Here is a 288,358-nt window from a genome sequence, read left to right as displayed (position 1 = left end):
TAAGAGGGTTTTTCAGGTTTTGCGGTCTAATTCTCTGTGTGTCAAGGGTTCTAAGTGCGTATTTGGGGTTCAGAGAATTTCCTTTTTGGGATATATTTTTTCTCCCTCTTCCATTGAGATGGATCCTGTCAAGGTTCAAGCTATTTGTGATTGGACGCAGCCCTCTTCTCTTAAAAGTCTTCAGAAATTTTTGGGCTTTGCCAACTTTTATCGTCGATTTATTTCTGGTTTTTCGGATGTCGTTAAGCCATTGACCGATTTGACTAGACAGGGTGCTGATGTTGCTAATTGGTCCCCTGATGCTGTGGAGGCCTTTCAGGAGCTTAAGCGCCGTTTTTCTTCTGCCCCTGTGTTGCGTCAGCCTGATGTGGCTCTTCCTTTTCAGGTTGAGGTCGACGCTTCTGAGATCGGAGCTGGGGCAGTGTTGTCGCAGAAAAGTTCTGACTGCTCCGTGATGAGGCCTTGTGCCTTCTTTTCCCGTAAATTTTCGCCCGCTGAGCGGAATTATGATGTTGGGAATCGGGAGCTTTTGGCCATGAAGTGGGCGTTTGAGGAGTGGCGCCATTGGCTTGAGGGGGCCAGACATCAGGTGGTGGTATTGACTGACCACAAAAATTTGATTTATCTTGAGACCGCCAGGCGCCTGAATCCTAGACAGGCGCGCTGGTCATTATTTTTTTCTCGGTTTAATTTTGTGGTGTCATACCTACCGGGTTCTAAGAATGTTAAGGCGGATGCCCTTTCTAGGAGTTTTGAGCCTGATTCACCCGGCAACTCTGAGCCCACAGGTATCCTTAAGGATGGAGTTATTTTGTCAGCCGTTTCTCCAGACCTGCGGCGGGCCTTGCAGGAGTTTCAGGCGGATAGACCGGATCGTTGTCCGCCTGATAGGCTGTTTGTTCCTGATGATTGGACCAGTAGAGTCATCTCTGAGGTGCATTCTTCTGCATTGGCAGGTCATCCTGGAATTTTTGGTACCAGGGATTTGGTGGCAAGATCCTTCTGGTGGCCTTCCCTGTCACGAGATGTGCGAGGCTTTGTGCAGTCTTGTGACGTTTGTGCTCGGGCCAAGCCTTGTTGTTCTCGGGCTAGTGGATTATTGTTGCCCTTGCCTATTCCTAAGAGGCCTTGGACGCACATCTCGATGGATTTTATTTCAGATCTGCCTGTTTCCCAGAAGATGTCTGTCATCTGGGTGGTGTGTGACCGTTTTTCTAAGATGGTCCATTTGGTTCCCCTGCCCAAATTGCCTTCTTCTTCCGAGTTGGTTCCCCTGTTTTTTCAAAATGTTGTTCGTTTGCATGGTATTCCTGAGAATATCGTTTCTGACAGAGGAACCCAATTTGTGTCTAGATTTTGGCGGGCATTCTGTGCTAGGATGGGCATAGATTTGTCTTTTTCGTCTGCTTTTCACCCTCAGACTAATGGCCAGACCGAGCGGACTAATCAGACCCTGGAGACATATCTGAGGTGTTTTGTGTCTGCTGACCAGGATGATTGGGTTGCTTTTTTGCCATTGGCGGAGTTCGCCCTCAATAATCGGGCCAGCTCTGCCACCTTGGTGTCCCCGTTTTTCTGTAATTCGGGGTTCCATCCTCGATTTTCCTCCGGTCAGGTGGAATCCTCGGATTGTCCTGGAGTGGATGCGGTGGTGGAGAGATTGCATCATATCTGGGGGCAGGTGATGGACAATTTGAAGTTGTCCCAGGAGAAGACTCAGCTTTTTGCCAACCGTCACCGTCGTGTTGGTCCTCGGCTTTGTGTTGGAGATTTGGTGTGGTTGTCTTCTCGTTTTGTCCCTATGAGGGTCTCATCTCCTAAGTTTAAGCCTCGGTTCATCGGTCCGTATAAAATATTGGAGATTCTTAACCCTGTTTCCTTCCGTTTAGACCTCCCTGCATCCTTTTCTATTCATAACGTTTTTCATCGGTCGTTATTGCGCAGGTATGAGGCACCGGTTGTGCCTTCCGTTGAGCCTCCTGCTCCGGTGTTGGTTGAGGGTGAGTTGGAGTACGTTGTGGAGAAAATCCTAGACTCCCGTGTTTCCAGACGGAGACTCCAGTATCTGGTCAAGTGGAAGGGATACGGCCAGGAGGATAATTCTTGGGTCACTGCATCTGATGTTCATGCCTCCGATCTGGTTCGTGCCTTTCATAGGGCCCATCCTGATCGCCCTGGTGGTTCTGGTGAGGGTTCGGTGCCCCCTCCTTGAGGGGGGGGTACTGTTGTGAATTTGGATTCTGGGCTCCCCCGGTGGCTACTGGTGGAATTGAACTTGTGTCATCATCTTCCCTGTTCACCTGTTCTCATCAGATCTGGGTGTCACTATATAACCTGGCTTCTCTGTTAGTTGCTTGCCGGTCAACAATGTTATCAGAAGCCTCTCTGTGCTTGTTCCTGCTCCCAGACATCTACTAGATATGTTGGACTTTCGTCCTTGTTTGTTTTTGTTTTTTGGTTCCAGTTCACAGCTGCAGTTTCGTTACTGTGTCTGGAAAGCTCTTGTTGATCAGGAATTGCCACTCTGGTATTATGAGTTAATGCCAGAGTCCTAAAGTAATTTCTGGATGGTGTTTTGTTAGGGTTTTCTACTGACCATGAAAGTGTGCTTTCTGTCTTCTGCTATCTAGAAAGCGGACCTCAAATTTGCTAAAACTATTTTCCTGCTGCGTTTGTTATTTCATCTAAAATCACCGCCAATATATGTGGGGGGCCTCTGTCTCCTTTTTGGGCATTTCTCTAGAGGTGAGTCAGGTCTTATATTTCCCTCTGCTAGCATTATTTAGTTCTCCGGCCGGCGCTGGGCATATAGGGATAAAAAGTAGGACATGCTACCTGGCTACTTCTAGTTGTGCGGTAGGTTTAGTTCATGGTCAGTACAGTTACCATCTTCCAAGAGCTTGTTCCTATATAGGCTTATGCTAGTTCTCTGGCCATGGAGATCATGACAGATGACGTCACGGCTTCTGATTGGTCGCGTGGCGGTCACATGAGCGGCACGCGACCAATCAGAAGCCGTGACATCATGGAAGGTACTGAACGCGCTCATTTTAAGCAAAGAAGGCTGCCGGTTCACAGCGGTAAGGTCCAGGCTGCGTCGGAGAGGTGAGTATCGTATATCAATATTTTTTATTTTAATTCTTTATTTTACACATTCATATGGATCCCAGGGCCTGAAGGAGAGTTTCCTCTCCTTCAGACCCTGGGAACCATCAGGGATACCTTCCGATACTTGGTGTCCCATTGACTTGTATTGGTATCGGGTATCGGTATCGGCGAGATCCGATACTTTGCCGGTATCGGCCGATACTTTCCGATACCGATACTTTCAAGTATCGGACGGTATCGCTCAACACTAACTCCGACTGTTTACTCCCTCTCCCTCTCCTATTTATATCGGGTCCATGTCACCTCACTACACATGCCGTGAGACCTCACGCTACTCCCCAGCACTTGGATTTTCTACTATGCAGGTAACTTAATCATTTACATCTTTTCTTTACACTTTGTTCTTACAAGTTGATTGTTTACCCTTGGATCTATTATGCACCAATCTTCTTTATGCATTTCTACAGACCACTGACACAATCAATCACCTCAGACAGGTAAAACTCACCCTATCTGCCCTGCATCACTTTACAGTGGAGTTTAGACACTCAGGCTACGATGCTTTAAAATATGTTTTTCCTTTTCTTTTCTTCCGCAGTGGATCCCTATTTTTATACACTATATTTTAATCTATAACAATATATCTCTTCTTATACCTGATGCTCGCATTGACCATTGAAAAGATAATAAATCTCTTCCCCCAAAAATCATGTTTTATTTTAATTCTTTATATTTTGTCAATAGTTCATTAAGCAATATCAGTTATTCACTACTTTATTCTTCCCACAGTAAATGTTCACTTTTTATAGTGAGAAATCCTTTGACAAGATATAGCTTCCCTAATATTATTTTGCACTGTTAACTTGATATATACAGTCATGTTTATGGATCTTATGAGATGTGTTCAGATGTTACTATGTTGTTATATCCCATCCCTTACCCATCTCTTCAATCTATCACTAACTTCTGGTATCTTCCCTTCTGCTTTCAAACATGCCACAATTACACCTATCCTCAAAAAGCCTTCCCTTGACCTGAGCGCTATGTCCAGCTACCTCCCCATATCTTTGCTCCCATTTGCTTCCAAACTACTTGAGCAGCACATCCACGTTGAACTTTCCTCTCACCTTGCATCTAACTCTCTCTTCGACAGCCTACCATCTGTCTTCCGTCCCCACCATTCCACTGAGACTGCCCTGACCAAACTTACGAATGACTTACTTTCAGCGAAAGCTTACAGACAATTCTCTATACTCCTCTTCCAGACCTGTCCTCTACCTTCGACAGAGTTGACCACTGCCTCCTACTATAGATCCTCTCTTCCTTTGATGTCAAAGACCTCGCCCTATCCTGGATCTCCTCATACCTCACCAACTGCACATTTAGCGTTTCCCACTCCCAAACTACCTCTTCATCTCACCCCCTCTCTGTTGGTGTCCCTCAAGACTCTGTTCTAGGACCTCTTCTCTTCTCAATCTATACCCTTGGCCTGGGACAAGTCCTATGGCTTCCAGTACCATCTATATGCCTATGACACTCAGATCTACCTCTCTGGCCCAGATGTCACCTCTCTGCTCTCCAGAATCCCAGAGTGTCTATCAGCCATATCCTCCTTCTTCTCCTCTTGCTTCCTCAAACTCAATGTGGACAAAACCAAACAAATTATCTCTCCTCCATCTCGCACACCTTCCCTACCTGATCTATCTATCACAATAAAAGAATTCACACTTTCCCCCGTCCCGGTAATCAGCTGCCTCAGAGCAACCCTTGACTCTGCCCTGTCCTTTAAACCGCACATCCAAGCTCTCACCACCTCCTGTCGCCTCCAGCTCAAAAATATTTCCAGAATCCGTGCTTTCCTCAACCCTCACTCTACCAAAATGCTTGTGCATGCCCTAATCATCTCTCGCCTTGACTACTGCAACATCCTCCTTCGTGGCCTAACCTCTAACACTCTCGCCCTCCTCCAGTCCATCTTTAATTCTGCTGCCTGACTAATTAATTTCTCTCTTCGCTACACTTCTTCCCCTCTTTGCAAATCCCTTCACTTGCTCCCAATTTCCCAGCGTATCCAGTTTAAACTACTAACACTGACCTACAAAGCCATCCATAACCTTTCTCCTCCATATATTTCCATACTAATCTCTCAATATCTTCCCTCACATAATCTCTGGTCCTCCCAAGACCTCCTTCTCTCCTCCACACTTATTCGCTCCTCACCCGATCGCCTCCAAGACTTCTCCCGAATATCCCCCATCATCTGGAATTCTGTACCCCAACACGTCCGGTTATCCACCACATTTGGATCCTTCAAACGGAACCTGAAAACCCATCTCTTCAAAGAAGCTTACAACCTGTAATGAACACATGACCACCTCAACGCCATCGGAGCTACCGCAACCCCTGACCTACTGTCTCCTTCCCCACAATCCTGTAGAATGTAAGCCCGCAAGGGCAGGGTCATCTCCCCTCTGTATCAGTTTGTCATTGTTAGTTTTGTTTACTGTAAGTGATATTTGTATTTTGATGTAACCCTGTCTCATGTACAGCACCATGGAATTAATGGTGCTATATAAATTAATAATAATAATAATAATAATAATAATAATAATTAGTGATGAGCGAATATACTCGTTACTCGAGATTTTCCGAGCACACTCGGGTGTCCTCCGAGTATTTTTTAGTGCTCGGAGATTTAGTTTTCATCTCCTCAGCTGAATGATTTACAGCTATTAGCCAGGCTAAGTACATGTGGGGGTTGCCTGGTTGCTAGGGAATCCCCACATGTAATCAAGCAGGCTAGTAGCTGTAAATCACCCAGCTGCGGCGAAAAAAACTAAATCTCAGAGGACTAAAAAATACTCGGCGGACACTCGAGCGTGTTCGGGAAATCTCGAGTAACGAGTATATTCGCTCATCACTAATAATAATATAAAAATTTTCTGCCATTTATGTTTTATATAGATAACCTTGAAAAAGGCCAAGTGGGATGAAACGTTGGGTCTTGAATTCTATCTCAAGTTGATAATTCCAATAAATACTTATTGTTTTCAGCAAGATTGCATGTTGTGCGAAGGTTTTCTTCAATACTAGGGTCTAATTACAAGCATAATCTATAACTATTGGTCAGTTATATGCAATACATGACGTGTTATGTTAGGATTTTAAGTCGTCGGCAGTACTGCACAGAAGTATATATAAGTACAGTACATTCAGGAGGACTTACACACCTGAATTGCAAAAAATGTATTCAGATGTATACGAAAATGTACTCATAGACTAAAATGGGCAGGTCGTAGTAGAAAACAATGTTTTTGATTACACTTTGATATGTTTACATTTTACTGCAGAGGATATTTTACTTACAAAGAAATGGAATTGATAAAACTTTTTGGATTCCCAAAAGCATTAGAGAAATGTGTACTTTTTATTTTCTCCATTATTCTCAATGGGAGATTTATCGAAATATATACACCAGTAAGTTTGAATATGCCTGAAATATATGAGTTTTCCTGTTTGTACCATTAAAAGCTAGATGAGAAAATATAAAAGTATAGTTTTAAAAAAAATTGATATACATTCATGGACGATAGTGTTGGCACCCTTGAAATTGTTCCAGAAAATGAAGTATTTCTCCCAGAAAATTATTGCATTACTCGTTTTCTCATATACACCTTTATTGTCTTTATGTGTATTGGAACAACACAAAAAAAACTGGACATAATTTCACAAAAATATTCAAAATTCGCTGTAAACAACTTTGTTTCAAGCATGTGATGCTCATTCAAACTCACCTGTGGCAAGTAACAGGTGTGGGCAATATGAAAATCACATCTGAAACCAGATAAAATGGGGAGAGTTCTCTCAATCCTTGCATTTTTGTGTCTATGTGTGCCACACTAAGCATGGAGGACAGAAAGATAAGATTAGAACCGTCTGAGGACTTGAGAACCAAAAATTTTGATAAATATCAACAATCTCAAGGTTAAAAGTCCATCATCAGAGGTCTTGTACATTGTACATAACAAAGGATGCTACATAATATGGGACCATCCCATACGTAACTAGAGAGGATGATGCGTAGTAAGGAAGGGCCCTTCCAATAATAACATCTCCAAAACTGGGGCCATTCCTGTCATATCATCTCCCAACATGGCCTCCATCTTGGGATAATGTCCCTCATCCAGGTCCCCTTCTTGGTATAATGTACCCATCCTTTTCTGGTTTCTGATATAATGTCCTCTTCCTGGTGTAATGTCCCTTATCCTGGTCCCCTTCCTGGTGTAATGTCCACTTCCTTGTATAATGTGCCTCTTCCTGGTTTCCTTTAAAGGCTATGGACATTTATGACATTGAAAAAAATATTGTTACATGTGTTAATGGTTACTGTTAGTCAAAAAATTGCGCTATGTTTTGGTCAGAATCTTTATTCCTTCATTAATTTTTAGATGGCTCCTCCCCCATAAGTGATTTGTAATTTGCAGCCAGCTCTAAGTTTCATATTTTCCTATTGTAGGATTGTCCCATCTGGTAATTTAGCCTGGATGTGAGGTCTTTGTATATCCACGGTGCTGTCTCCACGGCTTAAATATCTTTACAGTTTTTGCATCCTACAGTTATTTTCTCTTTTCAATAGCTTATTTTTGTGCCCTCCCTTGGATACTTTCTCCCTTCTACACTGCTGTATACTACCCACACCCCATCCCAGCTGTTATATCTAACACTATGAGAAATGAGGGGGACAGCAGAGACAGCTGTCAAAAGTGAGTTGGAGCTCCAATGAATTTGTAAAATTTTTGCATCGGTGCTGAGCTAAATAAAGGACATTTAGGTTGCGTTCCCAAGATCAGTAACAATAGCGTTCTGGAAGCTGCATTTTTTTTGCTTCGTCCAAACTGCTGCGTTGTACAGTACAAGCACAATGAATAAGATTAATAGAAATCGCTTGCCCACTGTGCTTCTTTTTTACTCTGCATAAAATCACCTATGGTGCAGGTTTCCAAGCCGCAGCATGTCAATTTCTCTTGCAGGAACATTCAGTCTTCTGTGTGGAGTTTCCCTATAGACTTGCATTAGATACTGACAATCCGCATTTAAAAACACATGTGTTGTAAGTGCATGTACACAGGTGTTTTTACCCTGGTTTAACCTAATAAATAATTTAAAAAATTGACTTGGGTCCCCACTATTTTTGATAACCAGCCAAGGTAAAGCAGACAGTTGTGGGCTTATATTATCATCAAGCTGGGAAGATCCCTGTTTATTGCCCCATTCCCAGCCTAAAAATACAAGCCCACAGCCATCCAAGAATTGACACATTGCATGAGATGTGTCAATTCTGGCACTTTGCCCACTCTTCACGATTGCCCTGAGTGGTGGCAATTGGGGTAATGGTAGATGAGTTTAATGACAATGACCCCAAAGGACAATGACTCCAAACATACTTCAAGAAGAACCCAGAAATGAATGGAAATAAAGCACTGGAGAGTTCAGAAGTGGTAATTCCAGCTCCAGTAGCGTAAAGTCTCCGGGCACTACCTCTTACGTACAGCTGCTACAAAGAAACTGCGAATGGACACATTAAATCAATTAATTTTAACTGCTTTTATGAATTTCTGACTACAGGTCACAGTAAAAATCTGTCAATGAGTCTATGAAAAAAGTGATCAAGTTATGGAAGAGATGCATGTGACCAGAATAAACACTATATTTCCAGCAAATGATACCTAGCAACTATCCCTAGCAGCAAACAGTAGTTTTAATAAGGAATAAAATAGATGTTACATTGATTTTTTTATTAGGTTGCAGCAACAAAGACTATAAAGCAATAATCCCTGACTAGATACCTGTAATACACTATCCCTACTGCGACAGCTCAACCTACATGATATGATATGATATGATAAGAGCGGTCTCATTACAGAATATAGAATGGATTTGAATAGTCCCTGAAAAAGGCAGCAACCAACTCTGGAGGAATGCAAGCAACCCTGCCTGTTTCGATGAATTTCTGGTTACAGATTGCCATAAAAAAACATGAATCTGTCAATGAGTGTATGGAAAAAATAATCAAGTTATAAACTGTGGAAGAAATGCATGCGACCAGAATGAACACTCATTTCCAAAAGATAATACCTAGCACCAATCCCTACACTAAACGCAGCTAACAGCGGTTTTAATAGGGAATAAAATAGATGTTACATTGATTTTTTTTATTAGGTTGCAGCAGCAAAGACTATAAAGCAGTAATTCCTGACTAGATGCCTGTAATATTCTATCTCTACTGCAACAGCTCACCCTACATGAATTGGAGATTAGAGCGGTATTAATACAGAATAGAATCTATTTGAATTAGCCCTGAAAAAAAAGTGATTAGTTTAACGTAGCAGCATCAAGGACTGTTATTTTATGAACCCTGCTGGGGAATATAGTGGAACGCTTCGCATCTACTTAGCCTGATGTGGACGAGACTAATAAAACCCACTGTCTCTTTTGGTTTCCAAAAATGTTCCCTCAGCTAGAAGGTGGAGCCTCAGAAAAGTAAGGAGTGGGTCGCCTAGACTGGTATAGCATATATACTAAATGTAAGGGATGCCAATAAATAGAAGGAGGCACTCCAATACCCTTTTGAAGAGACGTAGTGGAAGGCCTCATAAAACATTTTTTTCCCATTATTAAGGAGTGGGTATCCTAGACTGGTAATGTGCTTGCACTAATTGCATGGGCTAAAAAACATTTACCTATGGGGTGTATACATATATATCACCGGATGTTCGAGGTTGGCCTCTCAAAGTTCTTAAAGCGGGCATCACAAACACCCTTAAAAAATTTATAGTGAGGGTAGTATGATCATCCAGTTGATATGATGGTGGAGGAGGATGACACAAAAAGATGAAAGTCTGAAGCATATACCCATGTTTGAGTGGAAGTAGTGCACGGAAATAGACCAGAAGGAAAACAAAAAAACACTGGATTCGAGTTTATGTTCCACTGATGTCATCCGGTGGTGTTGAGAAGTCTGGGCCCATGCAGCCCTTGTTCATTTTGATTGTCAGCATATTCAGTTGATAGGCAGATGCACCTGACAGTTATAATACCCCTGGCAGCACTAAAATCCTACTCTGACAAAACATTAGCGTCAGGGCAGGCAAGGACCTCCAAGGTGTAGAGAGGCAGTTCATGCCACGTGTCTAGCTTGGATATCCAATAGTTGTAAGACACAGAAGAATCACAGAGGATGCTGGTACCGTCGGCAAGTTGCTCCTTCAGCACCTTCCAAAACTTTTCCCTCCTTGTCAAAGTACCCCGCGCATCAGGGTCTGGGCGCTGGAAGTGTCTCAGAAAACTGTCCCAGACCTTTGATAGTGTTCCCCTGCCTCTGCTTAATTTTTTGTGTGTCTCCCTGGTTGTCCAAGGAACTGTGAAATCTGCTGCCAGTGTTGTTAGATGGGAATTTTTTTTATAATTATTCAGCTAGGGCCTTCCGGTACTGCAACATTTTATTAGACCTGTCCGCCACGGGAAGGATAGATGGAAATTTCTCCTTGTAGCATGGGTCTAGAAGGGTGACCAACCAGTAATTAGTGTTGGCCAAAATGCGTAAAATGCAAGGGTTATGGAAAAGGCAGCGGAAGCCATGTGTGTCAGATTGCCAACAACCAAGAATTCCCTGTCCCCACCAAGATGACGACTTTCCATCTTCTACTCCTCATCCTCCCTCTCCACCTCGTCTTCAGGCTATCTATGCTAAACAGATGGGATGAAGGTGGTGAGGGTAGTACCATTTGTAGCGCAGGCAACCAGCTCCTGTTCCTCCCTCTCCCGGCCGAGGCAGTGCTACAGTGCTTCCAGCTTGCAACTGATGTTGATGTTTCAGAGATGAAGGGTGAGGAGAAGGTGCTAGAATTACTGTAGAAGTTGATCTGATTGATCCAGGGACCACAATCCTCATTGTCAGTAGCATGTGTTCCTGTTATGAAACCTTGTGCCTTTTTCTCTAGGAAGTTTTCGCCTGCCGAGCGAAATTATGATGTGGGCAATCGGGAGTTGTTGGCCATGAAATGGGCATTTGAGGAGTGGCGTCATTGGCTCGAGGGTGCTAAGCATCGTGTGGTGGTCTTGACTGATCACAAAAATCTGATGTATCTCGAGTCTGCTAAACGCCTTAATCCGAGACAGGCCCGCTGGTCATTGTTTTTCTCCCGCTTTGATTTTGTTGTCTCGTATTTACCTGGTTCAAAGAATGTGAAGGCCGATGCTCTTTCTAGGAGCTTTGTGCCTGATGCTCCTGGAGTCGCTGATCCTGTTGGTATTCTTAAAGATGGAGTTATCTTGTCAGCTATTTCTCCGGATCTGCGACGTGTGTTGCAGAGATTTCAGGCTGATAGGCCTGAGTCTTGTCCACCTGACAGACTGTTTGTCCCGGATAAGTGGACCAGCAGAGTCATTTCCGAGGTTCATTCCTCGGTGTTGGCAGGTCACCCGGGAATTTTTGGCACCAGAGATCTGGTGGCCAGGTCCTTTTGGTGGCCTTCCTTGTCAAGGGATGTGCGGTCATTTGTGCAGTCCTGTGGGACTTGTGCTCGAGCTAAGCCTTGCTGTTCTCGTGCCAGCGGTTTGCTCTTGCCCTTGCCTGTCCCGAAGAGACCTTGGACACATATCTCCATGGATTTCATTTCTGATCTTCCGCTATCTCAGGGCATGTCCGTTATCTGGGTGATATGTGATCGCTTCTCCAAGATGGTCCATTTGGTTCCTTTGCCTAAGCTGCCTTCCTCTTCCGATCTGGTTCCTGTGTTTTTCCAGAACGTGGTTCGTTTGCACGGCATCCCTGAGAATATTGTGTCTGACAGAGGATCCCAGTTCGTTTCCAGGTTCTGGCGATCCTTTTGTAGTAGGATGGGCATTGATTTGTCGTTTTCGTCTGCTTTCCATCCTCAGACTAATGGACAGACGGAGCGAACCAATCAGACTTTGGAGGCTTATTTGAGGTGTTTTGTCTCTGCTGATCAGGACGATTGGGTGACATTCTTGCCGTTGGCTGAGTTTGCCCTTAATAATCGGGCTAGTTCCGCCACCTTGGTTTCACCTTTTTTCTGCAACTCTGGTTTCCATCCTCGCTTTTCTTCGGGTCATGTGGAGCCTTCTGACTGTCCTGGGGTGGATTCTGTGGTGGATAGGTTGCAGCAGATCTGGAATCATGTGGTGGACAACTTGAAGTTGTCACAGGAGAAGGCTCAGCGCTTTGCCAACCGCCGCCGCGGTGTGGGTCCCCGACTACGCGTTGGGGATTTGGTATGGCTTTCTTCCCGCTTTGTTCCTATGAAGGTCTCCTCTCCCAAATTTAAACCTCGTTTTATTGGGCCTTACAAGATATTGGAAATCCTTAATCCTGTATCTTTTCGTCTAGATCTTCCTGTGTCGTTTGCTATTCACAATGTATTTCATAGGTCCTTGTTGCGGCGGTACATTGTGCCTGTAGTTCCTTCTGCTGAGCCTCCTGCTCCGGTGTTGGTTGAGGGCGAGTTGGAGTACGTGGTGGAGAAGTGTCATGATCTCAATGGCAAGAGATCATAGCATCAGCATATATAGGAACTAGCTCTTGGAAGATGGAAACTGAGCTGACCATGAACTAAACCTAACGCACAACTAGCAGTGGCCGGGTAGCATGCCTACGTTGATTCTAGATGCCCAGCACCAGCCGGAGGACTAAATAAAACTAGCAGAGGAAAATATTAGTCCTAGCTCACCTCTAGAGAAATACCCCGAAAGGAGACAGAGGCCCCCCACATGTATTGGCGGTGAATCAAGATGAAATAACAAACGTAGTATGAAAATAGGTTTAGCAAATTTGAGGTCCACTTACTACATAGCAGAAGACAGAAAGGACACTTTCATGGTCAGCTAAAAACCCTATCAAAACACCATCCAGAAATTACTTTAAACTCTGGCATTAACTCATAACACCAGAGTGGCAATTCCTGTTCACAAGAGCTTTCCAGACACAGTAACGAAACTACAGCTGTGAACTGGAACAAAAATGCAAAAACAAACATGGACAAGAGTCCAACTTATCTAGTAGTTGTCTAGGAGCAGGAACAAGCACAGAGAGGCTTCTGATAACATTGTTGACCGGCAAGCAACCAACAGAGCAGCAAGGTTATATAGCGACTCCCACATCTTGATGGGAACAGGTGAACAGAGAAGATGAAGACACCAGTTCAATTCCACCAGTAGCCACCGGGGGAGCCCAGAATCCAAATTCACAACAGTACCCCCCCCTCAAGGAGGGGGCACCGAACCCTCACCAGAACCACCAGGGCGATCAGGATGGGCCCTATGAAAGGCACGAACCAGATCAGAGGCATGAACATCAGATGCATTCACCCAAGAATTATCCTCCTGGCCGTATCCCTTCCACTTGACCAGATACTGGAGTCTCCGTCTGGAAACACGAGAGTCTAAGATTTTCTCCACAACGTACTCCAACTCACCCTCAACCAACACCGGAGCAGGAGGCTCAACGGAAGGCACAACCGGTACCTCATACCTGCGCAATAATGACCGATGAAAAACGTTATGAATAGAAAAGGATGCAGGGAGGTCCAAACGGAAGGAAACAGGGTTAAGAATCTCCAATATCTTATACGGGCCGATGAACCGAGGCTTAAACTTAGGAGAAGAGACCCTCATAGGGACAAAACGAGAAGACAACCACACCAAGTCCCCAACACGAAGACGAGGACCAACACGACGACGGCGGTTAGCAAAAAGCTGAGTCTTCTCCTGGGACAACCTCAAATTGTCCACCACCTGCCCCCAGATCTGATGCAATCTCTCCACCACAGCATCCACTCCAGGACAATCCGAAGATTCCACCTGACCAGAGGAAAATCGAGGATGAAACCCCGAATTACAGAAAAACGGGGACACCAAAGTGGCAGAGCTGGCCCGATTATTGAGAGCGAACTCCGCCAATGGCAAAAAAGCAACCCAATCATCCTGGTCAGCAGACACAAAACACCTCAGATATGTCTCCAGGGTCTGATTAATCCGCTCAGTCTGGCCATTCGTCTGAGGATGGAAAGCGGACGAAAAAGATAAATCTATGCCCATCCTAGCACAGAATGCCCGCCAAAATCTAGACACGAATTGGGTCCCTCTGTCAGAAACGATATTCTCAGGAATACCATGCAAACGAACAACATTTTGAAAAAACAGAGGAACCAACTCGGAAGAAGAAGGCAACTTGGGCAGAGGAACCAAATGGACCATCTTAGAGAAACGGTCACACACCACCCAGATGACAGACATCTTCTGAGAAACAGGCAGATCTGAAATAAAATCCATCGAGATGTGCGTCCAAGGCCTCTTAGGAATAGGCAAGGGCAACAACAATCCACTAGCCCGAGAACAACAAGGCTTGGCCCGAGCACAAACGTCACAAGACTGCACAAAGCCTCGCACATCTCGTGACAGGGAAGGCCACCAGAAGGACCTTGCCACCAAATCCCTGGTACCAAAAATGCCAGGATGACCTGCCAACGCAGAAGAATGAACCTCAGAGATGACTCTACTGGTCCAATCATCAGGAACAAACAGTTTATCAGGTGGGCAACGATCAGGTCTATCCGCCTGAAACTCCTGCAAGGCCCGCCGCAGGTCTGGAGAAACGGCTGACAATACCACTCCATCCTTAAGGATACCTGTGGGCTCAGAGTTACCAGGCGAGTCAGGCTCAAAACTCCTAGAAAGGGCATCCGCCTTAACATTCTTAGAACCCGGTAGGTATGACACCACAAAATTAAACCGAGAGAAAAATAATGACCAGCGCGCCTGTCTAGGATTCAGGCGCCTGGCGGTCTCAAGATAAACCAAATTTTTGTGGTCAGTCAATACCACCACCTGATGTCTGGCCCCCTCAAGCCAATGGCGCCACTCCTCAAAAGCCCACTTCATGGCCAAAAGCTCCCGATTCCCAACATCATAATTCCGCTCAGCGGGCGAAAATTTACGGGAAAAGAAGGCACAAGGCCTCATCACGGAGCAGTCAGAACTTTTCTGCGACAACACTGCCCCAGCTCCGATCTCAGAAGCGTCGACCTCAACCTGAAAAGGTAGAGCAACATCAGGCTGACGCAACACAGGGGCAGAGAAAAAACGGCGCTTAAGCTCCCGAAAGGCCTCCACAGCATCAGGGGACCAATCAGCAACATCAGCACCCTTCTTAGTCAAATCGGTCAATGGCTTAGCAATATCCGAAAAACCAGCAATAAATCGACGATAAAAGTTAGCAAAGCCCAAAAATTTCTGAAGACTCTTAAGAGAAGAGGGCTGCGTCCAATCACAAATAGCTTGAACCTTGACAGGATCCATTTCAATGGAAGAGGGGGAAAAAATATATCCCAAAAAGGAAATCCTCTGTACCCCAAAAACACACTTAGAACCCTTCACACACAAAGAATTAGACCGCAAAACCTGAAAAACCCTCCTGACTTGCTGGACATGAGAGTCCCAGTCATCCGAAAAAATCAGAATATCATCCAGATACACAATCATAAATTTATCCAAATAATCGCGAAAAATATCATGCATAAAGGACTGGAAAACTGACGGAGCATTTGAAAGACCAAAAGGCATCACTAAATACTCAAAGTGGCCCTCGGGCGTATTAAATGCGGTTTTCCACTCATCCCCCTGCCTGATTCGCACCAAATTATACGCCCCACGAAGGTCAATCTTAGAGAACCACTTGGCCCCCTTTATGCGAGCAAACAAATCAGTCAGCAACGGCAATGGGTATTGATATTTAACAGTGATTTTATTCAAAAGCCGATAATCAATACATGGTCTCAAAGAGCCGTCTTTTTTTGACACAAAGAAAAAACCGGCTCCTAAGGGAGATGACGATGGACGAATATGTCCCTTTTCCAAGGACTCCTTTATATATTCACGCATAGCAGCATGTTCAGGCACAGACAGATTAAATAAACGACCCTTTGGGTATTTACTACCCGGGATTAAATCTATGGCACAATCGCACTCTCGGTGCGGAGGTAACGAACCAAGCTTGGATTCTTCAAAGACGTCACGATAGTCAGACAGGAACTCAGGAATTTCAGAGGGAATAGATGATGAAATGGAAACCACAGGTACATCCCCATGAGCCCCCTTACATCCCCAGCTCAACACAGACATAGCTTTCCAGTCGAGGACTGGGTTGTGAGATTGCAGCCAAGGCAATCCTAGCACCAAATCATCATGTAGATTATACAGCACCAGAAAGCGAATAATCTCCCGGTGATCCGGATTAATACGCATAGTTACTTGTGTCCAGTATTGTGGTTTATTATTAGCCAATGGGGTGGAGTCAATCCCCTTCAGAGGAATAGGAGTCTCCAAAGGCTCTAAATCATACCCACAGCGTTTGGCAAAGGACCAATCCATAAGACTCAAAGCGGCGCCAGAGTCGACATAGGCGTCCGTGGTAATAGATGACAAAGAGCAAATCAGGGTCACAGATAGAATAAACTTAGACGGTAAGGTGCAAATGGAAACAGATTTACCAAGCTTTTTAGTGCGCTTAGAGCATGCTGATATAACATGAGTAGAATCACCACAATAGAAACACAACCCATTTTTCCGTCTAAAATTCTGCCGCTCGCTTCGGGACAGAATTCTATCACACTGCATACTCTCTGGCGATTTCTCAGTGGACACCGCCAGATGGTGCACTGGTTTGCGCTCCCGCAAACGCCTATCGATCTGAATAGCCATTGTCATGGACTCATTCAGACCCGCAGGCACAGGGAACCCCACCATAACATCCTTAATGGCATCAGAGAGACCCTCTCTGAAAGTCGCCGCCAGGGCGCACTCATTCCACTGAGTAAGCACAGACCATTTACGGAATCTTTGGCAGTAAATTTCCGCTTCATCTTGCCCCTGAGATAGGGACATCAAAGTTTTTTCTGCCTGAAGCTCCAAATGAGGTTCGTCATAAAGCAACCCCAAGGCCAGAAAAAACGCATCCACATTGAGCAACGCAGGATCCCCTGGTGTCAATGAAAAAGCCCAGTCTTGAGGGTCGCCCCGGAGCAAGGAAATCACAATCCTGACCTGCTGTGCAGGATCTCCGGCAGAGCGAGATTTCAGGGACAAAAATAATTTGCAATTATTTCGAAAATTCTGAAACCCAGATCTATTCCCCGAGAAAAATTCCGGCAAAGGAATTCTCGGCTCAGATACAGGTGCATGACAAACAAAATCTTGCAAATTTTGTACCTTCGTGGCGAGATTATTCAAACCTGCAGTTACACTCTGAAGATCCATTGCAAACAGGTGAACACAGAGCCATTCAAAGGAGAGAAAAAAAAAAAAAAAAAAAATTTCAGCAGACTACTTATTTCTCTCCTTTCTCAGCCAAGGATTTTAACCCTTTAGTGGGCCGGTCAAACTGTCATGATCTCAATGGCAAGAGATCATAGCATCAGCATATATAGGAACTAGCTCTTGGAAGATGGAAACTGAGCTGACCATGAACTAAACCTAACGCACAACTAGCAGTGGCCGGGTAGCATGCCTACGTTGATTCTAGATGCCCAGCACCAGCCGGAGGACTAAATAAAACTAGCAGAGGAAAATATTAGTCCTAGCTCACCTCTAGAGAAATACCCCGAAAGGAGACAGAGGCCCCCCACATGTATTGGCGGTGAATCAAGATGAAATAACAAACGTAGTATGAAAATAGGTTTAGCAAATTTGAGGTCCACTTACTACATAGCAGAAGACAGAAAGGACACTTTCATGGTCAGCTAAAAACCCTATCAAAACACCATCCAGAAATTACTTTAAACTCTGGCATTAACTCATAACACCAGAGTGGCAATTCCTGTTCACAAGAGCTTTCCAGACACAGTAACGAAACTACAGCTGTGAACTGGAACAAAAATGCAAAAACAAACATGGACAAGAGTCCAACTTATCTAGTAGTTGTCTAGGAGCAGGAACAAGCACAGAGAGGCTTCTGATAACATTGTTGACCGGCAAGCAACCAACAGAGCAGCAAGGTTATATAGCGACTCCCACATCTTGATGGGAACAGGTGAACAGAGAAGATGAAGACACCAGTTCAATTCCACCAGTAGCCACCGGGGGAGCCCAGAATCCAAATTCACAACAGAGAAGATCTTGGATTCTCGCCTCTCCAGGCGGAGGCTTCAGTACCTGGTCAAGTGGAAGGGCTATGGTCAGGAGGATAATTCCTGGGTGGTCGACTCTGATGTTCATGCGGCCGATTTAGTTCGTGCCTTTCATGCCGCTCATCCTGATCGCCCTGGTGGTCGTGGTGAGGGTTCGGTGACCCCTCACTAAGGGGGGGGTACTGTTGTGAATTTGCTTTTTGCTCCCTCTAGTGGTTACTAGTTTTTTGACTCTGGTTTTTCTGTCATTCCTTTTATCCGCACCTGGGTCGTTAGTTAGGGGTGTTGCTATATAAGCTCCCTGGACCTTCAGTTCAATGCCTGGCAACGTAGTTATCAGAGCTAGTCTGCTGTGCTCTTGTCTACTGATCCTGGTTCCAGTTATATCAGCTAAGTCTGCCTTTTGCTTTTTGCTATTTGTTTTGGTTTTGTATTTTTGTCCAGCTTGTTCCAAAACTATATCCTGACCTTTGCTGGAAGCTTTAGGGGGGCTGGTGTTCTCCCCCCGGACCGTTAGACGGTTCGGGGGTTCTTGAATTTCCAGTGTGGATTTTGATAGGGTTTTTGTTGACCATATAAGTTACCTTTCTTTATTCTGCTATCAGTAAGCGGGCCTCTCTGTGCTAAACCTGGTTCATTTCTGTGTTTGTCATTTCCTCTTACCTCACCGTCATTATTTGTGGGGGGCTTCTATCCAGCTTTGGGGTCCCCTTCTCTGGAGGCAAGAAAGGTCTTTGTTTTCCTCTACTAGGGGTAGCTAGATTCTCCGGCTGGCGCGTGTCATCTAGAATCAACGTAGGAATGATCCCCGGCTACTTCTAGTGTTGGCGTTAGGAGTAGATATATGGTCAACCCAGTTACCACTGCCCTATGAGCTGGATTTTTGTATTCTGCAGACTTCCACGTTCCTCTGAGACCCTCGCCATTAGGGTCATAACATGTTCCATCCCAGGGTGTGACTGGGTCCCGGCTTCTACAGTATTCACCCAGTATGCCTTCTGGGAAATGTAGCATCCCTGGCCACAACCACTTGTCCATGTGTCCATGGTTAAGTAGACCTTCCCAGTAACAGCGTTGGTCAGGGCCTGGCTGATATTATGGGACATGTGATTGTGTAAGGCGGGGATGGCACACTGGAAGAAATAGTGGCTGCTGGGAACTGAATACCGAGGGGTGGCTGCTGCCATGAGGCTGCGGAATGTGGCTGTTTAATATTGTGGCATATGGATGGCTGCGTATTTAAGAATGCGTTAAAAGGACTAGGGATGGGACAGCTGAATGCTATGCTGGGACAAGGACGTGGACATGTTTGCTGATGGTGGTTGCAAATGTGCAGCAACAGTTTGCAGGGTAAGAGGCATCTTAACCTGCATCACAGACAGAGGATTAGGATGAGGCAGTGGTGTCACTCGCAGACAGTGTTTCTGGGTGCTATCCTCGCTCGGCATGTCACCCTTCTAGGTTGGATCAATGACTTCATCATCCACCACCTCTTCTTCCACTTTCACACCCTGATCATCCTCCTGACTTGCTGACTTAACAACATCACTTGTTGGCAATTGTGTCTCATCATAACACACCTCTTGCGACAGTAATTGCATTTTCCCACCATCACCTTCTTGTGACTGTGGCTGCTCAAATATTTGAGCATCGCTACTTGCAGTCTCCTCATGTCCCACTAGAAACAGCCAGGGCAAATGGCCAGAATCTATAAATGGAAATGTGAACAGCTCTTCGGAGTGTCCAAGTGTGGAATCACTTGTCTCTGGCACTTGACATGGTGGGAGGAAGGAGAATCAGGGTGAGGATTCTGTGATCCAGGATCACGGCTACTGAGACTGGCCATGCGGAAGACAGGGTGGTGCTGACACACTGACTAGAAGCATTATCTGCTATCCATCCAACAACCTTTTCACACTGATCTGGATTCAAGAGTGATGTTCGGCGCCCTCCTACAAAGTTGGACAGGATCTAAGTCATAATGTGTGTGTTTGTTGTGCTCCTGTAGCAGGCACAGATTCAACTTGCCAACTGCTTTCGTCTCTGCGCTCACCACCAGCATCACGTCCACTTTCCTTTCCCTGATCACATGCCTTGCCCATTTTATATTACATAATATATATCCCTATGGAGAAAACTTTGCAGGATTAGTATTGCAGGAAAATTTGCACACCTCAGATGGACTTGTTTCACTGCTTGCGCTATGTAGTTATGCTATTGCAACCAGACAAGTCTGGCTGTATGCTTTTGATGCACAACTGGTTCAGTCTAAATGACATATAATATTTCCATTCTGATAAAACTTTGCAGGATTACTATCACAGGAAAATGTGCCCACCTCAGATGGACTTGTTGCATTGCAGTAGTAATATAGTGATGCTATTGCCTACCAATTCTAACTGTATGCTTTTGACATGCAACTGGCGCAATATAAATGGCGTATAATATTTCCCTGCCCAAACAATTTTGCAGGATTAGATTTGCAGGAAAATTTTCACACCTCAGATGGACTTGTTTCACTCATTGTGCTATATAGCAATGCTATTGCAACCAACTAAGTCTGGCTGTATGCTTTTGCCAACTGCCGCAGTATAAATGGCATATAATATTTCCCTGCTCAGAACAATTTGCATGATTAAGATCAAAAAGAATATTATTAGCCCTGAAAACAGCTTTTAGTATGAGTTGTGACAGAAAGGACATGCAATTAACGCTATTCTACTCTACACTACCTACGTGCTGCTAACAGCAGTATTAATATTGATTATAATTAGCCCTAATAAGGGCTGTTGTTGCAGTTGAAAGAAATATTAATTGTGTCTAATGCCTGCTTATAAGCAGCTGCAACTCTGTCGCTAGGCCAGCAGCACATCTCACTGTTATGCCTGTTTCAGTTGGTACACTGTTCCGAGTATGGTGTCCCGAGTCCTATATAGACCCGAAGACACTATGTGGCCAGCTAATCACAGTAATGCCACAACATGTTTATTGGCTGTCTAACAAATGCCAAACATGTGGGGACTCAAGCTTGCGCGTAACCATTCAAATGGTCAATTTTCTCTTATTATTTCTTTTGAAAATTGAAAATTTAAGGCCAAAGTAACAATTTAGCAGAAAAAAATTGTAACTTTCCATTGACTCAGCACAATGTTATACAATTCTGTGAATCTCTTGAGAGTTAAAAATCCTCACTACACTGCTAGATGAATTCCTCAAGAGTTTCCAAAATGGGGTTACTAGTGGGGGTTTCTGCTTTTTTGATCTGTCAGGGGCTCTTCAAATGTGACATAGCATCCACAATCTGAAATTTGGGTCTGAACCAAGTCAGCTGATCCCTAATCGCCGTGGCATGCGATTAGGGATCAGCTGACGCCGCACAGTCTGAAGAAGGCGGAATGAGATGAGTGAGAGGCTTAGATATGCACTGCGCATGCCCAGGAATCCCAGCCCCGCAGTGAGAATAAATCAGAAGACACTGCGGGGCGGGATCTCGGGCAGGGCGGCCGCACAGGCGCAGTCAGCTAGACTGCAAATGAGGACAGAGGATGGGCAGCACTCACGGCGCATGCCCAAGGCATGAGAAAAGAGCGCAAGCGCCGGCTCATTTGAAAACAGCGCTGAGGAGGCGGCGCCCAGCGCCAAGAGGACATGAGTGACGGCGATGCTGCATTTGCAGCAGGGGGGGAAAGACCTGCCTCCAGGACTGATTCAAGGTATTTGGGACAAATTATAAAATGGATTATTTCTGAAGTTACAGCACCAATAACTAAAAGAGCTACCTTGTCAGAATGCAGCATTAGTGCTGCACAAAGTGGCTCTTTTAGTTACAAATGCCTGGGGGGGGGATGACAGGTTCCCTTTAACCTTTTCTTTGTAACGCTAAAAGTATGTTGCCTTACTGATCATATATGTCAAAAATCCTAACCCGACAAGCTGTAATAACTAAGCTGCTGCCAGATAGCACACAATGTACAGTCTGCAGAGTCAACAATTTGGGGCTCTCTCGAGAAAGGAGAACATCTCTCATTAGACAGCTTAAATAATAGTGTTTTACCTACAGATGAAAATAATTTGCCCAAAGGAATAAGTGAAGCAAATGTAAACCATGAGAGTTTGCAAAATTTCAGCTTAGTATTAAAATGCTTTCATTATTAAATTAGCATGAATCATTCCTATCTTTTTGAATGAATATTCTGAAGGTTCTGAACATATAACCCCTATGCAACTGGAAATGTGAATATCATATTATTAACAAATGTATTCACATTATTCCATGCTTAAATATGGAAAACATTACATTAAATCTGATAATAACTTCATACCACTGTCTTTACAAAGGAAAAATATCATGTTGCCATGAATAAAAGAATACTCATATATGGTTTTTTTGCATCTTGACCACAATGCGACATTCATTGCAGACCATTGGTGGATCTCCTGACCCTTAACAAAGCCCTCCCATGAAGTTTTTTTATTAAAGGGGTTGTCCACTCTTAAACTGCAAGTCTGCAGTCATTCTATGTGACTGCAGACTTGTGAATCCTTATATCACGCACTGAGTATTCTCCGGTGCCAGGAACAGCGATCATGTAGCCACAAGTATGTGATATGAAAACATCTGGTCCACATTCTGATTAGATTCTGATTAGATGGGTGCAGCCGCACTCAATGCAAGTGTATTTATTAAGAGAGGGTGAAACCAGTCTAGTCTGATTGTGGCCAGGAGTATGCATATAACATACAGTACAGACCAAAAGTTTGGACACACCTTCTCATTTAAAGATTTTTCTGAATTTTCATGACTATATAAATTGTACTTTCACACAGAAGGCATCAGACCGCCCCAGGAAAGGAAGACCAAGAGTCACCTCTGCTTCTGAGGATAAGTTTATCTGAGTCACCAGCCTCAGAAATCGCAGGTTAACAGCAGCTCAGATTAGAGACCAGGTCAATGCCACACAGAGTTCTAGCAGCAGATACATCTCTACAACAACTTTTAAGAGGATACTTTGTGCAGCAGGCCTTCATGGTAAAATAGCTGCTAGAAAACCACTGCTAAGGCAACAAGCAGAAGAGACATGTTTGGGCTAAAGAACACAAGGAATGGACATTAGACCAGTGGAAATCTGTGCTTTGGTCTTATGAGTCTAAATTTGAGATCTGTGCGACGCAGAAAAGGTGAACGGATGGACTCTACATGCCTGGTTCCCACCGTGAAGCATGGAGGAGGAGGTGTGATGGTGTGGGGGTGCTTGCTGGTGACACTGTTGGGGATTTATTCAAAATTGTAGGCATATTGAGCCAGCATGGCTACCACAGCATCTTGCAGCAGCATGCTATTCCATCTGGTTTGCGTTTAGTTGGACCATAATGTATTTTTCAACAGGACAATGACCCCAAACACACCTACAGGTTGTGTAAGGGCTATTTGACCAAGAAGGAGAGTGATGGGGTGCTGCTCCAGATGACCTGACCTCCACAATCACCAGACCTGAACCTAATCGAGATGGTTTGGGGTGGGCTGGACCGCAGAGTGAAGGCAAAAGGGCCAACAAGTGCTAAGCATCTCTGGGACCTCCTTCAAGATTGTGGGAAGACCATTCCTGGTAACTACCTCTAGAAGCTCATCAAGAGAATGCCAAGAGTGTGCAACGCAGTCATCAAAGCAAAAGGTGGCTACTTTGAAGAACCTAGAATATAAGACATAATTTCAGTTGTTTCACACTTTTTTGTTAAGTATATAATTCCACACGTGTTAATTCATAGTTTTGATGCTTTCAGTGTGAATGTACAATTTTCATAGTCATGAAAATACAGAAAAATCTTTAAATGAGAAGGTGTGTCCAAACTTCTGGTCTATACTGTACGTGTGGTTACATGACCTCCATTCTCAAAATGTGAAGAAGAGGAGCGGAACAACACTGGATATGGCAGCAGTGAGGTGGCAGCAGTGTTATTGAAGGTGCTCAGGTAGGACATATGGGGGATGCTCAAGGGAAATTTTGAAGACGGTTATATGAGGAACATACTATGATCTTGATAAAAAGAGGATAGGTGTATATCAGACACCAAAGACCCAAAATAACACAGTATAATCCAAAATGTTCAGAAAGTGAAAAAAATACTTTATTGATACAAAAAAATAAACACAAAAATAAATATAAAAATAATTAAATATCGACAAACTTAGGGAATACATTTTGCGACAGAGCACAATCACTGTGTCGTAATAAGTATGATGGAAAAGACTGACTCCCAAAAGCAGCAAAAATATGCAAAGGATAAATATACTGCTCAAAAAAATAAAGGGAACACTTAAACAGCAGAATTTAACACCAAGTAAATCAAACTTCTGTGAAATAAATCTGTCCACTTAAGGTACCTTCACACTAAACGATATCGCTAGCGATCCGTGACGTTGCAGCGTCCTGGCTAGCGATATCGTTGTGTTTGACACGCAGCAGCGATCAGGATCCTGCTGTGATATCGCTGGTCGTTGAACAAAGTTCAGAACTTTATTTGGTCGTCAGACCGGCGTGTATCGTCGTGTTTGACACCAAAAGCAACGATACCAGCGATGTTTTACACTGGTAACCAGGGTAAACATCGGGTTACTAAGCGCAGGGCCGCGCTTAGTAACCCGATGTTTACCCTGGTTACCAGTATAAAATGTAAAAAAAACAAACAGTACATACTCACCTTCGCGTCCCCCGGCGTCCGCTTCCCACACTGACTGAGCGTCGTAAAGTGAAAGTGAAAGTACAGCACAGCAGTGACGTCACCGCTCTGCTGTTAGGGCCGGCGCTCAGTCAGTGCAGGAAGCGGACGCCGGGGGACGCGAATGTAAGTATGTACTGTTTGGTTTTTTTACATTTTACGCTGGTAACCAGGGTAAACATCGGGTTACTAAGCGCGGCCCTGCGCTTAGTAACCCGATGTTTACCCTGGTTACCCGGGGACCTCAGCATCGTTGGTCGCTGGAGAGCAGTCTGTGTGACAGCTCTCCAGCGATCAAACAGCGACGCTGCAGCGATCGGCATCGTTGTCGCTATCGCTGCAGCGTCGCTTAATGTGAAGGTACCTTTAGGAAGCAGCACTGTTTGACAATCAGTTTCACATGCTGTTGTGCAAATGGGATAGACAACAGAAGGAAATTATTGGCAATTATCAAGACACACTCAATAAAAGAGTTGTTCTGCAGGTAGGGACCACAGACCACATCTCAGTACCAATGCTTTCTGGCTGATGTTTTGGTCACTTTTGAATGTTGGTTGTGCTTTCACACTCGTGGTAGCATGAGACGGACTCTACAACCCACACAAGTGGCTCAGGTAGTGCAGCTCATCCAGGATGGCACATCAATGCAAGCTGTGGCAAGAAGGTTTGCTGGGTCTGTCAGCGTAGTGTCCAGAGGCTGGAGGCCTTACCAGGAGACAGACCAGTACACCAGGAGATGTGGAGGGGGCAGTAGGGGGGCAACAACCCAGCAGCAAGACCGCTACCTCAGCCTTTGTGCAAGGAGGAACAGGAGGAGCACTGCCAGAGCCCTGCAAAATGACCTCCAGCAGGCCACAAATGGGCATGTGCCTGCACAAACGGTTAGAAACCGACTCCATGAGGATGGTCTAAGTGACCAGCGTCCACAGATGGGGGTTGTGCTCACAGCCCAACACCATGCAGGACGATTGGCATTTGCCACGGAACACCAGGATTGGCAAATTCGCCACTGGCACTCTGTGCTCTTCACAGATGAAAGCAGGTTCACCCTGAGCACATGTGACAGATGTGACAGTCTGGAGACGCCGTGGCGAGCGATCTGCTGCCTGCAACATCAGCATGACTGGTTTGGCAGTGGGTCAGTAATGGTGTGGGGTGGCATTTCTTTGGAGGGTCGCACAGCCCTCCATGTGCTCACCAGAGGAAGCTTGACTGTCATTAGGTACCGAGATGAGATCCTCAAACCTCTTGTGAGACCATATGCTGTGCGGTTGGCCCTGGGTTCCTCCTAATGCAGGACAATGCCAGACCACATGTGGCTGAAGTGTGTCAGCAGTTCCTGTAAGATGAAGGCATTGAAGCTGTGGACTGGCCCACCCGTTCCCCAGACCTGAATCTGATTGAACACATCTGGGACATCATGTCTTGTACCATCCACCAATGTCACGTTGCACCACAGACTGTCCAGGAGTTGGCAGATGCTTTAGTCCAGGCCTGGGAGGAGATCCCTCAGGAGTCCATCTGCCACCTCATCAGGAGCTTGCCCAGGAGTTGTAGGGAGGTCATACAGGAACGTGGAGGCCACACACACTATTGAGCATCATTTCCTTGTCTTGAGGCATTTCCACTGAAGTTGAATCATTCAAACTCCAGACCTCTGTAGGATATTAGTTGTGATTTACGTTGATCATTTTTAGGTTTTATTGTTCTCAACACAATCCACTATGTAATGAATAAAGATTTACAATTGGAATATTTCATTCAGTGATATCTAGGATGTGGGATTTTAGTGTTCCCTTTATTTTTTTGAGCAGTGTATAATAAGCATAGGTTACCTGAGGCACAGCGGCACAATTATGCAGCTTAGATCAAGTGTAAGATGCACCAAAGGGCCTATAGTGGAATATTGAGGACAAAAAGGTTATAATATAAATATGTTTTCAAAATGTTAGAGATCAGATTAATCATTCATATGCCCTACAGTGTACGTAACCTACAATGTAAAATAAATAGATGGAGAGAGTCACGGACCCCTCTCGTTACGCTACAGCAGTGTAGCTTCCTCAGGGGTATAGTGCCAGTGCATTGTGCAGAATTGGCATAGATAGAACATATCCTGGACGTATAGACTTAAGAGATAATATCTGTCAAGAAAATGTGGACACGAGGCACGCGGTCAAGGAGGCCGCAGAATATGATAGAATGTCGGAGGCTTGCATGTGAAGGTGGACTGCATCACCGGAAATGACGTAGGTACACACATGATGTTACTTGCCCAGTTTATCTAAGGGCAAGATGGCACGTGTGTCATCCTGAAACGCATAACAGGAAATTATGTTATATGATAGGCTGTCAGAGCAGACAAAGTAGAGCACAAAAGGCGTATCGTAGTAAAATAAAATAATCAGAACATATCACTCTACATGTAGACCAAATGTAATAACAAATAAATAGTAATTGCAAATGCGATTAGAGCTAAAAACATTTTACATTTTTCATTGGTTGAAAATAGTAAGTTAGAACAAAGAAAGAGACACGGAATCCAAGGTCTGAATGTGAAAACGACAAAGAGGAAACATAAGCGAAATGGTCGGATGCCGCACCACAGAGCAAAAGCCATGTGAGGGAATACACAAGCGTCACAAAATATGAGTGGAGACATTTGAAAGCCACCCAAGATAAAACAAATAATCCAAAGAAGCACAAATATAATATGTTATAAAGAGTAATCATAAAGATTTGAGTGTATAGAACATCTATTAACACACACCCAAGTTAATGGAGCAATTAAGTGATTCAGATGTCAAGAAGAAACATCGTAGCCAAATTAAATCAGCGCTGATAAGACAAAAAAAAGGAGAGATACTAAATTGCAAAAAATGTAAATCTTCTATCTTATGTAGAAACCTGTAAATAAACGTTCCTCAATACTCCTGGGAGATACACAGCACAATCTATAGATCCAATATGATTCCAAATGCAAAAGGGTTGGAATCATATCACCTCCTCTAATGTTAATTGGAATAGATTCAATGGTGGTGCCGCTTATTCTGCAGTCATGATGTTGCATATAGTGTGCCGCTACCATAGAAAGTGATTTGCCTGATTTTGGATGTATTTCTGCTAATGCAATACAGGTCCTTCTCAAAAAATTAGCATATAGTGTTAAATTTCATTATTTACCATAATGTAATGATTACAATTAAACTTTCATATACTATAGATTCATTATCCACCAACTGAAATTTGTCAGGTCTTTTATTGTTTTAATACTGATGATTTTGGCATACAACTCCTGATAACCCAAAAAACCTGTCTCAATAAATTAGCATATTTCACCCGACCAATCAAATAAAAGTGTTTTTTAATACCAAACAAAAAAACCATCAAATAATAATGTTCAGTTATGCACTCAATACTTGGTCGGGAATCCTTTGGCAGAAATGACTGCTTCAATGCGGCGTGGCATGGAGGCAATCAGCCTGTGACACTGCTGAGATGTTATGGAGGCCCAGGATGCTTCAATAGCGGCCTTAAGCTCATCCAGAGTGTTGGGTCTTGCGTCTCTCAACTTTCTCTTCACAATATCCCACAGATTCTCTATGGGGTTCAGGTCAGGAGAGTTGGCAGGCCAATTGAGCACAGTAATACCATGGTCAGTAAACCATTTACCAGTGGTTTTGGCACTGTGAGCAGGTGCCAGGTCGTGCTGAAAAATGAAATCTTCATCTCCATAAAGCATTTCAGCCGATGGAAGCATGAAGTGCTCCAAAATCTCCTGATAGCTAGCTGCATTGACCCTGCCCTTGATGAAACACAGTGGACCAACACCAGCAGCTGACATGGCACCCCACACCATCACTGACTGTGGGTACTTGACACTGGACTTCAGGCATTTTGGCATTTCCTTCTCCCCAGTCTTCCTCCAGACTCTGGCACCTTGATTTCCGAATGACATGCAAAATTTGCTTTCATCAGAAAAAAGTACTTGGGACCACTTAGCAACAGTCCAGTGCTGCTTCTCTGTAGCCCAGGTCAGGCGCTTCTGCCGCTGTTTATGGTTCAAAAGTGGCTTTACCTGGGGAATGCGGCACCTGTAGCCCATTTCCTGCACACGCCGGCTCTGGATGTTTCCACACAAGACTCAGTCCACTGCTTCCTCAGGTTCTGGTAACCTCTTCTCGTTGTACAGCGTTTTCTGCCACATTGTTTCCTTCCAACAGACTTACCATTGAGGTGCCTTGATACAGCACTCTGGGAACAGCCTATTTGTTGAGAAATTTCTTTCTGGGTCTTACCCTCTTGCTTGAGGGTGTCAATGATGGCCTTCTTGACATCTGTCAGGTCGCTAGTCTTACCCATGATGGGGGTTTTGAGTAATGAACCAGGCAGGGAGTTTTTAAAAGCCTCAGGTATCTTTTGCATGTGTTTAGAGTTAATTAGTTGATTCAGAAGATTAGGGTAATAGGTCATTTAGAGAACCTTTTCTTGATATGCTAATTTATTGAGACAGGTTTTTTGGGTTATCAGGAGCTGTATGCCAAAATCATCAGTATTAAAACAATAAAAGACCTGACAAATTTCAGTTGGTGGATAATGAATCTATAATATATGAAAGTTTAATTGTAATCATTACATTATGGTAAATAATGAAATTTTACACTATATGCTAATTTTTTGAGAAGGACCTGTATTAGAAAAGTGCTGCTGTATTCACTTATGCAATTCCTGTGTGGCGAAGCTGACAGTTTACGGACACCTGAGTTTCATCCAGAAAACTCAGACCATTTTTTTCAAATTTTCATGAGATTTTAATCAATGTACAATCCATGTGTCCTTTTTTTATGTACGTGTGCCATCTGTTTTTATACAAGTACTTTGAAACATGTATATGATCACATACAGTTTTCTAGGTTTATAACAGAAATCTATCCGTAAAAATTGGATATCATTTGGATATTCCTTGTGAGATCAGTTTTTTCTCTTTCACCTATAGACTTCAATGTGTGAGTCTTATCCGATATTTTACAGAAAGAGTGCAGGTTTCGATTATTATTATTTTTTTTAAAGAACTGACAGAGAAAAAATTGTTCGCCTGAACAGGTCTATTGAATAACACTGATCAGTGCACTGTCCGTGTGCAATCTGATCAAAAATATGACAGCTCACGCTTGTCTGCATTCACACATTCATATAGCCTGCACCCACATACAGTACATCACAATAGTGAGTACACCCCATTTTTGTGAATATTTTATTATATCTTTTTATGAGACAACACAGAACATATAACTTTTTGATACAGTGTAAAGTAGTCAGTGTACATCTTGTATAGCAGTGTAAATGTGTTGTTCCCTTTAAATAACCCAACACACAGCCATTAAACTCTAAAATGTTCACAACAAAAGAGAGTACACCCTTAAGAGAAAATTCCCAAATTTTGACCAATGTATCAATATTTTGTGTGGCCACCATTGCCTTAACTCTCTTGTACAAGGAGTTCATTAATAGAGTTGAGCGAATTTGATTGGTTTCCTGCTTATCAATTTTATATAAATAAATATAAATAAATTATAAATAAACTGCAGAGGAAACCCGGATACATGGAGCATGCCGGCTGATCAGCTGTCCAATGCCACAACTGCATGTGTCGTGGCTGTGTCACTGTCACAGCACATGCATCGAAAGCCAGTGACAGTGACACAGCTGCGATACATGCAGCTGCGGCGCCGGACAGCTGATCAGCCAGCATGCTCCATGTATTCCCTCTGCATCTTATTCAACAAGTGCTATAGCTTGCTGAATAAGCAGGGACTGATCAAATTCACTAAACTCTATTCACTAGAGCTTCATAGGTTGCCACTGGAATCCTCTTCCACTCCTCCATGACGACATCATGGAGCTGGTGGATGTTAGAGACCTTGCGGTCCTCCAACTTCCGTTTGAGAATGCCCCACAGATGTTCAAAAGGTTTTAGGTCTAGCGAAATGCTTGGTCAATCCAGCACCTTTACCCTCAGCTTCTTTAGCAAGGCAGTGATAGTTTTGGAGTTGTGTTTGGGGTCATCATCATGTTGGACTACTGCCCTGCGGCCCAGTTTTATTGCTCTGCTTTAGTATGTCACAGGACATGTTGGAATTCATGGTTCCCTCAATGGACTTTAGCTCCCCACAACCAGCAGCACTCATGCAGCCCCAATTCATGACACTTCCTCCACCATGCTTGACTGTAAGCAAGACTCACGTGTAGTGTTGAGCGATACCGTCCGATACTTGAAAGTATCGGTATCGGAAAGTATCGGCCGATACCGGCAAAGTATCGGATCCAATCCGATACCGATACCCGATACCAATACAAGTCAATGGGACTCAAGTATCGGACGGTATTCCTGATGGTTCCCAGGGTCTGAAGGAGAGGAAACTCTCCTTCAGGCCCTGGGATCCATATAAATGTGTAAAAGAAAGAATTAAAATAAAAAATATCGCTATACTCACCTGTCCGACGCAGCCTGGACCTCAGCGAGGGAACCGGCAGCGTTGTTTGTTTAAAATTCGCGCTTTTACTTGGTTACGTGAAGTCCCGGCTTGTGATTGGTCAGGGCGGCCATGTTGCCGGGACGCGGACCAATCACAGCAAGCCGTGACGAAATTACGTCACGGCTTGCTGTGATTGGTCCGCGTCCCGGCAACATGGCCGCCATTAACCAATCACAAGCCATGACGTCACGGGAGGCTGGACACGCGCGCTTTTTAAAATGGGCGCGTGTCCAGCCTCCCGTGACGTCCCGGCTTGTGATTGGTTGCGCCGCGGTCAACCAATCACAAGCCGGGAGGCTGGACACGCGCGCATTTTAAAATTTTAAAATGGGCGCGTGTCCAGCCTCCCGGCTTGTGATTGGTTGACCGCGGCGCAACCAATCACAAGCCGGGACGTCACGGGAGGCTGGACACGCGCCCATATTAAAAAGCGCGCGTGTCCAGCCTCCCGTGACGTCACGGCTTGTGATTGGTTAATGGCGGCCATGTTGCTGGGACGCGGACCAATCACAAAGCCGGGACGTAATTTTAAAATCCTTAAGGACCTGAAATTACGTCACGGCTTGCTGTGATTGGTTGCGTCTCCCATGTGACTGCGACGCAACCAATCACAACGCCGGAACGTAATTTTAAAATCCTGAAGGACCTGAAATTACGTCACGGCTTGCTGTGATTGGTTGCGTCCCGGTCACATGGGCGGCACGCAACCAATCACAAGCCGGGACTCACGTAAAGGAAAGAAAAGCGCGAATTTTAAACAAAGAACGCTGCCGCTTCCCTCGGTAAGGTGCAGGCTGCGTCGGAGAGGTGAGTATAGCAATATTTTTTATTTTAATTCTCTCTTTTACACATTTTTACATTAATGTTGTTTCGATACCGATACCCGATATCACAAAAATATCGGATCTCGGTATCGGAATTCCGATACAGCAAGTATCGGCTGATACCCGATACTTGCAGTATCGGAATGCTCAACACTACTCACGTGTCTTTGTAGTCCTTACCTGGTTGCCATCACACAACCTTGAAACCATCTAAACCAAATAAATGTATCTTGGTCTCATGAGACCACATGACAGAGATGTATCTTGGGGGGGCAGCCAGGGCATGCGCCCTGGTTGCAGCTGGCAGGGAGGCACAGTCGGGCCGCTGGCTCATAGAAGGTGCAGCACGCCAGCTCCTAATAATCAATTCAATCTTTCAGACACAAGTACAATTGAAGCTCTGACTGGTGGGTCAGAGTGACGTCAGGAGTGTGATCAGGTTATGTGATCACCCTGCTGAAGTCACTCGTCAGCGTCTAGAGGCGCAAATTGGTGGTAAGTGCTTCAGAGGAGCTGAAGACATTGAAGATTGACCGTAACAGGAAGGGGACGGGTATTTACTGGATTGTGTGGAGGTATTTACTGTGTGTGTTGGGGGATATTTAGTGTAGCAGGGCTGGGGAAGATTTACCGTGAGTGGGGGTATCTAATATGTGTGTGGGTATTTACTGTGTGGGGGAGATTTAGTGTGACTAGGCTGGGTGAGATTTACTGTGTGGGAGTATTTACTGGTTGTAGGGGTATTTACTGTGTATGAGGGGTATTAACTGGTTGCTGGGGGTATTTACTGGTTGTGGGGTATTTACTGTGTGTGGAAGATTTAGTGTAATGGAGCTGGGGGAGGTTTACTGTGTGTGGAGGGAAATTTACTGTGTGTGGGGGTATTTACTGTGTGAGGGTAGTTACTGTGTGTGGAGGGAGATTTACTGTGTGTGGCGGGAAATTTACTGTGTGGTGGGATATCTACTGTGTTTAGAGGGAGATTTTCTGTTTGTGGGAGTATTTACTGTGTGTGGAGTGAGATTTATTGTATGGGGGTATTAACTGTGTGGTGGAGATTTAGTGATTTAGTGTAACAGGGCTGGAGGATATTAACTGTGTGTGGTGGGGGAAAGTCACTGTGGTGGGGGAGATTTACTGTGTTTAGGTGATTTAGTGTAATGAGGGAATGATAGGAGGACCCAAGTTTGGCGAGCAACGAAGGGACAGGTGCAGACACTATATGGGATGCGGGAAAAATTTGAAGACATAATATTAGGAATAAGAGGGGAGATGGGGGCATGTATGAGGAAACAATATGGGGGATGGATGCAGACACTGTATGAGGAGCTAGGGGAAAATGTATGCGGACACAGTATTGGAAGTCTAGGGGATGTGTGAGGAGGCAGTATGGAGAGTGAGAGGTTAAATGTGTGAAGAGACTGTTGAGTGGAATAGTGCGAGGAGACAGTGTGGGGGGAGAAAAGTGTGAGTGGGCATAGAATAAAGACTGAGTAGCGTGGGAGAGTAGCATGGGAGAACAGTGTAAGGTCATAGCCAAGAAGGGATAGAGGGGGAATGTGATGAGGGGCGTAGTGTAGAGACTTGGCAGTATAAGGGGGACACAGTGTAAGAGGACAGTGTAAAGAGGGGGCCCAGTAAGAAAAGGAGAGGGACAGAGTGAGGGTAATATTTTGTGCAGGGAATATAATGAGGTGCAATTATTTATTCAAGGGCTCAGTGTAGGACAGATATTTTCAGGCGCATTATAGTGCCACTGGTATCTTTAAGGGCATCATGTGGGAATGTGCTGCAGAAGACCAGAGAAGGTGGAAGTCTGTAGATGAGAAAACTCATCATGGCGTCTGGACAAGATGAAGAAAAGAAAAGAAAGGGAACGACTCCAGAGAGAGTACTTTTGGCAGTGTAGACAGATGCCAAGTCCTGCTGGAGAATGAAATATCCATTTCCAAAAAGCTTGTTGGCATAGGGAAGCATGAAATGCTCTAAAATTTTCTGGTAGACGGCTGCACTAGCAGATGACATGGCTCCCCAAACCATCACTGATTGTGGAAAGTCAGCAGTCTTCCCCATGATTGTGGAGCCTACTGAAACATACTAAGAGACTTTTTTAAATGCTTAGGAATCCTTTGCATGTGTTTTTTTTCATTTATTCTAATTTACTGAGATAATGACTTTTGGGTTTTCATTGGTTGTAAGCCATAATAATCAACATTAACAGAAATAAATACTTGAAATAGATCACTCTGGTTGTAGTGACTCTATATAAAGTATGAGTTTCACTTTTTGTATTGAAGAACTGAAATAAATTAACTTTTTGATGATATTCTAATTTAGTGAGAAGTACTTGTATTTGGTATCGCCGCTTTCAGAATCGTCCGATCTATCAAAATTTAAAATAAATTAATCCGATCAATAAATGGTGTATTATGAGAAAAAAGATCAAAAAGCCAGAATTACGTTAAAATGCATTACATTAAAATGCAATACCAGGCAATCAAAAGATCGTATCTATACCAAAATGGTTTTGATAGAAACGTCAGCTCGGCGGGCAAAAATTAAGCCTGCACTCAGACCCTAGATTTCGAAAAATGGAGACTCTATGGGTCTTGGAAAATGGCACCATCATTTTTTTTCTTGACAATCTTTGAAATTTTTTTCCCCACCTATACATGGTTTGGTATCTACAAACTCGTAATGACCTAGGGAATCATAATGGCAGGTCAGTTTTAGCATTTAGTGAGCATGGTAAAAAAAAACAGCTAAAAAATAATTGCGGAATTTGCAATTTCACCCCACTTAGAATTATTTTCCTGTTTTCCAATACACAATATGGTAAAAGCAATGGTGCTGTTCAAAAGTAAACTCGTCCCGCAGAAAACAAGCCCTCACAGGGCCAGAAAAATAACAAAGTTATGACTCTGGGAAGAAAGGGAGCAAAAATTGGAAAAACAAAAATGGAACTACCCCTGGTCCTTAAAGGGTTAAGAGCAGAGGAGCACTGCCAAAAGACAATGTGGTGTGCACAGGGGAAGGAGGAGGAGGACTGCGAGGCCCAGTGTTGGACTGGGGTGCCAAGGGCCCACCTATAACATTGAATTTTGGAGGGCCCACTTTTCACCTGCATACAAATATTACACTGCCCTTCTTCACAAACTTACCTATATCTCCTTATAATAATAAACTGGGTAGTTTGGTTAATAAATGATGCAATGCTGCTTCTTTCTGTACAGAGGGAATCAAGTGCTGCCCATACTGTGGGGCTGGGGGCCCAGATCTACACAGGGGCCCACCGGGGGATTCACCTGTTCCCCTATGGGAAAGTCCGAGCCTGGTGAGGCCGCACCCAGGGCGGTGGGTATGTCAGCATTTCTGCATGGAGAGAGCAACAGATGTCACATTTAAAAGGGATCCATTTACGAACCAAAAGACCTGGCTCTTTTTCATTAGCAGAGCCAAATGATCCAGATGACCAAAAATAGCTTGAGATAGGAAATGGCATTTGTTACTGACAAGATTCTTTGTAGAGGGGAGGTGGTGAAGGAGAAGCTCTGAATTTACCCCAGAATTGAGAATTTTGAGAATGAATGATCAGTCCTACAGGGCAAAGAAACAGATTTCTCTGATAAGATATATTACAAAGTTTATTGTTGTATTAATATATGAGATAAATTATCTTCTTGTTTGCCTGATACATTGTAATTTGTGCTATTATTCATGAATTTAAAAAATACATTCAGTGAACAGTTGATATTACCAGACGAGGCCACAGGCAGCCAAGAATTCAGATGAATGTACATACGTCTTGGAAGACTGCTCGAGTAGAAGCTGACTTGTACTGGCTCATAAAGTGGGTTCTAAACAGGGGACCTGTCTTAACCAGAAAACTTATGAAGAATTGGCTAGACTGGAAACAACAGTATACACTGTGTAACCGTTAGCAGCATTAAAGGGGTTTCCCACAAACAAAGCACATTTTAATCAATACATCTTGGAATAATAATAATTTCCACAATTGGATGTGTTAAAAAATGTTCCTGTGCTGAGATAATCTTATAAATGTGCGCCACTGAATAGGAGCAACAGCAGTTGGAATGTACAGGTGCGGGCTTTCCACCCGTGCACCTGATGTCACAGGGACACATTGTGGGAGGAGAAAGTTAGGACAATGAAGCAAGGAGGCAGTGTTATCTTCCAGACAGCGAACGCCCCATAGCCTGGAAGATCTAATTTCCATATAGTGATATAAGAAGATTTTTTCACAAGAAGGCATCATCCATGAGGCATACATGTATCACTCTTTTCAGCATTCTATAACTTCTTTGCCCATATTTATAGATCAGATCTCTCAGATGTGGTGAAAGATTCTCTTTAAGTTGTATGTCTCATGGTATTTGGCAGTTACACTCTCTGGAAAGTTTTTACTCTTAAATTGACAATTTTGTGTAAACAGCTTTGAATGTCGTACAGTTGAAGAATGAGCTTCATTAGGACTAAACCTAGTAGTTTAACATTTCGGAGCTTTCGCAATTAAATCTATTAGAAGTGAGCAGGAAACCCGTAGTAAATAATCAGACTTGTCTTATATAAAAACAATTTGCCATCCGAATCTGGAATATAGTGCAGCTACAGAGTCAGAGTCTACCACACTATATAGAAAAGTCATGAAATCTTCTATAAAATTTACATTGTGAAACTTGAAACTTCACAGTGCGAACCTAGAGACAATGGTGACGATATGACAAATATGTAATTCATGATTACATTGATAAACATGCCACATGGTGCTGTTTGTTAAGATAAAAGAATGGTCTGGACAAGGATTGATTCATTATTTACCTTAGTCATGGGAGGGTGAACCCAAGTTTGTTTTAGAACTATGAAAACATGATTTATTCTATTTATTGTTAAAGAAAAGTAGTGGAATTAATGTTTCCTTCACTAAAAAGAGTCCAAACCAAACTGTGAAATATTTCTGACAGTTGTAACTGTCTTCTTGGTTGGCACTGCTTGCAATACTCTGTGCCACTTTGGGATTAACTGAACAGGGAAAGTCCAAGCGTTGACACAGTTGTGTTCCTGCATCACAGTTGCCAAGTTGGCTCCACGTCTGTGATATTGGCCAGGACTATGCCTTGATGGAAATCAGTTACATGTTGCTTTCGGGGATGCAAAGTATAAGCTTACACAGTAATTAACGTAATAAAAGCTACAAAACCCACAAGGAACTATGCAAAATATGAACCTCATTTACCAGCTTGTTCACATACAGTACTTTCTGCAGTAAGTAATACTTTACTGAAGATTGCAAAAATTGTGTGGATGAAGAAATGTGAAATGTATTTACTCTATTGTATTTCTCACTATTTAGGAAGTTGAGAGGGTTTTAAATAGATTCTGTCAGCTCATTTGGCAGTGCAAATATGGTGACTTCTGTAGGGATTAGGCTTGGGGTGCATTGTAAACATACTTATACCTTTGCCCATGGGGCTAATGATGTTTGAGGGGAAGAAACTAAGGTAAGGCTAGAACCTGTGTACACAGTTCACTAGAAGAGCCAGGGTTATTGCAGGTTTGTGGGTGTTCAGTTTTGGTTGGAAAAGTCTGGATATCGAGAGTTAGTCCAATTTGTTTGGTAGCTAGTTCAAGAGTAGGGGCGATGCCCAGGAAAAATCTTGCATATAGAAGAATAGAGAAGGAAGATTTTGTGGAAATTACATAAAATATGCAGAAGTGTCATATTTTATGACAGGAGATTTGACCAGAGATGTGTAGAGGGTACGATAGACTGATTTCTACAGTATGTGTCTATGTTGCAATGGTTATGCTTGGGTAGATAGTGAAGGGTAATAATAATCTATATATTAAAGAACAGCTCCATGCAAAACTGTTATTGAATATATGCCCAGAATCCAACTTAAAAAGCTGTGCAAAGGCACCCCATTACAATAACAAAATGCAAAATGACATCGCTGTCCATATGCTTCATCTTATGTCACCTCTTTTAACCACTTCATACTGTTTTGTGTGTATCTGGAGAGGTAGTCTATGGGAACTTTTTCCGATAGCAAAGACTCTTCAGCTACTCTGAGAGAGAGAAAGGAAACAGTGTTGTGAGGAGAGATTGGATCCCGCACCACTCTCTGTTATGTTTACTATGGAGCCTGAAAGTGACTTGTAACGTTGGGTTCACTAATTTGATTACACATATTCTAATAATATTCATATAAATGCTTCCTATTGAAAATCACGGTTGGAACAACCCTCTAGACTTTTTTAAGTATAACTAAGAAACTTCCATTCATGCCACCTCGTCCTTCTCTACATGACTGGAGACTTCTGAATCCTTACAGCATGTGCACCTCACACTATCAAGATTCTCCGCTGTTGCCAGCAACAACACATGGTCATGTAACCGCAAGTATATGATTTGAATACTTCTGGCCACATTCCAACTAGAAGTGCTCGACCTTGTAGTGATCGAGATCGAGCTCGTCTAGTCGGCATATGTATGCAAATAGTATACTTGCGATCACATGACCACCCGCTCTCGCAGCTGGCAATTTGGGAGAATCCTGACAGCATTCGGTACTCATGCTATAAGGATTTAGTCTGAGGTCACCTAGAGTGATTGCAGATTTTCACCACAAGATCACACAAGCCCTTCAACAAACCTGCATATGCCACAGTAGGTCCATTTCCAATCATCATCAGAACTACCAGTGCAACTGATCTACTAAATGCTTTTTGGTTAAAAAACAGTTTTTACTACTTTGCCTCCAGACGAACATACCATTCATGTAAATGTAAATCTTTATTCCTTATATGTACTGCTTATTTTGTTTTTTTAGATGTTAACCACACAGATGAAGAAGACAGAATGCGACTATCCCACCAGAGTTTTAGAGGATTTTCTAGTTTCCAGACTATGATGCAATAAATCTTACTTTAGGGTATGTCCAGATGATGTCTTTTGGATATGTGTGAACCTGCTGAGTTCTTCATGCAAAAGATGTAGGGTTTTTCCTGAGGCATCTATTTGATGTATTTTCTGAAAATCTTTTGCTGTTGCTTTGCCTCAGAGAGCAACCACACATTATATGTATTAATAGTGAACAGCTTTCAAGTGGAAGCCACCAGGTGAATGGACCGGTCACATTTAACTTCTTTGTAGCTTTGGAAGCTTGAAACCATTGAAAGTGCGTATGTTATAAGTTCAAGTGCGCATGTTCATTATTTTTTATGGTTTTTTTCCAGATTCTATTTCTTATTGGCTGATTCACAAATAACCTGTGAAACCTTATCGATATTCAGTATGTTCATGATGTGTGTGCGATAAAAGTGGCCATGCATAAGTTCTGTATACTTGGAGGATGGGCCCTCTGAATTTATTCTTCTGGTGGTCCCAAGGAAACACACTTTAACATTTGATAAGCATTAAGGGGTGGGAGTAATTCTTGGACACGCATCTTTAAATACTACTGCGACAATATTTATGTAGCACATAAAAGTTCTTTTCGGTTAAGAATATAGCAAGAGAGTACCACCCCGCAATTACAAAAAGTAATTAAATAGAGTACTCCAGTATAATATATTACCCACAAGCGATTACGAAACCATAAACCACCCATTAAATATTAAAGATATTTAACTTTATTAACATTTATTTAAAACATATAATCGAATACGGTACATTTCAAGAGGAATTGAAAAAGGATCAAGTGAAGGAAGCAACAAAATTGTAGCAATTGATCACCATAATAAACTGAAAATCAAATAAAAATAAAAAGCATCAAGGCTGTGTGTAAGGGCTTGCAATAGTCACTTTATGGTTAAGTAGTGCACTTTATATCAGCATTGTCCATGATGCCATTCCTTAGCATTTACATTAATGGTTGATGTATGCATAAACATTATTGCCCATCTAATTTGAGATTTACTATGATGATCAATTGCTACTATTTGGCTTCCCTCCTTTACTTGATCCTGTTTGAATTCCTCTTAAAATCTATTTTATTATATGTTTTAATTAAGCTAATATGCTGTATTTTTAATATTTAAAGAGAAATTGTCATCAGGCTTTTGCTAAGTATACTACAGACATTGTCAAGTTGGTAGTATTAAACTGATTAAAATGATACCTAGGGTGAAGAAATCTGTCTGCCTACAGTCCTGGCCCAGAGCATGTGCATCTCATTAACTGAAAACTCCTAACACTGATTACACAAGAACCACAAGATGGTTTTTTTCACTCCAGGTATCATTTTAATTAGTATAATAATAGCGCCAAACTGACAATGCCTGTAGTTTACTTAGGAAAATCCTGCTGACAGGTTCGCTTTAATGGGTGGTTTATGGTTATTTTTTTCGTAGGTAATATGTCTTTAAATACTAGATCAATTCTTCTAAGAGACTCAAATACTTTATGTTCCTCAGCAAAGTTCCAGTATTGCATAAAAAACATTCCTTTAATAACCTACTTCATTAAACACTGGAATAATGAGTTGTTTCAAGATTTTATTTCTTTTATGAACGCTAAATTCAAACATCTTTTTCTATTTTGGATCACTGCCACCCATGAGATCACTCTCAGAACTTTTTTTATGACATGTCTTCACAAACTTCTGTATCCTCTAAGGGATTTACCTTTCATCTGGAGGAACAGTCATGTTTTTTCCTGCCTGGTAACCTTCTGTATTCTTTCTACACAAAGAAATACTTCCATCGGACATCATGATTGCAGCTGCATTGTGCGGTGCAGCTGAAAGAAACCTGGTGAAGCAAACCCTGTCTGCCCTGGTGAATCATACGATACCTTTAATCGTCCAAGGAGACTCAGTTTCCAGTTTTCCTATTCTGAACAGCGGAGTTTCTACATTACATTATAACACTAATTTATTGTTTTTCATCTGAATGTCCCTTCTGTACAGCGTTATGAAAGCTCGTGTTGACTCAACCTTGATTCCTCAAGATTAGTTTTAGCATTTTCCTTTATGAAATAATTCAATGATTTTTGTATCCAAAGCCTTCACTTTCCAGCTTGTTGCCTGTTTGCCATAGAACAAAATATAGATGCACCAGTCAAGAAGATATAAATATAAGCAGGGTGTGACTATATATAAAATGTAACTTTTAATAAATAAGTTTAAAAACGGTATGAATGTACCTGTATAAACATACAAAAACAAGGACTCACAAGAAGATCACATTAATAGGAGTAAAAACTATCATACTCCCCGAGATTAACTATCTCTATTCCAATATATGAATCTCCTAGGGGAGAAAAGTGTAGAAATCACCAAGATCACCATCAACTATCATATATCTAATATCCCCGAAATCTTTTCGTGGAAAAGAGGCACAGTAGTGGTGATAAAAATGTGTAAGTGGAACGATCTCACCTCAGACTTCTCTTTAAATGTAGAAAAGACCGCTCACTGGTTGGCGCTGCATCCGGGAGGGGGGGCACATTTCAGCCACACCATCAACCACCCACGCTGCCAAAAGAGTTAATGCTTAGCCCCAGAATAAAGAAACCATTTCCCTACGCGTTTCGTTATCCTCACTCATCAGGGGAAATTTTTCAAAGTGTCCTTCCACAAACGTGGTGGGCACTCAAAATGGGGGTATAGAGCAATAAATACGACAGCGTTACCGCTGTTCTTAAATAGCCCGCCCTGTATTTACCCAGGGTAGCGGGCTGATGATGTAGAATGCTCAGCGTCCAGACTGGAACGCATAGCTGAGCCGCAAGCGTCATTTCCGGTAGAGCCAAGGTCTCATTTCCGGTGACGCGTGTAGTTCTGTTTCCCTAGCAACGCGCTATTCAAGCATCAACACACAGGAGGCGTGCCGGTTGCTACGTGACTGCTGGAGTCCCGGTACTAACGCTGCCATGTAAGGAAAGTATATGCTGAACAATACAGGCTGCATAGCAAAGGGAGAAAAATATTAACCCCTTATTAATCAATTAATCGGGTTAGTTCTCCACTAAACAGAAGGAACCTACCAAACCTCCTAATTAGGAGGGAGGAACCTGAGAATGGGCACATGCCGGTTATGGTCCCTACGAAAGGAAAAAAGACAAGTCAAATAAAACCCTGCCCTATAACCCCAATATAGGGGAGAAATCCATATATTAGTTGGCTGAAGAATATGGCTATATCGGAGAGATGGAGGGGGAGGATGGTAACCGTATTGGTATTAACCATAATAAATATATATATAAAATATATATATAACTGGGGAATGGTGCACCAGAAATGACAGAAAGAGGGATATAGTTGTATGTAATCCCACACCCTTGCCCTAGTGCTCCTGATGTATAAAACCTACCTAGCATATGGAGGTTGGCACCCTGGGACAGAAAAAACGCAAGAATGGCGCCCCCATTCCACGACGGCTGACCCTAAACACAGCCCTATTAAACCCTAATGAGGAAGAAAAAAGGAGGGGGAAAGAAGAGCAGGAAAATATAGTATGTTGAACTAGCTTTCCAAAAAGCAGCTATATGTCAGGATTTAATTTAAACCTCTTGGTGTTTGTGTCTTGAGGCGAAAGATCCACTTCGTTTCACGCTGTAATAACATCTGGTCCCAATTGCCTCCTCTCTTTGGTGCACCAACCCTGTCAATCCCCATAAATTTTAATCCCCGACTGTCGCCATTGTGTACATTGTTAATATGTCTGGCCAGGGATGTGTCTCTTTTTAGAGCAATGTCTCTCAGATGTTCCCCAACGCGTCTTCTGAGTTCGCGTATCGTTTTACCTATATACTCTAATCCACAATGACAGACTGCTCTATAAATCACTCCTCTTGATCTGCAATTAATGAAATGATAGATTTGGTATTCTCTCCCTGTTACTCCACTGACAAAATTAGGTCCCACTGCAATAACCGGGCATGCCACACAGCCGCTACATTTGTGGCAACCTTTAGGCGGTCTCGGGAGCCATGTTTCATTTAATGGTGGTGAATAGTGGCTATGCACGAGTCTATCCCCCACCGATTTGCCTTTTTTAAAGGTAATACTTGGGGAATCCCCCACCATCTCTCCAATATCTTCATCCATATTAAGGATCGGCCAATGCTTTTGTAAAATTGACCGTATTTTCTGAGCCCCATTATTGAAGGTAGTGATAAATCTGCAAATAGATGTTTCTTCTCTTTTTAGAGCTGGTACAAGTAGACTGTTTCTATTAACCTTCTTGACCTCATTGTAAGCCTTCTTTAGGATACCCTCAGGGTATCCTCTGGCTAGGAAACGTGTGCGCAGATCGTCTGCTTGTATTTTGTATTCCTCATCCGAGGAACAATTGCGCCTCATGCGTAGGTATTGGCCTTTAGGAATGCCTCTCCTCAGGGGTACCGGATGGTGGCTATCCCATCTGAGGAGGGCATTTGTTGAGGTCGGTTTCCTATAGGTCTTGGTGTCCAGATAGCCATCTGGTGTCTTCTGCAAATGTAGGTCCAAAAATGGTAATTGGTTCTCATGATATTCGAAAGTGAAGGCCAGACCTAACTGATTGTTGTTCAATTTTGAAACAAAATTGGTCAAAGATTTGGCATCACCATTCCAAATCAACAGGACGTCGTCAATATAGCGCGACCAGAAGCTTATATTGACCTGTTCTTCCATAAAAGGCTCCCCAAAAACCACAGTTTCCTCCCACCAGCCCAGGAGCAAATTTGCATACGCAGGCGCACTGGAATTGCCCATAGCGGTGCCCCTGAGCTGGTGGAAGAAAGAGCCGTTGAAAAGGAAATAGTTCTTAGTCAAGCAAAATTCCAGTAGGTCCAAAATCAACCTGTTATGTCCCGCAAATTGTTGGCCCCTACTTGCAATGAAATACTCTATTGCCCGCAAACCATCCTCATGTCTAATAGACGAATAGAGTGCCTCAACATCAATACTGCAAAGAAGGGCCCCTGGTTCCAAAAATAGGCCATCTATTTTTCGTAGTAAATCCATTGAGTCCCTTGTATAAGAGTTCAACGAGGTTACAAATGTTTTTAAGACTTCATCTAAATAGATACCAATATGGTGACAGAGGCTGTTAACACCTGAAACTATAGGTCTCCCCCTCAGGGGGACCAGGCCCTTGTGGACCTTTGGGAGACAGTAAAAGGTTGCCACTACTGGATGCTGTGGGAAAAGGTAATCAAATTCAGTTTTATCAATCAGACCGTCAGTAAGCCCTCTATCCAAAATCACTTTTAGTTGTTTTTTAAAAAGAGGGGTAGGATTTGAAGACATTATTTCATAATTTTCTGGGTCCTTGAGGATCCTTTCACACATGTCAACATAACCCTCATGGCTCATAATCACGGTGTTTCCCCCCTTATCTGAGGGCTTAATGACGATCTTGGGGTCCTTCTCTAGACTCTTTAATGTTTCCATCTCTATTTTTGACAAATTGTATTTTCCTTCCATTGGTCTGCTTTCTAATTTTTCCAAGTCTCTAGTAACCAGCTCTTCGAAAATGTCTATTGCAGATCGATCACTTAGAACCGGGGGCATTTTTTTACTCTTGTTCTTAAATTTAGTAAAAGGCCCCTTACCCGTGTTTTCCGGGATAGAATCTGCCAAGTCATACAAGAACCTAACGTCTGCTAAAAGGGAATCTGGTATATCCATATCCCTACACGTACGTTTATCCTCTCTAATGAAGGACTTTCTCCACTTTAGCTTTCTCGTGAAGAGATGTAAGTCTTTAATGCTCTCAAAGGATTGGAAGTTGGAAGTAGGTATAAAATTAAGACCTTTATTCAAGATCCCCACCTCTAAATCATTAAGACTCCTAGAGGAGAGGTTAATCACTTGAGGGGCCTGAGATTGTACTAGTTCCCGTTGGGGTTGGGTCTGTTTCTCAGGAAATATTCTCGATCTAAAAAATGGGCTCCTCCAGATCTATCATTAGGACGCCCCCTTTGGTTCCCCCTTCCCCTCCGCTTGCCTCTTGTGTTTCTTGGGCGTGTGTCGGAGTCGGATATATCAGTATCTGTGGAAGAGACCTCAGTTTCATAAACTCTATTAGGTTGTCTATTTTGTGGAAGTTGGTATGCTTTGTTGTCTTTGAATTCCTGTAAATCCCTCACAAAGTTACGGTGTTTTCTATCTTTAAGATGAAACTGATATCTCTCCACAGAATTCTGTAATATTGTTTCCTTTGAAGCAAAATCGGGTTCTGCAGAGAATTTTTTAGTAATTTCTATCTGTTCTCTGAGACTCTCATTCAGGGTAGACAGAGTTTTTTTCTCTTCTTCCAGGAGAAGGTTCATGAATCTAAGGGAACTAAGAGTAGCCTCTTTTTCCCATTGTTCATTTAAACTGGAGTTTCTATATCTAAAACCCGGAAGTAATGTAATTCGTAAATGGCGGGGTACTATGCCTGCTTTAATATAGTTATCTAGGCTTTGTACTTCCCACCAACTGCAGACCTGATTCTTATAGACCTTAGTTAATTCTTTAAAGGCATTATTATATGTTGGCGTGTATTTGGGCTGTACAAAAGTCCGATCCGAAAAGACCTCTTTTGCCTCAACAACCCAGGACTCAGTATCAATCCCTTTCGTCAGGAAACCGGCCATGCCCCTCAAAAAATATAACAAAATATAGATGCACCAGTCAAGAAGATATAAATATAAGCAGGGTGTGACTATATATAAAATGTAACTTTTAATAAATAAGTTTAAAAACGGTATGAATGTACCTGTATAAACATACAAAAACAAGGACTCACAAGAAGATCACATTAATAGGAGTAAAAACTATCATACTCCCCGAGATTAACTATCTCTATTCCAATATATGAATCTCCTAGGGGAGAAAAGTGTAGAAATCACCAAGATCACCATCAACTATCATATATCTAATATCCCCGAAATCTTTTCGTGGAAAAGAGGCACAGTAGTGGTGATAAAAATGTGTAAGTGGAACGATCTCACCTCAGACTTCTCTTTAAATGTAGAAAACCTCATTAGGGTTTAATAGGGATGTGTTTAGGGTCAGCCGTCGTGGAATGGGGGCGCCATTCTTGCGTTTTTTCTGTCCCAGGGTGCCAACCTCCATATGCTAGGTAGGTTTTATACATCAGGAGCACTAGGGCAAGGGTGTGGGATTACATACAACTATATCCCTCTTTCTGTCATTTCTGGTGCACCATTCCCCAGTTATATATATATTTTATATATATATTTATTATGGTTAATACCAATACGGTTACCATCCTCCCCCTCCATCTCTCCGATATAGCCATATTCTTCAGCCAACTAATATATGGATTTCTCCCCTATATTGGGGTTATAGGGCAGGGTTTTATTTGACTTGTCTTTTTTCCTTTCGTAGGGACCATAACCGGCATGTGCCCATTCTCAGGTTCCTCCCTCCTAATTAGGAGGTTTGGTAGGTTCCTTCTGTTTAGTGGAGAACTAACCCGATTAATTGATTAATAAGGGGTTAATATTTTTCTCCCTTTGCTACGCAGCCTGTATTGTTCAGCATATACTTTCCTTACATGGCAGCGTTAGTACCGGGACTCCAGCAGTCACGTAGCAACCGGCACGCCTCCTGTGTGTTGATGCTTGAATAGCGCGTTGCTAGGGAAACAGAACTACACGCGTCACCGGAAATGAGACCTTGGCTCTACCGGAAATGACGCTTGCGGCTCAGCTATGCGTTCCAGTCTGGACGCTGAGCATTCGACATCATCAGCCCGCTACCCTGGGTAAATACAGGGCGGGCTATTTAAGAACAGCGGTAACGCTGTCGTATTGATTGCTCTATACCCCCATTTTGAGTGCCCACCACGTTTGTGGAAGGACACTTTGAAAAATTTCCCCTGATGAGTGAGGATAACGAAACGCGTAGGGAAATGGTTTCTTTATTCTGGGGCTAAGCATTAACTCTTTTGGCAGCGTGGGTGGTTGATGGTGTGGCTGAAATGTGCCCCCCCTCCCGGATGCAGCGCCAACCAGTGAGCGGTCTTTTCTACATTTAAAGAGAAGTCTGAGGTGAGATCGTTCCACTTACACATTTTTATCACCACTACTGTGCCTCTTTTCCACGAAAAGATTTCGGGGATATTAGATATATGATAGTTGATGGTGATCTTGGTGATTTCTACACTTTTCTCCCCTAGGAGATTCATATATTGGAATAGAGATAGTTAATCTCGGGGAGTATGATAGTTTTTACTCCTATTAATGTGATCTTCTTGTGAGTCCTTGTTTTTGTATGTTTATACAGGTACATTCATACCGTTTTTAAACTTATTTATTAAAAGTTACATTTTATATATAGTCACACCCTGCTTATATTTATATCTGTTTGCCATAGAACATATGAATCTATGTCTTTTGCTATTAAAAATGATACACCCTGGAAGACTGTAAATATCTTCATGTACTTTAACAGCACAAAAATAGTACATTTTGATACTACGTACGTCTGTTTTGTATTTTGCTGCAGATGTGTTCAGATAATTTATGGAACTTATTATGGTAATACATCTGCTTCAAAAGCCATCCGCATCAGCTTAAAGGTGTACTACACTCCAGTTTTCAATGACATCATAGTAATATTTATGTGAATGCTTTACTATGGAAAGACAACCAATGCAAAGGCAAACAGTAGTAATCACCACCAGGTTTTCACAGGTTTCATAGATGAGCACAGGCGTTAATAAATCGGAAACAGTCATATGTAGCCTGGATACAAACATTCATGATTACATTTACAGGTTTTACTTTATGATTTGTTGGAACAGGACTGTTAAAATGTTGCTTTTACACAAAGTATCACAGCATTGCTCTGTCTCCAGCATTTAGGTGCGCTATGCAAAAACAAAAGGTAAAGAACTAACTTCTTGTGTATTGCCGTCAATAAAGGTTAAGTTAATGTCCTCCTTTCAGAAGGATTATTACCAAACTAGTAAGTTTTCTCCTATCTATCAAATCTCAGGATGCAAGTGGTTGGTTTTCCACCTATCAGTAAGTTATCCCCATCCTATCTATAAAAGATTATTTCATATTTTGGGAATAAGCCTTAGTTTGTGCCATTTTAGGACAGGCATTATGTGTGATTAAATGTATAGGGTTTTTTACTTTATAGAATTACTGCAGTTTTTTTATACAGAGATCGAGATTTAGTGCATAGACAGAGTTAATAAACATTTTGGCTACTGAGATTGCCTAAGCAAGTGGTTTCGAGCTACTTCTGAGAATGTTGATAGCTTCTTTTTCTAAAAGTTTCCACATGACTGTTTTCTCAAGTGATGAATCACACATGTAAAGGATGGATCAGGGTTGGGTACCCAGAGATTGCTACCTACCAGATGACATAGTGACTACTATATAATTTCGTGGAGAAAACATAATAGTATAGAGCATTTTTCAAGGTTTGGGCAGGTCCTGTTATTTGAAGTAAAATGAATATTGATGCTATAACACAAACACATTTTAGACATTTGTATGAGTTTAGCATGGTGGCACCATTTTGGAGAAGAAGATCTTTATCTTCACAGCATGACTGTTTGAGTGTTCTGTACACAATGAGAAATACATAAAGTCATGGTATGATGAATTTGTTGTGGAGGCACACATATGACCTGCACAGTGCCTTAAACCGAACCCTACTGAATGCCTTTTGGATGAATTGTAATGCCAACTCTGAGCCAAATCATCTTGTTCAAACCCAAGAGTTTGTTTAGCTGAATGTGTTCCCACCACAGACCCAAATCTTCTGGAACTACTTTCCAGAAGGGTAGTGGGTATTTATAGCCACAATGTTGGGGCTCATCAGTGCATCAGGCTCATATACGTGTAATGAACAAGTGTCCACATACCTTTGGCCATATATTTTATGTTTAAAAGGGTTATCATGCGCCCTTAATGCCACTCACTTCTGCATCAGAATTCTGTGGTGGCAATGATGTTCTGTTCGTACAAACCTGCCACGACGCTTGCCAGGTATCGTTCATGTCCCCTATTCTAGATTTTTTAATGTTTTTTACTGAACATATTTCCACAGATCCAATTCTATTTTTAAATCAGATTAATTTTAATTGAAAAGGACTCCAATTTCAACTTTTCATTTTCAAAATATAGAAAAACCTTAATACAATAAGGCAAAAGATATATTTTGCTAAAGTCGAATAAAACATACCTTATATAGGGCATTACAGCTTCAATATGTGAGTCATTCTTCAGGCCAGAGAACCCATCCAACCATCAAATTGCTGCTTATAACCACTATAGCAAAATATCAATGAATGGTCAGAGATAGCGCTACATATGTTGCAGCAGTGGCGTAACTTGGTTTGGGGTCAGGGGAGCAATTGAACCTGGTGCCAAAGTATACAGAGGTAAAAAATTTGGACCCTGTCCCCTCCCCCCATTCCGCCCCCACTGGCAAGTGATAAATGACTGCAAGCCCCACTTCTTGAAGCAGCACAGTGAATGCCCACTTGGAGAAGGATGTGTAAAGCACAATAGGCAAGATGAATTTGTCACTGTCTGCTGCAATTTCCATTTGCATTGGCAGATACTAAAAAAAAATCTCAGCTTTATGACGTAAGTTTTAGCATCTTAGTTGCTGACTATGCAAAGCACAGCCGCTAGTAACAAACTCATCTCCACTGCTGAGCCTGGCATAAGCAAAACACCAAAAGAGAACACCAAACATAGGTCAAGGAATAAATGAGGGACATAATATGATAAATAAAACACCTTTATGTAACAAGGGGTGGCAATGGATGGCACTGTATGCAACAGAGTGCCCACACATGTGAAAAACAATGATTTTATACAAACGAGATGATAAAAACAGGATAAAAAGATGATAATCAAGAAGGACCACTAAAAATGGATGTAAGGTAACAAGGTAATACCAGTGGGAAAAATACAATCAAAGTAGATAGAAGACAATGTAATACATGTGTTATTGGAGACCGACTAGGACGGGAAGCATGCTAGAGGTGAAACAGGCATAACACCTTGTCTGATAATATACATAGACACAGTGATGCTGTTTGTGCTAACACCTAAATCATATATGGAGAGGTATCTATCTATGTAATCATCTAAGCAGTACTTCCGTCTGTTTGTCTGTCTGTAACAGAAATCCCGCGTCGCTGATTTGTCGTGGCCGGCCGGCCGTGGCCAATCAGTGACAGGCTTAGTCCAGCCGCGAATTGGCCCCTCCCTACTCTCCTCAAGTCAGTGCCCCCTCCCTACTCCCCTCCAGTCGGTGCCAGTGTGTCGCCCCATCCCGGACCAACTTTTTGCTATTGATGCTGCCTATGCAGCATCAATAGTAAAAAGATATAATGTTAAAAATAATTTTAAAAAAACAAAAAATTGTGCTATTCTCACCTTCCGTCATCCACCGATGCGTGCGATGCTGCCGCCAGCTTCCATTCCATCTGGGTAATTTCGCAATGCATCACTGGGAACGGAAGCTGGCGGCAGCATCGCGCGCATCGGGACAGCTTCGGTGGACGCCAGAGAGTGAGTATATAACTATTTTTTATTTTAATTTTTTTTTTAACAGGGATATGGTGCCAACACTGCTATATACTACGTGGGCTGTGTTATATACTGCGTGGGCTGTGTTATATACTGCATGGGCTGTGTTATATACTGTGTGGCCTGTGTTATATACTACGTGGGCTGTGTTATATACTATGTGGGCTGTGCTATATATTACGTGGGCTGTGTTATATACTGCCTGGCTGCTATATACTACGTGGGCAGTGTTATATACTGCGTGGGCTGTGTTATATACTACGTGGGCTGTGTTATATATTACGTGGGCTGTGCTATATATTACATGGGCTGTGTTATATACTACGTGGCTGCTATATACTACATGGCTGCTATATACTACGTGGCTGTGCTATATACTACGTGGCTGTCTGTGTTACGTGGGCTGTGCTATATACTATGTGGCTGCTATATACTATGTGGCTGCTATATACTACGTGGCTGTGCTATATACTACGTGGCTGTGCTATATGCTACGTTGCTGTCTGTGTTATATAGTACGTGGCTGTGTTATATACTACGTGGCTGTGCTAAGCGCGAAGTACATACATAGAAATTCTAGAATAACCGATGCGTTAGAATCGGGCCACCATCTAGTTGTTAATATATTGCAAGTAAGTGTGCATAAAAGGAGACCTCCCAAAGATTAACATGCATGAATAGGAAGGCCGTGTATAGCAGCAAGATATGTATAGTAGCAAGATATACAATGGGTCTTTGTGGGAAAGAGGAATGAATGGAAATGAAGGGTAGTTACCTGATGTGCGGCGCACACCCCGACTCGCGTTTTGGAACACAGTCCTTCGTCAGGGGGTGAGCTTGGCATAATCAGTAAAGATGATAGATGATGAGCAGCTAATGCATGAAGACAGATACTTGTTTCCAAACATGATTCAATAATGTCTTCTTCATTCATTACTAAGGGATGCTTTTATGTCATAATAATATTATTTATAACCCTAAACAAGGTTAGGTATAGTGATTGATTTACAGTTAGGCTTCGGGCAAAAGATAAAGTTAGGCTTAGGTTTCACATAAGGTTTAGACTTAGGCTATGGTTAGGCTTAAGGGTACGACTAGGGTAATAAAATTACTGCATAAAAATGTAATAACAAAATAATAAACGAATATGGGAGTCATTCAACCTCGACTTTCATATTTGGTCAAATGTGTACATTAGCCCAGATTCATCAAGACCAGAGATTTTCTCATTCTTCATGAGGGGACTTTGTGGAGTCAGACGCTGCCGATTCATCTCACAAGTGGCATGTCCCTCCATGTGCCACACCAGAAATCTTGCTCAAGATTGGAGTAAAAATTTTTATGTAGGGAATGCCACAGCTCATCATGAAGTAGATTAACTGTGGCGTCAAGTGTCCAATGCACCCCCATCCCAGCCCAGCTCCTCCCATTTTGACAGAGATGGGTCAAACTGGGGTGAAAATGCCAAAAATTGTAATATTTTTGTTCAACGCTTAGTTGAGCCAAAAGTTTGTGACTTTTCAAAACAATTGACTCCAGAATTCTGGCACAATTGCTTTGATGAATCAGGGCCATTGTGTTTATCAGTTGATACACGCCCTTTCAAGTTTTATTACATTATGCACTCAACGTATTAGTTCAGTGATAGTGGGATGTCCTGGATCCAGCCAATGAAAAACTAGTAAGACACTATTCCAAAATATACCAAATATTGTGTTCTCTCACAACATACGCATAAGACCTGCACCATGATTTCCGCACCAAGAATATGTTGAGTTTGAGTGGACTATACACCCATGGAGCAGACTCAAATCCTGTGTATTCTGTGTAGCAAGTATAATTGAAAAAGCTTCCAAGACTCACCTAGTGAAAGCCTGGGAGCTATTTCTAAAATATCACTCCTCTCTTCTTTAGAAATAACACCCATATCCGTCTCCAATTTAGATTTCACTGTGCTTGGGAATTTAGTGAAGTATGAGAGCAACAACTGTGCATAAATGCTTGATACTGATCCTTATGTAATGTTGGCGGATACAGTTGTTTCCATAAATTATTATCTACATTCATTCTAGTCTGTTTCAAGAATGTCAGAGTTGTAGATATTAATAGAATGTCCTATGAGGTAAATTACATTTTGTCTGTAGTTGTGCAATGCTCTTGAGTACCTCATGATGAAATAGTAGTGCTATCAGTTAAATACTGGTATCTTCCCAGACATTGAAATCTGCTCCTCTGTGGCAGAGGGTCTTGACTTACTCGCCCGGCATCCTGGCATCCTCTGCCGCTTTCTAGGCACCGCAACACCATGACGTTACATGAAATCCAGTCACTAGGGCTCACATAACGTCATGGAGGACCGGACTGGATGACAGACCAGGGTAGTGTGAATCGAATTGCTCATCTCTAAAAAATTAAAACTCAATGTAACACCAATATTTGTAATATTGTAGGCAATTTGCGACCAGCCAGTGAACTGTTAAAAATCCTGAAGTTAAGACTTGGAGGCATGTCTGAAACATGCTGTTTTTTCAGATCATATAATACATTGCGCTCCTTTTTTCACTAGAAAATTTGTTTTAAGTGGTGTTGACCTTTTTCCCCTTACCACAACAAATGCAAAAGTTACTTTACATGGCAGTTTATGGGATGGCTTTTATTTTCTTTTTGTCTCTCAATATCTTTTAAGTGTATCAACAATGCATGAGTCTATTTATACAGTACAGTGTGCTCTTAAGGCCCCGTCTCACATAGCGATTTACCAACGATCACGACCAGCGATACGACCTGGCCGTGATCGTTGGTAAGTCGCTGTGTGGTCGCTGGGCAGCTGTCACACAGACAGCTCTCTCCAGCGACCAACGATCAGGGGAACGACTTCGGCATCATTGAAACTGTCTTCAACGATGCCGAAGTCCCCCTACAGCACCCGGGTAACCAGGGTAAACATCGGGTTACTAAGCGCAGGGCCGCGCTTAGTAACCCAATGTTTACCCTGGTTACCAAAAAAAACAAACCGTACATACTCGCCTTTCGGTGTCCGTCAGGTCCCTTGCCGTCTGCTTCCTGCTCTGACTGAGCCGCCGTACAGTGAGAGCAGAGCGCAGCGGTGACGTCACTGCTGTGCTCTCACTTTACGGCGGCAGTCAGAGCAGGAAGCAGACGGCAAGGGACCTGACGGACATCAGATGGTGAGCATGTACTGTTTGTTTTTTTTTACATTTACGCTGGTAACCAGGGTAAACATCGGGTTACTAAGCGCGGCCCTGCGCTTAGTAACCCGATGTTTACCCTGGTTACCAGTGAAGACATCGCTGGATCGGTGTCACACACACCGATTCAGCGATGTCAGCGGGACCTCAACGACCAAAAAAAGGTCCAGGCCATTCCGACACGACCAGCGATCTCGCAGCAGGGGCCTGATCACTGGTACGTGTCACACATAGCGAGATCGCTACTGAGGTCGCTGTTGCGTCACAAAACTTGTGACTCAGCAGCGATCTCGCTAGCGATCTCGCTATGTGAGACGGGGCCTTTAGAGACAGGCCATTCTTCATCTGCACATGTGTATAATACTAAGTGGATATATTTCTGAACTGAAATCTGTTTGTCATATTTTGAAATTCATCTCTCACCGTATGGAGTGACTTCATATTATTTCTATGTGGCTTCCATGTAACATTTCCATCAAGAATACCTAATTTCTATTAATCAAATTTGTCACTGGTTAATGGGAAAAGTTCTTTTTGCATTATTATAGATCTGCAGTGCACCTCACCGCACAATCGATTTGTTGCTTTTTGCCCATAGCATATGCAGCGCCCCAGAGTCCTGGTCGTTGCAGTACTGACGCTCCCCCGCTAAGGGGAGTGATGGTACGTCTGATGGCACTTAAGGAGTTCACCTGACCAGGTATCACAGTCACACATTGCACTTCACATTCTGGCCACCAGGGGGAGCAAAGGGTTCTATGTATTAGGCCACTCCTCACAATCTGGTGAAACTGGGGGCTGGATAGGAAGTTAGTCAGAAGCTGACTGGGTTGGATCCAGGCAACATCCTGTGGCAGAGGGTTTTGCAGGGGAAGATTCAGGGGGGTCTCTGTCAGGGGTGGGATCCTGACAGTGGCCTAGCGAACAGAACAGAACGTTACAGAGCCGCGCCTGCACCCGTTGCGGCGGCATCCTAAGAAAGGAAACGAAGCGAGGTTTATTGTGGAGAAGTGAGAAACGAGATCGCAGCAAAAAGGAGATAAAGCCAGTAGGAGTCGTGCCGTAAGATCGAGGCAACATCCTACTGAGGTGCGTAGCCGGTGGCCGGATCGCCGAGGAAGTATTAGGCTCCAAGCATTACTTCAAACAGCGGCAGGACAGTTCATTTTAGGTTGGCTGTCTCACCTAAATCACCTAAGCAGACATAGGGGGCAATTGTGGGAGAGGGGCGACGCTAGGGTCCCGGAAGAACTCCAGGCCTACCCGTCATATGGGTGCGTCCTATCCATATCATCTGGGGGACGGAGAAAGAACATCAGAACAGATACGAGTTGTGAGAGAAGAACATCAGAAACAGACACAACAGTTGTGAGGACTATCCCGTGGTGCTCAGCAGGGAGGTACTACAACACACAGGCGCTAGAAGGTAGGCACTGATTTCCACCTGCAAAGGAAACTCTGGATGTGCCTTCGGACCGGCCGGTCTCAGCCAGCCTTGTTAGCAGTACTCTGGATTGCGGATCCTGAAGCCTTCAGTAAAGAGGTAAAGAGACTGCAACCCTGTGTCCTCGTTATTCATCGCGCCTTGCACCACGCACCACCATCACACCTTTCATTGGACACCCCTTAGCAGGGTCACGGACCGAGTCTAGCCACCGTGACAACCCCAGGACCGAGACAGTGAGGCCCGGTACCAAGTACCCCGCGGCCCTGCGTTTGGGGGCGCTCCAACTTGTCATCACGAACAGGATCTACTTAAGCCTGAAGAATCAGGTCATGTGCGCCTTGGGACTGTGTCTGAATTGTGCTTGAACTGTGACTTATTGCGAAGACTGTATGTTGCTATTTGCTGCCAAAAATGCCCGCCAAAACCGCCGCCATTACAGCGCTAAGAGGAGCGCAGGAGAAGAAGAAGGGCGTGAAGTGGGCGTACACGAGCTGGAGGGCGCGAAAGACAATGGCCACCCAGTCTGAATATTTCTATATCCTGAGGACGTGTCCGTCAGCAGCGGAGACCCGCCTCCTGATCTTCTATGGCGGGCGGAGAACGAAGAAACGAAACTATGACTCAGATGAGGTGGGACTGGAGACCAGAGAAGGCCTGTGGAAAAGAATGGCCCCGCACTGACCCCCGTCACCGGAGGACTACTCCGACATGCCATCTTTGAAGGATCTCGACCCGCGGGAGCTGTCAATGGGGCATCCCATGCCTGAACGGTCGCCAGTCCGTACGCCTCCCTCAGGGGAGTGGAGTGGTGCCGGAGGAGTTACCTCAAGCGTAGGTACTCAGTGCCGCGACTCCCAGGGAGGATGCCTCACCTCCGCACCTGACCCAGTTACCACTGCCATCACTGGCGCCCCGGTGGCCCCGCCGCCTGACCCCAAATTACCGGGGGGGGCACAACCTCGGGCCCTTCCCTTGGGGAGAATATAGGAACCACCTGATCGCGGAGTTCCAGCGGGAAGTGGAGCGGGAAGCGCGAGGCGAGCTGCTGGAGGGCTCCTTGCTGAAATGGGGCGTTGTGATCGTTTACCAGCCCCAGGAGGGGAAAGGCTTCATCCAAGAAATTGGAGCGGCCCTGAGAGTTCGCATCACCCAGGAAGAGGTGGAACCCTGCCTGTGTGGAGACGGTGCCAAGTCCCTCCTGGAGCCGGGAGATGTGGTGACGTACCGCCGGCATCTCAAGGGCAGAAGTTGGTGGGCCCGGGACATGCAGCGCTGTACAGCCGTCCTGGCGGTATCCAGAACCGAGGGGGAGGAGCTTGCCGCCAAAGCAGCTGCAGCAGCCTCTGCCGCCGCCAGCATCATCCACCGGCCCACGCAGACACTCATCGCGGCGCACGACCTGGCCGCGCAGAAGACCCAAACCCATGGAGTGTACCTGGCACCGGGAGTAGACTTGGAATCAAGCCTGCCTGGGCCACAAAGGGCCACCTGTCAGGTAAAGCCTCGGTGGAGGCCACCAGAACCAGAGTAAGATCCTGGAGCGGGTGCAGAGAAGAGCGACCAAGGTTATTAGAGGACTGGGGGGTCTGCAATACCAAGATAGGTTATTACACTTGGGGCTATTTAGTTTGGAAAAACGAAGACTAAGGGGTGATCTTATTTTAATGTATAAATATATGAGGGGACAGTACAAAGACCTTTCTGATGATCTTTTTAATCATAGACCTGAGACAGGGACAAGGGGGCATCCTCTACGTCTGGAGGAAAGAAGGTTTAAGCATAATAACAGACGCGGGTTCTTTACTGTAAGAGCAGTGAGACTATGGAACTCTCTGCTGTATGATGTTGTAATGAGTGATTCATTAATTAAATTTAAGAGAGGACTGGATACCTTTCTGGAAAAGTATAATGTTATAGGGTATATACACTAGATTCCTTGATAAGGCGTTGATCCAGGGAACTAGTCTGATTGCCGTATGTGGAGTCGGGAAGGAATTTTTTTCCCCATGGTGGAGTTACTCTTTGCCACATGGGTTTTTTTTGCCTTCCTCTGGATCAACATGTTAGGGCATGTTAGGTTAGGCTATGGGTTGAACTAGATGGACTTACAGTCTTCCTTCAACCTTAATAACTATGTAATAACTATGTAACTAATGCTCTGAAACTGTACATAGTTAACTGTTTGTTTCCCTGCTTTTTGCTGCTAATACCCGACCAGGGTTGTTCTTAAAGGGATCCCTTCGTTTACCCGGGATCCCTATTGCTTTTTATTTTTGCTTTTGTTTTCATTTTTGCTTTTGTTCATCAGTGTTACAAAGACTGCAGAATCATGGACGGTGAATGGTTCACAAACTGTATTGTAAATAGTTCGCACCTTCTTAAAGGTGCCCTTTACTGGTTTTACAAGAAGCAAGAGCCAACCACCAGAGACTAGGATCAATTACCAAAGGAATAGTGACACGGATATAGTTTATTAAAATTACTTTATTTGAGCTGGTAATAACATATTTCATGTGCACATGTTGGGAAAAATATAAAAACAATATAAGGTGACATAAATACACAATTAATCACCAATATATAAAAGCCTAGATAGGCAAATGGTGCACCACATCAGGAAGGGTTAATCTCAGGGCTCCCTATAGGACTATAATAGTGTCTCACAAGTGAAAAAAGTTTATAAAACCATAATGTGAGAATTAAAAATATAAAAATATGAAAACCCTACAAGGCAATGTGTGGGTTTAAAAGCAAGTGCACCAGTGCTGAGTGCAATGTGCAAAAAGCAAAAATGGAACAAAAGTGCTGAGTGCAAGAAATAGTCCAAAAATATATATGGGAGTACCTGTACCTTTATGTAGCGTCACCAACCTCCAAACAATGCGCACCCCAACGCACGTTTCGGATTTAGAATCCTTCGTCAGGGGATCCTTCCCCCCTGACGAAGGATTCTAAATCCGAAACGTGCGTTGGGGTGCGCATTGTTTGGAGGTTGGTGACGCTACATAAAGGTACAGGTACTCCCATATATATTTTTGGACTATTTCTTGCACTCAGCACTTTTGTTCCATTTTTGCTTTTTGCACATTGCACTCAGCACTGGTGCACTTGCTTTTAAACCCACACATTGCCTTGTAGGGTTTTCATATTTTTATATTTTTAATTCTCACATTATGGTTTTATAAACTTTTTTCACTTGTGAGACACTATTATAGTCCTATAGGGAGCCCTGAGATTAACCCTTCCTGATGTGGTGCACCATTTGCCTATCTAGGCTTTTATATATTGGTGATTAATTGTGTATTTATGTCACCTTATATTGTTTTTATATTTTTCCCAACATGTGCACATGAAATATGTTATTACCAGCTCAAATAAAGTAATTTTAATAAACTATATCCGTGTCACTATTCCTTTGGTAATTGATCCTAGTCTCTGGTGGTTGGCTCTTGCTAGTTATATGAGTGGTTCCCACTCAACACTTGTTTGTTTGCACTGGAGATCACTGGTTTATAATCCTTTGACATATATATATATATATGGGATGGTATAGATAGAATTTTTCATTCCTCAAGTGTTAACAAAATTTCCTTGGTTTTACAAGAAGGAGAGCTTTGTGAAGAGACTGTTCCTGAGTACAGCATGGAAGCTCTTGCCTTAACCGGACTTGCAGATAGAGAGAGTCTGCATTACCTCAAAGAGACTTGGTTCCCTCTTAAAGGGAACGTTCACTAGATGCACTTAAAGTATAATGTTGCCTTAAAAGAAAGTAGATGGTAATAATGCTTTACATAGGAGTAATATGTAGTTAGCTAGATAGTTATAGAGAATGTTTAATAATGTTACTAGAGAATGAGGACAGGAAAGAGTTGAAAGCCGAGTTTCAATAAAGTAAACCCGTAGGGGTTAGTGAAGTCCTCCTGAGAGCCATAGAGAGATGGCTCAGTGATCCTGTACTAAGAAAAGAGGCAGTAGGCCTGGGCAGATAGACAGGCGGTCCTGCATGTGAAAAATCAGAGAGTAAAAAGAAAAATGTTGCACTTAGAAGAGAGAAATAAAGAAAAAGTTAATTTATATTTTAGAGTTTTATAGTGGGTTCAGCTTATACGCCCTTAAAGGAAAAGTTAAATTATTGTTCAGAATTTGCACTTAGTAGAATACCAGGTTGGGTAATAGAAATTATTAATAGTATGTTATTTAAAATATTTAACCATGTTTTGCTTGTAACGTTTAAGAGTCCTCACCTCCCATAAAGGGAAGCACTGTTATAATTACTTGTTCATAGCATTTCAAAATTTGTATGTCTTTTGCTGACATGTATTGTTGTTTTCTTCCCAGTCCGGGAGTACTGGATTTAACCGGGGGGGGGGAGTGCAGCGCCCCAGAGTCCTGGTCGTTGCAGTACTGATGCTCCGCCGCTAAGGGGAGTGATGGTACGTCTGATGGCACTTAAGGAGTTCACCTGACCCGGTATCACAGTCACACATTACACTTCACATTCTGGCCACCAGGGGGAGCAAAGGGTTCTATGTATTAGGCCACTCCTCACAATCTGGTAAAACTGGGGGCTGGATAGGAAGTTAGTCAGAAGCTGACTGGGTTGGATCCAGGCAACATCCTGTGGCAGAGGGTGTTGCAGGGGAAGATTCAGGGGGGTCTCTGTCAGGGGTGGGATCCTGACAGTGGCCTAGCGAACAGAACAGAACGTTACGAAGCCGTGCCTGCACCCGTTGCGGCGGCATCCTAAGAAAGGAAACGAAGCGAGGTTTATTGTGGAGAAGTGAGAAACGAGATCGCAGCAAAAAGGAGATAAAGCCAGTAGGAGTCGTGCCGTAAGATCGAGGCAACATCCTACTGAGGCGCGTAGCCGGTGGCCGGAACGCCGAGGAAGTATTAGGCTCCAAGCATTACTTCAAACAGCGGCAGGACAGTTAATTTTAGGTTGGCTGTCTCACCTAAATCACCTAAGCAGACATAGGGGGCAATTGTGGGAGAGGGGCGACGCTAGGGTCCCAGAAGAACTCCAGGCCTACCCGTCATACGGGTGCGTCCTATCCATATCATCTGGGGGACGGAGAAAGAACATCAGAACAGATACGAGTTGTGAGAGAAGAACATCAGAAACAGACACAACAGTTGTGAGGACTATCCCGTGGTGCTCAGCAGGGAGGTACTACAACACACAGGCGCTAGAAGGTAGGCACTGATTTCCACCTGCAAAGGAAACTCTGGATGTGCCTTCGGACCGGCCGGTCCCAGCCAGCCCTGTTAGCAGTACTCTGGATTGCGGATCCTGAAGCCTTCAGTAAAGAGGTAAAGAGACTGCAACCCTGTGTCCTCGTTATTCATCGCGCCTTGCACCACACACCACCATCACACCTTTCACTGGACGCCCCTTAGCAGGGTCACAGACCGGGTCTAGCCACCGTGACAACCCCAGGACCGAGACAGAGAGGCCCGGTACCGAGTACCCCGCGGCCCTGCGTTTGGGGGCGCTCCACATACATACAACGGAGAGGGTCCTGCAGACAAATATTGTAGGACTAATATCGCTCGGCTTCTTTGTAATTCCACATCATTTACAGAATAACTATACCGTAAGTTGATTTATGCTGCTCTAACCACAGGCAGCATGAATTACCAACAAGCTCTCTCTTTGCAATTACATTTGAAGAAAAAAAAAGGTTTAACCCCTGTATCTTTCTATTTTATTAGACAGATACATTTGTGTGAAAAAGTGTTTGCCCCCTTCCTGATTTCCTATTCTTTTGCATGTTTGTCACACTTAAATGTTTCAGATCATCAAACATATTTAAATATTAGACAAAGATAACACAGCTTAACACAAAATGCAGTTTTTAAATAAAGGTCTTTATTATTAAGGGAAACAGAAATCCAAACCCAAAGGGCTCTGTGTGAAAAAGTGATTGCACCCTAAACCTAATAATTGGATGGGCCACCGTTGGCAACAATAACTGCAATGAAGCGTTTGCAAAAACTAGTAGTGAGCCTTTTACAACTCTCTGGAGGAATTTTGGCTCACTCACTTTTGCAGAATTGTTGAAGTTCAGCCACATTGGAGGGCTTCCTAGCATAAGGTCATGCCACAGCATCTCAGTTGGATTATGGTTAGAACTATGATAGGCCACTCTAAAGTCTTAATTTTGTTTTACTTAAGACATTCAGAGGTGGACTTGCTGGTGTGTTTTGGATCATTGTCCAGCTGCATAACCCAAGGGCGCTTCAGCTTCAGGTCATGAACAGATGGACAGACATTCTCTTTCAGGATTTTTTGGTAGACAGAAGCAGAAAAACAGCCCCATACCATCACACTATCACCACCATATTTTACTGTTGGTATGATGTTCCTTTTCTGAAATGCTCTGTTACTTCTACACCAGATGTAATGGGACATACAGTTTCCAAAAAGTTCAGTTTTTGTCTCTTCAGTCCACAGAGTATTCTCCCAAAAGTCTTGGTGATCATCAAGATGTTTCTGGCAAAACTGAGACGAGTCTTTATGTTCTTATTGCTCAGCAGTGATTTTCATCTTGGAAGTCTGCCTTGCAGGCCAATTTTACCCAGTCTCTTTTCTATGGTGGAGTCATGAACACTGACCTAACTGAGACAATTGAGGCCTGCAGTTATTTAGATGTTGTTGTGGGGTCTTTTGTGACCTCTGGGATGAGTCATCGCTGAACTATTAGGTTGATTTTCGCCAGCCACTCCAGGGAGGGTTCACCACTGTTCCATGTTTTTGCTATTTGTGGATAATGGCTCTCACTGTGGTTCGCTGGAGTCCCAAAGGTTTGAAATGGCTTTATAACCTTTTCCAGACTGATAGATGTTAATTACTTTGTTTCACATTTGCTCTAGAATTTCTTTGGATTGCAGCATGATATCTAGATTCTGAGGCTCTTTAGGTCTACTTCTCTTTGTCAGGCAGGTCTTATTTAAGTGCTTTCTTGATTGAGAACTAGTGTGGTAGTAATCAGTCTTGGGTGTGACTAGGGGATTTGAACTCAGAATCCCAAAGATAGGATAAACCGCAGTTAATTTATGTTTTAAGGCGTGGGGCAATCACTTTTCACACAGGGCCCTGCAGGTTTGGATTTCTTTTCCACTAATAATAAAGACCTTAATTTAAAAACTGTGCTTTGTGTTTACTTGTGTTTTCTTTGTCTAATACTTAAATTTGTTTGGTGATCTCAAACATTTAAGTGTTACAAACATGCAAAAGAATGGGAAATCAGGAAGGGGCAAACACTTTTTAACTCAACTGTATGTTAAAATAAAACGAATAGCAAGACTGTATGTTGATTTATCCTAACAATTGAGCAAAATAAATGCTGTAGCAGGTCATAAATAAGCTACAATCTTACAACAGTATATGTAGGTATATTAGAAAAAATCATAATGATTATTAGTCCACATATACAATACATGGGATAAGAATGGTAGGGGGTGCGAGACGTAAAGTAGACCCTGAAAACACATAGTATTAAAAATAAGCTACTCTGATGGGAGTATGTCAAATGAGCCAGCAGCTGCAACCAGAGGTAAAAAGTTTACATCCGAACACAGATGCGTACTACTCCCATCAGTCTACACCTCGTGCCACTAGTAACAGCGAGAGCCATCACGGCTGACAGGAGTATTCATCAGCCTGGGCTATAAATAAATACATTTTTTTTAAATGATGTGGGGTCTTTCTATTTTTGATAACCAGCATGACAAAACTGACAGCTGCGGGGTGCAACCTTCAGCTGTCAGCTTTATCAAGGCTGGTTATCAAGGATAGAGGGATCCCCACGCCGTTTTTTAAATTATTTAAGTAAATGGGTCCCCCATTTTTGACAACCAGCCAAGCAAAAGCAGACAGCTGTTGGCTGGTATTCGCAGGCTGGTAAGGGGTCATGGATATTGGCCCCAAAGCCACGAGGGTAAGTGGGAAGAGACGGGCAAAGCACTAGAATTGGCGCATCAAATTGAGAAGCCTCTTCTGGGATGGCTGTGGGCTGCTATTTTTAGACTGAGGGGGGCATTATTCATGGCTCCTTACCAGCCTGAGAATACCAGCCCCAGCTGTCTGTTTTAGTTTGGCTGGTTGTCAAAAATGGGGGACCCCACGCCATTTTCTTTAATTATTTATTTAAATAATTTTGTATATGCTGGTTATCAGAAATAGAAGAGATCCCACATCATTTTTTTTTCATTATTTATTTATTTATAGTACAGGTGCCGGATGATGAATTATTCCTATCAGCAGCGCCTGCTCTCACTGTTATTAGTGGCAGCAGGCATAGGGTTACGGGAGTAGTACTCACATCAGCCAACACCTCTGTGAGCAGAGGTAAACTTTTTATCACCAGTCACAGCTGCTGGCACTCTGACCTGCAGTAAAAATTATGCAGATGACAGTGTGGGAAAAACCCGACCAGTAACACAGACAACCTGGAGAAGTCCATGTTTGAGGTCCGTGACCGTTCGGTATGGACCCCAAACTTTACTGTTCGTGCTCACCCATCACTAGTCATAAGTTGTTACTGTTTTGCTGAAACCACCAGTGAATGCTACTCTATCTGATCATGGTGATATCTGGGTAAGACAGTACAGGTGTAAGTGGAGAAGGAGAATAAATCAAGCCATAATTAAATCATATACTGTACCACAGAAAAAATGAGTGGTGAGAATTTTAGGCATAGCTTTGAATACACTGTGTTCCAAATTATTATGCAAATAATATTTCCTCATATTTTCTCTAAATTACCTATCTGAATTGCAGTCATTGTTATTTTCCAGTCATCTACTATTCTAGTATAATTGCAATGTTTTGGAAAAAACTGCCTATGAAAACAGTATCTTTTTAAAAAAAAATAAACACTCAAAATGCATGTTCCAAATTATTATGCACAGCAGTGTTTTCAACCTTTTTTTTATTTTGAACAAAAAAATGGTCAATTGTGAAGTTATAAGCATTACCAGCTTATTACAAAATGAAATCAAGCAGTTTTCAAGTGAAAACTTTATTCTAGGTGATGTTACATTTGCACATAGGACCCCTTGTTCGAAAGAAGCTTCTGAACTCTCTCGTCCATTGAATTTGTCAGTTTTTGGATGGTTTCTGCTTCAATTGTTTTGCATGTGGACAGAATACCCTCCCAGAGCTGTTGCTTAGATGTGAACTGCCTCCCGCCATCATAGACACTCCTTTTGATGATGCTCCAGAGGTTCTCAATGGGGTTGAGGTCAGGGGAAGATGGTGGCCACACCATAAGTTTGTCCTCTTTTATACCCATAGCAGCCAGAGATGCAGATGTGTTTTTTGCAGCATGAGATGGTGCATTATCATGCATGAAAATGATCTTGCTGCGGAAAGCACGGTTCTTCCTCTTGAACCATGGCAGGAAGTGTTGTTTTAGAAACTCCACATAGATTATGGAGTTCATCTTTACCCCTTCAGGGATCATAAAGGGGCCGACAATCTCTCTCCCCATGATTCCAGCCCAAAACATTACTCCACCTCCTCCTTGCTGGTGCCTTAGCCGTGTTTTCATGGGGTGTCCATCAACCAGCCATCCTCCACTCCATCCATCTGGACCATCGAGCATTGCACGGAACTCATCGGTGAACAAAACAGTTTGGAAGTCAGTCTTCATGTATCGTTTGGCCCACTGCTTGTGTGCAGTGGATAGAGGTGGTCGACAGGATGGCTTTTGCACAGCTGCAAACCTCTGAAGGACCCTGCATCTTGTTGTTCTGGGGACATTGGAGGCACCAGCAGCTTCAAAAACTTGTCTGCTGCTATGACAAGGCATTTTTGCAGCTGCTCTTTTAACCTTACGCAATTGCCGGTAGGAAAGAGTCCTCAGTTTTCCCTTATCAGCACGCACACGTGTGTGCTGGGAATCAGCTACATACTTCTTGATTGTGCGATGATCACGATGAAGTGTCTTGGCAAAGTTGATTGTAGTCATGCCTTGACCTAAATACTCCACAATTTGTTGCTTCTCAGCAGCCGACACATCCTTTTTCTTTCCCATTTTGGCAAAAAATGTAGGCTGCTTAATAATGTGGAACAGCCTTCTTAAGTAGTCTTGCCTTTATTTGGACACACCTGCCAAACTAATTTGCACAGGCAGGGCCGGACTGGGACTAAAATTCAGCCCTGGCATTTGAAGTTACACAGGCCCACTTGTCACATGGTGACTGTATAATATCTTTGTACACTTGTAGGCAGGGCCGGTTTTAGGCAAAGTGGGGCCCTAAATGCTAACATATTGCACATCACACAAAAGCATTTCGGTTGTATTTACATGCGCTGATCTCAGGCCGCTAATGAGTTTGATCGACAATACTGAAGTTGTTCAACGCTTGTTTCCCGGCCTCTTTCCACCAGCTGAGGAATAATGATGGGACAGAACGATCACTAATAGATCACTAACAGATCACCATACAGCATCATGTTATCAGCAGCATCTACAGTTTACACCGGCGATGTGCTGCTGAGAACAATGATTTTTGTTCCAGCAAAAACAATCTGAATATGCAGCATTTTACTTGTTTAGTAAAATACACCCCATAGTCCTCCATATATTATAATGTGCACCACAGTCCTCCATATAGTATAATACACTCCCTATAGTTCTCCATATATTAAAATACACTGCTCAGTCCTCCATATAGCATAATACACTCCTCATAGTGCTCTATATAGTATAATGCACCGCCATAGTCATCCATGTAGTACAATTCACTTCCCATAGTATAATGCACCCCATAGTTCTTCATATAGTATAACGTATTCCCCATAGTCCTCAATACAGTATAATGCAGCCCACATATAGCATAATACAGCCACCACCCTACAGAATATAATACAGCCACCCCAGAGTATAATGCAGCCACCCCATAGAATATAATGCAGCCCCCCTCATAGTTTAATGCAGCCCCCTCATAGAGTATGATGCAATCACCCCTCAAAGAATATAAATATAATACAGCCCCTCATAGAATATAATGTAGCCCCGAATAGAATATGATACAGCCCACCTCCCTACAGAATATAATGCAGCCCCATCAAAGAGTATTATGCAATCATCCCTCATAAAATCTAATACAGCCATCATAGAATATAATACAGCCCACCTCCCCATAATATATAATGTAGTCCCCATAGAATATAATGCAGCCCCCCATAGTATATAACACAGTCTCCCCAATAGAATATAACACAGCCTCCACATAGAATATAATATACCCCCACAATAGTATATTACACAGCCACATAGTATATAACACGGCCTCCCCCATAGAATATAATATACCTCCCATAGTATATAGCAAAGCCTACATAGTGTATAGCACAACCCGCATAGTATATAGCAAAGCCCGCATAGTATATAGCACAACCCGCATAGCAGATAACACAGCCCACGTAGTATTATACAGCACAGCCCATACAGTAGTATATAGCACAGCCCACATAGCAGATAACACAACCCACGTAGTAGTATACAGCACAGCCCATACAGTAGTATATAGCACAGCCCACATAGCAGATAACACAGCCCACGTAGTAGTATACAGCACAGCCCACACAGTAGTATATAGCACAGCCCACACAGTAGTATACAGCACAGCCCACATAGTAGTATATAGTACAGCCCACATAGTAGTATATAGCACTGCCCACACAGAAGTATATAGCACAGCCCACATAGTAGTATACAGCACAGCCTGCACAGTAGTATATAGCACAGCCCACATAGTAGTATATAGCACAACCCACATAGTAGTATATAGCACAGCCCACACAGTAGTATATAGCACTGCCCACACAGTAGTATACATCACAGCCCACATAGTAGTATACAGCACAGCCCACATAGTAGTATACAGCACAGCCCACATAGCAGTATACAGCACAGCCCACACAGTAGTAAATAGCACAGCCCACACACTATTAACAGCACAGCCAACACAGTAGTATACAGCACAGCCCACACAGTAGTATACAGCACAGCCCCACAGTAGTAAATAACACAGCCCACACAGTAGTATACAGCACAGCCCACACAGTAGTATACAGCACAGCCCACATAGTAGTATATAGCACTGCCCACACAGTAGTATACAGCACAGCCCACACAGTAGTATACAGCACAGCCCACATAGTAGTATATAGCACTGCCCACACAGTAGTATATAGCACAGCCCACATAGTATACAGCACAGCCCGCACAGTAGTATACAGCACAGCCCACACAGTAGTATACAGCACATCCCACATATTAATATATAGCACTGCTCACACAGTAGTATACAGCACTGCCCACACAGTAGTATACAGCACAGCCCACATAGTAGTATATAGCACTGCCCACACAGTAGTATACAGCACAGCCCACACAGTAGTATACAGCACAGCCCACATAGCAGTATATAGCACAGCCCACACAGTAGTATACAGCCCAGCCCACATAGCAGTATACAGCACAGCCCACTTAGTAGTATACAGCACAGCCCACATAGTAGTATATAGCACTGCCTACACAGTAGTATATAGCACAGCCCACATAGTAGTATACAGCACAGCCCATATCGTAGTATACAGCACAGCCCACATAGCAGTATATAGCACAGCCCACTTAGTAGCATACAGCACAGCCCACATAGTAGTATACAGCACAGCCCACATAGTAGTATACAGCACAGCCCGCATCTCTCCTCCCCCCCCGAGAATGGCCCCACAGTCCAGTAAAGAAAAAAAAACCACACTTTTCACCTCTCCTCGTGCCTGCGTTGCTCCCTGCTCCTGTGTCGGCGGCTGCAGCTGCACTGCCTGGAACACAGTGAGTGCGCGCGCACCCGCAGTGTCAGAGGCAGAGCGGGGAATGATGGAAGAGGGAGCGTCAGCAGACGCTCTCTCCTCCATCATTGCATTGAACTGTAGTTGAATGCGGCTCCGGAAGCGCTGGTGGGGGGGTGGGGGAAAAGTCAGCGCGCAGCGGCCCATTACTGGCACCGGCCCTTCTGGCATTTGCCAGAACTGCCCAATGGCCAGTCCGGCCCTGTGCACAGGTATCTGCAAATGCTTTCAGTGATATAAAGAGCCCTGACACAAATCACAATCAATGAGTTTAAATGACAAACAAAAAATTCTAACCTTATCACTCCTAAACTCTATGTGCATAATAATTTGGAACACAGTGTAGTAACGGAGACTCATTTTTTAAAGAAGCACTATTTTGTTTTCCTAATCTTGTCCAAAGATAAATGTACTCAAGTGGAGGTGCGATAAAAATATTTCCTTATCGCCGTATTCCTCCGTTTCCTGTGCTACTCTAGTCCTCTTCTAGGTCATATGACTTAAATTCCATCCCATGGATCACACAGGTTTCATGTGTGGACCGGAAGTCCCTTTCTTAATGTAAGTCAGTGAAGCCTCACTCTGGGTCTCCATAAGCTTACATTGATGGAAATAGCACAACAATCCTTATGTGAGCCAACAAAAGGACAGGAGCTCTTACATGATCCAGAAGAGGACTGGAATAACACTGAAAAACAAGGAAGAAGGCAGTCGGTGAGTATACAGTATAAACACACCTACACTACATTGCATAGATAGCTAGTCAATATTAGGAAGTGCTTCCTTAAGCCACATTATAGAACCCAATTTATTAAAAGAATTTAAATGACTAGATAAGCCTACCTATGCATGATGTCAGGATTCAGAAGTCAGCAGTCACATAGAGTGGCTTTAAGACCGGACAACCCCTTTATGCCTAAACAAGGTAGATATTGAGTATGTAGTTGAAATTGAAAATTTAAATCTATTAGCTTTTGTATACTTGGTTTGGTTTACAATGAAGTATTTGTAACTTATTTTAATTAATCCAAGAACCAGAGACTGACGCAAAATGATCTATTGTTAAGATGGGGGAAGAAAAGGGGTTACCAAGAGATTATCCGCAAATAAGTTAAGTATGTACTGAGTATCTTGAATATTAACACATGAAACATATAGGTGCTCCATTGCAATGGCAGAAAGGACAGGGAAGAGGGTGCAGCCTTGTTGAGGGCCTCAGTTAAGTGCTATCAGAGACTGAAAAAGTGTAAGTTAAGCTGCAGTTAAAAAACGATTTTGTTGATTTGCTATTTCCAACAATCACAGTCTTCTTTATAGCGCCCATTGAGCTTGTTATTTTCAGAAGCTATATGAATGAGGTGGGCTCTGATACATCTTTTATGGGATAATCAAGTCCCTTAAATCTGTTGCTTGTGAGTGAAAAATTTTGATATAGAGAATAGATTTCTGACTTAATTACTGGATCAGCTAGTAGACATTGGATCCACAGGTATAATGTATCAGACACTGGCTGCATGAATTCAGCCAAGTAACTTTGACTCTGAATTGCTGGGGTGTTCCAGGGAAAAATATACTTTAACCCCTTCACAACATTCGTCGTTCAAATACGGCGCAAGTCGGAAGTGTGTGTATGGAACGGGTTCACGGGGTGAGCAGCCCCCATACTTGGCAGGTGATGGTTGTGTGTTACAGCCAGGAGGTGCCTCTAACAAACTATGCTCCACTCACGATTGTTAACCTTGCACATGACACTGTCAAACTTTCACAGTAGCATTTAACATGTGTTGGCATTGGGGCCCCCGTGACGTGATCGTGGGTTGCCGATGGGTCGTTATGACAGCAGAAAGTCTGACGAAGACCTCCATGCTTGTCATTAACGAGCTTTAGTATTACTGAATATAGCACAATAAGACAATTGCAGCTTCAAGTCCCCTAAGTGGACTATTAAAAAAAAAAGTTTTAAAAAATATGAAAATAATAAAAAAATAAGTTCAAAACACCCACTTTTCTGCCATTAAAAGTAAATATTATTTAAAAAATACACATATGTTGTATCGTCGTGTTCAGAAGAGTCTGATATAGCAAAATATAAAAATAATTAACCCAATAGGTAAACACCGTAAAGGAAAAAAATTCAAGAAAGGCAAAATTACGTTTTTTTGGTCTCTGCAATGCCACAAAAAATATGGTAAAAAGCAATCAAAATGCCATATTTATCCCTAATTGGTATCAATAAAAATGTTGTCTTGCCCCACAAAAAATAAGCCAACACACAGCTCCATCGTCAATAAAAAAAAAAACGATACAGATCTTGGAAAATTACTACACAATCACCCCAATTTTGGGGGGAAAATTCAGATTTTTTTATTACTATTAAAATAATAAAAAACCTAGCCATAATCATACTCATGAATAGAGATGAGTGAATTTGCTTGGGTTCCCTCTTATTCGGCAAGCTATAGCGCTTGGCGAATAAGCTGCAGAGGAAACCCGGCTTCCTGGATCGCGCCGGCTGATCAGATGATCGGCGCCGCAGCTGCATGTGTCACGGCTGACACCCATCGGACCAGACCGCCCCGCAGGTGAGTATAATAAAAATTATTTTTCTTCTCTTACAGGTCGGATCGGGGGCAGATATACAGCAGTGGCCGTGACTCGTATCAGCCAAACCTGGTGACAGGTTCTCTTTAAAGTATGAAATTATTCCATCTCACCATGGCTACTACCATTACCACTTCATAGTGAGGAAATAATTCTATGGTGAAAAAGACTCTATACAAACACCAATATTGTAAAAATTCCACTATGACTACTATATGCCACTTCAGTGTGAATGAAAAACACAGCCACACTGTTACTAAATAATATAAGACTAATATTACCACCAAACAGTACCATATACTGGTAGATACCAGTTTGTCTTTTCCATCAGGCCTAAACTGACATGATGACCAGTCTGAATAGTTTTTCAGTAACGCAAGACAAACATATTTTACTTCCCACATTTCCAGCACATCTCCATTTATTCCTTTATTCCTAATTGACACCAACTCCACATCCTGATGCTAATCTCAAATTGGTGACTTAGTAATGCCCCCTCCAGTATTAAAGCCCATAGAGTGCCTGTAATAATGCTCCAAAAATACCCTCTTCAAGTAATAATGCCCAGTAAGTTCCCCCTCCAGTAACATTGGATCAATTAGTACCCCCCTTAATAATAACACCCTCAGAGCCCCTTCAATAATAATGCCTGTATAGTGTCTCCATTAGAAATAATGATCCAAGTGTGCCCACCATCATTGATAATGCTCAAGAATAATAATGCATCCAGAGAACCAACATCGTTGTTAATGCCCTTAGAATTCACCCGTCAGTAAAAATGCACTATTTTGGCTGGAATAGACAGAGTCATGTGATGGCTTATTTTTGTGGGACAAGTTGAGGCTTTTATCGGTACCATTTTCGGGCACATGACAGTTTTTGATTGTGATACCCCATTTATATCTTTTTTTCTGTTTTGCTGCTTTTACACAATAAAAGCTATCTAATAGAAAAAATAATTATTTTTGCATCACTTTGTTCTGAGAGCTATAACTTTTTTATTTTTCTGCTGTTGGAGCTGAATGGCAGCTTGTTTTTTGCGGGACAAGATGACATTTTCATTGCCACCATTTTTATTCCGATTTGACTTTTTGATCGCATTTTATTCTACTTTGTGTTCGGCAGCACGATGAAAAAGGAAAAGGTTTTGCTCCGATTTTTTTCTTCTTTTACGGTGCCAAATGAAGGAGTTAACTAGTGTGACAGTTTTATAGGTCAAGTTGTTCTGGTTGCGAGGATACCAAATATGTGTACTTTTTTGTTTTTACATAAATATACATATTTATTAATTTAATAATTTTTCTTTTTTTTAAATGTATTTTGTGATTTTTTTTTAAATAGCTTTAATTTTTAAAAAAAACTTTTTTACTTAGTCCCTGTATGGTCTCAATACCCATGTGTTGCATTGTATGAGACCTGATATTTTTACGCTGTCAGATCACTTGCTAGACTCACTGCTGGCATCATGTGACCTCCGGTTGCCATGACAACACTGGATCCCATGTTATGTGATCAGATCTCATCATGGGGACATCGGAGAGGTGAGTACAGCAGTGGTCTCCTACTATCTTCTAAATGCTGTGATTATAGCATCTAGAAGATAGCAAAGGGTTAACATCATTGGGACGTGATCAAATCAGGTCCCAATGATGTCACCTGTCAGAGCTACTGCTTTGCACAAGAATCGCAGTGCCTGCAGGACCCTGGGGATCTTGAGTGCTGTGAGACCACCAACTGCTCATAAACGTCGGCGCCGCCGCACAGAGCCCAGCAAGTGCCAACGTTTATATATAGTACTAGCTGAAGAGCCCGGCGTTGCCTGGGCATAGTAAATATCTGTGGTTAGTTATAGCACCTCACTTCTCTTATTTTCCCATCACGCCTCTCATTTTCCCCATCACATCTTTCATTTTCCCCCTCACATCTCTCATTTTCTCCCTCACACCTCTCATTTTCCCCCTCACTCCTCTCATTCCCCTCTAACACTTGTCATTTCGACCTCACATCTGTCATTTTCCGATCACGCCACTATTTTCCCTCACTCCTCATTTTGCACTCACACCTTTTCATTTTCACCTCACACCTCTCATTTTCACCTCAGTATATACATGTTTGTCATCTCCCTTATATATAGTATACACCTGTATGTCATCTCCTGTATATAGTATATACCTGTATGTCATCTCCCCTGTATATAGTATATACCTGCTGTGTGTCATCTCCCCTGTATATAGTATATACCTGTATGTCATCTCCTCCTATAAATAGTATATACCTGTATGTAATCTCCTCCTGTATATAGTATATACCTGTGTGTCATCTCACCTATATATAGTATATATCTGTGTGTCATCTCCTCCTGTATATAGTATATACCTGTATGTCATCTCCTCCTATACATAGCATATACCTGTATGTCATCTCCTCCTATACATAGCATATACCTGTATGTCATCTCCTCCTGTATATACTATATACCTGTAGGTAATCTGCTCCTGTATATAGTATATACCTGTATGTCATCTCCTCCTGTATGTAGTATGTACCTGTATGTCATCTCCTCCTCTATATAGTATATACCTGTGTGTCATCTCTCCTGTATATAGTATATATCTGTGTGTCATCTCCTCCTGTATATAGTATATACCTGTGTGTCATCTCCCCTGTAAATAGTATATACCTGTGTGTCATCTCCTCCTGTATATAGTATATATCTGTATGTCATCTCCTCCTGTATTAGACCTCGTTCACACGTTATTTGGTCAGTATTTTTACCTCAGTATTTGTAAGCTAAATTGGCAGCCTGATAAATCCCCAGCCAACAGTAAGCCCACCCCCTGGCAGTATATATTAGCTCACACATACACATAATAGACTGGTCAGGTGACTGACAGCTGCCGGATTCCTATATGGTACATTTGTTGCTCTTGTAGTTTGTCTGCTTATTAATCAGATTTTTATTTTTGAAGGATAATACCAGACTTGTGTGTGTTTTAGGGCGAGTTTCGTGTGTCAAGTTGTGTGTGTTGAGTTGCGTGTGGCGACATGCATGTAGCGACTTTTGTGAGATGAGTTTTGTGTGGCGACATGCGTGTAGCAACTTTTTGTGTGTCGAGTTGCATGTGACAGGTTAGTGTAGCAAGTTGTGTGCAGCAAGTTTTGCGCATGGCGAGTTTTGCGCGTGGCGAGTTTTATGTGTGGTGCCTTTTGAGTATGTGCAAGTTTTGTGTGAGGCAACTTTTGCATGTGTTGCAACTTTTGTGCATGTGGCAATTTTTCCACGTGTGCATGTTTTGCATGTGGCGAGTTTTCCATGACGTGAGTTTTGCACGTGTGGCGAGTTTTGCATGTGGAGAGTTTTGCGCGTGGCGAGTTTTGAGCGGCGACTTTTGTGTTTCGACTTTTATGTGGCGAGGTTGGTGTATGTGTGGTGAAATGTGCGCTGAGGGTGGTATATGTGTTCGAGCACATGGTAGTGTGTGGCGCATTTTGTGTGTGTGTTCATATCCCCGTGGTGGTGTGGTGATTATCCCATGTCGGGGCCCCACCTTAGCAGCTGTACAGTATATACTCTTTGGCGCCATCGCTCTCATTCTTTAAGTCCCCCTTGTTCACATCTGGCAGCTGTTAATTTGCCTCCAACACTTTTCCTTTCATTTTTTTCCCCATTATGTAGATAGGGGCAAAATTGTTTGGTGAATTGGAAAGCGCAGGGTTAAAATTTCACCTCACAACATATCTTTGACGCTCTTGGGGTCCAGACGTGTGACTGTGCAAAATTTTGTGCCTGTAGCTGCGACGCCTCCAACACTTTTCCTTTCACTTTTTCCCCATGATGTAGATAGGGGCAAAATTGTTTGGTGAATTGGAAAGCGCGGGGTTAAAATTTCACCTCGCAACATAGGTTTGACGCTCTCGGGGTCCAGACGTGTGACTGTGCAAAATTTTGTGCCTGTAGCTGCGACGCCTCCAACACTTTTCCTTTCACTTTTTCCCCATTATGTAGATAGGGGCAAAATTGTTTGGTGAATTGGAAAGCGCGGGGTTAAAATTTCACCTCACAACATAGCCTATGACGCTCTCGGGGTCCAGACGTGTGACTGTGCAAAATTTTGTGGCTGTAGCTGCGACGGTTCAGATGCCAATCCCGGACATACACACATACACACATACACACATTCAGCTTTATATATTATACACACATACACACATTCAGCTTTATATATTAGATGCGGTCGGGAAGTGGCTAAAACTGCTTTTTCTGAACCCTGCAGGGGTATTGTTGCTGTAATATTAGCTAGGCTATTGTCGGAAGTATTGGACAGCTTATTTTGGCGGGGTAAGACGACATTTTTATTTATACTATTTTTGGATAAATATGACATTTTGATCTCTTGTTACACCATTTTTTGTGGTAATGCAGCGATCAAACAATTGTAATTTTAGCGTTCTTGAATTTTTTTGATATAGGGTGTTTACTGTTCAGGTTAATTATATTTATATTTTGATAGATCGGACTTTGCAGAACACGTCAATAGCACACAGACAGTTGTGCTCAAAAGGTTACATACCCCAGCAGAATTTTTGCTTTCTTGGCCTTTTTTCAGAGAATATGAATGATAACTCGAAAACTTTTTCTCTACTCATGGTAAGTGGTTGGAAGAAGCCATTTATTGTTACTCTACTGTGTTTTATCTTTTTAAATCATAATGACAACCAAAAGCATCAAAATAACCCTGATCAAAAGTTTACATACCCCATTTTTTAATACCGTGTATTGCCCTCTCTAACATCAATGACAGTTAAGTCTTTTGTGGTAGTTGTAGATGAGGTTCTTTCTTTTCTCAGATGGTAAAGCTGCCCACTCTTTGTGGCAAAATGCCTCCAGTTTCTGTAAATTCCTGAGCTGTCTAGCATGAACTGGATGCTTGAAATCTCCCCAGAGTGGCTCAATGATATTCAGGTCAGGAGACTGAGATGGCCACTCCAGGACCGGAGATCCACCTCCGTGCTTTACAGTAGGAATGGTGTTCCTGTCATCATACGCCTTGTTGACCTCTCTCCAAATGTAACGTTTATGGTTGTGGCCAAAAAGTTCAATTTTGATCTCATCACTCCAAATTACCTTGTTCTACAAGTTTTGAGGCTTGTCTCTGTGCTGTTTTGCATATTGTAGGCGAGATACTTTGTGGTATTTGCGCAATAATGGCTTTCTTCTGGCGACTCGACCATGCAGCCCATTTTTCTTCAAGTGCCTCCTTATTGTGCATCTTGAAACAGCCACACCTCTAGTTTCCAGAGAGTCCTGTATTTCAGCTGAAGTTATTTGTGGGTTTTCCTTTGCATCCCTAACAATTTTCCTGGCAGTTGTGGATGACATTTTTGTTGGTCTACCTGACCGTGATTTTGTTTTTACAGAGCCCCTGATTTTCCATTTGTTAATCACAATTTGAATGCTGCTGACTGGCATTATCAATTCCTTGGATATATTTTTGTATCCCTTTCCTGTTTTATACAGTTCAACTACCTATTATTATTATTATTATTTATTTATATAGCACCACTGATTCCATGGTGCTGTACGAGAAGGGGTTACATACAAATTACAGATATCACTTACGGTAAACAAACTAATAATGACAGACTGATACAGAGGGGAGAGGACCCTGCCCTTGCGGGCTTACATTCTACGGGATGGATTGGAAGGAGACAGTAGGTTGGGGGGTTGCCGCAGCTCTGGTGTTGGTGATGCGGTAGCTCCAGTAGTGGTGAGGAGGCAGCGGGGTCATTGCAGACTGTAAGCTTTCTTGAAGAGGTGGGTTTTCAGGTTCCGTCAGAAGGATCTGAATGTGGTTGATAGTCCGACATGTTGGGGCACAGAATTTCAGAGGATGGAGGATATTTGGGAGAAGTCTTGGAGGTGATTAGGTGAGGAGCAAATAAGTGTGGAGGAGAGAAGGAGGTCTTGGGAAGACCAGAGATTACATGAGGGAAGATGTTGGGAGATTAGTTCAGAGATATATGGAGGAGACAGGTTATAGATGACTTTTTAGGTCAGTATCAGTCATTTGAACCGGATACGGTGAGGGAATGGGAGCCAGTGAAGAGATTTGCAGAGAGGAGAAGCAGAAGAGTAACGAGAAGAGAGATGAATTAGTCGGGTAGCAGAGTTAAGGATGGACTGGGGAGGTGCGACAGTGTTAGCATTGAGGCCACAGAAAAGGATGTTGCAGTAGTCGAGGCAGGAGATGATGAGGGCATGCACAAGCATTTTAGTAGATTGAGGGTTGAGGAAAGGATGGAGTCTGGAAATATTTTTGAGCTGCAGGTGACATGAGGTGGAAAGAGCTTGGGTGTGCAGTTTGAAGGACAGGGCAGAGTCAAGGGCTACTCCGAGGCAGCGGACTTTCAGTACGGTGAAAAGCGTGATGTCATTTATTGTGATAGATAGATCAGGTAAGGAAGATCTATGAGATGGGGAAAAGATGATGCGTTTAGATTTGTCCACATTGAGTTTGAGGAAGCGAGAGGAAAAGAAGGAGGATATGGCTGATAGACACTCCAGGATTCTGAACAGCAGAGAGGTGACATCTGGGCAGAGAGGTAAATCTGAGTGTCATCAGCATATAGGTGGTACTGGAATCCATGGGCCAAGTGTACAGACTGAGAAGAGTAAGGGTCCAAGAACAGAGCCTTGGGGGACTCCAGCAGAGAGAGGGAGGGATGAGGAGGTAGTGTGCGAGTGGGAGACGCTGAATGTGCGGTTGTAAAGGTATGAGGAGATCCAGGATAGGGCGAGGTCTTTGATGCCAAAGGAAGAGAGGCTCTGTAGTAGGAGGGAGCGGTCAACTGTGTCGAAAACAGAGGACAGGTCTAGAAGGAGGAGTGTTGTGAACTCTGTTTTTGGGCTCCCTCTTGTGGTCACAAGTGGTACTGTGTGAGTGCTGTCTTTGGGCTCCCTCTGGTGGCTCTTTGTGTCATTCTGCAGGTCTGAGGCTGGATCAGCTGTCTCGTTATCTGTTAGCTGGTTTCCTATTTAGCTCACCTGGACTATCAGTTGTTGCCTGCTGTCGATGTATTCAGTGCTATTTTGATCTTTCCTGAATTCCTTCGTTATCAGTCTCGCCAAGAGAAGCTAAGTTTCTGTTTGGTTATTTTTTGCTCATCAGTGTTCAATATGTTTCTTGGTTATTTATTTGTCCTTGTCCAGCTTGCTAATATGTGATTTCCTTGCTTGCTGGTAGCTCTAGAGGGCTGAGTTTCTCCCCTCACACCGTTAGTTGGTGTGGGGGTTCTTGAACTCTCAGGGTGGATATTTTGTATAGGGTTTTTTACTGACCGCACAGTTCCCTGCCTGTCTTCTGCTATCTAGTATTAGTGGGCCTCATTTGCTGAATCTGTTTTCATTTCTACGTTTTGTATTTTCCCCTTACCTCACCGTTATTATTTGTTGGGGGCTTCCTATATCTTTGGGGTCATTTCTCTGAGGCAAGTGAGGTCTTACTTTCTCTATAGGGGTAGCAAGTTTCTCAGGCTGCGTCGAGACGTCCAGGAATTTAGGCACGTTCACCGGCTACCTTTAGTGTGTTTGGTTAGGATCAGGTTTTGCGGTCAGTCCAGTTACCACCTCCCTAGAGCTTGTTCTATGTTCAGTAACTTAGCTAGTCCTATCTGTGATCCTCAGCCACTAAGGATCATAACAGAGGAGTATAGAGTATTGTCTGTTAGCTTTGGCTGTAAGTAGGTCGTTAGTAATTTTGGTCAGGGCAGTTTCAATGGAACGATGGGGACGGAAACCAGATTGTAGATTGTCAAAGAGCAAGTTAAATGAGAGGTGGGAGGAAAGTTCAGCGTGGACGTGCTGCTCCAGGAGTTTGGAAGCGAATGGGAGCAGCGATATTGGGCGATAGCTGGACATAGTTGCTGGGTCAAGGGTTGGCTTTTTAAGAATAGGCGTAATTGTGGCATGTTTGAAAGCAGAAGGCAAGGCACCAGAAGTTAGTGATAGGTTAAAGAGGTGGGTTAGGGATGGGTTAAGTGTGGTGGTGAGTTTGGGGAGGAGGTGGGATGGGGTCCAGTGCACAAGTGGTGAGGTGCGATTTGGAGAGGAGACAATTAAGCTCCCCTTCAGTGATGTTGGAGAGGGAGGTTATGGGGTAAGGGCATTGGTCTGGTATACAAAGTGGTTGTGGTGGTTAAACAATAAAGACTTGCCTTGTTTGGTCGGTTAGTTTTGAAGTGTATGGCAAAGTCCTCAGCAGAGGTGAGGGAGGTTGGAGGGGGCAGTGGTGGGCTGAGGAGGGAGTTAAAAGTTTTGAATAACTGTTTGCGGTTGTAAGATAGGGAAGATATGAGGGTTGTGAAGTAGGCCAGTTTAGCAGAGGTGAGGGCAGAGTTAAAAGCAAGTGTTTTCTTCCAACGTCGCTCTGCAACCCTGGACACTTGCCGGAGCTTTTTAGTGATGTTATTGTGCCAGGGTTGTCTATTGATACGTTGTGCTCTACCATGAACGTGAGGGGCGACCGTGTCAATAGCTGATGCGAGAGTGGCACTGTAGAAAGCAGTGGCACTGTCTGTGTCATGGAGTGAGGATATGGATACCAGTGGTAGAATAGAGTCAGAGAGTGTGTGGGTGTCTAGGTGTGCAAGGTTTCTGCGGGGGTGCGCATGTTGCTGGACATGGGTGACAGGTGAGGCGGACAGGGATGAGAAAGTGAGTAGAGGGTGGTGAGATAGAGGGAGAGGGGAGGTTGTGAAGTTAGATAGAGAGTAGAGACGGGTGAAGATCAGGTCTAATGTATGTCCGTCTGTGTGGGTGGCTGAGGAGGACCACTGAGTAAGTCAAAAAGATGAAGTAAGGAACAGAAGTTTGGTGGCTGTTGATTGAAGGGTATCAGTAGGGATGTTCCCGTTCCTGTAGATCTTTTGACTGTTCTTTTGCTTTCCCCATGACTCACAATCCTGAGACGACAGTGGCTGGATGAAAGATACAAGAGTCTGTCTGGATCCCAGAAACTCATTGTATGTGGATCACCATACCAGGGCAGCGATCTTAAAGGTTATGTCACGGTGGCTGCGACCCGGTCCGTGGCCCTGGGCGCCCAATTAAAAGGAAAGGTCTTTTAAGGGGTTTGTAAAGTCTATGTTCGTGATGCCACCTGTGGTTCTCGGTCAATAAGGACCAACGCTGCTTAAAGAGGTCCTCTGGGGTGATGGTATGCAACAAGATGGTAACGCTTCCCACAGGTGAAGTGGGGTCCCCAGGGATCCCAAGGTGTGTGGCAAAGATGTTGTATGCCAACGAATAAGTGGATGACACAGAGTTCAAAGTCTTTTACCTGGTTTACTGATTCTAGCAGTCCTCAGTCCAGTGTGCCTGGTGTAGGGTAGCTGTAGTCCGGCCGGCTTGGAGGCAATATGGGGTCCCACTTCAGGTGAGGTCAATACAGTAAGCCTTTCCTGCTTGCGCCAGATGGCGAGGTTTCTGCGGCTTAAAGCTTGCTGACAGGGTCCCCTCTCTCCTGTCCTAAGACAGATGTTTGTACGATAGGCAGTTTGAGCCTGTTTATAGTGTCTCTTAGATGACCAGGCTCTTAAAGTCAATGCTTCACCTCAGACTTGTTACAGGCAATTGACATATAGTACTATGTGTAAAAAAGTCCTTACTGAGAGCTGGAAGAGCCGGGAAAAATATGTAGACAAATCTCTTATCAAGCTGAGACTGAAGTTTATTCGGAGATTCGCAGCTGAATAGCACATTGATAGTCAGAGAAATAAAGCATGTGAACACGAACAGAAGTCCAGACAGACAAAGTAACTCTGGGACATCTGGCCGATGGTCTGGCCATAGCCTGGCCATGGTGTGGCACAGCGGCAGAATGACGATGGAATGGCCATGTTGTGGCACGGCAGCAGGTTGGCGATGTAATGGCCCCGAACAACAACAACAGCGGGATTTTTATACATGATACAGACAAAGAAAACACACACTGCGGCAAAAAAGGGCATATACATGATAACATCCTACTGCGCAGAAAAACATATTCACATTCACGGACAAAACAATGGTTAAATGTAATGACTTTGAGGCACCTTTACCCAAACTCCATTAGAACTCGTAAATCTCCATGTTCCTCTTAGTAATTGTCATTGTTCACTTAATACACTTATTTATTACCATATGTTTACCCTTTTTTTATTCTCTTTGCCCTGCAGCTTATCCAAATAACCTGTGTGTATGTCCACTATACCTGCTAATGGCTAAGATGATATCATCTTGTGTCTCCAATCTGTCTATGACTTTCAGAAGTACATCTTAGAATTAGTTGGTTTCTAACTTTGCACAAGATGGCTGCTAGAGCCAACATGGCTCTTCAGTATATTATGACTGACCATTCTCTTACACTATGCCCTCCGGTTCTGTCGGGCGTCCTGGAGAACAACACGACCTCGGGCTCCTGGTACCCGGCTTCTGCGCTCTGGCTCTGAGGGTGTCCTTCCGCTGTTCCCCTCCTAAGCCCTTTCCTCCACTATGCTTCCTCCCTCTCAGCTCCTTCACAATTCAACTCTCCTACTAATTCTCGCTCTTTCTAGGGGTAGCAGTTCCCTTGTCGCTGCTCGGCCCCTACGTCTGCTCCAGACATCCTTCTACTCTCCTCTCTCCGACTGACAAAGACTGACTGGCTCCTCCTCCAGACCAGGATACATAAAGTGTAAGGAAGCCCCCCTGAATCTGGGTCCAGAGGCCCCCCTCCTGGCCTAGATTCAGATGTGTTGAATGCGAGTGCCTTACGTGATAGAAAGAACCCCCCTTGTCTCCAAGCGTGACATCACCCTCCCAGAAGGGAAGGCAACATCACTACAACAACCGGCTACCTGGGGTGCTGCACCCCCCCCCCCCATATGAACTTTAGCTTCCCTTTATAGGAGGAATTAATTTATTTTAACATTGCAAACATATTTACTATAAAATGGCTATTACCCCTGCGGGTATACTACTCAGAATTCTCTTTTAATTACTGTGCAAAAGCTTGTGCATTAACTTTTCTGACTATCTAACACCTTCTGTCACTTCAAACAATATCAATTACTTTCAAATACAGTGCAGTTACCCTCTAAGGGTATACTACCTTCACAAGTAGAGTGCATAACTTCTCTCATAACTATCAACTACCTTTTCAGGGATGCCACATCACATATACAGTATATATTTTATTCAAAAGTGCAGTACTTTAACTGATCAAAAAGTGCATAATTTAATCTACACAACTCTCTAGCATATCAAAATTAATTCTAACTTTCTAACTTTTCTCAACTCTGAGGTAGTGCAAATGTACTATTCGATATTCGAATTTATAGTCAAGTCTATCAAATAACATTTTTAATCAGCAGCACGAATGCGAGGGACCCGTTATCAACACCCAACGTAGGCCTTTTTGCGGGCTACAAGGCGTATCCAGACCCAGTGTTCTGCCACGCCAACGGGTTTGGCTTCAGGTCTTTATGTAAGTAATCAACAATTAAAGGCAACTTTGGACCAGTTTTCTTAAAGGTTCTATGTAAAACCAGTAGGAAGCATCTAAGGAGGTGCCAACTATTTACAGGAAAGTTTTTGAATAATTCACTGTCCATGATTCCAATGTCCTTTTAAACAAATAACTGAACTTTCAAATCAAGAATCTGATCGGGTACAACAAAACACTTCAACTGGAACTTTAAAGGTTAAATTTTTGCAGTCATTAATCAAACTTTAGAAAAACTTTCTATTTCTTTTTCAAGGGTAGCTGGGAAGGATTGCTACTTCCTGGCCCGGAATATTCTGGGTCATATCTTTCCATAGGTACTGCACACCAAGGTCTGTTGGCTAGTTCCACTACTGGAGTCTGTGTAGCCTGGTCACGTTTGGGCGTTGGCCTGGACTGGGCTGTGACTTTTACAGGGGCTGAGGGTGGTACACACTTTTTACAGTCTAAGGCATACGATCCCTTTTCTCCAATGTGACGGGTGTAGGTCACAAGGTCGCCAATATTCAGGTCCCTATCAGGGTGTCCCTCAATTAGGTGTGATTCCATATCCCTGCGGTTGACGAAAATTTTGTTTATCATGCCAGCTTCCTTTATAAAGCCCCAGCCTCGCTGTTTAATAAAGATTACAACTTCCCCCAGCCGCAGTGGTCCTCTCTCTGACCGAGGGGCCTGTGGCATGCGGGCCTTTCCTGCAAGATTCTGTTCCTCAAATGCTGCTGCACAAGCTAAGGATTCCTGTCGCTCCCTCTCCTCCCGGTGCCTGCAGTGCTCCCACCAGGTAATCATGGGGATCTCCCACTGGAGCACGATGAGGTCCTCATCTGCGGGTCCCCCTGTAAACACCATGGGCTCTGGGAAGCTAGCCTGGGATTCACTTATGGAGATAAGTGGAGATGTCATCTGTCTCAGGATGCTGTCGTCCCGCAGTAGTTGGCGGCATGTTAGTCCAGGTGTCGGTGCTGGCGGGACCGGAAAGGGGCCTAGCAGGGTGTTATCGGGGCCAGATGGTGTTGAGCTGCTGGCAGGGATATCCTCTGGGTACGGTGGTGTGTCGTCGAGGGCCTCATCACCCTGGTCGGGTGTGTACAGTGGGGGAGGTGAGTTGGGGAAGTCACTGGCGCCTTTCGCCTTTGGGGTTGTCAGGGTCATGTCCCTTATCTCTGCCTCCGGAGCACCGGAACTCCTTTTCGGCTCCGGACCGGTCAGGGTAGTTAGCGGTCATCCGGCAAAACTTCCGATCAAGGCCTCTCTCCACCCGGCCATGGTTTCCTGCTGCAACTGCATAAGTTGTCGGGTCAGTTCCTCCACTTCTTTCCACAGGAGGTCCGGGTTCATTGTCGGTGACGGGTGTAGTTCTGGCAGTTCCCGGCTGGGAGAGTCCTCTTGCTCCATTCCGAGCTCCGGGGTCCGCTCATCTCCCTCCACCATTTTGATTACTGGTTCTGCCTCCTCAGTGTTGCTTCCTGCGGTTTCACAGTACCACGCCTGTCTTCGTGGGTGGTTCCTTTTCTTCTCCCTGCCATCCCAGATCAGGAGGTGGACCTCTCTAGTTGATGGGCATATTTCTCGGACATAGTAATACTGATGAGGGGTGGCCATGGTTTTCACGCCATTCCTCCAGGTGCCACCCACAACTACACGCCCATTTCCTCCTGCACGCCACATGGTGCTATAATGGCGGAGGTTTTGGCTCAATTTGCAGTTCAATAGTCACAAAGTTAATCACAGTCTCTAAGGCGCACATGACCCAGTTCTCAGGGTTGGTCCATCCTGTTCGAGATGCCAAAGTTGGATCTCCCTACCAGGGCAGCGGGGTACTCGGTACCGGGTCGGGTCTTAAAGGGGATTTCGCGGTGGCTGCGACCCGGTCCGTGGCCCTGTGCGCCCAATTAAAGGGAAAGGTCTTTTAAGGGGTTTTGTAAAGTCTATGTTCGTGATGCCACCTGTGGTTTTCGGTCAATAGGGACCAACGCTGCTTAAAGGGGTCCTCTGGGGTGATGCAGCAAGATGGTAACGCTTCCCACAGGTAAAGCGGGGTCCCCAGGGCTCCCAAGGTGTGTGGCAAGGATGGTGTATGCCGACGAATAAGTGGAGGACACAGAGTTTGAAGTCTTTTACCTGGTTTACTGATTGTAGCAGTCCTCAGCCCAGGGTACCAGGTGTAGGGTAGCTGTAGTCCGGCCGGCTTGGAGGCAATAAGGGGTCCCACTTCAGGTGAGGTAAGTAAGCCTTTCCTACTTGCGCCAGATGGCGAGGTCTCTGCGGCTTAAAGCTTGCTTACAGGGTCCCCTCTCTCCTGTCCGAAGACAGATGTCTGTATGATAGGCAGTTTGAACCTGTTTATAGGATCTCTTCGATGACCTGGCTCTTAAGGTCACTGCTTCATCTCAGACTTGTTACAGGCAATTGACATATAGTACTATCCCTCCGGTTCTGTCGCGTGTCCTGGAGAACAACACAACCTCGGGCTCCCGGTACCCGGCTTCTGCACTCTGGCTCTGAGGGTGTCCTTCCGCTGTTCCCCTCCTAAGCCCTTTCCTTCACTGTGCTTCCTCCCTCTCAGCTCCTTCACAATTCAACTCTCCTACTAATTCTCGCTCTTTCCAGGGGTAGCAGCTCCCTTGTGGCTGCTCGGCCCCTACGTCTGCTCCAGACGTCCTTCTACTCTCCTCTCCTCTCTCCGACTGACTAAGACTGACTGGCTCCTCCTCCAGACCAGGACACATAAAGTGTAAGGAAGCTCCCCTGAAACCTTAGCTCCCCCTCCTGGCCTAGATTCAGATGTGTATAATGCAAGTGCCTTACCCGATAGAAAGAACCCCCCTTGCCTCCAAGAGTGACATCACCCTCCCAGAAAGGAAGGCAACATCACTGCAGCAACCGTCTACCTGGGGTGCTGCATATGCACACACACTGATTATAAGCAAACAGGTCACAGCCTAGGATGTTACCTTTAGTAGTCATTCAAACCCATTTGAGTCAACTTCTGTGCATGTTATCAGGCCAAAATCACCAGGGTATGTAAACTTTTGATCAGGATCATTTTGGATTTTTTGGGTTGTCATTATGATTCAAAAAGAGAAAACACAGTAGTTTGACAATAAATGGCTTCACCCAACCACTAACCATGAGTGGAGAAAATGTTTTGGTGTTATCATTCATATTCTCTGAAAAAAGGCCAAGAAAGCAAAAATCCTGCCAGGGTATGTAAACTTTGAGCACAACTGTATTTTTTACATTTTGTAATAATCTTTATTTTTAAATGGGGGAAAGGGGAGTGATTTAAACTTTATGCTTCTTTTATTTTTTCATATTTTTTCATATTTTTTGCAAATTGTCTCTTCAGAGAGGAAGAGGAATAGAACTCTAGTGCCACCTATTGGAAGTAGCAATCCTAACAGTCAATGTCAACCCTTTAACGAGCCTTGTCACGTGACTTAGGATAAGAGCCAAACCAGATCTCAATTTACAGACACTGCATTTCAGGGTTAAAACACTTTTCTTTACTTTTTACTGTACTTGTTAGTCCCCTTAGGGAATTTGAACATGCTATCTTCTGATTGCTATTGACAACTGCAACCTCCTGCTCTGTGGCCTCCCCTCGAACACTCTCGCACCCCTCCATTCTATTCTAACCTCTGCTGCCCAACTAGTCCACCTGTCCCCCCGCTATTCCCTGGCCTCTCCCCTCTGTCAATCCCTTCATTGGCTCCCCAGTGACTGTTCTGGCAGGGCCACTGCAGCAACTCAGCCTGGAGGTGGAAGACTTACTGTTGTTTTTCCAACACCCAAACACCTCAGGTTTAGGGCCTGCGATTCTTAGGTAACCTCTTGTTGAGCCCAAGATCGCTCTACCGGATAGGTTTTCTGGGAGTCAGGATAAGTTTGTTGCTTTCAGGGAGGCCTGTAAACTCTATTTTAAATTGCATCCTCACTCCTCAGGTACCGAGGAGCAATGGGTGGAGATCATAGTTTCTCTTCTCCAGGGTGATCCCCAAGCCTGGGCATTTTCTCTTCTGTTTGTCTCTTAGTCGCTTCAGATGGTTGAGGATTTATTCTGGCTTTGGGTCAAGTTTTCAAGTTGCCCTTTCCTCAGTTCGAAATGTAATTAAGAGATGGCAGTTAACAGTAACAGAGGAGGTCAAGATAAGGTCTGGAAGACCAAGAAAAATTTCAGTGAGAGCTGCACGTAGGATTGCTAGGGAGGTAAATCAAAACCCGCACTTGATTGATGATATGGGGTTGTTTCACAGCCAAAAGCGTTGGATATTTGACTAGGATCGATGCTGGTCTCAATGCTGAGCTATATAGATTTGGATTGTCTCAGCTGTTCAGTGTTGGCCACTCCCCTCTGTTAGTTAGTGTTAGTTCTTACTGCCTGTTTCTGGAGTTGGAGGTGTAGTTTGTGGTTGGAGTTGGTGTTTGAAGATTGCTCAGGAGATTGTGTGGTGATCCTCATCCTCTCGTATTTTGGTTTGTCCTTTGTTTTACTCCCTTGTGTCCCACTCTGTAGTTTGGTGTGTGTATTTTGTATGGTTGGTATTTTCATTTATCCCTGTCTGACTTCCCTTGTTTGTCTGGTTAGTGTGTTCCTATACATTTCAGCTTCCTACTACCCTGGGTGGGTGAGGGGACAGATCAGGGTAGATATAGTAGCAGTAGAGTAGCTACCAGGTGAGCAGAGGGTGCGGTCACTCTGGGCTCCATGCTCAGGGGGGCCCACCATGGGGTGTCCCCGGAGCTGCGCTACCCTTAACTAAATTGGAGTAAACAGTAAGCTGATAAGGTTAAGCCAAGGCTGCACAGCATGCAGCTCCCTGCCAGCTCCCTTTTCCCTATGCTCAGATATACTTACATCACTGTTGCGCTGGGAGCTAGGGGAGCGCTCGTCATCCCAAAGCCCCAATGTGCAGTGGAGTGATGAGGTCGCACACTGCTGACCTCATCACTCTGCTGCTGTGATCACTGAGCCACAGAGGTGGCTAGGACGTGTCATGCTTGCATATTATGGGGCAATGGGGAAAATTGTGAGTGGGCGCAGCATGGAGGTGGATGGACTATATGGAGAAGTGTTGGGACGGTATGGAGAGGAGGGAGAATGGGGGGGCAATATGGAGGCATGGGGGGGAACAATTTGGAGAAGTGGGGAATGGGAGAGCTGGGGGGGTATGGAGAAATGGGAGCATGGGAGGACCATATGGAGAAGTGGGTGTTCAATATGAAGAAGTGACCATACTGTATGGAGAGGTGGGAGTGTAGCGGACAATATGAGGAAACAGGATGGAGAATTGGGAGTGTCTGAGGACCATTTGGAGAAGTGGGAGTGTGGGGGATTGTATGGAATAGTGGGGGCACATTATGGTGAAGTGGGAGTGTGGGGGACAATATGGAGGAGTGGGAGGATTTTGTCAAATGATAAATTAAACATGGCAGATTAGAGTATGTGTGTTTTCCTGAGTATGTGTTTTCCTATGCGTGTGAGCATTCATGTGTGTTTTCCCAAGTGTGAGTGTGCATGTGTGTTTTCCCATGTGTCTGAGCGTGCATGTATGTGTTTTCCTATGTGTGTGAGCGTGCATGAGTTTTCCTATGTGTGTGAACATGCATGTGTGTGTTTTTCTACGTGTGTGAGCGTGCATGTGTTTCTTTTGCAATGTGTGCTAATGTGCATGTGTGTGAGCATGCATGTGTGTCTTTTGCAATGTGTGTGAGCATGCATGTGTGTCTTTTTCAGTGTGTGAGCGTACATGTGTGTGTCTTTTCCAATGTGTGTGAGCGTGCATGTGTGTTTTCATGTGTGTGTAAGCGTGTATGTGTGTGTATTTTCTAATGTGTGCGTGTGTTTTGCAGTGTGGTTGAGCATGCATGTGTGTCTTTTGCAATGTGGGTGAGCGTGCATGTGTGTGTCTTTTGCAATGTGTGTGAACATACATGTGTGTGTGTTTACCAATGTGTGTATGTTTTGCAATGTGTTTTCATGTTTGTGTGAGCGTGCATGTGTTTGCATTTTCCAATGTGTGCGTGTGTTTTGCAGTGTGGGTGAGCGTGCATGTGTGTGTCTTTTCCAATGTGTGTGTGTTGCAGTGTGTGTGTGTGAGCGTGCATGTGTGTGTCTTTTGCAGTGTGTGTGAACATGCACGTGTATGTCTTTTCCAATGTTTGTGTGTTTTGTAATGTGTGTGAGGGTGCATGTGTGTTTTCATATATTTGTGTGTGTGGGAAGCCCATAATTTCACTTTAAAATATCACACATGTAATGTATATATCAATCCCAGCATACCCTATCTGGTGGATACACGTCGGCCCAGGTATATCCCATGTGGTGGATACTTGTCGGCCCCGGCGTGTATAATATGGTGCTGTGTGTATATTAGATAGTGTGGCCTCTATACTATACACAAAGGCATATCTCTACACTATATAATATACACATCGCTCTATACCATGCTTTATAACAGTATATAGTGTAGAGCTCTGTATACTGTATGGTGTAGACTCCCCTCTACAAATTATATACACAGGCGCAGCACCCACTAAATAACTATATCACAGCTCCACAGGACATACTACAACATAGTCAACTTATTAGTATAGTACACAGGGCCGTATTTAGAGTTTCTGCTGCCCTAGGCACTTTTAGTGCTGCCTCCCCCTTTGGTGAGTATGACACTATCGGCAGTGACTTTGGCAAGAATCGCTGATGTGAAAGTCGCCTTTTGCAGCAGATCGGGCAGTTTTTCTGCATGTGCCGCGTAACGGATCACTTACGGCAACACTGCGTTCGGCCTCATTCATTCCCTATGGGATTTGCGGCACTTGCCATGATCTGGCAAATGCGGTACCATACCTCCCAACTTTTGAAGAAGGAAAGGAGGTATAAAGTTTGCGGCGCGCGTAGTGCGCCGCTGCAAATTTTAGGCCATGCCTCTGACCACACCCATTTCACAACTAGTCACACCCATATCCACGTCCCAACCACAGCCATTTAGCACTGCTGATCACACTGTTTTATATACAATAATTATAAACAAAAAAAATATGGCCACAGTGCTCCATACTGTATAATGGCCACACATGATGCTCAATACTGTATAACGGCCACATATGATGCTCAATACTGTATAATGACCCCCCCCTCCTGTATGCATGGCTCATATTCCCCCTCCTGTATGCATGGCTCATATTGCCCCTCCTGTATGCATGGCTCATATTCCCCCCCCTGAATGCATGGCTCATATTGCCCCTCCTGTATGCATGGCTCATATTCCCCCTCCTGTATGCATGGCTCATATTCCCCCCCGTATGCATGGCTCATATTCCCCCCCGTATGCATGGCTCATATTCCCCCCCTGTATGCATGGTTCATATTCCCCACTGTATGCATGGCTCATATTCCCCCTCCTGTATGCATGGCTCATATTCCCCCCCCCGTATGCATGGCTCATATTCCCCCCCGTATGCATGGCTCATATTGCCCCTCCTGTATGCATGGCTCATATTGCCCCTCCTGTATGCATGGCTCATATTCCCCCTCCTGTATGCATGGCTCATATTCCCCCCCCCCGTATGCATGGCTCATATTCCCCCTCCTGTATGCATGGCTCATATTCCCCCCGTATGCATGGCTCATATCCCCCCCCTGTATGCATGGCTCATATTCCCCCTCCTGTATGCAAGGCTCATATTGCCCCTCCTGTATGCATGGCTCATATTCCCCCTCCTGTATGCATGGCTCATATTCCCCCCCCGTATGCATGGCTCATATTCCCCCCCCCGTATGCATGGCTCATATTCCCCCTCCTGTATGCATGGCTCATATTCCCCCCTGTATGCATGGTTCATATTCCCCCCTGTATGCATGGCTCATATTCCCCCTCCTGTATGCATGGCTCATATTCTCCCCCTGTATGCATGGCTCATATTCCCCCCCTGTATGCATGGCTCATATTCCCCCCCTGTATGCATGGCTCACATTTCCCCCCCCCTGTATGCATGGCTCATATTCCCCCCGCTGTATGCATGGCTCATATTCCCCCTCCTGTATGCATGGCTCATATTCCCCCCCCGTATGCATGGCTCATATTCCCCCCCCCGTATGCATGGCTCATATTCCCCCTCCTGTATGCATGGCTCATATTCCCCCCCTGTATGCATGGTTCATATTCCCCCCTGTATGCATGGCTCATATTCCCCCTCCTGTATGCATGGCTCATATTCTCCCCCTGTATGCATGGCTCATATTCCCCCCCTGTATGCATGGCTCATATTCCCCCCCTGTATGCATGGCTCACATTTCCCCCCCCCTGTATGCATGGCTCATATTCCCCCCGCTGTATGCATGGCTCATATTCCCCCTCCTGTATGCATGGCTCATATTCCCCCCTGTATGCATTGCTCATATCCCTCCCCCTGTATGCATGGCTCATATTCCCCCCCTGTATGCATGGCTCATATTCACCCCCCCTCCTGTATGCATGGCTCATATTCCTCTTCCCCCTCCTGTATGCATGGCTCATATTCACCCCCCTGTATGCATGGCTCATATTTCACCCCCCCTGTATGCATGGCTCATATCCCCCCGTATGCATGGCTCATATTCACCCCCCCTCCTGTATGCATGGCTCATATTCCCCCCCGTATGCATGGCTCATATTTCACCCCCCCCTGTATGCATGGCTCATATTTCCCCCCCTGTATGCATGGCTCATATTTCCCCCCCCCCCTGTATGCATGGCTCATATTTCCTCCCCCCTGTATGCATGGCTCATATTCACCCCCCTCCTGTATGCATGGCTCATATTCCCCCCCTGTATGCATGGCTCATATTTCCCCCCCCTGTATGCATGGCTCATATTTCCCCCCTGTATGCATGGCTCATATTTCTCCCCCCCTGTATGCATGGGTCATATTCACCCCCCTCCTGTATGCATGGCTCATATTCCCCCCCTGTATGCATGGCTCATATTTCCCCCCCCTGTATGCATGGCTCATATTTCCCCCCTGTATGCATGGCTCATATTTCTCCCCCCCTGTATGCATGGGTCATATTCACCCCCCCCCCTGTATGCATGGCTCATATTCACCCCCCTCCTGTATGCATGGCTCATATTCCCCCCCTGTATGCATGGCTCATATTTCCCCCCCCTGTATGCATGGCTCATATTTCCCCCCTGTATGCATGGCTCATATTTCTCCCCCCCTGTATGCATGGGTCATATTCACCCCCCCTCCTGTATGCATGGCTCATATTCCCCCTCCTGTATGCATGGCTCATATTGCCCCTCCTGTATGCATGGCTCATATTCCCCCCCCTGAATGCATGGCTCATATTGCCCCTCCTGTATGCATGGCTCATATTCCCCCTCCTGTATGCATGGCTCATATTCCCCCCCGTATGCATGGCTCATATTCCCCCCCGTATGCATGGCTCATATTCCCCCCCTGTATGCATGGTTCATATTCCCCACTGTATGCATGGCTCATATTCCCCCTCCTGTATGCATGGCTCATATTCCCCCCCCCGTATGCATGGCTCATATTCCCCCCCGTATGCATGGCTCATATTGCCCCTCCTGTATGCATGGCTCATATTGCCCCTCCTGTATGCATGGCTCATATTCCCCCTCCTGTATGCATGGCTCATATTCCCCCCCCCCGTATGCATGGCTCATATTCCCCCTCCTGTATGCATGGCTCATATTCCCCCCGTATGCATGGCTCATATCCCCCCCCTGTATGCATGGCTCATATTCCCCCTCCTGTATGCAAGGCTCATATTGCCCCTCCTGTATGCATGGCTCATATTCCCCCTCCTGTATGCATGGCTCATATTCCCCCCCCGTATGCATGGCTCATATTCCCCCCCCCGTATGCATGGCTCATATTCCCCCTCCTGTATGCATGGCTCATATTCCCCCCTGTATGCATGGTTCATATTCCCCCCTGTATGCATGGCTCATATTCCCCCTCCTGTATGCATGGCTCATATTCTCCCCCTGTATGCATGGCTCATATTCCCCCCCTGTATGCATGGCTCATATTCCCCCCCTGTATGCATGGCTCACATTTCCCCCCCCCTGTATGCATGGCTCATATTCCCCCCGCTGTATGCATGGCTCATATTCCCCCTCCTGTATGCATGGCTCATATTCCCCCCCCGTATGCATGGCTCATATTCCCCCCCCCGTATGCATGGCTCATATTCCCCCTCCTGTATGCATGGCTCATATTCCCCCCCTGTATGCATGGTTCATATTCCCCCCTGTATGCATGGCTCATATTCCCCCTCCTGTATGCATGGCTCATATTCTCCCCCTGTATGCATGGCTCATATTCCCCCCCTGTATGCATGGCTCATATTCCCCCCCTGTATGCATGGCTCACATTTCCCCCCCCCTGTATGCATGGCTCATATTCCCCCCGCTGTATGCATGGCTCATATTCCCCCTCCTGTATGCATGGCTCATATTCCCCCCTGTATGCATTGCTCATATCCCTCCCCCTGTATGCATGGCTCATATTCCCCCCCTGTATGCATGGCTCATATTCACCCCCCCTCCTGTATGCATGGCTCATATTCCTCTTCCCCCTCCTGTATGCATGGCTCATATTCACCCCCCTGTATGCATGGCTCATATTTCACCCCCCCTGTATGCATGGCTCATATCCCCCCGTATGCATGGCTCATATTCACCCCCCCTCCTGTATGCATGGCTCATATTCCCCCCCGTATGCATGGCTCATATTTCACCCCCCCCTGTATGCATGGCTCATATTTCCCCCCCTGTATGCATGGCTCATATTTCCCCCCCCCCCTGTATGCATGGCTCATATTTCCTCCCCCCTGTATGCATGGCTCATATTCACCCCCCTCCTGTATGCATGGCTCATATTCCCCCCCTGTATGCATGGCTCATATTTCCCCCCCCTGTATGCATGGCTCATATTTCCCCCCTGTATGCATGGCTCATATTTCTCCCCCCCTGTATGCATGGGTCATATTCACCCCCCCTCCTGTATGCATGGCTCATATTCCCCCCCCCCTGTTTGCATGGCTCATCTCTCCACCCCTCGCTCCCATCTTGCATGGCGCGGCTTACCGTCCTCCTTCATCCCCCCTCCCCTGTTCCCCCGTCCCTCATACTCACCTGCCCCACACCGCGCGGCCGCGCCGACATCCCTCTGGCTCTGTCCCGACTCCCGGCGCAGCGCCTTCTTCCTGCATGAGCGGTCATGTGATACCGCTAATTAAGGTCATGAATATGCGCATATTCATGACCTTAATGAGCGGTACCACGTGACCGCTCATGCAGGAGCGCTGCAGACGCCAAGACCAGGCATCGCTGGAGCAGGGTGAGTATCGTCTTCAAGGAGGGTGGGTGGGAGGCGGGCGGGCGGCCAGGGGGGGCGCGGGGGGGCGGTCGGTCGGGAGGTGACCCAGGACTTATGAAAAAAAAAAACAACAAACCTTGCTCAGGTGCCGCCCCCTGCATTGTCCCTGCCCTAGGCACGTGCCCTCAAGTGCCTAGTGGCAAATACGGCCCTGATAGTACACAACCACACACATATACACACTCTCTGCACAGTACCACTTCTCATGTCCTCTATACTGGGTATAATTCTTAGTATTTATATTAAGGCAATGTTCACACGTTCGGTATATGGTCAGTATTTTTAGATCAGTATCTGTAAATCAAAACCAGGAGCGGAACAATTAGAGGAAAAGTATAATAGAAAAACATCACCACTTCTGACTTTATCACCCACTGCTGGTTCTGGCTTACACATACTGTTGTGAAATACTGACCAAATACTCAACATGTGAACATGGCCTTATTCTGTATATATACACTGTTTATAGCGTATATACTTGTGTATAAGCTGAGATTTTAAGCACATTTTTTTGTGCTGAAACGCCCCCCTTCGGCTTATACACGAGTCATTGTCCAGAAAGCTGGAGGGGACGGGGAGCGGCAGAGCGGCGGCAGGAGCCGGCAGCTGTGACATCATGCTCACCCTCCTCACGCGGTCGCGGCATGTCCCTGCATCTCTGTTGTCCCGGCAGCTCTGCTCTCCTCTGCTCACGTGGTACAGCTCATTAAGGTAATGAATATGTACACGTCTCCACTCCCATAGGCATGGAGGGTGAGTATGACAGGGAAGGACAGGGGAAGACACGGAGCCAAGCATACAAGGGGGAGGACGGGAGAGGATGCCGAGCCATGCATACAAGGGGGAGGATGGGGGAGGATGCAGAGCCATGCATACAGGGGGAAGTTTGGGGGAGGAAGCAGAGCTATGCATACAAGGGGAAGGACGGGGGAGGACACGGAGCCATACATACAAGGGGAAGGATGGGGGAGGACGCAGAGCTATGCATACAAGGGGAAGGACGGGGGAGGACACGGAGCCATGCATAGAAGGTGAGGACAGGAGAGCCGTGCATACAACTAGGAGACGGGGGGGGGGAGCCACACATAGCAGGACAGGGATGAGGGGACAATGCATACCCGGCTAATACTCGAGTCAATAAGCTTACCCAGTTTTCCGTGGCAAAATTAGGTGCCTCAGCTTATGCTCGGGTCAGCTTATACTCGAGTATATACGGTATAAACTTCTCCTGTCTTGTTGTCGGAAAGGCTGCATTGCACTTCTGGATTGTCATTATTGGTTTGTTTTTTCTATTCCTATTGTCAAACAAAAATAAATCTTGGAAAACTTGTTTAAGTAATCCCCTCTCCTCAGGATATGGGATAACTAGCCAATTGCTGGAATCCCCATAATCCTGAGAACCGGAGCACTGAAGAGCACCAAGTAAATAGAGCTGTGGTCGATCCTGTGCACTGCGGCGCCATTCACATTTGACTCCTCAAATAACTCCTTTAAAGCACCACTCCAGCATTTTTTTATTGCCCCGTCTCATACTCCCCTTCCGTTGCCTTCATTGGTTTCCAGCGTCGCTCCAGTTCGTCTCCTGTGAAAAGTGACCTGCTCGCAGCTCTAGTGTTTCATGGAGGTCACTTTTCGGTACAAGTCTATGAGTACCTTGTCCTGGCCTCATAGACTTGTATTGAGAGCTTGTGATGTACGGTAACTTCTGACTTCCGTCTGTCAGAAGCTGCGCTTACAAAATGGCGCCGTGGGACCAGTGTGGTGCTGAAAAGCGGGGAAGGCGCAGGAGGGTGAGGATATCACTGGAGCTTACACTTAATGCGCTGAAGAACAAACCGCTGGAGTAAGTAAATAAAAATCCACTGATCTGGTGTGGGACGTGCTATAGTATGTGGGCTGGTTGGATTTGTGTGGCAGGACTGCTTTTTTGTCCCAGTCCGGCCCTGCTATTATATGTAGGATGTGCATAAGGCTGGTGTGCATGAGATGACCGTCATACGTAGGATGTGTATACGGTTGGTGTGTATGAGGTGACTGTTATATGTAGGATGTGTATACGGCTGGTGTGTATGAGGTGACTGTTATATGTAGGATGTGTATACGGTTGGTGAGTATGCGGTGACTGTTATATGTAGGATGTGTATACGGCTGGTGTGTATGAGGTGACTACTACTTGTAGGATGTGTATACGGCTGGTGTGTATGAGGTGACTGTTATATTTAGGATGTGTATACGGCTGGTGAGTATGCGGTGACTGTTATATGTAGGATGTGTATACGGCTGGTGTGTATGAGGTGACTGTTATATGTAGGATGTGTATACGGCTGGTGTGTATGAGGTGACTGTTATATTTAGGATGTGTATACGGCTGGTGAGTATGAGGTGACTGTTATATGTAGGATGTGTATACGGCTGGTGAGTATGAGGTGACGGTTATATGTAGGATGTGTATACGGCTGGTGTGTATGAGGTGACTGTTATATGTAGGATGTGTATACGGCTGGTGAGTATGAGGTGACTATATGTAGGATGTGTATACGGCTGGTGTGTATGAGGTGACTGTTATATGTAGGATGTGTATACGGCTGGTGTGTATGAGGTGACTGTTATATGTAGGATGTGTATACGGTTGGTGAGTATGCGGTGACTGTTATATGTAGGATGTGTATACGGCTGGTGTGTATGAGGTGACTGTTATATGTAGGATGTGTATACGGCTGGTGTGTATGAGGTGACCATATGTAGGATGTGTATACGGCTGGTGAGTATGCGGTGACTGTTATATGTAGGATGTGTTTACGGCTGGTGTGTATGAAGTGACTGTTATATGTAGGATGTGTGTACGGCTGGTGTGTATGAGGTGACTGGTATATGTAGGATGTGTATACAGCTGGTGTGTATGAGGTGACTGGTATATGTAGGATGTGTATACGGCTGGTGAGTATGAGGTGACTATATGTAGGATGTGTATACGGCTGGTGAGTATGAGGTGACTATATGTAGGATGTGTATACGGCTGGTGAGTATGAGATGACTATATGTAGGATGTGTATACGGCTGGTGAGTATGAGGTGACTATATGTAGGATGTGTATAGGGCTGTTGTGCATTAGGTGACTGTTATAAGTCGGCTGAATATAGCAGCGGTGTGCTCTCGGTGACTGTTATATGTGGGATGTGCACAGGACATATATATGACAGCCCAGCATGGCCAGGTTGGTGTCAGCACTGTTCCCTCACATGCTGTGCAGCAGTTTACACGTTGTGCCTGTGGTCTGTATGTCTGGAAGCTGTCAGGAGCAGCATGGGTTTCCTCCCTCCCCTGTAATCTTTGTCTTTGTCAGTTCACTCCACCTTCCCCTATCCCGCCTCCACATCCTCAGCCCATCCTAGAGGCTCTGACTGAAGCCCTCTGGACTAGGTGGTCTCAGTGGTACCTGCAGCTCAGCAAGAGAGACTATGCTGCTGCTCTGCCTCCCTGCACTGCTGCTGTGTGTGACAGGTAAGTGCTGCACCCTGGGGAGTGTGCTGAAAGAAAAGTCTAGAAAGGAGCTGAAGTGAAGGACATGAGGTGATGGGAACTAAAGATGTGCAGCTGCTACAGAGCTGAGGGCCAGGAGGAACTGGTACTGAGCACACGTGACTGCGGATCTATGCTAGCTGCTGTACAATCCATCATTAGCTATGCATCTATAGCTAGCAGTAAAGCAATAGAGGCCACTCCAAAAGACAGTTATGGTGAAAAAAAGCATCTTGGGTGAATAAACCACATATGTTTCATCATAATTTTCTTTTTGGAACGCTGCCTAATATTTTGCCTTTATAGAGGAAAGCAATTTGTGAGTCACCTGAATGAGTCAACTGTTGAATGTGCTGTCATCCCTTTCTTTTTCTTCCTTACTTTTTGTCTTTCTTTCCTTTCTTTTTCTCTCTTCTTTCTTTTTCTCTCGTTCTTTCTCTATTTTTCTCTCTATTTTTCTCTCTTTTTCTCTTTCTTTCTTTCCTTTCTTTTTCTCTCGTTCTTTCTCTCTTTTTCTTTCTTTCTTACTCTCTTTTTCTCTCTTTCTCTCGCTCTTTCTTTTTCTCTCTTTTTTCTCTCTAGCTCTTTCTTTTTCTCTCTTTACTGTCTTTCCTTCATTTTCCCTCTCTTATTTTCGCCCTCTTTTTCTCTCTTTTCTTTCTTTGCTTTCTTTCGTTTTCTTTCTTTTTCTCTCTTTTTCTTTCTTTTTCTCTTTCTCTCTTTTTCTCTCTCTTTATTCTCTATCTCTTTTTCTCTCTTTTCTTTCTTTACTTTCATTTTATCTCTTTCTTTTTCTCTTTCTTTCGTTTTCTCTCTTTCTTTCTCTCACTTATTCTTTCTTTTTCTCTCTTTTTCTTTTCATAGTAGTTGCAGCACCCACAGGAAATCAATAAATCACACACTTGCAGAGGACTGACAGCACTCTGAGTTTGTGTTATGGCATTGTTACAGTAAACTTGGAAAAAGCTTCTAGTCCCTGCCAAACCTTAGATCTAGGTCTCTGCTTACGGATTACAATGGACAGTAAAAGAATTGGATGAAGCGTGCTAAGAAAGCTATAAGCGGCGCTAGCCCTATACATACCGCAGACAGTAAGCCATGCTTCCGATGAATCTTTCATCACTCCTTGTAGCTGAATGGCACTACATTTTGTTTGAGCTGTAATATGCTGCTGACACATAGGGAAACATTCACTTTAAGAATCTGTCAAGATCTAGCTGAGGAACCCAAAACAGAGGAACCATACGTGATTAAAGTGTTTGTAGCTGTAGCTTAAGGTTGTGCTTCCCAGGAAGTAATTAATTAGATGATACTACTAATATTAGTAATAATTATAAAAATGACAATAATCTATATTACTAGAAGCAGTATGTACGCATTATTATGCAAGCAACTTACTACTGCAATTCACAATGGGGATGAGACACTTAAAGGGTTAGTCTCAACATGTGTCTTTAAGGGTTCACAGCCTATAGTCCCCTCACTTTCTTGCTGGGGGGGACACGCCCCATTGAATGACAGCTCTGTTTGAGCAGTATCATCCTTCTGCAAACTTGAATGTACTGCAATGACACTTGCTCCTTTGCTTGCTCTTTAATCTGCAGAGTACCCTAATTAAAATATAAAAATGGATACTCACCTCCCCCAACAATGCCATTCCTGCAGTGTCAACACCATTGTTCCCAGGGAGTGATTTGACATTGTTGTGTCATGTACAGGCTGCAGCCAATGAGAGGCCGCTGTTTGACTGCAGCTGATTAATATTCTGCTAAGGCCGACGTCCGCTCTGCGACTGCTCAATAACTGTAGCCTGCATGTGACACAATGTCACATCACTTTCTGGGAACAGTGGCTCCGACATCGCCAAAATGGCGCAACTGTGGGAGGTGTGAATATATATATTTTTTTTAATTGAAGTACTGAATTGATTAAGCAGGCGTTGTCCAGTAGTGGAAAAGGAGGCAGGAGAGAGGTGGCTGGGAACTCATGAGTTAACTCCTCAGCCTGTAATGTAGCAACTGCACATGTGTGGACAGGCTCTGGGCATTGTCTCCTTGGCAACACGCTGTAAACAATGAATGACAGCAAATTTAAAAGCCAAGTCAACTGCAAATTTGCTTATTTTCATGCTGTTTCATTAATTGTACACATTTCAGAATGTGAGAATAACCCATTAAGTGAGGAGACACGTCACCATAACCTAACAAATTCCTTTATAAATGGGATCTCTAGGGACCATTGATGTTCGCTGTGTGATGGATATAAATAGAAACCACAATGCAGATATGATCAGAACATAGAGATATATAAAGTATTGTATGCTTGAATAATAGTTATTGGCACTGTATTAAACACAGAGACCAAAAGGTATTACCTGTAAGGATATTTGGTTATAACAGTATGAATCCATTGGCCCAAAAAAGCTAGTAATAATTTTGTAATATTTCCAGGATTTCATTTGTTATATTCAGGCTTAACATAGTAGTCCAGTGTTTGTTTTTAATATCTCGATAGCTGGAGCTATCATAAAAAAACAAAAACAAATATCATATACTCTCTAGTTAAATTCCATATCAATCTAACACCACCACCCCATTGGCCCTGGCGGCCTTTGCTAGCTGTTCTACAGTAATGATGTTTCAACTCCTCCTATCTGACTGCTGCAATTACCGTAGTCATTGGCTTTGATGGTCACCAGACATTCATATTTTCTGAGACCATCATGTAGGAGCTGAAACATCATGGCAGCAGGACAGCTACCAAAGACCACTGGAAACATCAAAGCATCAGCACTGCAGTGAATGGGGATTTCTTAGGTAACTATAAATTATTTTTTATCACAACCTCTACTATTGACTAAAGATGAGTAAACTGATTCACAAGACCCTGGTCCAGCAGTCATATCAGTAAGGAAGCTCTGCGAACCACTGACCTGCCTTGGTGTTTCTTCTGATTAGTAGGCCTGGTAGAACGTCATGTGTGCATCCAAAAATGTAACATTGCATCAAGCCTGCAAATCAGAAAAGGTGGCAAGAATTCCAGCATACAGGAGGAAGTTTTCAGTGATCCCGTCCGGTGGGTAGGATCTCGTGACTTTATTCGCTCACCTCTAATATTGACCCATTTTTCAAAAATCTTGTACAACTCCTTAAAGGGAATGTGTTATGAAAAAATGATCTATTGTTTTAATCAGGTTTTGTTATTATTTAACAATTTTTTAAATGTTTTTTTTTCCATATCATGATCTTTATTAAAGGTAAAGTTAGAAAATGTATAATATTCACACTGGACACTGGGGCTATTTCAACCCCTTCAAGGCCTTGCCCTTTTTCAGTTTTGCGTTTTCGTTTTTCACTCCTATCCTTTCCCAAAGCCATAACTTTTTTATTTTTCCGTCAATATGGCCATGTGAGGGCTTGTTTTTTGTAGGACAAGTTGTACTTTTGAACAACAATGTCATGTACTAGAAACCGGGAAAAAAATTCCAAGTGCGGTGAAATTGCAAAAAAAGTGCAATCCCACACTTGTTTTTTTTGTTTGGATTTTTTGCTAGGTTCACTAAATGCTAAAACTAACCTTCTATTTTGATTCTCCAGGTCATTACGAGTTCATAGACACCAAACATGTCTAGGTTCTAAAACTAAGTGGTTAAAAAAAATCCAAACTTTGCTAAGAGAAAAAAAATTGCGCAATTTTCCTATACCCGCAGTTTCTCCATTTTTCGTTATCCGGGGTCGAGTGAGGGCTTATTTTTTGGATGCCGAGCTGACGTTTTTAGTGATACCATTTTGGTGCAGGTACGTTATTTTGATCGCCCTTTATTGCAATGTAATGCAATGTCATGGCGACCAAAAAAATTCTGGCATTTCAAATTTTTTTCTCGCTACGCCATTTAGAGATCAGGTTAATCCTTTTTTTTATTGATAGATCGGGCGATTCTGAACTCGGTGATACTAAATATGTGTAGGTTTAATTTTTTTATTGTTTTATTTTGAATGGGGTGAAAGGGGGGTGATTTAAACTTTTATATGTTTTTTATTTTTTCATATTTTTTAAACATTTTTTTATTACTTTTGCCATGCTTCAATAGCCTCCATGGGAGGCTTGAAGCTGGCACAACTCGATCGGCTCTGCTACATAGAAGCGATGCTCAGATTGCTCCTATGTAGTATATTTACTGCATTGCTATGAGCGCCGACCACAGGGTGGCGCTCACAGCAAGCCGGCATCAACAACCATAGAGGTCTCAAGGAGACTTCTGGTTGACATGCCAACGCACCGATGACCCCCCGATCACGTGACAGGGGTTAGCGATGCGCTCACTTCTGGCCCGATGGCCGGAAGCGCTAGTGAAATGCCGCTGTCAGATTATGACAGCGGCATTTAACTAGTTAATAGCAGTGGGTGAATCGCGATTCCACCCACCGCTATTGCGGGCACATGTCAGCTGTTCAAAACAGCTGACATGTCCCGGCTCTGATGCTGGCTCACCGCCGGAGCCGCATCAAAGCAGGGGATCTGACCTCCACAGTACTAGTACGGCAGAGGTCGGTAAGGGGTTGAACTAGTACTTCCTGATCTTTGAGGAAAAATACATGTACATTAGGAACAATAGAATGTATTGAAGCATTAAATGAGCATGTGCAAAGGTCAGTGTGAAGGGAGGGGGAGCTGGCTTAGGTGTGGCATCATCTACACCATGTTCCAAATTATTATGCAAATTGGATTTAAGTGTCATAAAGATTTAATTGTTTTGTTTTTTCAAATAAACTCATGGATGGTATTGTGTCTCAGGGCTCAATGGATCACTGAAATCAATGTTAAACACATGTGATAATTAGTTTTCCAGGTGATTCTAATGAAAGGAAAACTACTTAAAAATGATGTTCCACATTATTAAGCAAGCCACAGTTTTCAAGTAGCTGCCGAAAAGCATCAAATAGTGCAATGCCTTGGTCAAGGGATGAAAACATTAGATATTTCCTGAAAACTTAAGCATGATCATTGTACTGTTAAGAGATTTGTGGCTGAATCTGAGCACAGATGTGTTCGTGCTGATAAAGGCATAATGAGGAAGGTTTCTGGGAAGTTTTCAGGCAAGTACATCGGATTAAGAGAGCAGCTGTTAAAAAGCCATTACAAACCAACAAACAGATATTTGAAGCTGCTGGTGCCTCTGTAGTCCCTCGAACCTCAAGGTGTAGGATTCTTCAAAGGCTTGCTTTGGTTCATAAACCTACTATTCGGCCACCCCTAAACAGTGTTCACAAGCAGAAACGGTTGCAGTGGGCCCAGACATACATGAAGACTAATTTCCAAACAGTCTTGTTTACTGATCAGTGTCGAGCAACCCAGGATGGTCCAGATGGATGGAGTAGTGGATTTTTGGTGGATGGCCACCATGTCCCAACAAGGCTGCGATGTCAGCAAGGAGGTGGAGGAGTCATATTTTGGGCCGGAATCATGGAGAAACAGCTGGTAGGGCCCTTAAGGTTCCTGAAGGTGTGAAAGTGACCTCTGCAAAGTATATAGAGTTTCTGACTGACAACTGTCTTCCATGGTATAAAAAGCAGAAATGTGCCTTCAGGAGCAAAATCATCTTCATGCATGACAATGCACCATCTCATGCTGCAAAGAATACCTCTGAGTCATTGGCTGCTACAGGCATAAAAGGAGATAAACTCATGGTGTGGCCACCATCTTCCCCTGACCTCAACCCTGTAGAGAACCTTTGGAGTAACATCAAGCAAAAGATCTATGAGGGTGGGAGGCAGTTCACATCAGAACAGCAGCTCTGGGAGGCTATTCTGATTTCATGCAAAGAAATACAAGCAGAAACACTACAAAAACTCACAAGTTCAATTGATGCAAGAATTGTGAAGGTGATATCAAAGAAGGGTTCCTATGTTAACATGTAACTTGGCCTGTTAGGATGTTTTGGAGTTAAATAGCTTTTTTGTTCAGTGAATGTGACCTCCTAATGCTGCAAATTCCACAAATTAGCATTTTCAGTTCTTTAAAACATATCAAATGTTTAGAAATTCTACTGTGCCTAATAATTTGGAACAGTGCATTTTGAGTTGGGAGGTTTCTTCAATAAAATTAGATGTATACTCTAACAGGTGATGACTTTTATTAGACTGACTGTCATTTGCACCGACCCTTTAGGAAAATCCAAGAAAAATATCATTTGCATAATAATTTGGAACATGGTGTATTGTGAGTGGTGGATCCTGTGTTATTAGCTTCATGTAAAGATGTTACCTGTCATGGTAATCCTGCCTCTGATAATAATGGGCCTACTGAATATGAGTCCAGAAAAGTTAGTAGCCAGTGTGTAAATTGCAATTGGTGGGCACTAAGAGCTAGGAACTCTAATTTTCAATAGGAACTATTACACTAGGATGCACTGTGCCAGGCAACGTTGCTTGTCAGCCCTACGAGCTTGGCTAACATTAGGCTTTAAGTTTGAAGATCATTATGTAATTGTAAAGGCACTGGCGTTAAACATCTGTGAGTATCATCTTTATTTGCTTCTCGTTTTTGTTTCTCATCTGTTTTTTTAGATAGCGGACAGCCTTGCCTTGTTCTCCTAAAAAGATCAAAACTCTCTGGCATATTCCTGTTAGCCCTTATTCTAGCTGTCAGGGTCTTGTACAGTAGCATTACCCATTTGATGAAATTAGGCTGATATCACATTTCCTTTAGAACTGCCAACATATATTTTCACTACATACAGTTGGAGCGCCCCCACACCGCCGCAGGGCCGAGGGGTACCCGGAGCCGGGCCTCTAGGTCTCAGTCCTGGGGTTGTCACGGTGGCTAGACCCGGTCCGTGGCCCTGTCTGTCAGTGGGGGACGTCCGGTACAATAAGTGGTGTAGTAACGGTGTAGCGGTGCAGTTGTGGGGTGCAGGTCGCGGTAAATAACGAGGACACCAGGTTGCAGTCTCTTTACCTCTTTACTGAAGCTCTCTGGGTCCTCAGTCCAGAATACGGCTCACCAGGCTGCGCAAGTCCGGCCGGTCCAATGGCACTTCCAGAGCTCTCCTTGCAGGTGGAAATCGGTGCCTTCCTTCTAGCGCTATGTGTTGCAGTCCTTCCCTGCTGTGCTTACGGAAAGTACCCCACAACTGTTGTGTCTGTTTCTCGTGTTCCCTCACAACAACTTAATTCGCAATGATCTTCCTCGTCCCTCCAGATACTATGGTAGGAACGCACCCGTATGACGGGGAGGCTCGGAGATCTTCCGGGACTCTATCTGCGCCCCTCTCCTGTTGGTACCCCCCTTTGCCTTCCTGGGTGATGCGTGAGACAGTCCACCTAAAGCTAACTGCCCTGCCGTAGGTCTGAGGTATGGCTTGAAACTCTTTACCTCCTCGGCGTTCCGGCCACCGGTAGTGCACCTCAGTAAGGTGCTGCCTCTTTCAGCACAACCCTCACTGGTATCTCCTTTCGCTTGACTTCGTTTCTCACTCAGCACAATCTATCTCGCTTCTAGTCCTTTCTTGAGTCCCGCCGCTTCCAGGAGCCTGCGCGGACCCGTTACGTTCTTTCAATGCCAAGCCTCTGCCAGGATCCCACCCCTGGCAGAGACCCTACAGTCTCTCCCTTCACAACACCCCCTGCCACAGGGTGTTGCTCCGTTCAATCCCGTCAGCGTTCTCTCTAACTTCCTGCCTGACCCCCAGTTTACCCACTATGGTGGGGAGTGGCCTAATGAATAGCACCCTTAGCTCCCCCCGGAGGCCCAGCTGTGAAATGTATTGGTGACTGTGATACCTGCTCAGAGAACTCCTTCAGTGCCATCGAACGCACCATGGTCCCCCTTAGTGGCTGAGCCATGATACTGCAACGACCAGGACTCTGGGGCGCTGCACTCCCCCCTGGTTAAACACAGTACTCCGGGACTGGGAAGAAAAACAACAATACAGGTTAGCAAAAAGACATACAATTTTGTTGAGTGCAAATAACAGTAAGTATACTTAAGTAAGCTTCCCTTTATGGGAGGTGAGGACACTTTTAACGTTACAAACATAATCAACATTATAAATTACAGAGCATAAATAACTTCTGTTACCCAACCGGGTATTCTACTTAGTGCAATTTTTTGGAACAATAACTTAACATTGCCTTTAAGAAACTCACACTCTTAGTCTATCAAAGGCCTTCCTATAATCACATTATAAGGCATTTCAACTTTACATTCTCCTTCTTGTGAACCTGCAGGACCGCCTGTCCCTACGGCACCAGACCTACTGCCTCTCCTTTCTTTTACAGGACCGCCCTGTTCAGCCAGGGCCTACTGCCTTTCGCTACTATACACAGTATAGACATAACATTCCTTTCGTTTAAAGAACTCTGAGCCCGCTCTACTCGGCTCCTTTAAGGACTCACTCTCTAACCCCTACGGGTTCACTCTCTGTCCTTAGTAACAAAGTAACTTTTCAATGGGGACGCGGGGTTTACCTTCTATCCTCACCTTCATTATTACTTCTTTTACTTTCAACTATGCAGGCTTCTACATCTACCCCTACGGGCTCTCTGCATCTTTCCTTTCTACAAAACATTATTCAGATTTCACATTTCAACAACTTCAACACATATAACTCGGCATGTAAAACAGTTACATTTTCTTTTTCAAGGCATCATTATCGCATTACTGTTCGGTAACAGTATCTCTTTCAAATTTACTTCGTCACATCCCCTTTAAGAGGGGACCAAGTCTTTCTGAGGTAGCTCGTCTTCTCAGCCTACCAGTCTTATGCAAAGTTCCAGCCCGGGATCTTCACAAAGTGTCTTTAACTAGGACTAGTAGGAAAGGTTTCTTCGCAAAGTGTCTTTAACTAAAACCAGTAGAGAAGGAATCTTCGCAAAGTGTCTTTTGGCTCAAACCAATAGGGCAAATATCTTCGCAAAGTGTCTTTTGGCTAAAACCAGTAGGGAGCACCCTTAAGAAGGTGCAACTTTTTACAAGGGAGAGTTTGAATCATGCGCAGTTCATGATTTCTGCAGTTTTTTTAAGCTTGTGCAAAACTTTGAGAACAACAATAGTGGCCCCGGGTCAACAAGGGGTCACCTTTAACCCTAAACGGGTTTAGTAGCAAACAGGAACAGTTAAAGGAATGAACAGTTAACTATTTACATTTTCATGGTATCGAGGTTTATTCTTTTTCTGGTGGCTTGGGCTCCTGAACCCCGGCCACTGTAGCACGGACACCAGCGGCAAGCTCCGCAGGGACCACCTGGTCGCCTGCTGTCTGAATTTGAAGCCTAACTCTGTCGGCAAGTTCAGGAGCTGCTACAAAGCGTACAGTAGAAACAGTAACAAGATCTGGCAGCCCTGGATTGACCACAGTTGGGGCCGCAGGTGCCATTCTCTCAGACTCGCATCGCTGAACTTTCCGGGCACGCCATCCTTGTGTGTTCCAGTGGCGGGTATATGTCACCTGATCCCCCTCCCGGAGTGGTTCACCTTCTCGATCACAGCAGGGGGTCTCCACATCGTAGCCGGCAACGAAGATGCCAGTAGGTAGACCCGACTCCCAAATGGAACCCCACCCCTTCTTTGGGTGGAATGCCGCCACCGTCCCTCGCCTGACAGCATCCGTCCCATCATAGATCATTTTTTTGCTCTGCAGTTCCCGTCTTTCAACTTCGGTGCGCTGTCCCCAATGCTGGAGCACGCATTGTTTGTATTGGTCCCAGGTAAGTATCGCAATAGTGAGACCTTCCATTGGAATCCCATCCTGCTCGACCCAGGGAACATCCCATCGGAACATCACCCCTCCTGGGTCCATTTCTATGGGCTCTCCCCACCTGGTTGGCAATGGTGGTAACAACTTCCCCAACGCACCGGGGGTGAGAACCGCTCGGTCGATTGTAAACGCGGGGTTACTGTTGTGGGGAGGATCGGTCGGGAGAGCAGAACCGTCCAGGGGAGTAGGGGCGCGGCCCATACCTGCGCCTGATGTGGTTCCATCGGTGCCGCTCCGGTCCGTTAACAAAGACGCTGGAATCTGCTGCAGCCCGGACCGGGGCTCCTCCAATGGGATGCTCGGATTCGGCTCCGCTGGCTGTGGTTCCTCCTCCTCTAACTCCGAGGTCGGGATTGGTGAACGTAACTCCGCTGTCGGGTCCGCAGGCTTCCGGTCCATCTCCGGTGAAGAAGGGCAGGTCTGAACCACTTCTTCCTCGCTCAGGCACTCGCCGTTCATCATCGCTGCCTGATAGTCGGTGGCAGTGCATGCACCTAACTCCGCCATTTCTCCGAGGTCGAGCTTCTCCGTCGCCAGCTTCTCGCCGTTGCATATCAAGGGGTGTTTCTCTTCTGCTCTGGGGCAGGTCATCTCTTTGCAGCCAGAAGTGCAGGGGGCGGTAGCCATTTCTCGCGCCACACTGGGAGTCTCCGCCCATAACACACCCTCCTTCTCCTGGGGTGTAGCAATGGCGGCGCCTTTTGGCGGGAACTTTTGGCGGCTAATGGCGCAGCACAATCTTGCAATAAAGCACAGTAAATCACAGTCTCTAGGCACACATGACCTGATTCTTCAGGCTTAAGTAGATCCTGTTCGTGACGCCAAGTTGGAGCGCCCCCACACCGCCGCAGGGCCGAGGGGTACCCGGAGCCGGGCCTCTAGGTCTCAGTCCTGGGGTTGTCACGGTGGCTAGACCCGGTCCGTGGCCCTGTCTGTCAGTGGGGGACGTCCGGTACAATAAGTGGTGTAGTAACGGTGTAGCGGTGCAGTTGTGGGGTGCAGGTCGCGGTAAATAACGAGGACACCAGGTTGCAGTCTCTTTACCTCTTTACTGAAGCTCTCTGGGTCCTCAGTCCAGAATACGGCTCACCAGGCTGCGCAAGTCCGGCCGGTCCAATGGCACTTCCAGAGCTCTCCTTGCAGGTGGAAATCGGTGCCTTCCTTCTAGCGCTATGTGTTGCAGTCCTTCCCTGCTGTGCTTACGGAAAGTACCCCACAACTGTTGTGTCTGTTTCTCGTGTTCCCTCACAACAACTTAATTCGCAATGATCTTCCTCGTCCCTCCAGATACTATGGTAGGAACGCACCCGTATGACGGGGAGGCTCGGAGATCTTCCGGGACTCTATCTGCGCCCCTCTCCTGTTGGTACCCCCCTTTGCCTTCCTGGGTGATGCGTGAGACAGTCCGCCTAAAGCTAACTGCCCTGCCGTAGGTCTGAGGTATGGCTTGAAACTCTTTACCTCCTCGGCGTTCCGGCCACCGGTAGTGCGCCTCAGTAAGGTGCTGCCTCTTTCAGCACAACCCTCACTGGTATCTCCTTTCGCTTGACTTCGTTTCTCACTCAGCACAATCTATCTCGCTTCTAGTCCTTTCTTGAGTCCCGCCGCTTCCAGGAGCCTGCGCGGACCCGTTACGTTCTTTCAATGCCAAGCCTCTGCCAGGATCCCACCCCTGGCAGAGACCCTACAGTCTCTCCCTTCACAACACCCCCTGCCACAGGGTGTTGCTCCGTTCAATCCCGTCAGCGTTCTCTCTAACTTCCTGCCTGACCCCCAGTTTACCCACTATGGTGGGGAGTGGCCTAATGAATAGCACCCTTAGCTCCCCCCGGAGGCCCAGCTGTGAAATGTATTGGTGACTGTGATACCTGCTCAGAGAACTCCTTCAGTGCCATCGAACGCACCATGGCCCCCCTTAGTGGCTGAGCCATGATACTGCAACGACCAGGACTCTGGGGCGCTGCACTATCAAAACCTTTGTGGCATCTAAGGAGAGAACAGCTTTACTATTGGGATCAGCCTCTACTGCCTTCAGATTCAAAAATAGCCTTCGTAGGTTTATAGAAGTCTCCTTAGATGGCATGAATCCAGCTTGATCCAGATGTATTACCGACCTTATCACAGAGCTCAACCTATTTGCCAGGATTTTTGCCAGAATCCTGACACCACATGTTAGTAGTGAAATGGGTCTGTATGATTCTGGTAATTCCTTATCTTTCCCTTCCTTGGGTAAGACAACTATTATAGCCTCATATAGTGATCTTGGCAGTGTCCCCTTGGAAAATGTATGATTAACCATTTCCAAATAGTGTGGTCAAAGTTCTTCCTCCTCAAGTATTAAAAATCTCTACTGTAAGGCTGTCAGGCCCAGGGGCTTTATCATTTGGCATTTCCCCTACCGCTCATTGAATCTCCTCCAGGGAAACTGGCAATTCTAAAAAATCTTTATCACCTTCGCCCAAAGTTGAAATTTTAATCCTAGTTAGGAAGTCTGCTAGCTCTTCTCCAGAGTACTTCTCCCATAGAAATACAAATTGGTATAAAAACTATAGAAAGTCTGCAAAATTGCAAAGTTGCAAAGTTTGGCTGTTAATCCTCTTCTCCCTATCTTTTATAAAAAGGCATTTTCTCTCTGAACTTGGGCCAATTTGGCTCTCCCTGCTCATAAAACTGCTATTTTAAAAATTTTCTTTTGTTGTCAGCTTGCCCTATTTGAAATAATTTCAGCTGTTTTTGTGCCTCATTCCTAAGCATTCTATTCACCAGGTTATTATCCTGGGAAAACAATATTTTGGTTTCTCAAACCTCAAAGAATGCCATAATGCCAAGGGCGACCACCCTGAGCTTGCCACAGTAGATCATCAAGTATTAAACCAATAAATACGGCCCCTTAAGGTGACGCTTCCCAAATACAAATACCGAAAAAGAGAAAAACACAAATGGAAGCACCGTCACAGTATATAAAAACTGATAGATTTTATTAAAGGTCAATTGACACAAACATTATAAATAAATATATATATAAAAGAGTAATAGGATACCATCTTCTGGGGAACAACATACAGTCTGAGACCACAGGTGCACGGCCCTATACAACAATCATTTACTTACTCAAAAAGACACTTGGGGTAAAAAGCAGTAAATATATATAGTTCCTATCAAAGGATGTCCAATTGGTTTGGCTACATATTAATTCATGGTGGAGATTCACCCTTTATCATAGTATGCCTGGATCAATGTATGGAGGAACTATAGATTTATAAGGTAAAGTGCCAAGTGCTTTAAAGAGCTCACTATTGTTGCTGCCAATAATCTATCTGGAGTCATAGTGGCAGTGAAAAATAAGAGGCTAATGAAAGCATCAAACCCACTATCTAGCTTGTAATACCGGCATGAATAATGAAAGTTATACGTAACCTGCACGTGTAGTCCTGACAGCCCCAACGCGCGTTTCGCGTCTTGCTTCTTCCGGGGGAGTATGCTCCCCCGGAAGAAGCAAGACGCGAAACGCGCGTTGGGGCTGTCAGGACTACACGTGCAGGTTACGTATAACTTTCATTATTCATGCCGGTATTACAAGCTAGATAGTGGGTTTGATGCTTTCATTAGCCTCTTATTTTTCACTGCCACTATGACTCCAGATAGATTATTGGCAGCAACAATAGTGAGCTCTTTAAAGCACTTGGCACTTTACCTTATAAATCTATAGTTCCTCCATACATTGATCCAGGCATACTATGATAAAGGGTGAATCTCCACCATGAATTAATATGTAGCCAAACCAATTGGACATCCTTTGATAGGAACTATATATATTTACTGCTTTTTACCCCAAGTGTCTTTTTGAGTAAGTAAATGATTGTTGTATAGGGCCGTGCACCTGTGGTCTCAGACTGTATGTTGTTCCCCAGAAGATGGTATCCTATTACTCTTTTATATATATATTTATTTATAATGTTTGTGTCAATTGACCTTTAATAAAATCTATCAGTTTTTATATACTGTGACGGTGCTTCCATTTGTGTTTTTCTCTTTTTCGATCATCAAGTATTGCAGGCCTAGTGCCCTTATCTTCTTCTTTTTGTACAGAAACTGGGACCTTTTGCGCTGGATCTCCACTGAAAAGTCTGGGAAAAAGGAGATTTTCTGTCTCCATAGCTTAATTTCCTGCTTCTTACTTGCTTTTCATAATATGATATCTTGGTCCTTGTAGTGCAAGATTTTGATCAGAATCTGTCTGGGGGGTTTGCCCACTGGGCCCAATCTCTTGGGGACCCTATGAGCTTTCTCCACAGCAACCAAAGGAGTGAGGGTATCTTTGCCAAATATATCCAGTAACCATTAAAAAAAAAACATCATGGTCATTCCCCTCAGCCTTTTCAGGAACCACTACCAGTCTAATATTATTGCTTCTCTGACGATTTTCCAGGTCATCAGCCTTAGCAATCAGTGCTGCGACTGCTTGCGTGTGAATCTGTATATCTCTGTGGACTGGCAAGAGAGCATCTCGCTAACTCTGATTTCCACTGCTGTGATGCGTTATGCCCCTTTCTGCATGATTCTTGTATATGGCTGACTTGTCCCATCAGTGTATTGAGGGTAAATTTGCATTTATTAAGTGCGTTGAGGACATCTTGTAGGGAAGGAAAGTCCCTCTGGGAAATCTCTTCAAGGATACAACTTTTCCATTTAGGAGCTGCAGTAGATCCATTATGCCTTTAAGGGGTTACCCCTAGCAAAGGGGACACAGTCTCCTCCTCCATACATAATAACATAAATTGGGACCCTTCACTGGGTGTTCCCCTCATCTCCAGTGTAGCAGACACTGATCTGTTGAGTGGGGTACTAGAGGAAAGAGGCCTTCAAACTGCTCCAGCTGCTCAGCCACATCTCCTGTCACATCTCTCTGCCTCGGCCCGCCAACAGTCAAGGTGCCATCTTGTATTTTTGCATCTACATATCTTCCCTGCTACTTGGAGCACAATATGACACTGCCACAGTCCTGAGATCAGCTCCTCCTCATTCAGGGACTTTAAGGAAGTGGGTGAGTCAATCGCTGGTCCGTTCCTCTCCCAATAAATGGCTCGTTCAAGATGAGTGTTATGGGAGCTCAGGGAAGGCATGTCTCACCACATGCACCGCTCAGCTACGCCACATTGGAGAACCTCTTTAACAAAGTATGACGTATACGGATGAAACTCGGATGGAACACTGAAGTGCAAATTATGTCTTCTTTGTGTCATCCATTTACACGGATCACTGTAGACTTTAATGGCAGAGTCTGACCACAAAACTGATGAGAATATGACATGCTCTCAGTCTCATGGACCGAAAACACGGATCTGTTTTTAAAACCGATATATATGTGGATCAATTAAACTCTATGAGTCAGGGTAATGTCTGCAAAATAAATGGAGAGCACTGGGATCTGTCTGATGTGTGAATATAGCCTCATCCTTAGTCCCTACATAAGTCTATTTACATTTGTTTTAAGACAGTTGTTCTTCCCAGGAGTGAGCCTTCTATAAAAAACTCTTAATAAAGTAGGCAGATTTATAAATATCTGCTCCGCTGTGCACTGTTCACTTTAAGAAACCAGAACAGTTGTGGTATAAATGGCATATAATTTGGCATGGAATTTACAGAGAAGGGATAAGGGGTGCACAACAGGTGTTGCTATAGCAAGTCATATCTATATAAATGGTAGTGTATCTGCTGGCATGCATGAGGTTATGACTTTCATTTATTTATTAACTCAACTAATCCAAGACTTAGTTATAGCAAGCTGGTGAAAGTTTTTTATTACAGGGAATTGTATGGGTGGGTGGTGTCTAATAATTCAAAGCTAACCAAATATGAATGTGAATGGCTGTGGGCATCAGAAGAATATGAAAAATGTTTCATTGCCTGTGTAAGAGAAGTGGTTAGGATGACAGCTGCACTGAAAATTGTGCAGAATTGTGCAGAATCTTTCACCTTCACTACAGCTGCAATCACAGTGGAGCAGTACAGATAACATGCAATACTTGCTCTACTTCAAATGAAAGGGCAGTGATGTAACATGTGGCTTGGCCTTATTTGCCACAGTATTAGTGTCACAGGTTTCCCGCGACAGAGAGGTGCCAGAAAACTGCAGCATCTGATTTCCTGGACTCCTGCACTCATTAGAAGCACATCTTTTTCATACTAAACGGCGCAGGTGTCTGCTAGCAGTGCAGGGGTTAAACTGTTCAGTTGAGAGCTCCTGGAAGCTTTCCAGCATTGATGGTCTCAGCTGTCCAGTGTTGGCCACTCCCCTCTCCTATATATACTCCTCTCTGGCTATCAGGGATGCCAGTGGTAGTCTTAAACTGCCAGGTGTGTAGTGGAGGTGTTGGTTGTTGGTAGAGGCATCTGAAGTGTTAATCTGTGACTGTTGCTTGGTGTTTCAGCTGTGTGCAAAATTCTCATCCTCTCCTTTTTGGTTTTCTTCCTTTTATCCTCGGTGTTCCTCTCTGTTGTCTGTGAGTGCATATTTGTATCTACTGTGTCAAGTACAAAAAACAGACAGCACCGCCGGCTTCACTGGATCTGTACTCCTGAGGTGCAAAATGCAGATTAGAACTGTGCCTTAGGATCTCGGGTGCTCCTCAGAAAAAAACATGTGAATACTGTCCATCAAAAGAAAGAAAAGTAGGTAGCACTCACTGATCCTTAAAATTTTTCCTTTATTCAGTTACGATTAAAAAAGCTTCATGGCCCGGGAGTGTGAGGGCAGGAGTGTGCAGGTGCTGGCGACCACCGTTTCGCGCTGGTGTAGCGCTTCTACAGGTCAATCCCATAAAGATATATATTCTGTAAAGGGGTTGTCCACTACTAGGACAACCCCTTCTTGATCAAAATGTTTGGCCCCCATCAAATAATAAAGCTTATACTCACTTCCTGTGCTGTTCCTGCTATGTTGGCAGTTACTCTCCCCCGGGTTCTTGTGTGGTGTTGTGACACGTGACGCCAGCACCCAGTCAGCTCTGGCGTCACTGTCCCCGCCTTCGGACAAATTGAACATGAAGAGAAAGTCCATGCAGATGATCATGGACTTCCTCTTCATGGTCAATTTGTCCAAAGGTGGGGACAGTGACTCCAGCGCTGATTGGGCGCTGACATCACATGTCACAACACCGCACAAGAGCCCCAGGGAGAGCGGCTGCCGACACCATGGGAACGGCTCAGACACGGGAGGTGAGTAGAAGCTTTATTATTTTATGGGGGCCAAGCAAGGGGTATGACAAGACGTTGTCCAAGTAGTGGACAACTTCTTTAAGGTTGGTACAGGAAGGCACTTTTGGTAGGAATCCCAGCATTATTCAGATAATTATGCAGTCTGATAAGAACTTTAGATATGGTTCTTTTCAAGAAAGAACTTGTAGTTCTCCAATTTTCCTTTCAGATGTGAAAGCAGCTAAGAATCTGAACATGATGACCATTAAGGAGAGATTGGAAATTGAGTAAGGCTAACTTGGTGGCCCTGATGTCACGTAGTGGCAAGGGACTGTGGGCACCTACCTGATCCCTAAGGGTACTGTCACACATTGGCACTTTGATCGCTATGACGGTACGATCCGTGACGTTCCAGCGATATCCATACGATATCGCTGTGTCTGACACGCAGCAGCGATCAGGGACCCTGCTGAGAATCGTACGTCGTAGCAGATCGTTTGGAACTTTCTTTCGTCGCTGGATCTCCCGCTGTCATCGCTGGATCGTTGTGTGTGACAGCGATCCAGCGATGCGTTCGCTTGTAACCAAGGTAAACATCGGGTTACTAAGCGCAGGGCCGGGCTTAGTAACCCGATGTTTACCGTGGTTACCAGTGTAAAAGTAAAAAAAAACAAACAGTACATACTTACATTCCGGTGTCTGTCCCCCGGCGTTCTGCTTCTCTGCATTGTGAGCGCCGGCTGGCCGGAAAGCGAGCACAGCGGTGACGTCACCGCTGTGCTTTCCAGCTGGCGCAGACACAGTGAAGAGAAGCAGAACACCGGGGGACAGACACCGGAATGTAAGTATGTAGTGTTTTTTTTTTTTTACTTTTACGCTGGTAACCACGGTAAACATCGGGTTACTAAGCGCGGCCCTGCGCTTAGTAACCCGATGTTTACCCTGGTTACCCGGGACCTCGGCATCGTTGGTCGCTGGAGAGCTGTCTGTGTGACAGCTCCGCAGCGACCACACAACCACTTACCAACGATCACGGCCAGGTCGTATCGCTGGTCGTGATCGTTGGTAAATCGTTTAGTGTGACAGTACCCTTAGACTAGAGGGTGCCCGATCCTATCTCTGTCTCCTGGATTACCCCTGAAGGTGGAGACGCCAGGGTCACATACCTTGCTATGCTCCTATCTTATCCTTTATCTCTTCCTTCCCGCACCCAGGGAGGTGTGAGGCTGAGGATTACACTAACCAAACAGACAAGGGAAGAGAGACAGGGATGAAAGAAAACTACAAGCATATGGACATATTCACAAAACAACAGAGTGGAACATGGGAGGGATAGGTAGGGAAGAGTGGGGGATAAACATGCAAACCAACTCCAAGCAATCATCTCCTGAACAATTCTCCAACCACCTACTCCAAACACTGAATTTCTCCTCCAACACCAAACCAGGAAGTAGAACTATCAATGGTAACTCCCAAGTGCCAGTGGTGAGCATATATACCAAAGTGCAGTGGCCAACACAAAACAGCTGAGGTAATTCAGGATGGAGAGCTTCAGGAGATCAACTGAACTGAATAAACCTTGCAATGACAGAGCAAGGAAAAAATGCACTGTTTAATAGGATGGTGAAGCAGTTCTAATCAGTGCAAGATTTCGTGTGACTAGACGCTGAGATCTTCTGGACCCTATCTGTCGTGGTATCCCTGTGACACCTGAATTCTTTCATATTGGAGGGAAGAGCAGAATAGTGGTTGAAACACTTCCTCTGTACTCATATAGTTTGCACATGAGAACCACAGCTTGAGCCTGACACATCCGTATTGAGGTCTGTTGGACAAGCTACTTTGATATTCCTACCCTCACTCAGGCAAAAGCAGTCCAGCCACCACCGCAAGTCATGCTGGAGTTACTAGCATAGGGTATCCATCTGGGAATGAGCTGCAATCCAAAATGTCAGAGTATCACTGTGAAAAATTCTGGTATGTGCCCTAGGACAGGGACTACTTCTTTTGTAGATGTCAGAAGACCCAGTATTATCATAATTTAATGAGTCAAAATACTCTTTCTAAATGACAGAAGCGACACATTCTGGCAGAGCTTTTCTATCCATTCTCAGAAGAGAAAAAAATGCATCTCATCCTTGCCCTGGTAATGTGTTTATTGTGGGGATTATTGTATAACTGGCCTGTTTTATATACTGCTATTCAATATGCTTCTTTAATCCGGGCAGACAGTGTTATTAACCCTTTCGTCTGCTGCTTATACACAATCATGAAACAGCGGCTTTTACTGTGGATTATGGTGCACTGTTTTTGCAGTGATATCCATTTTATAAATCTAAGGCTGACCCTTGGATTTCTGCAGCAGAATTAAAGTTTAGATTGCTGCGGATCTACAAATCTTTTAGTTGTGCTAATTGGAAATCTGCAAAGCGGATTAAACATAGTAGGTGTTGATTTGTAGGTGGTTTTCATATGGATTTACTGTAAGTGTGGAATACTTACTAAAATCTGGGTTAGTGTACTGTACCCTTAGGTCTCATTCAGACATCCATGATTATTCACATATGCAATAAAAGGTTCAAGTGTCATCCATGTTTTCCATCTGAGTTTCATCAGTGTTTGATCAGTGTGTCAGTTTTTAGCATAAGTGTGATATTAGTGATTTTCAGATAAATAAATTAATAAATTACAAAGCTTCTCTTATCTTTTACAATGTTAATCACGGACAGCACATCTACTGCACACTGATGCCATCCATGTCTGTCATTTTCACAGACCCATCAACTTATATTATTAAACTTTAACCTTGACTCACATCAAAAAAAGAGACAAGCCTGCATGTCGCTGTGATTTATTTTGCAGATACACAGTCTACAAAAAATAGACGTTTAAACAACTCATTGTATACAAAGAAGGGAAATTGGAGTCTAAAAATGCTTCAAAAATAAAGCAAACTTTTATTAGCACATATGATTATAAAACAGGACACACAAACAATATTTAAAGATGATCACAGGCAGAAAACAGAGCTGACACATGCATCTGGTGCATGGAGAATCCAGTGAAAAGGACTCATACAGTATCAATATATAGACACAATGACAGTGACATGAGTCCTTATACAAAGATATCAGGCATGAACTTAATAAAAATCCCAAATTGTAAAACAAGTTGCAAGTCACAACATGTAACGTGCAAATATGCACTTGTAAATGTGGTGATCAAAGAAGTGCATATCAATATTTAAAAGGCACCAGAGAGAAGGTCAGCCCAAGAACAAAATACCCTGTCTCCCCTACGCGCGTTTTGCTTTTCATATATACCGCCTCATCATGGGGGACTACAACTACAAGTGCATATATGCACATTGCATGATCATATTATATGCATTTGTTGTACCTTGTGTTTTTTGGTTTAATACAGTAGGTATGGAAAGTATTCAGACCTCTTTAAAATTTTCACTTTGTTTCATTGCAGCAATTTGGTAAATTCAAGAAAATTCATTTTTTTCACATTAATGTACACTGAAAAAAAACAGAAATTTTGTAATTTTTGCAAATTTAATAAAAAAGAAAAACTGAAATATTACATGGTCATAAGTATTCAGACCCTTTGCTTAGACACTTATATTTAAAGGGAACCTGTCACCCCGTTTTTTGAAGATGAGCTAAAAATAGCGTTAAATAGGGGCAGAGCTGGGCGTTACATTAGTGTCTTTGTGTGCCTTTATTACCCACCTATGCTGCCAAAATACCTTTGTAAAGTCGCCGTTTTCTGCTGTCACTCACACTGGTCTGGTCCTATGGGCGTGGTGACAGCGCTGTTTCTCCCCCAGAATCCTGCTCATCATTACGTGGCGTAGTGGTGTGAGCATGTCCAAAAGGCTAATCCACTGCCCAGGTGATGAAAAACAGCGCGATCTGCGCTATTCAGCCGTTTATCGGTGGGCGCGGCCATCTTTCCTGTGGCCGCGCGTGCGCAGATGGAGCGCTCTGCTGCCCGGGGCTTCAGGAAAATGGCCGCCGCGATCTCCATCTGCGCAGCTCACAGTGCATGTCAGACCAACTGAAAATGATAAGGTCAAAGGAACTGGCCAAGGACCTCAGAGACAGAATTGTGGCAAGGCACAGATCTGGCCAAGCTTACAACACAATATCTGCAGTACTCAAGGTTCCAAAGAGCACAGTGGCCTCCATAATCCTTCAATGGAAGAAGTTTGGGACCACCAGAAGTCTTCCTAGACCTGGCTGTCCAACCAAACTGAGCAATCGTGGAAGAAGAGCCTTGATGAGAGAGGTAAAGAAGATGCCCAAGATCACTGTGGTTGAGCTCCAGAGATGCAGTAGGGAGATGGGAGAAAGTTTCACAAAGTCAACAATCACTGCAGCCCTCCACCAGTTGGGCCTTAGGGTATGTGCACACGTCCGGATTTCTTGCAGAAATTTCCCGAAGAAAACCGGAAATTTTCTGCAAGAAATCCGCATTTTTTTTTTTGAGGTTTTTTTTCCCGTTTTTTTAGCATTTTGCAAGCGAAATTAGCTTGCAGAATGCTAAAGTTTTCCAAGCAATCTGTAGCATCGCTTGGAAAACTGATAGGTTGGTCACACTTGTCAAACATAGTGTTTGACAAGTGTGACCAACTTTTTACTATAGATGCTGCCTATGCAGCATCTATAGTAAAAGATAGAATGTTTAAAAATAATAAAAAAAAATAAAAAAAATGGTTATACTCACCTGCAGACAGCTGATCTCCTCAGCGGTGTCCGTTCCTATAGATGCTGTGTGTGTGCAGGACCTTCCATGATGTCGCGGTCAGGTGAGCGGTCACATGATCGGTCTCGCGACCAATCACAAGACCGCGACGTCATCGCAGGTCCTTCACCGCACACCAGCTATAGGAACCGAAGCGGCAGCATGCACCGGAGAGGCGGGAAGACTCCGGAGGCCATCGAAGGTGAGTATATCACTATTTTTTATTTTAATTCTTTTTTTTTTTACCAATTATATGGTGCCCAGTCCGTGGAGGAGAGTCTCCTCTCCTCCACCCTGGGTACCAACCGCACATAATCTGCTTACTTCCCGCATGGTGTGCACAGCCCCGTGTGGGAAGTAAGCAGATCAATGCACTCCTAGGTGTGTGGAATCCCCTCAATTCCGCATTTTTAATGAACATGTTGCTTTTTTTTCCGCGATGCGATTTTTTCGCGGAAAAAAATGCAACATTTGCACAAAAAATGCAGAATACACTGTAAATAATAGGAGGCATATGTTAGCGTTTTTTTCGTGTTATCACGTTTTTATAGCGAAAAAACGCGAAAAAAACGCGAAAAATACTGAACGTGTGCACATGGCCTTATTGGCAGAGAGGCCCAACAGAAGCCTCTCCTCAGTGCAAGACATTTGAAAGCCCACATAGAGTTTACTAAGAAACACATGAAGGACTCCCAGAGTATGAGAAATAAGATTCTGTGATCTGATGAGACGAAGAAAGACCTTTTTGGTGATAATTATAAGTGGTATGTGTGGAGAAAACCAGGCACTGCTCATCATCTGCCCAATACAATCCCAACAGTGAAACATGGTGGTGGCACCATCATGCTATGGGGTGTTTTTCAGCTGCAGGGACAGGATGACTGGTTGTCATTGAAGGAAACATGAATGCGGTGAAGCACAGAGATATCCTGGATGAAAACCTCTTCCAGAGTGCTCTGGACCTCAGACTTGGCCAAAGGTTTACCTTCCAACAAGACAATGACCCTAAGCACATAGCTAAAATGACAAAGGTGTGGCTTCAGAACAACTCTGTGACCATTCTTGACTGGCCCAGCCAGAGCCCTGACCTAAACCCAGTTGAGCGTTACTGGCGAGACCTGAAAATGGCTGTCCACCAATGTCTGCATCCAACCTAACAGAACTGGAGAGGATCTGCAAGGAAGAATGGGAGAGTATCCCCAAACACAGGTGTGAAAACTTGTTGCATCATTCCCAAGAAGACTCATGGCTGTACTAGCTCAAAAGGATGCTTCTACTCAATATTGAGCAAAGGCTGTAAATACATCTGACCATGTGATATTTCAGTTTCTTTTTTTATAAATTTGCCAAAATTTGTACATTTCTGTTTTTTTTCAGTCAAGATTGGGTGCAGAGTGTACATTAATGAGAAAAAAATGAACTTTTTTGAATTTGCCAAATGGCTGCAATGAAACAAAGAGTGAAAAATTTAAAGGGGTATGAATACTTTCTGTGCCCACTGTATGTGAACAACTCAGTAGACTAAACAGGTACATGTGAAAACCATGGATAAAACACTTACCGTATATACTCGTGTATAAGCCAAAATTTTCAGCACATTTTTGTGTGCTGAAAGTGCTCCCCTCGGCTCATACACGAGTCACGGTACAGAAAGCCAGCGGGGAGGGTGAGCGGGGAGCCAGTTGCTGTAGCACAGTGACAGCTGCAGCCACCGGCTTCCAGAAGACATCAATACTTACCCTCGCTGCATCTCCTTCTCTCTGCATCTCTGTCCCGGGGCGGCAGCTTCTTCCTGTGCCGAGCGGTCACGTGGTACCGCTCATTAAGGTCATGAATATGGACGTGTCTCCACTCCCATAGGCATGGAGCGCATATTCATGACCTTCATGAGCGGTACCACGTGACCGTTCGGCACAGAAGAAGCTGCCGCGTCGGGACAGAGATGCAGGGAAGTTCAGCAACGGTGTGAGGAGGGTAAGTATGACGGAGGAGGATGGGGAGGACGGGGGACTACGGAGGAGGACGGGGGAGGACGGAGGAGGACGGGGGAGCTCAGTAGAGCCCAGCCATGCATACAAGATGGGACAGGGGAGCCATGCGAACAAGGATGGGAGAGGGGGAGCTGAGCCATGCATACAAGATGGGACTGGGGGAACCATGCATACAACAGAGGGGAGCCACACAATGCTGGACAGGACGGGGGGAACCACGCATACTGGGATAGGAATGAGGGGGCAATTCATACCCGGCTTATACTCTAGTCAATAAGCTTACCCAGTTTCCCATGACAAAATTAGGTGCCTCGGCTTTTACTTGGGTCGGCCTGTACTCAAGTATATATGGTATGTGAAAAATGGATGTCTTAATGAGGCCTTACTGTGGCTAATGGGTGGCCTGGTGTCCATATGTACTAATAGCGTATTAAAACAGATGTTGTCTTCATGTGTCTCGGCAAATGTCTTCTATGCTCAGGGTGCAACTAGGAAACCAGAATCTGTCCACAGATAACAAAGGATGAGGGTCTATGCTTTCAGCAACAAACAATCCCCACTAGTGGTTTGTAATGTATTAGCCATAACAATAAGATCCCTGAATTGACTGCACAGTGTTTGTTGCAGTCCTTGGAGATGTAATGTATAAGGTTAAGTTTCCACGGTGAGTTTTTGACTCTGTGTATTTTCGCTACTCAAGAAACGCAGTGTCTTACAGTTCCAGCAATGTGGATGAGAGTTTATAAAAATCTCGTGGACCGTGCTTTTTTTTGTTACGCAGCATAAATTTACCTGCAGTGCATGAAATGTCAATTTCTCTTGTGTAAAAAAAAGCAATAAAAACGCACATAGAAAAAATAAAAGATGCAATAAAAAAAAAAGGTAAGTAGAGCAGAAAATTAGCAACATCGAAAACTCACCAAACACTCATCATGGAAACATAGCCAGAGAATAAATAGAATCTGTAATCAGAAAACGGTAGGCTATATACAGTTGCTTTATTTTTCTTATTTTAGATTAAATAACATAACATAACATAAATTGTTAGAAGAGTGTACACAACCTTAAAGGGGTTGTCCGGTGTTATGTGACTGCAGACTTGTGAATTCTCACATCGTACGCACAGGATGCATCCCATGCAAGCGTATCGATCAAGGCCAGAAACACATTTTAGTTGGAATGTGGCCTGAAGTATGCAAGTCGTGTATTTGCACTTACTTGACCACCCGCTTCTGGTGCCGGCACTGGAGAATCCTCACAGTACGCCGTCTGCACGATCTGAGGATTCACAAGTCTGCAGTCACATAGAAGGACTGCAGACTTGTAGCTTAAGACTGGACAACTCCTTAAGGCCGGTTTCACACGTCAGTGGCTCCGGTACGTGAGGTGACAGTTTCCTCCCGTACCGGAGACACTGACACACGTAGACCCATAAAAATCAATGCATCTGTTCAGATGTCATTGATTTTGTGCGGACCGTGTGCGGACCGTGTCTCCGTGTGCCAAACACGGAGACATGTCAGTGTTCGTGGGAGCGCACGGATTACACGGACCCAATAGAGTCAATGGGTCCGTGTAAAACACGCACCTCACACGGACATTCTCCGTCTGGGGTCCGTGTGGCGTGCCGGAGACAGCGCTACAGTAAGCGCTGTCCCCCCCACATGGTGCTGAAGCCGGTATTCATATCTTCCCTGTAGCAGCGTTTGCTACAGAGAAAATATGAATGATAGTGTTTAAACTAAAGATCCATGTGTCCGCCGCCCCCCCACCCCCTGTGCGCCCCCCCCGCTGGTCAGAAAATACTTATCCGGGTCCCCCGTCGGCTGTCGCTCCTTCCTGGTCTGGCCGCGCCTCCTACTGTATGCGGCCGATTACACTCATGAATATGTGGCTCCACCTCCAATAGGGGCGGAGCCGCCTATTCATGAGTGTAAATGAGCGGCCCCACGTGACCGCATACAGTAAGCCGCGGCCAGACCAGGAAGGAGCGACTGCCGACGGGGGATCCGGGTGAGTATTTTCTGACCAGCGGGGGGGGCGCACAGGGGGTGGGGGGGCGGCGGACACATGGATCTTTATTTTAAACACTATTCTTCATATTTTCCCTGCAGCAAACGTTGCTGCAGGGATGATATGAATCGCAGCTTCAGCACCATGCAGAGTGGGTACCACACGCTCCGTGTGGTACCCACTCGCCATACGGGCGGCACACGTGTGCCGCAGGTATGGCCTCCGTGAGTTCCCAGGCACACGGACACGGATAACTCCGGTACCGATTTATTCCGGTACCGGAATTATCTGGACGTGTGGGACAGCCCTCAAGGGCACATTATACTAATCATTCTTATGATGAACCATGACAATGTATAGATTCAGGTCTCTTTTTTATTTGGAAGATGAAAAATCCCATAAAGCATAGAACATTTCCTACATTATTTAACAGGTCAGGAATTCATGGAAATGATGCATCAACCACCCAGATGAATCCAGTTCTGTTTTAAAGAACAGAATAATCCTCAAGTTTCACAGTTTGTCTTTTTTTTATACTTTTTGCTTTGGCAGAGACTTAAAGTTCTTTTCCATCCACTACTGTGATAATATTGTATTTAATCTTTTGCATAAACGGATTTGTTAAAAGGCTGACAGATCTGATGTGTTAGTTAACCATTTATTGGAATAGTAGGAAATCATTAAATAGGCACTTTGCTAAAAACATATAGAAATATTGTAACAAGTCGCTAGGGTTGTTTTCATGACACTTTTATGTTTTTTTGGGGGGGTTTTGTGGCATTTAAGATTTTGTAAAGACACAAAAAAATGATCAGCACCTTCAATCAGAATGAAGAAAGTGTGAACAGGAGAAAACCGCTGTGACAGTATTACCGGTACATACAAAACAAATAGTACAGCAGCGCTCTGTAAGCGCTAAGCTGCATGCAAACATTGAATATGTGAAACTTGAACTGCATTGCTGCTATATAGAGTATACTGTACCTATAAAATGAATGTAGTTAGCACTAGTGCCCGGGTTTGTAAGGCAATACCCGCATGTTTTGTGGCTGTCTTAACAGCTCCAAAACATGCGGCCGCGGGGACTCAAACATGTCACCCGAGCACCCGCGATACTCAAGGCGTCACAGGGGCTATAAAGGGGCATGCACGCCGACCGCCATCTTACTGCTGCCTATCTGAGCATAGGTAGAGGTTGCTGTAGCTTTGTCTGAAGCAGGGATATTGTTAGGGAGGGAAGATTAACCCCCAAACCGCTTGTGCTGTAGCGATTTCCACTGTCCAACACCACCTTTTCTTGGCAGGGACAGTGGAGGCTAGATTTCTGTGCATCAGCTCTGTAGCTTATAAGGCTCCCTGATAGCTGCATTGCTGTTTGTACGCCGCTGTGCAAACCAACTGCTTTTTTAAAAGCAAACATCCTGCTGCTCCTTTCTGCACAGTTCTCTTGTTTCTTTGTCCACACTCTTGTGTGCAGCAGTCCTTTTTATTGCTGCCGTTCTTGTCCTTTGATCATTGTAGCGAGATTGAAATTCTACTACAGCCCTTGTATTTTTTTAAATATCTGCCAGCCACTTTCTGCCAATCAAACTGTGTAGTGTAATACAGTGGGCCTGATTTTTTCCTGCATTCTCCCACACATAAAAAAGGGAGATTTATATTGCCACTAAGTGCATCTGCGTCTGTCCTGTTTGTGGCATATCTGCCAGCCACTTTCTGCCACTCAAACTGTGTAGTGTAATCCAGTGGGCCTGATTTTTCTGCTGTCTCCCACACATAAAAAGGTAGATTTATATTGCAACTGAGTGCATCTGCATCAGTCCTGTTAGTGGCATATCTGCCAGCCACTTTCTGCCAATCAAACTGTGTAGTGTAATACAGTGGGCCTGATTTTTCCTGCATTCTCCCACACATACAAAAGGGAGATTTATATTGCAACTGAGTGCATCTGCATCAGTCCTGTTAGTGGCATATCTGCCAGCCACTTTCTGCCAATCAAACTGTGCAGTGTAATACAGTGGGCCTGATTTTTTCCTGCATTCTCCCACACATAAAAAAGGGAGATTTATATTGCCACTAAGTGGATCTGCGTCTGTCCTGTTTGTGGCATATCTGCCAGCCACTTTCTGCCACTCAAACTGTGTAGTGTAATCCAGTGGGCCTGATTTTTCTGCTGTCTCCCACACATACAAAAGGGAGATTTATATTGTCACTGAGTGCATCTGCGTCAGCCCTGTTAGTGGCATATCTGAGAGCCACTTTCTGCCACTCAAACTGTGTAGTGTAATACAGTGGGCCCGATTTTTTTCCTGCATTCTCCCACACATAAAAAAGGGAGATTTATATTGCCACTGAGTGCATCTGCGTCAGTCCTGTTAGTGGCATATCTGCCAGCCACTTTCTGCCAATCAAACTGTGTAGTGTAATTGTCATGTCGGACGCTGTTCAGACCAGGTCGTCCGACAGACAGCGGTAATTCCGCTTTTGACCACTGTTTACTCATTGGCGTCTGCTAGATTTTGTCTAGCTGTTCCGGGGTTAATTTACCTGATCCTCGGATTGGAAGCTGGGCCATTTCCATGGCCTTTAAATAGTTCTCCTCATCCTTGGGTGTCGCCGATTATTGCTTCTGTCTTGCGTTGTTATCTCGGTCTGGAGTGGAGAGCTGGTGGTTGGAGATTCATTGCTGGTGGTGTATATTCCTTCGTCTTATTTACTCCTTCCTATATTTGTGTTTATTTTGCCCTGCACATTTATAGTGTATTCCTGAGTGTCTGCGGCGTGGTGTAAATTTTCCTTTATCCTTGTCTGTGCTAACTGTGGGTATTTAAGTATTACCTCTTCACTGGGTGGTGGGTGGAGGTTTCAGCCTAGGGCTGAGCTCAGGAGTTAGGGTGAGGTTCGAGGCCTGAACATGCACACCATCAGTGTAAACTTCAGGTAGAGGGTCAGTCAGGATTTCCCTAGTCTTAGGGAAATTGCAGGAGCCCGGGTTATTAGCTCTCGCTCACCAAGTCTCTCCCTGACAGTAATACAGTGGGCCTGATTTTTTCCTGCATTCTCCCACACATAAAAAAGGGAGATTTATATTGCCATTGAGTGCATCTGGTCTGTCCTGTTTGTGGCATATCTGCCAGCCACTTTCTGACACTCAAACTGTGTAGTGTAATCCAGTGGGCCTGATTTTTCTGCTGTATCCCACACATACAAAAGGGAGATTTATATTGCCACTGAGTGCATCTGCATCATTCCTGTTAGTGGCATATCTGCCAGCCACTTTCTGCCAATCAAACTGTCTAGTGTAATACAGTGGGCCTGATTTTTTTCCTGCATTCTCCCACACATAAAAAAGGGAGATTTATATTGCCAGTGAGTGCATCTGCGTCAGTCCTGTTAGTGGCATATCTGCCAGCCACTTTCTGCCACTGAAACTGTGTAGTGTAATACAGTGGGCCTGATTTTTCAAACAGTCTCACACACCTATAAAGGGAGTTTTAAATTCACAACAAGTTTACGTACACCTTCTACCTGGTTTTACAGTACCATATAACGGATGTTAGTTTGGTTACATTTTTCCAAAAATGAGGAAGTCTGGTGGAAGAGGTCATGGCCGTGGGCGGTCATTGCCAGCTGGTAATGATGGTAGTGGTGGTGGTCGTGGAGCATCAGGTGGTCGTGGGAAAAGCAATATAGCCCCTAAGTCTCGAGTTGTTGAGCCAGCGTCATCGTCTGGCTACACAAGGCCTCGAACACTCCCTTTTCTGGGAGTAGGAAAACCGCTTTTAAAGCCGGAGCAGAAGGAAAAAGCTTTGGCTTTCCTTGCTGCCTCTGCTTGCTGCCTCTGCCTCTAGCTCTTTCGCCTCCTCTTCGGAAAGTGCAAAATTTAAAAGCAGCGCGTCGTCAGTGGATGCTCCCGGTCAGGAACAAGTCGCTTCCTTGTGTCCTTCACCCAGAACAACAGTGAAGGATGCGTCAGACGACACAACAGGTTACTCCATGGAGCTCTTTACACATACCGTGCCTGGGTTAGAAAGGGAAATTGTTAACAGGCCATGCCCATTACAAGATAAATCGGACATGGAGTGCACAGATGCACAGCCACAGCTAGATCATTATGCTGTTCCATTGACTCAGATCACAACATTGCCCTCGCAGTGTACTGAGCCAGAATCTGACCCTGATGAGACTATGGTGCCCCGTCCCGAACGCTATAGCACCGGCTTACACGGTGACACAGAGGAAGGTGCACAGGACATAGAAGAGGAGGTGATAGATGACCCAGTTGTTGACCCCGATTGGCAGCCATTGGGGGAACAGGGTGCCGCTGGCAGTAGCTCTGAAGCGGAGGAGGATGAGCCGCAGCAGGCATCAACATCGCAACAGCTTTCATCTGGCAGGCCCGTATCTGGCCAAAAACGTGTGTCAAAACAAAAAACAGTTGTAGGACAGCGTGGCCATCCGGTTAAAGTAGCACAGTGTGCAATGCCTGAAAAGGTATTCGATAGTAGGAAGAGTGCAGTCTGGCAATTTTTTAACCAAGATCCGAATGATCAGTGCAAAGTGATCTGTAAGAAATGCTCAAGGACCTTTAGCAGAGGTCAGAATGTCGAAAATTTAAATACAACTTGCATGCGTAGACATTTAACCACCATGCACTTGCAAGCCTGGACTAACTACCAAACGTCCCGTAACGTTGTTGCACCGGCTCACAATGAAGCTAGTCAGCAACGCTACATTCCTTCCCTCACTGTAAGCCCACCGTTTACGACACCACCTGCAGCAAATGTGGAGGTATCGTCGCAAGGCCAAAGCAGTCAGGGAATCACCAGGTTCTTGGGAGGAAACACTGTATGTAGGCCAACAGCAAGAATACCATCACCAACCCTCTCTCAGTCTGCCATGTCCACCACCACCCCCGCTAGTTCTACCATATGCAGCTCTCCAGTCCAGCTCACCCTACAAGAGACTCTCGTTAGGAAAAGGAAGTACTCATCCTCTCATCCGCGTACACAGGGTTTGAATGCCCACATTGCTAGACTAATCTCGTTAGAGATGATGCCCTACCGGTTGGTTGAAAGCAAAGCTTTCAAAGCCCTGATGGCCTACGCAGTGCCACGCTATGACCTACCCAGTCGACACTTCTTTGCGAGAAAAGCCATCCCAGCCCTCCACAGCATGTCAAAGACCGCATTGTCCATGCACTCAAGCAATCTGTCAGTAGAAAGGTGCACCTCACAACAGATGCATGGACCAGTAGGCATGGCCAAGGACGTTACGTGTCCATCACGGCACACTGGGTTAATGTGCTGGATGCAGGGTCCACAGGGGACAGCCATAGTGGGACAGTTCTGCCTAGCCCACGGTCTAGGAAACAGTTGGCTGCAGGCATTCGCCACCCCTCCTCCTCCTCCTCGTCCTCCAGCAGAAGCGAGAGCTCGTTCACAGACCGCAGTCGCACGACCACTCTATCCGCAGCTGCCAGTGTTGCACACGAGGTGTCCCATTATGGAACAGCTAGTGGTAAGCGTCAGCAGGCTGTGTTGGAAATTAAGTGTTTGGGCGACAACAGACACACCGCGGAAGTTCTGGCCGAGTTCTTGCAGCAAGAAACTCAGTCATGGCTGGGCAGTGTACATCTTGAGGCAGGCAAGGTAGTCAGTGATAACGGAAGGAATTTTATGGCTGCCATAGCCCTTTCACAACTGAAACAAATGCCTTGCCTGGCTCACACCTTGAACCTGGTGGTGCAGTGCTTCCTGAAAAGTTATCCGGGGTTACCCGCCCTGTTCCTGAAGGTGCGAAGACTTTGCTCGCACATCCGCCGTTCGCCCGTACACTCCAGCCGTATGCAGAACCATCAGCACCTTTGAAGCTTTGAAGCTTCCCCAGCACCGCCTAATAATCGACGTTGCAACAAGGTGGAACTCCATACTGCACATACTTCAGAGGCTGTGCGAACAGAGGCGTGCTGTTATGTATTTGTGGGAGGATACACATACACGGGCAGGCAGTTGGATGGCAGACATGGAGTTGTCAGGTGTGCAGTGGTCGAAGCTACAAGACCTGTGTCAAGTCCTTCAGTGTTTTGAGGAATGCACACACCTGGTTAGTGCAGACGACGCCATCATAAGCATGAGCATCCCCCTATTGCGTCTGCTGATGCAAAGTTTGACGCACATAAAGGAGCAGGCGTCTGCAGCCGAGGACGAGGGAAGCCTTGATGACAGTTAGCCATTGTCTGCTCAGGGAAGTCTCCTGGACAAGGTGGCGGACGAAGAGGAGGAGGATGAGGAGGATGATGGGGATGAATATTTATGGGAGGAGGAAGCTTCTCAGGGGGCAATAGAAACTGGTGGCGTTGCAAGGTCAGGTACAGGGTTTTTGAGGGAGACAAGTGATGTTGATTTGCCAGAAAGTGCTCCTCAACCCAGCACAAGCATTGAATTGACACCTGGAACATTGGCCCACATGGCGGATTATGTCTTGCGTATCCTAAAAAGGGACCCCCGCATTATCAAAATGATGACCGATGATGATTACCGGTTGGCCTGCCTCCTGGATCCACGCTATGAAGGGAAATTGCAAAACATCATGCCACATGAGAACCTTGAGCAAATATTGGCTACCAAACAAGCAACTCTTGTAAACCGCTTGGTTCAGGCATTCCCAGCACACAGCGGCGGTGATGGTTCTCACACGAGCTGCAGGGGGCAACATGGCAGAGGTGTTAGAGGTGCACAAATCAGAAGTGGCGTTGGACAGAGGGGTTTTATGACCAGGTTGTGGAGTGATTTCGCAATGACCGCAGACACGACAGGTACTGCAGCATCAATTCAAACTGACAGGAGACATTTGTCCAGTATGGTTACTAACTATTTTTCCTCCCTTATCGATGTTCTCCCTCACACGTCATTCCCATTTGAATACTGGGCATCCAAAATAGACACCTGGCCTGAATTGGCAGAATATGCTTTACAGGAGCTTGCTTGCCCAGCTGCTAGTGTGCTATCAGAAAGAGTATTCAGTGCTGCCGGTTCAATACTGACCGAAAAAAGGACTCGTCTGGCTACCCAAAATGTTGATGATCTAACCTTCATTAAAATGAACCAATCATGGATTTCTAATTATTTTGCCCCACCTTTCCCTACTGACACCTAGCTTTCCTGTAAAAAGATCTTGATTTTGGACTCGTCTTACTGACTGCTCCAATTTCTCCATTTGCAGCTGCTGTATGTCCACCATTGGCCATTTTTACACCTCCCTAAATGGGCTGACTCCCCCCACGTGGCCGTGGTCACCACTTGGCGCAAGCACCCGTGCGAGTGCCGTTTGGCTGAACAGGTGGGTGTGCCCACTTTTGGGCGACGGCACTGGCACAGGGTCCCTCATAGTACAATGAAGTGTCTCTGGCGGTGGTGGTGCACACCCAACATCAGACACACCATCGTAACATGAGGGGCCCTGGGCCAGTACCGCCGCCCACGAGAGAGTGTTCCCCCCCAGCTCAAACAGTGCTCTACCACTTGCAAAATTACCTCTCACTGCTCCACCACTGTTTAGTCTGTGCTGTTAAATCCTTCAATGGCACTGCCAATACCAATTTGTTGACATGAATGATGCTAGTAAAAATATTCAGGGGCCCTGTCCAACATTTACACCAGTTAATACTTTGCGCCAACTACCACTGTCTGCAAGTCAGCAGAGGAACCCACCCCTGTACCTAGGTGTGCCACCTGTTTATTTGTAAAAAAATTTTTTTGCCAGACATTAACCTCACTTTATTATTTTGGCCTACTAACTGTGTCAGACACTCCTTACAGTTGTCCTCCACTGAACAAAGCTAGGCCGCCTGCGTACTCCTGTAACCTATTTTTAACTGCATTTTGCCTATTACTTTTTTGGCCCTTCTAACTGTGTCTGCCCCTCGGTGCAATCGTCCTCCGCTGACCACACCAATGTGTGTACCCCTGTAACTGTAACCTATTTAAACCTGCATAGAGCCTACTTTTTAATTTTAGGCCTAGTAAGTCTGTCTGCGGTCCCTCCTTGCAATCGTCCTCCGCTGACCACACCAATGCTGCCTGTGTACCCCTGTAACCTATTTAATCCTGCATAGAGCCTACTTTTTAATTTTAGGCCTAGTAAGTCTGTCTGTGGTCCCTCCTTGCAATCGTCCTCCGCTGACCACACCAATGCTGCCTGTGTACCCCTGTAACCTTTTTAAACCTGCATAGAGCCTACTTTTTTATTTTAGGCCTAGTAAGTCTGCGCCACTACTTCCAATCGTCCTCCGCTGACCACACCAATGCTGCCTGTGTACCCCTGTAACCTTTTTTAAACTGCATTGAGCCAACTTTTTGGTTTAAGGCCTACTACCTGTGTCTGTCTGCGCCACTCAATACAGCTGTCCTCCTCTGAAAAAAGCTGAGCTTCAATTGTCAGGTTTTCAGCCTATAGGAATTTGAAAACTGCATTGGGGCTACTAGTTGGGTTGGGCCTACTAACGGTGTCTGCCGCTCCTTGGTGTTGTCCTCCACTGAACAAAGCTGAGCTTCAATCTTCAGGCTTTCGGCCTATAGGGAATTTTAAACTGCATTTGGGCTACTTGTTTGGTTGGGCCCTAGTAACGGTGTCTGCCGCCCCTTGGTGTTGTCCTCCACTGAGGAAAGCTGAGCTTCAATCTTCTGGCTTTCGGCCTATATTTACAAATTTTAAACTACATTTGGCCTACTAGTTTGGTTGGGGCCTACTAACGGTGTCTGCCGCTCCTTGCTTTTCTCCTCCACTGAGCAAAGCTGAGCTTCAATCTTCAGGCTTTTGGCCTATATTTTTAATATGAAACTGCATTTGGGATACTAGTTTGGTTGGGCCTACTAACGGTGTCTGCCGCTCCTTGGTGTTCTCCTCCACTGAACAAAGCTGAGCTTCAATCTTCAGGCTTTCGGCCTATATCAGATATTTAACTTCATTTGGCCTACTAGTTTGGTTGGGGCCTACAAACGGTGTCTGCCGCTCCTTGGTGTTCTCCTGTTTTTTTTTCCTGAGCTTCAATCTTCTGGCTTTCGGCCTATATTTTTAATATGAAACTGCATTTGGGATACTAGTTTGGTTGGGCCTACTAACGGTGTCTGCCGCTCCTTCGTGTTCTCCACTGAACAAAGCTGAGCTTCAATCTTCAGGCTTTTGGCCTATATTTACAAATTTTAAACTGCATTTGGCCTACTAGCTTGGTTGGGGCCCACTAATGGTGTCTGCCGCTCCTTGCTGTTCTCCACTGAACAAAGCAGTGCCGCCTGTTTACTACTGTTACCAATTTTGAACTGCATTTAGCCTAGTTACTTATTTGGGCCTACTCACTGTGTCAGCCTCTCATTACAGTTGTCCTCCACTGAACAAAGCAATGCCGCCTGGTTAGTCCTGTTACCAATTTTGAACTTCATTTAGCCTAGTTACTTATTTGGGCCTACTCACTGTGTCAGCCTCTCATTACAGTTGTCCTCCACTGAACAAAGCAATGCCGCCTGGTTAGTCCTGTTACCAATTTTGAACTTCATTTAGCCTAGTTACTTATTTGGGCCTATTCACTGTGTCAACCTCTCATTACAGTTGTCCTCCACTGAACAAAGCAATGCCGCCTGGTTAGTCCTGTTACCAATTTTGAACTGCATTTAGCCTAGTTACTTATTTGGGCCTACTCACTGTGTCAGCCTCTCATTACAGTTGTCCTCCACTGAACAAAGCAATGCCGCCTGGTTAGTCCTGTTACCAATTTTGAACTTAATTTAGCCTAGTTACTTATTTGGGCCTACTCACTGTGTCAGCCTCTCATTACAGTTGTCCTCCACTGAACAAAGCAATGCCGCCTGGTTAGTCCTGTTACCAATTTTGAACTGCATTTAGCCCACTTTATTATTTGGGCCTATATCTGTGTTTCCTCCGCATCCTGCCCATTGCCCAGCCAGTGCTAGATGAATCTGCTGGTACATTGACCCAGACCACTACATTCCCCTTGCACGCTACACAGCCAGAATCTGACCCTGCTGAAAGTCAGGTTCCCCTTCCCGCATACTATACCACCTTACACAGGGACAAAGAGGAAGGTGCAGATGAAAGTGCAGGTTCCTTCATCAGGTGGGGGGGCATACTCGTTGGCGCTTTCACTGGCACAGGGCCCCTCATAGTACGCAAAAGTGTCGCTGCCGGTGGGAGGCGCCCCCGCCGTGCAAACACACCGCTGTACTTTGAGGGGCCCTGTGCCAGTGCCAATGCGAATGAGTTGGCCCCCCTGCTTGCTCAGGATCACAGCACTTGCAAAGTTGAAATACTTACCTCTCCCTGCTTCACCGGCGTGACGTAGTCCACGTTTCCTGGGCCCACTAAAAACTTGAACCAGCCCTACCCCCCACAACTTTAGCCAAATGACCCCCAATTTCCAATGCCTAACTATTATTATAAAGTAAATTAAGATTGTAAGGAAGGCGTTCCAGCTCCATAAAATTCAAATGCTTTATTTCTCCATTAAAAATTGGTGTAGTACAAACAGTCCTTGCCTTAGCGCAAAAGTCCAAGTACAGAGTACATGCGACGCGTTTCGATCGTACCCGATCTTAGTCAATGCATGATTTTCTGAGATTTGCAATGATTATTATCTAGTGTTCATGGACCAATCCAGTGATCAATGCTGGTCACATGATTATTACCACAGGTCCTGAACACATGAACTTCGCCGCAGCTGCGGAAATTGCACACAAGTGTGGTTAAAATACTAAATGACATATATTGCCTAAGGTGCATAAAGGAGTGGGTTTGCCGGCTATGAGACCCATAGTGTCGGGTATAGGGTCAATGAATGAACATCTCTGTGAGTGGGTGGACTCCGTCTTACAACCCCTTGTTGTTAAATTACCAGGCTATGTTAAAGATTCTAGGGAAGTTCTCAAAACCTTTTCAAATAAAATATGGCAGAAAAATTATTCATGGTTGTGCTGTGATGTTATATCACTGTACACATGCATACCACATACCCTGGCAATGGAAGCGCTACATGATCACTTGGAAAATTTCAGCTCCTATACCCAGGATCTAATTAATTATGTGTTGCAAGTCACTTTTTTTCTTCTAAAACACAATATTTTTTCATTTGAAAATACGGTGTATGAGCAGAGGACAGGCGTTCCAATGGGGGCTAAGTATTCTCCCTCATTGGCAAATCTGACTATGGCGTATTGGGAACGCAAATATATCTACAGTGTGAACAATCCCTTTGCCGGGTCCATGGTCTGGTACGGCAGATACATCGATGACACCCTAATTATTTGGGGTGGTGATGTATCTGCCGTACCGGATTTCATTGGATACATCAACGGCAACGATTTTGGTATCAAATTCACCCACAAATGGAATAAAAGTACTATTTCATTTTTAGATCTAGACTTGATGGGGGTAGAAAATCAGATTGTTGACAGCAAGACGCACATAAAACCTATTAGTGGGAATACTGTGCTACATGCGAGGAGTAGCCACCCCAAACATACTATAAAGTCAATTCCAGTGGGAGAATATACACGGCACAAGAGAAACTGTAGTAGTGAAATATCTAAAAAGGAGGAATTTGATGGCTTAAGAGTGCAGCTAAAAGAAAGACAGTATCCTGACTGGACCCTAAATAGAGCACAAAAAATAGTGGATAAAAAACCTAGAGATAGTCTTTTAACCCTAGATAGGGAGAATAAAAGAGAAAGAGAAGGTAAAAGTAAGAAACCATATGTTTGTTTCCAATATAGCAGTCAGTTCAACGAAATTAAAAATATAATATTGAAAAGGTTACCTATATTGCAGGAAGACGATTCACTATCAGATATTCTCAAAGATGGGCTCAATATTGTGGCCAGGAGAGCGCCAACTATTGGCAGCTCTTTATCACCTAGTCTCTTTCAATCACAGCCGGCTTCTAGTACATGGTTACAATGTAAAGGCTTTTACAAATGTGGTGTCACTGCGTGCAGTACATGCAGGTACGCATTAACAAATAACACATTCCAAGATAAGGATAAAAATAAAACTTTCCAAATAAAACATTTTATTAATTGTCACTCAAAGAATGTAGTGTACAAAATTGACTGTAGAGAATGTAATTTGTCATACATAGGGTGCACTACGAGAAAGCTGAAAACTAGATTCACAGAGCACTTAAGGGACCTAGGAAGCACTAATATCCAAGGTAAAAATATATCAGCTGCTGCCAAACACTTTATCATGTGTCACTCAGGTAATACATCTATGATGACAATCCAGGGCATAGAACAAACTAAACTGTCACAGCGGGGTGGAGATATCAAAAGACAGCTTCTAACCAGAGAAGCTTTTTGGATATATAATTTGCGAACCAGATATCCATTTGGCCTGAATCGTAAAAATGAAATTATGTACGGTACCATTACTGCTGAATTTATTCCATTCTTATTCTTTGAATTTATCTTTGTATTAATCCTTGCATTGTTGATTGTTTTGTATGTATATTTATGATATGTCATTTAGTATTTTAACCACACTTGTGTGCAATTTCCGCAGCTGCGGCGAAGTTCATGTGTTCAGGACCTGTGGTAATAATCATGTGACCAGCATTGATCACTGGATTGGTCCATGAACACTAGATAATAATCATTGCAAATCTCAGAAAATCATGCATTGACTAAGATCGGGTACGATCGAAACGCGTCGCATGTACTCTGTACTTGGACTTTTGCGCTAAGGCAAGGACTGTTTGTACTACACCAATTTTTAATGGAGAAATAAAGCATTTGAATTTTATGGAGCTGGAACGCCTTCCTTACTTCGTTATGTATATCCATCTTAGTCCAAGATGATGTTCCGTGCACCTGCCTGGATTGGTGAGCTGGCTGTGGCTTCTTATAGCCTTTTCTTTTTGCACATTTGCACTTTTGGACTTTGCCGAAGTCTCCCAATCTAATCTTGCCATTCACTGTATTTTTGCAAATGCTCACAGTACAGAGTTATCTAAGGTCATTATGAATCTTAATGATAGATCAGCAAAGGCTGCACAAGTTTTCGGTGACCTCAGCAGTACTCCAGCTGAAGATTCTGATTTTTCTATGCACATGCTGGAATTGGAAAAATTATCCAAACATGAAATGAAAATCTGGTGGAATAATACCACGCGGCAGAATTACCTAGCCAAGGATATGATCCCACGGGGCTTAAGGATAAAAAAAGTCTCCACGGTGTTGTATTCAGAGAACTTTCAAAGGGAGTGGAATCAGATCCTAACAAATTGCTCACTAAATCTGATGAAATTGTTGGTGAAACATGAAGAGTCAAAACTTGGTGAAGTACAAAAAAATATTGAAGAAATCACCATCACCATTGACAAGTTTAAAAATTCTTCACAGTATGAATCATCAATGAAAAAAATGAAAGATAATATCGGTGCGCTGGAAATTGAAATTATGGACCGTAAAAAACGGAAATTTGAAAGGGATCTGAAAGACTATGCCTCAGACAAAGTATATGAGTGGGGCGAGTGGGACAGAAGTTATAAATCCCCGAGATCCATATTAAAAACTAGTTCAGCACACAGAAAACCGCTTGGCAAATCGCAAGTTGGATTTGTATCATCAGATGCGGAATCGTCGGATGCCAATTTAAGTGCGTCAGATGCATCTTTGGATAACAATACGTGGGAAAATAGAAGAACTTTCTACAAACCGCCAAAAAACGGAAAAGACGGGGGGGCAGAAAACACAAAAAGCATGCCGAGAATGACCACCAGATACAAGGGCAAGCAGAAAAGGAAACAAAATGCAATGTGATTAACCTTTCAACATCAAAACTCACGAAGGATCAATTGGATGTGTTGTCCTTAGGGTTAAATTTTGTGCCCGACACTGAATTTAATTTGTTCACAACTATTATGGATGTGAACAAATTTATCCGTAATCTTACAATAAAAAAACATTTTTTCAACAGTGAAGAGGAGAGAAACATAGAACCTGAAAAACAGGGGGTTAATGAGTTTGCACATATGGACTTCAGTGAGCAATTAGCGCTTGTATGTCTTCAAGATCTGTCCACACAGGGTGCAACAGGGTTTTCATCAAATGATCAGTCTGCTTGCTTTAACACTAAAAATCCATACTTCTACCCTATCCAGTCCAGGGTGGAATGTATGGATAAATTCCAAGAAATGATGGAGAAAGATTTAAAACATCTCAAAGACAATATTACTAAAACAAACAAGAGCAACCTCACATATAGACAAAAAAAAGCCCTCAGGGAACTGAAAGAAATGAAAAATATTATCATTAAAAAAAGTGATAAGGGGGGCATGATAGTAATTATGAACATAAAAGATTATAAAGAAAAAATGTTAGAATTACTAATGGATAATGAAACTTACGGTAAATTGAAAGGCAATCCATCTAAACAATATAATTAGGAAATAAATATCATGGTAAATGAAGGTTTGAGTTTGGGTGTCCTTAGTAAAAAGCAGGCTGATTATTTATATGTTCCCAATCCCAAAATGCCCATATTATACGGTTTGCCTAAGGTGCATAAAGGAGTGGGTTTGCCGGCTATGAGACCCATAGTGTCGGGTATAGGGTCAATGAATGAACATCTCTGTGAGTGGGTGGACTCCGTCTTACAACCCCTTGTTGTTAAATTACCAGGCTATGTTAAAGATTCTAGGGAAGTTCTCAAAACCTTTTCAAATAAAATATGGCAGAAAAATTATTCATGGTTGTGCTGTGATGTTATATCACTGTACACATGCATACCACATACCCTGGCAATGGAAGCGCTACATGATCACTTGGAAAATTTCAGCTCCTATACCCAGGATCTAATTAATTATGTGTTGCAAGTCACTTTTTTTCTTCTAAAACACAATATTTTTTCATTTGAAAATACGGTGTATGAGCAGAGGACAGGCGTTCCAATGGGGGCTAAGTATTCTCCCTCATTGGCAAATCTGACTATGGCGTATTGGGAACGCAAATATATCTACAGTGTGAACAATCCCTTTGCCGGGTCCATGGTCTGGTACGGCAGATACATCGATGACACCCTAATTATTTGGGGTGGTGATGTATCTGCCGTACCGGATTTCATTGGATACATCAACGGCAACGATTTTGGTATCAAATTCACCCACAAATGGAATAAAAGTACTATTTCATTTTTAGATCTAGACTTGATGGGGGTAGAAAATCAGATTGTTGACAGCAAGACGCACATAAAACCTATTAGTGGGAATACTGTGCTACATGCGAGGAGTAGCCACCCCAAACATACTATAAAGTCAATTCCAGTGGGAGAATATACACGGCACAAGAGAAACTGTAGTAGTGAAATATCTAAAAAGGAGGAATTTGATGGCTTAAGAGTGCAGCTAAAAGAAAGACAGTGTCCTGACTGGACCCTAAATAGAGCACAAAAAATAGTGGATAAAAAACCTAGAGATAGTCTTTTAACCCTAGATAGGGAGAATAAAAGAGAAAGAGAAGGTAAAAGTAAGAAACCATATGTTTGTTTCCAATATAGCAGCCAGTTCAACGAAATTAAAAATATAATATTGAAAAGGTTACCTATATTGCAGGAAGACGATTCACTATCAGATATTCTCAAAGATGGGCTCAATATTGTGGCCAGGAGAGCGCCAACTATTGGCAGCTCTTTATCACCTAGTCTCTTTCAATCACAGCCGGCTTCTAGTACATGGTTACAATGTAAAGGCTTTTACAAATGTGGTGTCACTGCGTGCAGTACATGCAGGTACGCATTAACAAATAACACATTCCAAGATAAGGATAAAAATAAAACTTTCCAAATAAAACATTTTATTAATTGTCACTCAAAGAATGTAGTGTACAAAATTGACTGTAGAGAATGTAATTTGTCATACATAGGGTGCACTACGAGAAAGCTGAAAACTAGATTCACAGAGCACTTAAGGGACCTAGGAAGCACTAATATCCAAGGTAAAAATATATCAGCTGCTGCCAAACACTTTATCATGTGTCACTCAGGTAATACATCTATGATGACAATCCAGGGCATAGAACAAACTAAACTGTCACAGCGGGGTGGAGATATCAAAAGACAGCTTCTAACCAGAGAAGCTTTTTGGATATATAATTTGCGAACCAGATATCCATTTGGCCTGAATCGTAAAAATGAAATTATGTACCATTACTGCTGAATTTATTCCATTCTTATTCTTTGAATTTATCTTTGTATTAATCCTTGCATTGTTGATTGTTTTGTATGTATATTTATGATATGTCATTTAGTATTTTAACCACACTTGTGTGCAATTTCCGCAGCTGCGGCGAAGTTCATGTGTTCAGGACCTGTGGTAATAATCATGTGACCAGCATTGATCACTGGATTGGTCCATGAACACTAGATAATAATCATTGCAAATCTCAGAAAATCATGCATTGACTAAGATCGGGTACGATCGAAACGCGTCGCATGTACTCTGTACTTGGACTTTTGCGCTAAGGCAAGGACTCTTTGTACTACACCAATTTTTAATGGAGAAATAAAGCATTTGAATTTTATGGAGCTGGAACGCCTTCCTTACTTCGTTATGTATATCCATCTTAGTCCAAGATGATGTTCCGTGCACCTGCCTGGATTGGTGAGCTGGCTGTGGCTTCTTATAGCCTTTTCTTTTTGCACATTTAAATTAAGATTGACAAGCTTCAGTAACAAGAATGGATGTTTTTGCCATTAAAATGGGCACTGTAGGTGTTTTCCTGGCCTCCACTCACTGCCGACTATGCTTCCCCATTGACTTGCATTGGGTTTCATGTTTCGGTCGATCCCCAACTTTTCGCGATAATCGGCCGATTTCACTCGACTCGACTTTTGAGAAAGTCGTGTTTCGCGAAACCCGACTCGATCTTAAAAAAGTAAAAGTCGCTCAACCCTAGCTACAATTGGTAAAAATTAATTGGCCTCTGACTTTCCTAGTAGCATGAGTGTTGGCGACTATTATTCTCATCATCTAACTATAGAATACTCTTTTCTAGTAAGAGCTCTTACAGAGGACTATATACAGCTCTGGCAAAAATTAAAAGACCACTGCAAAATTTTCAGTTTGTCTGATTTTTCTCTTTATAGGTATATTTTTGTGTAAAATGTAAATGTATTCTTTTATTCTATAAACTTCTGACAACATGTCTCCAAATTTCCAAGCAATAAATCTTTTTTTTTCTTCTGAAAAGGAGGTATGGTCAAAATAAAAACAAACAAACAGTGCTTTCTGACCTCAAATAAAGACTGAATTTTTGACTGATAGCACTCATCCCAGTGTTATTCTATGGGGCTGAACACATGTCCGTATGTTTTCCTCTGACCAAGTCGGTGCAAAGAAAAAAATCTCAGAATGCTCGATATGCCTCCTATAATTCTTATCTATGGGTCCGTGGAAAGCATTGGATTGCACTCAAATGACATCACGGACAGACTAAATGAAGAACATGGAGAATTTTTTTTATTTTTTTGGTTCTCCACATCTGAGAAAATTGGATCATACTCTAATCAAACTCTGATCAGAGTGTGGTTAGCATGATTGGACCAATTTTCTCAGATGTGGAGAAAACCCTATATGTGGATGTGTGACCCCAGCCTAATAGTAATTTACTGGCAGTTGTAATTTTTTTCTTTTTATTGGCAGGTTTTGCTGAAGGAGCCGCTGTCTCTGAGGGGTCTTGCACTTTCGAAAATAACACATGTGCCTACAAATCTGCTTTTGAATTTCTTCCATGGATTGTAAATACAGAAGGTAAGATAAATGCTTTCTTCTAACCTGTACTTGTCTTTCTTCCCTGTTAGGAAATATTGACAATGTAAAAGGGGTTCATCCACTTGGGATCCCCTTCTATTAACCTAAATATTTTGGTTGACCTGTCTGAAGGAGTATGTCGACCCAAAAATGGTTTATCTTGGCTTGACAACCCCTTTAAGAACATGAGTATTGTTACATAACATTTTTATGTTCTTCAGTCACTTTTCGGGTCTCACACAGTAAAGCCAGTTTCAGACAACCATAATTTGGTAGTCCGATGCAATAAAAGAAAAAAGTGGCACTCACCAAGATCTTGCTAAATAGTGGTTTGTCCTTTTATTGAAGTTTCACAACATGACGACCTTTACATGGAGAGGCGGCAGGTGAGAGATAGGGTGCGGGGAGTGAGGAGAGGACTACGGCCATTTCGCGCTTGTGCGCTTCCACGGGTCCAGTGTCTGTGTTATTTTACATTTGTGTTGATGATTTGGTAGTATTTGAGCACCAGTATTACTGTATAGTCTGCATTACTCTCTCGTGTTTCTGTGCTACTGAACTTATTAGTACCCAGAGAAGATGTTGTGCTCTATGTCTGGTCAGTAAAAGTGAAGAAGCTTGGGTATAATTCAGATGTCTAAAAACATCCTTAAGCAGGGAAAGACAGTTTATGTTAGGAGTCACTTTGCGTCTTTATTAGTTAAAAGAAGATCGTCATCAAAAAGTCACTGTTAAAACCAAGCACAGACACCCAGAGCACCCTTTGCACAGGCACTCAGAGCACCCTTTGCACAGGCACTCGGAGCACCCTTTGAACAGGCATTCAGAGCACCCTTTGTACAGGCACATGGAGCACCCTTTGTAAAGGCACTCGGAGCACCCTTTGCGGAGGCACTCAGAGCACCCTTTGCACAGGCATTCAGAGCACCCTTTGCACAGGCACTCAGAGCACCCTTTGTACAGGCACTTGGAGCACCCTTTGTACATGCACTCGGAGCACTCTTTGTGCAGGCACTCGGAGCACTCTTTGTGCAGGCACTCAGAGCACCCTATGCACAGGCACTCAGAGCACCCTTTGCCAAGGCACTCGGAACCCTCTTTGCACAGGCACTCGGAGCACCCTTTGTACAGGCACTGGGAACACCCTTTGCACAGGCACTCGGAACACCCTTTGTACAGGCACTTGGAGCACCCTTTGCACAGGCACTTGGAGCACCCTTTGTACAGGCACTCGGAGCACCCTTTGCACAGGTACTCAGAGCACCCTTTGTACAGGCACTCTGAACACCCTTTGTACAGGCACTCTGAACACCCTTTGTACAGGCACTCTGAACACCCTTTGTACAGGCACTCTGAACACCCTTTGCACAGGCACTCAGAGCACCGTTTGGACAGACACTCAGAGCACCTTTTGGACAGGCACTCGGAGCACCCTTTGTACAGGCACTCGGAGCACCCTTTGTACAGGCACTCTGAACACCCTTTGCACAGGCACTCAGAACACCCTTTGAGTGGCATCTAACTCTATCCTCCTTTTCCTTGATTGACATCTTTTGCTTTACAGGAGCCAGAAGAGAAGTGTGGAGATAGTTGGAAAAACAAGAAGGTGGGAAGGTACACTGAACTCTTTGGCCACCCCAAGGGAGCACCTGTCCTAAGTTTGTGGGGTCATTCTGTGCTTACATACTCCCTGTAAATAGTAGATAGGGAAAGCAGGATATAGAACTTATACTGTGCAGTATATGAATACACAGTTGCACTGTTTTGAGGTTCTGTATATGTCGGAAGCTCCTGCTGATGTATACTTCTACCAGACACTACAAAGCAGGCATTGTCTAAATTGTTTGGTGAGAGGTAAAAAAAGGTGTCTAGAATACAATTAATTTGCTGTGCGCTTGCACACTATACTGTACTTTTACAAATTCTGACATTTTGCTTAATAGGTCTCCCCAGAGGTCATCTATTGATTTGATTGTAGATGACTTGTATTCTGTGTCCGTAATCCCCCCATTGTGATTCACCAGCTGCTCACAGACTAGGGGATTCCCAAGTACACATTCATTCCCAAAATAGTAAGGGCCCTGACCACACATCCACACATGAATCATTTGTAGCCTAAAAAAAGGGTTCTACAGTTGTTCCTTCTGTAACTATTTCATGACTGGGACATTTTTACTTTCTACTAGCCAGATATCATTAGTCAATATTATATCCGTTTGATAAGCTATCCAAGCGATAACACAAGTGAAATGACTGCATTTAAGCTCTAAAACTGCTTATCTTAAAGATGTTTCCCATAAAGTTGTGTCCCCAGGAGAAGTTTATTTTAAGGGCCAAAAAATATGCTTTATTCACTCTCTACAGGTCCAGTGCCAAGTCTCTGTTGATGCTCCTTCTGACAACACATTTACAGCGCTGCAGCCAATCACTAAACTCAGCAGCTCTCTCTGTGTGCATGGCACAAGCCGCTGAACTCACTAATTGGCTGCAGCGCTGTCAACGTTAGGACGACACTGCAGGCAATGACAGATACCTGGAGCAGCAATGGAAATGAAAAACCCATTTAAAAGTGTTGCAATGCTAACAGGACAATTAGTTGCTGAGAGAGGTAATTTCACAAAATACAGGCCGCCATGATGCTTGTAAAATATTAGGAAAATGCTCATAATGAAGTTCGCTTACATACCGCAAAGTGGCTCCATGTTATACCACTATTTTAAATACTCAATTTCAGTTGCTGAAAATCTGTAGGCTCTCTGGCACGGTGCCACTATATTATATTTTGTGATGAACCATGTCACTTTTTATTTTAATATATAATCTAAGTACCAGTGAAGTACAGTATGGGCCTTCCAATATAGTTGTCCTATTATGGATCTGCCAGAGTGAACAAGTAGAGATCTGTAGAACATCTATCCAGGAGATGAGCTTGTAGACTGATGGCGTACACATGTGGCCTTCTGCGAGTATGGAAAACATAAGCAAATGCGTACACAACGCACAGAAATCCTGTGTGAGATATGGGGAGGTTATAAGCAAATTTGAGCAATATGGTTGATGTTTAGAATGCTCAAGTCATAGACTTCCCAAATCCCTGCTGACAATAGTGGTAGTCAAAAGGATAACTCATCCCCTCAAACAAAAGGTCTGCAGTGTCTGAGGTTTTAGGATTTGCAAGAGCAGGGTCACTGAACCATGTAATAAACACTGTAAGAATATGTGCACAAGTCACGATTTTATGCAGAAATTTCCTGAACAAAACCGGAGATTTTCTGCATAAAATCCGCACGTGTTTTTCTCGCATTTTACTCGCGTTTTTTTTGCACTTTTTGTGTGGATTTTTCGCGTTTTTTTCTGGAGCTTCCCATTGCATTAAGTAGCAGGAAATCCGCAAAATTAATTAACATGCTGCGTATTTTTCAGCAATGCGTTTTTATCGCGGAAAAATACGCAGCATGTGCACAAAAATTGCGGAATGCATTCAAAATGATGGGATGCTTAATGTAAGCGTTTTTAAGCATTTTTGCCGCGGAAAAACCACCGAAAAAACGTGCAAAGAAAAAACGCAAAAAATCCGTAACGTGTGCACATACCCTAACTGCTAAAGAACCTCTACATGTTAGGCCTGTCCCACACGTCCAGATAATTCCGGTACCGGAAAAATCGGTACCGGAGTTATCCGTGTCCATGTGTCCGTGTGCTCACGTGGCACATCAGTGTGGCACACGTGCGGCAGCCGTGTGCCGCCCGTGTGCCCACTGAGGACCACATGGACCGTGCAGGAGACAGCGCTAGAGATAAGCGCTGTCCCCTGCATCTGATGCTGAAACCGGAATTAATTCCTTCTTCCCAGCAGCGTTCGCTGGAGAGAAGGAATGAAAAATCATTGCTTTTTTAGTTTTTTTCTGGTTAAAATCAAGTTCCCCGCAACCTCCCCCCTCCCACCCCCTGCGCGCCCGCCCGCTGGAAATAAAATACTCACCCGGCTCCCTCGATGCTTCCGCTCAGCGCCGCAGCTTCTTCCTGTATGAGCGGTCACGTGGTACCGCTCATTACAGTGATGAATATGCAGCTCCAGGGGTGGGGTATGGGAGGTGGAGCCGCATATTCATCACTGTAATGAGCGGCACCACGTGACCGCTCATACAGGACAAGCTGCGGCGCTGAGAGGAAGCATCGAGGGAGCTGGGTGAGTATTTTATTTCCAGCGGGCGGGCGCACAGGGGGTGGGAGGGGGGAGGTTGCCGGGAACTTGATTTTAACCAGAAATTTTTTTAAAAAACAATGATTTTTCATTCCTTCTCTCCAGCGAACGCTGCTGGAGAGAAGAAATGAATGGCGGCTTCAGCACCACAAGCTGGGGGACAGCGCTTACTGTAGCGCTGTCTCCTGCACGGCACATGGACGGCACACGAAGAGCATCCGTGTGCGGTACATGTTTTACACGGACCCATTGACTTTAATGGGTCCGTGTGATCCGTGCGCTCCCACGAACACTGACATGTCTCTGTGTTTTTCAAACGGACACACGGTCCGTGAAAACATGCTGACATGTGTAGAGACACATTGATTTTAATGTGTCTACGTGAGTCAGTGTCTCCGGTACGTGGGAAAACTGTCACCACACGTATCGGAGCCACTGACGTGTGAAACCGGCCTTAGGCCGGGGTCACACTAGAAAGGAATACAGACGTATGAGTGGGGCAAAAAAAACGCACTGCACACTAACCAATGTTTCTCTATGGGGCAGCTCCTATCTGCCATATATTTCGCAGCTGTATTTTACAGGCTGAGAAAATTGCAGCATGCTGCGTTTGTCAGCGTATTGCGCAAAAAAATCCTCAATGAAAGTCTATGGGGGCGAGAAAAATACAGATTACACACGGACCATGCGTGTGACTTGCGAGAAATGCGCACCGGTGTTCTATAGAAAAGCCGGTAATTCAGTCAAATCACACTGACAGGTTAAAATAGAATAGCTAAAATAAATGTTTACACATAGTATAGGTAGATATATACTGTATATATCAGTGAAACACACATATATATATTTATATGTAATACAGAGCTAGATAGCAGAGAAGCCGGTAATTTAATTGCCGGCTTTTGCTATCTCCTTATCAAACCCGACAGGATATGAGACATGGTTTACATACAGTAAACCATCTCATATCCCTTCTTTTTTTTACATATTCCTCACTATTAGGCCGGCGTCACACTTGGCGTAAGACAATACGCCACGTATTATACGTCCGTACTACGGCCGTAATACGGAGAAATGTTCCCAAAATAGTGATCCGTAGTCAGGGTGTTTCAGCGTATTTTGCGCATGGCATCCTCCGTATGTAATCCGTATGGCATCCGTACTGCGAGATTTTCGCGCAGGCTTGCAAAACCGACATCTAATGGATTTATGTGCTCAAATGTTCGGGAAAACATATATACAGTATATATATATATATATGTCATTGTGACACATATATATATATTCTGTATTTAGATTTCAATCAGCGCGATATCTGTGAACAGCCGGTAATTCAATTGCCGGCTTTTCATTTCTCCTGCACAAACCCGACAGGATATGAGACATGATTACATACAGTAAACCATCTCATATCCCCTTTTTTTTGCATATTCCACACTACTAATGTTAGTAGTGTGTATGTGCAAAATTTCAGCGCTGTAGCTGCTAAAATAAAGGGTTAAATGGCGGAAAAAATTGGCGTGGGCTCCCGCGCAATTTTCTCCGCCAGAATGGTAAAGCCAGTGACTGAGGGCAGATATTAATAGCCAGGAGAGGGTCCATGGTTATTGGCCCCCCCGTGGCTAAAAACATCTGCCCCCAGCCACCCCAGAAAAGGCACATCTGGAAGATGCGCCTATTCTGGCACTTGGCCACTCTCTTCCCACTCCCTGTAGCAGTGGGATATGGGGTAATAAAGGGTTAATGCCACCTTGCTATTGGAAGGTGACATTAAGCCAGATTAATGATGGAGAGGCGTCAATTATGACACCTATCCATTATTAATCCAATTGTAGGAAAGGGTTAAAAAACACACACACACATGATTGAAAAGTATTTTAATGAAATAAACACAGCGGTTGTTGTAATAATTTATTGTTCTCTCAAATCCATTTGCAGTCCCTCGCTTGGCAACGTAATAAACGCACAAGATACATACCTTCTGATGTACTGTCAGGTCCAACGATGTAATCCATCTGAAGGGGTTAACTAATATTACAGGCAGGAGCCCTGCTATAATGCAGCTGTGCTCCGTGCTTGTAATTCCCCTGCGAATGAATGAAATGTAGGTCATTGACCTACATTTCATTCATTCGCGGTGAGGCGCCCTCTGGTGGATGTTCTCATGAACTGCAGCCTGGGAACTTTTCCCACGCTCCAGGTCATATGAGGACATCCACCAGAGGGCGCCTCACCGCGAATGAATGAAATGTAGGTCAATGACCTGCATTTCATTCATTCGCAGGGGAATTACAAGCACGGAGCACAGCTGCATTATAGCAGGGCTCCTGCCTGTAATATTAGTTAACCCCTTCAGATGGATTACATCGTTGGACCTGACAGTACATCAGAAGGTATGTATCTTGTGCGTTTATTATGTTGCCAAGCGAGGGACTGCAAATGGATTTGAGAGAACAATAAATTATTACAACAACCGCTGTGTTTATTTCATTAAAATACTTTTAAATCATGTGTGTGTTTTTTAACCCTTTCAAACAATTGGATTAATAATGGATAGGTGTCATAATTGACGCCTCTCCGTTATTAATCTGGCTTAATGTCACCTTCCAATAGCAAGGTGACATTAACCCTTCATTACCCCATATCCCACCGCTACAGGGAGTGGGAAGAGAGTGGCCAAGTGCCAGAATAGGCGCATCTTCCAGATGTGCCTTTTCTGGGGTGGCTGGGGGCAGATGTTTGTAGCCACGGGGGGGCCAATAACCATGGACCCTCTCCTGGCTATTAATATCTGCCCTCAGTCACTGGCTTTACCGCTCTGGCGGAGAAAATTGCGCGGGAGCCCACGCCAATTTTTTCCGCCATTTAACCCTTTATTTTAGCAGCTACAGCGCTGAAATTTTGCACATACACACTACTAACATTAGTAGTGTGGAATATGCAAAAAAAAGGGGGATATGAGATGGTTTACTGTATGTAAACCATGTCTCATATCCTGTCGGGTTTGTGCAGGAGAAATGAAAAGCCGGCAATTGAATTACCGACTTTTCACTAACACCGCTGCGTATTTCTCGCAAGTCACACTGCTGGTCCGTGTGGAATCCGTATTTTTCTCGCCCCCATAGACTTTCATTGGCGATTTTTTTGCGCAGTACGCTGACAAACGCAGCATGCTGCGATTTTGTACGGCCGTAGAAAGCCGTATAATACTGAACCGTAATATACGGCTAATAGGAGCAGCCCCATTGAGAATAATTGTGCCGTATGTTATGCGAGTTTTACGGACGTAGTTTCTGCGCTCTTACGTCCGTAAAACTCGCCAGTGTGACGTCGGCCTTAATGTAATAAGTGTCTGTGTGCAAAATTTGGGAGCTCTAGGTGTTAAAATAAAGGGTTAAATCATGGAAAAAACTGGCGTGGGCTCCCCCGCAATTTTCTCCGCCAGAGTGGGAAAGACAGTGACTGAGGGCAGATACTAATAGCCGCCTAAAGAGGGACCATGGTTATTGGCCCCCCCCGGCTAAAAACATCTGCCCCCAGCCACCCCAGAAAAGGCGCCTATTCTGGCACTTAGCCTCTCTCTTCCCACTCCCAAGTAGCGGTGGGATATGGGGTAATAAAGGGTTAGTGCCACCTTGCTAATGTAAGGTGACATTAAGCCTGGTTAATAATGAAGAGGTGTCAATAAGACACCTATCCATTATTGATTCAATATTAATAAAGGGTTAAAAAAAACACACACAGATTAGGAAAAAAGTATTTTAATGAAATAAATACACATGGTGTTGTAATAGCTTTATTATATGCTCAATCCAAATGACGACCTTTGTCTTCTGAAAAAAAGTTAAAATAAAAAAAACAACAATATCCCATACCTGTCCGCTGTACAGTCATGTCCCACAATGTAATTCTATCTGAAGGAAATGTTCATTATTGTTAAATAATTTTACAACCAGGAGCTTGCCAATGCAGCTGCCCCTGGCTGTAAAAACTGGGGTAGGTGGGAGCCCAACAAATGGAACCAGTGTGTGTTAGATATTTGTGGCACATACTTTCAATATGCAGTTAATGTATCAGAAAGTAACACTTTTGTAGCATTCATGCCCATGGGGTTGGTTCTATCTTGTATTATGACCATTGGATCTAAAAAGGTTGTGCTTCCCTTAAGCTAATCTAATAATTGGACTGGCTACAGATCTTGTAGTTTAATTGCGATCTGTTTTGTTGTCATCATCTGCTTTTCTCTTACAGCTTCTTAAATTCCATTTTAACTATGGTTTTGGCTCATACATTGACAGGTTTACAGAGCAATCCATTTTGCTATATAAAACTTTCAGAAATGAAATATTTCTAATCATAAATTGTCAGTGCTCAACTTGTGGAAATGTCCATTAAATGGTTTTGTTAAAGTTCAAACAACTGGATTTGAATGAGCTTTATTTTATTTTTGACCAATTACTATGGTAAAACTTATCACTAATATTGGCAACTCCTATGTTAACATTAACAAGGTCTCATGGACACACCAGTGTTATAGTTCTGCACGTACAGAAGTTTATGTATCATAAGTAAAAACGATGCAGCAATATGTAGAGAACCTACATCTACATAGTACGGATTGAGAGTGACTTTACATGGCTCTCTGAACAGTGCTTTGTGTGCATGAAGCCTTATGGTTTACAAAAGATGTTGGGAGGTCAACAGATATTTCCGACATGGCTGCACTCCTGTTGCCATTGTCAGCCGTCGTTGAAACACTCTCAGCACCAAAATCGTGGCACTGCAAAATAAGGACTCCCTTGTAGCCATAATCATTAGCCCAACAATAGGACTAACATTACGGAGATGGCCCGAGAGCAAATACATGTTCCCAGGACTGTCTTTTGTAGAAACCTGTCATAGTTATCATCTATCCACTGGATTTTTTTGTTATCTATTAGTGACACAAAAAACACTTAAAAAAATATATATATATTTAATAAAAAGCCACATATAGTAACAAAGCCGCCACATACTTACGATCCCCAAATTTGTCAAAATATGTAATATAAGCATATCCATTTATTATAGGCCAGCAGTATCAGAAGAAAATTAAACAAATGCAAACATAAATTCTGAATTGTGTTTTTTGTTTGCTTCCAACAAATTAATTTCATAAAAAGATGAAAGATCCAAAAATTTGCGGTGGTCCTCTAAGCCTGGTTAAGTAACAAAGCTAATTTATCTTTGTTAATTTGTTTAGAAAACAAATGTGTTACAGCTCAGTGTATGAGACGTGATTCATTTCCCTCAAAACTCCGAACATTAAGCTGCCATGACCATAAAATATCGACGTCAGCTCCTTCATAAATATGGCTCCTTTGCCAAACGTGAATGTTTAAAAAGAAATTTTGGCACTGGTAATTTCAGGGAAAAGATTCTGAGTAAACAGGATACAATTCAGCCTGTCGTTGATTCCCCCTAGGAAATGGTGATGGACCGTCAGGCTGCTTCTCTCTTTGTAAAGACATAGCATCACAGGTGCAGAGTCCTGTAGTGTAGTTTGCAATGTGCAGTTGGAATGAGCAGCTGCATGTAAAAGGCTTTGAAAACTAGGGAACATGGGGATACAAAAAATAAATGCATAATGGTGCAGAATAGGGTTGAGCGACTTTAGCTTTTTTAGGGTCGAGTTGGGTTTTGTGAAACCCGACCTTCTCGAAAGTCGGATCGCGTGAAATCGGCCGATTCTGCTGTAAAGTCGGGTTCCGGACCGGAACACTAGACCCAATGCAAGTCAATGTGGATTATTTAGTCTCAGTCTCTCTCTCTCTCTCTCTCTCTCTCTCTCTCTCTCTCTCTCTCTCTCTCTCTCTCTCTCCGTGCAAAGCATGTGTTGTGTTTGACTTCGGAAATCACTGCAGCCCAAACGGTAATATGGCTCTATGACGCCGCAGAAACCAGGCCGGAACCTATGTCATCACGCTGCCCGCACTCCTTAATTGGCTGAAAAAATGGCGGGGAAGGCGTCATACAAAACGCGACTTTGGCGCCAAGATCGCCGACCACGTGGCCGATCCCACGCTGGAGTCGGGTCGGGTTTCACGAAACCCGACTTTGCCAAAAGTCGGCGACTTTTGAAAATTAACAATCCGTTTCGCTCAACCCTAGTGCAGAACAATTTTAATGTCTATGTTCTTTTTTTAAATCAAGGCTTAGGAGGCAGAGAAGATACAGATTAGATATTAGAAAAAACAATTTGACAGTGAGGGTGATCAGGCTGCCACGAGAGGTGGTGAGTTCTCCTTCAAAGGAAGTCATCAAACAGAGGCTGGACAGACATCTGTCTGAGATATTTTAGTGAGTACTGCATTGAGCAGGGGATTGGACACGATGACCCTAGAGGTCCCTTCCAACTCTACCTTTCTATGATTCTATGAAGTCGATTTGTGGATTTTTGTGGGTGATGATAATGGACAAGGCTGCAAGAGGACTATATATACCCAGATACATAGCATGATGACTTCGCCATAGCATCCAGTGTAACCTACCCAGGGACTTTGGTTTCTACACATCCAGTTTAATTCAACATGTGATAGCAAGTGGTATTTGGTTTTCTAAGTTTCACATAAAGATTTGGTTTACACAATTTCTTACCATAAGGCAAATGTAGGGGAATCTGGCAACATGATTTCACAGCCCAAATTATTTATATCTGCATTTAGCTCTTTCAAAGACAAGTCAGCAAGTCAGTCTGTTCCTCTGATATGGAGAAATCAGCAATTGAATTGATATGCAAATGAGGCTGACGAGCTATTGTAGAGCTAAAGCCTCTGTCACAACAGCTCTATCCCCCACAGCACTACCTCTTCCTGCTTGACTGATGGCTCCTTTTCCTGAAGTCACACAGCATAGAGGCTGTCAGTCAAGCAGGTGAAAGCGGCACTAGGTGGAGATCTGTAATGATCTAGGGTCTACCAATGTTGTGCCATTGAAGTGGAGAATAAATATGGTTCTAAGATCATGACCCGACTTAATGGTGTTCTCCAGGAGCATACAAAAATAAATATCTAAAGGAAATGTCCTCATAAGTTCATACATTTATTTAACTAGAAAACCACAATAATTTTCTCAGGTAAGGTATCACTATATCATTAACATGGCTGCTGTCCTGGTAAATTGACAGAAAAGTGACTTAGAATGTTAGGACAGGAACCTGTGAGGATGTGCAGTAAGAATCTCCACTGCAGTAAGCATCAAATATTGTATATATGTGGCTCTCAACCATCTCGGATCCAGCTGGACTCTTTCAGTTTTGAGGGAGCTGTTCCATAGACCAGGGCAGTCAGTGCTATGTCCCGACTTTCACTCACTCTGTGCAATATCTCCTTTACTACTGTCTTCACTGCTTCGTACCTCTTCCTCCCATGAATCTGGGAGCCAGGGCCCACATCTCACTACATACTTACATTCAATTAAATAAACAGTTCTCTTTTCCTGAGATCTGATCTCACCGGGATTCAAACACCCAGTCTACATCATTGGAAGCAGCAGCAGAAACTATGAGCGAAAGGTTGCACTGACAATGTGAGAGAATGTACTTGAATGTGCATTGTATTCTCCTGAATTACAGGCAGATTATACAGTACTGGTACGTAGAGACACATCTCTATATACCAGTGGATTTATGTATACCTGTGTTTTAGAGGTGAAATGAAAGTCTGATTTTTATCTTAATATAAAATTACTAAAAAATAATAAAAAAACAGACATATTTGGTATATCTGTAAGGCTGGTTTCACATTTGCGTTTTTTGCCGCTGCGTTTTAACGCAGCAACCAATCAGAAAAGTGCCGCGCACCATGAAGGCATATATCTTTGTCCACCCTGAGCGGGTGTAGGACGCTGGTGACGTCACTTATCTCCGGACAAAGCCACGGAAGTTGGCACAAATTGCCGGAAGTAGTATTCTAGGCAATTATATATTAGATTTTAATGTTATCAGTGTTTACCTTTGAACGTTTATATTGTATTGTCCTGTCACCAGCCATGTGTACGATTATCGGCCGAAAGCCTCTCTGGAACCAATAATCACCCCATGTAAAGGTATCTTTATAAGTTAAAGATTCAGAATACTATGACTTTTATCATATCCTGAACAGTCAAGTTTTTTATGAACCGTTAAGGTTTTCTGGTTGAAGTAAAAAAAACTCTGAGTGTTTACAGTTTGAAACCATAAAATGTTGAAAAATTATGTCATTCTTGAGTATATCACTCAATGGTGCTCATAAACGTGTCAAATTTGATCTATAATATACTTTAATATACGTTACTTTAATCTTTAATATACTTAAGAACAGGGCCCCAGACATCACACAGGGGGTCTGAAACACCGCACAGTGGTCCAAAATATCGCTGTGCTCTGCCTGGGGCCCCATATGCTGCCTGGGGCCCCTGTGCTCTGCCTGGGGCCCCATATGCTGCCTGGGGCCCCTGTGCTCTGCCTGGGGCCCCTGTGCTCTGCCTGGGGCCCCATGTTCTGCCTGGGGCCCCTGTGCTCTGCCTGGGGCCACTGTGCTCTGCCTGGGGCCCCTGTGCTCTGCCTGGGGCCCCATATGCTGCCTGGGGCCCCTGTGCTCTGCCTGGGGCCCCATAGGCTGCCTGGGGCCCCTGTGCTCTACCTGGGACCACTGTGCTCTGCCTGGGGCCCCATATGCTGCCTGGGGCCCCTGTGCTCTGCCTGGGGCCCCTGTGCTCTGCCTGGGGCCCCATGTTCTGCCTGGGGCCACTGTGCTCTGCCTGGGGCCCCATAGGCTGCCTGGGGCCCCTGTGCTCTGCCTGGGACCACTGTGCTCTGCCTGGGGCCCCATATGCTGCCTGGGGCCCCTGTGCTCTGCCTGGGGCCACTGTGCTCTGCCTGGGGCCCCATATGCTGCCTGGGGCCCCTGTGCTCTGCCTGGGGCCCCATATGCTGCCTGGGGCCCCTGTGCTCTGCCTGGGGCCCCTGTGCTCTGCCTGGGGCCCCATGTTCTGCCTGGGGCCCCTGTGCTCTGCCTGGGGCCACTGTGCTCTGCCTGGGGCCCCATGTTCTGCCTGGGGCCACTGTGCTCTGCCTGGGGCCCCATAAGCTGCCTGGGGCCCCTGTGCTCTGCCTGGGACCACTGTGCTCTGCCTGGGGCCCCATATGCTGCCTGGGGCCCCTGTGCTCTGCCTGGGGCCACTGTGCTCTGCCTGGGGCCCCATATGCTGCCTGGGGCCACTGTGCTCTGCCTGGGGCCCCATATGCTGCCTGGGGCCCCTGTGCTCTGCCTGGGGTCCCATATGCTGCTTGGGGCCCCTGTGCTCTGCCTGGGGCCCCTGTGCTCTGCCTGGGGCCCCATGTTCTGCCTGGGGCCCCTGTGCTCTGCCTGGGGCCACTGTGCTCTGCCTGGGGCCCCATATGCTGCCTGGGGCCCCTGTGCTCTGCCTGGGGCCCCATATGCTGCCTGGGGCCCCTGTGCTCTGCCTGGGGCCCCTGTGCTCTGCCTGGGGCCCCTGTGCTCTGCCTGGGGCCCCTGTGCTCTGCCTGGGGCCCCATGTTCTGCCTGGGGCCCCTGTGCTCTGCCTGGGGCCACTGTGCTCTACCTGGGGCCCCATATGCTGCCTGGGGCCCCTGTGCTCTGCCTGGGGCCCCATATGCTGCCTGGGGCCCCTGTGCTCTGCCTGGGGCCCCATAGGCTGCCTGGGGCCCCTGTGCTCTGCCTGGGACCACTGTGCTCTGCCTGGGGCCCCATATGCTGCCTGGGGCCCCTGTGCTCTGCCTGGGGCCCCTGTGCTCTGCCTGGGGCCCCATGTTCTGCCTGGGGCCCCTGTGCTCTGCCTGGGGCCACTGTGCTCTGCCTGGGGCCCCTGTGCTCTGCCTGGGGCCCCATATGCTGCCTGGGGCCCCTGTGCTCTGCCTGGGGCCCCATATGCTGCCTGGGGCCCCTGTGCTCTGCCTGGGGCCCCTGTGCTCTGCCTGGGGCCCCATGTTCTGCCTGGGGCCCCTGTGCTCTGCCTGGGGCCACTGTGCTCTACCTGGGGCCCCATATGCTGCCTGGGGCCCCTGTGCTCTGCCTGGGGCCCCATATGCTGCCTGGGGCCCCTGTGCTCTGCCTGGGGCCACTGTGCTCTGCCTGGGGCCCCATAGGCTGCCTGGGGCCCCTGTGCTCTGCCTGGGACCACTGTACTCTGCCTGGGGCCCCATATGCTGCCTGGGGCCCCTGTGCTCTGCCTGGGGCCACTGTGCTCTGCCTGGGGCCCCATATGCTGCCTGGGGCCCCTGTGCTCTGCCTGGGTGTAGGACACTGGTGACGTCACTTATCTCCGGACATTATCTCCGGACATTAGCTCCGGACAAAGCCACGGAAGTTGGCACAAATTGCAGGAAGTAGTATTCTAGGCAATTATATATTAGATATATATATATATATATATATATATATATATATATATATAAAAAAAGAAACCCGACTTTGCCAAAAGTCGGTGACTTTTGAAATTGGCCGATCTGTTTCGCTCAACCCTAATTTTGATGATTGGCAGCTGTCACACACTTCTCAGCATGCGTTTCAAAAACGCAAACGCAGGAAAAAACGCATGTAAACGCGTCAAAACGCCGCGGTTTTTTTACCGCATGAGAAAACGCATGCGTCTAAAAAACGCAGCGTTTGCACGCGTTTACATGCGTTTTTTCACCACCTGCGTTTGCGTTTTAAACGCTGCGTTTTTAAACGCAAATGTGAAACTAGCCTAAATGTAACAACCCATACAAAACAGTGGAGAGTGTTTTTAAAGTGATCGGTAAATAGCGTAAAAGCCTGTGAGTTTGGTTTTTTCTCTATTAAAGCCATAAAAATGGAACACTGAGGCAATAGGGAAATCTCTGCTTATTTCTGCTGCTTTTTATATGCATGTTTTCTGCAGGTATCTGCACTATTCTACACAACAATAATCTTCACTGAATATTGATTCCATTTTTACTGTGATTTTTTATGCCTTTTCCCTCTGATTTGATATGTTTTGGTGTAGATTTGAAGCAACGTTTTTACGATTTTTTATAGTACAGAAAAGCTTTGATTCTGCACTTAAAAATGCAACTGTGTTCTTTTAACATGCACAAAAACTGTCCAGTTGAACAACGTCTTTAGATGCTCAGTGTTTTGTGCACAGGAGTTTTCATGAAATCACATCCATATTACTTGGACATTTAGACCATGTTTATAAGTAGCATAAATGCTGCTTTTTTTCTGCTGCATTTCTTTCTTTGCTCAGAAATTCTGCTGCTTTTAACTGTCCACGCAAAGTAGATTTGATTTCATGAAAATGCCTTCGCAAAGTTCATCTAAAAACGCTGTTGAACTGTGTGGCTTTGGTGCTTTTTGTACCCATGGAAAAAACACAGTTTCTTTTTTAAGTGCAAAATAAAAGTTTTTCTGTTCTATAAAAAAAACACATTAAAAGTACTGCTTCAAATCTGCATCAAAAGCATATCAAATAAGGGGGAAATGAATAAAAAATGTAGCATAAATGCAATAATCAGGAAAAATTATAATTGCATAGCTTGGTGCAGACACCTGGAGAAAATGTGCTGAAAAAACAGCAACATTTTATTCAAGGTGTGAACATGGCCTTACAGACATAAAAAAGCAAGACGTCATATAGTGAAGCTTAAAGTGGTGGTCTGAAACTAACATTTATTTTAATCCTAAATGTCTATCTATTAAATGTCATAATCAAATCTATTTTCTAATTTTATTTAATTGAAAAGTCCCTATAGTTCCCTCATTACTCTAGCTGCTTTATTTTTTTTCACCTGTTTGATGATGCTTTGTTTGAGAACCCCATACTGAGCAAGCATACATTGGAATTGACAAATGATGCATGCTCATTAGAGCAGGAACTAGCCCAGACTCTGAAACAGATGTCACTGATGAGGCTTCATTTCTGGGTGACTGTAGTAACTGCCACAACCCCTAGCCACACAGGCCTGATTACTGCCACACCTGTTCTCAATCAAGAAATCACTTAAATAGGACCTGCCTGAATTAGACCAAAGGAACCACAAAAGTTAAACATCATGCCACAAACCAAAGAAATTCTGGAACAAATGAGAAGCAAAATAATTGAGATCTATCAGTCTGAAAACGGTTATAAAACCATTTCTAAAGCTATGGGACTCCAGCAAACCACAGTGAGAGCCATTATCCACAAATATTCAAATCATGGAACAGTGGTGAACCTTCCCAGGAATGGCTGGTCTACCAAAATTACCCCAAGAGCGCAGCGACAATTCATCCAAGAGGTCACAAAAGACCCCCCAACAATATCCAAAGAGCTGCAGGCCTCACTCGCCTCAGTTGAGGTCAGTGTTCATGACTCCACCATAAGAAAGAAACTGGGCAAAAATGGCCTGCCTGGAGTTCTAAGATGAAAACCACTGCTGAGCAATAAGAACATGAACGCTCGTCTCAGTTTTGCCAAAAAACATCTTGATGATCCCCAAGACTTTTGGCAGAATAAACTTTTAGGAAGGTGTATGACCTATTACATCTGGCGTAGAAGTAACACAGCATTTCAGCAAAAGAACATCATAATTAATCTCTTATTGTGTGGCTATCATCATCTTTAGAAGGAAAATATCTGCCATTTATCCATGGTAGGGTCAATAATTATACACAATAATATTTGATTGGTATTTGATGTGTGTGTACCAGATATGTGTATTTGTAATTAGTCATATGTTGGTTTGGTGCTAAATAACATCCAGATATCAGTAAATTATCTTTTGTCCTTGGTTCTTAGGGTACTCTAACGAGTATGGGGGTATGTATCCCTGGCATCTGGTATGAATGAATTGCTCTTGTCTGAACTATTTCCTTTTGTCACATCACTTTTTCCATTTTTTGGTTCTACTGTGTATACATATTGGATACAGGCCATTCGGCCCTCTTTTTGTGACTGAACGTGTTTTAGGGTCAGAGAGGAGCGAAGGGATAGTCGACGCACGAGCGGGGGCGCCATCTCTCGTTACCTTAGGGTGCCAACCTCCGCAGCTAGGTAGGCGTTCAGACAGGTGCAAATATAGGGTTATATCACTCATTTCGGCACCTCTGCTGAGTAAGAGTGTGGTGGATGGGGCACTATCATAGGCCAACACAGGAATGTGCCTTTAGTATATATAAGAAACTCTCCAGTTAGTACCCTGTTGTGAATTAGACTTTTTTGGCTCCCTCTTGTGGTCACTGGTGATATGACTCTGGGATTGTCTTTCTCAGTTTGGCTCCCACCTGGGTCGTTAGTCCAGGGGTGTTGCTATATAAGCTTCCTGGATTCTCAGTCCAGTGCCTGGCATCGTTGTAATCAGATCCTTTCTGTTTGCTCCTGTCTGCTGGTCCGGGTTCTTGCAAAATTAAGCTAAGTCGTGCTTCCTTGTTTTTTGGTTATTTGTATGCTCTTATTTTCTGTCCAGCTTGTACTAAATGTGATTCCTGATTTTGCTGGAAGCTCTAGGGGGCTGGTATTCTCCCCCCGGGCCGTTAGACGGTTCGGGGGTTCTTGAATATCCAGCGTGGAAATTTTGATAGGGTTTTTGCTGACCGTATAAGTCATCTTACTATATTCTGCTATTAGTCAGTGGGCCTCTCTTTGCTAAATATCTAGTTCATTCTTACGTTTGTCTTTTCTCCTTACCTCACCGTTATTATTTGTGGGGGGCTTGTATCCAACTTTTGGGGTCTTTTCTCTGGAGGCAAGAAAGGTCTATCTTTTCCCTTCTAGGGTTAGTTAGTTCTCCGGCTGGCGCGAGACATCTAGAACCAACGTAGGCACGTTCCCCGGCTGCTGCTATTTGTGGTGCTAGGATTAGATATACGGTTAGCCCAGTTACCACTGCCCTATGAGCTGGTTTTTTATGTTTGCAGACTTGGTATGTACTTTTGAGACCCTCTGCCATTGGGGTCATAACAGTATGCCAGGCCAAAGTTGAATGTTTAATGCATTGCAGAAGTGGGATAATAAAAAAGGAAATTCTGAGTTTTTTTTTTTTTTCTTTGTTTCCTCTCTTTGTTCCTCCCCTTTACCTCTGAGTGGCTTGTGCTTGCTGCAGACATGAATGTCCAGACCTTGATTACAAGTGTGGATCAGCTTGCTGCTCGTGTGCAGGGCATACAAGATTTTGTTACCAGTAGTCCAATGTCTGAACCTAAAATACCTATTCCGAACTGTTCTCTGGAGACCGATTTAAGTTTAGGAATTTCAGGAATAATTGTAAATTGTTTCTATCTCTGAGACCCCGTTCGTCTGGAGACTCAGCTCAGCAAGTTAAAATTGTTATCTCTTTCTTACGGGGCGACCCTCAGGATTGGGCCTTCTCGCTAGCGCCAGGAGATCCGGCATTGGCAAATATTGATGCGTTTTTTCTGGCGCTCGGATTGCTTTACGAGGAACCCAATCTTGAAATTCAGGCAGAAAAAGCCTTGCTGGCTATTTCTCAGAGCCAGGATGAAGCTGAAGTGTATTGCCAAAAATTTCGGAAATGGTCCGTGCTTACTCAGTGGAATGAGTGTGCTCTGGCCGCAAATTTCAGAAATGGCCTTTCTGAAGCCATTAAGAATGTGATGGTGGGTTTCTCCATTCCTACAAGTCTGAATGATTCCATGGCGCTGGCTATTCAAATTGACCGGCGTTTGCGGGAGCGCAAAACTGCTAATCCTCTGGTGGTGTTGTCTGAACAAACACCTGATTTAATGCAATGTGATAGAATTCAGACTAGAAATGAACGGAAAAATCATAGACGTCAGAATGGGTTGTGTTTTTACTGTGGTGATTCTACACATGTTATATCAGCATGCTCTAAACGCCTAACAAGGGTTGTTAGCCCTGTTGCCATTGGTAATTTGCAACCTAAATTTATTTTGTCTGTGACTTTAATTTGCTCATTGTCTTCCTACCCTGTTATGGCGTTTGTGGATTCAGGTGCTGCCCTGAGTCTTATGGATCTGTCATTTGCCAAGCGCTGTGGTTTTGTTCTTGAGCCTTTGGTAAATCCTATCCCTCTTAGAGGTATTGATGCTACGCCATTGGCGGAAAATAAACCGCAGTTTTGGACACAGGTAACCATGTGCATGACTCCTGAACATCGGGAGGTGATTCGTTTTCTTGTTCTGCATAAAATGCATGATTTGGTCGTTTTGGGTCTGCCATGGTTACAGGCCCATAATCCAGTCTTGGATTGGAAGGCAATGTCTGTGTCAAGTTGGGGCTGTCAGGGAATTCATGGTGATTCCCCGCCGGTGTCTATTGCTTCCTCTACTCCTTCGGAAGTTCCTGAGTATTTGTCTGATTATCAGGATGTATTCAGCGAGTCCAGGTCCAGTGCTCTGCCTCCTCATAGGGACTGTGACTGCGCCATAGATTTGATTCCAGGTAGTAAATTTCCTAAGGGAAGACTATTTAATCTGTCTGTACCTGAGCATACCGCAATGCGTTCGTATATCAAGGAGTCTCTGGAGAAGGGGCATATCCGTCCATCCTCTTCCCCTCTTGGTGCGGGATTCTTTTTTGTGGCCAAGAAGGACGGATCTTTGAGACCTTGTATTGACTATCGGCTTCTGAATAAAATCACTGTTAAATTTCAGTATCCTTTGCCTCTGTTGTCGGACTTGTTTGCCCGGATTAAAGGTGCCAAGTGGTTCACCAAGATAGATCTTCGTGGTGCGTACAACCTTGTGCGCATTAAGCAGGGAGATGAATGGAAAACTGCATTTAATACGCCCGAAGGTCATTTTGAGTACTTGGTGATGCCTTTTGGGCTCTCTAATGCTCCTTCAGTGTTTCAGTCCTTTATGCATGATATTTTCCGGAAGTATCTGGATAAATTTATGATTGTTTATCTGGATGATATTCTGTTTTTTTCTGATGATTGGGACTCGCATGTAGAGCAGGTCAGGATGGTATTTCAGGTTTTGCGTGAGCATGCTTTGTTTGTTAAGGGCTCAAAGTGTCTCTTTGGAGTACAGAAGGTTCCCTTTTTGGGGTTTATTTTTTCCCCTTCTACGGTGGAGATGGACCCAGTCAAGGTCCGAGCTATTCATGATTGGACTCAGCCCACGTCAGTTAAAAGTCTTCAGAAGTTCTTGGGTTTTGCTAACTTCTACCGTCGTTTTATCGCTAATTTTTCTAGCGTTGTTAAACCTTTGACGGATATGACCAAGAAAGGTTCTGATGTTGCTAACTGGGCTCCTGCAGCCGTGGAAGCTTTCCAAGAGTTGAAGCGCCTGTTTACTTCGGCGCCTGTTTTGTGCCAGCCTGATGTCTCACTGCCCTTTCAGGTTGAAGTGGATGCTTCTGAGATTGGGGCAGGGGCCGTTTTGTCGCAGAGAGGCCCTGGTTGCTCTGTAATGAGACCATGTGCCTTTTTCTCTAGGAAGTTTTCGCCTGCTGAGCGGAATTATGATGTTGGCAATCGGGAGTTGTTGGCCATGAAGTGGGCATTTGAGGAGTGGCGTCATTGGCTCGAGGGTGCTAAGCATCGTGTGGTGGTCTTGACTGATCACAAAAATCTGATGTATCTCGAGTCTGCTAAACGCCTGAATCCTAGACAGGCCCGCTGGTCATTGTTTTTCTCCCGTTTTGACTTTGTGGTCTCGTATTTACCAGGTTCAAAGAATGTGAAGGCTGATGCTCTTTCAAGGAGCTTTGTGCCTTACTCTCCTGGAGTCGTAGAACCAGTTGGTATTCTTAAAGAGGGAGTTATCTTGTCAGCCATTTCTCCGGATTTGCGACGTGTGTTGCAGAGATTTCAGGCTGGTAGACCTGACTCTTGTCCACCTGACAGACTGTTTGTTCCTGATAAGTGGACCAGCAGAGTCATTTCCGAGGTTCATTCCTCGGTGTTGGCAGGGCATCCGGGAATTTTTGGCACCAGAGATCTGGTGGCTAGGTCCTTTTGGTGGCCTTCCTTGTCACGGGATGTGCGGTCATTTGTTCAGTCCTGTGGGACTTGTGCTCGAGCTAAGCCTTGCTGTTCTCGTGCCAGCGGGTTGCTCTTGCCCTTGCCTGTCCCGAAGAGGCCTTGGACACACATTTCCATGGATTTCATTTCAGATCTTCCGGTGTCTCAGGGCATGTCTGTCATCTGGGTGGTATGTGATCGCTTTTCCAAGATGGTCCATTTGGTATCTTTGCCTAAGCTGCCTTCCTCTTCCGATCTGGTTCCTTTGTTCTTTCAGAATGTGGTTCGTTTACACGGCATTCCTGAGAATATTGTGTCTGACAGAGGATCCCAGTTTGTTTCCAGGTTCTGGCGATCCTTTTGTGCTAAGATGGGCATTGATTTGTCGTTTTCGTCTGCCTTTCATCCTCAGACTAATGGACAAACGGAGCGAACTAATCAGACTCTGGAGGCTTATTTGAGGTGTTTTGTTTCTGCAGATCAGGATGATTGGGTGACCTTCTTGCCGTTGGCTGAGTTTGCCCTTAATAATCGGGCTAGTTCCGCTACTTTGGTTTCGCCTTTTTTTTGCAACTCTGGTTTCCATCCCCGTTTTTCCTCGGGACATGTGGAGCCTTCTGACTGTCCTGGGGTAGATTCCGTGGTGGATAGTTTGCAGCAGATCTGGAATCATGTGGTGGACAACTTGAAGTTGTCACAGGAGAAGGCTCAGCGTTTTGCCAACCGCCGCCGCGGTGTGGGTCCCCGACTTCGTGTTGGGGATTTGGTATGGCTGTCTTCTCGATTTGTTCCTATGAAGGTCTCCTCTCCTAAATTTAAGCCTCGCTTCATCGGTCCTTACAAGATATTGGAAATCCTTAATCCTGTGTCCTTTCGCTTGGATCTTCCGGTGTCGTTTGCCATTCACAACGTGTTCCATAGGTCTTTGTTGCGGCGGTACGTTGTACCTGTGGTTCCTCCTGTTGAGCCTCCTGCTCCGGTCTTGGTTGAGGGCGAGTTGGAGTACGTGGTGGAGAAGATCTTGGATTCTCGTCTCTCCAGGCGGAGGCTTCAGTATCTGGTCAAGTGGAAGGGCTATGGTCAGGAGGATAATTCCTGGGTGGTTGCCTCTGATGTGCATGCGGCCGACTTAGTTCGTGCCTTTCACGCTGCTCATCCTGATCGCCCTGGTGGTCTTGGTGATGGTTCGGTGACCCCTCCTTAAAGGGGGGGTACTGTTGTGAATTGGACTTTTTTGGCTCCCTCTTGTGGTCACTGGTGATATGACTCTGGGATTGTCTTTCTCAGTTTGGCTTCCACCTGGGTCGTTAGTCCAGGGGTGTTGCTATATAAGCTTCCTGGATTCTCAGTCCAGTGCCTGGCATCGTTGTAATCAGATCCTTTCTGTTTGCTCCTGTCTGCTGGTCCGGGTTCTTGCAAAATTAAGCTAAGTCGTGCTTCCTTGTTTTTTGGTTATTTGTATGCTCTTATTTTCTGTCCAGCTTGTACTAAATGTGATTCCTGATTTTGCTGGAAGCTCTAGGGGGCTGGTATTCTCCCCCCGGGCCGTTAGACGGTTCGGGGGTTCTTGAATATCCAGCGTGGAAATTTTGATAGGGTTTTTGCTGACCGTATAAGTCATCTTACTATATTCTGCTATTAGTCAGTGGGCCTCTCTTTGCTAAATATCTAGTTCATTCTTACGTTTGTCTTTTCTCCTTACCTCACCGTTATTATTTGTGGGGGGCTTGTATCCAACTTTTGGGGTCTTTTCTCTGGAGGCAAGAAAGGTCTATCTTTTCCCTTCTAGGGTTAGTTAGTTCTCCGGCTGGCGCGAGACATCTAGAACCAACGTAGGCACGTTCCCCGGCTGCTGCTATTTGTGGTGCTAGGATTAGATATACGGTTAGCCCAGTTACCACTGCCCTATGAGCTGGTTTTTTATGTTTGCAGACTTGGTATGTACTTTTGAGACCCTCTGCCATTGGGGTCATAACAGTACCCCGGACCATAGGGCTATTTTTAGAGGCTTGGTGTTGGTAGGGGCTACACTCTGCATATTATCCTCTAAGCAGAGATTGATCTATGAGTTATAAAAATAATATAGTAGCATTACTCTAACCCGGGGAGGCTAAGTGTTTATTATCACTGAACACTTCCTTGGGTGGCAGATAGCCCTTTATAGCATATATTTTTTATACTTTTTCGTGTTTTCTTTGCGCACACTGTATCACCTTCATTGAGTAGGTATTTAGGTTATTTTTATTATTAACTGAATAAAAGCTATATTTTTGGTTTTGTTTTTGGTAGTAAGCAGTTATTCTATACCCTACAACACATTGGATATTTGTAAGACTGTTTCCAAAGGTTTACATGGTACTGTACAACGCATGGAAAACTGCTGCGGATCCGCAGAGCCAAATCCGCAACGTGTGCACATACCATTACTGCTAAGGGTGGCCCAATCAGGTATTAGGTTTACGGGGCAATCACTTTTTCACACAGGCCCCTGTAGGTTTGGATTTCTTTTTCCCCTAATAATAAAGACCTTCATTTAAAAACTGCATTTTGTGTTTACTTGTGTTATCTTTGTCTAATATTTAAATTTGCTTGATGATCTGAAACATTTAAGTGTGACAAACATGGAAAAGAATAGGAAATCAGGAAGGGGCAAACACTTTTTCACACCACTGTCCGTGCATCTTTTCTTGATTGCATAAGATACAACAGGGATTGGTTGGTTGGGCGTTGCTTACTTTACGTAATAATAATTTTCCATTTAAGTAGGAAAGTTTTTTCATAAAATGAAAGCAATGATTCCAGTGATAGAGCATGTGAGGAATTCCATGATACTGAATATCCATGAATTTCTCAAGCTATATTCAAACTGATTATTTATTGCAGTGTGGCATTACATTTTCCTTTGAGTCTAACATGTGTCTACCAAATGTGGCACAGATGTTGAGATATCTTTTTATGCACATGCCTTGTAAAGGTCATATGAACATCAAGTCCTGATATCTTGCGCTTGAGTATATGTAAGTTTAATTTTATTATTGTTACGGAAACACAATGAAAAATATTTTAATGTAGTTTTACATTTTCATTAGGTATAAAATAAAGAATTTTTCTTTGAAAAGAGCATTAAAAATTGCTTTGGAGAACATTTACCTATTCTGTTGCTTTCTGAGAATTCTGGTCATTTTATAACGTTAAAACACCTTTTAGATTTTAAAGGGAAACTATCATCAGGAAATTACCTATAATTTAAAACAATTTTTTTGCTTTACATGTATTTAAAAAAAAAAATTGGCAATGTTTTTTTTTCATTTCATAATCTTTATTAAAAAAAACCCCAAAATTAGTAATGTTGCAACTCTCACACTGGCCAGTGGAGCTTTTTTAGACTTTAACTTCCTGTCCTTTCAAAGAGCGTTTACATCAGTTTCCGTATCAGCAGAGGCAGGATTGTGACACTTAACATCTCTATACACAGCTGATAACATAAATTTCACCAGTCACATTTTTGGAATGTTTTAAAAAATATGAACATTTAACTTTTTTTCACAAAAAATGTACTACTGATCCAATTTGTTTTATTTTACCAAGGGTAACACTAGAAATTGGACCCTAAAAGTTGTTGTGCAATTTGTCCTGAGTACGCCGATACCCCATATGTGGGGGTAAACAACAGTTTGGGCGCATGGCAGAGCTCAGAAGGGAAGGAGCGCCATTTGACTTTTCAATGCAAAATTAGTTGGAATTGAGATAGGACGCCATGTCGCGCTTGGAGAGCACCTGATGTGCTTAAACAGTGGAAACCCTTCAAAAGTGACCCCATTTTGGAAAGTAAACCCCCTAAGGAACTTATATAGATGTGCGGTGAGCACTTTGAACCCCCAAGTGCTTCACAGAAGTTTATAATGTAGAGCTCTAAAAATAAAAAATCATATTTTTTTCAGAAAAAACGTTGTTGTACAATTTGTTCTGAGTACGCTGATAAACAGTGGAAACCCCCCAAACGTGACCTAATTTTGTAAAGTAGACATCCTTAGGAACTTATTTAGATGTGTGGTGAGCACTTTGAACCCCCAAGTGCTTCACAGAAGTTTATAATGTAGAGCCGTGAAAATTTAAAAATCTTTTTTTTTTCCCACAAAAATGATCTTTTAGCCCCCAATCTTGAATTTTCCCAAGGGTATCTGGAGAAATTGGACCCCAAAAGTTGTTGTGCAATTTGTCCTGAGTATGCTGATACCCCAAATGTGGGAGAAAACTACTGTTTGGGCGCATGGTAGAGCTCAGAAGGGCAGAAGTGGTGTTTTGGAATGCAGACTTTGATGGAATGGTCTGCGGCGTCACGTTGCGTTTGCAGAGCCCCTTATGTGCTTAAACAGTAGAAACCCCCCACAAGTGACCCCATTTTGGAAACTAGACCCCCCAAGGAAGTTATATAGGTGTGTGTTGAGCACCTTGAACCCCCCAAGTGTTTCACTAAAGTTTATAACGCAGAGCTGTGAAAATAAAAAAAAAAATTTTCCACAAAAATGAAATTTAAGCCACCAGTTTTGTATTTTCCAAAGGGTAACAGGAGAAATTGGACACCAAAAGCTGTTGTCCAATTTGTCCTGAGTACACTGATACCCCATATGTGGGAGAAAACTACTGTTTGGGCACATGGCAGAGCTCGGAAGGTAAGAAGTGGCATTTTGGAATGCAGACTTTGATGGAATGGTCTGTGGTTATCACGTTGCGTTTGCAGAGCCCCTGATGTACCTAAACAGTAGAAACCCCCCACAAGTGACCCCATATTGGAAACTAGACCCCCCAAGGAACTTATCTAGATTGTGGTGATCACTTTGAACCCCCAAGTGTTTCACTAAAGTTTATAACACAGAACCATGAAAATAAAAAATCTTTTTTTTTCAACAAAAATGATTTTTTTAGCCCCCAGTTTTGTATTTTCCCATGGGTAACAGGAGAAATTGGTCCCCAAAAGTTGTTGTACAATTTGTCTTGAGTACGCTGATACCCCATATGTGGGGGTAAACCACTGTTTGGGTGCACGGCAGAGCTCAGAAGGGAAGGAGCACCATTTTACTTTTTCAACGCAGATTTGTATGGATTGAGATCGGACGTCATGTTGCGTTTGCAGAGCCCCTGGTGTGCCTAAACAGTGGAAACCTCCCAATTCTAACTCCAACCCTAATCCCAACACACCCCTAAGCCTAATCCAAACCCCAACACACCCCTAACCCCAACTCCCCCTAACCCTAATCCCAACCCTAACCATACCCTTAACCCTGACACACCCCTAAACCAACCGTAAACTCTAGCCCCAATCCTAACTTTAGCCCCAACCCCAACTTTAGCCCCAACCCTAACCCTAACTTTAGCCCCAACCCTAACTTTAGCCCCAATCCTAACTTTAACCCCAACCCTAACCCTAACTTTAGCCCCAACCCTAACCCTAACTTTAGCTCCAACCCTAACTTTAGCCCCAGCCCTAACCCTAATGGGAAAATGGAAATAAATACATTTTTTTATTTTATTATTTTTCCCTAACTAAAGAGGTGATAATGGGGGGTTTGATTTACTATTTATAGCAGGTTTTCATAGCGGATTTTTATGTTTGGCAGCTGTCACACACTAAAAGATGCTTTTTATTGCAAAAAATATTTTTTGCGTTACCACATTCTGAGAGCTATAATTTTTCCATATTTTGGTCCACAGAGTCACATGAGGTCTTGTTTTTTGCGGGACGAGTTGACGTTTTTATTGGTATCATTTTCGGGCACATGACATTTTTTTATCGCTTTTTATTCACATTTTTGTTAGGCAGAATGAACAAAAACCAGCAATTAGTGAATTTCTTTTGGGGGGGCGTTTATACCATTCCGCGTTTGGTAAAATTGATAAAGCAGTTTTATTCTTCTGGTCAGTACGATTACAGCGATACCTCATATATTTTTTTATGTTTTGGCGCTTTTATGCAATAAAAACTATTTTATAGAAAAAATAATTATTTTTGCATCGTTTTATTCTGAGGGCTATTACTTTTTAATTTTTTCGCTGATGACGCCGTATGGCGGCTCGTTTTTTGCAGATGAAGTTTTCGGTGGTACAATGTTTATTTATATCCATCTTTTTGATCGCGTGTTATTCCAGCTTTTGTTTGGATGTATGATGATAAAGCATTGTTTTTTTGCCAATTTTTTTTTTACGGTGTTCACTGAAGTGGTTAACTAGTGGGACAGTTTTATTTATAGGTCGGGTCGTTTCGGATCGGCGATACTAAATATGTGTACTTTTATTGTTCTTTTTTTTATTTACATAAATAAATGTATTTATTGGAACAATATTTTTTTATTATTTTTGTAGGATTTTTTTTTTTTTTTACACATGTAAATATTATTTTTTTTTACTTTGTCCCAGTGTGGGACATCATGGTAAAGTGTCAGATAGCTGATCTGACACTTTTCAATGCACTGTGTCAGATCAGCGATCTGACAGGCGCTGCAGGAGGCTTGCCGGCGCCTGCTCTGAGCAGGCTCTTGCAAGCCACCTCCCTGCAGGACCCGGAAGGAGCCCCCCCCCCCAGCCATTTTGGATCCGGGGCCTGCAGGGAGGAGGATGGAGGAGACGCTTGGAGCAACGCGATGCTTCCCTATGCCGTTGGAACGCTGCGATCATGTTTGATCGCAGTGTTCCGCGGGTTAATGCGTCAGGAGTGGTCACGGACTGCTCCTGGCACATAGTGCCGGATGTCAGCTGTGATAGTCACCCAGCCGCGATTGGCCGCGCTCCCCTTGTGATCGCTTGCTGATCGTGTTAGACGTACTATCCCGTCGGTGGTCATACGGGCCCATACCATCTCGACGGGATAGTACGTCTAATGTCAGAAAGGGGTTAATAAAGATAATGATATGAAAAAAATGAAATTGTTTTTTAAAAATACATGTGACATAAAAGTTTGATTTAAACAGTAAGTCATTTTCTGATGACTCATTCCCTATGATATCGCATTCACAGCATTCCTCAACCTTTGAACCTAAATCTGTGACTATATATTTCCCTTGTATAGTCATAAAATCTGATCCCATCAAGTCTGTAACTGATGCCTCCCTGTGTCAATTTGGCAGCCTGTTCTCCTCTAAGATGGCCACAACAGAGGCATGAGGAAAGTTTGAACTATACCTACCCTGCATGTTTTCTGCCGTGGAATGGACATAACACAATTGTCATCTGTGCTTGAACATCCCACATCAATGGAAAGCAAAGACAGGAGAGTTTTAGACTTACCATATCACTTCCCAAGCATTTACACTGGTCATTTTGGAGAAGAAGGAACAGGCTTTCGAGAGGGAGGGCACCGGGTATCATGCCAAATTTCTATTCATCACTTAAATAAAAAATAAACTCTACATGTTTGGTATCTGCGTACTTGCACTGACCTGGTCAGTTTTACCATATAGTAAGCATGGTAAATAAAAAACCCCAAAAAACAATTGTGAAACTGCATTTTTTTTGCAATTTCACCGTACTTGGAATTTTTTTCCCGTTTTTCAGTATTGTAAAATCCAGTATTCAGTATTGTAAAATTTCCATTTTGTAAAATCAATGGTGCCATTCAAAAGTACAGCTCGTCCCCCATAAAAAAAAAAGCCTCCACACAGCTATGGAGAAGGAAAAATAAAAAAGTTATGGCTCTTGGAAGAAGGGGAGGAAAAAATAAAAATGGCCATGGCATGAAGGGGTAAAAGGAGTTGTCCGAAAATCAAATTTGAATTTCATCTTAAATCGCTTTAATGGAATAATTGAATCACTTTTCTAAAATACTTTAAATAAAAATTTCCTACTGCTCTCTACTGTAACTCCCTGCTTTTTTTTTTTCCTTCCATTCCGAAGACATTTAGTTTGCGAATCCTCAGTGCATGCTGGGATACTAAAATGGGATGTTATCAGGGGGCATGGCTGCGGTCACTAGGTAATTTTTAACTTCAGTATATTTGAAAACTGATTTTAATTATTAAATTAAAGGGGTTTTCTAGTCTTGAGACTACATGTCTGCAGTCACTCTGCGACTGCAGACTTGTGAATCCACACATTAGGTGCAATGCGAGCTGTAAGGATTCTCCGGTGCCAAGAGTAACATAGTAACATAGTTAGTAAGGCCGAAAAAAGACATTTGTCCATCCAGTTCAGCCTATATTCCATCATAATAAATCCCCAGATCTACATCCTTCTACAGAACCTAATAATTGTATGATACAATATTGTTCTGCTCCAGGAAGACATCCAGGCCTCTCTTGAACCCCTCGACTGAGTTCGCCATCACCACCTCCTCAGGCAAGCAATTCCAGATTCTCACTGCCCTAACAGTAAAGAATCCTCTTCTATGTTGGTAGAAAAACCTTCTCTCCTCCAGACGCAAAGAATGCCCCCTTGTGCCCGTCACCTTCCTTGGTATAAACAGATCCTCAGCGAGATATTTGTATTGTCCCCTTATATACTTATACATGGTTATTAGATCGCCCCTCAGTCGTCTTTTTTCTAGACTAAATAATCCTAATTTCGCTAATCTATCTGGGTATTGTAGTTCTCCCATCCCCTTTATTAATTTTGTTGCCCTCCTTTGCACTCTCTCTAGTTCCATTATATCCTTCCTGAGCACCGGTGCCCAAAACTGGACACAGTACTCCATGTGCGGTCTAACTAGGGATTTGTACAGAGGCAGTATAATGCTCTCATCATGTGTATCCAGACCTCTTTTAATGCACCCCATGATCCTGTTTGCCTTGGCAGCTGCTGCCTGGCACTGGCTGCTCCAGGTAAGTTTATCATTAACTAGGATCCCCAAGTCCTTCTCCCTGTCAGATTTACCCAGTGGTTTCCCGTTCAGTGTGTAATGGTGATATTGATTCCTTCTTCCCATGTGTATAACCTTACATTTATCATTGTTAAACTTCATCTGCCACCTTTCAGCCCAAGTTTCCAACTTATCCAGATCCATCTGTAGCAGAATACTATCTTCTCTTGTATTAACTGCTTTACATAGTTTTGTATCATCTGCAAATATCAATATTTTACTGTGTAAACCTTCTACCAGATCATTAATGAATATGTTGAAGAGAACAGGTCCCAATACCGACCCCTGTGGTACCCCACTGGTCACAGCGACCCAGTTAGAGACTATACCATTTATAACCACCCTCTGCTTTCTATCACTAAGCCAGTTACTAACCCATTTACACACATTTTCCCCCAGACCAAGCATTCTCATTTTGTGTACCAACCTCTTGTGCAGCACGGTATCAAACGCTTTGGAAAAATCGAGATATACCACGTCCAATGACTCACCGTGGTCCAGCCTATAGCTTACCTCTTCATAAAAACTGATTAGATTGGTTTGACAGGAGCGATTTCTCATAAACCCATGCTGATATGGAGTTAAACAGTTATTCTCATTGAGATAATCCAGAATAACATCCTTCAGAAACCCTTCAAATATTTTACCAACAGTAGAGGTTAGATTTACTGGCCTATAATTTCCAGGTTTACTTTTAGAGCCCTTTTTGAATATTGGCACCACATTTGCTATGCGCCAGTCCTGCGGAACAGACCCCATCGCTATAGAGTCCCTAAAAATAAGAAATAATGGTTTATCTATTACATTACTTAGTTCTCTTAGTACTCGTGGGTGTATGCCATCCGGACCCGGAGATTTATCTATTTTAATCTTATTTAGCCGGTTTCGCACCTCTTCTTGGGTTAGATTGGTGACCCTTAATATAGGGTTTTCATTGTTTCTTGGGATTTCACCTAGCATTTCATTTTCCACCGTGAATAACGTGGAGAAGAAGGTGTTTAATATGTTAGCCTTTTCCTCGTCATCTACAACCATTCTTTCCTCACTATTTTTTAAGGGGCCTACATTTTCAGTTTTTATTCTTTTACTATTGATATAGTTGAAGAACAGTTTGGGATTAGTTTTACTCTTCTTAGCAATGTGCTTCTCTGTTTCCTTTTTGGCAGCTTTAATTAGTTTTTTAGATAAAGTATTTTTCTCCCTATAGTTTTTTAGAGCTTCAATGGTGCCATCCTGCTTTAGTAGTGTAAATGCTTTCTTTTTACTGTTAATTGCCTGTCTTACTTCTTTGTTTAGCCACATTGGGTTTTTCCTATTTCTAGTCCTTTTATTCCCACAAGGTATAAACCGCTTACAGTGCCTATTTAGGATGTTCTTAAACATTTTCCATTTATTATCTGTATTCTTATTTCTGAGGATATTGTCCGAGTCTACCAGATTAAGGGCATCTCTAAGCTGGTCAAACTTTGCCTTCCTAAAGTTCAGTGTTTTTGTGACTCCCTGACAAGTCCCCCTAGTGAAAGACAGGTGAAACTGTACAATATTGTGATCGCTATTTCCTAGATGCCCGACCACCTGCAGATTTGTTATTCTGTCAGGTCTATTAGATAGTATTAGGTCTAAAAGTGCTGCTCCTCTGGTTGGATTCTGCACCAATTGTGAAAGATAATTTTTCTTGGTTATTAGCAGAAACCTGTTGCCTTTATGGGTTTCACAGGTTTCTGTTTCCCAGTTAATATCCGGGTAGTTAAAGTCCCCCATAACCAGGACCTCATTATGGGTTGCAGCTTCATCTATCTGCTTTAGAAGTAGACTTTCCATGATTTCTGTTATATTTGGGGGTTTGTAACAGACCCCAATGAGAATTTTGTTACCATTTTCCCCTCCATGAATTTCGACCCATATGGACTCGACATCCTCATTCCCTTCGCTAATATCCTCCCTTAAAGTGGACTTTAGACAAGACTTTATATAGAGACAAACCCCTCCTCCTCTCCGATTTTTACGATCCTTTCTAAACAGACTGTAACCCTGTAAGTTAACTGCCCAGTCATAGCTTTCATCTAACCATGTCTCGGTTATTCCCACTATGTCAAAGTTACCTGTAGATATTTCTGCTTCTAGTTCTTCCATCTTGTTTGTCAGGCTTCTGGCGTTTGCGAGCATGCAGTTTAGAGGATTTTGTTTTCCAATCTCCTCGCTGTGGATTGTTTTAGAAATGTTCTTACCTCCCTTCTGAGTATGCAGTCCACTTTCCAACTAGACTATTTCCAGCCTCACTAAATACACTGGCGCTGAGTGAGGCTGCTCCCATCTAGTCGGCATGTGACCATATGTATGAAAATCACACATAACAATAATAATTTAATTTATATAGCGCCAACATATTCCGCAGCGCTTTACATTTTAGAGGGGACTTGTACAGGCAATAGACATTACAGCATAACAATAATCGCAGATTAAAACAGATACCAAGAGTTATGAGGGCCCTGCTCGCAAGCTTACAATCTATGAGGAAAAAGGAGAGACATGAGAGGTGGATGGTAACAATTGCTTTTGTTGTTCGGACCAGCCATTATGTAAGGATCGGGTGTTCATGTAAAGCTGCATGAACCGGATAACAGCCTAAGTATGTAGCAGTACAGACACAGATACTATTAAATGCATAAAGTGTATGAGAACATGATGAGAGGAACCTGGTTATTGTTTAAGTTTTTTGAATGGGCCACACAGGGATAGTTAGGTTAATGCGTTGAGGCTGTAGGCCAGTCTGAACAAATGCATTTTAAGGGCACGCATAAAACTGTGTGGATTGGGGATTAATCGTATTAACCTGGGTAATGCATTCCAAAGAATTGGCGCACGTGCCCACCGCTGCCATCAACGAAGAATCCTCACAGCGTGCAGAGAATTCACAAGTCTGCAGTCACATAGAGTGAGTGTAGGCTTGTAGCCTAAGGGCGGACAACCCATTAAAACAGACATTTAGGGTGAAATTTTGTTGCAGACCTCCCTTTAGCCTCCGCATGCTGTCATCCAGATCCACAAACTTCTCATTTACTCAGTGAAAATCCACAAAGCTCCTCACATACAGTGGACAGTGTAACACCCCCAGCCCATCACACCACAACCCCTCAGTACAACATTAAATTCATCCCCATGTCCTCACAGCATAACACGTACCAGCACCACAAAGTATACAGTGCAACACACAATGCAGTGTAGGATTCTTCAGGCCAAAACAGTACAGTGTAATATCCCCCATCCCCCACACATACAGTGTAAAGTGTGATAGACCCCCAACCCCTCATAGCATACACCGATCACCTCATAATACACATATAAGCAGACCCTTTTTATAGTCCACCACCAGCCCACCACATTGCATAATAATGCATAACCTGACACCACACAGTAACACACCATCTCCCCTCACTCTGCACAAACTAGTAGATGCTATTTGTGTCTCACCATTATTTCCCGGCCAGGAGCTACTGTGTGCATCAGGAGGAGAGAAGCACAGAAAAAAGAGCAGGAGGCGGAGGCAGCTCTGAGCACCACACAGGTCCTGCCTATGGGGAAGGAGACCGGGAATCCTCACCAGGCACTGTCTGATAGGATGGGCCGCACACAAGCTGCAGAAATTATATGTGTAATCTTTACTGTAGTCTGAGGTGGGCATAGCTCATTAATACAGACCACAGCTGCTCTCAATGTCTCAGGCCACAACACCACTTAGCACCACAGGTCACCCTATTATTTGGTGTCTGAGACCACAAAAAATTCATCACAAGTGGTAGTAGGGTAGGCAGGCAAACACTCCTGGTCATTTTAGGGTGTACATTTCTATGTACTGGCCCAAGTGTCACAAATTTGTTCAAGGTGTTTCTCTTTATGTAGTCACCACTCGATTGGTAGTGGACAAGAAGCAGTCTTTCAGGTGTACTTCTTAGTAGAGGCCCTCCAAAAGCAAGTCCAAGGCTATTTCCAAGGCATCGATTATGATCTAACAGGTCTCAGGTTCTCTACATCTACAGTGGCATGTAAAAGTTTGTGCACCCCTGATCAAAATTACTGTTATTGTGAACAGTTAAGCAAGTTGAAGATGAAATGATCTCTAAGAGGCCTAAAGTTAAAGATGACAGATTTCCTTTGTAGATTAGACAGAATAAAAAATATTGTCATTTTTTTACATTTTAAAAATTACAAAAAGGAAATGGGGCATTGCAAACGTTTTGGAAATATCACCGCTTGTAAACGCTTTATTCCACCATTTTCATTTTCAGAGTGCTAGGCAGCTGCTTAGAAGAAACCATGGGTGCTTTTTTTAGTACAATGTAAAAAGACAGATGGTTAGCACTCGATTCTTATGGATATGACGGTGCTAGTGAACGGAGCCGATGGTCTCATAAACAATCTAATATATAAAGCTGTGTGTGTGTGTATATGTGTGTGTGTATGACCGGGATTGGCATCTGCACCGTCGCAGCTACAGCCACAAAATTTTGCACAGTCACACATCTGGACCCCGAGAGCGTCATAGGCTATGTTGTGAGGCGAAATTTTAACCCCACGCTTTCCAATTCACCAAACAATTTTGCCCCGATCTACATAATGGGGAAAAAGTGAAAGGAAAAGTGTTGAAGGCAAATTGACAGCTGCCAGATGTGAACAAGGGGGACTTAAAGAGTGAGAGCGATGGCGCCAAAGAGTATATACCATACAGTTGCTAAGGTGGGGCCCCAACATGGGATACTCACCACACACGGGGATATGAGCACACACACAAAATGCGCCACACACTACCACGTGCTTGAACACATATACCACCCTCAGCGCACATTTCAACACACACACCAACCTAGCCACATAAAATTCGAAACTCAAAAGTCACCGCTCAAAACTCGTCACATGTAAAACTCGCCACATGCAAAACTAGGCTCACGCAAAACTCACCACACGTGCAAAACTCACCTCATGGAAACTCACCACACGCAAAACTTGCACACGCGGAAAAATTGCCACATGCACAAAAGTTGCAACACATGCAAAAGTTGCCTCACACAAAACTTGCACATACTCAAAAGCACCACACATAAAACTCGCCACGCGCAAAACTCGCCATGCGCAAAACTTGCTGCACACAACTTGCTACACTAACCTGTCACATGCAACTCGACACACAAAAATTTGCTACATGCATGTCGCCACATGCAACTCAACACACAACTTGACACATGAAACTCGCCCCAAAACACACACAAGTCTGGTATTATCCTTCAAAAATAAAAATCTGATTAATAAGCAGACAAACTACAAGAGCAACAAATGTACCATATAGGAAATACGGCAGCTGTCAGTCACATGACCTGCCTATTATGTGTATGTGTGAGCTAATATATACTGCCAGGGGGAAGGCTTCCTGTTGGCTGGGGACTTATCAGCCTGCCAATTTAGCTTACAAATACTGAGGTAAAAATACTGACCAAATAACGTGTGAACGAGGTCTAATACAGGAGGAGATGACATACAGATATATACTATATACAGGAGGAGATGACATATAGGTATATACTATATATAGGAGGAGATGACATACAGGTATATACTATATACAGAAGAGATGACACACAGGTATATACTATATACAGGAGCAGATGACACACAGGTATATACTATATACAGGAGGAGATGACATACAGGTATATACTATATACAGGGGAGATGACACACAGGTATATACTATATACAGGAACAGATGACACACAGGTATATACTATATTCAGGAGGAGATGACTTACAGGTATATACTATATACAGGAGGAGATGGCATACAAGTATATACTATATATAGGAGGAGATGACATACAGGTATATACTATATACAGGAGGAGATGACACACGTATATACTATATACAGGAGGAGATGACATACAGGTATATACTATATAAAATATTAGATTACACATAGGTATATAGAGGAGATGACATACAGCAGGTATATACTATATACACTGGAGATGACATACAGGTATATACTATATACAGGAGATGACACACAGGTATCTATATATATAATTGCCTAAGGGTTTTTCTGTCTCTGTCCTGGAAATCCCGTGTCTCTGATTGGTCGAGGCCGCCAGGCCTCGACCAAACAGCGACGGGCACAGTATCGAAGTAGATGTCATAATGGTGGCCATGGCGACGGTGATGTCATAAAGGTTGCCTCGACCAATCAGCGACGGGCACAGTCTGCCGCGAATTCTGGAATCATCATTGTCCATATACTACGGGGACATGCATATTCTAGAATACCCGATGCGTTAGAATCGGGCCACAATCTAGTATACTATATTTAGGAGGAGATGACATACAGGTAGATACTATATACAGAAGAGATGACATACAGGTATATACTATATACAGGAGGAGATGACACATAGGTATATACAATATACAGGAGGAGATGACATACAGCAGGTATATATTTACAGGGGAGATGACAAACAGGTATATACTATATACAGGGGAGATGACACAGGTATATACAGGAGATGACATACAGGTGTATACTATATATAAGATGACAAACATGTATATACTGAGGGGAAAATGAGAGGTGTGAGGTGAAAATGAGAGGTGTGAGGTGAAAATGAAAAGGTGTGAGTGCAAAATGAGAGGAATGAGAGAAAACAGTGGAGTGATCGGAAAATGACAGATGTGAGGTCAAAATGACAAGTGTTAGGGGGTAATGAGAGGAGTGAGGGGGGAATGAGAGGAGTGAGGGGAAAATAAGAGGAGTGAGGGGGAAATGAGAGGTGTGAGGGAGAAAATGAGAGATGTGAGGGGGAAAATGAAAGATGTGAGGGGGAAAATGAGAGGCGTGATGGGAAAATAAGAGAAGTGAGGTGCTATAACTAACCACAGATATTTACTATGCCCAGGCATCGCTGGGCTCTTCAGCTAGTAGAGTATATAATCACTGTACTCTTACAAATTGAGGAATTTTGCTTAATTGGATTTTGTCCATTTACTCTTACTCCAACCATCCATATTGACATTTCGTGTTCTAACCTAGAGAAATTTTTCTAAGGGCGGCATTGTTATCAAGGCCATTAACTGGCCGAAACGTTAATTTGCCTGTCAGTTCACTTGCCACCTGTATTAAATTTTTCACTTGAAGCAAAATTCCTCAATTTGTACGAGTGCTGTGATTATATACTCTATTTTTTGGTACAATGTTAGAAGAGGCTGGGTTTTTATAAAGCTGGGAAACTGGCATCTCCTGGCCTTTCCTAAAAATGATAGTGAACAAGCAATAACGCTAACAGACTAATTAAGGTCTGAAACCTTTGTCAAATATTCAAAGGTGACCAAACTTTTGCATCTGCCCATTTTCCCGTTTTGTAATTTTTAAAATGTAACAAATGACTTTTTTTTTGCCTAAAATACAAACAAAATGTGTCATCTTTAACTTTAGCCCTTTTAGAGATCATTTCATATTCAACCTGCTTAACTGTTCACAATAACAGTAATTTTGACCAGGGGTGCCCAAACTTTACATGGCGCTGTATAAAGGCTTGACCCTAGCCGCAGGACTTCTAACTGCTGTAGCTCCAACAAGCGCGCTACTTGACTCAGCTGCATACTGTACCACACATCTGCAACCTCAACCAGCATTTATAACTACCAGTCATTATACAGATCAAAGCACAGTTCTTACATCATGCATCATACATTTCTGGCAATTAAGAGGCTAAACAGCATACCATAATACATGATGGATGATTTAACTGTCCTACTATACTTTTTTGTAAGTACCGTATGTTAATAATGGCTGTAGGTCATTAATAATGGCATTTCACATTGCCTGGATTCCGGTACATTATTTTTTCTGCCACTTGAAAGAATTCAAATCTTAAAGGGAACCTGTCAGCAGGATTGTGTGCAGTAACCTACACACAGTATCAGGTCGGCGCCGTTATACAGATTAAAATTATACCTTGGTGGATGAAATCCCTCTTGTGGTTGTTCTTTAATCTTTATTTTCAGTTTTGAGTTAATGATATGCCAGTGCTGCGGGGTGGCCTGTGAGGGGTCTTTATGTGGTGCTCTGATTAGGTATTCGTAATGCAGACTGCTGATAGGTCACTGATCCTTCAGTGACCTGTCCCCTAGTTTACATAGTGAACATTATATACTGTATACAGTGGCGTATCTGGGGGGGGCAGCCGGGGCATATGTCCCGGGCGCAGCCGACAGGGGGGCGCCAGCGGGCCACCTGATGCGGCGGTCCAAGGAGGAGGCTCCCCGTTGGCGGCATTCTGCCGCCCCCACACTGAGATTCTCCCGTTCTCTGAGCCGGCTGTCAAATTGATAGCCGGCTCAGAGAAAGTGCTGCGTGTCGGTTCCGAATCCCAAGTGTTCTAGCGACGCTAGTACCCTTGGCTTGCCTTGATCTCTTTGTAAGCCCTGACCGCTGACCGCCGTGCCCGCCGGCACGTCCGTATCAGTGAAGCGCCAGCAGCGTGATCAGGTCACATGATCATGCTGCTGACATCACACGCCAGCTCTTCACAGACGCACAGGGCACAGGCAGCGTTGGTGGTAAGTGCTCCAACTCCAGACAGCGGGGTAATGGAGCTGAAGACACCGAAGATTAATGAAATTTAAGGGGGCTAGAAATGGCTGGTTGGGGTCGGCTATATGGAGCCAGCCTGCCTGCAGACACAAGGATAGGGAGGGACCAGGGGGAGTAAATGTAATTGACTGTGTGAGTGTGAGGACTGAAGCAAAGCCAGGGAGCTGGATGGGTGAGTGCAGTTGCACTTGGTGGAGAAATCTGAGGAACATATGGGGGGGGGATTGGGGCACAAATGAGGACATTATGAGGGCAGAAATCTGAGCACATTATAGGGGGCAGAAATATGACGACCTTATGGGGGGGAGAAATTTGTCAACAGTATGTGGGGATAAAAAATTTTTTTACATTGTGAACTAGGGAAAGTATGGAAGAGTATCCATTTAGAGATTTGTGTGTGTGTTTTTTTGATTACTGGGTTAGTGATGGGGGTGTCTGGACATATCTACATTTCTAACACCAGGGCTTGATATGGGAGGGGGGGGGGGGGCGCCAAACTGATCCTTTGCCCCGGGTGCAGGAAAGGCTAGATACACCTCTGACTGTATACATATTGAAAAAAAAAACCTGCTTGCAGGCGCCAGCAGTGGCAGTGCGCTGCAGCATAATCGCACGTGTAATGTGTATAGAATTAATATTGTAGAGGTTATCCTGACATTCCCCCCAAAAAAAATCCACTTGGAAATGGAGCCCGCTGCGCCTGCGCAGTAGCAGCTATCGGTGATCCGATAGCTGCTACTGAGCTGGCGTCGACGGCACCATCTTGCTAAAGAAAAAAAATTCCTCCTCCAAGATGGCGCCACCAGCAACTGCATCACTGATAGCTGCTATTGTGCAGGCGCCATCGGCGCCATCTTGAAGGAGGACTTTTTTTTCTCTAGCAAGATGGCTCCGCTGGCGCCTGCACAATAGCAGCTATTGGCGATCACCGATAGCTCCTACTGCACAGTTGCCAGTGGCGCCATCTTGGAGGAGAATTTTTTTTTCTCTAGCAAGATGGTGCCATTGATGTGCAGTAGCAGCCATCAGATCACTGATAGCTGCTACTGCGCAGGCACAGTGGGCACCATTTTCAAATGGATTTTTTTTGGGGGGGGATATCAGGATGACCGCAAACATATTAATTATATAAACCTTAGATATATATTGTGTTGCAGCGCAGGCGCCACCGCCTGCCTGCAGAAGGGGATTTTTTTTCTCAGTATATACATAATATTCATTATGCAAACTAGGGGGCAGGTCACTGAGGGACCAGTGACCTGTCAGCGGTCTTCATTATGAATAGCTAATCAGAGCACCACGTGAAGACCCCCCTCCACAGCCCATTCACAGGCCCGCCCCGGGGCATGAGCATATCATTAACTCAAAACTGAAAATAAAGACTAAACAACAACCACAAGACAGATTTCTTCATCCCAGGTATCATTTTAATTAGTATAACGGCGCCGACCTGACAGTGTCTGTAGGTTACTGTGCACAATCCTGCTGACAGGTTCCCTTTAAAAAATAACATGTCAAATAATACATTCTGGACTGTTACTTCACTGGCTTTAATCACTTTAAGGATACATGTTTTGTAAGCTGGTAAAGCAGTAGTCATGTTCAGATTGTTCTTTTCAAATTACCCCTTCTGAAATGCTAGGATTTTAAAGATTTTCCCTCATTTTAATTTTTATTTTATAAATCCATAGTGCAAATGAAAATAAGCCACTTTGTAATATATCTTATAGGAGAAATCTGCTTTTTTATGTAACAATATTTCTCAGTCGGTATCAAAATTCTCAATTCGGAGGTAAAATCTGTATAAAGTGTGATGCAGTGACCCCTGTGGCAGCTAGGGGGCGTTGTGTGTGGTTATAATGGTGGTGAAACAGCGACTGACAGAATTGTATGTGGCCGATATGTGTCGCAGAGGGAGTCTGTGCGGTAAGTCTGAAGTAATGCTGTTGTTCTGGGACCTGTAGTTCCACAAGTGTTTGTTTAGTTGTCAAGGGAAACTTACTGGGCTAGTTATGAGAGATGGGCAGGTTGAACTAGTGACACACACACACTCCCACTTGTGTGAGTGGTTACAGCTTCATAATGTGACCAGGGTGTGGGTCACATGTTCTCTGAGAGTGGACCTGAATGGTCTATCCTGGAAGGTCCTGGAGAGCCTATGTGTTGGGAGTGTTGTCTCTCTGAAGAGCACGTGGGGGGGCTTTGGACCTGGTGGCCTGGGGTGTTGGACAGATGTCCTGAATAGCACCCGGACAGGTCACATGCCTGTGTGTTGGACGGTCCCCAGTAGGGACGGACGTCCTGAATAGCACACTGAGTAGCCTTTGTTGGAAGTCTTGGGAGTAGGCTTCCTGAAGAGCACAACCTGTGTTGGATGTCCCGAGAGTAGGCGTCCTGAAGAGCATATGCCAGTGTTGGACGGTCCCAGGTGGGATGGACGTCCTGAATAACGCACAGTGAGACTGTGGTCCTGGACGGTCTGTATTGGAAGCTCCTGTGAGTGGAGTCTTCCTGGAGCACCTGAGAGATCGTGGACCTGGACGGTCTGTGTTGGGGAAGCTACCGACCTTCGGTGGCTCTGGACTAACTGATGTGTGCCTGCCAGGCAAGTTGGTGAACCCTGTAAGTCAGCTTCCCCGAGAGAGAGAGGAGTGACACGAGGTCAGCATATGGAGCAGGAGCTCCAGAAAGGTAACACCCGGGAAGGGGGGGCTATCATAACGGCAGCGACATATCTGCCAGTGGAACAGACTATTGGTGCTTGTTGTGTTCCATGGATAGTGATGAACTGTGCGGTCTTCCACGGTAACTGGATGAAGTGAGGTCCAGCGTGTTTAGAAATGGCGAACCAATGTCGTGTGCGCTATATGACATGGACATTGATACGGCGTATGGACACCCCCCGGGAACTAGTCAAGGAGGGCTGGCGGGTGTAGTGTCTGAACTGTGAGTTAAAGCCGTATATGAAATATCTGAGTCAAAGCTGCAACTTAATGTCACCGGTTGGTGCCTGTTGTGTTCTATGGAGTTTATAACGAACTGTGCATAACCCGGTTTATGATGCTATAATAAACCAAATAGACTGTGTTTAAGTGAAAAAACGTGCCTGTGTGACTGAATCCCGTTGCTAACCCCTTTCCCACCTTAGACGTATCGTTACGTCTATGGTGGGCTCCCCATATTTGCTGCGGGTTCTGATGATGAGCCTGCAACTTTTCCGGCACATGTGAGCTGTGATTTGAACAGCTGACATGTGCCCCTAACAGCCGCAGGCGGAATCTCTGTTAACATGTTAAATGCCGCTGTCAATCTCTGACAGCTGCATATAACATGCTCGCTCCAGAAGTATATCACTAATTCCGCCCATCGGCGCCTGTGTCACTTGAGTGGGGGTCGCTGATGGGTTGGCATGACAACCCGGGATCTGCAGCAGACCCCATGTGATTGTCATTGCCGGATTGCTATGAGCGCCACCCAGCGGTCGGTTCTCATAGCAAGTGAGCATTTTATCCACATAAGAAGAAGCCCTGCTCTGTGTAGCACAAGCAACTGGATGATCGCAGCTTCTAGTCTCCCATGGTGATTATTGAAGCAAGCAAAAGGTAAAAAAAAAAGTTTTTAAAAATATTTAAAAAAAATGAATATCTAAACATTCAAATCACCCCCCATTCTCCCCATTCAAAATAAAACAGATTTGAATAGAGTAAGAGCGACATCATTTTATTTTCCCGCACAATCACCACATCAATTATGCATTTTTTCCAGCGTTGAAGAAGAGCCTGCGTGCCGTGCTCATTTTTTAACTAGCGGAGGAGAGCTACTTTTTTAATGAAGAAAGCAGAAAAATCCAGCTCACAAAAAAGTGAATTTTATTTTCCAAGGTACATGAAGCAAAGATTAAAATTGTGTGTTCACAAAAGAGAGTACAGGCATCCTTTGACTCGTTTTGAGTCAAGAAAAGAGCGCATGTCGCTCAAAACGCGTCAAAGGATGCATGTTCTCTCTTTTTTGTGAACACACAATTTTAATCTTTGCTTCATGTACCTTGGAAAATAAAATGCACTTTTTTGGACTTCATCTGTGAGCTGGATTTTTCTGCTTGCTTCATTAGATGTTGCACCCTGCCCAGGTGCTATTCGTGCTCCATAAGCGTGGAATTGAAGGTGGTGAGCTGGATTTTCTTCTGTGAAGCTACTTTTTTACCTACAAAGACAGCGTCATGGACAAGAAAATATTTCCCACGTAGTCCATCTTTCATTGTCCCAAAGAGATGGAAGCCTAAAGGTGCCAAATTCTGGCCATATGGAGGATATGGTTGGACATTGCAGCCACATTTTGCAATGTGTTTGGTGGTTTTGACACAGGTATGGGGCAAAAATTAGTAATTCATAATTAGCAGTTTTTAATATATTTCCTCATCACTAATTTAGGGGGAATTTCGAAGGTGACAGGGTTTATTAAGATGCGGACATATCATTGGTGCAACCAGGGACCCTAGGGTTAAGGTGGGTAATGAAGCCCATTCTACCTCCAAAGGTTGAAGTGTGTATTTTAATGAGCTACTGGACTGTGAAGGGCCCATATACTGTTCTTGCACATTGGCCCTCTTTTGTAGGTGTCCGCCCCTGACCAGAGCTATGTGGTCACTGCCATTGCAACAAACCTTTGCATGCGACTGTCATAACTTTATGCTACTAGTGCATGATAATTTTTTTTATTGTGTTTGAAAGTACTGTAGGTCTCCAAAAATAAAATATGGATTTAAAAAGACCGTCCTACTGCTAGTAGTTATATAATTGTATCTGAGATCTGTATCACGCTGTTGAAGCTAGTGAGGTCTCGATCAGGTTTTGTCTTCTTTCCCTGTGAGCAGGTCTGGTCCTCATTTGCTTGCAGTATGTAAATCACCACATGCACACAAACCTTTCTTATAAAATATATTTTTATATTCCTACCACAGACAGTCCACTTCACACATCTGTCAGATGGCTGTATGGTTGCTCAGATACAAAGCCTGTCTGTCCTGCATCCTTCCTCACAAAACCTCTTGATTTATCTATATGCACCCTGAATCTCAGCACACGGTTTTATCTTCAAAGCCATTTCTGGACTTGTTCCCTGAGCCTTTTTACAAAATATTTTCCTTTGTGTATTTCAGTTCCCATCTTTGTACTTGGCTGTCTTGTCAGTATAAGCGCACTTGGCCTTTCTGACCTTTCCATTGGGATACCTCTGTGAACTCCACATAACCTTATTCTTATAGAGTGAGTCGAACAAGAGACCATTTGAAACAAACCTTGAGATTTGTGGATTCTGAGAGTAGGGATCCACTCAGATATAATTCACTACTGTGCTTCATGCCTGTTCTTGTCTTCTGCAGAAGGATTTACATATCAACACATAATTTAGAACTCATTTCTTATACGTTGCAATAACAAAATGACGTGCAATAGCCGGCGGTCTTATGTCAACATGTAACTATAATATTAACTTTATTACTAACAAATACTAACCGTCGGTATACCTCAAGAGTCAGGCCTAATATAAATGTCTCATATATTAGATGTGGAACACAAAAATATATTAAGACTAAATACAATTAGAGATACTAAACAATTGGAATTTTATTGTGTACTTTTTTTTACTGTTATGTTTATTTTACTATGCATATTTTGATAGAAGTCTTCTCCTTCTGTACAGTTAAGGCCCAGTTCACATTTGTGTAGAGGTATTTTTCTAAATCCCAGAAAAACAGAATTCAGACAGAATTCCCTGCAGATTCTTTCCTATTATGATGCAGACGGAGTCACTTTGGACTCCATTTGACGATTTGATTTGATTTTGGTGGAGTTCATCTTTTTAGGTGGACACAAAAGCGTGGGAGACTATTATTCTGTGTCTGACTAAAAAGATGGATTCCACTGAAACAGAATGGAGGCCAAGTGAAGTCCAATGTGATGCTGTCTGCCCCGTTATATAGGGGGTTCTGTCTGAATACCATTTTTCAGGGCGTTAGACGAATAGTCGAATACCCCTACACACGTTCTCATCACAGAGCACTGTTAGTCTTACATTTCATTTGATAACAAGAATGACTATGCCTGTCAAAGCCTAGTTTTAGTTTTACATTTGCATGTGCGCAAATGAGGGGGCTCAGGGGGCTTGGTGGAGTCATGGTGATTTAGGTAAACATGCTGAAATGTAGATAGTAGCAAGCACCCACACTGATCTTGGTGGACCCAACAGAGCTCATGAACATGCAATTTACATTTAAATGGGTTGTCCCATCATGACAATCCCCAGCTACAATTAGGAAACTGAGAAGTAGGAGATGTAAATTATTTCAAGGCTGGCTTTAATTTATAGCCCCAAAAGAGCATAACACAAGATAATTCAGTTGGGCAGCACAGTAATTTGAACAGTAGTGCAACAGAACTTTACAAGAATGACTATTTGGCTGTAATACTGGTGGTTCCTAAAGAATTTCCTCAGCACATACCTACTTAGTTCTGTACCTGGGCCCTCAGTCTCTACCATCAATAATGACATTTAGAGAAAGCGAACACTTGTAGCCACGGAAGATGCATCAAATAGCTGTATTAGATCTTTCTTATATGTATGAGGCACGTCATATGAGTGAGGTATAGTAAATAGCAGACTAGCAAAGTTTCAGGTAATATACCCTTCGTCAGGCAAAAATCTGAGAGGGACCTTCTTGGTTATATGAAGGAATCTGGTGTTAGGGGTGGTGCCACATACACACTTCTCAGCACATGACAGGAAGCACATGCATGGGTTAATTTATCTCCTCTCACTCAATCCAGCTCTCAACCTGTGTTTTAGGCTATAAAGTGAGCATAAATCACACCCCAACACATTTAGCATGTCTCGATTACTTAACGCTGCCACCACTCATCAAACATACGAGGTGAGGAGTCCCCAAAATATGTTACTGCAAAACAATCAAAAGGTCACACATTCTCTGAAAGGCAATTGGATTCTTTTAGAGCATACAAGGTCAAATTTATTAAAGATTTTAAGCTTTAATATAAAAATATACAGTGCTTTCAATAAATACATAAAAATGTAAAAATAAAACAACACACAAATATGCAAAACAGTTATAAAATAAAAAGGGAGGAATAACAGAATTAGCTAAACGTTTCCATATACAGTTGTCGTCTGTTGTCCTGAGGGATGGAGAAGAGGATGATGGAGGACATCAGCCTTCCAGGCTGTCTTCACATGTGAACCCCTTCTATTTGTGTCACTCAGCTTTCTATAGCCCTGATCATAGGCTCATATTTCCAGGATTCCCAGATTGGCTCATTCAAAGGTTGCTGTTTGTGAATGGATGTGACTCAAGCTGTAACATTTCAGATAACCTGTGTCTTCCCCCTTCCTTCCTCTCTATATACAGACAATAGGAAATATTCCTTCTAGTTACAACCATCTGCTAGCTCTGTGAAGCTGCCAAAATTACCAATCTGTGGCATAATCACATTTGAAAGACAAAAACATCTTTACATTCTTACACTCGACTCGTTTCCCCTCTTTTGAGGTTCATCAGGAGTGAAATGATAGTGTAATTGATAAAGACTTAGCTGACAGATGATATAAAGATGAATGTCATAAGGTCCATATGATGCTGGACATCCAAGGTCAATCCCCTATGGTAGATTTGATTTCTTTATGTGATGTCACAGTTTGTTCATTATGGCTCTGCTGGTCATTCTGAACCCCCTTTCTCTGAACTATCATATGAATGTGTATTATAGGTGACATCAAATTCTGGTGAGAGGTTCAAATACTTTTGATGTTAAAAAGGCACTAAGCACGTTAATTTATCAGAGTAGCTCATATTGCTATCTTGGCAACATAACGTCATAGATCACAAATGGCAATTCTGGCATATTTGTAGTTTTTCTTTCCATCTGTGTGATAGCGTTGAGTGCCGGACTTTTTGTGGCAGTGATCACTTCCTTGCAGCTGTTGACGCTAAGCAGTTTATGTTACCCTCTCCCTTAAAACTATATCTTATTCAAGGGATAGAAGGGACAGCCTCTGATGAGCTGGGGCACCATTCTCGTTGCATCTTGGGTGCTAACCTCCGCTGCTGGGTTGTTTTGAAAAATACAGGGATGAATAGATACCGTAAGTAATATTTCATAAATAGAGAATTCTCCTGTGTCAATCATTGACCCTTATCTATAAGTGCCACACATATACTTAAATTCTCTGACATTTCCATTTATTTCTTTATATTTTGCCTTCTCCCCTGCTCCAAATTAGGGCCAGTAGGGTGAGCTGACGATGGGCGGGGGTGCCAATGCGCAGGATTTAGGGTGCCAACCTTCACTGACAGGTAGGGTTTTCTCAGTTTATTATAGGGACAGGCACCTCCCTCTGTATCCTCTTTAAGTGTCTATATGATACTTTGGTGGTGGTATGTGTTTATTTCACTTCAACAGCAATTTTAGTAAAGTAGATAAAAATTGTATTTTAATATATCTTCAAGTTCGGTGTTTCTCGTGCCTCCCTCCTCTCTCCCCTATACATAGAATCTTATTAAAAGACACAAAAAATGTGAGCTTGGTTTAAGTTGGTATACATGCAGCACATAAACGCATGTTCACATTGGCCATAAAGCATAAAAAAACTACAAGAAACAGAATGAGCAAAAACCCTGCTGTAACTAAATAAGTAAAAAGGAAAAGTGCATTTAAATAACACAGGGTTCTTAGTAATACTGTTTGATTAAAAAGAGCATAAAAGCCATCCCACCATCGACAAGGTGACCCTGATCGGGACGGTCCTACACTGTCTAATATTAAAAACCTTACCATGTGTCAGAGTTGACTTGTGAATAAGGGCAGACAAAAGGACCGGGTCCCGACTTGCGAATTCCAGTCTGGGGAAGCCTTTAAATTTAATTTCCAGCTCAAGAGAGGGAGGCCACACCGGTGGGATGGCTTTTATGCTATTTTTGATCAAAAACAGTATTACTAAGAACCCTGTGTTTTTTAAATGCACTTTTGCTTTTTACTTATTTAGTTACAGCAGGGTTTTTGCTCATTTTGCTTCTTGTAAGTTTTGTGAATATAATCTTATTGGCAGTAACTAACAGCAATCTCAGTAATGGGAAATTCTGTCTTCACTGAACACAGATTTTACCCATGAATTGAGAATTTTGAAATGACCATTCCAGGAGGAGAAATATGCTGATTTCTTGGATAAGACTTATTATAAAGTTTCTTATTTTCATGTGTACCATTGATTTATAAAATAAAAATTAAGACAGCGGTTACTCTTTAAGTGATTGTATATAAGTTGTAGACACAGTTGGAAGAACTTTGTGGACAGTTAAATAAAAGTATTGGTTGGCTCTTTGGAAAAACTGTGCTCATAATGTGTATACTTTGCTGCCTACATAGGGTCTGGTGTATAAATTATTTATATTGTAGACGAATCTAAAAATAAGTGTTTAAGGGAACACCCCCCAAATACTATAAAGTATTTAAATTTTATATTTATGACGCATGAAAAATGCTTTCTCAGATTAATCGTTCCTTCTGTCATGTGTTAGGCCTTAGAGGCCATTAGTGTCATAAACATCTGCTCAACAAAGTGCCCTCTATTACATAATGCGAGTTACATTTTGTGAAACACATGGAAAAATACGAGATAAAACCCACATCTTAAACAAATAAGGTGCTGCATTGAAACACAGAGATTTTTAATATCTTTCTGTGGCTTTATGCATGGGTTCCACACACATGTGCACATTCCCTTTGACTTTCCTAAGAAGATCATAGCTGACTATGCGATTATAAAGGAGAAGAAGGAGAAGATTTTTTGGTGTGCACTCAGCCTAATTTAAGGTGAGGTGCTGGTGCAATGGACCTATGGTCCCGATAACCGAATTATAAAAATTCACCGCACTCTCAAGTAAATAAATTATGTAAAGGATAACATTCGTTTAATAGGAGCGTAACAGAATATTGCAGTATATGCGATAAACAACGTTTCGGCTCAACCAGAGCCTTTGTCACGTGTTCGCTTATCAGATTATAGATCAGTGCTCAGAGAGGGAAGAGTCCCAGCGGTGCAATGTTCTTCAGCAATGTGTTGAATATGTCTATGCCTATAGAGGCTCTCATTGGATGGTGTGAACCTGTGTTTATTCCAATTAAAAAGCGGCGCTATAGAGGCTCCTTTTAGTGGATGCAGACCTGTATATTCAGAGCGGCGCTCCCGCGCTGTGCTCAGGTGCAGCGTGTGCCTGGTCTCTCATATCGAGCCTGGGAACTTTTCAGAAAAGTTACCACGGTCGAGTTCATATGAGTTCATCCAGTAGAGGGCGCATCACCGCGACTCGAGGTAACTATAGGACATTCCCCTGCATTCCATTCATTCACAAAGTTTTACAGACAGGAGCACAGCTGCATTAGCAGAGCTCCTGGGTGTAAAATGATTTAACCCCTTCAGATGGATTTACAGCGTGGGACAAGACTGATCGACGGAAGGTATGGAATATTGTTGTTTGTTTTGTTTAACTTTATTTCAGGTGACAAGGGTCTTCAGGTGGATTGATAGTATAATAAAATATTAAAACACCCTGTGTCTTTATTTCATTAAAATACTTTTTAATTATGTGTGTGTGTTTTATTAACCATTTCATACTATTGGATTAATAATGGATAGGTGTCATAATTGACGCCTCTCCATTATTAACCTGGCTTAATGTCACCTTACAATAGCAAGGTGACATTAACCCTTTATTACCCCATATCCCACCGCTACACGGGAGTGGGAAGAGAGAGGCTAAGTGCCAGAATAGGCGCATCTTCCAGATGTGCCTTTTCTGGGGTGGCTGGGGGCAGATGCTTTTAGCCAGGGGGGTCCTATAACCATCGTACCTCCCTAGGCTATTAATATCTGCCCTCAGTCACTGGCTTTCCCACTCTGGCGGAGAAAATTGCGAGGGAGCCCACGCCAATTTTTTCCGGGATTTAGCCCATTAAAGGGAACCTGTTACCCCCCCAGGCATTTGAAACAAAAGAGCCACCTTGTGCAGCAGTAATGCTGCATTCTGACAAGGTGGCTCTTTTAGTTATTGGTGCTGTAATTGCAGAAATAATCCGTTTTGTAATTAGTCCCAAATACCTTTCTTCAGTCCTGGAGACAGGCGTCCCCCCCCCCCCCCTGCTGCAGACACCACACAGCCATCACTCAAGTCTTCTTGGCGCCGGGCGCGCCTCCTCAGCGCTGTTTTGAAATGAGCCGGCTCCTGCGCTCTTTTCTCCTGCCTTGGGCAGGCGCAGTGAGCGCTGCCCGTCTTTCCTCATATGCAGTCTAGCTGACTGCGCCTGTGCAGCCGCCCTGCCTGTGAATCCCAGCCCCGCAGTGAGAATAAATCAGAAGACACTGCGGGGCTGGGATTCACAGGCAGGGCGGCCGCACAGGCGCAGTCAGCTAGACTGCATATGAGGAAAGACGGGCAGCGCTCACTGCGCCTGCCCAAGGCAGGAGAAAAGAGCGCAGGCGCCAGCTCATTTCAAAACAGAGCTGAGGAGGCGGCGCCCGGCGCCAAGAAGATTTGAGTGACAGCTGTGTGGCGTCTGCAGCAGGGGGGAAACGCCTGCCTCCAGGACTGAAGAAAGGTATTTGGGACTAATTACAAAATGGATTCTTTCTGCAGTTACAGCACCAATAACTAAAAGAGCCACCTTGGAAGAATGCAGCATTACTGCTGCACAAGTTGGCTCTTTTAGTTTCAAACGCCTGGGGGGTGACAGGTTCCCTTTAATTTAATAGCTAGAGCTTCAAAATTTTACACACAGACACTTGTTACATTAGTAAAGAGGAATATGTAATTAAAAAGGGATATGAAATGGTTTACTGTATGTAAACCATGTGTCATATCATGTCGGGTTTGGGAAGGAGATAGCAAAAGCCGGCAATTGAATGACCGGCTTTTATGCTATCTTGCGCTGAATTATATATATATATATATATATATATACTGTATATATGTTCTTAGGAATATTTTAGCCGATGGATCCATGATTTGTCCATTTTGCAAGCCTGCGCAAAAAAAAATCGCCGTACGGAAGCCATACGGATGACACACGGATACATTTGTCCGTAAAAATCGCATTCTCGCATTGAATATGGAACAGTGTTTTGGGAAAATTACTGCATATTACGGCCGTAAAATACGGACCGTATTTCCCTACGCTGAGTGTGACGGCGGCCTAACACATGACAGACCTGAACTGTGTCTGACTGACCACCTCTGCCATAATGGGGTCTGTAGGAATGTGTTAAGTTTCTGTTTTTGTTGAGGAGAGAGATGAATGCTATAACTGCTTATGATATGTTCCTGATTGTACTAATTTGGAATGCATAAGAAGACAATTTGTCCAAGAGAGGCAATGCTTGTACAAAATCTTCTTATGGTAAATGTATTCAAAATGCTTCGCCATTATATATTTTGATGGGTTCAGGATATTATTCTGGAGACATTATTCAAAGGGCATATCACCTATACAATTTGATTATTGATTGGGGTCCAACAGCTTGTATTAACCCTCAATCTACAGAACGGGGAATTTTTTTCTTTGTTAGAATGGAGTGGCAGTGCGCTTGTGCAGCGTGCACTTAATTCATTCACTATAGGAGTGCCGAACACTGCTCTCAATTTTTTTTTGGCCAGCCCAGTAGGGAATGAATGGAGCGGAGGTCAGGTGTGCCAATTTGTAACCGATAAAAGTTGCCCATTGGGTATAAAAATTCTGCAATATACTTCTGCGATATCCAGCGGTGGGTCACCCACCACTCAGGATATTATCTTCTAACCCATGGATAAGTGTTAACTTGTTTTCACTGGATAACACCTTTAAAAAAAATTAGGACATTCTTTTTAAATAAATGGGATATCTGTACAATACTGAACATTAAAGCAGTATATATATTTATGGCACATGCACATGTGAGGCCACCTGTCTACACAATCCTACGCAGTTGAATATGGCAACCAGGAATCCTCACATTAGGCATGTGATTTTCGGGTTTTCCACATAGATGTAGGTCCCAGAGGTAAGACTGACATCTATCATTGATGTCCATGTTGGGAATACCCTTTTGTTATTCAGGCCAGATTAGAGTGCTAGTAGATAAGACAGCAGCCCCAAATCATGATCTCTGCAAGTATAACAGTGCATGCAAATGTATTAATGCAAATTATGCATAACTCAGGAATAGTCTATATACATTTAATTAAATGTATTGTTTACACCCATATAAAATATATATGGCCAGATGCTTGTAGACAACAGTGCATGTAGGTCGCATAGGTAGTCACATTTCATATTAGTAAACAATATATGGACTGTGATCTGTGGGGACAACCTGCTACATTTATACATGCATACAAGCCACACTATCTCTTCAAGAGGGCAACTGGCTCATAATGTATGTGCTGACACTAGGAACCCATTATCCACCTCCTCATACCGTAGAGCTTTTATATTAATTTAGCCTATTTTATTTTGTTTTCCCAGATGAAATTACTAGAAAAAAACTATTCCTTCTAGCATGAAGAAGACCTTGTCATCATGTGTTGGTACCAATGTGCTTTATACTGTAACTTTGTTAATCATTCTACTTATTTTGTACCTATATTATCAGAAACATTGTTACAAGTTTTGTTCCTCTGGCGTGCCCACTGTAAAAATCATAAAATAAGCTTTACTCATTCCACATAAGGTCCAGCTTTGCCTTTTTGCTGCTGCCTTGGTCTTTGAGAGGCTGCATGTCAGATGCAACAGACTGTCGCTCTGCATCTGGCTGCAGAAGGTTTCTGCATTTGGCATTACAGACACCTCCTTAATCCTTCTGACTTTTGGACCTAGTGGCAACCTCTCTCTGACTCTAGTTGACACACCTAGACCTGGGGATTTATAAATCCCCAGTCTGCTGCAGAGAGTCGCCGGTGATATTCACATTTTCCCCTGTGAAGGCTTGGAGCTATAGCAGTTGGCTAACTTCCTCTCTGGAGCTGTTTGAGGATGTTTGGTGTTACCTCTCTGAGTCTGCTCAAGCTAAGTTCATTCCCCTTGTCTGTCTACCCTTTTGTCTTTAGTTTACAGTGGGGGTTTACCAGTGCTCATCCTCTCCCCCTCCTTATCCAGGGCCTAGCTCTAGGGAGATACATGGCTTAGGTTTCCTGCTCGGCGATTGGTGAGGAACCAATTTAGGGATAGTAGGGCAGGTAGGGTGTTCTCAGATCTGCCTAGGGGGTCTCAACTCATCCTTTCCCTAGTGACTGGGCTTCCTTCCCCTCATCCCTTTGTGTTGCACTTAGTCTTCCTGCACTGTGCGTGACACTGCACTGGTGAAGTCCTGACCAGGTCTGTGGAGTTGGAATTGCAGTTGTGGAGTCAGAGTCTGTGTCCATTTTGGTGGAGCCGGAGTCGGTATAAAATGGATAGGATCTGACTCCTAAAATATATAATAAATTGTGTTCAGTAGTTATGAAATGTTCTATAAATGTCTGTTCTATTCCTGATCTAAGGATCTCGGCTTTCAGTTGAAATGAACCAGTGCTGCACTTTATGTACATGCTCAGTAGTGAGGCAGTGCTGTTGTGTCGGAGTCGGGAGTCAATAGGTGAACAAAGCTATTTTTGTTATTTTTCTGGAAAGCCAGAGGAAATTAAAAAATATATAGATGTTTCCAGTCACGGAGACATTTTCTGTTCTTGTTTCTAAAATTTTAAATGAAAAAAAATAAAAAAATAAAATGCATGTGACATCTAATGGAGAAAAACTCTTTTTAGCTGTAATTATCATGTAAGTGGTTTTACTTCCGGATACTTTTATTCAATTATAGGTATAATACTGAATTTGTTTAGTCTTCTCAAAAATAGAAATAATGAAAGAGTGCAAGATAAAATTACCAGCCTAGAGTTTCAATTGTAAGTCTACATGTATCTTTGTAAGCTGCTTTGGTTTAGTTTGTTCAACAGATCATACTGTAGATTCACATGGTAACCATTGCTATATAATGCTTTAAATGCGTCTGTTACATTCCACTTCCTCTCAAAAATGGCCCCAAAAAAGGTACAAAGTCTTTAACATGTTAACATTTTTCAGCTGGATTCATAGGTCACTTGTTCTCATACACAGGAATGTTTTTCATCAAGTGTACTGGATCCATTTGTGGTCCATGATTCATTTTTTTTGGTCCTTGTGTCATCTGTTATTCTTGCTCGAGAAAATATAACAGATGGTCGTTTCCATAGTGTCTCCTATCAACCAGTCAGTGATAAAAGGACATGGTATCCATATGCTGTCCTCTTTTTTGCAGACCCATTTAATTAAATGAGCGAGTTTGGTTGAGTTTGGTTCTTTTTAGCCTTTGACCCCTTGGAGAATCGACAAAATTAATCCCACAGGTTTGTCCTTTTCAGCTCTAAAAATACATACTAAATTATGTATAGTATAGAAAGTATCCTCATCATATCGTGATCTCAAATAGTGAGTTGTGTTTCTTTCATTTTCAGGTCACTATGTTTCATTGGATACAACTCGCGGAATTCAAGGACAGACGGCTGTTCTTCTCAGTCCTGATCTCCAGCCTGATGAATGGAGCTGTCTTAGACTGGTTTATCAAATTACTGGACTAAAGTTCTCCCCTAATCCCAGTATGTTAAATGTTTTTGTCAGGCCTGAAGGAGAGAGCTTTGATAATCTTCTATGGTCAAGCCAGGAACAGTCAGATGGCTGGCTAATAGCAAGTATGGACTTAAGAAACTCAACAAAAAAGTACAAGGTAAACAATTATTATAGGTTTTTATAACTTTACATTTATTGAGAGAAATGCGTACATTAGATACAATTAAATAAACTATATACAAACATTTGTGTATAGACTTATAGTTAACTTAAATTTCACTTTAGTATATTCTCAAAATATTGTGCCTAGAGCTTCAAGACAGTAACAGTAAAGAACAATTCACACAACCGTATTAAAAAATGTGTCAGATTTTCATTCAGAAAGAACAGACTATTGTTCCTTTGCATTGTCATCCTTGTGGCATTGGTTTTTGTATATTAGCAGTAAATATAGTTTACAAAACCAAATACAGAGTGTAATGTTTTTATTTTTATATTTATTTTTATTTTTTTATTCTTTTTATTTTTATGTTAAAGAATCGCAATGTATCTGTTAAAATCGGATGCTATATGGTTGCTCTGTATGGGATTCAATGTTTTTTTGCGCATTTGTAGACGAGCCTCATCCGAAATCAGTAAGAAACTACTGCATGCAGGGATACGGACCGTCATCTGAACAGCCCAACAGAATAACATAAAATACAGTCATGTGAACTTACCCTAAGGAATTAGATTTACCCGCGGTGGCATTCCTTCATCTGCCCTTCTCCATGGTGCTCACCAAGATGTGCCTTTAGAACTGTGCCAGTATGAAATAACGTTAGCAGTATTGCACTTTTTATCTTTGGGGAAAAACATCTTCCATTCTAGGCATAAAGTGATTTTTTTTTAAATTCTGTTGTAGATCTTATTGGAAGGAATTCTTGGAGCTGATGAAAAAAGCAGCATAGCAATTTATGAGTTAAAAATGACCACTGGATATTGCATTGGTAAGTATGAAAATGTAAAAAGATTAAATCAGCTGTCATTTGCCTGGAAAGAGGCGGGCTCAGCCCCGGAGCCTGCATGAAAGAGAGGGATACGACCTATGATACACCTATATGTCATAGGAGGTGAAGGGGTTAAAATCATAGTTTCCAATACATTGCCTCCTTTTTCATCATATGATGTATTCGGCAGCGCAGTGAAAGATCCATCCTCCTTGTTTTTCCTTTCCTTTGTATGTATTCTGGATCTGTAGCAGCCGATCTACTGATTTTTCTTTGGTGTTGTGGTACACAACCCTGCCAAGTGAGCTCATCCCGGCACCTATCGTTCTCCTAGTCTCTATCTCGGTAAGATCCTATTTTGCACTATTGTCTTCCAGTTTTCTCCTGACTGAAAAATAAAAAAAATTGTGTGGCTCAGATTATGGTTATACAAGCCATTTTTTTTTTTTTTACAAAGTTCTGAATTTTCTTTAAAGGAAATCTGTCACCAGGTTTTTGCCACTTAATCTGAGAGCAACATAATGAAGAGACAGAGAACCTGATGCAATGTAATCACTTTATAGGCTGTTTGCTATAGTCGTGATATAATCATTACTTTATCAGCAGGATATTATCACTAGAGGGCTAGTAGTCCAGGTAATTAAATCACTCCCCCACCACTGATTGGCAGCTTTTTGCCTAAACACATTATACACAAAAAGCAGCCAATCAGTGATGTGGGCGGGGCTATACAGAGTTCAGCATTCAGAAAACTCTGATATCTGTAGCAAATAAAATAGTGATTTTATCAAATCTGCAGCAAGCAGCTCAGTAAGTGACACTGGAATCAGGGTCTTTCCCCCAACATCATGCTGATCTCAGATGGAGCAGCAAAAACCAGGTGACAGATTTCCTTTTACCACTAAAATATGAAGAAACACTAGAATTTTAACATTACTATAATCATAGTGCAATCATAGGCAATGTATTGGAAACTACGGTTTTAACCCCTTCACCACCTATGACATATAGGTGTGTCATAGGTCGTGTCCCTCTCTTTCACAGAATATTTTGATCGCACTACACCATTAAAAGATTTTTGAAAAGTGGTGGAATAGTGGTTTTTTTCACCATTTCACCCAGCTCATTTCTTACCCATTTTAAGTACTACATATGTTAAAATGAATGGAGTCATAGTCGATGAAAAAAAATCTAAATGGCTCTTGGAAGATTTGGAAGAAAAACCAAAAGTGCAAAAATGGAAATTGAAAGTCATTAATGTGTTAAACATTAAGTTGCAAAAGGCTTAATTTAGATGCCAGTGATTTTTCTTGTACGCAAAAAAACGATCTGATTTTCATTAGTGTATTCATTTTTACCATCAGTGTTTTATCAGTGATTTTCTCATAAAAAAATATAAATTTTTAAAGCGACAGCGCATGGATGGCAGTGTTGACCCATAGACTTGAATGGGTAATTTTGATCCATGACCAAATAAAAAACTATATGTCTATGCTATTTTTTTGCGTACACACGGTACACAAAAATCCACAGGTTGCAATGGTATATGCTCTATCTGTGAAAAGCAATGATAGAATACAGGTACTTCTCACAAAATTATAATATCATCAAAAAGTTAATTTATTTCAGTTCTTCAGTACAAAAAGTGAAACTCATACATTATATAGAGTCATTACAAACAGAGTGTTCTATTTGTATGTGTTTATTTTTGTTAATGTTGATGATTATGGCTTACAGCCAATGAAAACCCAAAAGTCATTATCTCACTAAATTAGAATAATTAAAATAATTAACAAAAAAAACACCTGCAAAGGCTTCCAAAATGTCTGAAAAGGCCCCTTAGTCTGTTTCAGTAAGCTCCACAATCATGGGCAAGACTGCTGACTTGACAGATGTCCAGAAGGCAGTCACTGACACACTCCACAAGGAGGGTAAGCCACAAAAGGTCATTGCTAAAGAAGCTGGCTGTTCACAGAGTGCTGTATCCTAGCGTATTAATGGAAAGTTGAGTGGAAGAAAAAGATGCACAAGCAACCGGGATCACCACAGCCTTGAAAGGATTGTTATGGAAAGGCCATTCCAAAATTTGGGGGAGATTCACAAGGAGTGGACTGCTGCTGGAGTCATTGCTTCAAGAGCCACCACACACAGATGTATCAGGACATGGGCTACAAGTGTCGCATTCCTTGTGTCAAGCCTCATGACCAATAGACAACGCCAGAAGCGTCTTACCTGGGCCATTGAGAAAAAGAACTGGACTGTTGCTCAGTGGTCCAAGGTGTTGTTTTTAGATGAAAGTAAATTTAGCATTTCAATTGGAAATCAAGGTCCCAGAGTCTGGAGGAAGAGTGGAGAGGCACACAATCCAAAGTCAGCACAGCCGTCTACCAGGAAATTTTAGAGCACTTGATGCTTCCCTCTGCTGACAAGCTTTTTGGAGGTGGAAATTTCATTCTCCAGCAGAACTTGGCACCTGTCCACACTGCCAAAAGTACCAATACCTGGTTTAAAAACAACAGTATCACTGTGCTTGATTGGCCAGCAAACTTGCCTAACCTTAACCCCATAGAGACTCTATGGGGTATTGTCAAGAGGAAGATGAGAGACACCAGACCCAACAATGCAGACGAGCTGAAGGTTGCTATCAAAGCAACCTGGGCTTCCATAACACCTCAGCAGTGCCACAGGCTGATCGCCTTCATTCCTCGCCGCTTTGATGCAGTAATTGATGCAAAATGAGCCCCGACCAAGTATTGAGTGCATTTACTGAACATACATTTCAGTAGGCCAACATTTCGGATTTGAAGATCATTTTTCAAGCTGGTGTTATAAAGTATTCTAATTTACTGAGATAATGACTTTTGGTTTTTCATTGGCTGTAAGCCATAATCATCAACATTAACAGAAATAAACACTTGAAATAGATCACTCTGTTTGTAATGACTATATAATATATGAGTTTTACTTTTTGTATTGAAGAAGTGAAATAAATTAACTTTTTGATGATATTCTAATTTTGTGAGAAGCACTTGTAAGTTCAAGAAAAATGGACTATTGAATGAGGCTTCATATTAAGAATTCTGCATTTTTTTTGTTCATGTGTATAATGTAAAAGAAAATGTAAAGGCCAGTATATCCACTGTAGCAACACAACTGGGGAAAGGAGAGCTAAGGAATAATAAACCTATAATAAATTACATGGTTATAATTCAGCCTTTCATATTCTTGCCACAGAAAACAAAGTAATAGTTTGGAGGCACTGCGATATTTTATTACATACAAAGTAATAGTTTGTCTGGACACTCAAGGATCATTGTTTTTTCCAAATATCCATAAAGAGAATGCCTCCTATGATGAATCGCATCATATTAATTATGATCTATGTATGTAATTATCAACATTTTGACTTCTTTTATATCGTTGCAGAGTGTGATTTTGAAGAAAACCATCTCTGTGGCTACGTAAACAGCTGGAACCCAAATGTAAACTGGTTTGTTGGAGGAGGCAACATCAGAAATGCTCAGGCTGTTATGCCTAGAGACCACACACTTGGCACTGACTTTGGTAAGTATAATATCTTATGTACCCTACAAAAATGCCACACCTTATAAATAGCTAAAATATATACGGTAATTTATTAGATTATTTAAAAGCATATCATAAGACATGCAGTTGGAAAAAAAAGTATTTAGTCTGCCACCAATTGTGCAAGTTCTACCACTTAAAAAGATGAGAGAGGCCTGTAATTGACATCATAGGTAGACCACAACTATGAGAGTCAAAATGAGAAAACAAATCCAGAAAATCACCTTGTCTGATTTGGCAAGATTTATTTTGCAAATTATGGTGGAAAATAAGTATTTGGTCACCTCAAAACATGGGAGATTTCTGGCTCACACAGACCTGTAACTTCTTCTTTAAGAGGCTCCTCTGTCCTCCACTCATTATCTGTAGTAATGGCACCTGTTTGAGCTTGTTTTCAGTATAAAAGACACCTGTCCACAATTTCAAACAGTCATACTCCAAACTCCACTATGGTGGAAACCAAATAGCTGTCGAGGGACACCAGAAACAAAATTGTAGCCCTGCACCACGCTGGGAAGGCTGAATCTGCAATAGGCAAGCAGCTTGGTGTGATGAACTCAACTGTGGGAGCAATAATAAGAAAATGGAAGACATACAAGACCACTGATAATCTCCCTCAATGTGGGGCTACACGCAAGATCTCTCAGTGGGGTTAACATGATCACAAGAACGATAAGCAAAAATCCAAGAACCACACGCGGGGACCTAGTGAATAACCTGAATAGAGCTGAGACCACAGTAACAAAGGCTACCATCAGTAACACATTACACCGCCAGGGACTTAGATCCTGCAGTGACAGACATGTCCTCCTGCTTAAGCCAGTACATGTTCGGGCCCATCTGAAGTTTGCTAGAGAGTATTTGGATTATCCAGAAGAGTATTGGGAGAATGTCATATGGTCTGATGAAACCAAAGTAGAACTGTTTGGTAGAAACAAAACTTGTCGTGTTTGGAGGAGGTAGAATGCTCAGTTGCAGCCAAAGAACACCATACATACTGTGAAACATGGGGGTGGCAACATCATGCTTTGGGGCTGTTTCTCTACAAAGGGACCAGTACAACTGATCCATGTGCATGAAAGAATGAATGGGGCCATGTATCGTGAGATTTTGAGTGCAAACTTCCTTCCATCAGCAAGATGAAACATGGATGGGTCTTTCAGCATGATAATGATCCCAAGCACACCGCCAGGACAACGAAGGAGTGGCTTTGTAAGAAGCATATGAAGGTCCTGGAGTGGCCTAGCCAGTCTCCAGATCTCAACCCCATAGAAAACCTTTGGAGGGAGTTGAAAGTCCATGTTGCCAAGCGACAGGAGGAATGGGCCAACATATCACCAACAGTGTGTGCCAACCTTGTGAACCTACAGAAAACGTTTGACCTCTGTCATTGCCAAAAAAGGATATATAACAAAATATTGAGATGAACTTTTGTTAATGACCAAATATATATTTTCCATCATAATTTGAAAAACAAATCTTGCCAAATCAGACAAGGTGATTTTCTGGATTTGTTTTCTCATTTTTACTCTCATAGTTGTGGTCTACCTATGATGTCAATTACAGGCCTCGCTCATCTTTTTAAGTGGGAGAACTTGCACAATTGGTGGTTGATAGTGATGAGCGAGTGTGCTCGTTACTCGAGTTTTCCAAGCATGCTCGGGTGTTCTCCGAGTATCTTGGGTGTGCTCGTAGATTATGTTTGTCTCCCCGCAGCTGCATGATTTCTGGCTGTTAGACAGTCTGAACACATGTAGGGATTGCCTGTTTGTTAGGGAAATCCCACATGTATATCAGGGTGTATTAATAATATACATGATAAAAAAAATCTTAAATTAAAAATGACACAACATTCAATTAATTTAATAGACCAGATGTATATCTGTTACATGGGAAAAAATTATTCTAAAACAAAAGTGCGAGTGTATAAATTCTCTCATAGTAAGTGATACACACTAAAATGTAACTACCAAGTAGGAATATAACAAACCATACCTACAGCTCTGGCAAAAATTAAGAGACCACTGCAAAATGTTCAGTTTGTCTGATTTTTCTCTTTATAGGTATATTTTTGAGTAAAATGTAAATTGCTCTTTTATTCTATTAACTTCCGACAACATGTCTCCGAATTTCCAAGCAATAATTTTTGTAATTTTTTTCTGACAAAGAAAAATGGTCAAAATTCTTTAGAGAAAACAGGGCTTTCAGACCTCAAATAATGCAAAGAAATCGAGTTTATAATCATTTAGAAACAACAATACTAATGTTTTAACTCAGGAAGAATTCAGAAATCAATATTTTGTGGAATAACCATGATTTTTAATCACCGCTTTCATGCGTCTTGGCATGCTTTCCACCAGGTTTCACACTGCTTCTGGCGCAAAAATGTAAGCAGTTCTTCTTTGTTTGATGGCTTGTGACTCTCCATCATCCTCTTGATTACATTCCAGAGGTTTTCAATTGGGTTCAGGTCTGGAGATTGGACTGCCCATGACAGGGTTTTGATGTGGTGGTCTCTTAATTTTTGCCAGGGCTATATATGGAAAACATTCATGTAAGTAAAAAGCGCAAGTGCTAAGGAACTGCTATATATAGATAATGCAGTGTTACAAAAGCATGTTAGATCATGTCCAATAACAGATAAATAGTAGGATGGCAGATAGATAATTTACCCAAAAATCTCTGGTTACCTATGCCCAAAGCGCGTTTCTCTCATTGGCTTCCTCAGGGGAATATGATTTGAAATAATCTAATAAATTACATATTTTAACTGTCTATAAGGTGTGGCATTTTTGTAGGGTATATACTTAATTTCTGTTGCACGCACTAAGTATTGGATATTGTGTAAGTTGGTGTTCTAAGGATAATATACAGTATTGTTACATAAAGTAAGAAGTTGTTCTTGGGGATCATACAGATACTCATGCTGATCATGCTATAAATAGACAATAAAAAAATGATATGCCACCTTTCCCAATCTCTCTTTTTTAATTTAACAGGACACTATATGTATGTTGACTCTGTTTATGCCAAGCAGTTCCAAGAAGTAGCACAGTTGGTGTCTCCTATGATTGTTACTCCCATATCCGGCTGCCTTTCCTTTTATTACCAGCTTCATCGTGAAAGTAGCAATATTTTTATGGTCTATACTAGAGACTTACATGGATCCTATGAGGAAATCTGGAAAATGAATGATGTGAGACAAGGAGAATGGAACCTGGCTGAGGTTGATTTAAATGCATTATACCCATTAGAGGTAGGTTTATTTGATACAGTATCTCACAAAAGTGAGTACACCTCTCACACTTTTGTAAGAATTTTATTATATATTTTCATGGGACAACACTGAAGATATGACAGTTTGATACAATGTAAAATAGTCAGTGTACAGCTTGTATAACTGTGTAAATTTGATGTGGCCTCTGAGCTCAACATACAGCCATTAATGTGTAAACCACTGGCAACAAAAGTGAGTACACCCCTAAGTGAAAATGGTCAAATTGTGCCCAATTAGCTATTTTCCCTCCCCGATGTCATGTGATTCGTTAGTGTTACAAGGTCTCAGGTGTGAATGGAGAGCAGGTGTGTTAAAATTGGTGTTATTGCTTTCACACTTTCTCATACTTGTCACTGGAAGTTCAACATGGCACCTCCTGGCAGAACTCGCTGAGGATCTGAAATATAGAATTGTGGCTCTACATTATGAAGGCCTAGGCTATGATGAAGATTGCCAGCACCATGAAACTGAGCTGCAGCATGGTGGCCAAAACCATACAGTGGTTTAACAAGACAGGTTCCACTGAAAACTGTCCTCCACCAAAGAAGTTGAGTGCACGTGCTCAGTGTCATATCCAGAGGTTGTCTATTGAAAATAGACGTATGAGTGCTGCCAGCATAGCTGCAGAGGTTAAAGGAGTGAGGGTCAGCCTGTCCTTGCCCAGACCATACACAGCGCACTGCATCAAATTGGTTTGCTTGGCTATCATACCAGAAGGAAGCGTCTTCTAAAGATGATGCACAAGAAAGCCCCCAAACAGTTGGCTGAAGACAAGCACACTAAAGACATGGATTACTGGATCATGTCCTGTGGTTTGATGAGAGCAAGATAAACTTACTTGGATTAGATAGTGTCAAGTGTGTGTGGCACAAAACCAGGTGATGAGTACAAAGACAAGTGTGTTTTCTCTATTGTTACGCATGGTGGTGGGAGTGTCGCGGTTTGGGGCTGCATGAGTACTGCTGTTTGTGGGAAGCTACAGTTCAATGAGGGAACCATGAATACCAACACGTACTGTGACAAACTGAAGCAGAGGATGATCCCCTCAGTTCGGAAAGTGGGGCGCAGGGCAGTATTACAACATGATAACGACCCCAAACACACCTAAAAGACGACCACTGCCTTGCTAAAGAAACTGAGGGTAAAAGTCCTGGACTGGCACAGCATGTCTCCAGACCTAAACATTATTGAACATCTGTGGGGCATCCTCAAATGGATAAGGCACTGCTTGAAAATAATGGAAGCCACGCAAAATATTGACAATTTGGGCACATTTTGGCAATTTTCACATAGAGGTGTACGCACTTTTGTTGCCAGCGGTGCAGACATTAATGACTGTGTGAATTATTTAGAGGGCACACCAAATTTACACTGTTAGACAAGCTGTACACTGACTACTTTACATTATATCAGAGTGTCATATCTTCAGTGTTGTCCCATGAAAATATATAAAAAAAAATATTTACAAAAATGCAAGGGGTATACTCCCTTTTGTGGGATACTGTATATGTGTAGTAGATTTTATGATGTAATCCCTTCATCTTTCCTTGTTTTAATATTAGGTTAGTTTCCTTTTAAGCACATAACCAACTCTGACAATCATTGAAGGTCTGAACACCACTGTCCAAGGATAAGGTCCTCCATTCAGAAGTTTGAAATGAGTAGCCACTGCAGAAGGACCCAACACATGATAGTAATTTGATTCCGATGAGCACCATCTAATTTATAGTTTCCCCTTGAGTATAGCTGAAAATGAAACACATGGTGCTGAGTTTCCCATAGATTACACCTATCCTCAGGGGTTTACAGTAGCAGGACAGCCTGTGTTCAGATTAGTGCCTGACCAATAGAGATTGTCCAAAGATGACAACCCTTTAAAATGTCATTTCTGTCCCAAAATTAAAATGTTGTTTCCATATTTCAGATTGTCTTTGAAGTTGCATTCAATGGCATCCAAGCAGGTTATGTGGCTGTGGATGATATTTCATTTTCTGCTGAATACTGCACTGAAGAAAGAGGTATGGGTTACCTATGTCTGTCTACCTATTTATGGCTCAGTTTTTGACTACAGAATGTTACTTTCTGCATTTTTCTCATATCTAAAATGTACCATTAGAAGATGATCTAGTCCAAGTATGACATAAATTTACTGTCTAAATTCCTTACAGACAGCGGAGGAGACAGAGTTTTCCATATAGGCATGTGGTATAATTATCAAATGAAGTAACAATTACAATGACTTATCCACCTATAAAAATTTTCAAGAAACATACATTAAAAATAATTTAATAAGTTTTTTTCTTAATCAATTTTTCAAGCCTTAGTAACATAAATTCGGAGATTTCTACATCCACTATTCCTTGGGGTTGCCCTGTCCAAATCGTTAAGTCTGCGTTCACTCTATGTGACTGCAGACTTAGGAATCCCCCCAGTGATCGCACTGTGCGCTGCAGGGATTTGCCAGTTTCTGAGCAGGGACTGGGGGGTAAGTATGAGTTATACATACTCCAGGCCAGGGCCCGGCCAGTGGGCGCAGCCTTGCGTCCATACACTAGTCTACAAGTCTATTGAGTGAGGCCATGCCCAGCTGTCGGGTTCTGGCCGGGAGAATGTATATACAGTAACTTATATATACCCTCCAGTCCTAGCTTAGAAACCGGTGGATCCCCATAGTGCACAGACTGGGGGGATTCATAAGTCTACAGTCACACAGAGTGAATGCAGACTTAACGATTTGAGCTGGACAACCCCTTTAAGCTAAATTCTATGTAGAGATATTACACACAGTATTAGAGTTGATCAAATTACCCTGGTCAGGCAGAAGCTCTGCGAAACGCCTCCTACCTGCTCTTCTTTCATTACTCGTGACATGCAACGCACCCAAGGCAACATGCCGGGCTAGGCTAATCAGAGGAGGAGCTGGGGAGGCCGGAATGTTGGAGGCTGTTCTCATGGCTCCCGCATGGATTAGGCTCTTATGAATCGATTCGCTCATTTCTAAACATTAGACTGATATATGGCTTTGGACAAAGTCCTGGCAACAAGAATGAATTGGATAATTGCACACATAATAAATTAATTATTTAATTAGGTGAAAAAAGGTTTATATTACAAAATGAGATACTTCTTGTATATTTTGACCGTAGAGTGCTATGATAAGAGCATCCCATAGTAACATGCCTTTCATCATAAAGAAATCGCAAACCTTCCAGATGTAAGCTATGCATGTCTGCTGGCCGGTTAGGAATGGAAGAGTGGTGGCCGCTCTCAGGGTCGCGTGCACTGCGTGATATATGCCTCCATAACAGAGATTATGTCATCAGGCCAGGAGGGATAGCTTATGTAACTGTGTACTGTATACAATATCTAGACAGTCTGTTGCATTTTCAAAAAACTTTTTTTTCAAGGCTTATTCGGTTTTGGCAAATAGTTTTACATTTGGCATACAAACTAACTGATCTCATTGTTAGGTCATGTGGACCGCCAAGTTCTTTCCATCACAACCTAGTACAGTCAAGGACACAAATGCAATCTATAATAGATCTGTCTTCACTGTAAAAGGTTCAAAGAACATTTTCCCCTGAAATGCTAAAAAAAATCACCACATACCTGTTTTTTCACCCAAAATCAGAGTAGAAGCTTAAAGGGTTTTTCCCATACTCATATTGTAAATGTGTATTGTTGAATAGTGTTTGTACATACAAGGAATTTTGCAATTTACTGCTTATTAAAGTTTTAATCTGTTCTTGAGATATGAACACTTTTCTGTGTTTTGTTGCCTTGGAGACCGATTACCCCTGCTAGACATTGGAACATGTGTAGTGCTTACAAGTAGTGAATAGTGACTCGTTACTCGAGTTTTCCAAGCATGCTCGGGTGTTCTCCAAGTATTTTAGGCGTCCTTGTAGATTATGTTGGTGTCCCTGCAGCTGCATGATTTGTGGCTGTTAGACATCCTGAACACATGCATGGATTGCCTGTTAGTTAGGGAATCCTCACATGTATTCAGGCTGTCTAGCAGCTGCAAATCATGCAGCTGCGGGGACTCAAACAATCTACGAGCACACCCAAAATACTCGGAAAACACCTGAGCATGCTCGGAAAACTCGAGTAAGGAGCACACTCGCTCATCACTACTTACAAGCCCTTCCCTAATGATATAGTAAGCAATGTTTTTAAGAAGACAAGAATAGCTGGAGTGCGCTGTTACTTCCTATTACCTGCCAACTTCAGCGCAGTGCTTACAAGCCAGATAGCAGTGGTCGGTCTCCTAGGCAACAAGCTGTAAAGAAAACTGTTAATATCTCAATTACAGACACAAAGGTTAATAAGCAGCAAATCGCAAAATTCACTTAGTATTACAATGAATATCCAACAATATTATGAAGATTGAAATAACCCTTTAATGATCCTAGTTTCAGTAGGATAAATCAGCCCAATTCTCTTGCATGAGAGAATATATGACAGTGTGAGCAAGCCCCAAGAGTGTGACCTCTTGTCATTAACATTCTGCCAGTACTATAGGTGCTGTAACTTCATTGCCCTCTCTTCCCGTGCCATGGTTTAGTGGTTTGCGTGCACTGAACTGAAAACCTACCTCTCTGGTATGTGAATTGCCAGACAGTAGAGCACGAGTAGAGATGCATACCTTGCCCCATGTCCTGTAATCCATCTCGGTGTCTCTTCTTCTATAGGGATGGCTTACTGAGAGCAAAATGGAGAAAAATACTGACTGCATTAATTAATGGAAGACAGATAAAACTAATCTTTCTTTATTTTGTCATGTTTGAAATAGTGCAGAGGAATTAGGAATAGTTTTTAAGATGTAGCATAAAACTTATAATGAGACAAATCACTTAAAGGGTTTGTCCCGTTATTTAATATTGATGTTTTTTTCAGGGTAGTCCATCTCTGATCAGGGGGGGCTCAACACATGGTACCCCTACAATCAGCTGCTGTTTGCTCCGAAAGCCACTGGATGTAAACACATGGCGCATATCTGCAGCTCTTTTCAATGTGTAGTGACCGCTACCAAGTACTGCAGAATTGGTTCTCTTCTTTTGATAGGAGCTGCGCTGTAGTACCCGGCAGTTGCCACTACACAATGAATTCAGCTGCACTTTGCAGTTCATTCCATGAGTTTACATCCGCTTCTGCTGGAACAAATAGCAGCTGATTACTGGTGGTGTTAGAAACCCATAGATCCATTGTTGATTACCTATCCTAAGGATAAGTTATTAATATTATTTGACAGGATAACCCCTTTAATATTATTTCCTGATGAGATGCACACCAGAGAGCTTATTAATCTAAAGACAGAAGCTCAGGGAGAGTCTGACAAACATTAACCCTGTAATAGGAATGAAGTGTATAGTCTATAAGTCATGCTCACCACTTCCAAGCATAATCCTATGCTTGAAAAATTGATAAGTAGTGCATATAAAAATCTGGCTGTTGTAAACTATCTAGATAAACAGCAATATATTGTATTCAATCCCCATGACATATGTCTGGTGTCATTGAAAAAGCAGATGAATGTTGAAAATATTAATTCCTGATCTCGTATTGCATTTACTTTCCCTTTGATATTTATTCTTTGTAAAATATGAAAGTAACTAGGAACATGTGGAATGACATCAACACCTTTATCTGCCTGTTTTGTTCTTTAAAATATAACTGTAGTTTCAACAGACTTTGCATAAATCAATAGTTTAGGTGAACAAACAAGAAAGTTTGTAATATATCTTATCAGAAAAATTGGCTTGCTTTCCCAATTATAAAACCACTTCACTCCCCCTGGCTTTTGAAATTGTCTGCTACTCAGAAAAGAACAGCCCAAATCTGTCTTGCTCAGAGAAGATGGACTGCTTGCTCACCATGGTTTAACATGACAAAGCCCATTATACTATATGGAGGGGGGAGGAAGAGAGAGGAGCAAGGAGAGAAAACAAGCAGAGGAAGGTACAGAAAAATAATGCTGAGCCTTCTAATAAGTCTTTTACCTCACACAGAGCTGGATTCATATCTACACTGATCACAGCTGCTATATACAGTAGTTTCCTCAATGCTGCTGCTTGTCTCTTGAGTTCTAAGAATGGAATGAACAGCAGAAATCCTGAGTACAGTGCTGTGTATGTGAGATCTCATAGCAGCTAGGCTCCACCCACAAGCCTAGAGTAGATTGCAAATTAGAGATTGAGTCTGCAGAAAGGGAATACTGGTGAGAATGCCAGAAACAAATCACGTAATGCACAGAAATAGTGTTATTTTTATTTATTGTAGTCACACCGGGCAGTTTGTTCTGAAAAGATGCTTGAAAGTACGGATACCCTTTAGGACTGCAACAACAGCTGTGTTCTGAATAAAGAATGACACTATATGCGTTTTTTTACAACATTCCTTCTGAGATCTAATGTATTTTATAGGGGCAGTATTCAATCCAGAAGAAGCTGGCTGTGACTTTGAGACTGATCTCTGCAAGTTTCATCAAGACGATAAAGACAGTTTTGGCTGGAGCCGGGTAAAAGTGAAGCCCAATATCTATAGAATGGGAGACCATACCACCGGAATGGGTACATTATGAAAAACCCGTTCAGCGAGTATCGTGATCTATTTACTGTGTTTCTTTGTGACTAGTTTTCATCGTGAGTTATGCCTCAATAAAATAGTGTCATGGTCTATGTATAGCTATTATGCTAAAGTTTAATACTATTTGACACCATGATGTACAATGTTGTGTTTTATGCCTGTGCTATCCACAGTGGGAGTCTGTCCGTGACTGACACCCTGGCTCCTGCTGTAATGACTGATGAGAGATGCCTCTGATCCACTCTGTTTAATACCTTAAGTGACATAATTAATACCAACAGTTAGGCTTAACAAAAGGTGGGGGCTTCCTTTGTCAATGGCAAACACATCTGCCATAGGTAACTGCCTATCCTGCCATTTCATGCTTTGGAATACTAAGTACAAAATATTATATAAGTGTAAAGCTATTGCAGACTTAAATTTCTCGATCAATCCAAAAGATTACTAAGCTTGAACCCTGAATATTTAAGAAATTAAAAGCGATTTTTTCTTTCTTAGAATATCCATGTGTGCTGAATTATTGGGAAACTATTAGTGTGCAGAATTGTTATGCAACTAAATCTCAGTTATTTATTTTCATATGTTAAAGTGAGAATATTAACCAAACAACTCACAATGTACAAAAATACATTTGATATAAAAAAAATCAGTGACCCATATAGCCACCCTTCTTCTCAATAATAGTCATAAGCCTTCCATTCATGGAGCTAATTTCTTAATCTGTTAACGATCAACTTTTTGGACAGCACCAACCACAGCCTCCCAGACACTATTCAGAGAGGTGTACTGTTCTCCTTCACTGTAAGGGTATGTGCACACGTCAGGATTTCTTGCAGAAATTTCCTGAAGAAAACCGGAAATTTTCTGCAAGAAATTCCCATTTATTTTTGCGTTTTTTTCCCGTTTTTTTCGTGTTTTTTTAGCATTTTGCAAGCGTAATTAGCTTGCAGAATGCTAAAGTTTTCCAAGGGATCTGTAGCATCGCTTGGAAAACTGACTGACAGGTTGGTCACACTTGTCAAACATACTGTTTGACAAGTGTGACCAACTTTTTATTATAGATGCTGCTTATGCAGCATCAATAGTAAAAAGATATCATGTTAAAAATAATAAAAAAATTAAAAAATGGTTATACTCACCCTCTGCAGACAGCCGATCTCCTCAGCGGCGTCCGTTCCTATAGATGGTGTGTGCAGGACCTTCGATGACGTCGCGGTCACGTGAGCGGTCACATGAGCGGTCACGCGACCAATCACAAGACAGCAACGTCATTGCAGGTCCTTCACCACACCATCTATAGAAACGGAAGTGGCAGCATGCAGCGCAGGAGGCGGGAACACTTCGGGGGGCCATCGAAGGTGAGTATATCACTATTTTTTATTTTAATTCTTTTTTTTTGACCAATTATATGGTGTCCAGTCCGTGGAGGAGAGTCTCCTCTCCTCCACCCTGGGTACCAACCGCACATAATCCGCTTACTTCCCGCATGGTGTGCACAGCCCCGTGCGGGAAGTAATCAGATCAATGCATTCCTAGGTGTGCGGATCCCCGCAATTCCGCAAATTTAATGAACATTTGCACAAGAAATGCGGAATACACTTAAAATAATGGGAGGCATATGTAAGCGTTTTTTTCGCGTTTTTATAGCGAAAAAACACGAAAAAAACACGAAAAATACTGAACGTGTGCACATGGCCTTAATCTCCCATTTTTAGAAGGGCACACAAGTATTCAACAGAGTTTAAGACAAGTGAGGGAGAGGACAAGTCATTATTCTTTCATCTACAAAGCCTTTACTGGCAGCCAAGCAGTGGAGACTTCAATGCATTTAATGGAGCATTGTCCTGCTAATAAACAAGGTTTTTTTGATGGTTGTGTGATCACGCCCCAATATCTTAGCAATTTCAAGAGTGCTGCATCACAATTTTTGATTTTTCAGAGAGTTAAATCTTTTCTTGGTCCATTTTGTCTGAAGAAAACAAGCTGTCTAGTAATTCTGCACATGTTGATAAACTGGTGTTGTATCCTTTGGTCGCACCCTTCCTGATTACATGAATACACATCACCTGATCTGCTTCATTCAATAAGTATTCAAGTCTATACAGCTTGGAGTTGGAATACAGTGGGGGAAATAAGTACTTGATCCCTTGCTGATTTTGTAAGTTTAGAATATCAAAAATAAGATCTAGAAAATCACATTGTATAAATTATATAAATTTATTTGCATTTTGCAGTGAGAAATAAGTAGTTGATCCCTCTGGCAAACAAGACAATACTTGGTGGTAAAACCCTTGTTGGCAAGCACAGCAGTCAGACTTTTTTGTAGTCGATGATGAGGTTTCTGCACATATCAGGAGAAATTTTGGTCCACTCCTCTTTGCAGATCATTTCTAAATCATTCAGATTTTGAGATTGTTGCTTGGAAACTCGGAGCTTCAACTCCCTCCATAAGTTTTCTGGCTAGGCCACTCCATGACCTTAATGTGCTTCTTTTTGAGTCACTCCTTTGTTGCCTTGGCTGTATGTTTTGGGTCATTGTCTTGCTGGAAGACCTAGCTACAACCCATTTTTAATGTCCTGGCGGAGGGAAGGAGGTTGTCACTCAGGATTTTACGGTACATGGCTCCAGCCATCCTCCCATTTATGTGGTGAAGTAGTCCTGTGCCCTTAGCAGAGAAACACCCCCAAATTATAATGTTTCCACCTCCATTCTTGACAGTGGGGACGGTGTTCTTTGGGTCACAGGCAGCATGTCTCTTCCTCCAAAAGCGGCAAGTTAAGTTAATGCCAAAGACCTAAATTTTTGTCTCATCTGACCACAGCACCTTCTTCCAATCTAAGCCTTTACGGCGTAATGTGTTACCAATGGTTTTCTTGGTGACTGTGACCCCAGCTGCCTTGAGATCGTTAAGAAGTTCCCCTCAGGTAGTTTTAGGCTGATCTCTCATCTTCCTCATGATCAAGGATACCCCACAAGGTTAAATTTTGCATGGTGCCCCAGATCGATGACAATTGACAGTCATTTTGTATGTCTTCCATTTTCTTACTATTGCACCAACAGTTGTCTCCTTCTCACCCAGCATCTTATTTATGGCTTTGTAGCCCATTCCAGCTTTGTGCAGGTCTATGATCTTGTCCCTGACATCCTTATAAAGCCCTTTGGTCTTGCCCATGTTGTAGAGGTTAGAGTCTGACTGATTAATTGAGTCTGTGGACAGGGGTCTTTTATAAAGGTGACTATGTAAGACCACTGTCTTTAATGCAGGTAATGAGTTGATTAGGAGCGTCTAACTGGTATGTAGGAGCCAGAATTCTTAATGGTTGGTAGGGGATCAAATACTTATTTCTCACTGCAAAATGCAAATAAATATATATAATTTATACAATGTGATTTTCTGGATTTTATTTTTGTTATCCAATCTCTTAATGTTAAAATTAACCTACCCTTAAAATTATAGACTGTTCATGTGTTTGTCAGCGGGCTAACTTACAAAATCAGCAAGGGATCAATACTTATTTCCCCTACTGCATATGCTTAACAATTATTATATGGATAAAATACTCAGTAGCCTAATAATTCTTCACACAGTATATATATATATATATATATATATATATATATATATATATATATATATATATATATATATATATATATATATATATATATATACACACACACACACAGCTCTGGCAAAAATTAAGAGACCACTGCAAAATTTTCAGTTTGTATGATTTTTCTCTTTATAGGTATATTTTTGAGTAAAATGTAAATTGTTCTTTTATTCTATAAACTACTGACAACATGTCTCCGAAGTTCCAAGCAATAAATTTTGTATTTATTTTCTGAAAATGAGAAATGGTCAAAATAACCAAAAAAATGCATTGCTTGCAGACCTCAAATAATGCAAAAAAACAAGTTCATAATCATTTAGAAACAACAATACTAATTTTTAACTAAGGAAGAGTTCAGAAATCAATATTTTGTGGCTTTCATGCTTTCCAGCAGTCTTTCACACTGCTTTTGGGTGACCTTATGCCACTCCTGGTACAAAAATGTAAGCAGTTCTTTGTTTGATGGCTTGTGACTATCCATCTTCCTCTTGATTACATTCCAGAGGTTTTAAATGGGGTTCAGATCTGGAGATTGGGCTGGCCATGACAGGGATTTGATGTGGTGATCCTTCATCCACACCTTGATTGACCTAGCTGTGTGGCATAGCGCATTGTCCTGCTGGAAAAAACAGTCCTCAGAGTGGGAGAACATTGCCTGAGCAGAAGGAATCAACTGTTTTTCCAGGATAACCTTGTATGCGGCTTGATTCATACGTCCTTCGCAAAGATTAACCTGTCCAAATTCCAGCCTGGCTGAAGCATCCCCAAATCATCACCGATACTGCACCAAATTTCACAAAGGGTGCAAGACACTGTGGCTTGTACGCCTCTCCAGGTCTCCATGTAACCACTAGACGACCAGGTGTTGGATTATCTTACTCCAGTCCTCTAGGGTCCAATCATTATGGTCTTTGGCAAACTTCAGCCTGGCTCTCCTTTGCTTCTCATTGATGAAAGGCTTTTTTCTAGCTTTACATGGCTTGAGTCCTGCCTCTTGTTACGAACTGTTCTTGCCGTGCACTTCATCCCTGCTGCCATTTGCCATTCCTTTTGTAGGTCACTTGATGTCATCCTGTGGTTGCTGAGTGACATTCGAATAAGATGACTGTCATCCCGGTCAGTGGAGAGTCGTTTTCGGCCTCTGCAGGTCTGTAGCTTTGTTGTCCCCAATGTCTGCTGCTTGACCTGGCTGTAATGGACTGCCGTTTAAGAAATTTTAAGGATAGAGGCAACATGACGCTCACTGTGTACCTCTGCTAGTAAAACTAGAATTAAGCCCTTCTTTTCCTCACTCAAGACTTTTCTTTTCAACTCCTTTGGCATGGCTAAAAGTTATTTTTTCATTCCTATTACTTTTGGGATATTACTAGCACTTGTTTTTCCATCCAGCTTGTCCTTTTACAGAGAGGATTGTGAACACCACAGCAGGGTTTTTTATACTTTCCTTCATTAAATAAGATTTGGTTCAGGTGATCACCTAGTCAGAAGCACATTAAGTAGAATGAGGTGTACTCTGGTTGGAATTCAACTGACACTGGAATGGAATGGTTGTCAGACATGTAGAGAAGCTGATTTTTATACAACTGTACAGTGGTCTCTTAATTTTTGCCATAGCTGTATATATATATACAGTACAGACCAAAAGTTTGGACACACCTTCTCATATAAAGATTTTTCTGTATTTTCATGACTATGAAAATTGTACATTCACACTGAAGGCATCAAAACTATGAATGAACACATGTGGAATTATATACTTAACAAAAAAGTGAGAAACACCTGAAAATATGTCTTATATTCTAGGTTCTTAAAAAATAGTCACCTTTTGCTTTGATGACTGTTTTGCACACTCTTGGCATTCTCTTGATGAGCTTCAAGAGGTAGTCACCGGGAATGGTTTTCACTTCACAGGTGTGCCTTGTCAGGTTTAATAAGTGGGATTTTTTGCCATATAAATGGGGTTGGGAACATCAGTTGTGTTGTGCAGAAGTCTGGTGGATACACAGCTGATAGTCCTACTGAATAGACTGTTAGAATTTGTATTATGGCAAGAAAAAAGCTAAGTAAAGAAAAAAGAGTGGCCATCATTACTTTAAGAAATGAAGGTCAGTCAGTCAGAAAAATTGGGAAAACTTTGAAAGTGTCCCCAAGTGCAGTGGCAAAAACCATCAAGCGCTACAAAGAAACTGGCTCACATGAGGGCCGCCCCAGGAAAGGAAGACCAAGAGTCACCTCTGCTTCTGAGGATAACTTTATCCAAGTCTCCAGCCTCAGAAATCGCAGGTTAACAGCAGCTCAGATTAGAGACCAGGTCAATGCCACACAGAGTTCTAGCAGCAGACATATCTCTACAACAACTGTTAAGAGGAGACTTTGTGCAGCAGGCCTTCATAGTAAAATAGCAGAAAAGGTGAACGGATGGACTCTACATGCCTGGTTCCCACCGTGAAGCATGGAGGAGGAGGTGTGATGGTGTGGGGGTGCTTTGCTGGTGACACTGTTGGGGATTTATTCAAAATTGAAGGCATACTGAACCGGCATGGCTGCCACAGCATCTTGCAGCGGCATGCTATTCCATCCGGTTTGCGTTTAGTTGGACAATCATTTATTTTTCAACAGGACAATGACCCCAAACACACCTCCAGGCTGTGTAAGGGCTATTTGTCCAAGAAGGAGAGTGATGGGGTGCTACGCCAGATGACCTGGCCTCCACAGTCACCAGACCTGAACCCAATCGAGATGGTTTGGGGTGAGCTGGACCGCAGAGTGAAGGCAAAAGGGCCAACAAGTGCTAAGCATCTCTGGGAACTCCTTCAAGATTGTTGGAAGACCATTCCCGGTAACTACCTCTTGAAGCTAATCAAGAGAATGCCAAGAGTGTGCAAAGCAGTCATCAAAGTAAAAGGTGGCTACTTTGAAGAACCTAGAATATAAGACATAATTTCAGTTGTTTCACACTTTTTTGTTAAGTATATAATTCCACATGTGTTAATTCATAGTTTTGATGCCTTCAGTGTGAATGTACAATTTTCATAGTCATGAAAATACAGAAAAATCTTTAAATGAGAGGGTGAGTCCAAACTTTTGGTCTGTACTGTGTATATATATATATTACAAAAAAGACCAATGGAAAAGAAAACCTAATCTTTAAACACTCAGTCTCACATATGTGGTTATTGATATTTGTCTCTGTGCTCCAAAACTGAATTACCGTATTTTCCGGCGTACAAGACGACTTTTTAACCCCTGAAAATCTTCTTAAAAGTCGGGGGTCGTCTTGTACGCCGGGAATCGCCTTGTACGCCGGGTGTATATGGTGGGTGGGGGGGGGAGTGATCCTGATGACGACGAGGGGGCGTCTCACAGAAAAGTGAGTATCCCCCATTACCTTATCATAGCGCTGCAGCGTGGGGTCTCTGTGCTGGGAGCGGCGGCGGCTGCTGTGCTGTGGCGGCTCCTCTTCTGCAGTGTGGGGCCTGTGGGGCGGTGGCGGCGGCGGCGTATCTTCATGCAGTCGGGGCTCCTCCGGCATCTCAGCCTGGAAGCCCCGCCGGCAACTCCATCGGTACAATGCGCTGGCCTCCGGGAAAATGGCCGCTGCTTAGATTCAGATCTCGTTGAGATCTGAATCTGAGCATGCGCAGCCCCCAGCGGCCGGGCCACCGCATCGCACCTATTGAGCTGCCTCCGGGAAAATGGCCACTGCTCAGATTCAGATCTCGTCTCCCGAGATCTCGGGACGAGATCTGAATCTGAGCAGCGGCCATTTTCCCGGAGGCCACCTGACCGCATTGTACCCATGGAGTTGCCGGCGGGGCTTCCAGTCTTTGAGATGCCGGAGGAGCCCCGACTGTATGAAGATACGCCGCCGCCACCGCCCCACAGCACCAGAGGCCCCACACTGCAGAAGAGGAGCCGCCACAGCACAGCAGCCACCGCTCCCAGCACAGAGACCCCACGCTGCAGCGCTATGATAAGGTAATGGGGGATACTCACTTTCCTGTGAGACGCCCCCTCGTCCTCATCAGGATCACTCCCCCCCCCCCAAAAGGCACATATTCACCGGCCCTATAAGACGACATAGGGTGTATAAGAAGACCCCCGACTTTTAAGAAGATTTTATTTTTTAACTGGTAAAGTTGGGGGATCGTCTTATACGCCCAGTCGTCTTATACGCCGGAAAATACGGTAAATGAAATGTTTGGCATGATTTGCAATCTGCATGCATCCACATAAAATATCAAATGGATAATAGAAATTCATCTGCAGATCATGAGCAATAGATCTTATTTCACAGTTTATTTCATTATGTTTTTGGAACGTACAAGTGACTTATACTACTATAACTGTGTTATTTATTGTATCCTGAGTAGCCAAAGAGGTCCTGTCACCAAGTCAAAAGTGGCCAGTTTTTGCTCTTATTTTACTCCTACTGCTTGCTACACCCTTTTGTATTCAGTTTTTTTTTAATCTGCCATACTCTTGTAAATTTGCGAACCTTTATACAGTATTTGGTGCTGTTATTTACGGTCTTTACCAAGGGCAAAATAAGCTTAGGACACACCCTCAGAGAATGTTATGAGCAATATCCCCTTGGTAAACACCATAAAAATTTTCATATCTCTGGAACTGTATCATGGATTTAAAAACAAAACAAAAAAACAGCTTACTCATGGGAGCAGCAGGAATGAAATAGGAGGAACGGTGCCAGTCTGGGAGATATGTACAGTACCAGTCAAAAGTTTAGACACAACTGTTCCTGCATTGGTTTTCCTTGTTTTTATTGTAATGTGCACATTTTAGATTTAGACTGAAGGCAGCAAAACCAGAAATGCAACAGGTATGGAAACAAGGAGTAAAGAAGCACGTGTGAAACAGAAAGTGTTTGTGACCATCAGGTGTGTTTTGCAGAGATTTTGCTGCTACACAGTTCCATACAGTGCTGAGCCCTATTCCACGACTGTTCTAAGCCTGAGTATTGCAAGAACCACTCAAATAAGTAATGACTGTCTATCATTGATTTAAGACCAAAGCATCACTCAATTTGGAAAATTGCTAGAACCTTGAAGGTATCCTTAAGAGCATTCATGAAAACCATCAATTGCTATGATAAAACTGGTTTTCATGAGGACCACTCTAGGAAAGGAAGACCAAGAATTATTTATGCTACAGAGGACAAGTTAATTAAGGTTGCCATCTTCAGAAACTGCAAGTTGACAGCACCTCAGATAATGGCCCTCATACATGATGCACAGACATCAAATAGCAGACACATGTCAACATCAACTATCCAAGGGAGACTGCAAGAGGCAGGACTTAATGATCAGATAGCTGAAAAAAATCAACTACTCAGGACTGTTAATAAGAAGAGGACTTGTTTGGGCCAAGTAACACCCTGACTGGACATTATATCAGTCAAAATCTGTAATGTGGTCTAATTAGGTACAATTTGAGATTTGTGGTGCCGACCGCCATGTCTTTGTGAGACGCAGTAAAGATGAATGGATGGTTTCAATATATGTAATGCTCACCATGATACATTGATGAGGAGGTGGGATGATGTAAGGATGCTTTGCTTGTGACACTGTTAATGATTTATTCCCAACTCAAGGCACACTTTCCAAGAATGGCTACCACAGCATTCTGCTTGGAAATGCTATCCCATTTGGTATGTACTTAGTGGAACTTTTTTTGTGTTGCAACAGGACAATGACCCCAAACATTTTCAGGGCTATGTGAACAAGAAGGAGAGGGATGGAGTGCTGCATTGGATGACATGGCCTACACAATCACCTGATCTTAACCTAAATTAGATGGTTTTGGATGAGTTGCACTGTAGAATGAGGGAAAGTTGGCAACAAGTGCTCAGTGCCACTGGAACTTCTTCAAGACTGCTGGAAATCCATTCCTGCTGATTACGTGATTACGCTGCTTGAGAGAATGCCAAGGGTGTGTAAAACTGTCACCAGAGTAAAGAGGGGTTAATTTGAGAAATCTAAGATTTAACATATTCTCGTGTGTTTCACATATTTCTTTACTATATATTTTTATATGTGTCCCTTCTTGGTTTTGCTGCCCTCAGTCTGAATCTACAATGTGCACAATCCAATAACATCAAGGAAAACTATTACATGGACATGTGGGGTTCTTGACCTATACTATATAGAGTTTTTTTTTTATTATCTATGTGGCATCCTGGGTTAAGGAGTTGTGCAGTTGTGGACAACTCCTTTGAGCATTTGCAACAAACTAGACTACAACAACCCAGAATGAAAATTCTCCCTGGGAGGAAAATAAATAGTTTTTGTAGGTGGTGTGACAACTGTCTGTATTATTTTCAGGTCATTTCATGCTGGCAAACACAAGGTTTTCCTCTCAATCCGGATATGTTGCACGTCTCTATGGTCCTTCTCTGCCAGGAAATATGCAATATTGCCTACGGTTTTTTTATACACTTTATGGGTTTTCAAAAGTGAGTGATTCTTTGGCTGTTTACATCTTTGAAGAGAACCAAGTTGTTCAAGAAAAGATCTGGTCTGTGCGAGAGTCACCCAAAGGTGTCTGGCTTCAAGCTGAAATCAACATAAATAAGCCTATGACCTGCAAGGTATAGAATATTTACACATCAACTTGGGAAATTATGCATACAGTGGGGAAAATAAGAATTTGATCTTTGTCTTTTAACTTATATGTCTTATTCAGTGGCGGTTAGGTTTCAGCCTCCCTTACCATGGTGATGTCTCTGAGCACTGAACACCTTGTACTTCTCTGCACTCCAGGGATGTTGCAGTTCTGGAATGTGACAGCACTGGAGGATAATGGGTTCCTGGTCGCGTCACATTTCAGTCTTAAATCTTTGGCCGTTAATGTATGTCTTTTTTTTCCAACACTTTTTTTTTACTATTTGCAAGAAAAGTTTTGATGGTTGTGTGATCACGCCCCAATATCTTAGCAATTTCAAGAGTGCTGCATCACAGTTTTTGATTTTTCAGAGAGTTACGGTAAATCTTTTTTTGGTCCTATTTATCTGAAGAAAACAAGTTGTCTAGTAATTCTGCATATGTTGATACACTGCTGTTGATATCCTTAGGCCGCACCCTTCCTGATTACACGAATACACATCACCTGATCTACTTCATCCAATAAGCATTCAGCTTGGAGTTGGAATACAGTGGGGGAAATAAGTATTTGATCCCTTGCTGATTTGGTAAGTTTGCCCACTGACAAAGACATGAACAGTCTATAAATTTAAGGGTAGGTTAATTTTAACATTGAGAGATAGAATATCAAAAATAAAATAAAATCCAGAAAATCACATTGTATAAATTATATACATTTATTTGCATTTTGCGGTGAGAAATAAGTATTTGATCCCCTACCAACCATTAAGAGTTGTGGCTCCTACAGACCAGTTAGACGCTCCTAATGAATTTGTTACCTGCATTAACCCCTTGCTGATATCGGAAGTATTAGTACACCGGTGTCAGTATCCCTCCCTTTGATGTGGGCTCCAGCGGTGAGCCCACATCTTTTCTGGGACATGTCAGCTGTTTTGAACAGCTGTCATGTGCCCGCAATAGCCGCAGGTGGAATCGCGATCCACCCACGGCTATTAACTAGTCAAATGCCGCTGTCAAACTCTGACAGCGGCATTTAAATTGCGCTTCTGGCCATCGGGCCGGAAATACACGCACCGGTGACCCCGTCACATGATTGGGGGTCATCGGTTCGTCGACATGACATCCAGAGGTCTCCTTGAGACCTCTATGGTTGTCAGTGCCATTCAGAATTGCCCGATCTATCAATAAAAAAAAGCATTAACCTGATTGCTAAACGGCGTAGCGAGAAAAAAAGAATTACGTTTTTTTGGTCGCCGCAACATTACACTAAAATGCAATAACGGGTGATCAAAAGATAGTATCTGCACCAAAATGGTATCATTAAAAATGTCAGCTTGGCATGCAAAAAATAAGCCCTCACCCAACCCGAGACCATGAAAAATGGAGACGCTACGGGTATCGAAAAATTGTGCACATTTTTTTTTTATTAGCAAAGTTTGGATTTTTTTTTCACCACTTAGATAAAAAAGAACCTAGACATGTTTGGTGTCCATGAACTTGTAATGACCTGGAGAATCATAATGGCCTGTTTTAGCATTTAGTGAACCTAGCAAGAAAGCCAAACAAAAAGTAAGTGTGGGATTGCACGTTTTTTGCAATTTCACCGCACTTGGATTTTTTTCCCCATTTTCTAGTACAAGATATGGTAAAACCAATGGTGCTGCAAAAAATAAGCCATCACAAAATAAAACAGTTATGGCTCTTGGAAGGAGGGGAGCGAAAAATGATCTCAAGGCAGTTGGGACCACAGTCACCAAGAAAACCATTGGTAACACATTACGCCGTGAAGGTTTAAAATCCTGCAGTGCTTGCAAGGTCCCCCTGCTCAAGAAGGCAGATGTGCAGGCCCATCTGAAGTTTGCCAATGAACACTTGGATGATTCTGTAAGTGATTGGGAGAAGGTGCTGTGGTCAGATGAGACAAAAATTGAGGTCTTTAATATTAACTAAACTTACTGTGTTTGGAGGAAGAGAAATGTGGCCTATAACCAAAAGAAAACCATCCCCACTGTCAAGCATGGAGGTGGAAACATGTTTTGTTGTTGTTTCTCTGCTAAGGGCACTGGACTACTTCACATGGGAGAATGGATGGAGCTATGTACCGTAAAATCCTGAGTGACAACCTCCTTCCCTTCACCAGGAGACAACAAGACAATGACCCAAAACATACAGCCAAGGCAACAAAGGAGTGGCTCAAAAATAAGCACATAAAGGTCATGGACTGGCTTAGCCAGTTTCCAGACCTTAATCCCATAGAAAACTTATAGAGGGATTTGAAGCTCCGAGTTGCCAAGCGACAGCCTCAAAATCTTAATGATTTAGAGATGATCTGCAAAGAGAAGTGGACCAAAATTCCTCCTGACATGTGCGCAAACCGAATCATTAACTACAAGAAAGTCTGACTGCTGTGCTTGCCAGCAAGGGTTTTGCCACCAAGTATTGTCTTGTTTGCCAGAGGGATCAAATACTGTTTTCACACTGCAAAATGCAAATAAATGTATATAATTTATACAATGTGATTTTCTAGATTTTATTTTTGGTATTCTATCAATGTTAAAATTAACCTACCCTTAAAATTATAGACTGTTCATGTCTTTGTCATTGGGCAAACTTACAAAATCAGCAAGGGATCAAATACTTATTTCCCCCACTGTAACTTTAATAAAATGTTTAATCCTTAAATGACAGTATTATATACTAGGAAACATTATCAGGGGACTGGAGTCACAGGAGCCGCTCTTCACTGCTCACCCCTCCCATCTGGGAAGTTACATCAGTGTGCAGCTCCATGTTGTTACTATCAGCCATTCTTCTGATAATAGCTGTTTCTCTGCAAAGAACAAGGCATGTAGCCATGCCCCATCTTCTCAGACTGGCTGTTTCTCACAGCGGGGAGCTGAACACTGGTGTGTAAGGTATTGTTCCAGATGGGAGGGGGAGCAGTGAGGAGCAGCTCCTATTGCACTGAATTACGAGTGTTCAAAAGATAATAGAAGTGCACTGGGCATCTCATCTTTAGGCTGCCGTCACACTATCAGTATTTGGTCAGTATTTTACATCAGTATTTGTAAGCCAAAACCAGGAGTGGGTGATAAATGCAGAAGTGGTGCATATGTTTCCATTATACTTTTCCTCTAATTGTTCCACTCCTGGTTTTGGCTTACAAATACTGATGTAAAATACTGACCAAAAACCGCTAGTGTGACTGCAGCCTTATAGTTTATAATGGCAGGGACAGTACATTTTTTTTATCTCCTCGAAGTACACCTTTAACTTACTTAGAGCTTCTAAGGGGACTTAAAGGTGAACTTACTGAGGGTTAGCCTGCTACTGAAGGAGAGAGGGCTTACAATCTACAGTAGACAATAAAGGATTAAATAGTTGCATAGTTAGTACGGTTGAAAAAAACACATGTCCATCAAGTTCAACCGAGGCATGGGAAAGACTAAAGGATGTGGAGTATAGGTACAACTATAATGAATGATCCAGCCTACCCTTCCTTGATCGATCAACTGGATCAATATTCAGAACAAGAACTTTAAACATGTACATAAGTATTTACCATGTTTCTTGCTAAAAATTCTGGAAAAATAATGAGTGCATCTTATACTCTGGAGGCAGCTTTCATTGTCGAAAAAACGCTGACACAGCATTCTCCCTCATCACTGAGAGATCTATGCAATGGCACAGGACGCTTTCCTCCTGCCCGACATTGATGAATCTGATGAATGCAGGGCAGGAAAGGAAGCTACCAGGGCTTGCACATTTCTAAACCTGCAGGGATGCTGCAAATGCTGGTTGCTAGCAGATGGATCTTTCAGGTCCTTGTGATCAGTCACATGCCTGCATGAAAAAAAAATTCTACACTGTATGATGCTATGTGTGTGTTTTGATGATGTAGCTAAGCTGTGTGTGTTTTTGATGATGTATCTGAGTTGAATGTGTTGAAGTAGCAGAGCGTGTTGATGTAGCTGAACTCTGTGCCTTGATGTAGCTGAGCTCTGTGCCTTGATGTAGCAGAGCTGTATGTGTGTAGCAGAGTTATGTGTGTACAGCATATGCAGCATAGCTGAGTTTATGTGTACTTTGCATGCAGTACAGTTGTTTATGTATGTACAGCATGCGTGTTTTCCACGCACAAGAGAAGCAGAACGATTTATTCTGATCAGACTTTGATTAGAGTGTGGTCCTTGTGTCACCCGTTTTTATCGTATGTGGAGAAATAAAAAGGTTTCTCCACCTTCCCCATTCTGACAGTCCGTGAAAATCAGTCCTCATGAGGATGTCATCTGAGTGGTCTGATTTTTTTCACGGACCCAATGACTTGCAGTGCCAATATTGACCCAACCCTTAGATCAAAATCGGACATATCTCCGCAATTTTCCACTGGAACATAACGAATATGTGAATGGCCCCATAGACTATCACAGGTACAAGTTCTACCTGTTGAAAACACATAGCACTTCAACCAGAAAATTGGACATCTGAATGAGCCCTTATAGAAAGGGCTATCCTACAGTCCAAAAAAAACAGCATAGACAGTTCCTGCCGTGACCATAGATTTGTCCCACCGTGAAGCTTCCTGAGGAAGGCTGTTCCACAGCTTAATTCTGTAGTTATGAAGGAAACTAGAGATGAGCGAGCTTGTGTCGGAAAACGTTCACCAATCTCAAATTTGCCACGAACATTGCACATTCAGATTCGTGTTCGGATTCCCGAGCTTTTTCCTAAAAATCGGCAAAAGTGGCCAAAGTTTTGTAAATGACCAAGTTCTCTAAGGGCTCTTTTGAGGTCAGTGTTTCCGATAGCAGCATGTGCACACTGACAACACAGATGACATCCCTGTGTCATCAGTGTGAACCGTACCAGCGCCTGAGAATCAGCGGTACAGTTTGCGCTGTTCCCCAGTGCCAGGTGCTGAAGAAGACAGCTCACTTCACTGTCACCTGCTCGCACTGCGATCAGCACTAGCAGGGGACAATGTTGAGAGTTGTATTCAACTGTTAACAGTGAGAGCAGGTGGTGGCGTATTGATTGGAGTATTCATCAGCCACCAGCCAAGCTAAAGCAGACAGCTGGGGGCTGTTATTCTCAGGTAAGGGGCCATGGATATTGGTCCCCTCCAGCTTAAAAATAGCAGCCTGCAGACGCCACAGAAAAGATGCACCAATTCTGGCTCTTTGCCCGACTCTTCCCTCTTGCCCTGTGGTGGTGGCAAGTAGGGTTTATATTTGTGGGGTTGATGTCACCTTTGTATTGTCCAGTGACATCAAGCCCACGGCTTAGTAATGGAGAGGAGTCTATAAGACACCTATCCATTACTAATCCTATAGTTATATTGTAAATAATCACACACCCAGAATAAAGTCCTTTTATTGAAAGAATGACACAGACTTCTTTTAATGAATCTAAAATAAACCATACTCATGTCATCGCCAAGTCCACAGAAGCCATGGTCTCCTGTAACGGAATTAAAATAATAAACAACAATACTCTTTACCTGTAGAAGATAATAGTCCATTTGTCCCACGATGGGTCTAGTACTGCTACATCTAGATGGCAGGCTGCATTGTTGCATGATGTGACTATACAGTCTTCCATCCAGCAGAGACACTAAGTAGCCTAGTATCTTTTGGTGAACGCCTATGACCTGACTGATGTCACCGCGAACATGAGATAGTCCTCACGCTTGAGAAATTTCCTGGGAGTTCACAGCCAATGAACTCAGTACAACTTACTGACATCAGCCCGAGCAACATGGAAAAAGCTGTAACGGCTAGGCCCATTACCAGCTGGAGAATACCAGCTCCCAGCTGTCAGCTTTAGTTTGGATGTTGTCAAAAATGGGGGGAACTCCACACCATCTTTTTAATTATTTATCTAAATCATTAAATAAACAGGGCAGGGACCCCTCTATTCTTGATAACCAGCCTTGCTAATGCTGACAGCTAAGAGTTGCAGCCCGTAGCTGATAGTTTCACCTGGCTGGTTATCAAATACAGGAGAAGTCACATCAAATTTGCTTAAAACTATTTAGAGCACAATTGTTGGGTCAATTGATGCCACTTTTCCTGGTGTCTGCACCTAATTTTAGCTGGTTTGGTAACCCCCCCCCCTCACGAAGGTGTTGCCGGTGTGTTTGGTTTGCCTCCAATTGAAGTCAATAGGGTTCGAGTGTCTAACTGTTCAGCGAACATCGGGATGTTCAACCGAACCTTGAAAGGTTTGCTTATCTCTAAAGGTAACATGCTTTGCCTGTCTTCATGATTGAACCCTTTTTTTCAGGATGGCGGAAGTGACCTCTTGTCTTTTTAGGTGCATATAACATTGTTCGTAACCTGAATGACTTTGTGTCTCAATTTCTCTTCCCAGGTAGTATTTGTCAGTTGGTGCAAAAGTTTTTGGGACTGTGGTCTTGCAGCACTTGATGACGTTTCAGTAAACATTGGAAGCTGCCAGATAGCTGGTAAGACGCACATATATTGCAAACCCACTATTATAAGTAATATCAGGTCTAGCATGTGACTCCCATATAAAATTACTAGCAATAACAAAGATCATATAGAAGAATGTAGTACCCTGCCAAAGCTGCTTAGGTAAAAGCTAAGACATCCACAGAAAAGAAAAAACACAGCTCAGCCATGAAGCAGTAGATCACACAAGCTTTCAAAAAACAAATGCTTAAAGCGATTTTCCCATGAACAAAAGTTCATTTTAATCAATATTTTTTGGAATAATAATAACTTCCACAATTGGATGTGATTAAAAAAAATGTTCCTGTGTCTGAACATGTGGGAACATGTAGCTGTTAGTTTTTCTACCCCCTGACAAGGAGATGTGGTATGACCTGTTCCTGCACGGTCAGACACAGCCATTACACAGTACACAGCAGGGGCACATTTATGTCCAAATGTTCAGTATCAGACAGCGCTTTGGATGCAGCACATGTCCGCTGCATCCAAAGCGCTGCCGGCTTTTGAACGCAGGTGACTCTGCATGTGTTCATTGGACCAATACATTGTATGGGTGAAATTTAACCCCTTTCTGACCTCGGACAGGATAGTACGTCCGAGGTCAGAAGCCCCTCCTTGATGCGGGCTCCGGCGGTGAGCCCGCATCAAAGCCGGGACATGTCAGCTGTTTTGAACAGCTGACATGTGCCCGCAATAGGCGCGGGCAGAATCGCGATCTGCCCGCGCCTATTAACTAGTTAAATGGCGCTGTCAAACGCAGACAGCAGCATTTAACTACCGCATCTGTCCGGAAATGACGTCATCGCCGACCCCCGTCACATGATCGGAGGTCGGCGATGCTTCAGTATTGTAACCATAGAGGTCCTTGAGACCTCTATGGTTACAGATCCCCGGCAGCTGTGAGCGCCACCCTGTGGTCGGCGCTCACAGCACACCTGATTTTCTGCTATATAGCAGCGAACAGCAGATCGCTGCTATGTAGCAGAGCCGATCGTGCTGTGCCTGCTTCTAGCCTCCCATGGAGGCTATTGAAGCATGGCAAAAGTAAAAAAAAAGTAAAAAAAAATGTGAAAAAAATAAAAAAAATCTAAAAGTTTAAATCACCCCCCCCTTTCGCCCCAATCAAAATAAATCAATAAAACAAAAATCAAACCTACACATATTTGGTATCGCCGCGTTCAGAATCACCCGATCTATCAATAAAAAAAGCATTAACCGGATCGCTAAACAGCGTAGCGAGAAAAAAATTCAAAACGCCAGAATTACGTTTTTTTGGTCGCCGCGACATTGCATTAAAATGCAATAACGGGCGATCAAAAGAACGTATCTGCACCAACGTGCTATAATTAAAAACGCCAGCTCGGCACGCAAAAAATAAGCCCTCAACCGACCCCACATCATGAAAAATGGAGACGCTACGAGTATCGGAAAATGGCGCAATTTTTTTTTTTTTTGTTAGCAAAGTTTGGATTTTTATTTCATCACTTAGGTAAAAAATAACCTAGTCATGTTAGATGTCTATGAACTCGTAATGACCTGGAGAATCATAATGTCAGTTTTAGCATTTAGTGAACAAAAAACAAGCAAAAAAGCCAAACAAAAAACAAGTGTGGGACTGCACTTTTTTTGCAATTTCACTGCACTTGGAAATTTTTTCCCGTTTTCTAGTACACGACATGCTAAAACCAATTATGTCGTTCAAAAGTACAACTCGTCCCGCAAAAAATAAGCCCTCACATGGCCAAATTGACGGAAAAATAAAAAAGTTATGGCTCTGGGAAGGAGGGGAGTGAAAAACGAACACGGAAAAACGAAAAATCCCAAGGTCATGAAGGGGTTAACTTGCAGAGACTCGCATCTCCGCAAGATAAATAGACATGCTGCTGTCTGGAAAGATGCTCCGCATATCCGTCTCTGCAGGTAAGCCGCGGGCGTCAGTGCACACATAGTGAACATGGGATTTCTTGAAATCCCATCCACTATGCTGTATCATCAGGTCGCTGCGGGTTGGACGCTGCAGATATATGGAGTGTCCAACCCGCAGCGTTTAATGACCATGGGAACATACCCTTAGGGTATGTGTCCACGTTCAGGCTTGCTTCAGGCTTTGGTCAGGATTTTATGCAAGTAAAATCCTGACCAAAACTGCACCTGAGGTCACTGGCAGGTCACCTGCGGTGTTCCTGCGTGTTTTGCTCATTGTAGCAACATGCTGCGTTTTGAAAAAAACGCACCGCGCATGCGTTTTCACGGCAAAAACGCATGCGTTTTTTAACGCATAGTGGAGTCGGGATTTCATGAAATCCCCTCCACTATGCTGTAACATCTGGACGCTGCGTTTTTGACGCTGCGGAAAAACGCAGCGTCAAAAACGCAGCGTTTCCTGAACGTGGACACATACCCTGAGATTATGTCAGCACAGGAACATTTTATTTAAACACATCCAATTTCGGAAGTTATTATTATAAGATCTAATGATTAAAATTAACTTTTGTTTATGGGAACACCCCTTTAAGTATAATAAAAATCATGCACCTTCACTTTGATTTCCAATCTGTCTCTAGAGGCAATATTAGCTTGAGGATTGTCTTTTGTGAGCTTTATGGATCAAGTATCCATATCCAACCAGCTGCTGACAAATTTGAGATCACTGTCGTAGTCAACAGATGGAGGGATGTACCGTACATTATCATTTGCTATTTGCAGCAGTGAAAACTGAAGTGATTAATAATATTTAACCCCTTAACAACCGCCGATAGGGGTTTTAACGGCTGCAGTTAAGGGTACTTTTTAACGACACTGAGAAATAAAGTTATAGCACCCCCCAGTGTCTGAAAAGCTCTGGGGTCTCAGCTGCCAGGGGTAGCTGAGACCCCGGAGAACATGATTCAAGTCAGTTTTTACTGTTCACAGTGTTGCGATCGCCGTTATTCAATGATAACGGCGACCACAAAAAAAAAGTCAGATTTCCCATTTATTTCGCTTTTAATTCTCTCTTCTCTGATATGATATAGCATACCAAAGGAGAGAGAAATGGGGTCCCCCGAGGCCCACCCTGGTACCTCCGGTATCCCTGGACCTCTGTCCCCTGGCCCTAAGTGTTTTCTTCCTGGAAGAAAATGGCTGGCGCATGCGCAGTGCACCCGTCGAGATCTGCCAGCCGGCACCCGACAACAATAGGAGATTTTTCCTATTGGTTCATTTTGATCACTGTGATAGACCCTATCACAGTGATCAAAGTAAAAAAATAGTAAATCAAAGCCCCCTTTATCACCCCCTTAGTTAGGTAAAAATAATAAAATAAAAAGATGTATTTTTCCATTTTTTCCATTAGGGTTTGGATTAGGGCTAGGGTTGGAGTTGCGGCTAGGGTAAGGGTTAGGGCTAGGATTAAGGTAGGGTTAGAGTTAGGGTTGGGGTTAGGGTTGGGGCTAGGGTTGGGGTTTGAGCTAGGGTTATGGTTGAGGCTAGGGTTAGGGCTGTGTTGGAGTTACGGTTCTGGTGTTAGGGTTACAGTTGTGGTGTGGGGTTTACGGTTGTGGTGTGGGGTTGCAGTTGTGCTGTTGGGGTTAGGGTTGTGTTGTGGTTAGGGTTGTGTTGGGGATACGGTTGTGCTGGGGTTATAGTTGGGGTGTTGGGTTGGGATTAAGGTTTAGGGTCGGGATTAGGGTCAGGGGTAGGGCTGTGTTAAGGTTGGAGTTAGAATTGGAGGATTCCACTGTGTAGACACATCAGGGGGTCTCCAGATGCAACATAATGCCCGCCATTGATTCTAGCCAATTTTGCATTCAAAAAGTCAAACGGTGCTCCCTCCCTTCTGAGCCCTGCCATGCACCCAAACAGTGGCTTTCCCCCCACATTCGGGGTATCAGTGTACTCAGGAGAAATTGCACAACAAATTTTGTGGTCCATTTTCTCTTGTTACCCTTGTGAAAATAAAAAAGTTTGCGTCTAAAGTAAAAAATTTTGTGAACAACGTAAAATGCTAATTTTTTTTTTCCACATTGCTTTAGTTCTCATGAAGCACCTGAAGAGTTAATAAACTTCTTGAATGTGGATTTGAGCACCTTGAGGGGTGCAGTTTTTAGAATGGTGTCACTTTTGGGTATTTTCTGCCATATTGACCCCCCAAACTCACTTCAAAAGTGAGGTGGTCCCCAAAAAAATTGTTTTATAAATTTTGTTGGAAAAATTAGAATTCGCTGGTCGACTTTTAACCCTTATAACGTCGCAACAAAAAAATGATGGTTCCAAAATTGTGCTTATGTAAAGTAGATGTAGATGGGAAATGTTATTTATTAACTATTTTGTGCGATATGACTCTCTGATTTAAGGGCAGAAAAACTAAGAGTTTGAAAATTGCAAAATTGTCTAAATTTTTGCCAAGTTTCCGTTTGATTTAATAAATAAACACAAGATACAGCGAAGAAATTTTACCACTAACATGAAGTACAATATGCCACAAAAAACATTGTCAGAATCATTAGGATCTGTTGAAGTGTTCCATAGCTATAGCCTCATAAAGTGACAGTGGTCAGAATTGTAAAAATTGGCTTGGTCGTTAAGTTCAAAATTGGCTCTATCACTAAGGGGTTAATCAGCCTTGCAGGCTGATTGAAGAAAGTAGCTTTGGTGAATGTCAGTAAATGCTTCCTGCTTATATACATGATGATATACGGTATGTAAAAAGTTCTGGTGAAGGAGTAATAATGTTTGGATAAACCAGAATGCTAACTGCAAGCTATGTCTTATCAGCTAATGTACAACTGGAGACCTGATGAAGGGACAATGGTCAGGTGTAAATGGCAACCCAAGGGTAAAAAGTACACAATAGAGAAACAATATCAGATTAGAATGTCTATTAATCTGTTGCTGCCAGAAAGCTGAATCTCAGGACTGCTCCTTTATCTGTTTCCACAAACCATAATTATCACCTATCAGTGAAAAATGTATGATTGTTGTGGGCCCCAATTGTGGATTATACTTATGCAAATGGTGCATTAGATGTGCTGATTTTGGCCCATCATGCACCATTAACGAGTGCCAATCAATTACAAGGCAAATGAAGCATGAGGAGTGTCAGGATGTCGCAGTCCCCCCTAGATGATCCTTCGTTTCAGGGGTGGGAGAGCAGATTCAGCCAGCAAATGACGATTTGTTTGAGTATCCCATCATGCGCTGGAATTCAAACGAATCGTCATAGGAAGTGGGTAATATAAAGAAAACCCCAAGTTACAGTACAGAGTGAATGGTGTAGAATTGTACCATGACTTCAATTACAAAAGTTATTAGTTTTTAAAGATTTATTAATTTTCACAAACGCATATATTTGCCTTTTAATGATTAGGTTGTTTGTATGGGTTTCTTTACATTAATGTGTAAACTCTATCATGTATTTTCTTTAATTACAGACAGGTTGCCTCCATTACCTGGAAGATGTACTTTTGAAAAAGATGACTGTGGATTTGAACAAGAATGGCAAAGAAGAGGAATCTGGCACCGGATACGAGGGACCACACCTACATCTTACACCGGACCAAAGGGAGATCACACTTCTGGGGTAGGTGAGTCCTGTGTTGCTAACCAGAATTTCTGAAGTCACTTGATAACATTTTGTGATTTACTTACTGACAGGATGTGTTTTGTTTACTAGGATATACAATAAATGTGTGATAGATAAGGGTCCCTTCTCTGGGACATATACAGTACTTATCTACAGAACCACCATTGAACGGTGAGGTGACAGTGCCGACTCTCCCCTTCTTGCTCTAAGAGTTACAAATGCAGTGGAGCAAATACTCACATAGCAATAAATGGAGAGATAGCTGGTAGATAAGCTGCCACCTCTTCACCCACTGGTGGTTAGGAAATGGCCCCAGCCGGATGGGTGATCCCCCTTTTCCGAGATAATAGAGTTAGGTGGGGGTTCTAGAAGGTTCTAGAGCATCTACCTGCCAATTATGGCATATTCTGTAGCTATGCCATAAAAGTTCCACTTGAGACAACCCCTTTAATGAAGGTAACTATTCTAAGTGGTTCCTACAGTTGGGGAAATAAGTATTTGATTCGTTGCTGATTTTGTAAGTTTGCCCACTGACAAAGACAGGAACAGTCTATAATTTTAAGGGTAGGTTAATTTCAACATTGAGATATAGAATAACAAAAATAAAGTCCAGAAAATCACATTGTATAATTTATATAAATTTATTTGCATTTTGCAGTGAGAAATAAGTATTTAATCCCTCTGGCAAACAAACTTGATGATGAGGTTTGCGCACATGTCAGGAGGAATTTTGGTCCACTCCTCTTTGCAGATCATCTCTAAATCATTAAGATTTCGAAGGTGTCGTTTGGCAACTCAGAGCTTCAACTCTCTCCATAAGTTTTCTATGGGATTAAGGTCTGGAGACTGGCTAGGCCACTCCATGACCTTTATGTGCTTCTTTTTGAGCCACTCATTTGTTGCCTTGACTGTATGTTTTGGGTCATTGTCTTGCTGGAAGACCCATCCACGACCCATTTTTAATGTCCTGATGGAGGGAAGGAGTTTGTCACTCAGGATTTTACATGGCTTCATCCATTCTCTCATTGATGCGGTGAAGAAGTCCTGTGACCTTAGCAGAGAAACACACCCAAAACATAATGCTTCCACCTCCATGCTTGACAGTGGGGACGGTGTTCTCTGGGTCATAGTCAGCATTTCTCTTGCTCCAAACACGGCAAGTTGAGTTAATGCTAAAGACCTAAATTTTTGTCTCATCTGACCACAGCACCTTCTCCCAATCACTCACAGAATCATCCAGGTGTTCATGGGCAAACTCTAGATGGGCCTGCACATGTGCCTTCTTGAGCAGGGGGACCTTGCGGGCACTGCAGGATTTTAAACCTTTACGACGTAATGTGTGTTTCTTGGTGACTGTGGTCCCAGCTGCCTTGAGATCATTAACAAGTCACCTTCCTCATGATCAAGGATACCCCACGAGGTGAGATTTTACATGGTGCCGCAGATCGATGTCGATTGACAGTCATTTTGTATTTCTTCTATTTTCTTACTATTGCACCAACAGTTGTCTCCTTCTCACCCAGCATCTTACTTATGGTTTTGTAGCCCATTTCAGCTTTGGGCAGGTCTATGATCTTGTCCCTGACATCCTTTTAAAGCTCTTTGGTCTTGCCCATGTTGAAGAGGTTAGAGTCTGACTTACTAATTGAGTCTGTGGACAGGAGTCTTTTATACAGGTGACTATGTAAGATAGCTGTCTTTAGTGCAGGTAATGAGTTGATTAGGATCATCTAACTGGTCTGTAGGAGCCAGAAGTCTTAATGGTTGATAGGGGATCAAATACTTATTTCTCACTGCAAAATGCAAATAAATGTATATAATTTATACAGTGTGATTTTCTGGATTTTATTTTTGATATTCTATCTCTCAGTGTTGGAATTAACCTACCCTTAAAATTATAGACTGTTCATGTCTTTGTCAGTGGGCAAACTTACAAAATCAGCATGGGTTCAAATACTTATTTCCCCAATGTTTCTCACTACAGCCTTCCCGCAACCGAGAAACTAAGTAAAATGTGGGACTTAAGGTACCGTCACACTCAGCGACGCTGCAGCGATATAGACAACGAGCCGATCGCTGCTGCGTTGCTGTTTAGATCACTGTAGAGATGTCAAACACAGCAGCTCCAGAACGATGCAGGAGCGATCCTGTGACGTTACGGTGACTCACTTATCGTTCTCACAGGTCGTTAGCTCCATGTAAAACATTGCTGACATCGTTGCTTTTGCTGTCAAACACGCCGATACACGCCGATCTGACGACCAAATAAAGTTCTGGACTTCTAGCTCCGACCAGCGATATCACAGCGGGATCCAGATCGCTGCTGCATGTCAAACACAACGAGATCGCTAACCAGGACGTTGCAACGTCACGGATCGTTGTCGTTCTCGTTGTAAAGTTGCTGAGTGTGAAGGTACCTTAAGGCTGCCGTCACACTAGCAGTATTTGGTCAGTATTTTACATCAGTATTTGTAAGCCAAAACCAGGAGTGAGTGATAAATGCAGAAGTGGTGCATATGTTTCTATTATACTTTTCCTCTAATTGTTCCACTCCTGGCTTTGGCTTAGAAATACTGATGTAAAATACTGACCAAATACTGCTAGTGTGACGGCAGCCTTAGGGTATGTGCCCATGTAGCGCCCCCCACCGCCGCAGGGCCGAGGGGTACCCGGTACCGGGCCTGTGTGAGTCTCTGCTCAGGGGTTGTCACGGCGGCTAGGCCCCGGTCCGTGACCCTGCCGTGGGGCGCACGGTGAATAGCAGGTGTAGATGATGTAGATGGGGGTGAGGCTGTAGTGGTGCGGTGCAGTAAATAACGAGGACACCAGGTTGCAGTCTCTTTACCTCTTTACTGAAGATCTCTGGGTCCTCAGTCCGGAATACGGTTCACCAGGCTGCGCAAGTCCGGCCGGTCCAATGGCACCTCCAGAGTTCTCCTCACAGGTGGAAATCGGTGCCTTCCTTCTAGCGCTATGTGTTGTGGTCCTTCCCTGCTGTGCTTACGGAAAGTCCCCCACAACCGTTGTGTCTGTTTCTTAAGTTCCCTCACAACTCGATTAAATGATGTTCTTCTAATCCTCCGTCCCTCCCTGATGTTCTGGTTGGAACGGCACCCGTTTGACGGGTAGGCTCGGAGCTCTTCCGGGACCCTAGAGTCGCCCCTCTCCACAGGTTGCCCCCCAAGACTGCATAGGTGATATGTGTTAGACAGCCCGCCTAAGACTGACTGTCCTGCCGCTGTTTAGAGTATTGCTTGAAGCTGAATGTTATGATACTCCCTCGGCGTTCCGGCCACCGGTAATGCGCCTCAGTAGGGTGTTGCTCCGGTCTTACAGCACGACCCCTACTGGTATTTCTCCTTTTGCTTGATCTCGTTTCTCACTCAGCACAATCTATCTCGCTTCTAGTCCTTCCTTGGGCACCGCCGCTACCCGGAGCAGGCGCGGTCCCGTTACGTTCGTTCAAGTTGCCAAGAATCTGTCAGGATCCCACCCCTGACAGAGACCCTACTGTATCTTCCCCCACAACACCCTCTGCCACAAGGTGTTGCCTGGTTCCAACCCAGTCAGCTTTCTGATCTAACTTCCTGCCTGACCCCCAGTTTACCCACTATGGTGGGGAGTGGCCTAATGAATAGAACCCTTAGCTCCCCCCGGAGGCCCAGCTGTGAAATGTATTGGTGTCTGTGATACCTGATCAGATGAACTCCTTCAGTGCCATCGGACGCACCATGGCTCCCCATAGTGGCGGAGCCACAGTACTGCAACGACCAGGACTCTGGGGCGCTGCACTCCCCCCTGGTTAAACACAGTACTCCGGGACTGGGAAGAAAACAACAATACAAGTTAGCAAAAAGACATACAGTTTCGTTGAGTGTAATAACAATAAGTATACTTGAACAGGCTTCCCTTTATGGGAGGTAAGGACCCTTGAACGTTACAAACATGGTTAACATTATAAATTACAGGCTATAAATAACTCCTGTTACCCAACCGGGTATTCTACTAAGTGCAAAATTATTGGACAATAATTTAACATTGCCTTTAAGGACTTACACTCTAAATCCACTAAAGACCTTCCTATAATCACATTATAAGGCAATTTAACTTTCTCATTCTCCTTCTTTAAATCTGCAGGACCGCCTGTCCTATCGGCACCAGACCTACTGCCTCTCCTTTCAGTTACAGGACCGCCCCGTTCAGCCAGGGCCTACTGCCTTTTCAACTACTATACACAGTATAGAACATAACATTACTTTCAGTTTAAGAGCACTAAGTCATCTCTACATGACTCCTATGAGGACTCAGGGTTTACCTTCTATCCTAACTATCTATCAGCATTATCAAAAACATTTTCTATTGAACATTAAGCCTTCTCATTATCTTTCTTCCTTTCATGCATGCTGGACACCACGTCTATCCCTACGGGCCCACTGCATCCTTCTTCTATCTTTCACCTTTTTCTTCTCAGAGCACATCATCAGTACTTCTTCACATTTAACTAATTAAATACATATAACTTTCTCATGTAAACATTATCATCTCTTTCTTTGGTCAAGACATTATTGCTTCCTATCTTAAGCAATATTACAGTTTAAGCGTAACAAATGAACATCCCCTTTAAGAGGGGACCAAGTCTCTATGAGGTAGCACGCCTTCTTAAGCTACCAGTCCATACTCAGCAAAGGTTCCAGTGTGGTATCTTCACAAAGAGTCCTTCTTTAAGTAAAACCAGTAGGGAGCGCCTTTAATAAGGTGCAAACTATATACAAGAAGTTCGGATCATGCACTGTTCATGATTTCAGCAGTTCTAGAAACTTGTGCAAAAACTTGGAAAAATCAAATAAAAGCAAAACAATAGGGATCCCGGGTCAACAGAAGGATCCCCTTAAGAGTTAGCCCTGGACGGGTTTTAGCAGCATCAGAAATCAACACACCAACAGTTAAGAACTATGTACAGTTTCAGGTTTCCGAGGTTTAGTTGGACGGCTTCCAGGGCTGCACCTGGCACTTAACTCTTCCTGGCCTGGGAAAAGTGAGGTCCAGGGTTACACCCAGTGCTGGACAAACGCCGTTAATCCGTCTTTCATGTACGGTTAAATCATGCGCAGCGATGGAGGTCTGCGCAGCTTGAGTATGGGCATTTGCTGCAGCAGAGGTAGCGGCTGCTGCAAGATCAGTCACTGGAACGGAGTCAGCAGCTGTGGCACTAGCAGTCACTGGAGTGATGTCAGTCATCAGGGCAGGGTCGTCCTTCATACCTGCTTCAGATGCGGTCCCTCCGGTGCCGGTCTGCTCTGCCTCCGCTGGGGTCTGGAATGCTGGTTGTGGGGCCTTGTGCTGCGACGTTGTCATCTCTGCTCGCAGCATCTCGCTTTCCGGCAGGGCCTTGCTTTCTGGCTTCGGAGCGCTATAACTTCCTTCTTGCTCCGGACCAGACGAGGCTGCCGACAGTTGTCTGGTGAGGCTCCCAATGATGGTCTTCTTCCACCCGGCCTCAGTGCTCAGCTGCGTCTGCGGGAGTCGGTGGATCCGCTCCGGTCTGCAGGAGGTCAGCGTCAACTATGGAGGTCTGGCTGCGGTGCCTCTCCGGGTAGCTGGGGGAGTCCTCGGCTCCGACCCCACGCTCCGGCTCCGGGCGGCTGGCCATGGCGTCCTCCATGTCGCTGAATTCTTCTTCCTGGTCCTTTTCCCGCTCTCTCCTTCGTGGGCGGTTTCGCTTTCGTTGTCTCCGCCCCCCATTGAGGATCAGTAGGCGGATCTCGGCTGCTGACGGACACGTCCTCAAGGGGCTGAAATATTTAGACTGGGCAGCCATTGTCTTTCGCGCTCTCCAGCTTGTTCACGCCCACTTCCACGCCCTTCTTCTTCTCCTGCGCTCTCCTCAGCGCTGTAATGGCGGCGGTTTTGGCGCAAACTTTTGGCGGCAAGTGATAAGCCACAGTCTTTGCAATAAAGTACAGTCCAAGCACAGTAAATCACAGTTCCAAGGCACACATGACCTGATTCTTCAGGCTTAAGTAAATCCTGTTCGTGACGCCAAGTTGTAGCGCCCCCCACCGCCGCAGGGCCGAGGGGTACCCGGTACCGGGCCTGTGTGAGTCTCTGCTCAGGGGTTGTCACGGCGGCTAGGCCCCGGTCCGTGACCCTGCCGTGGGGCGCACGGTGAATAGCAGGTGTAGATGATGTAGATGGGGGTGAGGCTGTAGTGGTGCGGTGCAGTAAATAACGAGGACACCAGGTTGCAGTCTCTTTACCTCTTTACTGAAGATCTCTGGGTCCTCAGTCCGGAATACGGTTCACCAGGCTGCGCAAGTCCGGCCGGTCCAATGGCACCTCCAGAGTTCTCCTCACAGGTGGAAATCAGTGCCTTCCTTCTAGCGCTATGTGTTGTGGTCCTTCCCTGCTGTGCTTACGGAAAGTCCCCCACAACCGTTGTGTCTGTTTCTTAAGTTCCCTCACAACTCGATTAAATGATGTTCTTCTAATCCTCCGTCCCTCCCTGATGTTCTGGTTGGAACGGCACCCGTTTGACGGGTAGGCTCGGAGCTCTTCCGGGACCCTAGAGTCGCCCCTCTCCACAGGTTGCCCCCCAAGACTGCATAGGTGATATGTGTTAGACAGCCCGCCTAAGACTGACTGTCCTGCCGCTGTTTAGAGTATTGCTTGAAGCTGAATGTTATGATACTCCCTCGGCGTTCCGGCCACCGGTAATGCGCCTCAGTAGGGTGTTGCTCCGGTCTTACAGCACGACCCCTACTGGTATTTCTCCTTTTGCTTGATCTCGTTTCTCACTCAGCACAATCTATCTCGCTTCTAGTCCTTCCTTGGGCACCGCCGCTACCCGGAGCAGGCGCGGTCCCGTTACGTTCGTTCAAGTTGCCAAGCCTCTGTCAGGATCCCACCCCTGACAGAGACCCTACTGTATCTTCCCCCACAACACCCTCTGCCACAAGGTGTTGCCTGGTTCCAACCCAGTCAGCTTTCTGATCTAACTTCCTGCCTGACCCCCAGTTTACCCACTATGGTGGGGAGTGGCCTAATGAATAGAACCCTTAGCTCCCCCCGGAGGCCCAGCTGTGAAATGTATTGGTGTCTGTGATACCTGATCAGATGAACTCCTTCAGTGCCATCGGACGCACCATGTCTCCCCATAGTGGCGGAGCCACAGTACTGCAACGACCAGGACTCTGGGGCGCTGCACCCACGATTCGGAACTGGCAGTGCTTTAAACGCGACGCATGATTGTATCCAAAGTGCTGCCGTCTATTGAACGCAGGTAAATCCGCATGTGTTCACTGAACCGTGCGGATTCTCCGCGTCCAATACATTATATGGGTGAAATTTCTCTTGCGGAGCCACTAGAAATTGACATGTTGCAGTCTGGAGAGACGTGTCGCATGTCTGTCTCCGTGGGAGAGCTGCAGGCGTCTATGGATGCATAGAGGAGATGGGATTTCTTGAAATCCCATCCACTATGCTGTAACAGAATGGACGCTGCGGGTTGGACACTGCACAAGTACGCAGCGTCCAACCGCAGCGTTTACTGATCATGGGCACATACCCTTAGGTATTGTTCACATACAGCATTTTTGCTGGGGTTTTTTTGCAGCTAAAATCATATCTCTAAGGGCTCATTTCCACTGGCGAGAGACAAATCGGTCCGTAATCTGGACCAAAAAAAGGGATGTAGCGTATGCGATTGTCATGCGAGTGTAATGCGAGTGCAATACGATTTTTAGTCGCACCATCCGTTTTACATCCGTATGACATCCGTATGCAATCCGTTTTATTTCTCTGCAGCTATTTTTCTACAGTCATTTACAGGACCATGAAGAGTGTTCTAGGCCACAGAATGGTGATGTATCCGTAAAAAACGGACGGAATACGGATGGTCCGTATTCCGTCCGTTTTTTTTCTCGCACCCATTGACTTGCATTGGCGAGACTCGCAGCAAATCGCAGCATGCTGCGATTTTTTTCTCAGTCCGATTTCGGCTGAGAAAAAAATCGCAAATGAAAAGACACCTATTGAATAACATTGGTCCGAGTGCAATCCGATTTTTTATTGGATTGCACTCGTCCATTTTCCTCGCCAGTGGAAATGAGCCCTAAGTGATAAAAACACTACATTAAAATGAACGTTCTGCTCAATTTTCTAAATATTTCTAGCTTTTTTTGGTGCAGATTATGATTTGTCTACATACATGTTTAATCAACTTAGTTTTGTTCACCAAAATTTAGCAAAAATGTTTGCTTTGTTTCTTGCAGTATTTTTTTGCACTTTCTCATTGTTTTCTATGTGTGAAAAACTTATCATAAACGCTCAAAAAATTGACATACCGCTGATTTAAAAAACGCAGTTTTCCAATTGAATCAAGAAAAAAACAAAAAACGCAAGATTGTGCATGAGATTTCTGAAGTCTTATAGGTTTTACTGCTACTGTAAAAAGCAGTTTTTTTATTTGCATAAAAATAAACCGTTAAAAAATGCTGCATTTGAACATACCCTAAGGGCTGTCCCACACGTCCAGATAATTCCGGTACCGGAAACAATCGGTACCGGAATTATCCGTGTCCGTGTGCCCCTGCGTTTCTGGTGAACATCAGTGTGGCACACGTGTGCCGCCCGTGTGCCCACTGGGTACCACACGCACCGTGCTGGGTACCACACGTACTACCAGCATCTGGTGCTGAATCCGCAATTCATATGTTCCCTGCAGCAGCGTTTGCTGCAGAGAAAATATGAATAATAGTGTTTAAAATAAAGATCTATGTGTCCGCCGCCCTCCCACCCCCTGTGCGCCCCCCCCCGCTGTTCTGAAAATACTCACCGCTCCCTCGTTGGCTGTCGGTGCTTCCTGGTCTGGCCCCATCTTCTCCTGTATGCGGTCACGTGGGGCCGCTCATTTACAGTCATGAATAGGCGGCTCCACCCCTATGGGAGGTGGAGCCACATATTCATGACTCTAATCGTCGGCCCCACGTGACCGCATACAGTAGAAGGGCCGGCCAGCACAGGACACTGCGAGGGAGGCGGGTGAGTATTTTCAGAACAGCGGGGGGGCGCACAGGGGGTGGGAGGGCGGCGGACACATAGATCTTTATTTTAAACACTAATATTCATATTTTCTCGGCAGCAAACGCTGCTGCAGAGAAGATATGAATGGCGGCTTCAGCACCATGTGGGGGGACAGCGCTTACTGTAGCGCTGTCTCCTGCACGCCACACGGACTGCAAACGGAGAAGGTCCGTGTGTGGTCCGTGTTTTACACGGACCCATTGACTTTAATGGGTCCGTGTAATACGTGCGCTCCCACGAACACTGACATGTCTCCGTGTTTGGCACACGGAGACACGGTCTGCAAAAAATCAATGACATCTGCACAGATGCATTGATTTTTATGGGTCTACGTGTGTCAGTGTCTCCGGTACGTGAGGAAACTGTCACCTCACGTACCGGAGCCACTGACGTGTGAAACCGGCCTAAGGCAGTGTTTCACAACTCCAGTCCTCAAGACCCCACAACAGGTCATGTTTTCAGGATTTCCTTAGTATTGCATAGGCGATGGAATTAATGCTTGAGCAGGTGATGAAATTATCACCTGTGCAATGCTAAGGAAATCCTGAAAACATGACCTGTTGTGGGGTCTTGAGGACTGGAGTTGAGAAACACTGACCTAAGGAGAACATACCCCAAGGAGAATATACCTTAAGGGTATGTGCACACGCTGCGGATTTTGCTGCGGATCCGCAGCGGATTTTGCACTGCGGATCCGCAGCAGTTTTCCCAAAGTTTACAGTACCATGTAAACCTATGGGAAAAAAAAACCGCTGTGCACATGCTGCGGAAAAATCAGCGCAGAAACGCAGCGGATTATTTTCCGCAGCATGTCAATTCTTTCTGCGGATTCCGCAGCGGTTTTCAACATGTGCAGTTGAAAACCCACAGAGGAATCCGCAGAAGAAACCGCGATAAAATCCGCAGTGAAAACCGCAGTGGTTTTGCACTGCGGATTTTCCAAATCCGCTGCGGAAAAATCCGCAGCAGAATCCGCAACGTGTGCACATACCCTAAGATTTCTCTGCTGCAAATACTGGAGTGCTGGCAGAAAAAAATGCTGTATCATACAGCCATCATTTGCCTCTAACAGCATCTCTGCATGTTGCTGTATACATGTGCACTTAAGTTAAATGCTACTGTCAGAGACTGACAGCAGCATTTAGGGTAAGTTCACACAGGGCGTTTTTGCTGCATTTGTTTTCTGCAGCAAAACCTGATCATCTTGGCAGGAAATAAGCTGCGCCAAAAACGCAGGTTTAGGTGCGTTTTTGGTGCGTTTTTTGTGGCATTTTTTGCCACGTTTTGGGGTGTTTTTTTCATGCATTTTTTTTCTCTTTGTGCATGCCAATAAAGTTGAGTGCACACAGAGAAAAAAAAACAACTTCCTGTAGATAGAATGAATAAATGAATAGAATAGATTGATTGAATAGATAGAATAGATCGATACATTACCTGAGGTATCCTCTTCCCTGGCGTTTACCCACAGTGCAGAGGTTACCTCAGGTCAGGCAGTGAGGGAGTGCAGGCTCGGTGACGTCATTGCTAGTTACTGAGCCTGCGTCCGCTCCGTCTCATTCATTCCCCAGTAGCTTACAGCCGGGAGCGGTCACATTAGCAGCACTCCTGGTTGTAAACGTTATCTCCCTCAGATACTGCGTGGGACACTCGACATATCGGACTGCGACGGATCAGGGAGTTTACTGTTGGTTTTTTATTTTATTTTTATTACAGAAGATCGATGGCTTCGCTTGGAATGGCAGAACAATAAACAGATGGTCAAAACTGTGTGGTGTTTTATTTCATTAAAATACCTTTTTCTTACTGTGTGTGTTTTTATTTAACCATTTAATTACTATTTGATTAGCAATGGAGAGGTGTCTTATTGACCCTCCCCATTACTAAGCCAGCTTAATGTCACCTTACTATAGCAAAGTGACATTAACCCCTTATTACCCCACTTGCCACTGCTACAGGGCAAGTGGGAAGAGCCGGGCAAAGCGCCAGAATTGGCGAATCTAAAAGATGCGCATTTTCTGGGCAGCTGCGGGCTGCTATTTTTAGGCTGGGGGGGGCAATATCCATGGCCCCTTACCATCCTGAGAATACCAGCCCCCAGCTGTGAGCTTTAGCAAGGCTGGTTGTCAAAAATGCGGGGGACCCCGCGCCGTTTTTTTAAATTATTTATTTAAATATTTTTTTTTTTAAAAGCGTAAGGACCCCTCTATTCTTGATAACTAGCCTTGATGAAGCTGACAGCTGAGGGTTGCAGTCCCCAGCTGTGAGTTTTGTCTGACTGGTTATCAAAAATAGGGGGGAACCCACGCCATTTTTTAAAAAATTATTTATTTATAGCGCAGGAGCGGCAGATGAAAACTCCCATGCGCCGCTCCTGCTCTCACAGTAATTGGCGGCTGTAGGTGTCAGATGATGGGAGAAGTTGTCCCATCAGCTGACACCAGTGATCGGAGGTGAAGTTTACACCTCCGATCACAGCTGATCGCTCCTGCTGTCTTCTGACAGCGGGGAGCCGCGGCTCTCTGACCGGCGGGGAGGATTTCCCCGCCGATAACAAGCGGTGTTTCTGGCGCTGTCATGCATATGACAGCATGGCAAACACTATTGTCGGACCCCCCATTCAAGTGAATGGGGGGTCTGCTGCTGGATGACAGGCTGCATGAACGCATCATGCAGCCTATCATCTAGATGTAGCAGAGTCGAGTGTGATGATGTCACATCCGGCTCTCCTTGACTTTTCTGCAGCAAATACGCTGCAAGAAAAGTCAACCTTGCATATTTGCAGCGTTTTTTCACCACCCATTCAAGTCAATGGGTGAAAAACGCTGGAAAAATCGCTGAAAGAAGTGACATGCCCTATGTAAAAAACAAGCTGCAAAGCAAAAAATACTGATCACACAAAAACCCAATGCGTGTGCATGAGATTTCTGAAATCTCATAGGCTTTGCTGGTACTGTAAAAAGCAGCTGAAAATTAGCATAAGAAACGCAGCCAAAAAACGCAGCAAAAATGCCCTGTGTGAACTTACTCATATGGAGTTAAGTATGTGTGGCAAAAATGTCACCACTGAAAACACACGTTAGGCTACTTTCACACTAGCGTTAACTGCAATCCGTCACAATGCGTCGTTTTGCAGAAAAAACGCATCCTGCAAAAGTGCTTGCAGGATGCGTTTTTTTCACCATAGACTAACATTATGCGACGTATTGCGACGGATTGACACGCGTCGCAACCGTCGTGCGACAGTTGCGCCGTGTTGTGGTGGACCGTCGGCACAAAAAAAGCTACATGTAACGTTTTTTGCCGCCGATGGTCCGCTTTTTCCGACCGCGCATGCGCGGCCGGAACTCCGCCCCCACCTCCCCGCACTTCCCCGCACCTCACAATGGGGCAGCGGATGCGCTGGAAAAATGCATCCGCTGCCCCCGTTGTGCGGCGCAGAGAACGCTAGCGTCGGTAACCTCGGCCCGACGCACAGCGACGGGCCGAGCCCGACGCTAGTGTGAGAGTAGCCTAAATTGTGTGCGTTTTATATGCATTTCTACATGCGTTTTTCCCTATTCATTTGAATGAGTAAAACACTCAGTAAAAACGCTGAAAGAATTGACATGCTGCAGATTTTAAGCACTTTCAAATTTGCCAAGAAAAAATCAGCATCATGTAACTGAGATTTCTTTAATTACTTTCACTTTGCAGGTACTGTTAAGCACTGTATTTTATATATTTTTTTTTTTACAAAAACACGAGAAAAAATGCAATGTGTGTGCATACCCTTATATAAAAAATCTCTGCAGAAAAGACTGGATGTGGTATGACTCATGTGGGGGATAAGGGAGATGACTTATGCAGAGACAAGATACAATTGTGGCCAAAAGTATTCACACCCCTGCAATTCTGTCAGATAATACTCAGTTTCTTCCTGAAAATGATTGCAAACACAAATTCTTTGGTATTATTATCTTCATTTAATTTGTCTTAAATGAAAAAACACAAAAGAGAATGAAGCAAAAAGCAAAACATTGATAATTTCACACAAAACTCCAAAAATGGGCCAGACAAAAGTATTGGCACCTTCAGCCTAATACTTGGTTGCACAACCTTTAGCCAAAATAACTGCGACCAACCGCTTCCGCTAACCATCAATGAGTTTCTTACCATTCTTCTTTGGCAAACTGCTCCAGGTCCCTGATATTTGAAGGGTGCCTTCTCCACACTGCCATTTTTAGATCTCTCCACAGGTGTTCTATGGGATTCAGGTCTGGACTCATTGCTGGCCACCTTAGAAGTCTCCGGTGCTTTCTCTCAAACCATTTTCTAGTGCTTTTTGAAGTGTGTTTTTGGTCATTGTCCTGCTGGAAGACCCATGACCTCTGAGGAAGACCCAGCTTTCTCACACTGGGCCCTACATTATGCTGCAAAATTTGTTGGTAGTCTTCAGACTTCATAATGCCATGCACACGGTCAAGCAGTCCAGTGCCAGAGGCAGCAAAGCAACCCCAAAACATCAGGGAACCTCCGCCAAGTTTGACTGTAGGGACCGTGTTTTTTTCTTTGAATGCCTCTTTTTTCCTCCTGTACACTCTATGTTGATGCCTTTGCCCCAAAAGCTCTACTTTTGTCTCATCTGACCAGAGAACATTCTTCCAAAACGTTTTAGGGTTTTCAGGTAAGTTTTGGCAAACTCCAGCCTGGCTTTTTTATGTCTCGGGGTAAGAAGTGGGGTCTTCCTGGGTCTCCTACCATACAGTCCCTTTTCATTCAGACGCCGACGGATAGTACGGGTTGACACTGTTGTACCCTCGGACTGCAGGGCAGATTGAACTTGTTTGGATGTTAGTCGAGGTTCTTTATCCAACATCCGCACAATCTTGCGTTGAAATCTCTTGTCAATTTTTCTTTTCTGTCCACATCTAGGGAGGTTAGCCACAGTGCCATGGGCTTTAAACTTCTTGATGACACTGCGCACGGTAGACACAGGAACATTCAGGTCTTTAGAGATGGACTTGTAGCCTTGAGATTGCTCATGCTTCTTCACAATTTGGTTTCTCAAGTCCTCAGACAGTTCTTTGGTCTCCTGTCTTTTCTCCACGCTCAATGTGGTACACACAAGGACACAGGACTGTTATGACCCCAATGGCAGAGGGTCTCAGAAATAAATACCAAGTCTGCAAACACAAAAAAACAGCTCATAGGGCAGTGGTAACTGGGCTGACCGTATATCTAATCCTAGCACCACAAATAGCAGCAGCCGGGGAACGTGCCTACGTTGGTTCTAGACGTCTCGCGCCAGCCGGAGAACTAACTAACCCTAGAAGGGAAAAGATAGACCTTTCTTGCCTCCAGAGAAAAGACCACAAAAGTTGGATACAAGCCCCCAACAAATAATAACGGTGAGGTAAGAAGAAAAGACAAACGTAAGAATGAACTAGGTATTTAGCAAAGAGAGGCCCACTGACTAATAGCAGAATATAGTAAGATGACTTATACGGTCAGCAAAAACCCTATCAAAATTTCCACGCTGGATATTCAAGAACCCCCGAACCGTCCTAACGGCCCGGGGGGAGAATACCAGCCCCCTAGAGCTTCCAGCAAAATCAGGAATCACATTTAGTACAAGCTGGACAAAAAATAAGAGCAATGCAAATAACCAAAAAACAAGGAAGCCGGACTTAGCTTAATTTTGCAAGAACCAGGACCAGCAGACAGGAGCAAACAGAAAGGACTGATTACAACGATGCCAGGCACCAGACTGAGAATTCAGGAAGTTTATATAGCAACACCCCTGGACTTAACGACCCAGGTGGATGCCAAACAGAGGAAAGACAATCCCAGAGTCATATCACTAGTGACCACAAGAGGGAGCCAAAAAAGTCTAATTCACAACAGTACCCCCCCTTTAAGGAGGGGTCACCGAACCCTCACCAAGACCACCAGGGCGATCAGGATGAGCAGCGTGAAAGGCACGAACTAAATCGGCCGCATGCACATCAGAGGCAACCACCCAGGAATTATCCTCCTGACCATAGCCCTTCCACTTGACCAGATACTGAAGCCTCCGCCTGGAGAGACGAGAATCCAAGATCTTCTCCACCACGTACTCCAACTCGCCCTCAACCAACACCGGAGCAGGAGGCTCAACAGAAGGAACCACAGGTACAACGTACCGCCACAACAAAGACCTATGGAACACATTGTGAATGGCAAACGACACCGGAAGATCCAAGCGAAAGGACACAGGATTAAGGATTTCCAATATCTTGTAAGGACCGATGAAGCGAGGCTTGAATTTAGGAGAGGAGACCTTCATAGGAACAAATCGAGAAGACAGCCGTACCAAATCCCCAACACGAAGTCGGGGACCCACACCTCGGCGGCGGTTGGCAAAACGCTGAGCCTTCTCCTGTGACAACTTTAAGTTGTCCACCACATGATTCCAAATCTGCTGCAACCTATCCACCACAGAATCTACCCCAGGACAGTCAGAAGGCTCCACATGTCCCGAGGAAAAACGAGGATGGAAACCAGAGTTGCAGAAAAATGGCGAAACCAAAGTAGCGGAACTAGCCCGATTATTAAGGGCAAACTCAGCCAACGGCAAGAAGGTCACCCAATCATCCTGATCTGCAGAAACAAAACACCTCAAATAAGCCTCCAGAGTCTGATTAGTTCGCTCCGTTTGTCCATTAGTCTGAGGATGAAAGGCAGATGAAAACGACAAATCAATGCCCATCTTAGCACAAAAGGATCGCCAGAACCTGGAAACAAACTGGGATCCTCTGTCAGACACGATATTCTTAGGAATGCCGTGTAAACGAACCACATTCTGAAAGAACAAAGGAACCAGATCGGAAGAGGAAGGCAGCTTAGGCAAAGATACCAAATGGACCATCTTGGAAAAGCGATCACATACCACCCAGATGACAGACATTCCTTGAGACACCGGAAGATCTGAAATGAAATCCATGGAAATGTGTGTCCAAGGCCTCTTCGGGACAGGCAAGGGCAAGAGCAACCCGCTGGCACGAGAACAGCAAGGCTTAGCTCGAGCACAAGTCCCACAGGACTGCACAAATGACCGCACATCCCGTGACAAGGAAGGCCACCAAAAGGACCTAGCCACCAAATCTCTGGTGCCAAAAATTCCCGGATGCCCTGCCAACACCGAGGAATGAACCTCGGAAATGACTCTGCTGGTCCACTTATCAGGAACAAACAGTCTGTCAGGTGGACAAGAGTCAGGTCTACCAGCCTGAAATCTCTGCAACACACGTCGCAAATCTGGAGAAATGGCTGACAAGATTACTCCCTCTTTAAGAATACCAACTGGTTCTGCGACTCCAGGAGAATCAGGCACAAAGCTCCTTGAAAGAGCATCAGCCTTCACATTCTTTGAACCTGGTAAATACGAGACCACAAAGTCAAAACGGGAGAAAAACAATGACCAACAGGCCTGTCTAGGATTCAGGCGTTTAGCAGACTCGAGATACATCAGATTTTTGTGATCAGTCAAGACCACCACACGATGCTTAGCACCCTCGAGCCAATGACGCCACTCCTCAAATGCCCACTTCATGGCCAACAACTCCCGATTGCCAACATCATAATTCCGCTCAGCAGGCGAAAACTTCCTAGAGAAAAAGGCACATGGTCTCATTACAGAGCAACCAGGGCCTCTCTGCGACAAAACGGCCCCTGCCCCAATCTCAGAAGCATCCACTTCAACCTGAAAGGGAAGTGAGACATCAGGCTGGCACAAAAGAGGCGCTGAAGTAAACCGGCGCTTCAACTCTTGGAAAGCTTCCACGGCTGCAGGAGCCCAGTTAGCAACATCAGAACCTTTCTTGGTCATATCCGTCAAAGGTTTAACAACGCTCGAAAAATTAGCGATAAAACGACGGTAGAAGTTAGCAAAACCCAAGAACTTCTGAAGACTCTGAATTGACGTGGGTTGAGTCCAATCATGAATAGCTCGGACCTTGACTGGGTCCATCTCCACCGCAGAAGGGGAAAAAATAAAACCCAAAAAGGGAACCTTCTGTACTCCAAAGAGACACTTTGAGCCCTTAACAAACAAAGCATTCTCACGCAAAACCTGAAACACCATCCTGACCTGCTCTACATGCGAGTCCCAATCATCAGAAAAAAACAGAATATCATCCAGATAAACAATCATAAATTTATCCAGATACTTCCGGAAAATATCATGCATAAAGGACTGAAACACTGAAAGAGCATTAGAGAGCCCAAAAGGCATCACCAAGTACTCAAAATGACCTTCGGGCGTATTAAATGCAGTTTTCCATTCATCTCCTTGCTTAATGCGCACAAAGTTGTACGCACCACAAAGATCTATCTTGGTGAACCACTTGGCACCTTTAATCCGGGCAAACAAGTCCGACAACAGAGGCAAAGGATACTGAAATTTAACAGTGATTTTATTCAGAAGCCGATAGTCAATACAAGGTCTCAAAGATCCGTCCTTCTTGGCCACAAAAAAGAATTCCGCACCAAGAGGGGAAGAGGATGGACGGATATGCCCCTTCTCCAGAGATTCCTTGATATACGAACGCATTGCGGTATGCTCAGGTACAGACAGATTAAATAGTCTTCCCTTAGGAAATTTACTACCTGGAATCAAATCTATAGCGCAGTCACAGTCCCTATGAGGAGGCAGCGCACTGGACCTGGACTCGCTGAATACATCCTGAAAATCAGACAAATACTCAGGAACTTCCGAAGGAGTAGAGGAAGCAATAGACACCGGTGGGGAATCACCATGAATTCCCTGACAGCCCCAACTTGACACAGACATTGCCTTCCAATCCAAGACTGGATTATGGGTCTGTAACCATGGCAGACCCAAAACGACCAAATCATGCATTTTATGCAGAACAAGAAAACGAATCACCTCCCGATGTTCAGGAGTCATGCACATGGTTACCTGTGTCCAAAACTGCGGTTTATTTTCCGCCAATGGCGTAGCATTAATACCTCTAAGAGGGATAGGATTTACCAATGGCTCAAGAACAAAACCACAGCGCTTGGCAAATGACAGATCCATAAGACTCAGGGCAGCACCTGAATCCACAAACGCCATAACAGGGTAGGAAGACAATGAGCAAATTAAAGTCACAGACAAAATAAATTTAGGTTGCAAATTACCAATGGCGACAGGGCTAACAACCCTTGTTAGAGCATGCTGATATAACATGTGTAGAATCACCACAGTAAAAACACAACCCATTCTGACGTCTATGATTTTTCCGTTCATTTCTAGTCTGAATTCTATCACATTGCATTAAATCAGGTGTTTGTTCAGACAACACCACCAGAGGTTTAGCAGTTTTGCGCTCCCGCAAACGCCGGTCAATTTGAATAGCCAGCGCCATGGAATCATTCAGACTTGTAGGAATGGAGAAACCCACCATCACATTCTTAATGGCTTCAGAAAGGCCATTTCTGAAATTTGCGGCCAGAGCACACTCATTCCACCGAGTAAGCACGGACCATTTCCGAAATTTTTGGCAATACACTTCAGCTTCATCCTGGCCCTGAGAAATAGCCAGCAAGGCTTTTTCTGCCTGAATTTCAAGATTGGGTTCCTCGTAAAGCAATCCGAGCGCCAGAAAAAACGCATCAATATTCGCCAATGCCGGATCTCCTGGCGCTAGCGAGAAAGCCCAATCCTGAGGGTCGCCCCGCAAGAAAGAGATAACAATTTTAACTTGCTGAGCTGAGTCTCCAGACGAACGGGGTCTCAGAGATAGAAACAATTTACAATTATTCCTGAAATTCCTAAACGAAAATCGGTCTCCAGAGAACAGTTCAGGAATAGGTATTTTAGGTTCAGACATTGGACTACTGGTAACAAAATCTTGTATGCCCTGCACACGAGCAGCAAGCTGATCCACACTTGTAATCAAAGTCTGGACATTCATGTCTGCAGCAAGCTTAAGCCACTCAGAGGTAAAGGGGAGGAAGAAAGAGAGGAAAAAAAAAAAAAAACTCAGAATTTCCTTTCTTATTATCCCACTTCTGCAATGCATTAAACATTCAACTTTGGCCTGGCATACTGTTATGACCCCAATGGCAGAGGGTCTCAGAAATAAATACCAAGTCTGCAAACACAAAAAACCAGCTCATAGGGCAGTGGTAACTGGGCTGACCGTATATCTAATCCTAGCACCACAAATAGCAGCAGCCGGGGAACATGCCTACGTTGGTTCTAGACGTCTCGCGCCAGCCGGAGAACTAACTAACCCTAGAAGGGAAAAGATAGACCTTTCTTGTCTCCAGAGAAAAGACCCCAAAAGTTGGATACAAGCCCCCAACAAATAATAACGGTGAGGTAAGAAGAAAAGACAAACGTAAGAATGAACTACGTATTTAGCAAAGAGAGGCCCACTGACTAATAGCAGAATATAGTAAGATGACTTATACGGTCAGCAAAAACCCTATCAAAATTTCCACGCTGGATATTCAAGAACCCCCGAACCGTCTAACGGCCCGGGGGGAGAATACCAGCCCCCTAGAGCTTCCAGCAAAATCAGGAATCACATTTAGTACAAGCTGGACAAAAAATAAGAGCAATGCAAATAACCAAAAAACAAGGAAGCCGGACTTAGCTTAATTTTGCAAGAACCAGGACCAGCAGACAGGAGCAAACAGAAAGGACTGATTACAACGATGCCAGGCACCAGACTGAGAATTCAGGAAGTTTATATAGCAACACCCCTGGACTAACGACCCAGGTGGATGCCAAACAGAGGAAAGACAATCCCAGAGTCATATCACTAGTGACCACAAGAGGGAGCCAAAAAAGTCTAATTCACAACACAGGACAGAGGTTGAGTCAACTTTAATCCATGTCAACTGGCTGCAAGTGTGATTTAGTTATTGCCAACACCTGTTAGGTGTCACAGGTAAGTTACAGGTGCTGTTAATTACACAAATTAGAGAAGCATCACATGATTTTTCGACCACTGCCAATACTTTTGTCCACCCCCTTTTTTATGTTTGGTGTGGAATTATATCCAATTTGGCTTTAGGACAATTCTTTTTGTGTTTTTTCATTTAAGACAAATTAAATGAAGATAATAATACCAAAGAATTTGTGTTTGCAATCATTTTCAGGAAGAAACTGAGTATTACCTGACAGAATTGGAGGGGTGTCAATACTTTTGGCCACAACTGTACTTCCTGTTTCTACATTGAGTAGAGAAAACAGAAGAATTAGATGGGTAGAAAGGCACAATGAGCCATTGTAAGTACACAGTGCTTTATAGTATAGTGACTGCAATATAAGTAGTGTAGCAGAGGGAGCTCTCGTCAAACTCAATTTGACAGGTGGACACGCCCCTATCAAAGTGTATCAAAGTGTGTAACCCCGCCCCTCCCCTGTCTTCTAACAGCAGCTGTGTGGCAGCTCCCCCTCCCTTTTTATATAGTTTAATATTATTATCGCTGTATTTGATACAGCGAATATTATCCCAGTAATTGTTTTATATTAGATGTTTATATGATATATTAAGATTAGTCTTGTTTGATAATCCACTGATAGGGAGAGTGAGGCTGTGTTTCTACAGTATTATTCTGCTGTGAGCTTGAAGGATTCTAGTACTATAATAGCTAACAGATGCTAAGAGTTTCTGTGATGCAGATACAAACATTCCACCAGCTAGCAGCTGTTAAAATGTATCTGTACTGATCACTAACTAGATGTCAGGTTGTGTGTGTTAAGAGGTGTTTACCAAATATGTGAAACTTCTTACAAAATAATATGTTGTTACAAGTCATTTATCCGCTATAAGACGTGCTTCTGACATTTTCATAAACCTATAGTCCCAATAATATTTATTTGGCCAGCAGATAATTAATTAAAATCACATAAAGTGTGTTAAATAGACATCATAGTGAGTATAAAATGTATTAAATTGATTACTGATACGATTCCAACAAATTGATAATAAATTGTTATCAAAGTGACAGCAAATTTATTTGGCCAGCAGATAATTAATTAAAAACGGATAAAATGTGTTAAATAGACATCATAGTGAGTATAAAATGTATTAAATTGATTACTGATACGATTCCAACAAATTGATAATAAATTGTTATCAAAGTGACAGCAAAGAATATTAAATAGATAACACACCAAAATCATAGTGTATCAAAGTGTATTATTTTATTTATAGTCCCAAGATGCTAAGAGTTTCTGTGATGCAGATACAAACATTCCACCAGCTAGCAGCTGTTAAAATGTATCTGTACTGATCACTAACTAGATGTCAGGTTGTGTGTGTTAAGAGGTGTTTACCAAATATGTGAAACTTCTTACAAAATAATATGTTGTTACAAGTCATTTATTCGCTATAAGACGTGCTTCTGACATTTTCATAAACCTATAGTCCCAATAATATTTATTTGGCCAGCAGATAATTAATTAAAATCGCATAAAGTGTGTTAAATAGACATCATAGTGAGTATAAAATGTATTAAATTGATTACTGATACGATTCCAACAAATTGATAATAAATTGTTATCAAAGTGACAGCAAATTTATTTGGCCAGCAGATAATTAATTAAAAACGGATAAAATGTGTTAAATAGACATCATAGTGAGTATAAAATGTATTAAATTGATTACTGATACGATTCCAACAAATTGATAATAAATTGTTATCAAAGTGACAGCAAAGAATATTAAATAGATAACACACCAAAATCATAGTGTATCAAAGTGTATTATTTTATTTATAGTCCCAAGATGCTAAGATTTTCAGTGCTGGAGATACAACATTCCACTAGCTAACAGCTGTTAAAATGTATCTGTACTGATCACGAACTAGATGTCAGGGTGTGTGTGTTAAGAGGTGTTTACCAAATATGTGAAACTTCTTACAAAATAATATGTTGTTACAAGTCATTTATCCACTATAAGATGTGCTTCTGACATTTTCATAAACCTATAGTCCCAATAATATTTATTTGGCCAGCAGATAATTAATTAAAAACGGATAAAATGTGTTAAATAGACATCATAGTGAGTATAAAATGTATTAAATTGATTACTGATACGATTCCAACAAATTGATAATAAATTTTTATCAAAGTGACAACAAAGAATATTAAATAGATAACACACCAAAATCATAGTGTATCAAAGTGTATTATTTTATTTATAGTCCCAAGATGCTAAGATTTTCAGTGCTGGAGATACAAACATTCCACTAGCTAGGTGTTTACCAAATATGTGAAACTTCTTACAAAATAATATGTTGTTACAAGTCATTTATCCGCTATAAGATGTGCTTCTGACATTTTCATAAACCTATAGTCCCAATAATATTTATTTGGCCAGCAGATAATTAATTAAAAACGGATAAAATGTGTTAAATAGACATCATAGTGAGTATAAAATGTATTAAATTGGTTACTGATACTCTTCCAACAAATTGATAATAATATCAAAAGTGTACCAATAATATTTATTCTCTTTTTATTGACATTTTCATAAACCTATAGTCCCAATAATATTTATTTGACCAGCAGATAATTAATTAAAATCGCATAAAGCGTGTTAAATAGACATTACACCAAAATCATAGCGAATCAAAATGTATTAAATTGGTTACTGATACTCTTCCAACAAATTGATAATAATATCAAAAGTGTACCAATAATATTTATTCTCTTTTTATTGACATTTTCATAAACCTATAGTCCCAATAATATTTATTTGACCAGCAGATAATTAATTAAAATCGCATAAAGCGTGTTAAATAGACATTACACCAAAATCATAGCGAATCAAAATGTATTAAATTGATTACTGATACGCTTCCAACAAGTTGATAATAATATCAAAAGTGTACCAACAATATTTATTCTCTTTTATTGACATCGGATATCGTAGTGACTGTGCCGTCTATTTGCACACAACCATTTTGAATCCATGTTTTGCTGACCTTAAACATTTTGTATAACAGCTGTGTTTCTCCTGATTTTTCTAGCGCGGCTCGCTGAGCGTTACCACTGCACTCATTTCTCTTTGCTGCTTCTGAATGTACACTATTCTCACCCATAGTTTCCTTTAAAAAATACGAATATTATTGAATATAATGTTTTACATATGTTACAGTATTTTATTTTTCCTGGTGTTACTTTAATAATAATAATGATAATAATAATAATAATAATAATCATACACCGCAAAATTGTGTCAATATTGGACTACTATGAAATTTTCCATAAAAATCTTCTTGGTTATCCCAAGACACGTAAGAAACAAATGCATGACTTTTAGCACCGCCACAGACACGTATATTATTCCAACTTTCTTTAATTCAACATTATTTTATCACATATTAATTTCACAGATGTCTGTGCCGGCTATTTGCACACAACCATTTGAATCCATGTTTTGCTGACCTTAAACATTTTGTATAACAGCTGTGTTTCTCCTGATTTTTCTAGCGCAGCTCGCTGAGCATTACCACTGCACTCATTTCTCTTTGCTGCTTCTGAATGTACACTATTCTCACCCATAGACAGTTTTCCTTTAAAAAATATGAATATTATTGAATATAATGTTTTACAAATGTTACAGTGTTTTCTTTTTCCTGGTGTTACTTTAATAATAATGATAATAATAATAAAAATATGAATATTATTGAATATAATGCTTTACATATGTTACAGTATTTTATTTTTCCTGGTGTTACTTTAATAATAATAATGATAATAATAATAAAAATATGAATATTATTGAATATAATGTTTTACATATGTTACAGTATTTTATTTTTACTGGTGCTACTTTAATAATAATGATAATAATAATAAAAATATGAATATTATTGAATATAATGTTTTACATATGTTACAGTATTTTATTTTTCCTGGTGTTACTTTAATAATAATAATGATAATAATAATAAAAATATGAATATTATTGAATATAATGTTTTACATATGTTACAGTATTTTATTTTTCCTGGTGTTACTTTAATAATAATAATGATAATAATAATAAAAATATGAATATTATTGAATATAATGTTTTACATATGTTACAGTGTTTTATTTTTCCTGGTGTTACTTTAATAATAATAATGATAATAATAATAATAATCATACACCGCAAAATTGTGTCAATATTGGACTACTATGAAATTTTCCATAAAAATCTTCTTGGCTATCCCAAGACACGTAAGAAACAAATGCATGACTTTTAGCACCGCCACAGACACGTATATTATTCCATCTTTCTTTAATTCAACATTATTTTATCACATATTAATTTCACAGATGTCTGTGCCGTCTATTTGCACACAACCATTTTGAAACCATGTTTTGCTGACCTTAAACATTTTGTATAACAGATGTGTTTCTCCTGATTTTTTTTTTTTTTTTTCTAGCGCAGCTCGCTGAGCGTTACCACTACACTCATTTCTCTTTGCTGCTTCTGAATGTACACTATTCCCACCCATGGACAGTTTTCCTTTAAAAAATATGAGTATTATTGAATATAATGTTTTACATATGTTACAGTATTTTATTTTTATTAATAGTTACTTTTAACTATTCTTTTAGAGTGTCTAGTAGATTTATATTCTTTGCCTGATATATTTCTACACAAAGCTTCAAACTATTTTGTAATTTATAATGTATCACAGTAGTTTCATATGAAGTTACATCTTAGGCCCCATTCAGACTATTGTAATATCTGTAGCTTAAAATAGAGCCAAATAGCTACTTTCAAATCCGAACATACACCATTGATTTTAATGGGGTCTAAGGGGGTTCTATCAAGGTTTCCACATAATAGTTATGGAAAGAATAATGCTACAGAATTGGCCGCTCCAGTTATAAAACAAAAATGATGAAAATTATCCATGATGATAATGTGAAAAAGGCTTATGCAGTGGGTTTATGGTTCTCTACAATAAACACCATGTGTAGAAATTTGGTTCTAGAACTTGTTGGATTAGTGAATATAATAACGTTTGTCATATTTTATAACATGCAGCTAATGATTCTTGCTTTCAACTTGTATGTAACTGGATTAAAATAAAGAATAATGACCTAGCTGATTTGGGTGATATTGTAAAACCATTTATTGTTTCTACTACTTGGCAATTGTTACATTCAGTTATTTTTATTTATTTATTTATTTTTATTTTTATTTATTTATTTATTTTTTTCCTTGGAATTTGTTAGTCATTACAATTATTTTTGCTCCCAAGATAGGTTTTTAGAGCCACCAAGCTACATAAATGTGCAGGCTCCTGAATATTACAATTACAAAACATTCAAAGTTTGTTTCTCCACTTTTTGCAGATAATAAATCTTAATTTCTTTATAATTTGACTTTTAGTTATAGTTTGTTTCAGTTCTTTGGCGTTCTATGTATACCGTAAATTTTGCTTCCTTTCAGTGAATAATATAAGACAAATTATTTTTATTCAAAAACATCTAACTTATGTATACTTTTAAAGCTTTGTTACATTTCTAGCCAGTCTACACCATGCTGTGTAACATAAATACATGCGGCCCTGTAGTGGTTTAATATAGTGCACCAAACATGATATGGTTTTTGGTTTCTCTGAACTGGCGCAAACAAAACATAGAAGGTAGTACGCACAAGACGTGAGCGTACCCGCAGCTCACTGAGCATTACCACGGTACTCACTTCTCTTTGCTGCTTCTGAATGTACACTATTCTCATCCATGGAGAGTTCTCCTTTAAAATATGGATATTATTGAATATAATGTTTTACCTATGTTACAGTATTTTATTTTCCTGGTGTTACATTTGTTCATGTATTACTGGTCTCTTCTGCAGTTGTGATTCGTACCTTTTCTATAAAAATATGGATAAATGAATTGTCCATTATAGAACCATTTTGAATCCATGTTTTGTAGACCTTAAACATTTTGTATAACAGATGTGTTTCTCTTGATTTTTTATTTTTTATTTTTATTTTTTATTTATTTATTTATTTATTTTTTTTTTCTTGGTTAAGGGATCACTGATGTTTTAATAAACTTTGAATAAATAACTGTGCATACATAAGAAACCTTGCAATATATCTTTATAGAAATAATACTTCTGCACTCATGGCCACTTCTCCTCCACCTTTGCCTCCTGAACTCATCATTCACTGTGAAATAATGCAAAAATCCATCTTTGTGCTGATGGAGGCATCAACATTTTGCCATTATAAGTTTATTGCTCTGTAAAGAGAGATGAGAGTTGTCGAAAGGAGCTGGAGGCAGACACACACAACACACAGAACACACGCACAACAAACACACAGAACACACGCACAACAAACACACAGAACACACGCACAGCAAACACACATAACATACAGAACACACACAACATACAGAACACATGCAACACACACACAACAAACACACACAACACATACAACACACACACAACAAACACACACAACACATACAACACACACAACAAACATACACACACACAACATACAGAACACACACAACACTCAGCAGAGCCTTCAGCAGCACGCGTGTGTTGTGTGTGTTTGTGTTTCTTGTGTGTGTTGCATGATTTTGGTGTAATGTCTATTTAACACGCTTTATGCGATTTTAATTAATTATCTGCTGGTCAAATAGACGGCACAGTCACTACGATATCCGATGTCAATAAAAGAGAATAAATATTGTTGGTACACTTTTGATATTATTATCAACTTGTTGGAAGCGTATCAGTAATCAATTTAATACATTTTGATTCGCTATGATTTTGGTGTAATGTCTATTTAACACGCTTTATGCGATTTTAATTAATTATCTGCTGGTCAAATAAATATTATTGGGACTATAGGTTTATGAAAATGTCAATAAAAGGAGAATAAATATTATTGGTACACTTTTGATATTATTATCAATTTGTTGGAAGAGTATCAGTAACCAATTTAATACATTTTATACTCACTATGATGTCTATTTAACACATTTTATCCGTTTTTAATTAATTATCTGCTGGCCAAATAAATATTATTGGGACTATAGGTTTATGAAAATGTCAGAAGCACATCTTATAGCGGATAAATGACTTGTAACAACATATTATTTTGTAAGAAGTTTCACATATTTGGTAAACACCTAGCTAGTGGAATGTTTGTATCTCCAGCACTGAAAATCTTAGCATCTTGGGACTATAAATAAAATAATACACTTTGATACACTATGATTTTGGTGTGTTATCTATTTAATATTCTTTGTTGTCACTTTGATAACAATTTATTATCAATTTGTTGGAATCGTATCAGTAATCAATTTAATACATTTTATACTCACTATGATGTCTATTTAACACATTTTATCCGTTTTTAATTAATTATCTGCTGGCCAAACAAATGTTATTGGGACTATAGGTTTATGAAAATGTCAGAAGCACATCTTATAGTGGATAAATGACTTGTAAGAACATATTATTTTGTAAGAAGTTTCACATATTTGGTAAACACCTCTTAACACACACACCCTGACATCTAGTTCGTGATCAGTACAGATACATTTTAACAGCTGTTAGCTAGTGGAATGTTGTATCTCCAGCACTGAAAATCTTAGCATCTTGGGACTATAAATAAAATAATACACTTTGATACACTATGATTTTGGTGTGTTATCTATTTAATATTCTTTGCTGTCACTTTGATAACAATTTATTATCAATTTGTTGGAATCGTATCAGTAATCAATTTAATACATTTTATACTCACTATGATGTCTATTTAACACATTTTATCCGTTTTTAATTAATTATCTGCTGGCCAAATAAATTTGCTGTCACTTTGATAACAATTTATTATCAATTTGTTGGAATCGTATCAGTAATCAATTTAATACATTTTATACTCACTATGATGTCTATTTAACACACTTTATGCGATTTTAATTAATTATCTGCTGGCCAAATAAATATTATTGGGACTATAGGTTTATGAAAATGTCAGAAGCACGTCTTATAGCGGATAAATGACTTGTAACAACATATTATTTTGTAAGAAGTTTCACATATTTGGTAAACACCTCTTAACACACACAACCTGACATCTAGTTAGTGATCAGTACAGATACATTTTAACAGCTGCTAGCTGGTGGAATGTTTGTATCTGCATCACAGAAACTCTTAGCATCTTGGGACTATAAATAAAATAATACACTTTGATACACTATGATTTTGGTGTGTTATCTATTTAATATTCTTTGCTGTCACTTTGATAACAATTTATTATCAATTTGTTGGAATCGTATGAGTAATCAATTTAATACATTTTATACTCACTATGATGTCTATTTAACACATTTTATCCGTTTTTAATTAATTATCTGCTGGCCAAATAAATTTGCTGTCACTTTGATAACAATTTATTATCAATTTGTTGGAATCGTATCAGTAATCAATTTAATACATTTTATACTCACTATGATGTCTATTTAACACACTTTATGTGATTTTAATTAATTATCTGCTGGCCAAATAAATATTATTGGGACTATAGGTTTATGAAAATGTCAGAAGCACGTCTTATAGCGGATAAATGACTTGTAACAACATATTATTTTGTAAGAAGTTTCACATATTTGGTAAACACCTCTTAACACACACAACCTGACATCTAGTTAGTGATCAGTACAGATACATTTTAACAGCTGCTAGCTGGTGGAATGTTTGTATCTGCATCACAGAAACTCTTAGCATCTTGGGACTATAAATAAAATAATACACTTTGATACACTATGATTTTGGTGTGTTATCTATTTAATATTCTTTGCTGTCACTTTGATAACAATTTATTATCAATTTGTTGGAATCGTATGAGTAATCAATTTAATACATTTTATACTCACTATGATGTCTATTTAACACATTTTATCCGTTTTTAATTAATTATCTGCTGGCCAAATAAATTTGCTGTCACTTTGATAACAATTTATTATCAATTTGTTGGAATCGTATCAGTAATCAATTTAATACATTTTATACTCACTATGATGTCTATTTAACACACTTTATGTGATTTTAATTAATTATCTGCTGGCCAAATAAATATTATTGGGACTATAGGTTTATGAAAATGTCAGAAGCACGTCTTATAGCGGATAAATGACTTGTAACAACATATTATTTTGTAAGAAGTTTCACATATTTGGTAAACACCTCTTAACACACACAACCTGACATCTAGTTAGTGATCAGTACAGATACATTTTAACAGCTGCTAGCTGGTGGAATGTTTGTATCTGCATCACAGAAACTCTTAGCATCTGTTAGCTATTATAGTACTAGAATCCTTCAAGCTCACAGCAGAATAATACTGTAGAAACACAGCCTCACTCTCCCTATCAGTGGATTATCAAACAAGACTAATCTTAATATATCACATAAACATCTAATATAAAACAATTACTGGGATAATATTCGCTGTATCAAATACAGCGATAATAATATTAAACTATATAAAAAGGGAGGGGGGAGCTGCCACACAGCTGCTGTTAGAAGACAGGGGAGGGGCGGGGTTACACACTTTGATACACTTTGATAGGGGCGTGTCCACCTGTCAAATTGAGTTTGACGAGAGCTCCCTCTGCTACACTACTAATATATTAAGAGGATACAAACTTTGATGGGGGGAGGAGGAGTGCTTCTTTAATAAAAAGAAGAAAAAGTCTGGCAGATGTACCAACCTATTTATAGGGATCTTTCATGTTATTTTTAGGAAAACTTACCGTATAGTTATTTTGATTGACTTTGTTTCTCTTAAGGATACTACATGTACATTGAAGCAACCAATATGGTCTTTGGACAAAAATCACGCCTTATCTCAAGAACACTTCGGGCAATTTATGGGAAACAGTGCTTGACGTTCTATTATCACATGTATGGAGCCGGGACAGGACTGCTTAATGTATATTTGAGAGAGGAAGGTCGCAGACATAAGGAGAGTCTTCTGTGGAGTAGGAGAGGTGAACAAAGCATCAGCTGGTTGAGAGCACAAATAGAATATGACAGTGAAAGGCATCATCAGGTAAGCCAGCAGTACCAGGGGAGTTTGCCAAAAAAGGTACTTTTATTCCCCCATCTCTAAAAAATAATAATCATTTGATGTGTCTGTGAAGCCAAAGACATATAGTCAAGTTATTAGGATTGAAGTTATCATCATTTTACAGTTCATAGTCATTGTAGGTAATGTATTCATATCTGATCCTTGGACAGTGGACATAGATTACTAACCCTATAATGCCAAGGCGATTTTTCTTTACTGCAATATAGTTTTTTTCCTCCCCACTTCCAAGAACCATTACTTTTTTATTTTTCTGTCAACATAGCCATATGCGGGCTTGGTTTTATGTGATGAGTTGTAGTTTTGAATGTCATCATTTGTTTTACCATACAACAGAATAAAAAACGGGAAAAACTTCCAATTGGGATCAAATGGTGCAAAAATGCAATTCTGCCATAGTTTTTCTTTTTTTAAATGACCTGAAAATCTGACTCTCCAGGACGGTATAATTATGACAATGCCAAACTTGCATAGATTTTTTTCAATTTAAGTGGTGAAAAAAAATTCAGAAGTTTGCAGACATTTTCCAATGCCTGTAAAGTTTTTATTTTTCTGTTGACAGTGCTGGGTGAGAGATTATTTTTTGTGCAATGAGCTGACAGTCTTATTGATAAAATTTTGAGGTAGTTATGACATTTTGATGACTTCTTATTAATATTTTTTAGTGAAGTTTAGTGCTTGAAAAAATGCAATTATGATGTTTCAGTTTTTGGGTATGTAAAAACTTTGATCCCAGTGTAATATTATCCCACTAAAATCACCTGTTAGGACATATCTTGAATATAGTATGCAGTTTTGAGCTCCACATATTACAAAAGATATTAGTAAAGCTAGAGTCAGTATGAGGTACGCAACTACGTCCAATATCAGTTCCCAGTTTAGATGCAGGCCCAGGAGCTGAGACTGCATCTTTCCTGGCCAATGATGTCTGTGTCATACAGCCATCATGTCTTTAACAACAGCAAGCATAATGTGCGCATACCCTAAATGCCGCTGTCAGAGACTACCAACAGTATTTAACCTCTTCACGACATATGATGTATATTTACATCATATGTCGTGTCTCTGCCTTTGATGCGGGCTCACACACTTAGCCTGCATGTTTCCCTGCATCTGATGACTAATTCAATCAGTCATCATATGCTTTAAACAGCTGCTGCTGTTCTTAAAAATATGTAAAAAAAATACACAAACATTTAAATCATCACCGTTTTGCCTCATTTAAAATAAAACAATGAAAAAAATAAACAGCGTAACAAGAAAAACATTCACAACACCAGAATTATGTTTTTTTGGCCGTGGCAACATTGCATTAAAATGCAATAAGAGGCAATCAAAACATCATATCTACCCCAACATGGTATCATACAAAATGTTAGCTCAGGGTACAAAAAATGAGCCCTCACCCAGCCCTATAACCCAAAAAATGAAAACGTTACAGGTCTCGGAAACTGGTGACAAAAGCAAAAAAATGTTGTTTTACCGCTTAAATTAAAAAAAAAAAAAAATATGCATGTTTGGGATCTGCATACTCATGCTAACCTGGAAAATCATATTGCCAGCTCAGTTTTACTGAGTGGAATTGCACTTTTTTTTTGCATTTTCACCGCACTTGGAATTTTTTCCCCATTTTCCAGTACACTATATGGTAAAATCAAGGGTGTCATTCAAAAGTACAACAAGCCATCATGCAGCTACGTTGGAAGAAGGGTGGGGAAATAAAAAACTGAAAATAGCCCTGTCATGAAGGGGTTAACTATTGGCAGTAGAAAGTTCTGCACTAGTGATGAGCGAGTATACTCGTTGCTCGGGTTTTCCCGAGCACACTCGGGTGGTCTCCGAGTATTTGGATGTGCTCAGAGATTTAGTTTTTGTCCACCCAGCTGCATGATTTACGGCTGCTAGACAGCTTGAATACATGAGGGGATTCCCTAGCAACAAGGCAACCCCCACATGTTCTCAGGCTGGCTAGCAGCCATAAATCAGGCAGCTCAGTGGACAAAAACTATATCTCCAAGCACTCACAAATACTCAGGAGACCACCCAAGCGTGCTCAGGAAAACCCGAGCAACGAGCATACTCGCTCATCACTATTCTGCACCAAAAATGCATCTGTTGGCTAGAAAAATGCTGCATATTTATGAGATTTCAGGAATCTTCCTCATTTTGCTGGTACTATAAACTGCGGGGTTTTGGTGCAGCAGTATTGGTTCAAAAATTCTGCCGAGAATACTTAATATGTGCACACACCTTTAAAGTGTGAAGTGTTCCCCTGGTACCTCGTGACATGATAATGGGATGCTAATGGATTACCATGCTAGCCAGAGGCCTACAGAAGGTATCCATACCTGCCATGACGGTGCTTCCATGAAGCGTGTGGCTGGCATTCATATGAGACTGTAATTTTTGCTATATACTGCAATACAAAACTGCAAAAAATGTGTATACATATAAATTAAAGATAAAATTCTTTAGCCCAATCGGTAAATACCGTAAAAAGAAAAAAATAGAAAAGCCAGAATTATGGTTTTAAGTTTGCCGCAGTGCCGCAAAAAGACAAAATATGGGCCCTTGTCACACCGCACTTTGTCACTCGTTGGTTGGACTTACCCCCCGCAAAAAGGGATTCGGTCGTATGCATCAACTGGGCCATTGACTATAATGATGCTGACAGTGTCAATGCGTCCTCTACTGGGCATCCCAGAGCCAATCAGATCCTGCTGGGAGTAGGGCCTGATTGGCTAACTGTCAAACACTGACAGGGGAGATAATGCACTGTAGTAAAAAAAGCACCAAACATTATTATCAATGCAATGAAAGCATCACACACAAGCAAAAACAAAAAAAATTATTAAGTATCCTAAAAATATTGGAAGTTGGGAACAAAATAGAAATAAGTTGAAAAAATGGAAACTCTAAAATTGGAAGTCTTCTAACAATGGCTGGACAGACATCTGTCTGAGATGGGGTTTAGTGAATCCGGCATTGAGCAGAGGATTGGATACAATGACCCTGGAGGTCCCTTCCAACTCTAACATTCTAGGATTCTATGAAATTATAAAATCAAAGTTTTAATAACAGAAAAAAATTCTATCTGTAAAAATAACAACCCCCCATAAAAACATTATATATTTGGTATTGCCGCGTTCGTAATGACTTATGCTATAAAAAATTAAAAACTATGGCATAATTGGCTTTTTTGTTAATCTTAGCTAAAAAAATAACCAAATAGTGATGAGATGAAAAAGTCATGCGTATTCCAAATTGGTGCCCTTAACCAGAGGTGTCAAACTGCATTCCTCGAGGGCCGCAAACCATGAGTGTTTTCAAGATTTCCTTTACATTCCACAAGGTGCTGGAATCATTCTGTGCAGGTGATTAAATTATCACCTGTGCAATACAAGAAAATCCTGAAAACATGACCTGTTTGCGGACCTCGAGGAATGCAGTTTGACACCTCTGCCCTTAAAATGTACAGCTCGTAACTCAAAAAAACAAGCCCTCATAGAGACCTGTAAACAGAAAAATTAAAAAGTTGTAAAACATTATGAACAGGTATAAATTGGGTATCAACGCAATCGTATCAAGCCCCAGAATAACACTGAAATGTCATTTATACTGTACAATGAAATCTGTAAAAAATCAAATCCAAAAACAATTCCAGATTTAATGTGAGATTTTTTTTGTCACATCTACTGCAAAACATAAACAGATAAAAAAAATGTACCAAAACAGGCATACCAGAAAAAAATACAGCTTGCTCCTGCCAAAAAAATACAGAAAGTCCTCGTACAGCTTCATTATGGAAAAATGAAAAAATGTTGGCTGTCATAATAAGGTAACAAAAAAAAGATTTTTTTTCAGTCTATTAATTGTACAAAAGTAACAAAAAAAGTAAATAAAACTATACAAATTTGGTATTGCCATAGTGTTATAATTAGTGTTGAGCATTCCGATACTGCAAGTATCGGGTATCGGCCGATACTTGCTGTATCGGAATTCCGATACCGAGATCCGATATTTTTGTGGTATCGGGTATCGGTATCGAAACAACATTAATGTAAAAATGTGTAAAAGAAAGAATTAAAATAAAAAATATCGCTATACTCACCTCTCCGACGCAGCCTGGACCTCAGCGAAGGAACCGGCAGCGTTGTTTGTTTAAAATTCGCGCTTTTACTTGGTTACGTGAAGTCCCGGCTTGTGATTGGTCAGGGCGGCCATGTTGCCGGGACGCGGACCAATCACAGCAAGCCGTGACGAAATTACGTCACGGCTTGCTGTGATTGGTCCGCGTCCCGGCAACATGGCTGCCATTAACCAATCACAAGCCGTGACGTCACGGGAGGCTGGACTTGCGCGCTTTTTAAAAAGCGCGCGTGTCCAGCCTCCAGTGACGTCCCGGCTTATGATTGGTCACGGCGCCATGTTGCCGGGACGCGGACCAATCACAGCAAGCCGTGACGAAATTACGTCACGGCTTGCTGTGATTGGTCCGTGTCCCGGCAACATGGCCGCCATTAACCAATCACAAGCCGTGACGTCACGGGAGGCTGGACTTGCGCGCTTTTTAAAAAGCGCGCGTGTCCAGCCTCCAGTGACGTCCCGGCTTATGATTGGTCACGGCGCCATGTTGCCGGGACGCGGACCAATCACAGCAAGCCGTGACGAAATTACGTCACGGCTTGCTGTGATTGGTCCGCGTCCCGGCAACATGGCCGCCATTAACCAATCACAAGCCGTGACGTCACGGGAGGCTGGACACGCGCGCTTTTTAAAAAGCGCGCAAGTCCAGCCTCCCGTGACGTCACGGCTTGTGATTGGTTAATGGCGGCCATGTTGCCGGGACGCGGACCAATCACAGCAAGCCGTGACGTAATTTCGTCACGGCTTGCTGTGATTGGTCCGCGTCCCGGCAACATGGCCGCCCTGACCAATCACAAGCCGGGACTTCACGTAACCAAGTAAAAGCGCGAATTTTAAACAAACAACGCTGCCGGTTCCCTCGCTGAGGTCCCGGCTGCGTCGGAGAGGTGAGTATAGCGATATTTTTTATTTTAATTCTTTCTTTTACACATTTATATGGTTCCCAGGGCCTGAAGGAGAGTTTCCTCTCCTTCAGACCCTGGGAACCATCAGGGATACCGTCCGATACATGAGTCCCATTGACTTGTATTGGTATCGGGTATCGGTATCGGATTGGATCCGATACTTTGCCGGTATCGGCCGATACTTTCCGATACCGATACTTTCAAGTATCGGACGGTATCGCTCAACACTAGTTATAATACGTTCTATATACCCCAAAATTGTGCCACTGAGATGTACAAATCATCCGGATAAAAAAAAACAAGTCGCTCATGTTGCTAAAAAAAATTATGGCTCCTGGAATGCGACAATAGAAAAGTGAAATAAAAATTGGTCTTAAATGGTCATAAAGGCCAAAACTGGATGTGATGCCTAGGGTTTAAATATTGTAAGATTGCTCTTACTGAGTGTATTGGGGGACACTCGTTTGGCACGGGATTCAAGCACACAGGCACGGTTTTTCCAAACAAAACAGTCTATATGGTTTATTATGACATCATAAACCACAGAAAATATGAACAACCAGCAAACAGTCTTTACATTAATCTTCACATCATAGTATACGGCTTTAAACCGCGGTCACTAAAAACACTGAACCTCTGTGTCCAGTTATCGTGGGTGACCACACGCCATACAGTTGATTAATGTCCATGGAGCACAACAGGCACCAACATATGACATTACGGTTGCAGCAACTAAACACGCTGGTCCTCCCTTGACCAGTTGCCGTGGGTTACCACACAGTTCATATCACCAGCACCAACAGTCTGTGGAGGTACCTTACGGGAGCTCCTGCTCCACCTGCTGACGCCTTGTCAGTCCTCTTTTCCGGGTAAGCTGCCTCGCAGGGATCACCAACTTGCCTGGGCGGCACACATTAGTCAGTCCAGACCCACCAGAGGACGGTAGCTTCCCCAAGTTTCACTGTGCGCTGCTCAGGGATCCGGTCCTACTCCCAGGACCTCCCATGCTGCTCAGGGATCCGGTCCTACTCCCAGGACCTCCCAACACCAGCATGTGCTTTTCAGGAAGCTTACTCCCAGGTCTTCCAACACAGGAACCACACAGGAAACATGTGACCCACACCCTGGTCACATTATATACCTTTTAACCACTCCCCTGGATGGGAGTGTGTGGCTGGTTTGTCCAGACCATCTCATATAACTAGCCCTGCCAACCTCCCATGACTATTACACAACATGCAACATACTTGTGGGACTATAGGTCCCAGAACACCACATCACTTCAGGCCGGCAGCGCAGAGTCTTCTCCTCTGCGACACACATATCGTCCATTCATCACCATGCCGGACTTTGTCTTATTACCACGGCCATGCATGCAACTGCCATGCACTCTCATGGCCTCAATACATCTCTGTGTGCATACTGGGGAGACCATGCAGCGCCCCCTACCTGTTACAGGGGTCACTGCATCACAATATATATATATATACACTCACCGGCCACTTTATTAGGTACACCATGCTAGTAACGGGTTGGACCCCCTTTTGCCTTCAGAACTGCCTCAATTCTTCGTGGCATAGATTCAACAAGGTGCTGGAAGCATTCCTCAGAGATTTTGGTCCATATTGACATGATGGCATCACACAGTTGCCGCAGATTTGTCGGCTGCACATCCCAAAGATGCTCCATACAAGGCAGGATGGATCCATGCTTTCATGTTGTTTACGCCAAATTCTGACCCTACCATCCGAATGTCGCAGCAGAAATCGAGACTCATCAGACCAAGCAACGTTTTTCCAATCTTCTACTGTCCAATTTCGATGAGCTTGTACAAATTGTAGCCTCAGTTTCCTGTTCTTAGCTGAAAGGAGTGGTACCCGGTGTGGTCTTCTGCTGCTGTAGCCCATCTGCCTCAAAGTTCGACGCACTGTGCGTTCAGAGATGCTCTTAGGCCTACCTTGGTTGTAACGGGTGGCGATTTGAGTCACTGTTGCCTTTCTATCAGCTCGAACCAGTCTGCCCATTCTCCTCTGACCTCTGGCATCAACAAGGCATTTCCGCCCACAGAACTGCCGCTCACTGGATTTTTTTTCTTTTTCGGACCATTCTCTGTAAACCCTAGAGATGGTTGTGCGTGAAAATCCCAGTAGATCAGCAGTTTCTGAAATACTCAGACCAGCCCTTCTGGCACCAACAACCATGCCACGTTCAAAGGCACTCAAATCACCTTTCTTCCCCATACTGATGCTCGGTTTGAACTGCAGGAGATTGTCTTGACCATGTCTACATGCCTAAATGCACTGAGTTGCCGCCATGTGATTGGCTGATTAGAAATTAAGTGTTAACAAGAAGTTGGACAGGTGTACCTAATAAAGTGGCCAGTGAGTGTATATATATATATATATATATATATATATATATATATATATATATATATATATATATATATATATATATATATATATATATACACTAGATTGTGGCCCGATTCTAATGCATCGGTAATTCTAGAATATGCATGTCCCCGTAGTATATGGACAATGATGATTCCAGAATTCGCGGCAGACTGTGCCCGTCGCTGATTGGTCGAGGCAACCTTTATGACATCATCGTCGCCATGCTGTGCCTGGCGGCCTCGACCAATCAGAGACGCGGGATTTCCAGGACAGACAGACAGAAAAACCCTTAGACAATTATATATATAGATATATATGTCCCAAAAATATGGAAAGAATAGGGGAAGATATGGGAAAATCAAGATCCACAGATGTACATAGAACAGAGTGCTGTGGGAAGAATTAACAATCATGCTATGGCATAGGCATTTGTCATGGATGTGTCAGGTGTGACAGTCAGTCATTCTGGATCCGGCTGTAGGTCATTGCGCTTGGCTCTGCAGGCACATTCTGGATCTTGTATCTCTTCTGTGGAGTGATATCCTACTCCCTCTAGGACCTAGCTCCTCATTAACACACCCATGCTGGATGTTTAAATACCTTTAGTTGCTTCAGCAAAGGTGCCGGTGATAGCTCTATTCACCTCTGTTTGCTCTTGGAGCCTCTCAGAGGATTGTTGGAATGAGCTCTCTTGTGTCGTCTCAGGCTAAGTGTATTCTTTCATATGTCTTCCTGCTTTGTCTATAGTTGTAGTGGGGGCTGACTAGCGTCACCCTGTCCCCTCCTTATCCAGGGTCTATCAATAGGGGCAGTCAGGGATTAGGTTCTTGCTCGGCAATAGGTGCTGAACCTATTTAGGGACGTTAGGACAGACAGGGTGTTGTCAGATCTGCAAAGGGGTCTCCAATCCACTCTCTTCCCGTTGTTGTGCACCTAGCTTCTTCCTCACTCAGCGTGACAGCATTAGCTGATATTCTGAACAGTGTGAATTTCCTTTTTTATAGATTGTATTTGAAGGTATTCGTGGGATTTCAATAAGAAGTGATGTTGCTCTGGATGATATCACATTTCAGAACAAACCATGTGGAGGTAACTATTACAACTCCAATGTCTATAAAATGTACATACAGTATATGACATATATTATCATGAAAATATATAAATAAGCATTTCAATATAATTAAACATTAAACTGAACACAATAGCCCCAATTCATCAAAGCAATTTTGACAGAATTCTGTCATAAATTGCTTTAAACAGTCACAACATTTTGTATACAACATACATACTGTACACAACTTTGTATTTTAGGTAACAAAAATTATATATATACAGTACAGACCAAAAGTTTGGACACACCTTCTCATTTAAAGATTTTTCTGTATTTTCATGACTATGAAAATTGTAAATTCACATTGAAGGCATCAAAACTATGAATTAACACATGTGGAATTATATACTTAACAAAAAAGTGTGAAACAACTGAAAATATGTCTTATATTCTAGGTTCTTCAAAGTAGCCACCTTTTGCTTTGATGACTGCTTTGCACACTCTTGGCATTCTCTTGATGAGCTTCAACCTAGAATATAACACATATTTTCAGTTGTTTCACACTTTTTGTTAAGTATATAATTCCACGTGTTAATTCATAGTTTTGATGCCTTCAGTGTGAATTTACAATTTTCACAGTCATGAAAATACAGAAAAATCTTTAAATGAGAAGGTGTGTCCAAACTTTTGATCTGCACTGTATACAGTTAGGTCCATATATATTTGGACAGAGACAATATTTTTCTAATTTTGGTTATAGACATTACCACAATGAATTTTAAACAAAACAATTCAGATGCAGTTGAAGTTCAGACTTTCAGCTTTAATTTGAGGGTATCCACATTAAAATTGGATGAAGGGTTTAGGAGTTTCAGCTCCTTAACATGTGCCACCCTGTTTTTAAAGGGACCAAAAGTAATTGGACAATTGACTCCAAGGCTATTTCATGGACAGGTGTGGGCAATCCCTTCGCTATGTCATTCTCAATTAAGCAGATAAAAGGCCTGGAGTTGATTTGAGGTGTGGTGCTTGCATTTGGAAGGTTTTGCTGTATAGTAAACATGTGGTCAAAGGAGCTCTCCATGCAGGTGAAACAAGCCATCCTTAAGCTGCGAAAACAGGAAAAAACCCATCCGAGAAATTGCTACAATATTAGGAGTGGCAAAATCTACAGTTTGGTCCATCGTGAGAAAGAAAGAAAGCACTGGTGAACTCATCAATGCAAAAAAATCTGGGCGCCCATTGAAGACAACAGTGGTGGATGATCGCAGAATAATCTCCATGGTGAAGAGAAACCCCTTCACAACAGCCAACCAAGTGACCAACACTCTCCAGGAGGTAGGCGTATCAATATCCAAATCTACCATAAAGAGAAGACTGCATGAAAGTAAATATAGAGGGTTCACTGCACGGTGCAAGCCACTCATAAGCATCAAGAATATAAAGGCTAGACTGGACTTTGCAAAAAACATCTAAAAAAGCCAGCACAGTTCTGGAAGAACATTCTTTGGACAGATGAAACCAAGATCAACCTCTACCAGAATGATGGAAAGAGAAAAGTATGGGGAAGGTGTGGTACAGCTCATGATCCAAAGCATACCACATCATCTGTAAAACACGGTGGAGGCAGTGTGATGGCTTGGGCATGCATGGCTGCCAGTGGCACTGGGTCACTAGTGTTTATTGATGATGTGACACAGGACAGAAGCAGCCGAATGAATTCTGAGGTATTCAGAGACATACTGTGTGCTCAGATCCAGCCAAATGCAGCCAAACTGATTGGTCGTCATTTCATACTACAGAAGGACAATGACCCAAAACATAAAGCCAAAGCAACCCTGGAGTTTATTAAAGCAAAGAAGTGGAATATTCTTGAATGGCAAAGTCAGTCACCTGATCTCAACCCAATTGAGCATGCATTTCACTTGTTAAAGACTAAACTTCAGACAGAAAGGCCCACAAACAAACAGCAACTGAAAACCACCGCAGTGAAGGCCTGGCAGAGCATCAAAAAGGAGGAAACACAGCGTCTGGTGATGTCCATGAGTTCAAGACTTCAGGCAGTCATTGCCAACAAAGGGTTTTCAACCAAGTACTAGAAATGAACATTTTATTTAAAATTATTGAATCTGTCCAATTACTTTTGGTCCCTTTAAAAACAGGGTGGCACATTTTAAGGAGCTGAAACTCCTAAACCCTTCATCCAATTTTAAGGTGGATACCCTCAAATGAAAGCTGAAAGTCTGAACTTCAACTGCATCTGAATTGTTTTGTTTAAAATTCATTGTGGTAATGTCTGTAACCAAAATTAGAAAAATGTGTTGTCTCTGTCCAAATATATATGGACCTAACTGTATATATATATATATATATATATATATATATATATATATTATATATATATGTATATATATATATATATATTATATATATATGTATATATATATATATATATATATATGTATATATATATATATATATATATATATATATATATATATATATATACACCTCAAAAAAATAAAGGGAACAACAGAATAAAACTCCAAGTAAATCAAACTTATGTGAAATCAAACTGTCCACTTAGGAAGGTACCAATGCTTTCTGGCTGATGTTTTGGTCACTTTTGAATGTTGGCTATGCTTTCACACTCGTGGTAGCATGAGACGAACTCTACAACCCACACAAGTGGCTCAGGTCGTGCAGCTCATCCAGGATGGCACATCAATGCGAGCTGTGGCAAGAAGGTTTGCTGTGTCTGTCAGCGTAGTGTCCAGAGGCTGGAGGTGCTACCCGGAGACAGGCCAGTACACCAGGAGATGTGGAGGGGGCCGCAAGAGGGCAAGAGGACCGCTACCTCTGCCTTTGTGCAAGAGGGAACAGGAGGAGCACTGTCAGAGCCCTGCAAAATTACATCCAGCAGGCCACAAATGTGCATGTGTCTGCACAAACGGTTAAAAACTGACTCCTTGAGGATGGTCTGAGTGCCCGATGTCCACAGATAGGGGTTGTGCTCACAGCCCAACATCGTGCATGACGCTTGGCATTTGCCACAGAACATCAGGATTGGCAAATTCACCACTGGCGCCCTGTGCTCTTCACAGATGAAAGCAGGTTCACACTGAGCAGACAAAAGAGAGTCTGGAGATGCCATGGAGAGCGATCCGGTGCCTGCAACATCCTTCAGCATGACCGGTTTGGCAGTGAGTCAGCAATGGTGTGGGGTGGCATTTCTTTGGAGGGCTGCACAGCCCTCCATGTGTTCGCCAGAGGTAGCCTGACTGCCATTAGGTACCGAGATTAGATTCTCAGACCCCTTGTGAGACCATATGCTGGTGCGGTTGGCCCTGGGTTCCTCCTAATGCAGAACAATGCCAGACCTCATGTGGCTGGAGTTTCTCAGCAGTTCCTGCAAGATGAAGGCATTGAAGCTATGGACTGGCCCTCCGTTCCCCAGACCTGAATCCGATTGAGCACATCTGGGACATCATGTCTCGCTCCATCCACCAAGGTCACATTGCACCACAGACTGCCCAGGAATTGGCAGATGCTTTAGTCCAGGTCTGGGATGAGATCCCTCAGGAGACCATCCACCTCCTCATCAGGAGCATGTCCAGGCATTGTACAGTAGGGAGGTCATACAGGCACGTGGAGGCCACAAACAATACTGAGCATCTTTTCCTTATGAGGCATTTCCACTGAAGTTGTGTCAGCCTGTAATTTGATTTTCCACTTTGATTTAGAGTATCATTCCAAATCAGACCTCCATGGGATATTCATTTTCATTTACATTGATAATTGTTATGTTTTATTGTTCTGAACACATTTCACTATGCAATGAATAAAAATTTGCAACTGGAATATTTCATTCAGAGATATCTAGGATGTGGTATTTTAGTGTTCCCTTTATTTTTTTGAGCAGTGCATATAATATATATATATATATATATATATATATATATATATATATATATATATATATATAAATATATACTAGATGGTGGCCCGATTCTAATGCATCGGGTATTCTAGAATATGCATGTCCACGTAGTATATTGCCCAGTGACGTAGTATCTTGCCCAGTTACGTAGTATATTGCACAGCCACTTAGTATATTGCCCAGTTACGTAGTATATTGCCCAGTGACGTAGTATAGAGCACAGAGCCACGTAGTATATTGGCCAGTTACGTAGTATACAGCACAGAGCCACGTAGTATATTGCACAGTGACGTAGTATACAGCACAGAGCCACGTAGTATATTGCCCAGTTACGTAGTATATTGCCCAGTTACGTAGTATATTGCACAGTGACGTAGTATATTGCCCAGCCACGTAGTATATTGCCCAGTGACGTAGTATATTGCCCAGTGACGTAGTATACAGCACAGAGCCACGTAGTATATTGCCCAGTGACATAGTATACAGTACAGAGCCACGTAGTATATAGCACAGAGCCACGTAGTATATTGCCCAGCCACGTATGTCACAGGTTAAAATATAAAAAATAAACATATACTCACCTTCCGAGGGGCCCCTTGTAGTTCTGTTGCCTGTGTTCGGTTCAGGCGGCAGCTTCTGGTCCGAGGGTGTGATGACGTCGCGGTCACATGACCGTGACGTCACGGCAGGTCCTACTTGCGCAGGCGCGCAGGGCCTGCGATGACGTCACGGTCACGTGACTGTGACGTCACGGCAGGTCCTTCTCGCGCAGGCGCGCAGGGCCTGCGATGACGTCGCGGTCACATGACCATGATGTCATGGCAGGTCCTTGTCGCACACCAACCTTAGCACCGGAACCTGCCGCTTGCTTGGACCGGTCACCGGAGCGTCGGAAAGGCGGCGGAAGGTGAGTATATAATGATTTGTTATTTTTTTTAAATTATTTTTAACATTAGATGTTTTCACTATTGAGGCTGCATAGGCAGCCTCAATAGTAAAAACTTGGTCACACAGGGTTATTAGTGGCGGTAACGTAGTGAGTTACCCGCGGCATAACGCGGTCCGTTACCGCTGGCATTAACCCTGTGTGAGCCGTGACTGCAGGGAGTATGGAGCGGGCGCCGGGCAGTGACTGCAGGGGAGTAGGGAGGGTCTAATCGGACTGTGCCTGTCGCTGATTGGTCGCGGCAGCCATGACGAGCAGCTGGCGAGACCAATCAGCGAATGAATATCCGTGACGGAAGTTGCCGACAGAAAGACGTACCCCTTAGACAATTATATATATAGGTATATATATATATCACACACAGCTCTGGAAAAAATTAAGAGACCACTGCAAAATGTTCAGTTTGTCTGATTTGTCTCTTTATATATAGGTATATTTTTGAGTAAAATGTAAATTGTTCATTTATTCTGTAAACTTCTGAGAACATGTCTCTGAATTTCAGAACATGTCTTCTGGATTTCATACCTCTTGGTATCTGTTGTTTATGTGATTATTGTTATTCTGTTATGTCTTTTACTGTCTGTACAAGTCCCCTCTAAAATGTAAAGTGCTGCGGAATATGTTGGCGCTATAGAAATAAAATAATAATAATTATTATTATTAGAGGTCAAATTATAGCGTGTGGGCAGGTCACAAATCAGTTGGTGACGAGGCAAATTAATGCGCTGCTGTAGCAAAGCTAGTCTGCTGAAAGCCTGAGATGACTTTCGGAAATGTGCACTGACACGCCGTACCTTGGCAAGTAGGTCCAGCAAGTCAGGGTATGATTTTAAAAAACGCTCTACAACCTAGTTCAGCATGTGGGCCATGCATGGAATGTGTTCACTAGCTTGCTGAGCTTTAAAGCCGTCACCAAGTTACACCCATTATCGCACACAACCAGACCTGGTTGGAGGTTCAGTGGGTAGAGCCACTGATCGGTCTGTTTTTTTTATCACCTTCAACAGCTTGGCTGCATTGTGAGCTTTATCACCTAAACAGATGAGCTTTAGCAGAGCGTGCTGTGCTGCCGCTTTGCCAAGGCAGTGCTGCAGACCTCCCAGCTGGGGAGTGATAAGGAGGCTACTTTCGAGGAGGAGGAGAGACAGGAACTGTAATACGAGGAGACTGAAACCCTGATGGAAGTTGGGTCCGCTATTCTTTGTGTGATTAAGATGTGTGATGCCCCAGCCTCAGACTCTACCAGGATCACCCAATGTGCCATTAGGGAAATGTAGCGTTCCTGTCCACAAGAACTTGTCCATGTGTCTGTGGTAAAGTAGACCTTCCCTGTGACTGCGTTGGCCAGAGCATGGCTGATATTGTGTAACATGACTGCTTATGTAACGTGTTGACTGTACCCCGGGAAAAATAGTGTTGAATAGTAATCGAGTACCATGGGGCTACCACCGCCAAGAGGTCACAGAAAGACTCAGTTCCCACAAGTCGAAGCTGCAACATTTCCAGGGCTACCAATCTGGCTCTGTGGGTGTTTAGCGTTTGGGCCTGTGGGTGGGTGGGTCGATATTTCTGCTTTCTGTTAAATGTCTGGGGCAGGGACAAGTGAACGCTGTGCTGGGACAACAAACTTGACATGGTTGCTGGCTGTTGTGTCTGTGCAACTGCAGATTGTCGGCAGGAGACATCAGCGCCTGCTTCATGGACAGCAGATTGGGAAGGCTGTAACACAGGGGAAGGGGCAGTGGTTTCACCATCAGACACAGATTTTGTACCCAGGTGTGAGACACCATTTTGATTTATTAATTTCAGGCCAAATATATTATCCAGACTTCTCCCTCTCCCTATGCCCCTGAACTGTGGCCCCCACCCATGGGATAAATACACAATTCCTCAAAAGAACAGGACCTTGCCAGAGAATTAGAGGCTAAGTGTTAATTAATGCGAGGAGGAACAGAGCTGGGACCCCCTGCTGTCTTTTATGCAGGATGGCCAGCTATCAATGGAAGCCCTAGATGGAGTCATACCAACACATAGAGATGAATTATGAGAGTACCGTGCATCTCAGGGCTAAGTCCAATATACCACCAAAATCCTGGGAGCCCTCCAGACACACACCTGGGTATCATCGTTCTCTAGCTGTCCCAGATACTGAGCTATCGCGATTGGCTCTCCAGAACCACTTAGGCAACCCATGTTTGGATTCTCCATATTGGTCAAGCCCCAACGAACCCGTTGAGACGTTAGTCATCCCTTTTGGTCCTCCCACTAGGAAGTTATGACCCATCCCAGATATTGGGAATTATTTCAGCTAGTAGGTCGGGGGAGGAGATTTCAGTTCAGCCCAGAGGAGCAGTGGGAAATATGGAAGGGAGAGAGCTAAGGGTTAAAAACTAGCCACACACCTGTAGCCAGTGTTATTGTTCTGCCACGGAAGCCGCGTTATGTCACGTGTGGAGACGGACCAGAAACTAAGAAAGTACATTTGGACTTGAGCTCTTCCCAAGATCCACATGATAAAGATCGTTAACGTGACACATACAGATAACTGCAAACCCATACCTCTACCCTACCTTTATATGGGACTGGTGATATATATACCGCTCTCACTGCAGAAAGCCTCGATAACCAGTACGTAACAGGGCAGTTTCTCCGGTGACTACTTATTCTAGGTGCATTTCCCTGACTGACCTGAGGGTAAGGGGGGTTCCAGAGTGCTGTGACTGTGTAAGCTCTGTCACAGATTGTGTAACAACTCTGCTGGCATCACTGCATGGCCTCCCATCCCCCACCTGCATTACACTCAAACTCACTTCTCTGGGCCTTGTTGTGACTTCTCTCTGCTGCCAGCTCCATGCTGTGTGCCTCATGTCTGCTGTTTGCTCTGTGCATGCTCTGTCTGTGTGCATAGGGGGGCGGCGTCGGCAACTCCTGTTTCTTATAGAGACTGTGTGCACCTTGCTAAGGTGTCCCTGGCCAATCGTCATGAGGCTTCCTGTATTTAAGACATCCCCACCCATTGGTGGGGGCCTGGGCAACTTACTCCCTCAGTCAGTTCTCAGCTGCTGAGGTGCCAGGCCCTGTCTCGCTTACTCTCATGTCCGCCACCCAGGAGGGCGTTGTACCCTGGTCTGTTTTCTGTGTAGCCACCCAGCGGGGCTTCGTACCCTGGCCTATGCCCGCCACCCAGAGGGGCGTCGTACCCTGGCTTGTGTCCATGTCTCTATGTCTCTGTGCCTAGTCTCGTTCCTGACTCTGTCTTAGTCTAGTCCCGTTCCTGTGTCCGTTTATATCCCTGTCTTGGTTTGTTTTTCTGCTGTGAGTACTCTGTGTCTTGCTTTGCCCTGCTCTGCCCTCTGTGTCTTGCTTTGCTCTGCTTTCGGCTCCGCTCTCTGCAACCTTGCTTTGCTCCTTGCTCTGCATTCTGTGATCTTGCTCTGCACTCTGTGTTTTTGCTCTGCTCTCAGCTCTGCACTCTGTGGCTTTGCTCTCAGCTCTGCTCTCTGTAGCTTTGCTCTGTACTCTGACTTTGCTCTGCACTCTGTGGCCCTGATCTGCGGCTCTGCTCAGCTCTCGCTCTGTGGCTCCGCTTCTTGTGGTTCTACTTTGCTCCGCTCCTTGCGGTTCTACCTGGCTCCGCCTCCAGCTCTTGGCTCTGTCTCCTGTGTTTCTGCACTTGGCTCTGCCTTCAGCTCTTGGCTCCGCCTCCTGCGTTTCTGCACTTGGCTCCGCCTCCTGCTCTTGGCTCCGCCTCTTGCGTTCCTGCACTTGGCTCTGCCTCCTGTTCTTGGCTCCGCCTCCTGTTTTCTGTTCTTGGCTCTAGCTCCTGTGCTTTTGCTCTGCATCCACTCTTGCGGTCTTTCTCTGCCTATTATTTAGTCCTCCTGTCTGAACAGGTTCTTACCTGTTTTCATACCTGCCTGCAGACCGGTCCCTACCGGTTCTTCCAGTGTACCAGTCTTGTCCGCCTGTCCTGCCAGAGAGCCAGCCGTACCTGCCTGCCTACCAGAGATCCAGCCGAGCCCGCCTGCCTGCCAGTGTCTCTGTTGTACCTGTCTGCCTGCCTGTGTCCCAGCCGTGCCCGCCTGAGTGCCAGCTGTGTCCGCTTGCCTGTCTTTGTTCCGTTCCGCGGTGGGATCAGCAGCCACAGCCAGACACCACCCTGGAGTGGCACCTGGTAGCTTCCTATTGCACAAGTCTGACCTCACCATCAGAGGCTCCAGCGAACACCTAGGAAGCTACTTAGTTACTCCCCTTCCAGGTAAGTTTGGTCTGTGGTCCAGTGGGGCCACACCCCCGCACGCCCACGCCAACCAGTCTCGGCGCGAGCGTGACAGATTGGTGATGGCGGTGGGATATCTATATCCACCCGGCTCTTATTCGTCACACCTGGCATTCCACCCACCTCCTGGGGTGCTTGGCTGCCATGTGCTCTTGCACATGCTGGTGGTGCTCAGGTTGCTTCTTCTTAGCTTGATTTAGCAGCAAATTACAGTTGTTTTGTCTGAAGGAATTTCAGAAAAAAAACTACCATACAGGGGAACAATGCTCCCTTGGCATGTTATCAAGCCAAGTGTGGTGGTCTCTGTGGAATGCAAGCCTGCAAGGGCAGGGTCATCTCCCCTCTGTATCAGTCTCTCATTGTTAGTTTGTTTACTGTAAGTTATATCTGTAATTTGTATGTAACCCCTTCTCATGTACAGCATCATGGAATCAATGGTGCTATATAAATAATAATAATAATCTTTTATTTATATAGCGCCAACATATTCTGCAGCGCTTTACAGTTTATATAAATAAATAATAATAGTAACAACAGTTGACCGATTTCTCCCTCTGGTCAAACCACTAGGTCTTCTTGCCTGTTTTTGTGCTATGGACCAAACCCTGTCTGCACTGCTGTGCTCGTGTGCCAGGTTGGATCAGTGACCTCATAATCGACCATGTCATCTTCCAGTACCTCAATCTGATTCTCCTACTGAATTGTGATTTTAGGCTGACCTGATCGCAACTGTACATCATGATTATCCTCCACCTCTTCAGACATGAATTGACCTTCCCCAATGTGGCTTTCTCCTGGCCATGAATGCTCAAATGTTTGGGCATCACTGCACTCCACCTCCTCACAGGGTCAGCGTTAGGGGCAGGCAGACCAGGCAGCTGCCTAGGGCCCGTACTACTTCAGGGGCCCCAGCCAGTGGCATGCCACTAATAACGGCACACCACGTGGCTGCTATGGGGCCCCTGAGTAAGAGGGGCCCGGTGCCGCCACCCCTTTCCCCCTCTGCATTCAGCTTACCGGCATCATAGATGCCGATACAGTTGAAAGCAGTGATGGAGAGAACGTCATGTGACACTCCCTCTCCCATCACTTCCCCTCTGCCTCTGACTCAGCGTATGTCAGCAGTGGAGCTGATGAGATGCTCTGCAGAAGCCAAAGCAGCAGGGGAACGAGAAGGAGAGGTAAGTATTGTGTGTGTGTCTGCTGCACTATACTGTGTGTGTGTGGGAGGCTGCATTATAGTGTGTGTTTGGGGCCTGTATTATACTGTGTGTGGGGGCTTCACTATGCTGTGTATGTGGGTGTGCTGCATTATACTGTATGGGGGCTGCACTATACTGTGTGTGTGAAGAAACTGCACTATACAGTGTGTTTAGGGGCTGCACTATACTGTGTGTGGGGGGGAGGGCTGCACTAGACTGTGTATGTGTGGAGGCTGCATTATACTGTGTGTGGAGGCTGCATTATACTGTATGTGGGGGGCTGCAGTATACTGTGCATGTGTTTGTGGGGGGCTGCATTATACTCTGAGGGGGCTGCATTATACTGTGTGTGGGGAGCTGCATTATACTATGTATGTGCTAGGTGTCGAGTTCCCGCCTCTGCACAGGGGGAATCTCGAACCATCTCCGCTGCGGTCTTCCATTCTTTTCCAGCCGTAGTGGAGTCTGCTCAGTGGAGACGTCGATCCCTACGTCTTGCTCAGTCTGACTCTGTGCAAAGGGTTACTGCTGCCTTCCAGCTTCTGCCATTGTAGCCAGTACTGGGCAGCAGCGAGCAGACATTTTTGGGGCTAAGTCCTGCTTTTCCCCTTCTAAGCATGCCCAGGGCAAGATCTCTCGTTGGAGATCAAGGGTCACATGCTTAGATACTGCAGCAAATCCCATTGGTCCTCTAGGAAGGTCCTGAAGGTGCTCAACTTCTGTGGCAGCCTCCCATTGGTCCTTCTGGGAAGGTCCTGTACTTGCTGCAGCTATAAAAGGTTCGCATGGCCTCACGGCCATGCGCTAGTGTACACTTGTAAATGTGTGTGTTGATGTGTGAAAGTCGTTCATTAATTATCCCCTCCCTTGTGTATGACTACTCGCGTAAGGTGGATGATTGCTAGCTAGCGCCCGACTTAGCCATCAGCATGTGACACACAATACAGCGTCAGATTGCTGTGACCACCAGTGCGGCGCCATGCGCTTTCACAATGCTTTCCTTACTCAAGCCTGGGTGGTTAGTGGCGTCCGCCAAAGCGGCACCGCACGCACTCCTGTGCATCTAAATTATTATTTTGGTTACGCTGACTCCCCAGTTGCGGTGTCGAGCGCAAGAGGTCTAGTTGTACTCTAATCCCGAGTCTAGGGGTAGAGTTTTGTGACTCCTTGCTTGCGCTCTTTGTGCAGTACCGTGGCCCTGTGACGCAACAGGGTTCACTTTCTTCATACTGGGTGAAGTTAACCCGTGTGTGAATCCATATTGTACCGCCATATAGTCCGTCATTACTTAGCAGCAGGTTCCATCTCTGCATGGTGGACCCCGAGCTGCGAACGCACCTTACTCTATCTTTCTAATTATTTGGTGCGTTCCGCTAGCCCTAACAGTGTGTGAGGGGCTGAATGTGTGTGAGGGGCTGTGTATGTGGGGGAGCTGCATTATACTGTCTGTGAGGGGGCTGCGCTACTGTGTGTGTGTGTGTGTGTGTGTTTGTGGGGGGCTGAATTATACTGTGTGTGGAGGCTGCATTATACTGTGTGTGTGGGGCTGCATTATACCCTGAGGGGGCTGCATTATACTCTGAGGGGACTACATTATACTTTGAGGGGGCTAAATTATACTCTGAGGACGCTGCATTATACTTTGAGGCAGGCTTTGTTAAATATGCTTATTTTGCACATTTATTTAATCAGGACTCTTCACCAGGTGCGATACTCTTAAAGAAAAAATGTCATGATATTTTCATAAAAAATGTAGTGGTTTATTGAATTGTCCACAGAAAAACCACATTGCAACAAAGCATAAAATAGGTGAAATAGTTACGAACAGATTGTCCGTTTGTTCCTATCACCGTTTGTTCCACATCTTTCCCAAAGTTCTGAATGGTAAAAGCTGTATGTCTGTGTGAAGTCTGAAGTCATCATGGCTACCAGTTGTTCCTTCCTACTGTGACTTGGCTGACGTCCATGGAGAATGATGGTGAAGGCAGGAGGTGACAGCCCCCACCTTCCTAAGAGACGTAATATATATGTCCCACAAAACCATGTGTTCTCTCTATATGGTGTTAACTTATACTCTGAGCTATATATACAGAAATAGCTTTTGTAATGTCAGCGAAAGGCAATGTGTTCAGTACAGAATTGAGAATAATAATAATGAATAATTAATATTTAACAGGCTTCATTATGCGTGATGAGGGGACTACAGTATATGAGGGGGGCTGCAGTATACTTTGATGGGGCTGATTATACTCTATGAGGGTCTATAGTATACACTATGAGGGGGGCTGCAGTATATTCTGAGGGGGCTGCAGTATACTCTGAGGGGGGCTGAATTATATTCTGAAGGGGCTACATTATACTTGGCATGTGGGGGGCTGAATTATACTGTGTGTGTGCGGGGGGCTGCATTATACTGTGTGTGAGGGGACTGCGCTATACTAAGTGTGTGTTTGTGGGGGCAGAATTATACTGGGGGGCTGCATTATACTCTGAGTGGGCTGCATTATAATCTGAGGGGGCTACATTATACTCCAAGGGCGTTGCATTATACTATGGCAGGGCTGCATTATACTCTATGAGGGGGGCTGCAGTATATTCTGAGGGGGCTGCATTATACTCTATGATGGGGCTGCAGTATACTCTATGAGGGGGCTGCATTATACTCTGAGGGGGGCTGCATTATACTCTATCAAGGTCCATGGAGAGTGCATTTTACTACATGTACTATATGGGGCCTGCATTATACTGTATCGAGGACTATCTGTACCAATCATTCTTCCTCAGTCATGGGAAGGGTAGGTGCACACGGTCAGCATGTTGGACACTGCTTACTTGTGCAGCATCCAGACATTACAGCATATTGGATTATGGCCCACTATGCGTACACAGATGCCCGCAACTCACGCGCAGAGACGGACATGCCGTGCATCTCTCTCTGTTTAAAATGAAGTAGCCCCTCTTGTAAAGTTTTAAAAAGACGTATACTGATCTCCCGCTGCAGCGTCTTTCCAGCTATGTCAGTGTCAGATCTGCAACATAAGCCCAGTATTGGGCTGCTGCGCTCTCACTTCTTTCGCTTGTCAAACATTAATTGGAGGGAAGTAAGATCGCAGCAGCCAGTTGGGTGGCTACAGGGTTCACGAGGCATAAGAATGCCATGGGAACCTGTGAACCCTGGCACCGACATTGCTGGAACATCACCAGTGTGTAAGGAGGGTGTATGAGTTTATTTTATAAGGTGGACTAATTCATTTAAAAAGAGGTTACCCAGGTAGTAGACATCTCCTTTAACTAGCTGTAGTAGGAAAAAACACTTCTGCTGCCTGGTGGAAAGCTACTTGAGGAATGAGCTGGCATCCTGTCCCATATTCCTGTATGTTATTCATTTAGATAAAGGTTTTTGCCAACAACGTCGCTTAATATTAATGCCATATACAGTATGTGTCGGCTAATGACAGCTTTCGCCCAAAATGAAGCTAAAATTGTCATACTGGGATCTCTTGTGTTCAAAGTTTAATTGCTTTCTAATTAGTGGAGATTTTTTTACTACATTTAATTATTTACTAATATTTATTTACAGAGTCAGAGGATTCCGGGTCAATACAGTCATCTGGATATTTAGAAGATCTGAATGAAATCGACTTCTGAGTTATGAATCTGTTAAGATCAGAGCTAGTAAAATAGACGTTAGTCACTTCAGAAACTGCACAGTAAATATTCTATGACAGCAAACTGAAGAATGTTTAAAAACATATCGCATAACAGAAACTCAGAGCACTTGTGTTCTTAGACAAGAAAATCTACTCAGGGCTAAATACAAGTTACAAATGCAATTCCGCATGTATTGTTAATAATAATATTTTCCATTTGCCACCAATCTCACTGTTTTATATTTGTGTGTGTGTGTAATTTTAATGTGTTTATCATAACACAGGATTTGACAAAACTCAATTTTCACAATAAAATGAAATCATTAAATTTGATTGTTTTCTTCATGCAGTCATGTTCATATGTTTCATGAGAATGAGACCAATCAGTGGTTCCAGGGTCATCTCATGGTTAACCCCTTTACCCTCGAGGGTGGTTTGCACGTTAATGACCGGGCCAATTTTAACAATTCTGACCACTGTCATTTTACGAGGCAATAATTCTGGAAAACTGGATCCCAGTGATTCTGAGATTGTTTTTTCGTGACATATTGTGCTTCATGATAGTGATAAAATTTCAGAGCCCCTAAAATTACAGAGCCCCTAATTGCAGAGCAGAATCCCCTCTCAAGTGACCCCATTTTGGAAACTATTCTCCTTAGGGAATGTATCTACAGGTGTAGTGACGATTTTGACTCCATGGGTATTTTCCCGAAACAAGCAACAATGAATGGTGCAGAGTGAAAATTACAAATGTTATAGGGACCAGTACACTGTAGTGACCAGTACGTTATGCCCAGCCAGTGGTTCTGGAGGCATGCACCCATAAGTTAGGGGGACTCTCCTCACTTCAGAAATTCCAAAAGTGCTATATGTGGTTTAGGTATACTATGAGGCTTAGAAGGGAGGGGGCATTTGGATTTGAGAGTGCAGAATTTGCTGATTTTTTTTTTTGGCGGGTGAGGACCCATTTTGTTTTTTCAGAGCCTTTGTACTACCAGCAACGTGGAAGCCCCCTATATTTCCTTTAACCCCTTTATGACCCAGCCTATTTTGACCTTAATGACCTGGCCGTTTTTTGCAATTCTGACCAGTGTCCCTTTATGAGGTACTCAGGAACGCTTCAACGGATCCTAGCGGTTCTGAGATTGTTTTTTCGTGACATATGGGCTTCATGTTAGTCGTAAATTTAGGTCGATAATTTTTGCATTTATTTGTGAAAAAAATGGAAATTTGGAGAAAATTTTGAAAATTTCGCAATTTTCACATTTTTATTCTGTTAAACGAGAGAGTTATGTGACACAAAATAGTTAATAAATAACATTACCCACATGTCTACTTTACATCAGTACAATTTTGGAAACAAAATTTTTTTTTGCTAGGAAGTTATAAGGGTTAAAATTTGACCAGCGATTTCTCATTTTTACAACGAAATTTACAAAACCATTTTTTTTAGGGACCACCTCACATTTGAAGTCAGTTTGAGGGGTCTATATGGCTGAAAATACCCAAAAGTGACACCATTCTAAAAACTGCACCCCTCAAGGTGCTCAAAACCACATTCAAGAAGCTTATTAACCCTTCAGGTGCTTCACAGCAGCAGAAGCAACAATTTTTTTTATTTTCCCAAGGGTAAAAAGAGAAACTGGACCCCAAAAGTTATTGTACAATTTGTCCTGAGTACGTCGATACCCCATATGTGGGGGGGAACCACTGTTTGGGCGCACGACAGGGCTCGGAAGGGAAGGAGCGCCATTGACTTTTGAATGAAAAATTAGCTCCAATCGTTAGCAGACAACATGTCGCGTTTGGAGAGACCCTCTGTACCTAAAGATTGGAGCTCCCCCACAAGTGACCCCATTTTGGAAACTAGACCCCCCCCAAGGAACTTATCTAGATGCATAGTGAGGACTTTGAACCCCCAGGTGCTTCACGAATTGATCTGTAAAAATGAAAAAGTACTTTTTTTTTTCACAAAAAATTACTTTAAGCCTCAATTTGTTCATTTCCACATGGGCAACAGGATAAAATGGATCCTAAAATTTATTGGGCAATTTCTCCTGAGTACACTGATACCGCACATATGGGGGTAAACCACTGTTTGGGCACACGGCAGGGTTCGGAAGGGAAGGAGCGCCATTTGACTTTTTGAATGAAAAATTAGTCGCGTTTGGAGAGCCCCTGTGTGCCTAAATATTGGTGCTCCCCCACATGTGACCTCATTTTGGAAACTAGACCTCCCATGGAACTAATCTAGATGTGTAATTACCACTTTAAGCCCCCAAGTGCTTCACAGAAGTTTATAACGCAGAGCCGTGAAAATAAAAAATCATTTTTCTTTCCTCAAAAATTATTTTTTAGCCCTCAATTTTTTATTTTCACAAGAGTAACAGGAGAAATTGGACCCCAATATTTGTTGCCCAGTTTCTCCTGAGTACGCTGATACCCCATATGTGGGGGTAAACCACTGCTTGGGCACACGTCAGGGCTCGGAAGGGAAGTAGTGACGTTTTGAAATGCAGACTTTGATGGAATGCTCTGCGGGCGTCACGTTGTGTTTGCAGAACCCCTGATGTGCCTAAACAATAGAAACCCCCCACAAGTGACCCCATTTTGGAAACTAGACCCCCAAAGAACTTATCTAGTTGTGCGGTGACCACTTTAAGCGCCCAAGTGCTTCACAGAAGTTTATAACGCAGAGCCGTGAAAATAAAAAATCATTTTTCTTTCCTCAAAAATTATGTTTTAGCAAGCAATTTTTTATTTTCGCAAGGGTAACAGGAGAAATTGGACCCCAATAGTTGTTGCCCAGTTTGTCCTGAGTATGCTGGTACCCCATATGTTGGAGTAAACCACTGTTTGGGCGCACGTCAGGGCTCGGAAGGGAGGGAGCACCATTTGACTTTTTGAACGCAAGATTGGAAGCAATGGTGGCGCCATGTTGCGTTTGGAGACCCCTGATGTGCCTAAACAGTGGAAACCCCTCAATTCTAACTCCAACACTAACCCCAACACACCCCTAACCCTAATCCCAACTCTAGCCATAACCCTAATCACAACCCTAACCCCAACACACCCTAACCACAACCCTAACCCCGACACACCCCTAACCCTAATCCCAACCCAAACCCTAATCCTAACCCTAATCCCAACCCTAACCACAACCCTAACCCCAACACACCCCTAACCCCAACCATAACCCTAACCACAAGCCTAATCTTAACTCTATTTTCAACCTTAGCCCTAATTCCAACCCTAACTCTAATTCCAACCCTAAGGCTATGTGCCCACGTTGCGGATTCGTGTGAGAATTTGCCGCACCATTTTTGAAAAATCCGCAGGTAAAATGCACAGCGTTTTACCTGCGGATTTACTGCGGATTTCCAGTGGTTTTTTTGTGCGGATTTCACCTGCGGATTCCTATTGAGGATCAGGTGTAAAACGCTGTGGAATCCGCACAAAGAATTGACATGCTGCTGAAAATACAATGCAGCGTTGCCGCGCTGTATTTTCCACACCATGGGCACAGCGGATTTGGTTTTCCATAGGTTTACATGGTACTGTAAACCTGATGGAAAACTGCTATGAATCTGCAGCGGCCAATCTGCCGCGGATCCGCAGCCA

The 288,358-nt window shown here is 43.3% G+C and overlaps 1 protein-coding gene across 2 annotated transcripts; it reads left to right on the top strand.

Annotated features, from left to right (window-relative positions):
• The first annotated feature begins 96,367 nt into the window (after positions 1-96,367).
• Positions 96,368-285,070, top strand: MAMDC2 (MAM domain containing 2). 2 transcript variants are annotated; one of them, XM_077249066.1, is made up of 14 exons: positions 96,714-97,456; positions 140,892-140,999; positions 195,212-195,480; positions 196,228-196,312; positions 199,739-199,876; positions 202,897-203,153; positions 205,099-205,192; positions 209,600-209,746; positions 219,719-219,984; positions 226,370-226,463; positions 231,882-232,034; positions 261,924-262,186; positions 270,674-270,758; positions 284,668-285,070. In XM_077249066.1, exons 1-14 carry the CDS (start codon positions 97,414-97,416, stop codon positions 284,733-284,735), a joined length of 2,070 nt encoding a protein of 689 aa, XP_077105181.1. In that variant the 5' UTR covers positions 96,714-97,413; the 3' UTR covers positions 284,736-285,070. The 2 variants fall into 2 exon arrangements, with proteins under 2 accessions (XP_077105182.1, XP_077105181.1); XM_077249067.1 differs by lacking the exons at positions 270,674-270,758; positions 284,668-285,070 and having other exon boundaries at positions 96,368-97,456; positions 231,882-232,030; positions 261,924-262,162.
• The last annotated feature ends 3,288 nt before the right edge of the window (positions 285,071-288,358 follow it).

The sequence above is a fragment of the Ranitomeya variabilis genome, chromosome 1, assembly GCF_051348905.1.
Source record: "Ranitomeya variabilis isolate aRanVar5 chromosome 1, aRanVar5.hap1, whole genome shotgun sequence".
Lineage (NCBI taxonomy): Eukaryota > Metazoa > Chordata > Amphibia > Anura > Dendrobatidae > Ranitomeya > Ranitomeya variabilis.
This window is presented reverse-complemented; position numbering and strand designations above follow the sequence as displayed.

Coding starts and splice junctions, on each gene's coding strand:
- MAMDC2 (XM_077249066.1), top strand. CDS start 97,414: ATGCTGCTGCTCTGCCTCCCTGCACTGCTGCTGTGTGTGACAG. Junction 196,313..199,738: donor GACCACTGGATATTGCATTG/GTAAGTATGAAA, acceptor ATATCGTTGCAG/AGTGTGATTTTGAAGAAAAC. Junction 205,193..209,599: donor ATACTGCACTGAAGAAAGAG/GTATGGGTTACC, acceptor TGTATTTTATAG/GGGCAGTATTCAATCCAGAA.